The 269,518-nt window shown below is 43.3% G+C and overlaps 1 protein-coding gene across 2 annotated transcripts; it reads left to right on the top strand.

The window, feature by feature from the left end:
• The first annotated feature begins 46,708 nt into the window (after positions 1-46,708).
• Positions 46,709-237,480, top strand: COLEC12 (collectin subfamily member 12). Of its 2 annotated transcripts, XM_019490516.2 has the most exons (10): positions 46,709-46,942; positions 66,800-66,850; positions 194,672-194,794; positions 213,197-213,295; positions 223,093-224,139; positions 227,654-228,142; positions 228,761-228,897; positions 230,013-230,122; positions 231,890-232,035; positions 232,597-237,480. In XM_019490516.2, the coding sequence occupies exons 1-10, from the start codon at positions 46,936-46,938 to the stop codon at positions 232,614-232,616; spliced, it is 2,229 nt and encodes a 742-aa protein (XP_019346061.1). In that variant the 5' UTR covers positions 46,709-46,935; the 3' UTR covers positions 232,617-237,480. The 2 variants fall into 2 exon arrangements, with proteins under 2 accessions (XP_019346061.1, XP_059580172.1); XM_059724189.1 differs by lacking the exons at positions 46,709-46,942; positions 66,800-66,850; positions 194,672-194,794; positions 213,197-213,295 and adding an exon at positions 217,745-219,055.
• Positions 237,481-269,518: the final 32,038 nt, after the last annotated feature.

Here is a 269,518-nt window from a genome sequence, read left to right as displayed (position 1 = left end):
GGCAGTGGCACTCCCTGAGTAGGGGCAGTGGTGTGAGCTCCATGGGGGCTACTGTTCTAATGCCCCCTCTGAATTGGTACCCAGGACTTACTCCTCTCACCTCTTCACCCCCTCCCCACCCCCAAGTTATACTACTGCATCCATTATCCAGATCTAGAGAATCCAGAAATGTGTTTCAAAAAATAGGGCAAAACACTTTTGGTGCTCAGAACTTCTCTATCTAAATTAATTTCAGGTCCCCATTCTAGCTAATTAAGGTTTACTATATTGAGAAGGGCCAGAGGAGAGCCACATGCATGATTAGAGGACAAGAGAGTAGGCCTTATGAGGATAGGCTAAGAGCCATGGGACTCTCCAGCCTGGAAAAGTGTAGGCTCAGGGGTTAGTTGGTGGCAGCCTACGCACACCCCTACGTACATAAGGGATGTGCATCAGGAACTGGGAGAATGTCTGTTCCCCAGAGCATGCCAAGACAAGACAAGATCCAATGGTCACAAACTCCTGGAAGACCATTTTAGGCTGGACATAAGGAAAAACTTCTTTATGTCACAACCCAAAGTTGTGATTTGTTGTTTGTGCGTGCTTCGGCAACGCTAAATTATGTTCCCGCTAAATTACAGCTTCCTTGCACGATCGAGTTCTCTGCCGCAGGAGAGAACTCCAGTGCAACGGGGAATTTCCTGCCAATTTGCAGCTTCTTTGCATGGTGCATTTCTTTTGCATCTCAGAGATGCATGGTGCAAAGGAGTTCCCGCCATTTGTATTTAGATTCGCGCCACATTATTGGCCAGTTCTGAATAAAGGCATACGTGGCGGCTAGCTATTGGCTTGCTAGCCGTACAAAAGGCTTGGGTAGTTTCCGCCCAAGTCGGAGAGAGAGGAAAACTGGAGAGAGACAGAACTCGCCAGGAGGAGGAGACTTCGCGCTGTGTGAAGATCTCTAAGCGATGTGGACCCTTGCGGACCCAACGCACCTCTCTTAAGCAGGCAACAGAGGTCTAAACAGCCTCTGGCCTCTCCCCGTTGCCGAGCGCAATCCTAGACGTATCCCTATCCTATATACCCAATTTTCGAACCCGCGGAGTCTTAACATCTCTGGGGGCCTGGGAACTGAACAGAACCCACGGAGCTTCGACAACTCCATGAGGAAAGAATTGCCGAACCCGCGGAGCCTAAACAAAGAACCGAATTTGTCGGAGTCCTCCAACAAGGATTTAAGCAGAGCTACACCTGGAAAACTGTCCAGCCTACACCGTGACCATCTTGGGTGTAAGTAAATAATCTTTTCAATCAACCACTACGCCTCTGTGACTAATTCTAGCCCGCGTGTGCCTTGCCGCCGCATGGTTTTCTCCGGCCCCACGTGCCCGGGCTGCTGGCCACAGTCCGCGTGCGCAAAGACGGGCCCGGCTCGCCCCCGGCCCGCACACTTTACTGTCTGAGTCCCCAGGGCCTGGAATAGACTCTCCCCAGAGGGGGTGCAAGCACCTACTCTAGACACTTTCAAGAAACACTTGAATGCCTACCTTGCTGGGATCATTGGACCCCAGTTGACTTCCTGCCCTTTGGGCAGGGGGCTGGACCTGATGATCTAGCGAGGTCCCTTCCAGCCCTAATGTCTGTGAAATCTATGATATATTCACTTCAGAAAGTGTAATCAGAACTCTTTGGAACAGAAGCACTCTAAATGTTAATCATTATGCTATTTAGATAGGATTTAGATCATTATCATATTTAGATAGATGTTTACATAGCATTTCTGCCATTTCCTGACTGGTTCTTATTCAAACAAATAAGGGGAGGATGTGTAGGCCCAGAAAACTATTGAGGAATGAGGAATATTTAAGTTTATTTCAGTAGCTATTATACAACAGATCAGTCTACTTGCCTTTCACTGATGTGATATTTTTTTATGTATAATCTGAAATAGTGACATTTATATACAATTCTTTTGTGTGTCTTTTTGGGCACAAAAACCTATTTGTCTTCTGCTTCCGTAGTGAGAATTTAACTTTCCATGACTTTATAAAGCATAAGGGACTATAAAGATTAAGCCTTCTCTCTATTTGCCAGCCAAAAGTCCCACAAGTGAAATGAAGTATTAAAAAATATTTGTATCCTTTAAAAACATAAGGATGTATGACCATTTTTTCCACTTGCGTGTCTAAAGCTAGACAAGTCTAAAAACAAAGATAAATGGCCTAATTTTCAGACATCTAAATACTCCCAATTCCCACTGCTTTCTCTAGAACCCAGAACTCTTACTTTTACACAGTCATTGGATCAAGCAGGGGTTGGGTACAATTTACCTATGACTGCTGGCAAGTTTAGCACGCCATGTAGGATACAGAACTCAGCTGAAAATTCAGCTTCTTGCTTCAGCTTCTAGAGCAGGAGCGGGCAAAATGCGGCCTGCAGGCCAGATGAGGCCCACCTGGCAATTCTATCTGATCCACAGGGCCCCTAAAAATTTTCTAAATTAATATTTATCTGCCCTTGGCTGCCTGTCATGCGGCCCTTGATGGCTTGCCACAACTCAGTAAGCGACCCTCCCCCTGAAATAATTGCCCACCCCTGTTCTAGAGAATGCTGCATTGTGGCACCCAGATATACTTTACAAGGTATAAAAAGCAAAATGTGAACCAGTCAACATAGATTTATGAATATTTAAAATATTGGGGTTTATCAGGTGTTAGGGATGTGATTATATGAAAGACATAGGTAGATTATCTGGGAAGCCTAATGTTCTCACTTGTAGAGAAGAAATAACTTTGCTTTTCCTGATTGATTAGTTGCTCCTTCCTGGTTGGTGTGTTTTTAGGTTATGCTTTAGTTTGGATTTTTGAAGGGGAAAGGGTGCTTATATTGGCCTTAAGAACTTTTAATGTACAAGCTTTAAAACCAGTTTACATGTATATTTGATGGTAAATATGTTAGTGTGTGAAAAGGCTAGTGGAATGATATGTGTTTGTTAACAGAGTATAAACTGCAGGTTATCTTGGTAGAGAAATCTAAGAAAGAATGCTGATTTTTTTAACATAAATTATTGTAGAATTGTCAAAATGCAGGAAGCTGCACCACTTATTTCAAAATGCTATGGGAGCGGGGAATGGAGAACTCCCACATTGACTTTAACTTTGTTCATTTTTACCTTGCTCCTAGACTTTTCTTCACACCAGAGAAGCAGACCAAGTGGACCTCATTCAGAAATATATATATATGAGTGGCAATCCCAGGTATGCCTACCACCATGTAGATATAGCTATACAACATCTATTTGGGCAACAGCACACATGAAGTAGCATGGCATGTTTGAGGACACCAATGCCAGGTATAGTGAGTTTGAAGACATGGCTTTAATTTTACACTGAACAAAATGCTAGGAAATCATTTGTAGAAAACAATCTTGTATTGGCATAGAGATAGGTCCATGTCAGTCAGCTATGATTATATGATCAGAGAAACAGAGTTAATCAGATGTCAATAACCTCTACATATGAATTACATGAAGCTTCCTTATTCATATTACTCATTATAAACCTTCCTGAGAAACTAGGAACCCAGGAAGGATATGCAAACAGGCAGATAGGCAGCCTGGTATACATAGCTGCCCTATGTCCTTCCTGAGAAATTTTTAGTAAATTGTTTATAGCCTGATTTTCAGATGTGCTGAGCTACCTCTGGGGACAATTAAATCCAGGGAGACATCTTGCCTGTGCAAGCAGGACAGGAGATCTTTTGTTTGATAATATAGAACAGTGCTTAGTGAAGAGTCAAATGACCCTAGAGGTATATCTCAGCAGAGGTAGCTAAGTATTATTGGCTATCATCTGCAGATGAGGACACTAAAACACAGATGGGTATAGCATGATTTTTCAGGTCATGACACCCACAGCAAAACTTCCACTAATTGAAAGATGAGCCCAAGGATGATAGAGAACATCTGTAAAAAATGGTACAGAAACTCAGTGTCTGATGCTCCTAAGAGACATAACTCCAGCAGATCTAACTCCCCCTAGCCACTGTTCTGCATTATACAATAAAAGACCTCCTGTCCTGACCAGCATAAGCAAGATGCCTCCCTGGATTTAATTGTCTCATTAGCTAACTCTGCCTAAAGGAGGATGACATAGTGAAGGAGGGAGTCTTGGCACATCTGTCCAAAGCACATCAAGTCAAAGCAAACAAAAAGGCTAGATAGTAAAATTAGTTTGATAGACATAAAGATTTCAAAATCACCAAAGTCTTGACATGGATCTGAGAGGTCTAAAATGACATTTGGAATCTAAATCTACTCTCAAAATCTTCAAGGTCAGGCAAAATTGAAACCAAGTTTAACATATAGCATTCCAATTTGTACTTTCCTATCAATTTGTTTCCTGTACCCCTTCACCCTGCTGCCTTTATACCATTCTTATTTAGGTAGCAATATCTAATATTCTACCAAAACATGCACAAAAAATCCAGTATTTTTGGTTAACTTCTAATAAGGAAGTGTGATATTGAATCTCTGTTGCTGCTTCACAGTCATTGACTTTAAGTATTTGTCAATCTTTTGGGCAATAACCAGATAAATATTATTTATTTTGAATATTATACATAAATTGGTTGCTTAGAAACTTTGAACCAACCCAAGGGCAATCTGGTTTAAAAATAATAAAAATCAGTAGAGATATTTCTACTTTTCCTTTAAATAGAAATAAAGGTTAAATAGGTTAAGTTTTATTAATCACCCTAAACTAATTCTGTTAATAGTGAGGGAAGAATCATTAATGCATTGTCTTTAGCTGAATTTTTTTGAGCAAGTACTGAATTTTTACATACTGAAAAGTTTAAATCATATAATTGTTTCTAAAATGCAAAAATAACATTTGGGAGAATTCTGATTCTCACAATGGTCTGACTTTTGGAGGGATTAGCCCTTTAGTTTGCCTAGCAGAGCAAAACAGAATCTGAGATTGCATGAAATACATAGTAGCACTTTCATTTAGTTTGAAGTGCACCTTTGAGAGTTCTTTATGTAGTAGTAGTGGGCCAACGCTAGAGGTAGACATTTTCCTGAAGCTCTGCTATTCTCCTTTCTACAAGAAAATGGTCTTTTTACATCTGATTGGTAATGATGAATCTGAAGTGAAGGCATCATTTTGGGGCTCATCTGTATGCAAAATAAAGAATATATCAATAAAATTATGATCCCAGCCGAAATATATTAAGTAGTTAGATGCAGTTTGCTGAAGTCCAGATAACTATGAAAAGATGGTCTCTAGGGGCATGTATAGACATTTGTGGAGGTTAGAGTGAGTTAAAAATAGTTCAATCTAAGGAAAATTGGAATGGGAGGGGGACTAGCAGGGGAGTTTGAAGGGATTGGGGGGGGGCAAGAGGGTCCACAGGGAGGCTTGGGAGGATCAGGGGAGTTGGTGGAGTCCACACATGATTGGGGGAGGGGAGGGGGAGCTGGCAGGTCCACAGGTTGTTCTAGGAGATTCAGGGAGCAAGTGGAATCTGCAGAAGGACTTGGGGGAGCTGGTGGGGTCTGTTGAGGTTGGGAGCTCTGAAAGGGTTTGGTGGGTTGGGGGATCTCTGATCCTGCCAAACCTCACTAGATTAACCCCAGCACCCCCCCCCCCCCCAATGACACCAAACTTCTTATCTCGCAAACCACTCCTGGGGCCAATTTGCTGGGGATCACTGATCCCAGGAGCCTGATGGAAGTAAGTCAGTGTAGGGGAGGGGCAGGCAGGTTGTGGGGACTGGTGGTTCTACAGGGGGCAGCAGGGGGGCTCTCTCCCCCCTTAGGACCAGGAGCTATTTTTAGCCCCTGTCCCACTGCCAGGCAAATAACCACCCACCAGTGAAATAACCCCTCTGATTCTGCCAACCCTTCCCCTCAACCTGACATACTTCCTGGGCACCTGGAACCAGTGAACACTGATAAAATCAGCACCAGGAGCAGCTTACAGAATTGGGGGGTTGGTGGGATTGGCAGGGGGGCTGGTTGGTCCATAGGGGTTTGTCTGGGGGTGGCAGGAGTGGCTAGTAGGCTAAAAATAGCACAGTGCCAGGGGGCAGGCAGGAATAGCACAGCCCCAGGTTTGGGGCTAATGGCTGGGTTTTTCCAGCCCTGGGGCTGTGCTGGGAACTTTACAGAAGTTCAATTAGATCAGTCTTGCCAGACCCAATCTAAATTAGACCTCCTTCAAGGTAGTGTTAAATTAGATCAGATTGGCCATTTTTAGACCAATCTAACCTCCCTGAACTTCTGTACAGTTCACACTTAGACCAACCTAACTAGGGATCTAAGTTTAAGGTCTGCACCTGTGCAAACTAAATTAGATTGGGTGGCCATTTTTAATGTGATTTAATCTCCCCAAGGATCTGTACCTAGCCTAGATGTCAGTCAGTCTTTATGGCTGTAGGACATAAATTCACAGCTAAAGTATTATATATTGTATATAAAACAAGTGTAAATACATATCAGATACATCTAAAATAGAACTAATTTGCTACAAACTAAGATTTTATCACTCACCATTTCCCTTATAAATAACATGACTTCTTTTATCTAATAAAGCAATAAATAGTAAGACTTTATTTAAAAAAAATTACCTTCCATACCTCAATTATCCACTAATAGTACTTCATAGATTTCATAGATTTCATAGACATTAGGGCTGGAAGGGACCTCGGAAGATCATCGAGTCCAGCCCCCCGCCCAAAGGGCAGGACGTCAGCTGGGGTCATAGGATCCCAGCAAGATAAGCATCCAGTTTCATCTTGAAGGTGTTCAATGAAGGCGCTTGAACAACCTCCGGCGGCAGGCTGTTCCAGACCTTGGGGGCTCGGACAGTAAAGAAATTCTTCCTTATGTCCAGCCTGAAACGATCTTGTAGTAGTTTGTGACCATTCGTCCTCGTCATCCCTTGGGGCGCTCTGGTGAACAAACGTTCCCCCAGATACTGGTGATCACCCCTGATAAACTTGTAGGTGGCCATCAGATCACGCCTGAGCCTGCGCTTTTCCAGGCTAAAGAGCCCCAGGGCTCTCAGCCTGTCATCGTAGGGTCTGCTTCCCTGACCCCTGATCATGCGCGTGGCTCTTCTCTGGACTCTCTCAAGCTTCTCCACATCCTTTTTGAATTGTGGAGCCCAAAACTGGACGCAGTACTCCAGCTGCGGCCTCACTAAGGCCGAGTACAGGGGGAGAATGACGTCCCGGGATTTGCTTGAGAAGCATCTATGGATGCAAGCCAGCGTTTTGGTCGCTTTACTAGCCGCAGCATCTCATTGCAGGCTCATGTTCATCTTGTGGTCAATGATGACCCCCAAGTCTCTTTCTTCCATAGTGCTAACCAACATAGCACTGCCGAGCCTTGTTCTTGTTGCAATGTAGTATGTTTGAAAACAGTTTCCAACCTGGAGAAAGCAAGTGAGCTACATATACTAAGAGCCCACTCCTTCATTTCAAGTGCTTTTCCCACTGAGGGCCAGACCAAACAGGCATTTAGACACCAAACTTCCATTTAGGATTTGAAATCAATTGGAACTGAGGTGCCTATACAGGAGTTACATGCCTAAATATCTTTGTAGACCTAGCCCTGCATTCCTAACCTGTGGAGATATGGAGCACTCAGCTATACCTTTCTTCCGTATAATCGTTTGCATCATCTTAGCTAATTTTGCCAGTCACAAAACAGCTATCCTTTTTTTTTTTTTTTGCTTTTTTGAAACAAATTCTCATATCACTGCCAATCATGACAACATAAAGTCCATGACTCTGGAAGATATTTTGGTTTTTCTCTGTATCATATACACAATTCATATGAGCACTAAGAATAATAGCACATGACAATGTCCAACCAGCTTAAACAGCAGTTTTATAATACCAAAGCAAGTGAGCATTTAATGGGTTAGCTGGGAAGGTCTTATCACAGCTGTAAACAGTGCATGCTGTCTCTATCATATGCAGCTTATCAGTATTAATGAAGCATTTACTCTTGTTGAAACCACATGTGTCTGTGTGTTCCCTGAACCACGGTATTACAATATCCCATGCAAGATGCAGTTCCATAAAGACACCAATGGGAACAGACTTGGAAGCACATGACTTCTAGATTCACATACATTTAGAAAAAAAATTTTACATTAGCCATATTTATAGCAGAAACTAGGGCCCTGGGACAGATGCAGCATCAGAAGGTATTACTCATTTTAATGTCAGGGTCAAACCAGGGATCAGTTCCAGACCCTCCTCATAGTACAACAGAGGTAATTGTAAAGTAAGAGAAATCAAGTTTGAAGATTTAGCTAATCCAAAGCCCTCAGTAGAAGAATGTTCTCTTTATATGGCCCTTTATTAAAAAAATAAGTAGACTATTCTCCTTCCATCCCCTTTAGATAGGAGTCCTAGCATCTGACTTCCCTAGTAGATGTAGTTTCTTTCTGCTAAAAGAAATGGACACAAGAATACTATGATAATGAACATCATTTCCAAAGATGTAAAGGTGTTTTATCTATTGTCCAAAGGTTCTGAAGGACCCATTTTGTGTCTGTCTTCTCCACTGGCTGAATCTCCTTTGACATCATCAGAGGTATGTCCTACAGCTATGAATGCTGTATACCAGGGGTGGTCAATGTTGCACGAGTGCCACAAATGGCACAGGCAGCCTCTGTATGTGGCACATGACATATCAGGGAGGGGACAGGCAGCACAGTGGCAGGTAGACCAGGAAGAGGAAAGCAAAACAGTGGATTGATTGGGCAGAAAGCACATAGCAGAAAGCATAAAGTAGGGTAGCAGATCAGATAGGGAAAGAGAATTAGAGTGACACTGAAGGAGGGTATGGTACAGCAGAGACCAGTCCAGAGTAAGACTAACTATTCATAGAACTACTTATTTCAACACTGTTCAATATTAGGATGAAATTCATACCACCATTCTTTCAACCTGAAGCAGATGAACAACAGAAATTATGTTTATGGCAACATTAATGTACTTTGCATAATTTGGTTCCATAAAATGTTATTATGTAAACTTAATGTAGTTTTTGTTTGTAATATTTACTTACTTTTGAACAGCATCTGTTGTTAAGTATGGGGCTTATGGTTCCTAAAAAACAGGAAGTTGTATTATACACCACTGAAGAAAATAAAAAATTAAATTTTGCCAATAAAATTTTCCAACAAAAATTTTCCAACAAAATCCAACACTTACCCATATCATATGAACAGCTTCATGTCCTCTTGAATGCAGACTCTTTGATTTTTCCAGAAATACCCAGTGTACATCCTCAGCACATAATCTGGCCAATTCTCATTCATCAGCTGACTCCTCTAGGGTCCTGGTCTTCTACTTATTCAGTGTTTCTCAAGTAGTCAAGAAATTAACCTTAAATGAAAGGTTTAAATTTACCAACAGCCTTTGTTTGAGGGTCTAGAAAAGCTGTATTTGCAAATGAAGCTTTTGTAAACTACACTTAGAGCATAAATCCTCTTAATTTTACTCTAAAGCTCTCCTTATAAATCACCGCCAGTTTTGCCAGTAGAAAATTATCTGGCTGATTCACTCTCTAATGCAACCTCAAGCTAAAGGAAGTAGGGCTAATCATATCTGTTTGGCATGGGAGATCTCCATGGAAAAATCCTAAAGTAGGGAGAAAATGTTCTGATTAACCAGTAGGAAGCACCTTTTTCTGTAAATCTCAATTGAGTCAAACCACCAGCATATTATTAGCCTTCAGAGACAGCATCTTGAGAATGAAGCACTCCCAATCATTCATGAACATACTGTTTCCATAGATGTAGGGGTGTTTGTTTAGACAGTCAGGAAGGTCAGGGACAGGTTAGATCAAGTTAAAAATGGCCACTCTCCCCAAATGTCTGTACCTAGCCATAATGTCCTACCTACATTTCATTATGTGGATAAACAAATCTCTCCTACAAACTTCTCCTGTTGTTTTAATTAGATGCAATATTTTCTTTTACTTCCTGTCTCTAAATAGTTGTATTTTTTTATACTAGTAACATTATTGTGGCTCTGATGTAGTGGTGAATAAAAAGAGTTGAAATTTTCTGTTATACAGCTTGTATGTATTTTATAACAGACTGTTGGTCATCTGAGATGCACCATTTTGAGGTCCTTTATTCAGTTTGTATTCAGTCTTAGTGCACACAAAATTCCCATAAGGTTAAAACAAGTGAGAACAAAAGGCATTTAATAATGATAAAATATTCTGAAACAGAAAGCTTCTTCCTCTTTGATTATGTAGCAAAATTTAAATAAAGGAAAAAATGAGTCATCCATTTTACTGTCCGGTTTCTTCTTTAATAGAGAAGTTGGTTTTGTCTACTATGTTCCAGATTCAAGTAAATGACTTATTTCCAAATCCCTCCTTACCTTGGTTTCCTCTGCTTTGGGTGGAGTGGCCGCAATAGTGCAACTATAGCAACAGTAGTTTAATATATCCAGCAATAATTGAGCAAGAATTTCAGTTCCTCACAGGCTAGTAAGGGGCATTTTATTTTCTTTGATACCTTTCAAATGAAGATAATTCTCTCCCTTGCCATATTTTCCACTGCCTGCTTTGACCACCTATTTGACTTTGTTCCTCAGTACACTGTCTTATGCAGGCCTCCATAGCATTAATTTAATCATCCAACTAAAAAATGACTGTAAACATTTTGAACCCCTCCTATAAAGAGGACAACCTGCTTCACCTTCTTAACTTACATCCTTTATACTACAACAACATCAACTGAATACTACCTGTTTACATCCTATCCATAGGAGAGCCCTGTCCAAAATGAATAATACAGATGCCAATATTTAGGAGGATTTTCGTTATGGTCAAAACAGTACTTTCTACTAGGGGTGTGCAAAGCGGGCCCTATTTGATTTGGATTCGGATTCAGCCAAAATCAGGGACAGTGATTCGATTTGTTGACAGACACAGCTTTAAATGTTTTTTTCTACATACCTCAAGGTACCAGGCATGACTTGTGAATGCTGTGATGCTGGAGCAGATGGAGCGTCTCACAGGAGCATAGGGAGACCCTCCACATGCTCAGTGGCAAACCCAGAAGTGGACCAGAAGTACTTCCGGTCCACTTCTGGGTCCACTGGGGAACGCACTAGGGGGGCCCCTTCAGCCCCCCAGCTCTGTGATTGGCTACAGGGGGATCCTGGGTGCCCCTCAGACCCAGAAGGCACCAGTTGAGGCACACTCCTCAGCAGAACCAGAATTGGACCAGAAGTGCTTCTGATCCACTTCTGGGTTTACTGCTGCGCACGCTGGGGAGTCCCCCACACTCCTGTGGGATTCTCCATGCACCCCACCATTGCAGCATTCATGAGCCACCTGCTACCTAGAGGTATGTAGAAAAAACATTTAAAGCTGTATTTATTTCCAAATCGCCAAATCTTTCCAAATCTCTCCGAATCAATTCGGAAGGTTCTGAGTCAATTCAGAGAGATTAAAGGGTCCTCTGATTCAATTCAGATTCAGAGATTCAGTCACCAAATTGGGCCGAATCTCCGCTGAATCGAATCAGGGACCGAAACGTCACACAGCCCTACTTTCTACCTATTGGCCAGAAGAGCTACTTATGAGAGTGTGGCAGGGCACTGTTGGTGCCTGCCATTCTACGGACTGAGCCAAGCAGCCAGCAGGTGCTTGATTGCGGCGGCCATTTTAGATCTCTGGCCGCCTATATAAACAGAGCGGTTCACTGCTGGCAGAAACATTGCCTGGCTGTATGCAACATCCTGGCGGTAAGGGCAGGAGCTTAAAGGGACGGTTTGGAGGCTCCTGGTCCTGGGCATGACCTAAAACTGCACCCTGCTGGGAGTGGGTGGCCTGGTGGGGCTCCCAGTGGTACAGGAGCCTCTAGGAAATACCAGGCCAGTTACCACCCCGGTGAAAGGTGGGTTGGGGTGCCTCAATAACCCCAGTTCCCACAACTGGGTGGGTCACGCCATAATAGGCTCAAGAAGGCAAATCCAAGTTAGAGAGGTGGCTAGAGGCTCAGAGACCTGACTTGAAATCCCTCGACTGGTCAATGCTGGGGCCAGGACCAGAAGGGTCAAAAGGGCCAGGGGCCCACCACGAGGGACGCCCAAAACTGAGGGCCTGGGGTTTCTGACTGACCTTGGAGGTGAGGCCAGGGCATGTATGGCCAAAGGTCCCAGGGGAACTACACCCAAGAGGAAGAACAGTTCAGGGAGCTAGACAGCCCAGAATGAGGATGGAGTAAGCCGCCTGAGTGGAGGGATCTTGCAGGGGTCTGGACTGGAGGATTCAGGGCCCCAGAGTGGGGCCAGTGATGTTAACAACTGTGCATGCTGTCTGCAAGTCTTGGGCTGCAGTGTAGGGGAGGAACAGAGCCACAGATAGTGCCCCCTGGCATCGGGGCAAGAAATGGGCAGCCTCACACCTAATTAACAACTTAATTAGATATCACCAAGGCATGGCAGGTAAGAAGGTGGGCGGTTGGCCCAGTAACAGGTGGGAGAACCAATGGCAGATTGGCCCTGGAAGGCCCCCCCTGTTACAGTGAGGTATCTGTGGAAACAAGCTAAAGCCGCTGGATTCAGGAAAAATGGACTTCATAGTATAAGAGATGGTACTTTACAGAAGAATGGCTCACTGGTCATCAGGTACATCACAACTTTCCATTTGGAAGAATAGTTCATAGACCCCAATTATCCCTAAAAATTATAAAGGATATATTATGTACCAAAAGGTTAAATTGTACCTTCAGCAGCACATGGAGTTTCCACTAAAGGAAGCAAAGTCCCACCTAGAAATCTCAAGGCAGACCATGGCTTGCAGAATTCACATTTTAGGAGATGTTGTTGACCACAGGATATGGTCTCATACAGGAGAAAAGTAATACAGTTCTACTTCTGAAATGTAGCTCTTTGGTTTGTATCAAACACTAAATCAAGTTACTTGTGGGTATCTGTTTTCCTCTTTTCACTCTCTCTTTGAGATGCATATAAGATATTACCTCCCATTTACCCACATCAAAGCAGTTGTATCTATTAACTTTTTGTCTTATTTATATGTTCAAGAATAGGCAACATTCCGTTTCCTGTTATACTAGAGGTTCAGTCCCTCCATAAAAGCACTTATTATAATGTAGAAAGAAACATTACATTTCCTGCCCATCCAAAGTGCATCAAAGTGACTTTTTAAAAATGTTAAAATGGTGTTATTTTTCCCAGTCTGCATTTGATTGTAGTGAAGATAATTCCTTGAGTACCACAGATGGAAAAAACAACAACGTTTAACATTTCAACTTCTTACTCAGCAGAGTTCTCTAAGGAAGACAGAGTGGCCAAAACATTAAACTTTGTTAGTTTTTCCATTTCTTTATTTAAATAAAGATAAATGATCTACATATGTTCTCTTTTATTCTGAAGATCTTAGTCTAAAAACCTCTGATGCACATTAACTTGATATTTCTATTTATTAGCATGGAAAAATATAGCTGTTTGTTTCCATTTTGCACTCTGCAATCAGGGTGAATAGGGTGTATGTCATTGCATTATTTTGTCTGCAGAGATTTACCACTAATATTGGTCTGGCAAAATAGCTGTGGAATAGTATTGTTTGCATCTTCCCCCTTTTCAGAATGGCAAATTCAGGATTTAATTGGAAATAATGATCTTATATGGAAAGGTGGGGAACTGATAGGAAATACCATTTTTCATCATCTAGCTGCTATATTTCGTAAGTAAATTAACTCATAAAAGAAGCCTTCTCAACTTAGCTACCAATTCAGGACAATTGCTTATGAGTGAGAGCTATATTACTGCACTCTCTAAGCAAGTAATTTCAAACTGAAAGCTCACAAATGTTGTAAAACTCATACAACCTTATTCTATTATTTATGCCTAAATACTACTCAGCATGAGAGACAGTTGCAGATTTGGGCTCTGAGTGACAAGTTTAGTTTCCTCGTAGGGTGAGGATTTGAAATTCCTTCACTTAATGAGTAATTGTGTTATACAATCCCTACTAAGCTGCTAAATAGCAAAAGAAAGACATTTTAGCATAGAAGAAAATAAAGAATCCCTCCTAATTAAGTCTACCATGCCACCCTTTGTATTTGTAAAGAAACTCCATGATATTACTTTTACCAAATTCTTACCCTACTCATCTTATTTGAACTATTTAATGCTTTTGGCTCATATTGCCTAGTGCTGTCTCCTCCATATCCTATCAACTACCTTCTGTTTTCCTTAACTCTGCCAAGAACCCATATTTCCTGCTAGCAGCTATCTAGACCCCTTTTATTTCTGCGCATATCATAACGGTTCCTTTGAATCTTTTCTTTCAATAATTCACAAACTCAGCATTTTTTCTTTAACTAAAAACTTTGAATTTCTGCATCATCTGGTTTCACTCTGGTGTCACTTGTTCATCTCTGATAGCCTGTCAACCAAAACATAAACAGAACTCCATGCAGTACATCCTGGGCTTCTGTACCTCTCAAAATTCACTTACATTTACACAAGTGTATCTGAGGGCAGGATAGGGGTCACCATTCTTAAACTGAAAAATATAATAAGCTGGGTGGGGAAAGAAAGATCTGGGTTCCTGAGCTCAAGCCATGCCACAAATAAAGCTGCTGACATGCAGTTATAAATTGCATAATAAGTAGAGCAACAACATATCCTCTGTGTTTCCCTGACACACCTGCTTCCTGTCCCAAAACTCTCTCCCTGGTTAAAAACTACTGTACCAAGAGGCACAACTACACCGGCAGAAATTCTCTATTGATTATATGCAAATAGTTTCAGGATTTTTGATGCAAAGTATATCGCATTTGTCCCAGTAGATTACAGGTCATTTTAAAGCAGGGCCTTAGCCCTACTGCTTAAATTGTGGTTTGTTCTGTCTACAGTTTAGGTTTATACTGGTGATGCTCCAATAGTCCATGGCCCTCAATTGCTGAAACTAGAGCAAATCCCCACAAAAGACAAGGCCTTCATTTAAGTTTTCAAGGGTAGAGGCAAAATAGATGGATTATCTTGAAGGTGTAAATTAAATAAATGAGTGTGAATAAAAAGGAAGAACAAAACAAGGCTGTTAAGTCTGGTTCTTTGTAATGAGAATACAGCAGAGCAGTAAGCCAAACAAAAATGAGTTGAATTTTAAAATATGCTTGACGAAGTCTTTGTTCTGATCCTATCCTTAGGATTCTGGTATGGAGTTATTCTGGCACCGAAATGTCATCACTTGTCAGATATGCTAATTAGCTGCTCAAACATGAGCCTAGTTTCCTACTTCAGTATTTATTTTTCCTCCTGTGAGATTATTCTTGGCATCTATTTTCATATCATTATTTGAACACTGAGTAAAAATATTGTGTCTTGGTTTTAGTAATACTTATAGAATGTATCAAGGTAGAGATATTGGCTTATGTAAGAAATCCTACTGTCTTCTGTTATCTGTTTCCTATAACATGTTTTAAGCCCTTATGGTATATTCCTTTCTTACTATCCCTTTACCTACACTCTTCTATCATCTGTAGCTGACACTTATTTTTGTGTTCATTTGTCCAGATTAGTTCACTGAGAGCCCAGGCTTGAAAGGTGCTGAAGAACTGCACATCCATTGAAGTGAGTGGGCACTCAGCACCTTACAAAATTGAACCATAAGAGATGAAAGGATTCTGAACTGTTTTTTGAGAACTTTGAAGTAAACGAGAGCAAAGGAAAGGCTTCTTACTCTTGTTCTGCCCACAACAAACTTTTCCTCACAATATTTAATCAAAATAAATGTAATTCCACTACAATTGACTCTGGAACATGTTTTAAGCTGAACTGATGAACGACTTTCTACGTGTTGATTCTCAAGCAAGTTCCGAAAGAATAAATTAAACAGTTCATATTAGCATTTGTGAATAGACTTCAAGGATTTCAGGAAATATTGTTAGCTTAGTTGAGGACTAATGAAATCCCAAAAGGATGTTTATTTATCAAATTTGTATGCTGGGAATGCAGATGTTCATACCTATACCAGAACCTGGGCTAACACTTACTGGTATCTTAACTTACTCTGTGACTGTTGAACTATTAAGCATGTCATGTATCACAAATCATTTAAAAAGTAATTCTTTAATGGAAGTCCTGCTGAAATTTAAACCTCATATAATATTTTATTTACCTATCAGCTCTTCTGCACCCTTATGGAAAGCAATGATCCTTCCATCTTTCCCAGAATCACTGTTTTTACATTTGTTGTACAGTATAAATATATTGCCCCAGATGCTTAGTAGTGTACAAGAGCTCAGTAGCCTTGATCTCAGTGCACCCATATAAATTTACACTACCTAAGGATAGTCCCTAGGTTTGTCCAGAGTATAATTAAACATTCTTAACACCACAAGGTTTTGCGGTTTACCTTTAAGGCTTTCCCTTTCTTAAAAATAAGTTATATATTACATTGCATTCATAAATAGAAATATGTCTATTACCCTCAATTAAAGAGAACAACTGAGATATTGTTTTAAAAAGCATACTAATATTTATTTGCATTTGCATAGATATTAGGACATTCTCCTCTTCCTTTAAAGTTTGGAAAAAAGTTTATGATTATGCAACAAGGATTTACAATGAATGCTTAGTAAAGAATAGCAATTTCAGAGCACAAGCAAAACAACAGTATTAAAGAGCACTACTGGTGTCATTTAAATGAGTCAGTATATTAAACAAACTGTGCTTTTTTATATTTGGCAAGTTCAGTCTTTTACAGCTGGTTCTACAACAGTTTGTCTGATTTTTTTTATTCTTAAATAATAACAAAGAAAAGAAACCATTTGGCCATCTTATACTCATTCAAATGGAGAAAGAATTATTCTTCTGTCCTCTTAAAATACAAACCTTTTAAAATGAAGGTACACATATGATAGGCCAACACAAATCTTTAAAGAGTAAATTAGCTGGATTTGTAGCATCTGATAATCTTGTGGAATTTAGGAAAACTACATTCTTTGGATTCCAAATCCCTAGCTGTTCCAGCTGCTATTCCAAATAATATTGATTTTGCTGACTGCTGTCTCTGAGGGCTAGCACAGTTGTTTAATTTCATGTAAATAATCTTGAAACATATCCATGTTTGACATACTGTCACACTAATATTTGCTGCATTGAAAAAGGGATTTACTTTGAGGATATTGAAAAATTCCATTGGTGTTTAGGAGAAGTAGCAACTCTGACCCTTTATATATTAAAATAGTTAACCTTGCTATATAATACATATGATCCCAAACATTTATAAAATTCTAAAAGTAGAAAAAGAGTGGTTCATATGAAGACACAAGGTGGCATTTATACAAGCAAGAGTTGGTGTAGAGCCCATTAACTTTACTAGAGATGTATTTGGTTATCTTGATTCACCCACATGGATCAGTTTATCTCATCATTTTATCAAGAAAGAACCTTATGCCCTAAAAGAACAAGAAGCTGTAAGCCTGTACCTAACTTTGAACATATAAATAGAATCTTTTATAGAATCACAGAAAAATATGGTTGGGAGGGACCTCTGGAAATCATTTAATCCAACTCCCAGCTCAAACCAGGATCTTTCTTGACTGAATCATCCCACGTTGCAATTGTGCTGTTGTAGCTACAAAAGTCCAGGTAATATGCAAGCAGCAGGAAGTCTCCTACCTGAGTTGGGCATTTTGTGTCTGAAAGCTTGTTTAACCTCACTCCCAACTATATGGCTGGTCCAATAAAAGATGTTACTAAGCAAATCTTTTTTTCCCTTTAACCATCCAGACAAATGTTTGTCTAACCTATAGATAAAACCTTCTAGTAAAGGAGATTCTATAATCTCTCTAGATAACCTGTTCTTTGCCTTCAACACCCTCATAGTTAGAAAGTTCATCCTACTCTGACCTAAACCTCCCTTCTTGCAATTTAAGACCATTTCTTCCTGAACAATTGATCATTATCCTCCTTATAACACTTTTGGGGTATTTTGAAGACTGGTATCAAATTCTTCCTATGTCTTCTCTCCTCTAGACATATCAATCCCAATTCTTCCAACTTTTCCTCAGATGTTAAACTTTCAAGACCTCTAATGACTTTTGTTTTTCTCTTTTGGACCCTTTCATATTCATCCACATCTTTCTTGAAGTGTGGTCCTCAAAACTGGACAGAGTATTCCAGTGGGGCTTCACCAGTACTGACTAGTATGGAAAATCACTTCCTGTGGCTTGTGTAAAAGTAGTCCATTTGAAATCAATAGGGAAATTCATATGCTTGAAATTGGATGTATGCTTGTGGACTTCGTTCAACCTGAACCAAAATGAGTAAGCTCAATAATAATTTAGGGCACAATTATTTATTGCTTTATTTGTATGATGGTAGTACCTGGGAGCACACACAGAGCAAGTCATTTGTGCATAGAACATCTACTGAATTAAAGAACCCCAAATGTATTTTGTCACTGCTTTGACTCATTAGATCACCACTGTTTCCCAAATGTTGGTTCACACCTTGCACCCTTTGGACCAAATGTAAACTGGTTGGACTCTATTAAAGACAACAGAGCTTATGCTACAGACTTCAGGTGAAGAATCAGGGGGCAGATTTTTATACAGTGAAACCTTTTTTTAAACACTATTCTTATATAAGATAAAGTGTTGGCATGCAAAATATGTTATCTATGACATTTCTATTTATTTTATATATAAAAGTAGCAAAATTGTTTTAACCCATACAATGTAATAGAAATAGTTAACAAATGAAACTTTAATGAAAACATTAAGACAGTAAGATCCAAAATGATACACAGTAAATTACAGCATTGAAGACAACTCCCCAGATAGTGTATTCAATTCTCACAACATATTTTAAATAATACAATAAATAGTAACATATTATTTATCATTAAGAAATAATGAATTTCTTACAGAGATCAGTCAGAGTGATGTAGATGCATAAAGCTTAGCCGAAACTCTTGACTTGGAAAGTCTTTCGAGATCAGGCTTTTTCTTTGGATTCCTCTATTTCTGTTTCCCTCTGAAATCAAACAAATAAGCAATAGAAAAGGCTTTGGGATTAATTCATGGTGGGCATATCTACATGAGATGCTACTGCACAATGGTTACTGCACATTTATTTAGTACTTGTTTTAGCAAGTACTGAATAAATGCACAGTGACCAGAGTTACTGCACAGTAGCACTGGTGAACATCTTTTAAGTAACACTACTACACAGTAGCCTAATAATACTGCGCAGTAGTGTATTACCACTGTCTGTGCTGTGACTTGCTACTGCACAGTCATCATCTCATGTAGGTGTTCCCAGTGCAGATAAAGAATCAGGTCAGTTCTCAGTGCATATGCTTACACTTTGTTTCTAGTAAAACTGTATGTTACGATACCTGTTATTAGAGTCTTAGTCTACTTGAATTAGATTGTTTGATCATTATAAGCTGAGTCAAGTAATTTTATGGACTTGCACATTTGAGTAGCCCTGCAGAGACTGCTAATAAATCTTGCTAACAAATTTGCCCTTTGCAACCTCATGCTGTGGAGTTACCACAGTAATTAAAAGAGTTGCTATATCAGGTAACAGACCCTTTTTTGTCAGTGGAATGTGTAACCGTTGTAGATTATCCTCTCCAGTTAACTATCAATTTTTTCAAAGGAAAGAAGAGAGATTCCTAGTGCTGAGATCACAGGACTGGGAGGCAGGAGGTCTGGGTTTCATTCTTGTTTTTGATGCTGTCCTGCTATGTGACACTGAACCCCTCTGTGCCTCATTTTAGTCATTTATAAAATGCTATATTTTACATATCTTACAGGGTTTTTGTAAGGTTTATGATTGTTTTTCCTAAAGCTCATCAAAACTGTTTGGCTTTGTGCTGTAACAATACCCAAGAAGTTTTGGCTCTGAACATCTTACCATGTAAGTGACATCTGCACACCAGCAGGTGAAAAGTGAGATAAGAGATGCATAAAGATACTTGATAAAAAATTGCTATAGTTATGGCAAGCATTCCTAAAGGTTATTTTCAAACTCTCTTTCTTGTGTGACTATGGTTTAGTCACTTAATTCTCTTCTGCCTTAGTTTCCAGGTAGTAAATAAGGATCAAGAGTACCTTTTTTCAAGGCCTGATTCAGTACATATTGAAGTAAGTGAAAAAACTCCACTGACTTACAGTGTCTTTAGTCTCCCAAGAGTCATGAGAATTATGATACTTTAAAGAAAGATTTTGTTGGTTAAACTTTAGTTTTATTACTTGCTCTGGCTTACAGTGCTCAGTTCTAGAAAGAACAAGGAGGTATCTTCAGTAATACCACTGGAATTTAAATATATCTAATAGCTTGAAAGAGTTTATTACTGCACACAAGATCTGGATGGAACTGTACCGCCCACCATCTCTAATCATAATGAAATCAATTATAGTCTCATCCTGACTTTTAGATGCTGCCCCAAATAACAAATAGGGGCACTAAAGGAGCTGCAGCAGTCCATACCCAGAGTGCAGGAACAGCCTAAGGTATATATACATAGTTATATGCTGTCCAATCACACAGACCCACAGTCTAGGGAGCGAGCCTCAACAGGCCTAGGACCATGGAGGTCCCAGTGCTATAGGGATTTTGTGCTGTAGCACAGGGGTGGGCAAAATACAGCCCACAGGCTGGATCCAGCCCACAAAGGGGTTTTGTCTGGCCTGTGGTGGGTACCTCAGTCCTGCCAGGCCCAGGCAGCGCCCACTTGTGGTGCATCTTGCTGCCCCCATGACACACAGTGGGGCTGGGATAGCTACATGGCTGGACTGCCTTTCTACACAGCCCAGGCAGCAGTGGCTTCTTCCAGCTGCTGCCACCACTGGCCCCAGCCCCGTGGTACCAACAGGGACCAGTGCACATAGGTCCTGAACTGGCCTGCCGCACACCTGCTCTGGACTTGCCCACCTAGGCACGTGCACCCCATAAGAGCACTGGTGCACCCCATGACTGGCCATGCTCCCCACTTAGGCAATGGGCAGGGGGGGCAGGCGGGAGTGCCGGTCGAGGAGTGGGAGTGTTGGCTACAAATGTCCAACTCAGGATCCTTAAAATTCTGGTTTATTAGGCAGATTGAAGCACTGTAATTAAGTTGAATCATAAACCTTGGGGCTGGTCCCTGCACACACACACACACACACACACACACACACACACACACACACACACACACAGTAGCAAGCTACAAGAGTCAGGTATACCTATCCCACAGTCGCTGGAGTCTGTCGTCGAGGCTTCTTTCAGTGTGGTGTTATCTTCCAGAAGGGGGTTGCCAGCTGGTCCTTCTGGCTGGACAGGTCGGGTGCTGGTCAAGTTGGAGATCAAGAAGGCGCCACTGAGAGTCACTTTTCACTGCTTTTTATCTGTCCTTGGCAGACTTTGGTGACTCCCCAGTTTTCAGGTTTGCCCAATCCAGGGGTCGTTGACCCTCGTGGGACTTCCCCCTCGGTGGCTACTGGATGGCATCTGTCAGCCCCAGGGGTCATCCGCGTGTACGTGCATGTTTGGGAGTCCGTTGATGAATTTTGAATAGGGCTCTGGGAGCAGTCAATTTGGAGATATTCAGCCCAAAAGTTGGTCCCCGGCATTGATTAACTCAGGCCAGGGCTTCTAGCCCTTGATCAGTGACGTGTAGAGATTTCCCGGTTGTTACATTGTCTTCTATTGAGTTCTTCCATTGGTTGATCTGCGGTTTCCTTAGGTGTTAATTACTGTCTGCTGCTACAGTGTTAAACATTCAATCACTGATTCACTCGCTTTTTCAGGGGCCAGCCTGATACAGGGAAGCGGCAAGGACAGGGGTCAACAATGTTGACTCCTGTCCTTGTTAACATTGTTACTAAACACATTTATAGTTGAAAGTTGAAAGGTGAGGAGTATAAAATATAAGCTACAAATGCCATGGCACATAAATAGATAAAAATACCAAAATACAAGGGGAGATACAAAATGCACACATACAAATTTTAAAACACAATTCCTTATCTTAAAGTGAAAGAAAGAGGAAGGAAGAAAAGGTAGAAGAGGAAAAACATATTTAAAGAGGGGAGAGCAAATGCAGGCAAGAGGAAAAGGGGGTTTTCTGCTACAGGAGCACTGGATGTAACGCTGCGGCCACTTCCTCCTGTGAGCACTGGCCAAGGAGTGGGAGCACTGGATGTAGCACTGTGGCCACTTCCAGAAGCATCACAGCCACTTCTAGAAGCACTGTGGCTGCTTCCCAGTCAGCAAGATTGGCTGCAGGAGGACCATCCTCCCCAGATGCTGCCTGGTCACTGGGGGGGCATGTACAACCCTTGACTAAAGTGACAGCAGTTGCCCATGAGTAGAAGCCAGAAGGAGCTGCTGCTGCCTGGGCTGCCTAGAAAGGCAGGACATGCCACAGGTGGGCAGTGTGCAGCAGGCACAGGGCGGGTTGGGGGTGGGACTGTGCCTGCAGGTTCTGGCTGGTCTGCTCCTCCTGGGGTAAGTCTGGAGTGGGTGTGGGACAAGGCTGAGGCTATGCACTGTTGGCAGTGGTGGGGAGGTACCACAGGGTGCACAGGATCTGGGCTGTTGTGGAGTAAATGCTGACTGGCTCAGGGGAGTGCATACAAGGGCTACCATGCACACTCCACCATACCCACAAACCCTCCCCACAACCACACCCAGAAACCCCACAACCACATCCTCCCCCACACATAATCACATACTCCACAAACACCACACCCACCCACACCCTCCCCCACAAACCCAACACCCCACCCCGCATGGATCTCCTCCACACACACACATCGAAGCACCTCTGGGGGGATCCCCACTCACTGGTATGCTTACACACCCTACCACACACAGCTACCCACACACCCCTATCCATGCCCCAGCCACCTTCCCCCTCTACACACCCCACAGCTCCCCACAAACCCCATACCTACCCACACACCCACCAACGCATCCACAAAACACCACCCCTATACCCACCCACCCACATCCACATATACACCCACACCCTCCCTCAGCTCCCCACACACATCCAAACACACACACAATGTTTGTTTTAAACAGTATATTTTCTTCAATGATCCAGTAATGTTTCCGTGGAATCACAAATTGCTTTTTTAAAATTCTGGGGTGACAGTTCTCTAATAGAATGTGTTTGGGGGTTTTTTTGCGCCATAAAGGAGTTTTTATTAATCACAGTGGAGTGGAAAAAGAAAGCCTTATAGCAATTCCAAATTAAGTCATCTGGCTTTGTGTTCTTATAACAATGTTAACAAATGACCTGCATCTGAAAGAGAACTATGATATATGGCACATTCCTTCAATTTATCTGAAAATGCATAGAATGTGTACATGTACTTTTATATGATGTATACGTACTTCTAGATAAATACATAGAGTGTGTACACGTGTACTTTTACATATACTTTTGTCTTTTTTTGGAGGTATTACACTGCTTTCTTCCCTGTGCTTTATTCTCTTATATAGCTAAGGCCAAGGGGCAGAGGGGCAGGCCCTACAAAGAGAAGCTAAAGGGCCTGAACCTATTCAGTTTCCGCAAGAGAAGGCTGAGAGGGGATCTGGTAGCCATTTAAACTCACCAGGGGGGACCAGCAAGAATTCGGGGAGGCTCTGTTCTGGGGTTACTAGGAATAATAGCCACAAATTGTTAGAGAGAAGGTTCAGGCTGGACATCAAGAGACATTACTTCATAGTTAGGGCTGCCAGGCTCTGGAATGGGCTCCCAAGTGAGGTGGTCCTCTCTCCTACCTTGGGGGGTCTTCAAGAGGAGGCTAGACAGACATTTGGCTGGGGTGATATGACCGTGGCACCCGTTCCTGTCTGGGGCAGAGGGTCAGACCTGATAATCTGTTTAGGTCCCTTCTGACCCTAAGCACTATGATACTATGAAAACTTAATACACCAGGCTTTAACCCCAAGTGCGCCTTACTGCTCTACTTGGTTTGACTCATAAGACAGAAACAGTGTAGTCATCAAAACAGTGCCATGAGTTAGCTAATTAGCCTGGGTGCTTGGCTAATTGGCCCTGTCCTCTGGTTTAAGAGCTTGTTACATCTTATACTGTAAGCTGCACAAATGTTAATCAGCTTAGTGTTGCTCAGCCTAGTGGAGCAGCCACACCTTAAGGAAAAAAACCATCTCTGACTGTTCTTCAGCTGCACAGCTGCGACTAGCCAAGAGGCTTAGTGAACAGAGACAGGACTTGGACCTAGGGGCAGGACTGGCTTGCTACTCCCACCAGGCAGAGTGAGCCATGCAGCCTCAGAGTGCCTGGCAGCCACAAAGTCTCACTCCACCCAAGCAGCAGTCCAAGTGATAGCAGGAGGCACTGTGGCTTCCAGGCACTCCAGGGCTACAGCAAGCAGAGGGGCAGAGGTGCTGCACCTGGCCCCACTGTGCCCCAGCATCCCTGCTCATCCTGACTCAGGAGAGGCCACTGCATCCTGGGATACTGAAAGACTTCAACTTGGGTGGAACAGCTGTGTGCAGTGGCCACACCTTAATGGGAACAGGAGCAAGGTTATGTAGGTTAGAAATAATCCTGCCCTGGAGTGGTGTAACTTTAAGCCGAAAAACAAGTGCTTTAAGCCACTTAAAGATGTTAACATGTAGCCAATCAAGGGGTTAAGAGCTCCAGAAGCTGCCTAAAATTACCATGTAACAAGTCCCTCAGTCTGTTCTGGTTTAAGGGGTAGCTGGCCCAGAGTAGTACAACATACTTAAGGGTGTTGCTGCTGGAGACATCAATTTTACCACACAGATGCAGTATGGTTGGACTTCTCATTTCAATGGGCTTTGAATCAGACTGCAAGTCTACATTATTCTTAACACCCTTCATGTCTTCACGTGCACACACACATGCTCTGCTGATGCAACTTTGATGTTATTAACAACTTTGCTTCTTCTTTTTGTTTGACCATCTGTGATTTTGACACGTTTATTGCAAAGTGTCCAGATTTTCTTCTTCTTTTTGCCCTCTTGTGGTTTCCTGAAATTCTGTCCTCTCTTCTCTGGAAAGTGTTCAAGTAGGCATTTTAGAAGAAAAAACAAAGCACAGAAATCATGTACAATTAAATGGCTAAATAGGTTAACATGCTTATATGAGTTTTGAAATCCCCTGCATCTCTCCTAAGTTTCTTTTTTCTGTCAGTATAATGACAATAGTGTTTTTACATATTATCTCACCATGTGGGAATCAGTGACTTAATATGAATAACACTGGAAAGCCATTAGAATATTTTGGAAAGCTTACAAATCTTAATAACAAAAATAGGTTTAGAATCATATAAAGCATGGTCTTACATGGGCTTGTAGTTAGGGTTTCAGTTTTATTTTTGTAAAAGAAAGCTTTGTGTTTTATGTTTCTGAAATGATCAAGTTTAAGGTAGTCCACTGAAATTAATGGCAAAACTTGAATAGGCTTCTGTGGGTCCAACATTTCACCCATGGTCTCTAGTATACAGAGTCGTTCAAGCTGTCAAATGTAAGCCTTTACTGATAAGGATCCTATCTTGCTATCCTTTCCCAGCTGATCAAAAGTAATTACAGAGTCTGTGTTTTACAAAACCCATCTTCAAAATAGTTGGGGGCCTTTGGAATTCTAAAGACTGTATAGGAATGATTTTAAAAAAAAAGACTAAAGAATCTCTAATAACATAAAGGTCAATAAATAAGTAGGAGCCTTTCCATTGGCTTTTATGGGAGTTACCATATTTCTAACATAGAGCACACCCTGGAATATAACAAGTACCTTGTTTTTGAAAGGCAGAATGAAGATGACATTTTTTCCCTTTCAAAAGTAATTGAGTAGCAGCGTCTAGGGAGTGGAGGCTGCTTTGGAGGCCACTCATTGTTCTGTTCTCTCTGGGATCATTACAGATTTAACTTTGTTTCATCTGGTAAGTGGCAGATTATGGCTCTTACCATATTTCTCACATATAATGTGCACTCCAATTTCCAACAGATGATTTTAAGGAAAAGGTGAACACTGGATGCAAGAAAATATGGTATATCCCCCGAATGAGCAGCTGGAATGTATAGTGTTTAATTCAGAACAGTATTTACTAGAAATGGTAAAGCTTTTCCAAAGCAACTTCAATAAAAATGATGTTTCTATCAAAATTGGTACATTTAAAAACATTGATTTCAGTGAAAATATTTGCAAAATATATAACAAAACAAATGTTTTCTCTAGGAGAATGCTATTTTTAAAAAATTTGGAATTTTATGTTGAAAGTCCAGATTGTCATAATTCATTTGGAAATCTGAAGTTTCTTTTAAATTATATTTTGTATTTTATTTTATATTATTTTTATTTTATGGCATATCAGTATAATAGAATTATATAATATTACACACTACTACTAACATAGATCATATGATATATTACTTTTAATAGTCTGTCATATTATTGTGTTGTGTTTATTTTAAAAAATCATTCAGGGCAGTTGCTAATTAGTATTGATTGAAACATCTTTTCTTGATCGTAGTTCCACACGTTTGCTGCCCCAAAACAGTTAAACGCTTATCCATTTAGAAAAGAAAAAATGTTTGAGTCAGTACTAAGCAAAAGTTGTTTTTTTCTAAATAAATAATAAAACAAGCTATAAATAATAAGAGTATTATGGTATGTAATATTATACCATGTTAATACTGACATAATATGAAGTTGTTGCAAAATAAAAATAATAATATAAACATGAAAAGCCCATAAAATAATATTCAAAATAAAATTTTAAAATTCTAAACACATTTTTAAATGGAGGAGCAACTTTTCAAAATTCATTTTTTCTAAAACCAAAACTCTTTTAGACTTTGTTTCATGGGATAATTTGGGAATCTAAACAAAAATAAATATTGAAATGTCAAAATTTCCTGCCAAACAAAAATTTGAGCTTCAACCAAATTTAGTATTTACACATACATTTAATGTGTGCAGGAAATGCATATTTCTGAGTAGTACTATGTAGCTGTAGAAGCGCATGTTATATGGCCAGAGATTTAATCAAAACACTTTAAACTCAGAATGTTATTCATGAACCATGAAAGAATTCTAGTGATTGTTCCAATATCAATTTCTACACCATTATTATAGGCAATATAAGATTATATGTTTCTTAATAGCCAGGAGTGCTGCCCATCAATATAACCAGGAAATACAAGTCAAAGTTAAACTGTGTAATTATACACAAACCATTTCAGGTCACTCTTGCCAAGGAAAATATTAACAAAATATAGGTTACATGACCAGCTAACTCCCAAGTGAAAGCTTGGCAGTTATGATCGCAGGCTGTGATCTTCAACTTTGCCCAAAGAATGAACAGCGCAGCTCAGGAAAGGTGGTGAAATTGGTTGCTTTAAGCCGGGAAGGCCAGTCTGTGGCAAAGTCTGTGGCCACAAATGGTAGGGCAGCTTATCTGTGTGTGGCATGCAGCAGACTGGGGACAGGGGGATGAGACAGTTAAGACCACAGCAGATGCGGCAGGGAGCAGAAAAAAGAGTAGCAGATTGGGCAGGGGAAGGGAATCGGGGTGGCAGTGGGGAAGAGCGTGGGGTTAATTTGTTGCACACCTGCCAGTAATGGTTGGCTCTACTGCTTAAAGCTATCTTTCTGCTCCCCATTTCTGTACTGTCTGAAAATGAATCCCTAACATCTAAAATGCCACAGGGAAATTCTGGTCCCAGCTGCGACCCCAGTAGCAGGAAAAAAAAGTAGCATCAGTGTGGTTCAGCTAACAGTTTGTCACCCTGACTTGCACTAAGTAATAATCCTACCATGGTGAATAAAACCAGCTGTCAGGCTACTTCACGCTGCCAGCACAAAGCAGCTCTAGTACCAGGAAGGACAGTATGTGGGTCACACACCTGAGGGCAATTTAAACTGTCACAAAAAATTACTCCGTAACTCAGTATAACTGACCTTTTGTAGAAGGTTAATTTTCACTAAGCTGTTCACACTTATCTTTGTTAATTACTAATAAAGGTCTTAGAGGTGTGCCAAGACACAAAAATACCATTATGACTTTCTAGGATGTGTTTCTCTGGAACAATGGAACTAAAAGAGCCGATAGGTAGAAACCTGTTAGTAGAGAAAATAAAACATTCCCAGGCAATGATCAAGACAATATAACTCGTTCCTACCAGAAATAAAAATGAACACGACCCAATCTTTTGCTGAGCTAAAGGCAAAATTTATGTCTTTGTTTAAGATTAAACATCATTAAGCTCTTCACTGACCAAAAACCCTATGTGCAAAAAGAAACCCTAAAACATTCAATACAAGCCCTTTCTCTTAAATAAAGGAAAAAGAAAGGGCAATTTTTATGTCTATGTTTTAAACAGTTGCCACTAAGACATTAGGTCCTGAGCCCCAGATAAGTACTGTAATATATAGACAGAAAAGCAGGCATTTTGGTCCTGTACACATTTAGAGCCAATTTTTTTAAAGGCTTTTAGCTGTCTAACATTGCTTACACATGTTAAAAATCTTGGTGCTTTAATGAGCATTGTTAATGTTTTGAAGAGTTATAAGAATTATAGCAGTGATATAATTTCATCCACATTTTTGAAGGATCCTTTGTATCCACATCAGAGCCCTGCAGAGTCCTCAACCAGAAACTAGTTTCTCAACTTGACATAATTCTAACCTCAAATTCCTCTCTGTAAGTGTGTGTGGATGGGGCTATTTTTCCCAGAGGTTGTTACTGAACAACTTTTCCCATGGAACTGAGCAGGCTACATCAACAGTTGACAAACTGTTTTCATTCCACATTTGAAATCTGTACAATGATTTATAACTGGGCTGATAGAGCTTGAATATGGCTTATGTGTCTGTGCCTCCCTTCAATTTCAAGCATCCACATTATCAAAATGTAAAAAAGAAAAAATGCTCAATTCTTTAGATTAGATTCACTGAATCTGGTAAAGAAAGATATAGTTTATATCTCTGTGTACCAGTTTGACTGTGTATGATCTGGGTGCCTTTAGTCACACAGGGTATATCTGCACCGCACTGCATGGACCTAGACACGTCAGCCTGAACCAGCCTTGTTCCTAGTTGCCCATCCTGTGCATGTACTATACCATGTATACCTTCATTTGCCCTGTCTTTCATGGTGCACATCGAACAACACAGGCATAACTGACCAAGACTATGTTCAAGTCAGTCCTCCCTTCCTCTTCCCCCTGTACCCTCTGGCTCTGGAGCCTTCAGCAATGGGCAACCCTCAGTAGCAGCAGCTGAAGTTCACTGCTCCTGAGGGGAAGTGTCACTTTTTTTTTCTTTTGATGCAGATGCCCATGTCAAGTGGGGAAGAAAAGCCTCCTGTTTTTAGCAGCAAAAAAATGCTGTGACATCTCCCCCAGGCAGCAGGGAAATCTACCATCACGCTACAGAACTACATTTCCCAGACTGCCTGTCCCTCACCTAGGCCTGCAACCAGTGCTTGCTGCTAGGGTTGGAACTAGATGTAAGAGGAGGTGCTTCCCCTTCCTCCCCCAACCTCCCACCCTGGCTCCATTCTGGCACCGGATAGTCCCCTTAAGCAGCCCCCAGGGCTCATGCCCTGCTCACACACCTGCCCTTAGGCTACTGTGCAAGTATATCCCAGGTTTTCAAGCACGGAGTAGAACCTCTCTAGAAACTGGCTTGTAGTACATTGTGAGACTACTTGTTTTTCCTTCACAGACTTGAAGACGGACATGATCTTTAGCCTGCCATCAGACCTATCTAAACTGCTACCAGTTGTGCAAGTTCCTCACTGCAGTACATTTTACCAATTGTTTAATCCAAGAGCAGCTCCTGATTGTGGACTAAACACTTATGCAGCTGGGCAGGCACTCAAGAGCTGCTTGGTTATCTGTCTTTCATGCCTGACTGCATCTTGGAATGGTGATGAGCTTGATGATGTGTTCTTAGGTAGACACAGTGAATCCTAGCTGTGCAATCTCCACATGTACATTAGTGCCTCTGGAGCAGGAGAAGTAGCACAGCATTGCAGGATCATGTCATCTCACAGGCCAGTAGGGTCTCCAAGCCTTCAACAGGAAGCAACAGACCTGAATGGACCTACGTGAAGAGCTTGCCCTTATTCTGCATTGCTAGAATAGTTAACTGAATGAACCCACAAGATTCACAAGTGTTTTGTCTCCCTCTGGAAGCATATTGATACAAGTCTGAGATGTATCGATTTGGTGTCAAAATGCTAGGTTGATGGTCCTGAAGGTTTGCAAGATGATTCTTAGCAGTCTTAGCCATTGGTAGCAAATTTAAGAAATTTGCCTAAAATAATGGCTATTGGCAAAGGAAAATGGAGAGTTTTTAAGAGAATGGAGTTCCCAAACTTGTGCTGGAGTCACTGAGATAAGTTTGCCTGAAAGCCTGAGCAAATGTCAACCACAAGAACTACTATTGTTCAGGACTCAATGGACCAAAGAAGCAAGTTCTTGAAAATACTTGTGGAAAGTATAGGAAAGGTGGGTGGTGCTAGATCTGGCCTTTATATGTTTGGACTGGTTTGGCAATACCATTTCCTCTTGATAGTGCTGTTGTTATTATTGATGGTGCCCACTGTTATTTTTGCTGTTTAACATGCTTAATCTTTCCTGCTATGGCACTTAAAACCATAACTGACCAGATATAGCTTGGAAAAAATCAACTACCTGCTTAGCAGTTGCATGGTAATGGTGACATAATGGATTTGACAGACTGAAGGCAAAGTGGTACTGCCTCCAAAATATTTAAATGCCATTGTTGCAATTGGTGTCTGTTCTGCTGCCCCCTGAACAATATCTATGAGGCCTAAGTGAACTTTTTTACTCAGAATGGACGTTGATGGCTTGCAGACCACTGGAAAGTGCACCTATCAATACTGGCACAGGTTCAAAGGAGACATCAGATATTAGCGATGCCACGGCTAGGAACAGACATTAAACATAGCCCAGTTTAAATGATCAGAAACTTATTTAAACCTGTAACAGAACAGATGTTCAGTGTACATAAACCAGTTTGAAAATGGCTGAAACCAGTTTGAGATAAACCTGGTTGAATGTAGTATATCAGACTTTACTGATTTGGGTCGAACCAGTTTATGCAATGCCTATCCCAGACCCCTTGCTGGTTTAAGATAAATCAGACTCCCCCAGCATCCCAGCATGCTCTCTGGGCTGGGCGGCGCCCATCTGCTCCCTGGCTGGAACTCCCTCAGAGACTACAGGCACAGCAGGGTCTGCCTGGCTTCTCCCTGCCCTACCCACCCCCTCACTAATTAAGCAGAAATCCTACCCCCCTCCCTCCCATCTCCCACAGCATGGACCACAGACCCTAGATATGTGGTATGCTAGCTAATGCCTAGAGGTGTCTGTCCATGTCTCCAATTTCACTGGGACAGGCAGACAGAATAGTGACCGCTTATGGCATTTTTGAGCTAATCAACAGGTCAGCTGGTAAGCTGTTCAAGAAGAGTTTTAACTAATGGAGAGAGGCTAATGTTTTGCTGATGAGGTTATAAACACTGTTATCAGCTCCCTGCTGGCTTGCTTGCCTGTCAGTTTGCTGCAGACAGTTTGAAGAAGCAGGGCAGAAGATTGAAAAGTGGGGTGGTTAAAACAGCACAGCTCCAGGGCAAAGGTGAGAGGCTGGAGTTGTGAATGTGTGCAGGGATGTGCTGTGAATGTTGTGTACACATTTGTTATATTATGTTAATTTATTTGATATCAGGTTAACCCAGGCCGACTTAAAATTAGTTCACCTCTGAGGTGAAATAACTAGATTTCATAGATTTCATAGACATTAGGGCTAGAAAGGACTGTGGCAGAAGGCCACCTCTGTTTCTCTCCAAAAACTCTGCTCTGTGACAATTTGGTTAAGATGGGCCCTGCAGAGGGTACATGCTTTACCCTATTGCTTTAGGTAACCTAAGCTGGATACATTCCTGAGGGAGGGGGGAAACCTGCTCCCGCTGCCTACATGACTGGCATCACATACTTAGGTGAGGGGCTTGGACTCCCTGGGGAGCTAAGAATTGCAAGTCTGCACAGCAAGTAGTGATGCATTTCAAATTGGTTGGCTGACAGCCAACAGGTGCTGGCCTCCATTGGACCAGGTAAATGAGGTCATGAGGGCTATATAAGTTAAGGACTGGCCAGAAGGTGAGGAGCAGCAGCCATGAGGAAGACTCAGAGAGAGAGAAGAGCTGGACCATCTGAAAGTTTCTCTCTCTCTCAAAACTCAAGATCAAGGAACTGCCTGCCTCCAGAGGGAATCTCCACCTGCCTCTGGATGATACTTGTGAGTAAGCTACCTGAGATCTAACTAGATATATAGCTTGCAGTAACTCAGATGCGTGATCAAAGGCTACCCAGCCATGCCAGTTTGCTCTATGGGATTTCTCTGATATTGCTCTACCCTGTACCCTATTCCAACCCTATCCCTTGTAACCAATAAAGTTCTTCTTGGTACCTAGCATGCGAGACTTATTAGGTGTGGGTCTAGATTATGCCTTTGGGTCCCCTTGGTTCGGCTGACTATGGGAGACCACTAATTTGTGCTTGTGACTGAGAGAAGCACCCCCAAGTGCTTGAAGTGAATAAAGTACCCTCGAGGGCTACTAGGCCTGTGTTACCCAGGGGAGGCAGAGCCAGAATCAAGCCCGGCCCTGGGTGGTAGCAGTTTTTACCAGTGGCTGTGTTCCAGGAAGGGGGCCAGCCAGATGTGAGGCACCCCAAGGGAGGCACTCGGAGCCTGGAAGGTGGTTGGACACAGTGAGGTGGGTGGCTCAATGCAGGGGCACCCCCTACTGGTCCACCACAAGGACCTCATAAGAACATCGGGTCCAGTCCCCTGCCCAAGGGGCAGAAAATCAGCTATGGTCAAAGGATCCCAGCAAGATAAACGGTCAAATGTTTCTTGAAAGTGTCCAGTGTAGGTGCTTGCACCACCTCTGGGGGTAGTTTGTTCCAGGCCTTGGGGACTCAGACAGTAAGGATTTTTTTCCTTATGTCCAGCCTAAAATGGTCTTGCAGGAGTTTGTGACCGTTGGACCTTGTCATCCCCTGGGGTGCTCTGGTGAGCAGGTGTTCCCCCAGATCCTGATGCAGATGTTCCCCCAGATCCTTATATACCCTTATATAATTATAGGCTGCCACCAAGTCACCCTGAGCCTGCACTTTTCCAGACTGAAGAGTCCCATAGCTGAGCACTTGGGGGCCCCCCCCAAACTGTTGATGCTCTAGCCACCCCACCATCACAGTGTTCATGAGCTATGTGTGGCATCTCGAGGTAGAAAAAACATTTAAAGCTGTGTCTATGGACGAATTGCTGATTCTCCAAATCAGCATCGAATCTTCAGATTCTGATTCAGCTGAACTGAATCAGGACAGTGATCCAAATCAATAAATCAAATCGCTGTCCCTGATTTGGGCCAAATCCAAATCTGAATCGAATACGGTCTCTTTCTCACACCCCTATTTCATATGTCTAGTGGTTTACCTATTGTAATGAATTATTATAGAAATCTCTGTGGCTATGGCTTTTGCATATAAGATTCCATGTAATTTTTGTTTCCAAGTCATTTGTGCTTTCTGATACCGTAATAAAAAGTTTCTGCATAAATTTGGACTTTTAGTTCTTTGCAAGAGCCTTGATAATGGAAATTACCAGAAGGCTCCAACATCACGTGTATCAGCATCCCCATGTTGCAAAATGGCAGCGGCTGTTGCTGTCAGGCATGCATTTGCAATTGCAAACTGGAAGTTGGTGTGTTTGCTTTACTCTGAGTGCCCAACTGTGCACCTACACCACTGTTCACAGTCAGTTTGAATAGTATTCCTTAAACAAAGCATAAGGCTGCACTTTGAAAAACAAAAAGAGAAATGAAATGCTCATTAAGTAATTACTGTATAACTCGTACGTAGAATAAGAAAGAGTTCCAATGGAAAAATATAATCTATGACCATGTAAATAAAGACCTATTGTAATGCATGCATACAAGTCAGCTAAATTAAGGTGACATAGGCAACCTCAATCCTAGCATTTTCTAACTTATGAGTGCTGGTTTTGCAACATAAACAGTGTTTTTGAAAATATTTTTTTATGCAGTGTGTATGTGTAAATATATAGACTGGTATATATATTTATAGTGAGTGTATGCATGTGTAACTAGAAACAAGACACAAGCTCCTCTAGAGCTTTTAATTAATATTTTCAATGAATTCAATAGTACTGTGAATACATAGCACAATATGAAAGAGCACAGCAATGCTACATCAGAGGCAATTGCTGATAACGTGCTCAGAAGTAATATACAAGAGACAATTTATCTCCACCTATCTTTTAGTCTGTCTGTTCCTTTTGAAGTATGTTTAGTCTAAAAAGCAATACCAACCTAAATCTAGTAAATAAGACCAAAAATACTTATTAAAGTGACTATAAGTCATTATCATTACACACCAACTAGCAAAACTTCAAAGTTCAATAGTTTCCATAAACAGTATTTACATAAATTACAGATGTGTTCTATATACTAAGCAAAATACTTTCTTATCTGAATCACAAGGTTTCATTATTTTCAAAGTTCTTTTTGTACTTTCTGGGCCAAATTCAGAGATGGTATGTTGTAACTCTATATTCCCTTTGACCTACTTACACCCACTTACTGATGTGTAAAGGACTCTCAGTGGGTGTAAGAGGCTAAGGAGCCAAAACAGGTTATAAGAAGTTTGGTTAAAATCCTGACTAGGCAGGATACACTGCCTGTTCAGTTGCCTTTCTTGCTAGAGGATTAATAAAATGAAGTAAACTACAGATTGTGGAGAAGAGAAGAAAATGTAAATTACATCAGCTTCAACTCCCTCTAGTGTTAGGTAAGTTCATGAGACACCTTCTAAATGTCCTAGCCTGCAAAAGAAGTAACACAATCGGACTGGAGTGTACAGAACATTGCAAACTCTCTGCCTATTGCATATGGAACACTATCTGGCATCTTTAACTACCAGTGTAAGCAATACTTCTTTTTGCTTACAGTGCACATTCCTGCAAAGAGATGAACATAACTTAGATGGTGCCAGCCTTTCCAACTCCTATTGTAAATGGTAATTGATGATGCTTATTACCTCAAAATGCTTTGAATGTTGTGGGATCTCTCCAATGCTATTTATTTCTTTTCTTTTCCCTGACACAAATCACACTATAGCTGGGGTTGTTTCCAAATATTATTCACTGCTGCTATCATATAAAGTGTTTATATTTTGTCCCAACTCCAACAGAATAACATACACCACGGGGAAAGTATGAATTATTTTATTACATGCTTTTTGTTTAAAAAAGTGGATTATAACCAAAGCAATTTCATTATTAACATACGAAAAGCTGTCTGTGCAATGGCTTTATGAATGTTTGAAAATATGGTGGTAACTAATTGGGCCTGATTTTAATTCATTTTTAATTTAAACAGTATAGTAACTGATTTTTTTTTTTGCCTTAAAATCTGAGTACAGAGGAACTAAAATGTTTTGTTCATCAAGATAGTCAATAAAGTAGAAATAACATTTCTAATAATTTTGGTGAAATAACATGCAAAGATGTTAGTCTAGAATTTGCCAGGGAAAAAATCCCCCAAATTCTTTATTCCAAAAATGAAAAATATTATGAAGTGTTCCATCAGATATTAAACATATAAATCAGTGGTTCTCAGATGTCATCTGCAACTAATCATAAAAGGTATCATTCTGGTGTTTTGTTTTTGTTTAATTCTGGCTAATGTGATCTCCCAATCTGCTTTAGATCTAATGCTTTTGGAATCTGAAATGTTGCTGTTTCTAAAAGTATAGTACCAGACAGAAGAATTCACAGTAATCCAAGCCAGAGAAGCTGCTGCTAGAATGTGACTTGGAGCAGGACTAATACTAATATTCAGAAGGAATGACATAGAAAATGGAGTTTGGGACAGTCAGATACAACTATATAGTTCAAGGCTTCCAGGTCCTTCTTCAATTATCCAAAGAAAAAAAAAGAAGTAAATTAAAACAAACTAAAAGAAAAGTCAAACTAATTAAATACTTCCAAATTTTGATGATAAATGGAAGAGACTGCATCATCCAGACTAAGGAAAAGCTCATCCGGAGGCTTTACAAAATGATTAGTAAATAACTTCACCATTTATTCTGGATCATTTACAAACTCATTACCCAGATCCAAGGATAATATATTCCTCCAGGCACAGATCCAAAAAGGTCATTAACTACAATATGAAATCGCTGATGGGAAACAAAGTTGAATACGTTACAATATTCCATTTTTACCTTTCAAGCAAACATTTTGCATTGAACCCAAATAGTTCATTTTTTTCAGACAAGTGATCCCCTACATATGGTTCTAGAGCAGCGTGCAACTCTCCTGAGTGAAGTTTACTCTGTATGTTTGGGCTTCATCGGTGCTCTTTGCACTGCACTTGGCACTGTCAAGTGAAGAGCTGCTCAAAAGGGCACTCCCAACATCACTCCACATGCAAAACAGTGGGCGCATCTACATGAAATGTTTGCTGAGGAATAGACTAATCAACTCCATAGTAAACATCTTGGTGTCTCCATGTGCAAGGCTGTTAGGCTGGAGTAAACTAATAAACTCTGCAGCAGAGTAGTACTTGTAAATGCAAGTACTATCTTGCTGTGGAGTTTTTTACTCTGGGACTGCTCTGACCCAGGTCAAGGTGCGACAGTCCCAAGCACACATTCAAATGGTGTGTTCAGGAACAATAAACTATGGCACAATAAGCCCCAGAGTTTATTCCTTCAAACTAATTACATGTGTAGATGCGCTCAGTATGGAGAACACATGGCCCAAAACCTCTAGGACTTCTTCAGATCCTTCCAAATGCTAATTGGGGGAGACACAATAGAAAGCAAATTCTAATAAAAATAAACATGCCTTATTATGGGATGTCTCCTGTACGTTGTCCATGTCTCAGCTTCATACAGTAAGGTGAGTATGACAAGTTCTTGACAAACCATGAGCTTGGTTTTGGATCTGATGTTGTGATCTTTGAAAACCCATTTCTTCAGGCGTCCAAAGGCTGCACTTGCACATTTGAGGCAATGTTGGATTTCTACATCAATGTCAGGCTTCTGCGAAAGATAGCTTCTGAGGTACGGGAAATACTCAACATTCTCCAGAGTCGCACCATGGATCTGGATTACCACAGCTGGGAACTGTTCATTAGCAGTTTGTTGGTGGAGGACCTTAGTTTTCTGAATGTTAAGTATCTGTCTCATTTTCTTGTATGCCTTGGTAAAGATGATTGCCTGAAGGTCTGCTTCTGAGTGAGCACACACTACAGCATCATTAGCATACTGGAGCTCAATGATTGAGGTCAAGGTTGTCTTGGTTTTGGATCTGAGTTGGCTGAGGTTGAGGTTAAACAGCTTACCATCCATTCAGTAGTTTAGCTCCACTCTGGCTGGAAGCTTGTTGGTGGTCAGCTGTAGCATTGTGGCAAGGAATATTGAGAAGAATGTTGGAGCGATGATGCAGCCTTGCTTAACTCCTGTTTTAACCTCAAAGGGATATGTGATAAATACATCACTGAGAACCAGTGTTTGCATACCATCATGGAGCAGGCAGAGAATCATGACAAATTTTGGTGTGTATTCATACTTCAGAATGATCCTCCACAACACTTCTCAATTGACAGAGTCGAAAATTGTCATGAGAACAAAGAAGGTGATGCAGAGAGGCTTATGTTGTTCCTAACATTTCTCCTGCAGCTAGTGAGCTGTGAAGATCGTGTCAGTTGTGCCTCTTGATGCCCTAAACCCACAGTGAGATTCCAGGAGGAGCTCTTCAGCAAGTGGAAGGAGTTGTTTTAGGAGGGTTCTCATAATGATCATTCTTGTGGTAGACAATAAGGCCATCCCTCTGTAGTTTCCACAGTCAGAATTGTCTCCTTTCTTGAAGATTGAAGGTGTCCCTGAGGTCATATGGGATTTCCTCATCATTCCAGATCCTTAAGATGAGGGCATGAAGCTATGATGTGAGCTCCTCTACTCCCTGTTTGAAGATTTCAGCAGGGATTCCATCCACTCCAGATACCTTGTTCTTCATCTGTTTGATGGCTTTCCTCACATCATCAAGGGTTGGAGGGATTCCGAGATCATCTCTGACTGGGTGTTGTGGGATGCAGTTGAGAACACTCTCATCAACAGCAAAGTGTTGGTTGAGAAGGTCTTCAACATGCTTCTTCCAATGGACGTTGATGGCTCCCCTTTCCTTGATCATGTCTCCACCATCCTTATATCTCAAGGAGGTTGGTCCCTGAGTGCTTGGACTGTAGATGGCTGTGGTGGCACCGTACAAACTACACGTATTCTGCATGCCGGTGAGATGTTGAATCTCTTTAGCCATGTCTTCTCGCCATTTGTTTTTCATATCATGGGTTCACCTTGCACCTCTGCCCTGGCTAGTTGAAGATTCAATTTATTTTGCTTGGAGTTGGTGTTATTTTGCCAAGCACAAAATGCCTCACACTTGCAATTAATCAACTCTTGGATCCCCAGGTCATTCTCATCAAACTAGTCTTGATGTTTCCTAGTAGAGAATCCAAGTATCTATTTATAGGCTCTGATGACATTGGTCTTGAGGGCACCTCACACACTGGTGACATTCGCCCATTGTTGTTGATTGGAATTCACCATTTTTTTGTTGAGGCACTGGTGGAAGAGGTCTTGCTTGCTTGGATCCTTGAGTCCTTCAACACTGATCTTTCTTTTGCATTGCTTCTGCTGCAGCCATCATTTGGGAGCCAGTTTGAGTGACATACTTGAGTGGATGAGTCAGTGATCAGTCCAGCTATCATCAGCTCCTAGCATAGATTGAGTGATGCAGACATCTTTGCGATCCCGGGCAGGGATGATTCATAGATTCATAGATGTTAGGGTTGGAAGGGACCTCAATAGATCATCGAGTCCAACCCCCTGCATAGGCAGGAAAGAGTGCTGGGTCTAGATGACCCCAGCTAGATGCATATCCAACCTCCTCTTGAAGACCCCCAGGGTAGGGGAGAGCACCACCTCCCTTGGGAGCCTGTTCCAGACCTTGGCCACTCGAACTGTGAAGAAGTTCTTCCTAATGTCCAGTCTAAATCTGCTCTCTGCTAGCTTGTGGCCATTATTTCTTGTAACCCCCGGGGGTGCCTTGGTGAATAAAACCTCACCTATTCCCTTCTGTGCCCCTGTGATGAACTTATAGGCAGCCACAAGGTCGCCTCTCAACCGTCTCTTGCGGAGGCTGAAGAGGTCCAGGTGCCCCAGTCTTTCCTCATAGGGCTTGGTCTGCAAGCCCTTAACCATACGAGTGGCCCTTCTCTGGACCCTCTCCAGGTTATCCGCATCCCTCTTGAAGTGCGGTGCCCAGAATCGCACGCAGTACTCCAACTGCGGTCTGACCAGCGCCCGATAGAGGGGAAATATCACCTCTTTGGATCTGTTCGTCATGCATCTGCTGATGCACAATAAAGTGCCATTGGCTTTTCTGATGGCTTCGTCACACTGCCGACTCATGTTCATCTTGGAGTCCACTAGGACTCCAAGGTCCCTTTCCACTTCCGTGCCACCCAGCAGGTCATTCCCTAGGCTGTAGGTGTGCCGGACATTTTTCCTCCCTAGGTGCAGCACTTTGCATTTCTCCTTGTTGAACTGCATTCTGTTGTTTTCTGCCCACTTGTCCAACCTGTCCAGGTCTGCTTGCAGCTGTTCCCTGCCCTCCGGCGTGTCCAATTCTCCCCATAGCTTTGTGTCATCTGCAAACTTGGACAGAGTACACTTCACTCCCTCGTCCAAGTCGCTGATGAAGACATTAAAGAGTATCGGTCCAAGGACCGAGCCCTGCGGGACCCCACTGCCCACACCCTTCCAGGTTGAAACTGACCCATCCACCATGACTCTCTGGGTGCGACCCTCTAGCCAATTCGCCACCCACCGGACTGTGTAGTCATCCATGTCACAGCCTCTTAACTTGTTCACCAGTATGGGGTGGGATACCGTATCGAAGGCCTTCCTGAAGTCTAAGTATATGACATCCACCCCTCCTCCTGTGTCCAGGCATTTCGTAACCTGGTCATAAAAAGAGACTAGATTAGTCAGGCACAATCTGCTTGCTACGAACCCGTGCTGGTTTCCCCTCAGCATAATTTGTCCTGCTGGGCTCTCACAAATGTGAGCCTTGATAATTTTTTCAAAGACTTTGCCAAAGATGGAGGTGAGACTGACTGGCCTATAGTTGCCCGGGTCCTCCTTCCTCCCCTTCTTGAAAATGGGGACCACATTGGCCCTTTTCCAGTCCTCCGGGACTTGGCCCGTGCGCCACGAGCGTTCAGATATTCCCACCAGTGGCTGTGCAATGATGACATAGTCAATCAGGTGCCAATGCTTAGATTATGGGTATTGTCATGATGTGTTTTGTCTATTTTTCTGGTGGAACAGAGTGTTGGTGATGATGCATTTGATCAAGAGGAGGATGCCATTGGAGTTGACCTTTCCTACTTCTTCCTTGCTGATGGTTCTGTTCCAGACATTATCATCTCTTCCAAATCTGGTGTTGAAATCACTGCAAAGAATAAGTCTGCCTCCCTCCAGAACATCAGAAAGGACTTGATCGAGGTTGGCACAGAATTTCTCCTTGGTTTCATCGGCAGCCTCAAGAGTGAGGCATACGCTCTGATAACAGTGGCATATTGGCTCCCTGTCAGTTTAAGACTGAAAGTCATGAAGTGCTCTGTGAAGTGCTCATTCAGGTGTAGTCACCTCCTATTCGTTGAGCTGCCTATCTCCTGGTCTCCAGGTCTTGCTCAGGACAGCTACACTGATGTTGTGTCACCTGAGTTCTCAGGCCACGATTGCAGTGCAGTGCTCCAGGCATTCACTATTAGGGTTGTCCATGAGGGTTCTGATGTTCCAGGTCCCAAAAATGATGACGTGTATTTGCTAGTATTTTCAACCTCAGTAAAGGTGATCCTACTGGATGTGGCTATGCAGTCAGGAAGAAATGCAAAATACTGTATTAGATGGGCTATATTTAGGGCACCTTTCCTAGCCCCCTTCCCATGTGGGATGAGCAGAGCAGATCCTGAAGAAGGCTGCTTAGTCACGGTCACAGCTATCAAACTGCACTCCTGTCTCATCCAAGTGCTAGATGACCTTCTTGTAACTGTCACCTTCATGCCAGTTCATGATTAGGAGCTTCCAGACCTCACAATCCTGCTCCTCTCACCATTAGCTGGTAGCAAAAGGGCTTGTGGAATGGGCTGGAAAAGCTGTTTTCATGGAAGATGCCTGTTTGTGACTTCTTTTATCATGGAGAAGCTGCTGAACATCAGCTTCCACACAGCTCTTGACAGAACAGGATCTTGATCCAATGGCAAGGAGACCAAGATGACTGGGGAATCTCATTCTGATGTGGCCTTCATCTGTCTTCACAGCCATTGAAATTCTAACATCTTCTTCTGCCTGCTCTGCTGTTGAGGATTTTTAGGCCCATCGCTGGGGGCCTGTATTTTCTATAGCCACCATTGTAACAGCCATCTTCTTGGCTGTCCTTGGCCCAGTTATGGCCTGATTCCGTTGAGCTTTAGCTGTTGCCTATTAAACAGCTTAGCCCTTGAAGCCCAGTCATGAGCCCAAAGGCTCCAAAATCAAGAAATACACCACAAGGAATGACCGATACTGACTCACCACACTGGCGTCAATTCAAAACTTCTCTCCAATTTGGGATCCTCTAAGTGCTGCATTATAATGCCCTGGGCTTGTTGTACAGAATCCGAGTGGCCGTCTTGTAGGACTTTAACGCCCCCTGGCCCTTATTCCAAGGGTCCGGTCATAGACTTCAGGGGCCTCCTGTAGCCTGTGCCCTAGTACAGATCTTGGGACTTGTGGAAGTGCAGAGTCCCCAAATTCCCCTTACCCTTAAGTCTGATGCTGCTGTCTAAGGTCTGTTCAGGCTCAGCATTCAGACCTTCTGTTTGGTCCTCTTTCACCCAGGGTCCCTCTGACCTGAAATTGGATTAGGGTGCAGGGTGTTTGGATGACCAGTGATTGGGACCGAGTAGCTTGGCAGGCTGGATGAAGGGTGATCCCATGGAGAGGCACTTTGCCACAGGCAGCACAACCCAAGGTCTCAGGAGATGGCCCAAGTAGGAAAAGGCAACAGTTGCCTGAAGATGGTAGGAAACTATTAGTACCAGCAGGTAAAGAAATGCTGGTTTGATTTTTGTTGGTGTGAAAAGCAATTGTACCTGGGTGAAAGGATGGGCCAGTGTTTAGGGCGCTAGCCTGAAATTTAGGAAAATTAAGTTCACTTTCTAGCCATGTTACAGACTTCCTGTGGGACTATGAGGAAGTCCTAGCATCTTTGTCCCCCAGTTTTCATTTGTAAAATGGAGATAACAGTACTTCCAGTACAGGTAATGGGCACTATATAAGTACCTAAGAAGTAATAGTGCCTTTTAGCTTTGGGCAGCTTGAATAAAGCTTTTTGAAGGCATTCAGAGTGTGCAGCTCTTTATGAGAATCCATTCAGAGTTTGACTGCAGAAGCCTTTAAAGCACTTGCTCCCAAATTCGAGGTACACAGGATACATTAGCAAATGCTGAAAAGGGCTATACTGTCCAGTGTTCACAGCAGTGCTTCACTATGGTGTTGCTTATGTTGATAATAAAAGTTGCAAATAGATGTTGCCCTTGTTGCAACACAAAGTAGAGGATAAAATGTGAACATTTATACAACCTTGCTGCATGTTGTGCCACAAATATCCATAAGTGTTTGCAAAACAATACCTATTAACGGTTTGTCCTTCTTTATTGCCAGCTTCTCATTACTGGCAACTGAAAATGGGAGAAATGGGGAGAATATTGGAGAACAGCTTTGTATGGAATTATCACTTGTCTTTCTGTCTGCATTCCTAGAGTGTGATACTCAAGGGCTCCTACTTTAAAATATATATGTAACTGTATGTATATGTGTGCGCGCCGGGTCTGACCCCGGGTCGCTTTCGTCGCTCTGCACGCGAGCTGTGGCCAGCAGCCCGGGCAGGCTGGGTCGGAGAGGGCGGGCGTCGAGCTAGAATTAGGCACAGACACGTAACGGTTGATTTTAAGATTATTTTACTTACACCCAGATGGTCGTGGTGTAGGCTGAGAACTTGCTTGAGTTGCGGTTACAACAGAAAACACGAACACACGTGGAGGTTGCAAGGCTCCACGCAGACAGAACACGAACAATCACGTGGAGCTTGCTAGGCTCCACGCAGACAAACTCCGGATGTCCAGGACAAGCGCGCGTTAAACTCGTCGTTACGTCTTATAGTAGGCTCCGTTTGAAGACGGGAAGAGGTGGGCAGTGGATCAGGCCGCCAAACCCCTCTGAGCGACACACAGGGTTTCTATTACCCTGCTGCGCACACCCAGAGTCCCCAGGAGACGGACGCAGAGTCCTCTTCGGCTTGGGCGGAAACTGCTCAAGCCTCTTATACGGCTAGCAGGCCAATCGCTAGCCGCCACGTGTGAATAATTTAGCACTAGCCAATTGCGGGGCACGAATTTGCATACGACGAGCAGGAAATCTTTGCACCGTGCATTTCTGTGTTGCAAAGGAAATGCACCCTGCAAAGATCTCTGCAAAGTGGCGGGAACACTCCTTTGCACGCGGGTTCTCTGTGCAGCAGAACTCCTCCGTGCAATGAAGTTGCAAACCCACGGGGATAATTCTTAGTGCCGAAGCGCACACAAAAAAAATCAGACCTTTGGGTCATGACAATATGTACACACACAAACTATTTAATGTCAATAATCCTTACAGTCAAGGAACCCAGACAAAATCCTTCTCAGTCCTTTACACAAAATACACTAAATATATTTATTTTGGTTCCTGTGTTTTCAGTGATCAACCACCTGTACAAGAAGCTCACATTCGATAGTTTCATAAATACTTGAGTTAATGAGCACTCTGGTAATAATGTTCAACAAACTTTACTGTCAGATACTGGAGCCTGAGTAGGGGCTGCAGGAGTGTTCAATGGAAAAAAAGGGGGCTGCTTAGGTCAGGAACTCTGATAAATAAAATGGTTTATTACAGAAAACTGGGTAAAGTTCTAATATTTTTTTAAAGCTTTACTTATCATTGCTAATATAGCTGTGCCTTTTAAAAGCTGTATAAAATGAGTAAATGTCAGCAGAGGATAATGAGGCTTTTAAATATATATATTTATATATATATGAATTGTAGTGTATATATATATATGTGTATATATATATATATATATATATATATATATATATATACACATATATATATATATATACACTACAATTCATACAACTCAGATGGTCAGAGGAGGATGTACAAACATCTTTAAAAGCATGAAGTCCTACAATAGACATTTTAATAAACACTTTAGAAAAACAAAACTATGTATTAACAGACTCAAGCCCTAACTCATGTCATCAACATCTAAAAACCTTGTGTGTATTCAAAACCCACAATATTTCTTCTTTAAAAGAATAGTTTTTGTCTGGTTCCCCCCAACCACCAATCATATCATTGCACTCATTGCTCCAGTCAGCAGCCAGTGGTTTATGTGCTCTCATGTTCCTAAGGTTGCTCTTTTGACAATTGCAAATGTTGACAACAAGCGCTGTTTTTGAGGATTTTTCAGCCTTCGTGCAAATTCCAGCTCCTAGGATCTTCAGTAATCTGACTATTTTTAAGCAGCATTAATTCTTTTAATATCATCCCAAGCAGCTTAACTTCAAATCAGATGTAGTTCTTGTGCTGAAAAGAACTAGACCTCTTAAAAAGTCCAGAGCCCATTAAAATCAGTGGAAAGATGCCTGTTTGGAATCCACTCTGATGGGCTTTGGGGTCAGGCTTTAAAGAGCTTTTAATACTGGCAATTTACTACGCAACAACACAGATTCCACAAACTCAGAAATTAAAAGTTGACTCAGGATCTCATTTAAGCTAAACATCTGAGCATTAAATATTACCAGGGCTGTTGCCTTTCAGACGAAAACTCTCATGACAGCCAAAATTCAGCAAAGCAGGTAAGCACATGCTCAGAGCTTTTAGGGCTTTGGTTGGACTAAAGTGTTTTGCTCCCTGCTCAAATGTTTGAAAATAAACTAGCGGAATATACCTAAGATGGTGAGTGGACTTAGTCTAATAACCAACCCCTGACCTAAAATAAGCAGGTGATTCCTGGACTAATTACATGCATGTGATACCCAAATATTTTTGGTAATTCTGTGGAGAAAAAAGGAAAAGGGACCTGTCATTTCTAAGATGGAAAAATGATGATTGTCTCAATTGGAGTCAACAATAGGAGAATGCCTGCATTAAAAATATTAAGACTTTTTTGTGAATGACAAGGGTTTTTGTGGATGGGATCTTTTATTGGACTAACTGTATAGTTGGGAGCTGGTCTGATAAAAAATATCACCCACAAAAATCCCTGCATCTAACACTTTTCCTGGACCATCACCCCACCCCAACACTAGCACAAGTCTTTATTTTTAAACTTTGCATTAGGGAAATGACTGTTTTCAAAGTCTGGCCCTTAGACATGCCAAATCCCACTTGACTTAATACTGGTTTGTCTCCAGTATTTGGTCCCCCCGTGTTCAATGGTTTCCTAATTACTCTTAAAACTAACTAGTCTGTGCACCACAGTTTTCTGAGTAATAGATGACCTCCCCTCTGAGCTGCGGGCTTTCTGAGAAGACCCTGTACAGCACAACAGTTGCTTTGGCTGGCCCTACTTGTATGTACCCCTGATTTTATAGATGTCATAGACTTTAGGGGCTGGGAGGGACCTCGCGAGATTGTCGAGTCCAGCTGCCCTGCCAGAGGCAGGGATCAAATGGTCCCAGTAAGATAAACATCCAGATGCCTTTTGAATGAGTTCAGAGTAGGTGCTTGCACCACTTCTGGGGGAGTTTGTTCCAGACCCTGGGCACTCGGACTGTGAAGAAGTTTTTCCTTACGTTCAATCTAAGTCGATTTTCCAGGAGTTTATGGCCATTGGACCTTGCTATCCCTTGGGGAGCCCTGGTGAACAGCCGTTCTCCCAGGTCCTGGTGCACCCCACTTATATCCTTGTAGGTTGCCACCAAGTCCCCCGTGAGCCTTCGCTTCTCTAGGCTGAAGAGTCCCAAGTCCCTCAGCCTCTCTTGGTGAGGCTTGCCCTCTTGGCTTTTGATCGTAGGGGTGGCTCTCCTCTGGACTCCCTGGAGCTTATCCACATCCCTCCTGAAGTGGGGGGCCCAAAACTAGACGCAGTGCTCCAGCTGCGTCCTCCCCCACTGATGCCGATGGCCAGCAGGGAACAACACCAAGCGGCAAAAAAACACTGTGGGAAAGCAAAGATCTGCCACCGAGTCCCCAGCCAGCTCCCGTGTCCCTTCCTTCCCTGGAGCAAGCAACTGCCCCAAGTCCACGCCTGAGAGTCCGGCGCGCACCGCTCGGGCTCAGGACCCGGGGGGGTCGAGGCCCGCGGGTGCGTGGCGCGATGAGGGGCCAGGCAAGCGGCCCAGGTCCACCCCGACGCCGCCTGGCAGCCTCGGCCCTGCGCGAGGGAGGGAGGGAGCGGGGGAGGTTTCGAGGCGGGCGGCGGGAGGGAGGGGCAGGGGCCGGTCGGGGAGTTCAGGCGGGTCGGGGGAGCACCGGCGGCTCCGGGTGCTGGAGGCTGCGGAGCGGAGCGCGGCGGACGCAGGGTTGGGCCCTCGCGCGGCCGGGGCTGCAGGCAGGAGGCTCCCGCGCCCCCAGCGCCCACCATGGGAGGCCAGTGAAGGAGCGGAGTAGAGCGGAGCGGAGCCGCTGCGAGCCCCGCAGGCGCCGCCTGCCCCCCCGGCTGCCAACATGAAAGGTAAGGGCGGGCCGGGCCGGGCCGGGCCGGGCCGGGGCTGCTCTCCCTCCCGGGCCAGCACGTCCTGCGGAGCCGGGAGGGAACGAGCCGCGCAGGGGAGTGGAGCCCCCTCATTTCTGCACGCGTGTCCCGACGCTTTCTTTCCCTTCTCTTTTGCCCCGTTCCCTCCCTCCTTCCCCTGTCGTTTTAACCCCCCAGCGTTTTGTGATGGTCTTGCTGCTGCCCCTGCACATCTGGCAGCGATTAGGTGCCAGCGGAGGCTCACACGGGCTTGTGAAACGTGTTTGGCACCGAAAGCCGCGGGCTGGAAAAAATTTTTTTCGCCTCTGCGAAAGCCGAAACTTTCTCTTTGCCCCTCTCTGCTCCCCCGGGAAAGCGGCGCCCGGGGAGCGGGGCCACAGCCCTGGGAAGACCCCGGCACGTGACGGCAAGTTTCGGAAGCACTTGGGAGTTTGCAGGCTTGGACTTCAGCTTCTCTAGAGGGGCCACCATAAAGGAAAGGGGGGGGGGGGCGGGGAGGGGAAGGGGATAGCCCTGGTTTGGGGAGCTAGTTTGCAAGGTGCAGCAAGGAAAGTTGAAGTTGGATATTAGGAAACGTCTCTCACGAGGAGGGCAGTAAAGCACTGGAACAGGTTGCCCAGCAAGGTTTTGGACTCTCCATCCTTGGAGGTTTTTAAGACCGGACGTGGGATGATCTAGTTGGGGCTGGTGCTGCGTTGAGCAGGGGTTTGGACTTAGATGCCCTCCTGAGGTCCCTGCCAACCCTCGTTTTCTGTGCTTCTAGATGCCAACAGGCCAGTAAACATCATGCTCCTTACACTTAGTTTCCAGAGCGCAGGATAGTCAGTGATGTGATTATTTATTCCCTTGCCAGAGGAGCTGCCTGCAGGGAGGGGAGAGTGAGATATATTTATTGATGAACTTTGTCAGGCCGTGAACACGACTTTAAAGAACTTCTGGCATTGTGCTGCCCTCCCTGTCTGGGGCCTGTAACACTGATGATATATCCATCATTTTTATTTCTAGGGCCAGAAGTTTTGTTGCTTGGTACCTGGTCATAACTAGCCTCCATGGAACAACAGGGACAGAGTAGAATGATGAGAAGCTATTACATTTGAAACCAGTGGTGCCTACTTAAGCTCTTGAATTCTTGTGTTTCTCCTTGGGTTGGCATTGGTGGCATGTGTTTATTTTCTGCCTGTGCCTGGTTGGGGAGAGCGGGGAATTAAAGCAATATTAGCATAGGATTTTTGAGCAGGCGGTTGGACTAGATGACCTCCTGAGGTCCTGTCCAACCCTCATTTTCTATGATTCTAGGATTTCCTATCTTGATGAATGTTACACTGAACACAATGATGATCCCACTGAAACCCACAGGAGTTTGGCCATTGATTTAAATGGATACCAGTTTTGGTCTGATATGGTCTGTGGGTCTTTACCCTGAATCCGCTGCTTTTTCTCTACTAAGTGGAGAAACGGCACTGTAGAAGAAGATGCAACTTCTCCTATAAGACATTGCTGTTGATTCCAGCAATGCTTCACACCTTTTTACACTCCCTAACCACTCTGGTTCTCTAAGAAGTGATTCCCTTCCCCCCCCCACCCCCCCCATCATAGAAACCATAATAGATCTTGTAAAATAAAATCTTTACATTACAGTGTTAATACAAAACATCCTTCAGCCAAGGCATCAAATCAACTGGTACTGCAAGAGATAGGGAAGTCATAAATACTGCCAAAGTAAATTTTGTCCCTCTATTTTTCACATTGCTCTTTAATGTACATATTTGGATTTCCACATTCTCTGTTTAAACCTGGTGCTCGTAATAATTCTAAAACTTCAGAACTTGATGGGAACATGCATACACCTCATGAATAACATGTTGACCCTTTCAATGCAGCTGCCTCTCTACCTTTATCTACATTCTCTGGAGAATGGAACAGTATCAAAATAATTACAGCATCAGATATTTGTAAGGAATACATTATATTTTCCATTGCTGGAGTTCTTAATGTTTTAAATCAGTCAAATAAATTGGACCGTATGTTTAATTTACTGATAGTTTCAGTTCCAGCAAGCTAAACTGTGCTCATAAACCTTGATACTTTTTAAACAGTTCAAATTATTTATAAAGGGATTTGACTGTTTTAGGGTTCAGCTGTATCTTTACCTAATAATACTTCTCAGTTTTAAAAGTTTTAGGTATTTTATGAGTTATGAAGTGGTATTTGTTACCTAGGAGACAGATGAAAACAACTTTCTCACTCAGACAACAACGACAACAACACGTTCAGAACCATTGGGCCGGGGGGTTGTTAAAACTGACAATGGAAATGCATATTTCAGAACTTCTGTTTACACCTCTGTAATAGTCTCTGCAATATCATGATTGTTCTTGTGTCAAGTATTTGTGCTATTTGAATGCTTGCTTTTATTTTGATGAGTACCATGTTAAAGCACTCAGAAGCAAGGCAAACACCAAAGTTAAGGTTGTATATGCAATTACTGTTGCTTGGGAAGCCAAACTTTTTTTGTAGTATGCTGTTAAGATGTAGTTTAGCAGGCACTGTTCATACAGCTTGCTTTTGTGAGCCCTGGGATATTATGTGTCTATGAAAGATTGTGGGAGGGGAAATGCCTGATCTATCATCTGAGAAATAGCATGTAACCAGAATGCCCTCTCCTATGCAAACTGACCTCTCATCTTAAGCTCTGCACACTCACGTAAAACTAGATTCATACCAATATAATTCCACTTAGGTCACTAGGTAGGCCAGAGTCATCCCTGGTGTTCTTGCCTCTTCAGAGCCCTGGTTCATCATAGTCCATTGACTTGTCTCAGGAAACTTTGGCACACAAATTTTTTAATGGGCCAAGCCAATATTTGCCTTATGCAGCACATGACTGGATAGTTAATAAGTTATGCCTCCCACTCTATAATAATTACAATAATTGCTGTTATGCTTCTACTCAGGGCCATGGGACATCCAGGAGAGAAAAAAACATCTTTTTTTTTTATTTAAAAGGAAAGAAAACAATGTGCACTCATACTTGCCAGACATGGAGTAAAAAGGCAGCCACTATTCCTTTACAGCATTGGACAATCTTTCTTTAAAATACAGCCTCCACTCTTGCCACATAAAGACTATTTTCCTGCCAAATTTCAGTTATTCTCTCCCAGCTATTTTTGGTCCTTGAACTGTTTTTAAAGACTAAAGAAGGCAACAAGAGTTTTGTTTTGTTGGAGAAAAGTGCATCTCTTCTTATATTCAGAAAAAGCTCAACTGTCTTTCTACCAACCAGTCTTTCCTGGAGAGAGATCAAGTTTCCAGAATTTATTTCAGTACAACATGTAAATGATTTGGGAATTTTTATTAGCAACTGAAAGTAAATTTGGAATAATTCAGTAACTTTAATTTAGCCTTCCCCTTAAGACAGTATTAGTGTGTCTACACTGACATAAACAGACAAGACATGTTTACACTGCTTCTGTTGTGGTCTTAAGAGTGATGCCATAGCCCTACCTACCTGCTCTTGTTCTACCAAACCTGTGCCAAATCTAGAAACAAGATATTGGATCTAGCCTGAATGTGCTGCTTGCTGCTGCTGTCCAGCATGCCAGATATGGGAGCCTGAGAGTAGCAGCAGGGGTGCTCCTTGATGGCTTCACTGCCACATTTCTGGGTGGGGGCATCTGGAATGGAATTGGGTAGGTGCGGTGTGTTTCTCAGTCACCATAGAAGCAACTTAGGTGTACCCTGGCTGACCTATACTATGCATATTCCAGGACTTTACCAATAGAAAGGCATGAGCGGTACACCAAACTAAATACAACACAGAACAAAAACTAAGCTGTGCCAGTATATGGTCATTGTGAATGAATTGGCAGAGTATAAAGGTTATTTTTAAGTTTCTTACACATAGGGGGAAAGGGGAATCTTACATTCATGAGTTGGAAGGATATTTTTTTTTGGCAGTGTAGAGAAAGGCAGAGTGCCATGAGATGGAAAAAGAGGGAAAAATATAGCTGTTTGGACATAATGCAGTTAGGAAAATCACTGTATATATATGGTACAAAATTAGCATGGGAACTAAAAGTTACATTTTAAAAAATTGTATATGGTATATCTCTATATTCTATTTTCCATAGGCTTGCAGAACTGTGGCTAGTGTCCCTGTTTCTGTGTATGTTGAGAGAGTTAGGAATTAATATTTAGGCCCCTCAGGCTTTTATTTTCTTTTTATTCTGTTTTGCAGAATCCAGTGCCATTTCTATAGATTGTCAGTGATACAAAAGAGTCAAATTTAGCAGGACTCAACTCCCCAGCTCTGCTGGTGGCTGTTGCAATGGAGTGGAGGCGGTAGTTGTTGTGGCAGAGTGGAGCACGCCTTCCCCCCTGCTGCCTGCCTGCTGTGGGCTCAGGTGTGGGGGGCCAGCTCCCTTTGGCTGTGCACACTCCCAGAGGGGTAGGGGAGACCTGTGCCCCCCAGATCTGTGTGCGGGGTGGGGGTGGGCACAGGCTGTGGGCTCCCACCCTGCTGCCCTCCCCCAAGGCCTTTGCAGCCTGGCAGGTGTGACCGGGCACTGCAGGGTAGAGCAAGGCCATGCAGGAAAGCTGCTTGCTGCTGTGAGCTTCGCATTGCCCTGGCGATGCATCCCCTGCCTGCGCAGTAGCAGCAAGAGGCATAACCCCTCACTGTTGCCTCTGATGCTGCCGCGCACGCAGGGGACACATTGCCAGGGCAATGCGGAGCTATTAGCGGCAAACAGCTTTCCTGTGCAGCCCCACTCTGCCCTGCAGCGCTGGGTTGCACCCGCTGGACTGCAGAGGCCCCAGGGGAGGACAGCAGGGTGGGGAGACTGACCTCACAGCAGGGAGCCCACACCTACCCTGCCTCTGCCCCATGCACAGGTCTGCGGGGCACGGTTCTCCCCTGCCCCCCAGGAGAGCACTCAGTGGTGGGGAACCAACCCCCAGAGCCCCCTGGATGAGCCACCCACAGTCCTGTCCTGCTCCCCACTGGGGCCCTGGGGCTGTTCATTGCAGCCTCAAGCTCCAAGACCCACGCACCGCCTGACTGGGCAGCATCCCCAGTGACTCCCTCCCTCCATTCCCATCCCCCTCCACTTACCTGCAGGAGCTGCTCTCCAGACTGCCTGGCGGCCATGTGCATGTGTGAGTGTGCACATGCACATGGCAGCCACTGATCGCTCTCCTCCTGCCCCCTCCCAGCCCTTTGCAGGCTGGAACTCTGCCAGTCTGAAGAATGCTCATTGCAAAACAGCAAAATCCATGGCAAAGGGGAAAAATCCATGGTTTTCTCCATTTTTCCATGGGAACTGGAAAACCCAGATTCCTGGTTATGATTCCTAAATTATTTTTTTCTTCCTGATTGTAGCAAAGGTGTGCTCATAGGTCTAAACAGCACTGTTTGCTTGAAATGTAAGATAAAGAGGGAAACATAATTGTGTGTAGAGACAGAGCTGTTACTGAAGGTGTTTTCTTGCATAGTAAAACAAAGAGTAAAAATAGAATAATTATAATTGAAGAGCACTGAAATATGGGCTAAACAAAGATTTCTTAACCCCCCCCCCAAATATTAGTACTCCATCATCTTGGAAGTTGCTTAAGATTTCTACTTTCATAAAACAGATGTGACCCTGTGGTCAAGCAAAAGTAAAAAAAAATAAAATTAAAGTTTCTGTTAGGCATTAGATTAATAGATTCATAGACATTTGGGCTGGAAGTGACCTTGGAAGATCATCGAATCCAGCCCCCTGCCCCAAAGGCAGGAAGTCCGCAGGAATCATAGGATCCCAGCAAGATAAACATCCAAATGTCTCTTGAAGGCGTTCAAAGTAGGTGCTTGAACCACCTCCGGTGGCAGTCTATTCCAAACCTTGGGGGCTCTGACAGTAAAGAAGTTCTTCCTTATGTCCAGCCTGAAATGGTCATGGAGGAGTTTGTGACCGTTCGACCTTGTCATTCCTTGGGCACTCTGATGAACAGATGTTCCCCCAGATCCTGGTGAGCACCCCTGATAAAACTTATAGGTAGCCACCAGATCACCCCTCAGCCTGTGCTTTTCCAGGCTGCAGAGTCCCATGGCTCTCAGCCTGTCATCATAAGGTCTGTTTTCCTGATCTTTGATCATGTGCGTGGCTCTCCTCTGCACTCTCTCAAACTTCTCCACATCTTTTTTGAACTGTGGAGCCCAAAACTGGATGCAGTACTCCAGCTGCCGCCTCACCAAGGCTGAGTACAATGGGAGAAAGATGTTCTGGGATTTGCTTGAGAAGCATCTGTGGATGCAAGCCAGTGTTTTGCTTGCTTTACTAGCTGGAGCATCACATTGAAGGCTCATGTTCATCTTGTGGTCAGTCATGATCCCCAAGTCCCTTTCGTCCGTAGTGCTAGCCAGCGTAGCACTGCCGAGCCTATAAGCTTGCTGTAGGTTTCTCCTCCCAAGGTGGAGAACCTTGCATTTTTCAATGTTAAACACCATCTGGTTCTTGTCTGCCCATTTCCTGAGCCTGTCAAGGTCTGCCTGGGTCACCCTCCTGTCCTCAGGTGCGGATGCTTTACCCCAGAGTTTGTTGTCGTTGGCGAACTTGGCCAGTCCACTTCTGACACCAATGTCCACATCATTAATGAAGATGTTAAATAGTATAGGACCTAGGACAGAACCTTGAGGGACCCCGCTGGTCACAGCATACCATGATGATTGACTTCTGTCAACCACCACCGTCTGGGTACTACCGTGGAGCCAATTCCCCAGCCAACGGATCGTGGTGAGGCCGAGGCCGTAGTTCACCAGTTTTGCCAAGAGGAGATTGTGGGATACCAGATCGAAGGCTTTTTTAAAGTCAAGATATATGACATCAATCTTTTCTCCCTTGTCCAGGTGATAGGTCACCTGGTCATAAAAGGAAATAAGATTGGTCAAGCGAGACCTACCCGCAACAAACCCGTGCTGGCTATTCCTCAGGATGTTGCCGTCAGCAAGTCTGTTAAGAATGGCCTGTTTGATAAACTTTTCCAAGACCTTCCCCGGGATAGAGGTCAGGCTGATGGACCTGTAGTTTGCCAGATCCACTTTCCTCCCTTTCTTGAAGATAGGCACTACATTGGCCTTCTTCCAATCTTTGGGCACTTCACCAGAGCACCAGGAGTTCTCAAAGATCCGTGCCAGGGGCTGAGCTATGATGCTCGCCAGCTTCTTGAGTACCCTGGGGTGTAAACGGGCAGGGCCTGCTGACTTGAAGGTATCCAGTCTCTCAAGGTGTTCCTTCACAAGGTCAGCATTGATGAGGGGTAAGGAATCTCCCTCACCCGGGCCTCCCTGTCCTGTAAAGGGCAGGGGTGTCCCATGAGACTGGTGAAAGACCAACGCAAAGTACCTATTTAGCAAGTTGGCTTTTTCCTGGGTGTCAGTTGTCAGTTGTCCCATCTGGTTTAGCAGGGGTCCAATGTTGCCCTTGCTTTTTCTCCGGCTCCCCACATATCTAAAACAGGACTTTTTATTGTCCTTGATATTTGTAGCTAGTTGGAGTTCCATTGCAGCCTTGGCTTTCCTGGTTTGCTCCCTGCAGGTCTGGACCAGTGCAGAGTATTCTTCCTTGGAGGTGGATCCAGTCCTCCATCCTTTGTAGGTCTTTCTTTTTAGATGCAGGAGGTCCTCTAATTCCCTGGAGAGCCAAGAGGGCTGCTGTGCCCTTTTGCTGCCTTTCATCTGAGATGGGATAGACTTTGCTTGCGCATCCAGGATTGCTCCCTTGAGGAGCAAGCACTTGTCCTGAACTCCCCTCCCTTTTGGGTTGTGGCCCTTTAGGGCCTCACTGACAAGCTTCCTTAGGTTGTTGAAGTCAGCTTTCCTGAAGTTCAGGACTTCTGTATTGCTGACTGACTTGCCAAGTTTACGGCAGATGGTGAAGGTGATCAGCTCATGGTCACTGTCACCCAGCTTCCCTTCAATTGTTAGCTCGCTGATTAGGTCATCCCCTGTTGCCAGTACCAGGTTGAGCAGTACTTTACCTCTCATTGGCCTGTAGACTTCCTGTGTCAGATAGAGCTCATCCACGCAGGAGAGAAAGCTTTGCGACTGCTCAGATTTGGCCGAGCTCTGTTTCCACAAGATGTCTGGGTAGTTGAAGTGTCCCATGACAACCATGCACCAGGAGTGTGTGGCCTCAGCCAACTCCCTGGCGAACTCCTGATCAAGCTCTTGATTCTGGGTAGGGGGTCTGTAGCAGACTCCCACCATTGTGTCCCCTGTGCTGTGTTCCCCATGGATTTTAACCCAGAGTGTCTCCAATTGTCCACCATGGGCGCCAGTGTTGGCTTGCAGGGACGCGTAGCTTTCCTTGACGTAGGCCCCCTCCCCTTTTGTCCACTCAATCTCTCCGTCTATACCTGTGGCCCAGTCATGGGTGGAGTCCCACCATGTCTCCATTATCCCTATGACATCATAATTATTTGTGTTTAGCAGGAGGACAAGTTCCTCCTGTTTGTTTCCCAAGCTCCTGGCATTTGTGTACAGGCATGCAAGTGTCCCTTTGGGGGCCCCTGCCTTGCCTACAGCTCGTTCCAGGGCTGCGACAGGGGTGGGCTCCCTTAAGTGCCTTGGCTTGCTAGCTTTGTAACGGTTGCTCAGCAGGCCAGCAGTGGCAGTAGTCCCCCCATCCCCTGGTGGGCTAGAGCCCGGTGGAGCAGGTCAGCCAGTCTGGCTGAGAAGAATCTAGAACTGAATGGGATCATCTTCATGTGTTAAATGTTGTTACAGAAGTGCAGGCTCAGCATAACATAAATCCTCTTTGGGATTAACCTGTCCCCTTCTAAAACTGCAGTCTAGTTTGGTACCTAACTTGGAAGTGAAGACTGAGATGTGACTGGGAAATTAAGTGAATGAATTATAGAAGGCACTGTAACAATATATTCAGAAAAGAAGTATAGCCTGTGCTCTAACTTTGGTAAATAAGACCTATAAAATGCAAGTGGGAAAGTGATCATTTTAAGTTCATGAGGAGGAGCAAAGTCTTCATATCATTATTCTGAATTATGATTAGATTTAAAATTCAGGTATGAGATTCTAATAGTTAGATTCTGTCTGACCTTATGTAATGCAGCCGTTCCTGGTCTCACTGCTGGTGGACATATGTCAGCACTAGGCTCCAAGAGACTGCTTTTGTTTGTTTTTTGTTTTGTCCAAGAGAACAGTCTTCATTATGTGCCTGGCAAGTAAAATTCTGTCTTTCTTAAACCTCCAGGACATGATTATGGACAGATATCGAATTTAAAATACTTGTGGGTTTTTTTTTTTCTCTCCTTTTGTTCTTGAAGTGGATCATCTATTTTATTGGATAGATCAATGGGGGATGAGACTTGAGGTCTAGATGACACAGATAATTGGGAATGTGGTATTGAACTTCATCTGTTTATTCCTAATAATTAGTAGTGTTATAGTAGTGCTAAGAGCTCACTAAAATCCAAGGCCCATTTTAGAAGACCCTAGACAAATGCAGAATAAAAATTGTAAATCCATTTACAATCCAAGGAGTCCATTCCAAATAAAGGGCTGGAGAGAATTAATTACATAATGGTACAAACATGCCATATTAATGACTTTTTTGTTTTTAATTTTGGGGAGAAATTGTGAAATGCTATGGTGAGACAGGAAGGGCAGCTTGGGAAAACAGGTAAAGTAAAGAATTTGTGAAGGGTGGAGTAAGGCAATTGGTGTTAACACAGGAGAGAAACTGTCTAGAGTAAAAGCTGTGGAAAACCAACTGAATACTGATGAAGTCATCAGCATCCAAAGCCTGCAGCTGCTTCTCTCTGCTCCTGCTGGCTCAGTTTAATCTCTAGTCAGCATTTTGAAAGTGGAACAACTTAATAGTGACTAAAATATGTTAAAATCTGATGAGTTTTCAGCAATGTTTAATAAAGATTTTGGTGTTTTTAGTGCTTTTCTTTATGTACAGTTAGTAATATTACAGAAAAACCCACAAATACATGAGTTGGCACCTTTAGCAGTATCCTAAGACAAAGTAGAGAAATTCATTTAAAAATTTTTCCACCGGAGACATACAAGGTTTGTTGTGAGAAACAGTGGTATAGAATTTTGAGGAGAATTTTACATTGGCACTGCATGGACTATCTCTCTTTGGTGAATTAAACAAAAATGCTAGTTCTCAGTTATCAGTGTAGCACTGTTCAAAACTGTTCTTGATAATAATAAAGAATATTTTACAGAACTACATAGGAATAGAACTGTACTATTTCCATGATATCAGTGGGAAAGGCAGGGCCCAAGCCATGAAAACTCCTTGAAAATAAATTTTAGAGAAAAAACACAGTGGGTGTCATTTGTTGCTAGAAGTTAGTAGTTATTCAAATATGAGCTGAAACCTGGCAGCATAATTTTCAAGCCTGATTCCTCATTATTCCTGATCTATATCTTCACTTGGTTTAGAAATTTGGTGCTGAAATATTTGTGTATGTATGTTTTGTTTGGGGGGGGTGGGGGGGTTGGTATTTTAGTCTTTTCATCCATTCCCTGCTTTAAAAGCCTGCAAATAAGATTCAAGTTTTACCCTTGCTTACATGTGCCCAGTGTTGTAGACCAGGGCTGGGCAACCCTTTAGAACATTAGGCCAAGCACTTGTGACCCAGGTGCTGTGGGCTGCTGATTCCCTGCATCTCAAATCCTCTCCCTGCTCTGTACCCCACTCTGCTTACTGAATGCCACTGAAAGCCACAGAGATTGGTGGATTCAGAGCTGAAGGCACAGAGCAGGATATTTGAATGTGGCCCCTTTAAATTACCACTTTAATTTGGCTCCTTTAAATTGGTCATTTCCCCCCCCCCCTTCCCCCCCCCGGCCACATCAGACCTGCCAAGGCTGGATCCAAGATGGCCTGTGGGCCATAGGGTACTGAGCCCTGTTCTAGACATTGTTGGATTCTGTGCATACATAATCAAGGTGAAATTTTGCTCTAAAGTTTGTCGTATCCTCAATGTTATTCATTGGGGAACTAGTGTTTTTCATTAGTTTAATATTTAAATGAGCGAGGTATCTGCTTTTGAAAAGCAGGGGCTCCACATGTATATTAGTAGCTTTCTGCAACACGTTTTCTGTGCCAAGAATGACATCTACAAAACACAGGAGTACGATTATAACAATTCCTCCAAAATAGTATTGGATCCAAAGAACTTTTGGATCTGACACACTTCCAGTGAATAGGGAGGTGTGGGCTGGTTATGGGCCACATGACTAGGACAAATTTGACATCCTTCCTGGCTCCAGCTGAGGGTTTTTTTAACTTGGCTTTGAACTGATTTGCAAGTGGCCCATGATTCATTTTTTTAAGAACACAAAGTAGAAACTGCACAGCTTTGCTCAACAATTTTTGTTTGCTTTGCTTCTAGCAAATTAATCAAAGCAGAGTGTAATTTGTTTAAAATAAAATTAACTGCCTCTATCAGTTGTGCTAATCCCCTGTTGAACTGCCTTTATTATTACTTCCATTCCTGTTAATCATTGCATTGTAACTTGGTTAACTATGGAACCATATTTATTCAAGTTATGATAGTTGTAACAGCTCAATTGCAAGCAGTGTTTGCTGGCAACCTGGTAAGATATGGTTGCCCCAAAAAGCCTCTCAATTTTTTTTTAACCTGAACCTTTTCTTCATATTTACTTCCTAAGGCTAGGGACAGAAGTTGCATGTAAACTGGTTTAAGTCATCAGAAACTGGTTTAAACCTGTAACAGAATAGAAGATCAGTACACATTAACCCATTTCAAAATGGCTGAAAATGGTTGAAGATAAACCTGGTTGAATGTAGTATCAGACTTAACTGCTTTGGGTCAAACTGGTTTATGAAACTTATGTCTCAAACCTTTTTCTGGTTTAAGTTAAATCAGAGTCCCCCAGCATCCCAGCATGCTTTCCAGCCCTGGGCTGGACTGTGCTGTCTGCTCCAGCAGAGAAGGGTTGGGGAGGGGGTAGGGAAGGCAGGGACCCTTGGCTGGTATCTGGGTATAGGCAGGGGGGTTTAAACTCCCCTCCCCCTGGCTAAACCGACCTTCTCCCAAGTACAGAGCTGCCCTGCCCTGCTAAACTTACTGAAAATTACTGCTGGCTGTGACTGTGGACTACAAATTCTAGAGGCATCTGGAAGCAGGAAGAAGAAGTAATAAACAACCCTGCAAAGTCCTGTTGCTGTGAGTCTGGACGACAAATCCCAAAGACCTTGGGAGGCAGCAGGAAGAGGAAGTGAATACACAGCCCATGCTGGCTATGTGCCAGAGAGCCATGCTCTAGTGCCTCCTGGCTTCTGGCCTAAGCCACTGCAGGCATGTGGCTGAATTTTCTGAATCAAAAGTGAAGGTGTGTCTAGTTGCTTCTCAAGTTAATCTCTGCATCTTAGACTAACCTGCAAAGACTGAATCGATTCAGCCTTGGGCTTTTTGACTTTCATTACTTAGCCTAAGTGCACCTGATCTCTTCCTATCAAATTCAGCTGTGAAGCACCCATTACCTTCTGTGTTTTAGAATTGAGCCCTGTCTGAAGATCTGGTATAAAAGATAAAGATGTATCACTGATGATGCCTGTCTTTCAAATTATTCTTTCATTCTTCCTATTTGACATTCTGTATGTGTGTAAAGGTCGACTAGTTACCCCACACTTCGGTAACATTAGCCATCTTACTGATTGGTCTCCCTGTTTTTGTAGATTGGTCTCCCTTTTCTTTCTTCTGGCAGATGTCCAGTTGAAGCTAATAGATGCTTTGCCTGGGCAAAAACTCGGTTTAAATTAGATGTTCATCTTGTTCCTTTTTCTCTAGGTTTGCTGTCATTCTCTTCACTAATAACTGAGAGCTCTGTAAGTCACAGCACTTACAACAGGTAGCCAGGTGCACTCATTTTAATGCACTGAGCAAGTTAGCATTGCACAGGGTGACCAAACCCTGGAAGTCTTGTTTCTGGGCTCAGTGTAAAATCTTGAAAGGCAGTTTCTTTTATTGGTGATTTCATTGTCATGATCAGGAATCTGGATGGAGTTTCCATAGGACACTTTTCTTCAAAGACTGACCTGCCTTTTACAGTGCATTTTTATGTTTTTAAAGGATCAGGTCAAACTCAGACAGAAAAACCGCTGCCAGGCTATCAGTTGTGTGAATGAGGTAACATTCTTTTGCTGTTCTAGTGATTCCACTAGAACAGCAAAAGAACTCCAGCCTCACAAGGAATAGTCTCAGTTATGGCTGCTGTCTCCTACCCTAGTCAAAGGTCAACTCCTGTTCAAGCCAGATAGTGGGATGTTGTGGCTGTTTTAATGTCACATTACTTTCTTTCTTAACATAAAGGGAATTATGCTCTTTATATTTGCCACTTAAGGAAAATTTGTATTAAGTTAATATATATATAATTAGATACTGTCAAAGTACTCTTAATATAGCTGGTATCTAACTTACACATAAGTAAGAAGTTTCAAAATTAAGGCTTTTGTGTTCTCAAATGCTGCTCTGTAAAAGCAGCATGGCTCCACTGAAATGGTAGGACTGCACAGCTATAAGTAAACTGAATATCAGTAATGCTAAACACAGATGCTCAAAAACCATGACTCAGGACCCTAAAATTTCTGATATTTGCTTTCAAATAATGGCATTAAAATAATACATTGCTTTTTTATGCTTTTTGAACTTTTATGGTACCCTGGCATAGCATTTTCATTCTTTTCACTGCAATCAAGAGGGCTAGAAATTGTTTTAATGGGAGGGGTGGGGAAGAAACTTCCTATTTATTCATATGACTCCAGGAACTGTAAATTTAAGAAAAGCACCAATTTTCATATGATTCAAGATGCCCCAAAGATGTATCACAGCTTGCTTCTCAAATTTTAGTTCAACATCCTCTCCAATATAATTACAGTATGTTGCTAAATATATCATTATAGTTATTTTGTTATTTTTTTAAATGAAAGATTGCTATTCAGTGTGCAAATAGGGTCATAGATTTGAGTAAAACTCTTAGTAGTAGTTCTGAGTAAGGGATTGCTCAATGTGGGAAAATAAATAATCCTGCTCCTAAAAAAGACATTATCTGCTGCTAGAGCACAAGCACATGGTAAAACTTTCTTTTAAAAATAATTAATCTATATTCTTTAATTTAAAAAAAGCAAAGACTTGTTGACAATTTTTTTTCTTACACACTACATTTTTCCTTCAAATATAAGCATGCATTGTAGTTGAGACAGGTAGTGATTAATTATGAAGACTTTTTAATTCTAGGGAAAGAAAACCGTAATCTTCAGTAAACTACATTGTGCACTGTTGTAAAATTTTTTTAAAAAGTGGCCCAGGAAACTCAAAATAAATCTTTGGCAATACTACTGGGCATAAGCAATTAAATTACTTTTTCAGTCCATGTAGTATTTTAGGGAAAGAAGTAAAGCTTTCAGCAAACAAATGTAGCTAATTAACTATTTGTAATTTGTAAACTTCCTAGATACTTCAGCATTTTTATTGCACTCCACTAATATTCAGTGACTTGTGACTGTGAAAATGGCACCTTGCTAACCATATCTATTCCTTGTGTATATTTAGGCTCAAATCTGTTTACATTAATGACAAATAATGTTTTTCATATTAGTACTGCAAAGCCAAGACTGAAAAAAAGTGGGAGGGGAGGGAGGGCAGAGAGAGATTTTATTTCATGTGCATCTTTGCCAAATTTCATTTGAAAATTGGCAAAGATGCATACCTGTTTGCAGAATCTTTATCACATAGGGTGATATATGAGAGTCCTAGTTGACTCGCAGGTTACAAATGAGTTTATAACCTTCTTTCTTGCTGTTCCTATATTTTGTGAAGTAAACATCTGATGTTTAAATTATTTAGAGAATAAACATGGAACTCCATAGCTCCATATTTTAGTAACAGAGTGAACTATATACATCAAGTACAATTATTTTTATCCAAAACAAAATGCATATATCAACCTGCTGGTTTTTTTCTTTTATACAAGACCTTGAGTAGAACTGCAATAATAAAATAAGAAAACTGCAACAACTAAATAGACCAGCCGTAATTTGCTAAAAGGATCTAAACTAGGGATGTGAATGGTTAAATGATTAATTGTTTAACCAATAAATTCAGTGATAACTGGTTGGCTTTCCAGTTATCCTTTAGCTTGGGGCTGGCACAGTGTGGCAGGCAAGGGAAGTCACACAGTACCCCAGCAGGGATCAGTGGCAGCAGTGCACTCAGGTGGGAGACAGGGAGGAGGAGAGGGGAAGGGAGAGAGGAAGGGGGACTAGTACCCCTAGCCTAAGAGGAAAACAGGAACAGCTTAATGATTCATCAGTTAAGCGATTAGCTGCTGCTTCACAGATGCTCCCTCTCTCCTAGCACAGGACTTCACCTGGGCTGTGTTGTCTGGCTAGGTTTGCCCCCTTCCCACCCCACTTCCCCCAGTCAAATAGCCCTGGGAGCCAGGAGCAGCTCCCAGCAGCAGCTGTGTCTGAGCTTCTGTGTTATCCATTAATTATTTAATTGGTATAATTAGAGGAGGTTAAATGAATATTTTTTAAACAATATTTAGTCTAAATAGCATACAGACATAATTTTTTCCTATAGAAGAGGGTAGCAGAAGTACATTCTCTACTAGTGTCTCATCCTTCCAGTGCCTACTCTTATCCTTTCCAGCAGAACTCTCCTCCATAGTTTTGTCTACCAGGTTCCTTGAAAAATTATTTTAATGAGTCTTCAGTGGTTTTACTGGTAGCAGGAATGAGAGTTCTTTTTAAACCAGGGGTGAGCAATTATTTCAGGTGGAGGGTCACTTAATGAGTTTTGGTGAGCTATCGAGGGCCACATGGGTATCCCCACCCCTTGACAGTTGCCTTGCCACCATCTTGGGACCAGAAGTCCCGCCCCTAACACCTGCCCTTTGCCACCGGAAGTCTCTCCTCTTGCACCCCCCCCCCACAAATACTCCTTTTGCCATCATAAAACCAAAAAATAATCAAATCATACATTAAAAATCAAACACCTACTATAACATATATTAATTTTATTACAAAAAATATTTTGTCATGATTTGTGTTTGCTTAGTATATAACTAAAAATTAGCTCTTCGTTTTGCATATTGTGTGGTATGTGTATGTATGGTGGATGTGAGTGTGTATGGTATGTGTGGCTGTGTGTGTGGTGGGCGTGTGGGATGTGTGTGTGTATGGTGGGTGTGGGTGTGGTATGTGAGGTGGGTGTGGTCTGTGAGGTATGTCTGGTGGGTGTGTGGGGGGTGTGTGTGTGGTAGGATGTGGGTGTGTGGGGGGGTTGTGTATATATGGGGAGTTGTGGGGGCGGGGTGTGAGGGGAGTGTGGGGACCCCTCCACACACCCCCAGTGGTGCAGCAGCAGGGGGTGCTGCAGGCCGGATGAATGTGCTTGGCAGGCTGGATATGGCCCACGGGTCATATTTTGCCCACCCCTGCTCTATACTCAGCATCCCTTTTTTGGTTGGTCTGCTTTATTTCTTTCCATGGTATCCTGGATTTTTTCATTTCTTGGTATGGTTTTGTGCCTTCTGATTAAAGTGCCATCTATGTGCTTTCCTTCAGTCCACATTTTGTAATAGGAGCAAAGACAGCAATTTCTTACATAAAGTAGATATTTTTGCATTTAGCTTCAACATGGAACAATGATATAAATTTCTGTCCAAAGGATGTACAGGCATTTCTCATACCTGGGTCCTTCTGGATTTATTTCCCTCAGTTGTTTCATTGGAACTTACAGGAACAAAATTTAAAAACAAAATAGAGTTTATTAACCACTCCAGATGCAGTAATTAGAAACAGAAAATGCTTTTCTTCTGGGCTGCATTTTAGCCCCATCCAATCTGTCTATCAAGACTGTTTATCTTCATGTTCATGACCTTAGTTTTACCTTCCAAGGCAGGCACAGTCTGTTGCTTCTGAGCTTTGTTTCTTCCAAGAGTTTGCTGATCAAACAACTTTCGAGATAGCTTTCTTAGCAGCAGCATTTTGAACGGATTGCAGTGGTTGAGCTTATGAATTTGAAGTCCAAGAAAAGGATATTACAATATACATGGTGCAAGATGATTGGAGGCCTGGTCAAGAATTAGGAAGAGGGAGCAGGGAAGAATGGTTGGACATGGCAGATGTGCAGAAAGCAGAAGCAAGACGTAGGCGTAGCTTGGCTGTATGAGTTAGAGAGGGTCTAGTCAAAGAAGAGACCAAGGTTAGACTCCTGAGCAACAAAGAGGGTGATTACTATGATTAAAAAGGGGGGGAAGAAGTGAAAAATTGGGAATCTTGAGCTGAAGTCTATTTCATGCAGTTCTTCCCATTTGATAAAAAGGACAGTACATTTCTGAAGCTCTGAGTACTGAACAAGGAAGCTGTTTTGCTTTGTTTTTGCTTGCACACTGATTTGCTAGTGTTCACCGTGAGGTGATCTTCATCTTTGCTGGGTAGGATTCTCAGTGTTGAAATTTGCAGAATTCGGGAGCTTTGAGAAAAACCCTGATAGTGGCAACGTTGTTTTAGGAAGTAGACCTGAGTTCTGGCGACCTTAGGCCGCTGCCAGATGTGCAAGTAAAGGTATGATGGGATCTGATGCGTGATCCACACAATTGTGCTTCCTGCCATGCCATATGTTGTACTTTTGCCATTAGAAGTGATCGGAAACTACTCTTTACCTGTAACAGAATAGAAATCTGGCACATAAAACTGGTCTATGCTTGTAGCAGAACAGAAATTCAGTACACACAGGCTGGTTTAAAAATGACAGAACCTGGTTTAAGATTACCCCTTCCCCTCCTCCACCAAAGGACAAATGGGTGTTCTGCTTGCTACTGATATAAACAGTGCTTACAGAGAAACAGGTAACTTAGATTGATTCCATCTAGGTACAGATCGAGTCTGTACCTAGCCATGGAGAACAGTATATATAGTTGGGTGCAGCACTTGTAGAAAATGTTGTGTAAAGAGTTTGGATAGGGCGTTTTCTGCTGTCTGATGAATTTTGTGAATATCCTCACCATGTCAGGCAACATGTCCAGCAAGTCTTCTGGGAGCCTTTGATATTTGGAAGTTTATAGATCTGTTTTCTGATTATACCAGATCAAATAACTTTTGAGTTGAGATCTTTCCTGCTGCTGGATGGCATTTTCTTCATTTTTTCCCCTTCTATAACTTTGTACTGAGCAGATGGGGGTGAGCCAGATAGACAGTGAAGGCAGCTTGCATGTCATGGGTCTAGGGACTGGCATCATCTCCCAAAAGGAATGAACTGAGACAAGCCACTGGTGAAGATGTGGGATTGTTTTGGATCCTGAAGCATGGCAGAAATACTTGACACTATCCGGCAGGCTGCTAATACTGATTGTGATGTGAGAAGGAGTGAGGTTCTATTTCAGTGTAGCAGAAAGTGGGGCTGCAAATGGATGACTGGTATTCAGCCATATCATCCTTGTCTTCTGGGATTCTGTGGAACTGATATGGAGCTGGTGACAGGAAGTATAGGAGAAGGGCAACCTTCTTTATTTTAGCAACTGGGGTTAGAGGAGAATAAAGTGCTGCTTAGCCATGGCTCCAGACCCAGAAAATTCAGCTGCAGAGCTGGTCCTGAGTAGCTAAGAAAAGGGCCACACTCTTCTTCCTGGCTGTAGGAGGAAGGGGACAAATGATTAAGAAAGTTTACATACATATACACCTATATATGTATACATGAGAGAGTTGTGGTATGGTTCTCAGATATAGTCACAGCCATTCTTTTCTCCTTTTGTTGCCCAAAGGAATGGGAGACCTGATTTCCAGCCTCCTATTCTCCACTAAAGCAAGATGAAAACTTAGGGCACCTATACCCGTGCTCCAGGGTGGGGGCAGGAGATGGTGTTTTAATTAGAGTAGCTCTTGGGAGCCGCTCTAATTAAAATGCATGCAACGTCTCATGTATTCACCATCTCTGCTTTGCAAAATGTCATTGGGGGCTCTTTAACCAAAGTCCATTTGATGAGGTTTAGTTAAAGTGTCCCCACCGTCATTTTGAAATGCGGGGACGCTGAATACATGAGATGCTGCTAGCACACTGGAGTGTCCTCGATTAGAGTCTGCTCCAACACGCTCTAATCAGAACGTGCAAGAGCACATGTAAAAGAGCCCAAAAGAACAAAACACTCTTATTTTGGTACCTCTCTGAGTTTGGCCAGCTTGTCATTTCTGTTTACCACATCTTAATGGGACTGACCTCTCCAAGTGCATATAGTGGCATGAAAATGAGAGACTGATGGTTTTGGCATCTGAGTCTTTATCTTCCCTTTTTTTACAGAAAAAAGCGCAGCACAAGCAATAGCCCAAGCTTGCCCAAAAGACCTTGTCACCCCTAACTTGGAAGGAACCGTGCTCTCCTCTACTGTTTAGAAAGCAGTTAAATCTTGGCCCCTACTTATTCTTTTGACTTGCTGAGGCTGCCAACACAGATACTCTAAGTGCTAATTGTGGTGTGTTTTGTGAATAGGGACTTGTCTAGTCAAGTTTATACTTAGGCTGCCAGAATAACCATGATATGAGACAGTTTGTGGACTGAATTTCTCCTGGTGACACAGGAAATAAACTCCATGTATCAGCAAGTAGCCAAAGATTAGGGTAGATGAGGAATAGTGGCAAGAAGAAAATTTCAGTGATCTTTTTCTATGCTAATGATCAGCAATATGCGTTAAAATCAACTGAACTCTCAAAGACAAGGTTCAGTAGTTTGCTTGTAGTATGCTTGCTATGCATCCTAATCTAATCATGGTATAAATCTGTTTTTCTCTCTCTGTAGACGACTTTGCAGAAGAGGAGGAGGTGCAGTCCTTCGGTTACAAGAGGTTTGGTAAGTAACAAAGCATCTGTTACATTGCTATTCCTTAGATAAGGTCTAACATTTGTTTTAAAGCCTTTCACTGGAAACACTAAAACAAGATATGGGAACATGGTAACCACTGGACCAAGATAGATATGCAGAGTACAAAAGGGACTTGGTATGACCTTATCAATAAGCAGCATCCTTTAGAAGTGGTCTTCTGCTAATTGAAGTTTTTAAAAGTTTTTTTTAAACTTCCTTTCACATTCCAAGTTATTGGTTTTTATCTTATTTTCATAAATACTTCATACAAAGTCTGTTCTTCAGCACTCGTGAATTGCTGCTGGTACTTAAGAAAATGGTATAGTAGCGTACCTCATTAATTTATTCTTGGCAATCACTCATTCCTTAGGCATATAGAAGACTATTTTAGTTGTCAGGAATAGCACAATGGGAATCATAGTGGTCCCAGGAAAACAAAGTGACACTTCAGCTAGAGTTTCCCTATATGTCCTTCTCAAAAGATGGAAGTTATCAAGGCAGAAATAGGTATGGTGCCTGGTTATTCAGCATTTAAAACAAACCCTAATAATAATAATAGTAACCTCATCACCATTTCATTATTTGCTTCTGATTTTAACACAGTGCAACATGATAACTTATTAATAGCTATGTATGAATATTCTTTACTAATCATACAATATCAGTTGTCACCTTTTAAAAAAAAACCCAAACCTCTATTCATTGAAATGATTATGGAGTGCATTGGAATCAGTGCCATACAAGTCTAAAAAGGGCCAGAAGCTTCTGAGGCTATTTGCTGTTCTCATGGGATAACCTTCTCTTTGGCAGCCAACCTTGAAGGCATTCTTTGTCCTCCCAAGGTCAAGGGCCACTCCATCTAATTATCACTAATGTCATGGTATTGATAGTGTGGAAGTCCTGAGCCCAAGTGTAGCTAAATTCTGGGCAAGATGTTTTTTTCCTAGATGACCAATAGATAATCTGACCCCATTGGGTCAGGCTTTGTAGGGGCCTGCGGTCCAGAGATTCCTTTTTGTTTGGTAGCTGTTTACAGGTAGGTGAAGGTTGTAGTACCTATCAGGCAAAAAACTCACCTTATATTTCTGTCCTTCAAATTATGCATAGCAGTAGGAAAAGAAGTGTCCTCCATCTATATCTACAATCTGGAACAGGAAGCCCTTTAGTTGCCCCTGTTTTCAAATGGGAATGGGAATTTAAATGATGTATATTAATAAGGCCCACTCTCCCCAAAATGAGGAAGAGGATAAGGAGTTGTGGTGTTTGGGAGGTGAGGATTGCATTTGCTGACCTCTTCTGCTGAACTACACTACAGTTCCCTATGGCTGAGCTTTATGTTGGATAGGTCAACTCACTGTGTAGCCAGCATCTGTGGCTTGGAAAGCCTATAAGGCTGTACATACTTTCTGCTGGATTAAGCCCTGGAATTCCAGCAGATTGTAACTGGTTGTCACCTCCAGCTAGGAAGAGTACAAAATTCAACATGAATTATAAAAGTAGTTTCCCTCCAAGTTGCATATTTGCTATGCAGATTCCTTCAGGGTGTTCTTGAAAAGGACTGGAAAGTTTTAGAGTAGAAGTCCTCATATTCTTGTAGCAGTGAAGTAGTGTAGTATAATAGGTATTAATGTGTCAGCTGGCTTTCATTTTTCTTTTCTTTGCTCTGAATGGTGCAGCACTAACAACATGACTCATTTCTCCTGTACATTTCATCATTCCCAGAATCATTTTTTATTGCTGCTTTCAAAAGAGGTAGAAGGGGGTAAAGCAGAATGGTACTGGCAGTAGGAAATGATTTCCCCTACTCTTGCTCTGATCTGAGAGAGTAGGTTAGTTCCATTTGTAGGAAATAACTTTAATCTTTCCTCCTTCATGAAAACAAAATTCCAGCGTTCAGGGAGTTTTTCCTGACGTCTGCAGAATCTGGAAATAAAACCCTAAACTGTTCTTTGGTTTGGAAGAGCCATACGTAAGGGGAAGGCAGGAAATTTCATGTGCATATCCAATACTCACACTGTGGTGGGAATTTTATAATCCTCTTGCATCCCATTCAAATCCCTTCTTGAAATATCTACATTATTTGTTGTTCTCTTTCAGGGAGGGAGGCAGAAGGAGCAATTTTTCAAAAAGAACTGCTAAATCTGAAACTAGCCACAACCTCCTTCATGCTCACTATGGTAGCAGGGAAAACTTGCTTTGCCCCTGCTTCAACCTGCTATTCAAAAACTAGTCCTTAATGTCTCCTATTAAGAAATGCATAAATTACCTGTCTATTTGTACATGCCATCTTTGTGTTGCAGGAAATGTTTTTTAATAGTCCTATTACCTGATTTGTGTGTGTGAACAATACAAATTGGAGTAATTATGTGATATATACACACACATACACACACAGTGGAGTGTTAACCTCTTGAACTGGAGGTAGATACCACTACTTGGAATGGAATCCTGCAATCTAGTTTAAAGTCAGACTCCCTGGATGTTGAAGTCAAAACATATCATGGGGTCTGCTAGTTTAAGGATGTAAGTGAGAACCAAGACATGTGAGCTTTTAATCCTGACTTCAGTGCTTTAGTCTATCTTGGAACAAGTTTCCTTGCCTCAGTTTCCTTATCTGTAAAGTTGGTGGTAATGGGCACCTCTCTACCCCGCTCCCCCCCCCACCCCCCCGAGATGTTATAGGGACTAGATATTTGCAAAGGTCTTTGAATCAGAAAAGCGTAATACAAGTGATGGTTTTGTGGATATATTAATTAAGGATAACTGGAGAATGCCTTTCAGTTCATCTACTAGGCTGCTGTTGATTGACAGGCTCTTCCTGGAACATGCTTTTTACAGAGCAAGACACTGTAACATTGCTTCTGCATGAGCCCTTAAGATAGGAGCTACTGTGTTGATGAGATCAGCTGGAAGCAGTGCTTTGCTGTAATATCAGTTTCTCATATATAGCCCCTGGCAGAAGTGGCATTGGCCAAAGTACCACTGACCCCTCCTTTGGTGGAGGGGGGTTTGTTTGGAGCATAAAGTAATCCATAGAGAGTGAGAGCTAAAGCCCTTCTGATTTCATGAAAAACATGGCTTACAGTGAGTAATTGCTGGCAGCTGGAAACAGTTGTTGGTCAGTCTGGCAAGCAAAGCTTTGACCAAACCACTTCCCTAGAGTTCAGCTAAAGAGATTATTATTAGCTACGTTGTTTTTGTTGCCATTAGATCTGTTCACAGGAGGATCTGATCTGTAATATTTCAAGTCACTGAGAAGAAAAGAATGCTGGTAAACAGTCTTAACTCCCGATGTACTCTGTTTCATTGATGTTTACTGGAAGAAAAAGACATCCTTGGAGAAACCTTTTGTCTTTTGGAGGAAACTTTTGAAAAAATAGACTAAACACAGACCCACCCTGCCAACACACACCACTTCTCCTCTTTGAATCTTCCTCTCTCTCTCTTACAAGCTAATTTCAAATAAATTATGATGCCATCTTTCTTTTCAACTGGGAAATATTAGATGATTGTATTAAGCTAAACTTATTAAATATAACTTACAAATATATTTAATAACATCCACTGCAAACTGGCCCATTGCATGATGCTACCCGGAAGTATGCATGACCATTTATTTTTTCTTTGGCCTAAGCCAAGAATAATATTGCTGAATGAAATCAGGGAAGTTGAGGAAAATGTCCTTTCCAGCTGAGCAATGGTTGAGGCTGTTTATTTCTTTTTAATGGAAGCTGCAGATGTGCACAAAAACTGCCAAGAATGAGTTGCCTGCTGACTCCACTGTCCATTACTCCGGATTGCTATGATGAGCCTGTACTTGACAAAGTGTGTTTCTTATCACCATTACTTAATTATCAGTCCTGGTAGCTATAGTTTGGAGTTATACTTTGTAGCTATACTGTGAAGTTATCTACCCCAGATAACAAGCTAGAGCTCTTGCCATTGTTTTCCTCTGCAAAACTACCATAACCCTTTGCTCAATCAGAATGTTGTTATTTCCATCTTTTCCTTTAGAATGACCACATTTGGAGACCATCTTTTCAAGAGCATGCATCTCCTAATTTCTTGTTGATTTTTTTTTAGTAGCCCCTACCCAAACACTGTTAAGTTTTTGAAGGGGATATTCAGCCCTGCATCAGTGTTTAAGCCAGCCTCTAATGGAGACCAGGCTGAGAACCATATGGGGACAGATTAATGCATACTTATTTACTGTGGTGGTCTAACATCATCCTCTGCAGCAGGAGCTGGCAACTTTTTGCTATGGTGGGCTGAAGCTTGGAAATTGCTCCCCTGCCACAGGCTGAAAAATGCTGCATCACAGCAAGCTGAAGCTACCTGCTCTTACCTTGTTGCAGATCATTGGCTCCTCACTGCAGATACCATGGAGAATGGTGCAATAATAAAGGGGGCAGACAGCTTGGCACACTTCTGTGCCACCCAATCCCTGTGCTGCTCCAAGCCAGGTTGGATCTTTCTGGGCCAGACCTGACCAATTTGCAGTTTGAATGTGTACCCAGGACTGCAACATGTTGAGCTGGGTCAGATCAGCCATGGCTGGCAGGGGGTCCCAGGTGTCAGCCTGCCAACCCAGAGATGCTCCGACCTGGTTCAATGTGCTGCCGGCAGGCAGCCCCCACTCTGAAACACCCTCGTGGCCCAGCCAGCCCTATCAGCATTTACACACGTGTTCCTGTGGGGCAAAAAACTCCATCATAGGATAGTATTTATGTTTACAAGTACTAACCTATGGTGGAGTTAATTAGTTTACTCCATCCTAATAGCACTGCATATATAGATGCTGAGACATTTACTGCAGAGCTGATTAGGCAACTCCACAGTAAATGTCTTGTGTAGATGCACCTACAGTGGATAGAATACCAAAGCAGTTGCAGACAGCATGCTCACCTCAAGTTTGTGGGGCTGAAATATAACTTTCCCACTGGTGTAACTTATTCTTCCTATATCTGGCTTAAATTTCCTAATTTTTCTAACCTAAAATTCTTAACATGGCACAGAGGTTGGGAACAAAAGCCAGGGTGGATCTTGCTTGATGTTAATAGAACATGCCCCTTTCTGGCATAAGTGATACAGTGTCTGTGCTGGAGTGTTTGTCTCCCTCTCCTAGTTGAACTCTGTTATGCTACTGCCAGGTGTATATTTGCATGTGTTCATATACCTGTATTCATAGCAGGATGTGTTTGAGGTGGTATGAAACACTTTGGTGGTTAGCAGCAGACCTGTTATTCTACAGTAGACACAGCCATATACTGAGGTGTCCTACAGGATAATCCCATTTCATTTTACTTGATACCTTTTTTCTTTCTTTCTTTCTTTTTTTTTGGGCCCCCTTTTGCCCTGTGGACGATGCTATTCCACAGCTGCATGAAGTTACTGGTTCACACAGGGAATGTTCTCATGCAGTCTCTTTTCCTTTTCCTTCAAAAGGGCACTTACATAACACCTCACTTATTTTCTAAACAGGATGTGGTTTGAAAACACTTTACATCCCACAGATTTCATAGACACTAGGGCTGGAAGGGACCTTGGAAGATCTTCGAGTCCAGCCCCCTGCCCCAGGGGCAGGAAGTCAGCAGGGGTCATAGGATCCCAGCAAGATAAACATCCAAATGTCTCTTGAAGGCGTTCAAAGTAGGTACTTGAACCATCTCTGGCAGCAGTCTATTCCAGACCATGGGGGCTCGGACACTAAAGAAGTTCTTCCTTATGTCCAGCCTGAAACGGTCATGGAGGAGTTTGTGACCGTTTGACCTTGTCATCCCTTGGGGCGCTCTGGTGAACAGATGTTCCCCCAGATCCTGGTGAGCACTCCTGATAAATTATAGGTGGCCACCAGATCACCGCTCAGCCTTCGCTTTTCCAGGCTGAAGAGTCCCATAGCTTGCAGACTCTCTTCATAAGGTCTGTTTTTCTTACCTCTGATCATGTGCGTGGCTCTCCTCTGCACTGTCTCAAGCTTCTCCACACCATTTTTGAATTGTGGAGCCCAAAACTGGATGCCGTACTCCAGCCCCTTGGAATAACCAGGAACAAAGGCCACAAACTGACAGAGAGCAGATTTAGGTTGGACATCAGGAAGAACTTCTTCCCAGTAAGGGTTGATATATCTGGAATGGGCTTCCAAGGGAGGTGGTGCCCTCCTCTACCTTGGGGGTCTTTAAGAGGAGACTGGACAAGCACCTGGCTGGGGTCATATGACCCCAGTGCTCTTTCTTGCCCAGGGATCGGACTCAATGATCTATTGAGGTCCCTTCCGACCCTAACAGCTATGAAACTATGAAACATTTATTTGTTAATAAAGAACAGACAAAAAAAATATCCCTACCCTTTATCCTTTGATTAATCCAGCCCATTGTTCAAATCTATAATAACACACACAAAATGTCTGCATCTATCTAGCAGTGTGCTACATGCACATAAACCTTAAGTCTTCAAACAAAATATAAGCTTTAGGAGACTAAGTCAACTTTTCTTTTAAGTTTAAAAATATGCAGTGGAGGATTTCACTCCTCACAAACCACAGAATTCAATGGGGCAGTTATAAAGAATAGGTATCTGCAAATTTAATAAAAATTAGTAAGCTAGCATTAATAACAAGCACAGAAAGGTCACCTCTAGTTCAGCATTCAGAATTTATCAAATTATAAAAAATAGTCTGTTTTCTAATATTAATTAAGGCCATGTTCAGTGCAAGCCTTCATGTTGTGATGTGTTTTAGGATGGGAACTTCCATCTGAAATGTGGCCCTCGTATCTGAGAAGGGCAGTCAGGCAGAAGCCAGCTTTGTCTCTTCACTTCTCCTGTAGGCTAAGGTTGCTGACACTGTCCATAAACTTCCTGAAAGAGTCCCATATAATCTGTTCTGACCTTGATTTTCAGAGCATTTGGTCACATAATCCATCAGAGTAGATAATGTCTATTAACTTTTAATAGACATAATACATCAGAGTAGATAATGTCTAAGTCTTTTTCCCAACTGGTCTTTTTCCTGGATCTAGATCTGCAGTAGAAAATATGACATTTCCTGATTTAAAGAAGACAAAAGTGGGGAGGTAGGAGATAGAGCCCTAGACTTGCATATCTGAGCCCAATCCTATCTCAAGGATTTCTACAATTGCTATCGTGTGGGTCTTTTCAACATGCCTGGTTATAGCAGATCTTTCAAGACTTATTTCCAGTAGTTTAGTAGTACTTCTGTGAGAGGCAAGGAATTTTTTTGGTTGGCATCTTTTACTGAACCAAGTGCATAGTTGGGACAAAGTTAGACAGACTTCCAAATGCAAAGCATTCTTCTTCAGGTCTGAGGAAGTTACCACTATGCAGTTAGTGCTTGCTTTTCTCCTCAGACCTAGAGAAGGATGTTTTGCATTCAAAAGCTTGTCTAATTTCCTTGGACCATAGTTTGGATAAAAGATACCAACCAAAAAAATCTTTGCCTCCGACATAACTCCTTGACCACCTCAGCTACAACATCACTCTAACACTATCCAGTATTTCTGCATGAGTTATTCTTATCCTTATATGGGGATAATCTCCCTTTCAAAGAAATCTTTTTTTGAGCTTTGTAGATAGGGGAGTATACCCCACCTACTTGCTCCCACTCAGCATGTGCTGGCTTAGAGTGGCCTCAAGCTTGTCCCAGCATCACTCTTCAAACTCTGTTTCTTAATACAAACTCAGAGCCTTTCTAAGGTGGCCTCATGGCCTCATATCCAGGATCTGGGGCATGTTGCAGAGGAATTAGTAGGTGGGGTGTTCATCTTGGTGGTGAGCCTGATTCAGGCACAGTAGTGGTATGGAAGTTTACATCATTTTTTACAGTGTATGCTCAGTGCACTTAGCAAGAAATTGATTCCTAAATATGAAACAAAGGTTGATATACATGTGCAGGATGATCATTATAGAGTACATAGAAAAATTTGGGGAAGTTAGGGGGGAATTAGATATCTTTAAAAATGGCGACCCGATCTAACTTAGTTTGTCCAGGTGTGGACCTTACACTTATATCCTTCATTAGTGTGAACTGTACAGAAGTTCAGAACAGTTAGTTTGGTCTAAAAATGGCCAAGCTGATCTAAGGTAACTCTACCTCCAAGGTAGTCTAACTTACATCAGGTCTGGCAATTAAACTTTTGTACATTTCCTAGGGCTGGGAAAGCCCAGCCACTAGCCCCAGTCCCAGGGCTGCGCTTTCCCTAACTCCCCTTCTTCCCTGGCTCTGGGCTAGTTTTAGTCCCTCCGAGCCTCTCCTCCAGATGGACAACACCCCCTGCAGACCAGCCAGCCCCCGCCCCCTGCCCAAGCTTGCCTCAAGCTATTCCTGGTGCTGATTTTACCAGTGTTTGCTGGTGCCAAGAGCCTAGGAAGTAAATTGGGGTAGGGAGAGGGACAGGCAGGATGGGAGGGTTAGTTCACTGGGGGGTTGGGGACTAAAAACAGCCCCCGGTCCCAGGTGCTGGGGTAGAGAGTCCTCCTGCAGATCCCTCTAATACCCCTGATCCCACCAAACCCACCCAGACCCCACCAACCCCCACCCCAGCAGACCCCACTTGCCCCTCTGATTTTCCTAATCACCATTGTGAACCCTGCTTGGCCCCCTGATATTCCTCAACCCACCCTGTAGACCCTGCTTGCATCCCTGATCACACTAATACCCAAGCTGGAGCTTGCTTGCCTCCCCAACCCTCCACAAGCCCTCTCCCTCATTAGCTCCCCCATCCCAATTTACCTTAGATTAGGTGGCCATTTTTAACTCAATTCAGCCTCTCCCTAACCTCCCCAAATATCTGTACACACCCATAAAGAAACTGGAGAAAGAAAGGTGTAGAAGAAACTTCCTTCAGGTTGATATGTTTAAACACATGCCTGCTACATTGTTTACCTTTAAATAGCTTTCTATATTTTATATAGAAGTAATATTTTATATTATTCATATGTGCAAATCATAGAATTTGAAATCAGAAAAAATGTCGATGCCTAAAGATAAAAAATAATTGGCATGACTTAATGAATTTGTGTGTTAGTCTCCTTAGTAAGACCCAAAATGTTAATCCATTCTTGTGTCCTATGCTAACATACTTTTTTTCAACAGCTATAGAGCTGTTTCCTCCTATGTGTTAATGACCTTCTCTAGGTCTCTGGCCTACTGGTCCTTATTAAGGGTGTTTCTCCTTCTATTACAAACCCATACAAAGTCCTCTTAGTAACTAACATGGGTAACTCAAGTCATTCCAGCTGTGTATTATTATACAGGCAGTCTAATTTTTCTTAGTCACAGGGTTTGGCATCTAAAATTATATGAATGCAATGAAAATTGTTGAGGCATTTCATTTGCATGTTTAGAATCATACCTGTTTGACCAACCTTATCCATTTTTGAGATTTGTTGAGACAAGATGCACAACACTGAGTTTACCTTCCCTTTACTGGAATTAGAAAACAGCTGCAGGAGCTTGAGGGGGTGTGTGCATCTGTGTTTTGGTGGTGATAGTGGTGTTATACCTGGGGAACTAAATTTTCTAACTGTATGGTATATAATGTTTGAGGATTTTGCTTTTTCTGTAAATCGGTACAATAGCTGGATAGCTAACAACTGGTAATTAACGAGATTCGCAGTCTGAACCACCCAGTTGCACATAATGCTGTTCAAGTTGTTTAATCAGTTACCTGAAAATGACTGCTGTAAACAGAGGGAAAGAATTGTCTCATCAGAATTCAGCCCCTTTGTGATGGAACAAAGGAAAAACTGTGGAAGAAATGAAGATTAAAGATGAGCAGCCTGTCCTGAAAAGGAAGATGAACATGGCATGACTGGAAGTATTTGTTAGAAAATAATCCCCCAGTCATATATGTTAATATTTCACTATGTGCGTTTTCACCAATAACTTCTGGAATTGGCACTCTTAGGTATTATTCAAACAAATGTTATGCACATATAGCTATTACTAATTCCTTCTCTTCACTAAACTACAATAATTTCAATGATGTCTTCATACAATTAAACATTTCTGAACTGTAATGTAAACTTGCTCTACCTAGGAAATAATTTAGCCTTGTTAAGCAGAAGGCAGGTCAGGGAAGCACTTTTATAAACTAGCTCATTTAGAGAGGTATGAGCGTTTGTAAGCTACAACATAATTCAGTGGTGCTCAACCTTTTCCCGCAGCAGGCTGGATGAGCAGTACCTGGTCCGACTGCAGGCTGGATGATGGTTCTGATCCAGTACCCGGGCACTCATGCGGAGGCCACCATCTAGTCATGCAGAAGGGGGCAGGAATGAGACCAGCCTGAAACTGGCCCTGCAGGGGGCAGGACTTCACCCAGCCCTGCAGTGGTTGGGGGGGGGGGGATGTGACCCAGCCCCATGGAGGGGCAAGGATCATGTCCTGGCCCTCTGCGGGGAGAGGGTATGGCCTGTCCTTGCAAGTGGAAACAGGGCCCAGCCCTTTGTACAGCCCTGTGGTGGGGAAAGGGGCATGGTGTGTCAGGAAGGAGTGTGGCTGTATTAATGGCTACCACTCCCCAGTGCCACATTTCCTGACCTGTGGGGAGTCCAGCAGGCCAGATGCGATGGCCCACATTTGGCCCACAGAGGTTGAGCACCCCTGACTTAGTTCATCAGAATGGACTTTCAAAGATCAGGAGTACTAAATAGGAAAGAATAAAATAATTTAAATACAAAAAATAGGGAGAGGGGGAGAAAAGGATAGGGGAGGGGGCACTGGTGTGTGAGGCAAAAGTAGGTTGAAGAGATCAAAAAGGAAAAACAAAGCAGTTAACCTACTAAGGGACATAGGGGTTATAAAAGCTAGCTCAGGGAATGGGTTAAGAATCCAGAGTTTCTGTTGAGACCATCTTTAACACAGTCCAGTCTCTGGATAATTTTTGTCCTGCAGTTTTGCATTCAGGGTTTTTTTAAAGTTTTGTTGTCTAAGAATGGCTACTCCACAATCAGTAAGGGAATGTCCAGAGTGGTTAATGTATTCTGCCACAGGCTTTTATGTCTTTCTAGACCTGATGTCAGATTGCACATCCCTACATGAAAGAATGAATGAAGAACAAAATAGGCAGCAGTGGGACATTGTGAGTAGGTGATGGCATATATGACATTACACTACTTAGCTTATTTCATTCAATAGCATAACAAGTAAGAAAGTTGTTGCACTGCATTTCCTTCAGATGACTTGGCTATGGAACAGACACAGGTGCCTAGTGAAATGGAGCTAGCTACATAAACCTAAACATGGGTGCAACTTTCTCTTGGTTAAATATGTTGTACTAGTGACAGTCAGAAATAAAATGCACACCCATCAGGTACACATCCTGGGTGCTACTGAAATTAATGGCACAGATTCCCTTCTGCTGTCTGGAAAGCCTCTTGAAATACAGGAAGATCGAACTCACAGGAAGCTCAAACTTCAGCAAGTTACAGTCTGGAAACACCACAGTATTTGAATCTCGGTTCTGCAAAGTCATGGGCCATTTTTTGTTTTTTACTGAATGTTGATGAAGAAGAACTTTGCAGGAGGTCAAAGCAGGAGGTTAAAACTTGGTCTTGGCTAAAGGAAACAATCTGGTGAGCGACTTGGATATAGATGGTAGCCTGGGCAACAGCAACCAGAAAACCATCACATTCACTATCCGTTGCAAGGCAGGCAAATCAGCTCACAAGGTTGAAATTTTGGACTTCAAAAAAGTGAATTTCAACAGGCTCAGGGCAATAGTAGCAGAAGCACTGCGGGACCAGGGACCAAAGGTGAAAGGAGTGCATGAGTGGTCATTCCTGAAGCCCAAAAGAACAATCCTCGAAGCCGAAAAGAAGTCCATTCCCATGCAGAGGGAAGGTAGCAGAAGGGCTAGTAGGTTCTTAGCTTAATAGGGATATCACGGTCCTCTTGAAAAAGAAGAAAGAAGCATGCAAACAATGGAAGTTTGGGACAGTCCCCAAGGAGGACTATACAACAATGGCCTCCACTTGTAGGTAGCAGATTAGAAAGGCTAAGGTGACAACTGAATTTAAACTAGCAAATGAAATCAAGGACAATAAGAAATCCTTCTTTAGATATGTAGGGAACAGGAGGAAAACAAATGGAAGCGTGGGGCCCTTGCTTAACAACTCAGGACACCTGGTTACCAATGTGCAGGAGAAAACTGAACTCCTGAATGACTACTTTGCTTCAGTATATCACTGAACTAAGGGGAAAATCATACTAGATAAGGTTCAGAATGGGCATGGTGGGAATGACCGCCTCCCTGCTGTTGCTGTTGAACTGGTGTGTGCTCAGTTAGAAAAGTTAGACATTTATAAGTCAGCAGGACCGGATAAACTTCATCTCAGAGTGCTGAAGGAGCTGGCTGCAGTCATCACAGGACCTCTGGCGAAATTCTTCCAAAACTCGTGGTGTCTGGGGCAGGTCCCTAAAGATTGGAAGAGGGCCAATGTTGTGCCCATCTTCAAGAAGGGGAGGATAGAGGACCCAGGAAACTATAGGCCAATTAACATAACTTCTGTCCCAGGAAAAATCCTGGAAAAATTAATCAAGGATTCTATGTGTGATACACTTTTAGAAGATAGGATTCTGAAAAATAGCAAGCATGGCTTCATCGCAGGCAGGTCTTGTCTTATCAATCTCATCTCCTTCTACAACCAGGTAACTTGCCACCTGGATAAGAGAGAGGAGGTCAACATTGTATACCTAGACTTCCAAGAGGCCTTTGATTGGGTATCCCATGATGTTCTCACAGGAAAATTGGAGGATTGCAGGTTTAATTGCTTGACTGTCAGGTAGGTAGGAAGCTGCCTGCAGGGTAGGACCCAGAGAGTTCTTATGAACAGATCTGTATCATCCTGGAAAGAAGTGGTGTCCCTCAGGGGTCCATGCTTGGTCCAGTGCTTTTCAACATCTTTATCAATGATTTGGAAGTGGGGGTGAAGAGCTCACTGGCCAAGTTCGTGGATGATACCAAGTTATGGGGGAGCGTGGTCAGGTCACACTTGAAGACAGGCTGCAGATATGGGTGGGCCTAGACAGGCTGGCAAGTTGGGCAGATCAGAACCAGATGAATTTCAATATCGAGAAGTGTAAAGTGCTCCATCTGGGGACAAACAACCCCCAACATACTTACAGGCTCAGTGGCGCCAAACTGACTAGCACCATGACTGAAAGGGACCTAGGGGTAATAACAGACCATAGTATGAACATGAGCCATCAGTGCGATGCTGTAGCCAGCAGGGCAAACAATACTCTGGCATGCATCAACCAATGCATCTCAGGCAAAAGCAAGGAAGTGATTCTTTTGCTTTACTCAGCATTGGTGAGACCGCAGCTGGAGTACTGTGTCCAGTTCTTGGTGCTGCACTTCAACAAGGACATGGAAAAGCTTGAGAGAGTCCAGAGAAGAGCCACCCGTATATCAGAGACTTGCAAGGCAAGCCATATGAGGAAAGGCTGAGGGATTTGGGCCTCTTCAGCCTAAAAAAGAGAAGGCTGAGAGGCATGAACGCTCCATGCCCCCGGAGGCTGGGGGGGGGCATGGCAAGCTCCTGCAGGCGGTGGCAGAGCTGTTGGCAATGGGAGCGTGGCGGCAGCAAGCAGGGAACTCCCACAGGCAGCTGCAGCGCTGTCAGCTGCAGGGGGGAGAGCGGCGAGCACTGACTGGCAGTCGGCAACCACCCACAGACACCACTGGCAGTCTCAGTGGTGGCCAGCGGAGATCGCAGACCCCCTGCAGATGCTGCCACCGGTGTCAGTGGTGAGGAGGGGGGTGGCAAGCAGTGACCACCCTCAGGCACCGCCGGCAGTGTCGGTGGTGCCTTTCCACAGGGGGTGTACCACCACGCTCAAGGGATGCAAGTGCACCCGCATGCACCGTCTACGCATCACCAATGCTGAAAAGGGACTTGGTAGCAGCTTACCTCTACATCGGGGGATACATCAAGGGCTCAGCGAACAACTGTTCACCAAGGTACCCTTGGGGAAAACCTGAGTAATGGCCACAAACTCCTGGAAGACCATTTCAATCTTAACACTAGGAAAAACTTCTTCACAGTTAGGGTGTCCAGACTGTAGAATAAGCTCCCTCCAAAGGTGGTGCAATCACCTACCCTAGAAATCTTCAAGAGGAGATTGGACGGTCACCTCGCTGGGGTCCCCTGACCCCAGTTGTCTTTCCTGCCTAGTGCAGGGGGGCTAAACCCACAATCTATGAATCTATTAAAGCATCTCATAGGATCAGGCCATCATTTTTTTTCCCAACAAAGCAGTCCTTGTATAAAGCTATGGTACTTATGTTACTTCCACAGGTCAGCAAGCTGTGAGCAACAAATAACGTTAACGGCTAAGAATTGCACATTTTAATCAACAGCTCAAAGACAAATCTTCAGTATAACCCAGCCTGATAGAAGAACTGATGTACATGTGCACTTGATAAGACATTTAAGTTAAAAAGCCTTGGATTCTTTTGACACTTGCTAGAAAATCTCCCATGCCTGTCTGTATGCATGCATTTAAAGGAGCAGCCCTGTTCCCTACTTTCTGTTTTAGATGTGCTCCATTGAGGGGAAAGATCCGATTAAATTGTTAGTATGACATTTTGTCAGCTAAAGTCTCCATAGAATCAAAATATCACAATGTTTTGACAAATAATGTTATTTAATATTATATCAAGTTTCCCTGCCTCTATTTGGCTGTTGTCTTTTTTTCCCATGCTTGAATGGGTGCACACCAGTAAGTCACACAGAATCAGGCCTGAGCACTCTTTGGTCTGGCATATTCAGAACCTTACCTTGTGGTTAGTTTCCTAGGACAGACAGCTAGAGCGATGTGATTATACTGTATTGCGGCTGCAAGCAGCAAGAATTTTAAAGTTGGTGTTTATAGAAACCAAATTTTGTGTCTAAAGATACATTCAGATATCACATAAGATGAGAGAGTCATTTAAATGACTTCCATACTTAGAGAGGTACTTTCCATATTCGTCTTGATACTTTATTGCCTTGATACTAAGTCAAATAAAGTTATATTATATGGGGGCTATTGTCAACCTTCATCTCTAGATCTCTGTATTAGATTATAAAAATCCTCAATGTAAGGAATTCCATGTGTTCCCTGGCTGGAAAAATCTGCTGGTGACTGGCCTAGAAAAGATGCTTTAGGAAGAATGTGGCTTTGGGGATAGACTAAATGAAGGACTTAAAAATATTTTATGCTGGGCCTGACTGACAGACAATGGTGAGAAAGCCTATATGGTTTTGCTGCTAGTATAATGGAATTGAAATCCAACCAAAGGCCAGTGTGCAGAAATATGACAGCCCAAGATGGGCAAAGATGAACATTTTACTTTATCTTTATTACCTGTGTTAATATTTGTGGTGTTTGACTTAACCAAAAACAAAGCAAGGCAAATGGATAGTTCTTCTTGCTGATGGCTGAGTGGGCCTAAATCTTGGGAGGAGTAGAAACATAAGCGCATCTTGAAAGATATATGAAATGGAAGAAGGCCCTCTCTAGTGTATAGAAAGAATATGGAGCTGTGTTGTGCAATCAGTCCTTTGGCTGTTTCTATGTGCTACAGACACTTGATGTTCAGCTCAGTCAGGAATACATCCAGACTGCTTCTACTCTGTCCCAAAGCCAAAAAGTGGGATTGATGCCTTAGAAAAATAAAAATATGTAAATATGTTATTTTGTTTTTATTTTTTCTGTCTTCATGAAACAAGTGGGAATCTTTGAAGGAGGTTCAGCATGCAAGGGAAGAACATGTTTCAGTTTAATGCAAGTAAGCTGGTGTTGTGGGCTTTTGGAGCTGGTTAAGATATAAATGGAAGAGGATGCTCCGGGGTCTTGTTCTACTGACCATTATTTGTGCTGAGTGGGGAGTTTTCTAAAGAACTGAAGTTGACTGAATGTGTCTTTTAGAGCAATAATTCTTAATTAGGGTGCCACAACACCCTGAAGTACCTTGAAATCCTTTCAAAGATGCCATGGGGTACCACACAATGTTAGCACTGCTTGATTTACAAACATGATTCACAAGATAAACTCAGATTTCAAGTAGAAATAGTTGAGATCTTTCTGAGTTCTTTGCAACAGAAAAACTGTTATTTTTCTGTAGGCAAAAAAAGAGAGAAAACTAAGAGCTAGTATTTTCTGAGGGGTGCCTTGAGTCTATTCAGGGTGCCTCAAATCTATCCAAGGGGTCTTTGAGTGTGAAAAGGTAGAGAACCACTGGTTTAGAGGATGGCAAGACAGGGGGACAAATTTGGATGGGATCGTCTTTGTGTATCTTACCAATAGAATTTTTTTTTTAAAGAAGCTTTGCACTTTGGAAAGTGTATATTAGTGTATATTAGCTTCTAGAGCTTGTTTCTGACAGCAAAGGTGCCTGCGATATACAGAAACATGGAAGATCAGAGAGAAAGTCTATCCATCCTAGATGAAAAGCAGCCTCCTTGCAAACTCTGTTCAGATGGCTAAACCAGTCAAGTGGTGAAAAATACATGCCTTTTAAAATTTTGTTTGGAGTTAAAATTTCATTTTGGTGTATTTCCAGGTTACCTGCGTATATGATTTGACTGGTAACAGAAAGATCCTTCACTGGTATTTTGTTTCCTCATGTAATAGAGAAAATCTGGTTATAATTGCAGGTGTACCTCCAATCCAATACTAACAAACAGTACTCGCCAAGGATTGTGTATTAATACCATAAGTAGTTCATACAGTCAAGAGATCACTTTCCCCACTTCTATTGCATTTTTACCAACAGAACTTTGATGTCCAACTTCTCAAATGTCATTTGCCTGCCTGTTTTCCTGCCTGACTGAATATTTGAATGACCTGTGGTTCAGTTTTCAAACTAAGAAAAAAAACTGTGGTTTGGTTGGAGATACTGTATATAATGGTCTATGTAACTCGGCTTTTCTTGAATCAGAGAAGTAGAACTCAAATTCAAAGTGAGAGACTTCCTCGAAAAACATGTCTTTCTTTACATGCTAACTGAATTCCAAGAGCCAAGTTCTATCATGTGCACACTATTACATGCCTCCAAGAATTTTGCGCGCACAAAAATTTGTAGGTGTAAATGTATATAAATGTACAAATTCCATTTGTATAAACAAGTCGCATGAAATTTGGGTTGACACCTACACTGTCTCTTAGCAGCAGAAATGGAGGGGGCAGGACATAAACACACAGGTTGGGTTACGTTCTTTTTTAATATTTGCTCTCCAGGGCTAGAGATAGACATTACATGTCAACCAGTTTAGGTGATCAGAAACTGGTTTAAACCTGTAACAGAACAGATGTTCAGTGCACATAAACCAGTTTCGAAATGGCCAGAACTGGGTTGAGAATAAACCTGGTTAAATGTAGTATCAGAATTAACTGATTTGGCTCAAACCAGCTAATGCAATGTCTGTCCCAGCCCCCTTGCTGGCTTAAGATAAACCAGACACCCCCAGCATCCTGGCATGTTCTCTGGGCCGGGGGGCGGGGACTCTCTCCTCCAACCACAGGGCTGGCCCCTCTCCTCTGCTCTCTAGCTGGAGCAGGGACTGGCCCTAGCAGAGACAGCAGCCGGCATGGCCCCATTAAGGCAAAGTGGGCAGGGAGGAATTCTTCCCTCCTTCCCCCACCACAGTCAGGGTCAGCCTATCTGCCAGGGAGCAGAGGGCTGCAGCGATGGCCCCTGGACCTGGCAGACCCGCACTGTAGGGAAGGGAGGGAGAGAAGGAAGAATTAACCCTTCTCCCTGCCCCCTTCACCTTAACAGGGCCATGCTGGGTTGGTTGTCCCACAGGGTGGGGAGTGGGACTTTATTCCATGCTGGGGGCACTGTTCCCACTCCTTCTCCTCCTGGGGTGAGGAGGGGGACTCTGTGAGGCGCTGGATGGGGACTCTTCCTCCTTCTCCCCTTCACTGTGCCACTCCAGGGCTGGGAGGGGGAGCTCCACGCAATGCCGCTCAGCCCCAGAGCGGGGGTAGGGGACGGGGAGCAGGGGGAGGCTCTGCTCCATGCTCCTCCCCCCAAGGGGCAGTGGGAACACAGAGCTCAGCTGGGCAGGGTGTGGGTATGTGGGGTGTGAGGGAGGGTGGGGGGTGTAGAGACCTCTACGCACTCTCCCTATGGCGTGCAGCCCCCACTGCCTGACAGCGGCAGCAGGTGGGGAGGTCAGGGTGCTGATATCCGGCACAGGTGCGGTTCCAGCCAGTGTTGTGTAGGGGGAGGGAGTGGAGCCTGCCTTATCCCTGTGGCTCTGCTCCCTGAGCCTGAAGCTCCCGCCTTTGCAGTGAGGGCAGCCCTACACTGGAGCTGGCTGCTTCCTCCAGTCCCTGCTGTGCAGGTCCCGAACACTGCTGGGCGTGGAGGGAGCCTTGCCCCCTGCTTCCCCATGGAGTCCAATGCAGGGCTTCCCCATGTGAGTGCAGAGCTGCAGGTGCGACATGGAGCTGCATGGGTAGAAGCAGCTGGGCAGGCTGCACAGAGCTGTGCTTCTCACCCCCAGTACAGCACTGGCTGCCTCTATTGCAGCTTCGTACCACCTACCCTTCCTCACACCCCATGTACCCATACCCTGCCCAGCTGAGCTCCACGCTCCCTCTGGGGGGAGGAGGAGAAGGAGGAAGAGTTCCCCCCAGGATGGAACAGAGTCTCCCCCTGCCCTGGGGGGGAGAGGAGGGGGAGGAAGAGTCCCCCGCTGGGGCTGGGCAGCATCCCATAGAGCCCCCCTCCCCCCCCCATCCTGTAGTGATGGGAGAGAAACAGGGTGAAGAGTCCCAGGCAGCCTCACAGAGCCCCACTCCCCACCCCGCCATGGGGAGGGAGGGGAGGAGTAGGGAGAAGAGCCTCTCCTGCACCAAACAGGGCCCCTTCCCAGCCCCATGATGATGGGGGAGAGAGGAGAGGGGGAAGAGCTCCTCTCTGTGGCTGGGCAGTCCTGTGTGTCTGGATTGCTCCAGGCTGTCAGGGAGCCACTGGGGCAGGTCTGCCAGGGCCTGGCCAAACCCACTCCTCAGTTCAGCTTCCCTGTGAAAGGGATGGCTGCTCTAGCGCCCCCGGGCTTCTGGCTTGAGCCAATGCAGGCATGTGCTGAAGGTTAGACTAACCTGCAAAGACTGAATCAATTCAGGCTCAGGCTTTTTTAATGTCTCTCCCTAGCCCAGATCTCCAATCATCACATTCCCATACCCTGTGAAAAACCTGGGGTAGCTTCTCTCTTCTGTCTGTGCCAAATTCTTAGCAAGAATTTTGGAAGGCTTTTTTCCAAAACCAGTACACTGCATGTGACTTTTCCTAAAGCGCCCTAAAAATTACTGTTCTATAATTTATTTCCCAAGAAAAATGGAACTTTTGCTTGATTAATGACACCTATTAATTTAAAGCATCAAAAATGTTTATCCCTATCTTAACCTGGCACTTTGTCCTTAGTAAGTACCTTGCAAAAAGTAAGAGAGACTAGGCCTTTAGAGAATACTATGAGAGTCAGTTTTAAAGAAAACAAACAAACCAACATCTGGTTCTTCTGCTTAGTGCAAAGGATTTGAAAGAGCTTTCCAAAAGCATTAAAACATTTAAGGGATGGCCAGTTTGTAGATAGTTTTAAAAAAATGAAAAATAACTCTTTATAAAAAGATATAGATTTTCAAGTCATTGATAGGGTCTGAGAGAAGGGCTGAACTATCTGAGACATCAAGAGTGAAAAGTATAGTCAGAAACCTTGTAAAGAAAAGAAGGACTAACCTAGGTCATCAATCACACAACAAAAGTCAAGATTTTTTTAAAGAAAATCTGTGGTGCATCTAAATAATTTTGAAAAAGAGCCAGATTTCTCTAGATAGAAACATATTTTAGTCCATTTGGGTAGGTCTTGTTCCATAGTAAAAGCAAAACTGGTTCAAATAGAACTCATATTTTAGTCCATAGGATAGCCTGGTCACAGGGGATCCAAGTATTTGTTTCTTGTGTACTATATGGTATGGAGGGTCAGCAGCTCTATGCAAATGCTAGTTTGGGGTTCCTCTTAAGGAATCAGGCTGCCTCCTTTTCTTCTTTTGAAGTATTGGCTCCGGCAAATGAGAAGTGGCACCTCCCCTCTTAACAGGAAACCTCTATCCTAAATTCCTCTCACCTCTGCTGAAAAGTCGTGGTCTAGTTCTGTATCATTGCTGCAGTGTGAACATATATATATTGTGAGGAATATATTATCCCAGCCCCACCTCACTCAGCCTATCCTGAAGACAGAGGGCACAGGTATCTGGGAAAGGTGTAAGGAGAGATCACACCTTGACAAGCCACCTTGATGGCTGTTTGCTTAAACATGCCTTAACTACAAGCCAAGAATAAATAAAGGCCAGGTACAGTTATTCAAAAAGTCTGAGGTGGAAGTGATTTAGGTTTCATGTTTTACTCTAAATGCCCAAAATTAGGTTGGAAGCAGACAGAACAGACATTCGCCCTTTGGTACAGGGGGTATGCAGGCTGCCTGCACTGGCTGAGGCCAGCAGGTTGGGAGGACTCCTGCATGCCTCCCAGAAGGCCAAACCAGCCAAGCAGCTGAGTAGCCAGCCACCCCTACTTGGCCGGTACAGGCCCTCTCCCCAGCCTGTCACCCCCACCAGCAGCTACTGTCACCAGCAGCAGGGGGGAGTGGAGGCCCCTGCCTTGGCTCTGGCCCCAGTCTCCCCAGACCTAAGCAAGCATAGCTTGGAGGTGGGCTGTGCAGTGGGGGCCTCTACTTCCTTCCCTCTGCTGCCCGCCCCAGCTGGTCAGCATGGCCCCCAGTGCCGCCTTCTGACTGCAGCTGTCACTTAAACCAGGCAGTGGAGAAGGGAGGAGCAGAGGCCCCCACTCTGGCCCCAGCCTTCCCACACCAAAGCCAGCCCACCTGGAGGAGACCTCTGCTTCCCACCCCCTGCTGCCTGGCTCGGCTGGCCAACTCTTCCTAGCCCCGGCCCCCCACTGGTGGCCAACTGTCAGTGGTGGGGGGAGGAGTGGAGGTCTCCATCACGTGGGCCTTCCCTAGCTGTTTGAGCTTGAGTCTGGGGGAGTTGGGCCTGAGGCCAGGGCAGAAGCCTCTACTCCTATCCCCCACCACTGCTGAAAGCCCGCCATTGGCAGGGGGGTGGGGAGGGCTGGGAAGCAGGTGGGGCAGTGGAGGCCTCTGCCACATGGACCCCCCAGTTAGAATCATAAAAAGTTAGGGTTGGAAGGGACCTCAGGAGGCCATCTTGTCCAACCCCCTGTTCAAAGCAGGACCATCCCCAACTAGATCATTCCAGCCAAGGTTTTGTCTAGATGGGTCTTAAAATCTCCAAGAATGGAGATTCCACAACCTCTTTGAGTAACCTGTTTTAGTGTTTTACTACCCTCCTAGTGAGAAAACTCTTCATAATGTCTAACCCAGATTTCCCTTGCTGCAACCTGAGACCATTGCTCCTTCTGTTATCTGCCACCACTGAGAAAATCTAGCTCCATCCTCTTTTGAACCCCACTTCAGGTAGTTGAAGGCTGCTATTAACACCTCTCTCAGTCTCCTCTTCTCTAGACTAAATAAGCCCAGTTCCTTCAGTCTTTCCTCATAAGTCATATCCTCCAGCCCCCTCACCATTTTTGTTGTCCTCCACTGGACTCCCTCCAATACCTCCACATCCTTTTTGTAGTAGGGGGCCCAAAACTGAACACATTACTCCAAATGTAGCCTCACCAGTGCTGAATAGAGAGGAATAATTACTTCCCTTGAGCTACTGGCAACATGCTTACCAATGCAGCCCAGTATGCTGTTAGCTTTCTTGGCAGCAAGGACACACTGCTGGCTTATATTCAGCTTATTGTCCACTGTAACTCCCAGGTCTTTTTCTACAGAGCTGCTACCCAGCCAGTCAGCCCCCAGCTTGTACTGCTGCATGGGATGGTTCTGTCCCAGGTGCATTTGCACTTGTCCTTGTTGAACCTCCTGAGATTCCTTTTGGCCCAATCCTCCAATTTGCTTAGGTCTCTCTGAATCGTAGCCCTACCCTCCAGCATATCTACTACTCCCCACAGCTTTGTGTCACCTGCAGACTTGCTGAGTGTGCACTCTATGCCCTATTCCAGGTCGTTGATGAAGACATTGAACAAAACTGGCCCCAGGACTCCACTTGATACCAGCTGCCAACTAGACATCGAGCCATTCATTATTACTCTCTGAGCCTGATGCTCCAGCCAGTTTTCTATGTACCTTACAGTCCATTCATCCAGCCCATACTTCCTTAGCTTGCCTATGAGAATGTTGCGGGAGACCGTATCAGAAGCCTTGCTAAAATCAAGGTACACCACATCCACCCGTCTCCTGGCATCCACAAAGCCAGTCACTTCATCATACAAGGCAATATACAAGCCTAACTTAAATTGCTTAAGTCTGACATTACCTTCATCCAGGTCTATCTTAGAAGGGGTTCTGTCATCTTTAAACTAGTCCATGTATGCTGAACTTCTGCACTGTTACTGTTTTAGGCTGATTTTTGCTCACTTATACCAGTTTATGTGTAATGTCTGTACCTAGCCTAAGAGATGATGAAACAGACAAAAACAGTGCCTCTTCCACTTAGTTCACTCTTTCGTTTGCTCGCTGTATACTAGGGGTGCACTGATAAAGAGTTTTTTTGGCCAATACAGATAGTCAATTTAACCAGACATTTTGGCCAATACCAATCTGATAGCCGATTTGCAGGAATGCAGCCCTGCAGCCTGGAGTACAGCATCCTGCCAGTAAGTCTGTGGGGGGAAAGGGGTACGGGGGAGGGAAGACATATGGGTTTGGCAGATGGAGGCCCCCATAGTAAGGGAGGGAGTGGTGTAGGGGCCGACACTGTCCAGCCAGGGCAGTAAATAGGACCCTAGGGCTGGAAGCAAGATGGAGCTGTGGACAGCTCATTCAGGTGGTTGGGTTCCCACTCCTGCATGCACCTCTGGGGGAGGCATGGAGGGCGGTGCCCTCCTGGATTTGTGCATGGGTTGGAGGCAGGCTGCCTGTTGCAGGCTCAGGACCAGGGCTGCACCAGCCTCTTCCCAGCAGAGGGGCTGACCTGGGGTTGGGTTCAAGCAGGCAGGAGCGGGGTGGGCTCAGCTCTGCCCCTGCCCCTGCCCCACTCCTTCTCTCACCGTGGGGGTCTCAATCTGCCCACCATGCCCCTTCCCTCCCCCATGCTCCTTTCTCTCACAGACTTACTGGCAGCATGCTACTCTCCAAGCTGACAGGTTGCATTCCTGGTTGCATGCATGCTGTGGCTGCATGCACGCACATAATATTTATCAGTGACATTATTGGGTACGCTTGGCCAATAGCCAATAATGTTAATTTTCCTTTTATGGGTGCCCATCCTATATACAACCGATATATCAGTGCACATCTGCTGTGTACCCATCTTGTACACCAACTCCTGAAATGTATGTGTTGTAAGCTGGAAGCCACCTTTATAGTGATTGCTATATCTTCTGATTTTGTAACAGAAAATATTGTATGTGTATACAGGCAACCCCTGCTTAATGTTCTTAATTGGTTCTGGGAAAACGGAGCGTTAAGTGTAACCATGTTAAGCAAAACCCATTACCCCATAGGCATTAATGTAAATAGAAATAATTGGTTACTGCTGCTTCTTGCCATAGCTTCTCACCATTGCCGCCGCCTCTCCCCACCCCTTTTCCTGCCTGCTGGCCGCTCCAGCCCCACATGCCAGCCCACGGCCCACACTCCTGCCAGCTCTGGCACCACGGGGCCCCGCATTCACTGCTTCTCCCTGCCACCACTTCTCCCAACCCCCACTAGCTGATCTGGCACCATGCACCAGCCCAGGCCCCGTGCTCCTGTTGCCCTGCCCTGGACCCCTGCTGGTACTGGCAGGGGCCCCGCAATCATGCCTGCCTCCTCCACTTGCTGCTTCTTACCACTGCCATTTCTCCCTACCCCCCCCGCCAACTGCTCCAGAACCATGTGCCAGCCGGGGCCCCTGCTGCCCCTGGCCCTGCAGCACTAGTGCAGCCCCTGAGCTCATACCCTCCTGCCCACTCACTGCCACTCACTGCTTTTTGCCACTGCAGCTTCTTCATTGAACGCTATAATGAAACTGGCTCAGTGCTAAGTGAAATCAGGTGTGAATTTTAAATGAGCACTATAGCAAAATAGCACTAAGTGAAACAGCGTTAAGTGGGGGTTGCCTGTATTTTTATTCTGTAATGTCTATGCAAGAGACTAGTGTTAGTGATTGTCTTACTTAGTACAGAGAAACAGAGCTGTATTTTTGGCAACAGACATTTTACAACACATTTGGTTTGAATGACAAGTTTCTAATTACATCTTCAGTGTCAGAAAGGCACCTTGCCAGGTCTGTTTCTTAACACAGAAAATGAAATTTCAGGTAGAAATTGGAAAATTTAAATTGGGTCACTCAAGAGGAAACACAGCAACCATAGAAGAGACCCCTTGATAAAGCAGGGACATTATGTTTATACAGCTATGATGTTCCTGCTATGACAGCTTGTAAGGCGACTTTCGCCATGAAGGCAAATAGGCAAAAGCTAGTGAGAAGTTCCCCTCCACCAAAGTACAGGTTTAATGATATCTTATGTCAAAACTTATTTATGCTGTTTCATATCTCTCTCCTCCCTCCCTCCCTCCCTCCCTCCTCCCCCCACCCCCCACCATGCTTGCTGATTAAAATACGGCACTATAATTTAATCCTTTTTTTTCTTTCTCTCCCTTTTCAGAGCTTTATGAAACAGCATTTTAGAAACAATATAAATTAGCCATGGTATCTTCCCAGAAAAAATACCAAAAAGAGTTGTGGTGAGTTGAGAGTAGTATTCACAGTCACTGGAAGAAACTATTACAGTGGGTGTGGTGTTTTGTTTTGTTTTAATATACTATACTATTTTCACAGTGCAAAATGATAGTTTTGACTCAAACAGAAGTTAAGTCAATTAAATAAAAACAAACTCCTCTTGTTCTAAGTATTGTGCAATGTGAGATATTTGCAAAGTGGTGTTTTATGGGAATGTAAATTCTGTTAATAACAGAAAGAATAAAATAGTTCTTTGTCCTTTCCACTTCACACATATCCATAAAAGTATTATATTGGTAGCATTTAGGAAACCATCATCTAGGGGCAAATCCTACAATCTTCAGTCAAGCAAATTCCCAGAGCCAGATCCATTTCTCAGACATTTGTAGTTTCCTTTATGTTCAAAATGGCTTCATGATGTCCCTTTTTCTATATACAGTACGTAATATCCCTCTATATACATGATATCCTTCTATATATGTTGTGTGTGAGAGTATAGATATATCTAGATATATACATATATCTATATCTATATCTATATATGTAAATATAGATAATTATTATTTAAATTTACCTTAATGCCAGATGTAGACAGTCTCTTCCCCACAATGTTTACAGTCTGGAGATTATGGTCTCCTATCCTTGTCATTCATGTTGAATATAATTTTACAATGATTTAAGGCCAAGTTCTATTTGCATTCTGCTACAATCAAAATCCACGTCTAAAGGCAAATCAGTATTTCATGGAATCTGTGACATGTTTATACAACAGTTAAAAATGATTTTAAACTAAATACTCCCAGTACTGCAGAGTTAATCCCATTTATGAAAGGCTACCTGTATCCTGTCTGCTAGATATGTTACATTAACTCAGTCACTAACAGTAAACAGTCAAGGATCCAGTTATTCTTGGCACAGAATTTCTTAAACCTGAATGAAGGCAGTTTGATTTTCCTGCCCTCTGTTTGATGTGCCGTGCTGAGAGCAGCTAAAAAGAAGAACAATATTGCAACACAACAGAGACACTCTGTGGTTGTAGGAGTTGGGATCTTGGTTGAACAGTCTTTGTTCCTCCCATTCATAGTGAGAAGCAGTTATAAGAAAGTGGAAAGGTGTATTTTGCCCAGTTTGCTGAGATTATCATGAAAGAGGTCATCCACTATCATTTGGATGTGGTTCAGCACAGTGCATATTTTTATGCTCATTCACAGAAAGTAATATGAAATGCTTCAGAGTGTTCCAACTGATGACTATTAAAGCTGTTTCTTTCCTGGTAGAAATTGTTTCAGTTTATATACTGTACTTGACTCTATCAGATTGGAACATGTGATACAAACATGTTTCAAGACAAGGGTTAAAAAAAATCATCTGCAGTTTGGAAATCAACGTAGTCCCTGGGGAGGGTGTTAAATCCAGAGAGTGCTGATCTGTTTCCTGTCTTTGTTATGATTTCTTCACTGTAACTGAATATCCCTCTGAGTTCCAGCGAATGTGAGTTATCCTAGTACAGCTGTGTCAGCAGGCCAAGAAGTGCTGGCTTGACGTCCCCCTTTCACTTTTACTCTGCTAGCTTCCAGGATCCCAGTGTAGATTTTATTAATGTGCAGGTTAAACCACTCCAGGCTTGTCTTGAAATCAGGGGACACTTGCTGCATGGTTCCCTCATCTACTTAAAAAAAAAAAGAAAAAAAGAAAACTAGATAAAATCATTAGTCAAATTGGTTCCTGTCCAAAGAAGATATGCAAAGCTATAAATATGGTTCATTATCAGCTGTCTGAGTCCTGACCTGGTACTTGGTAAGACTGCAAAAATTAATATTGTATTTAAAGCTCCAGGTGGGGAATTTTTTTTTCATATTTAACTGCAGAATTTTAAAATTGTTCAGTGTTCTTCAAGAAGATTCTCCATACACTTTATCACATTTTTAGCAGGACACATTCTAAGTGGGCTTCTTCGTAAGTATTCTTTAAGACCGTTGTGGGAAAATGTAGATATTTGGTGAGAGCAAGAGTAGAAGTCATGGGTTGATGAACAGATCTCTGTCCATAGATGTCAACCTCCCACATTTATAGATAGTTCAAATGCCACAGGTACATAAGTTATTCCATCTTGTAGGGCAGCTGTGTTAGGCTTGACATATGCTGTTCAATAGCTGAAATAAATCAGAGCAAAGTCTCATTCTTCCCCGTGCAATGGTTTGCCAGCAAGGAGATGAAATGGGTGAAAACTCCTTAGCTGTTGCCAACTGGGGCCTAGTTTGAAGCCTGCCAGAGTACTGTTTGGTAGAAAAATCTGATTTTTTTTTGACTGTCCCATACAACCTGTGTTCTCTATATTCAGGTGTATTTAGTAAAATATAGTGCTTGCCTAATACCATTGATTCTGTAGATTCTTTCTGTACGCCACAACTGGACCCAGAGGCATAATGCGAGGTCCAGGTACTCTGGGGACAGTACCGTTCAAGCAGTCTCATTGCCTGTGCTGCTGGCAGCTGGCTCAGCAAGGAGCTGCTGTTCTTTTTGCACTCTGCCTCCCCACTTGCTTCCCTTAGGGGGTCATTGCCAGGAGTTGGTGCCCCAGATGCCCTTCCCCACCCCTCCATTCGTTACGCTACTTACAGGACCTAAACTGTTAATGTCTTGCAGCTTCATTCTGGGATAAGGACTTCACTGGTTTCCCACATACAGCCAAGTGAACATTTAACTCAGCACTGTCTTCTCAGAGCATAGCAACATGGCAGTCACTGCTGTGGCTAAGTAGCATAGGTATTGCTAGCAGTGGAGCTGCAATAGCATCCGGCTCAGTATGGGCTGATTGAGCATTTTGTCTACTTATTGTGCAAGACTTGCAGTTTGTACTAACTTTTATGCTGCAAATGCACAGCTGATAGTACATGGGCAGATTAGTTTAACAGTAGTGTAGGTTTGTCTAGGTTTGGGGGTCCGGCTGGAAGATCTGTTCAGGTTCCTCCTGACCCTAGCTACTATGAAACTATGAAACCTACAGTCACAGTAATAACTGCAGTGTAGTCATACTTATCTTTTTTTCTGGTTAACTCTTTTGGTCTGCTAAGAGAAATCTTACCTTCCTCTTGGCCTTTTTTTGTTTGTTTTCTTTCTTTCTTGTTAGATTGAGATCTGGCAGTGCCATATGATTTGCTTTTGATCTTTTCTAGCCTGGTCTGTGTGTTTACAAAATGTTTAGCTGCCAGGACTGACCACTACTAAGAGTCAGCATATCCAGTCAGAAAACTTATTCAGCTTAAAAATGTGCTGTTTTAAAGGCTTGCAGATGGCATTGCTTATTCTTGAACCAGGTCACAAAGATGTTGCCAACAGATTTCCAGTAAACTAGACATTTAAATCGAAGTGGCTTCTTCTTTGAAATACTTGAACTGTGGTATATGGAAGGTTTTAGTGAAAGATGTGTGTGTGGGTTAACTCTGTAATGCATATGCTTTCTACTACAGATGAGATGTCCAAAGCAGCCCACTTTCTTTTCAATTCAAGGCTTGTGAGAGGGTTTATAATTTCCCATACATTTTTTCTAGTCTTTGAAATATTGTTTATTGCATTCTAGACATAACAAAAACCCAATTCTTGATGATTTATACATTTTTGGGGAGGATGGGGGGGTTGCTTTGACTTCTTCCTGAGATTTAAATTCATGTTGTTTGTCTAGGAAATCATTTTATAATATTAAGTCTAAAAAGGTTTTAGAAATGTTGACTGCATCTCTAGAATTTGGCTCCTCCTTAGTAATGTCAATCTTGAGTTAGATTCAGATATCCTGTTAGTCAGTACAGCTCCACTGATTTGATTTCTTCCTAGGTGTGATTTGTTCCTAGGTGTGAAATGGTAAGCACTTTGGGCCAATAAATGAATGGGACTAATTTTATTGTTTTGTTGTTACGTATAAATTCCAGTTTATCAAGAATATTTTATTGTGCCCATGATGAGGCCCCAATAGGAAGTTCGGCAGGGCTGGGGCTGTTGCCGAGCCAGGCAGTGCATGAGGCCTGGGGCACAAGGCCAGAATGTGTGGCTGCAGGGCCCAGGTGGGGAGTGGGATGAGGCCGCGGCTGGTTTGTCTGGAGGGCAGAGAGGGGTGGGGCCAGCTCCTCGCTGCTGCACACACTCCCGGCGAAGCAGGTGGGCACACTGCCCCCAGATCTGTGCATGGGGCGGGGGTGGGAGCAGGCTGCCTGCTGCGGGGTTGGGGCTCCCTGTCCTGCTGCCTGCCCCCTGGGGCACTGGCGATGTGTAGGAGGTGCATATGGGAGCATGTGTGCCCCCTGAGTGTGGCAGTGTGCCCCTTATGAAAAGGCGCTGCCAACACTGCTGGTTGGTGGGTGGTCTGCGGGTGGTCAGCGATTGCCGCTGGCCACCGCTGACGCTGCTGATGGCATCTGTGGGTGGTCGCTGCCCCCTGGCCAGTGCTCGCCACCCCACTCCCTGCTGCCAGCAGTGTCAGAGCTCCCTGCTTGTCACTGCCGCTGTGCTCCCGCTCGCACTCCCACCGCACTTCTGCCACTCACGCTCCCACCACTTCCTCCACGCTCCCACAGCCACCACCATGCCGGGGGCACATGTCATTCATGTCCTGAGGCCTCTGCAGTGTAGTGTGTGGGACCTGGCATGGCAGGACAGAGCAGGGCGAGGCAGGGGAGCTGCTTGGTGCTGTGAGCCCTGTGCTGTCCTGGCGAAGTGCCCCCTGACCACCTGGCAGCAGCAAAGGGCACAACTCTGCACAGCTGACCCTGCTGCTGCCAGGAGGGCGGGGGAAACTTTGCTAAGGCTGTGCAGGACTCGCAGTGGCAAGGAGCTTCCCTGCCTAGCCCCACTCTGCCCTGCCAAGCTGGGTTTCACCTGCTAGGCCATGGAGGCCCCAGGGGGAGGGCAGCAGGATGGCGAGCCCGAAGTAGGCAACATACACCCGCCCCCCTTCCACCGCTCCAGCCATGCTGCCTTTGGGAGAAGGGAGCCAGGCTCTGTTCTCTGCTCCCTGCTTGGACTGCAGCTGCTGGCACCTCCCGCAGGTGGCAGCCAGGGCTCGGGTGTAGACCTGGGTTCCTGGTCCCGTAGCCCTGGCAGCTGGGGCCCTCTCCAAAAGGTCCAGAGTGGGGGCAGAAGGCTCTGGGTGGGTAGTGAGGGGCACCTGCAGGGCTCGGTGGGGGAGGAATGAGGGGTACCAGCAGGGCCACGGGGCTGTGGTTGTGGAGTGAGGAACTTAGACCTGCATCCTGGTGAGTGAAGGGGGCAGTGGGAGCTCTGATTTTCCATGATAAAAAACCTAAAATCAAACACCAAAATTTATAGTTATTTAGAATTCATTTTATTATAGTGATTGAGGCACTGGTAGGCTTCCAAATTGTTTTAAAATTATAAATATATCAATAAAACATTGTGTTCAGCTGATACCTATGTACATAGTGGTGTTTTATTTTAATCACAGGTTTTGGTGTTTTTATCAGAGAATTTGTGATTTTTCTAGCAGAGGAAAACCAGGATGCATGGCAATAAGTAAAAGGCAGATGATGTAAACCTATAAAACTGGGGTGACTATATCCTGCCTGGTGTTTCAACTAGAAGTGCACCGATACATTGGACGAGCAGGCGTGCAGTGGCAGGAGCTGCCCCACCCCACCTTTCCTGCTCCCCCCGGATAAGCCATTGCTCCATGCTGCGCCTGCCCCACCCTGGCTGGGCAGTGCTTGCCTTAGCCTCTGCCCCAGCCCCACCCCCACCCCACCCTCACCACAGGGCCCTTGATCTGCCCACCTACACCCCTTCCCTCCTCACTCCCTTTCCACCACACCAGACTTACCAGCTGGAGGCAGCTGGGCTGGTATCAGAAATGGAATCAGTATCAGCCAATATACCTCCTTAAAAATCGGCTATTGGTATCAGCTGCAAAAATCTCTATCAGTGCACCCCTCGTTTCAACTTAATTGTATGATCAAAGATAAAACTCTACCACTGTAAGCAAGGTGGATGAAATTGTTGTAGGTCCTTTTTCATCTCTAGTCCTTTGCTAAAGACAAATAAACTATTATGTTTTCTTTCACCACCTAGTAGTGATGTGCTGTAATACCTGCCAACTGTGTGAGCTGCCCTCGGATACTTTACGTCATTTTGTCATTCCCAATACCAGTGTAATTTAGAAGAGTATACAAAACCAATGTAAATTATACTGGGGCTTGTGATCGTCTGTCCATATCCTAATAAAGATTCTACTATGTCTTTGGTTATTTTTTTGCAATTCCATTGTCTGCAGATTATATGAAATGATACCTGTGCATCTAATTGAAAGATAGCATAGATAAAGGTATAATTCAAAGTCCTGTGAAGCCCCTGATATTTCTCCATTGACATCAGTGGACCTGAATAAGTCTCTTTAATTAGTAAAAAGAGCAGTTTCTACAGTGATTTAGACTTGGAGCAATCCCATTGAAATCAGTCAATGAAGGATTTATGCCAAAAGCCAGAAATGTATTTAGGCACATAACTCCCATTCAATCAATTGAAACCACTGGCATTAGGTGCCTAAAAACAGTAGTTAGATGTATAGACACCTTTTATGATCTGGGCTTGGCTTTTAATTTTTGCATGAAATAATTGACATGCATCATAATTATTAACCTTTATCATTATCTATCATCTATTCTTTATTGTTGGTGGTGTTATTCTTGACTATTAGTAAGATAATATTCTTTTTTTAGTAAGACTATATTCACCTTCTCCATAGCAATAGCTAGAAAATTGACCTTTACCCTTTTCTGAGATGACAGTTTCACATCTGAAATCTCTAAGAGCTGAACTGAGATGTGATAGTTTTCTTTATAGCACAATTAAATTCTGTGAAAGACATAGGTGACATAGATTCATAGATGCTAGGGTTGGAAAGGACCTCAACAGATCATCACATCCAACCCCCTGTGTGGGCAGGAAAGAGTGCTGGGGTCAGATGACCCCAGCCACATGCCTATCCAACCTTCTCTTAAAGATTCCCAAGGTAGGGAAGACCACTACCTCCCTTGGAAGCCCATTGCAAATTTTGGCCACCCTTACCATGAAGAAGTTTTTTCCTGATGTCTAGCTTAAATTTGCTCTCTGTCAGTTTGTGACCATTGTTCCTTGTTATCCCAAGAGGCCTGGTGAACAGAGCATCTCTGATTCCTTGCTGCGCCCCCCTAATGAATTGGTAAGCAGCGACAAGATCACCTCTCAGCCTTCTCTTGTGGAAGCTGAAAAGGTCAAGGTCCTTCAGTCTGTCCTCATAGGGCTTGTCCTGTAAGCCCCTAACCGTACAAGTGGCCCTCCTCTGGACCCTCTTGAGGTTATCCACATCCTTCTTAAAGTATGGCTCCCAAAACTGGATGCAGTACTCCAACTGCAGTCTGACCAATGCTGCATAGAGGGGAAGTATCACCTCCTTGGTTTTATTTGTCATGTATTTGCTGATGCATGATAAAGTGCAGTTAGCTTTACTGATGATTTCATCACACTGACGACTCATGTTCATCTTGGAGTCCACTATGACTCCGAGATTCCTTCTTCTGCTGCTGAGAGAGTCCCTTCATCTGTGCTGCTGAGAGAGTCATTTCCCAGTCAGTAGGTGTGCTGGACATTTTTAGGCCTAGGTGCAGCACTCAGCACTTGTCCTTGTTGTACTGCATCCTATTGTGTACTGCCCACTTTTCCAACCTGTCCAGGTCTGCCTGCAATCATTCCCTATCCTCCAGAGTGTGCACTTCACCCCACAATTTAGTATCATCCACAAATTTGGACAGAGTACACTTTACACTTACCAAGTCACTGATGAAGACATTGAAGAGTACAGGTCCAAGGACCAAACCCTGTGGGACCCCACTACCCACATCCTTCCAGGTCAATACCAACTCATCTACTACCACTCTCTAGGTGTGACCCCCAAGCCAATTTTCCACCCACTGGAGCATGTAAACATCTAAGTCACAGCCTCTTAATTTATTTATGAGAATGGGATGAGATACCATATCGAAGGCCTTCCTAAAATCCAAGAAAACAACATCTACCTCTACTCCTGCATCTAAGCATTTTGTGACCTGTTCATAAAATGAAACCAGATTAGTCAGACATGACCTACCTGCTACGAATCCATGCTGGTTGCCTGGCTGCATTATTTTTCCTGCTGGACTCACACAAATATGATCCTTAATAATCTTTTCAAAGACTTTTCCAAGGATGGAGGTGAGACTGACTGGCCTATAATTACTCGGATCCTCCTTCCCCACCTTCTTGAAAATAGGGACCACATTGGCTCTTTTCCAGTCCTCTGGGACCTGACCCGAGCGCCACGAGCGCTCAAACAGCCGTGCCAGTGGTTCTGCTATGACACTGGCCAATTCCTTCAATACTCTTGGATGCAGCTCAACCGGCCTGCTGATTTAAACACATCCAGTCCGTCCAAGTGACTCTGCACCAAGTCAGCGTTGACGGTTGGTGGGCTGGTGTCCCTCTGATGCCCATCTGAGAACCCATTAGGAGACTTGACCCTTGTTCAAGAACACTGAGGCAAAAAACTCATCGAAGAGCTCAGCCTTTTCCCCCTGGCTGTCAGTAATTCCTCCTGCTTGTTCAGTAGCCCTGCACCTTCCTTTTACTCCCTACATACCTAAAACAAGACTTTTGTTGTCTTTATTTTGTGTTGCCAGCCTCTGCTCCATAGTTGCTTTGGCCTTTCTAACTGTCTCCCTGCAAGTGTGGGCCAAGTAGGTATACTCCTCTTTAGTAGCTTCCCCCTGCTTCCACTGCCTATATGCCTCTTTTTTTTGCCCTTAGGCTTCCCTGGATTTCTCTGTTTAGCCAAGGAAGTTTTTTGGCCCCTTTCCCCCATTTCCCTCATACTGGGATCATCTCCCTCTGTGCCCAAAGGATCACATCCTTTAGGAACTACCACCCTTCCTGGACTCTTATCTTCCCAATACTCCTATCCTGCAGTGCGTCATTGACTAAACTCCTGAGCACACTGAAGTTAGCCTTCCTAAAGTTGAGAACTTCCACCCTACTAGTCATCTTACCCACCCTACGCCATATGGTGAATTCAGTTGATTGGTGGTCACTGTCCCCAAGGTGACCACGAATCTGCAGCTCCCCTACCAGGTCATCCCCCATAGCCAACACCAAGTTCAGTAAGGCTTTCCCCCTAGTCGGACCATATACCTCCTGCATTAGGTAAAGGTCCTGCACACAGGTTAAAGAATCTACGTGGATGGTTGGATTTGGCTGACTGCTCCTCCCAGCAGATATCAGGGTAGTTTAGGTCCCCCATGACAAGCACATCCCTAGACCATACGGCCTCTGAGAGCTGCCTCAAGAGTTCCAAATCTAGCTCTTCCTCTTGATGCAGTAATCTGTAGCAGACCTCCACCACCAAGTCTCTTTCCCCTCAACCTCCATGTATCCTAACCCACAATGCCTCAACTTTCTTCTCCTCTGATTCCATTTTGATTAGGGTAGATGTATAATGCTCTTTAACATAGAGAGCAACCCCAGCCCCTTTCCTCCCTACTCTGTCCCATCGTACAACCTATATTGATGGCATATTTGCATGTGGCAAAAACAACTACTTAATGAGTGATGAAGTGGCTAGCAAACTATTGGACATATTTTCAGTAGCTTTTTTCATTGGAATTTTTCTCTCTAATAATTTCAATTTGTAGCTGGGATGGCCACCTGCTGCCAGCAGCCTTGTGCCCTGCTGCTGTGACTTCTGCTGAGGCCTGGGCTATGTGGGGAAGCCCCAGGTAGCTGCTTGCAGATAGGATGGGGCAGGTGGGGGAGCTGCTTCCAGCCAGGCCCAGCCTCTCTAAATGGGGGATGGGGTCCAGCCACTGGCCTCTGCACTGTTCTGTGCCACCCCGCCATCAGGGCTCCTGGGAGATGCAGGGTTGAGGAGGAAGGGGTGTGTGTGGGGGGTGGAGGGGCGGTTTGGGGCAGGCCTGTGCAGGTTGGACTTTGTGTGCATGGGTTGGGGGTATGTGTATGTGCACAGGGTCGGGCTTTGTGTGTGTGTGTGCGTGTGTATGTGTGTGTGTGCCTGTGTGCACATGCGCACGTGTGCATGTTGGGTCAGGGTTGTGTGTGTGTGAGGGGTCGGGGGGGCGTATGTGCGCACAGGGTCGGAGTGTGTGGGGGGGTATGTGTGTGTATATTTGCACATAAACAGGGTTGGGGTTTGTGTGTGTGTTTGTGTGCGCACCCACACAAGGTGGGGCAGGGGATGTGCAAGCATGCGTACTGGTGCTCCTGTCCCAGATTCCCTTACCCTGTCCCAGATTCCCTTAACAATAATACGGTCACTCTGCCTAAAAGCCCTTGTCTTCATGTCTCTCAGAAGTGAGTGAGATTTTAATGAAGACCTTTTTATTTAACAAAGCTATTCAACCATGTGTGTATCATAATTTGGTAATAAGTGACCTTAATGCTGCAGTCTTTGTACTTCTTCAGCCTTTCCCAACTATTTGCATTTACACTGTCATACCATTGCATGTACAATGAAATTGTAAGTGCCTTGTGACAGGAATTTGTCTTTTTATTTGTAAAAGACTTTTGGGCACAACACAAAATAAATGATAACAATGAATAAGTCTAAGTTTGGTGATGACACTAAGATGTGGGGCGAGGTAGACACACTTGAAGGGAGAGAGAGGCTGCAAATAGATTTAGACAGACTACAAAAGTGGGCAGACAAGAATAGGATGGGGTTCAACGTAGACAAATGCAGGGTGCTACACCTTGGGAGAAGGAATCCACAGCATACATACAGGCTGGGGAGTTCCCTTCTTGAAAGCACAGAGGCAGAAAGGGATCTCGGAGTCATTACTGACTCCAAGATGAACATGAGCCACCAATGCCAGACCGCAGCCAGCAAGGCCAGCCATACCTTGTCATGCATCCAAAGGTGCATCTCAAGCCAGTCCAGAGAGGTGATACTCCCCCTCTATGCGACTTTGGTCAGGCCGCAGCGTCCAGTACTGGGCGCCACACTTCAAAAGGGATGTGGCCAGCCTGGAGAGGGTTCAGAGGAGGGCCATCTGCTTGGTGAGAGGGCAGCAGGACAGGCCCTACGAGGAGAGACTGAAGGACCTGAACCTGTTCAGCCTCAGCAAGAGGAGGTTGAGGGGGGACCTGGTGGCTGCCTACAAGCTCATCAAGGGGGATCAACAGCAAATAGGCAAAGCTCTTTTCTCCCCAGCACCACCTGGGGTGACAAGGAACAATGGTCATAAGCTAATGGAGAATAGGTTTAGGTTGGAGATCATAAGGCAATATTTTACAGTTAGGGTGGCCAAAATCTGGAACCAACTTCCCAGGGAAGTGGTCTTCGCCCCTACCTTGGGCATATTCAAGAGGAGGTTGGACGATCACCTGTCTGGGGTCTTGTGAACCCAGTATTCATTCCTGCCTGTGGCAGGGGGTCTGGCTAGATGATCTGTTCAGGTCCCTCCTGACCCTAGCTACTATGAAACGATGAATAATTAAACAAAATAGAAACAGTAAGAGCACTGCTGTTATCACTAAACCTAGTACCTAATATTGCATGGTCAGTACTTGTGAATCATGATCTTGGTCCCATGGTTGTTTTGTATATCACATTACCAGTGAAATTACAGGGAGTTTAGTGTGGAAGGCAACTGCAGGAAAGGGCACCTACTTTGTTCTCTTTGCTGATCACTGCAGAATCAAGGCTGCCCACATTAATCAGAATTGACAGCAGTTAAATTAATTAAATTCAATTAATCAGAATTGACAGCAATTAAGGAAGAATTTCTAACTCGGTGATTTCGCTGCCATTTTTTTTTTAATAAGGAGAAATCAGAGAGTAAAACGTTCTCATTTGATAAGTTTTAGGGATTGGGCATTTCTAATGTCCAGAGATTCAGCAATTCAGAGGAATGTAAAATTATATGCATCTTATATGTAAGGGAGAATGTGGAGCCATATGTCTCCATAGAAATGCACTATATCTTGAAAGTAATGTTTGTTTCCTTCATGTTGTTATGATGATACTTTGTTTATGTTCTCTGTGTGGAATGTAAATTTTTATGTTTTCTTGTATTTTGAGTACAAGTTTGCATGCCTTCATAGTGTCATAAGTGCAGGGAGTCAAAACAATAGGAAATGTCTAATTTCCTATTTTAGTACTGGATATAAAGGATGTTTGTAGCCCAAGTAGCCAAGCATTACTCTTTAGTATCTTTTTAAACAAAATAGTACACTTGGAATTGAAAAGTAATGGAGGTATTAATGGGGTCATCTGTAAGTGGTTTGTCCCCCTTCCCACTTTCTAATTTTCCACATCTTTCTTTGAGTTATTGGTTTAGATACAGACTGTATACATAACTATATGTGACCGATAGATAAACCACATATGTGGTGGTGACAACTGTGTGATAAATTGCTACCTCACCTGCATTCTGCACACTAATCTGTCTCCTCAAGGACCACTTCTAACATTCCAAACCTGTGAGCAGCTTCAAGCAGCTGCCTGTAAAAAGAAAATTAAAACATTAAAATAAAATAAGAGGGGGAGAATATATCAGAGGAATATTTCTTTCTTTACCCCTACAGACAGTCAAAAAACCCAAGGCTGAATCAATTCAATCTTTGCAAGTTAGGCTAAAATGTGTAGATTGAACTGATAAGCAAGAGAACGGACATTCATTTTGATTTTGGAAATGCAGCCACATGCCTGCAGTGGCCCAGATCAGAAGCTGGGGAGGCGCTAGAAGATACTCCCTGCTTGGCTAGGGCCAAACCTAGCCCACCCACCCTGCAAGGGAGCCACAGGGGATGGGGAGCTGGGAACCTAGCCCCTGCGTGCTCTTCAGAACAGCTCTGTGCAGTGCAGAGCTGGGAAATCCAGTCCCCACTTGCTTTCTGGAGTTCCCAGCTCTGCAGTGCACAGAGCTGCTTCAGGGAATGGGCAGGAGCTGGGAACCCTAGCACGGCTACCCTAGCTCCCAGCAAGACCTGTGCCCTCCCACTCAGCAGGGGGCTGGCCAGGTACTGACCCACAAGTGGAGCAGCTGCCGGTGAGCCCCCTGGCTGAGCAGGGGGCTTGAGGCTTTGTGGCAGCTGCCCAGTTTACAGGACAGTTCCTGGCCAGCCCCCTGCCAAGCAGGAGTGTGGGGCCCACCTGGCAGAAGGCTTGCCAACAGCTTCCCCGAACAGGGCACAGCTCCCGGGAAACCCCCTGCCAGGCAGGGAAGTCTCACCCTGCAGGGGGGCTCTCTGACAGCTGTATGTCCTAATGTGCATGAGGCCAGGAAAGCTCCGCCAGCTGCAGTGACAGCTGTCTCCCAGCCTCATACACATCAGGTCTTGTCCCAGTGTGCATGGGGCCAGGGGATACCTGCCGCTGCAAACATGTCTTTATCTCCTGGCCCCATGCTTATCAGGACCAGCCCCCATACTCCTTGCTAACACCCTGGGGAGCCTGGAGGCATGTGTAGACGTGCCCCCTTTGTAGTTTGAGATGTAATATCTATTCCAAAAAATTGTCAGTATTGACAATTAAATCTCTGGATATTTCTGTTTATCCATATAAACGTGCGGGTTGTTGTTTTTTTTAAATTTCTTGCTACATTTCTGTACCTACTTGAGTTATTACAGTTCCTCACAAAATATACGTTTTGGGTGCATTATGTACCCTACTCTTATCTATGCTCTGGGCTCTCTGGCCAGACTAAATGTCCTATGATGCACTACACTGCTTTAATCAGACATGTTTCTCTTTTGTTCAGAATACAGAAATGTTTTGTTTCAGGACAACCTAATACAAAGCTATTTAATTACATTATTTTTCATGACAGAAAATCAGAAAAATCCCTAAAAAGTATTTTTGTCTAAAGAAATTGTGCACAAATTACAGTTTCCATTTAAATAACACTTTGACAACCTTTGATAGTGCTGAAATGCATGTATGTTCCTGCTCCCAGCCTGCTTTTCTACGAATTCGAATTTCAGAAAAATTCTTACTGGTAGAAATGAACACCTGCCTGTGGCCTAAGTTCATTCTGAAATGAACATTTGCACAAATGCATACATTCAGTTGCAGTGCTTTCCACAAACAATATGTAAACAAACAATTAACTTTACAAACTTGTCATGAAAAACTAATATATGAAAAGTTGAATACTATTCAAACTAATTCATAGGGGTTTTCTTCTTTGCTTTATTTCTTTTATTTTTTTAATCTATTCCCCATTCACATCTACTTGTTGTCAGTGGGACTGGGAGAATCTTTATTTGCTGCCAGCACTATTCTAGTTAGGTTTTGTAATCGAGGATTACATGTAAGGCCACTTCGAGAGACTTCAGATCATTTCAGTATTTTGTACAGTAGAAAGAAAATGTCAGAACATAACATCTAGCTAGCTACCTTCTTTGTAGGCTGATGATACTATAAAAGAAAAGATCTAATAACTTTATCTAGCTGCTGCTACATATTCCCAAAACATATATAGGAAGCTGATAGAAATCCATTCTACCAGTGTGCCTGTGCTCATGGTTGTGGTACAGAGAGGTATAATGGCTCCAGAACATGATAGTGTGTTTGCAGAAAGGATCTAAAATCCACTGTGGATAAAACCTGGTAAAATCACATTTTCCCACAATGAAAGAACAGATGTGTTATTATTGTACCTTCTGGTATTAAACTTACTCTGTTCACCATGTGAAAATGAATGTATTGGACAGTTATGATTAGTATTATATGTATTAGATGTTCACATCAAAATGCCAAGTTGCATGTGGTAAAACCATTTTCAGTATAAATAAATGAGCTGTGGATTTTATTGTAAAGGAAGAAAATAAGTGAGATTTGACTTCGTCATACATACAGTTCCTACTAATAAAATTTCAGGATTTGCAAAATTAAGTCTGTAGTTTGGGGCTGGATTTAGGTCTGTTAGAAAAGGGTACAGTTCTCACTGAACTGACTCAAGGAATGCAATGGAGTATAAATCCCATCCGTGGGTCTTGAGCATTTTAAACAAGCGGGAAGGAAGGAGTCCTTGACTTTTAAAAAAAAAAATTATTTACTAATGCAATGCAACTAGTTGCCATCTACTGTGTGCATCATAGAGGAAGTTTAACAACTATAACTTATTACATTTTGTTATTAGTCACTAGGAATCACTTTGAGGCTTTTGTCTACTATTGCTCTGCTTTTTATTTATTTTTTTTTTAATTCTCAGACCCAGCTCAGCAATTCCTTTCCCCCAAAAGGGTAACTCCAGTTCAACATGGCTTCCAACTCCTTTGGTGAACTCTGTAAGGAATTATGTAGTTCTGATGTTTCCCATCCCAAAAGTGCACATGAGATGAGGAAATCTGCCAGAATCAGAGTGAAACTTTGATTTGATAAGTTAAGCTTTCATTAAGATTTCAGAATCAGGACAGTGTGACAGTCCCAGATGGGAGAGAATTCATGCAGCTATTTCTTAATCTCAACATAGTTAGCCGTCCATCAAAGAGTGGTGTGTTTCTGCTGACCATGAGCCAGAGTAGAGAAGTCTCTAGGAAACAAAAGATCTATAGTGATTCTTTGTCATTTTATTTTTTGGGTCTGGTATTTATTCTGTATATAAAGCTGTCTTGTAAAGTAAGAAGCTCTCTTGCTAGGCACTTAGACCCTAAGTCTTTCATACAAAAGGCCTACCACTGGATCTATCTCATCTAACCTATCTTGCTTAGCGTTTGTTGCTTGCCACTTAGCAGCTCTCTAGCATCGCTAACTAAATGCAGCCACAATAATGGGAGAAAATTCAGTGTCCTCTACAATTGACTCATCCTGAAGCCAATGTAACATCAATATTCCACGGTATCTTCCAGCTGTTAACATATCCATCTTGGCATAATAATCACCTCAATGTGCACCCCTCATTCTTTATTTTCTGGTATATGGCTTTACTTACAAGACTGACAGGTCTCCTAACCTCCAGTTAAAGGAGACCTGCATTTAACTACAGGTGGTGCAACAGAGTCCTGTTAGTGTTAAACAACAAAACATGTTATGCATATTGCAGGTTACTGAGGCACACGGGGCCAGGAGGTTAGGAGTAGGGATGGCAAAGTAAGGAAGACAAGAAGTGATGCACAACAGAAACTGCTCATTGCAGAGGAATGATCTAGCTAACATACTCAGTATGTTGGTTATGGATCATTAATTTTTGCTTAAATTCCCTGCAGGTATGAGATAGAGGAAAACTAAGCAGGAGAGGCTAGCAGGTTACTGAAAGCACCTTCTTGGCAAGAAGGCAGCAAGAGACTTCTACTGTCACTATTTAGCATGCACGAGACATTCAGTTCAAAGGTTTTCTTCAGTGCAATGTCAAAAGGAAGGATGTGAAATTTCCAGCGAATTCTCTGGAATTATATAACAAAATAGTATAAGCAGACAGCATCTACTTTCTGCAAGTGTTCTCCTGGCTTACATTCTTCATTGTAAAGGCAGCTTTCCCAGTGAATTTACACTGCAAACAGAATTTTTTTCAATCTGGTGTAGAAATATCTGAGCTAGCTTTAAATTAGTAGCTTGGGAACCCCTAGCAGTTTAGCCCCTTCAGTTTGGCAAATTTATGCTACTGAGATCCTATTCTCCAAGTTATCGAGCACTTGTTTTCTGACCAACATTCAATGTGCAGTTTATGACAGTTAGTGGACTAAATTCCATGGTAACATAAAGATGCCTTAATGAAAAGCCAGTTTTAGCTCCTGGCCAGAACCTAGCCTTGCCAATGAACTTTTTTTTAGCCTGTGGTTCTGGAGAGGTCTCCCTTCTTCAGTATTTGTGTCAGTCCCTTCAGTATTTGTATTCTGTCCCTTCAGAACTCAAACTAGAATGAATGTGTAGATGGTAAGGATAGGGACAAAATAACCTTAGAAGTAGAGGTTTTGATTCATCACTTAGCTCTTCTAGTTTATGCCAGTGAAATGCCATTGACTACAACAGTATCATTACAGCATAAAACAATAGCAACAATAGTAATACTGTAGTGAATCAGGCTCTATAACTTTGGTTCTAGGTTGGATCCATTTCTCAATCATGTGCACTATCCCTTCTTCCCTTGAGGGTCTTTCCGTAGCTTGAAACTAACAGTTTTTAATAAGATAACAGATTCTTAAGAGAGGTTTCCAACTTTGCTTATTTGCCAACCTCCCCCCATATGAGACACATATTGCTGAAACTAGGGTTTATGACCCACAAATGTCACATACAGTGGTAATGAGAATAAAACTGCTTGCAACACTTGCAAAACTAGGAAAGCACCCAGATAATTTTATCAGAGCACCTTGTTTCCTAAAAATGTTTCATATTTGCATCTTTTTCTATCTATACTGGCTGTTGAAAAATACAAAGAATTTTTTTTTAAATTACTTTTAAAAAAAGATAACAACCCTCCCCCCCCCCGCCTTTACATATAGTTAATGAATGAGAATTCTAAATTCTAGGCACGTCTATATGAGATGCTTTACTGTGCAATATACAAGTTTACTGCGCAGTAAGCATCACCTATCTATTACCGGGCAGTAAATTGGTTTACCGCACAGTAAACCAATTTGCAATTTGCAAATGCAGGTAGCACATTAACCCTGGAGTGGTTACTGTGTAGTAATGGGAAATTGCTCCCTGCCACTTGGAGCTGCCTGCTGCCGGGGCAGGCTCCAAACTCGGAGTGTGGTCAGGGCAATGTCCCCCTGACCCGGCAGCAGGCAGTTCCCAGAGTGATTGAGCAATCTCCCAGCCCCTGCTCTAATCGTGGAGCTGGGGCCAGGAGCACCCTGCACAGGGGGAGTTCCCTGGCCAGCCTGGAACTGGCTGGGACCTGGCCCAGACCAGGACAGGTCCCACCCATCCCTAGGCTGCATGGGGAAGTCTGCCCATGCAGCCTGGAGCTGGCTGGGAACTGTCCTGTTTCAGGGCAGGTTCCAACCAACTCCAGGCTGCACAATCAGACTTTCCTGCACAGCCCTGGAGCTGGCCGGGAATAGTGCCAGTCTGGGCCAGGTCTCTGCCCTGCAGCTCGTTCCCAGCTTCATGCCCTCATCAGGCAATCGAGGCACAGGGCTTGGAAAGATCTGTGGGAGCAGGGCAACGCAGGTCCCAGCCTCTGCCCCAATATGCTGGTGGAGCAGCTAGCAGCAAGCCTTCCCTAGCTGAGCAGGGATTCCCCACCCAGCCGGAGGCTCACTGCTAGCTACTCCATCAGAGGATTGGGGCAGGGGGCTCCCCCACAGCTGTTTCCCAGCCTTGTGCTCCAATCGGGTGTTCATGGCATGGGGCATGGAGCTTGGAAGAGTCCCCACCCTCACCGCTCTTTCCCAGGCCCATGTCCTGATTTCCCGATCGGGGCATGGGGCTGAGAAACAGCTTCAGGGGAAGGGCGCAGCATGGAGCTGGCCCAGACCTGCCCCAGACAGGACAGGTCTTGTCCAGCTGCAGAGAAGCCCCACTGGACACAGAGCTTGTCCCCATGTGAATGGGGCAGGAGAGCTCTGCAGTAGCAGCTTTCCCACCCCATGCACATTAGAACCCCTCCCGATGTGTATGGGACCAGGAGACAGCTGTCTTCTGGCCCCCTGCTCCCTGCCAGCTCCTGGGCTAGCACACAGGGGGAGTCTGGAGCTCCCTCTGGCTGCTGCAGGGGGGGCAGAGCAGGATGGGAGCAAATCTGCTACCAAGAGGGAGCACATGTGCACATGCTCCCCAGTAAGCTTACCGTGCAGTAATTTTACTGTGCAGTAAGCCTACTGCATATTAATTGCACATGTAGGCATGCTCTCTAAATTGTATCTTAAGTACATCCACTTCAAGCTGTTGTGATAATCTGAGGCTAAACAGATTTTTACTGACAATTTACCAGTTTATTCATTTATTTATTTATTTATTTATTATTAAGGAAAACCTTCTTGTCTGCACAAATACTCAGTGGTTTTGTTCATTGTGGTTGGTTTCTCTCATAATTTCATATCCACTAGCAAAGTGAGAGATCTCTAAGACAAATCTTTAACTCAATTTTAATGACCCAGAGAAACAAAAATTACCCAAAGCAAATTACTTATCCTGAAAAGAGAGAAGTGCCAAAGGCTCCATGAATCTCACTATGCTTTGCACCATTTCTGTAGAATAGGGATGTCAAAGATACGGGCTTGCAGAGCCCTATCATCCAGTCCCTGGTGCTGCCAGGGGGTCTTGGATTGGATTCATGCACCATTGTGGTTTATGCCAGATTGGCTCTGCACACTGCACAGAGCGTGGGGCTGGTCCTGGGTGCATGCTGCCACTGGCACTTGAAGCCTGACCCAGGTACATGCTGCTGGTAGCACCATGCCAAACCAGCCCAAAGACCAGTCATCTGGCCTGTGGAGCCTGATGCATTTGACATCCCTGCTATAGAAGACAGTTAGCTGCTATGCTCATAAAGAGCCCTTATTTACCTGTCAAATTCCTTGGAATCCTTGAATGGAAGGACTTTAGCTTTTTCACAACTTAGGGTGGGCAGGAGTAGAGTGGGCAGCAGTGGGACTGGGTGGGGGGTGCTATGGGATGAGCTAAAACCACCCCAACATTCACCGTTGGCACCCTGTAGCGCCCCCGCAACAGTGCCACCACCACCTGCCCCGCCCCACCCATCCTGAGTGCAACCACAGCCCAGTCCCCCCACCAGGAAATGTTCAGCCCCCTGCCTTGAGCCCACAGTGGGCAGTCCGCCCTCTCCCCACATACAGATCTGGGGGGCATGCCTCCCCCCCATGCCTCCTCAGGGGTTTGAACAGCGATGGGAGCCACCCTCCCACCCACCCCCTGGATGAGCCACCCACAGCTTGATCCTGTACCCTCAGTGCCTACCCCACTCCCTCCCTCACCATGGGGGCCTTGATCTGCCCCCCTCATGCCTCTTCCCTTCCACACCACAGATTTACCAGCTGGATGCTGCTCTCCATGCTGCTGAGCTGCATTCCTGACTGCGTGCATGCTGCAGCTGCATGCATGCACACAGCATTTACTGGTGACATTATTGACCACATTGGTCAAAAAAAGCTGGTTGACTATAATGTCAATTTTCCTTTTATCAGTGCCAGTACAATATGGACTGAAGAAGATCTTAGAAAAGTTTATTAAAGAGGCCATCCTTAATGGACTGGCCGACGCCAACATCTTAAGGGATAGCCAGCACGGGTTTGTTGCAGGTAGGTCTTGCTTGACCAATCTCATTTCCTTCTACAACCAGGTGACCTGTCACCTAGACAAGGGAGAAGAGATTGATGTCATATATCTTGACTTCAAAAAAGCCTTTGACCTGGTTTCCCATGATCACCTCTTAGAGAAACTGGCCAATTGTCACCTTGGGTCCTCCACGATCCACTGGCTAGATAATTGGCTCCAGGGTCGGACCAAGAGGGTAGTAATTGATGGAAGTCACTCATCGTGGTGTCCTGTGACCAGTGGGGTCCCCCAAGGCTCTGTCCTTGGACCCATACTGTTCAACATCTTCATTAATGATGTGGACACTGGAGTCAGAAGTGGACTGGCCAAGTTCGCTGATGACACCAAACTTTGGGGAAAAGCATCCACACCAGAAGACAGGCAGGTGATCCAGGCTGACCTGGACGGGCTCAGCAATTGGGCGGACGAGAATCTGATGGTGTTCAATGCCGATAAATGCAAGGTTCTCCACCTTGGGAAGAAAAACCCACAGCATCCTTATAGGCTCGGCAGTGCTATGTTGGCTAGCACTATGCAAGAAAGCGACTTGGGGGTCATCATTGACCACAAGATGAACATGAGCCTGCAGTGCGATGCTGCGGCTAGTAAAGCGACCAAAACGCTGGCTTGCATCCATAGATGCTTCTCAAGCAAATCCTGGGACGTCATTCTCCCCTTGTACTCGGCCTTAGTGAGGCCACAGCTGGAGTACTGTGTCCAGTTTTGGGCTCCACAATTCAAAAAGGATGTGGAGAAGCTTGAGAGAGTCCAGAGAAGAGCCACATGCATGATCAGAGGTCAGGGAAGCAGACCCTACCATGACAGGCTGAGAGCCATGGGGCTCTTTAGCCTGGAAAAGCGCAGGCTCAGGGGTGATCTGATGGCCACCTATAAGTTTATCGGGGTGACCACTAGTATCTGGGGGAACATTTGTTCACCAGAGCACCCCAAGTGATGACGACTAGGTCGAATGGTCATAAACTACTTCAAGACCGTTTCAGGCTGGACATGAGGAAGAATTTCTTTACTGTCCGAGCCCCCAAGGTCTGGAACAGCCTGCCACTGGAGGTTGTTCAAGCGCCTACATTGAACACCTTCAAGAGCAAACTGGATGCTTATCTTGCTGGGATCCTATGACCCCAGCTGACTTCCTGCCCTTTGGGCAGGGGGCTGGACTCGATGATCTTCCGAGGTCCCTTCCAGCCCTAATGTCTATGAAATCTATGAAATCTATGAAATCAGTGCACCTCTAGTTACCAACCACAAAGAAAGGCAGTAGATATGCCATGTGGAAGAACAAGTTTGTAACAAATACACAACAAATAGACCACGTTGGATCTCATCAGGAAATGCTGTTATCTAGCACCGGAGCAACAGCCTGTCTCATCTACAGCACTCCTCCCCTTTCACCATTCCCATTTAATCTAATATCACATTCTGCTCATAGCTCAACTCAGCTTACAGGAGAATCCCATGATCATAAAGGTCATTGATTTTATACAAGATCTGATGATGGTGTTGTGGAAAGGAATGGTGAGTAGAGGGATTATCTTCTAGGAGATAGCTGGCTACTCTTGTTTCTGAGAGTCAAATTTTCAAACTTTGTCCCTTGCAAAATCTATGAATCTATGAAAATGTGTGGGTGCTTTTCATCTGAAAAAAACAAAATATTTCTTTCTTCGTGCAAACAAATAAAGGCAAGATTTTTTTTTAATTTAATGAGCAGAAAATCCTATCAAAACAACCAAACGTTCTTTATTTCCTGCAGGTATAAAGCTACCTACTAGTTTCTCAGAGAAGTGTTTTGCAAAAAGCAAATTAGCCATTCACAGGTGCAAATTTAGCTTCGTGATAATAGTTGATAAAAGCATTTAGACCTTATTGTTGCCACTTGTACTTGGTTCCAATTTGACAGGTTTCACTCATGCCACTCTTAGAAAAGAGTTGAATTCAGGGCTTGGAATCTGTACATCTTTTCATTTTAGGGAGGAAGAGGTCAGTTTATTATTTTAAATGAAAATCTGACCCTATTATTTTGCATCTAAGGTGGACCCATGATCGGAAGAAACCTGTTTTCTGGATTCATTCTGTAAAAAGCTAAAATCTTAACAAAGAGTCTGATTTCCTAAAATATGTACTATTCAAAAGGGCAGAAGTCTTATGAGAGAGACTTGAATTTTGTATTCATCATGAGATTTCTGCCCTTTTGACCCTTTTTGAAGTGCAGAGAATTGATATGTTCCACTCCCACTTGATCCCAAAAGTTGGCATATCTGTAGGATGCATAGCCCCAAAATGAGAAAAAAGATCACCTGTGTCAGTCATGGAAGTGCAAGCATCCAATTGATGATTTGATGGCTGAGTGGAATGGAGAGAAGTGAAATTTTTAAGTGATTTATTGTGGACGAAATCAGGTATCTTCAGCCTGGAAATGGATATTAAGTAGGGATTCCCTGATTGCCAAAGTGAAGGACACACGTAGCCTGTTAGAAATTGTGTGCAGAGAAAGGGGTTTCCTTTAGCAATACGGGAAGCGCAGCCTGTACCTTCAGGGGCCCACAACTTCCCCCATAGTAACTAAGCATGATAGACAAGCTTAATGGCAGACCTGTGCCTTATTTGGTAAAACTTTTTAAAACTTTATTTTGATTGGAGCTTACGCTGCAGGTAAAAGAAGAGTTACGCAGTACTAGTCATTTTCTGCTAAAGCTTTGCACATGCGAAAATATCATGTAACCAGAGAATATAAATACGTGTGTAAGAGTACAACTGGGGCCCCTCTGCCTTTCTGAGGTGGGGGGACCTTCGGCCGAATAAACTGGAAAGACCACACCCTCGTCTCCTGCTTATTTGAGTCTCAGCTGGGAAACGAGCCCTGTTGGGGTCAGGAGTATTCGCAGGTGTTCCCTTTCCAGGTTGGGAGCTTAAGCGAATAATTTCTCCTACAGGCCATATGGTTAGGAGTAACTTGGAAGCAATATGCGGTCTCACTTGTGCCTCTCTCCTCCTCTCTAAATGAGCTTCATTTACTGAGTCAATTAACCAAAAAACACCTTGGTACCAGATTGTCATTTACAAAGTCCTGCTTAGCTGGCTGAGACAGGACAGCTCTAGAAAGCCAGCAACCTTAGATGACAATACAATCCCTAAAATTGTTTTAAGCACAGCCTACTCCAGGAGACATATCTCTTGAAATAGAGAGGAGTCTTCATGGTGGTGTAACCCAGGAAGCCTGTAAGGCAAACAGCTGTGGAAGCTGCATTTCTTTTGGGCAGTATATGCAGTTAGTTGATTAGTTAAATTGAACTGGCATTGTTTGTAAGGCTGATAGAAGGTCTAAAAGTCCTTGCTTTACTATACAAATTGAAGAATTCAGAGCAACATTTCTTGGTTACACAGTGCAAGAATAAAAACGCCAGCTGAAATTTTAGAATTAGTAGGGGACTATTTTTGGCTTTCTCAGAGACAGCATCTGTAAATAATCAGGCAGAAGCCTTTCCATAAAACAACACAGAAAAACCTCAAAGAGCATTTGGAGTCTGCAACATTTAAACAAGATTTTTAACCCATGGGGAAGCCAAAATCAACACAATGTTTCCTGCACATAAAAGCCTGGAATTTCATTGCAGTGTGGGGGCAATTAATGACTATCACATTTCCCTCTTTTTAAAAACTAAGTACGTCTCAGTGTTGATATGAATATTGGTGGAAAAGAACCAGGATTTTTGGTATGCACGAACTGACTTACGCATTGAACTTCTATACATTCCAGACTGGAATGCTAATTAGAGAAGTGACTGTGCTGCTGAGTTCAGACCAAAAAGTGGACACACATCTATAACTAACCTTCTGCAAGGAATAAAAGGGCTTGAATCTAGCATTAAAATTTAGATATATCTTGTAATTTTGGGTCTAAACTCTTAAGCTCAGGTTAAGAACATGGTCCAAATTCCAGGAGGTCAGGTCTGCTGCTTTTGTCTCGATCCATCTGTAATGCAAGTGGAAATAATGAATAATGCACCCCGTAAATTGTATTGTTTTCAGACAATTAATGCATAGGTACTTGTATCTATGAGATGGTAACCAGTTATTTCAATGCCATCCAACTAAATTAGTCAGTCAGTGTTATTATTTATCTTCTGCCTTCACAAACAGACAAATGGTACCATTCTTGCATAAAAATTTCATCCAGGAAGCCCTAACTACATAAAAGAAGCATTAAATGCAAATAGTCATCAAGGTAATGGAGGGTATTTTTTATTTCACTTTCTTTTTCAGCTCTCCTAACTGCAGAAGAGTTTTTAGAGCATAAAGCTAGTTACTGCTGTTTGCTCAAAATAATAACCAGTTTACTGGGTCTACTTGCTTTCCATGAATAGCTGTTATGTGTTTTAACTCATCTTTAAAAAAACAACACATTGTCCATAACTCTGTGTGTGTGTGTATTAGTTTTGAATTCAGTAACCAGATTCTGAATATTCTTTTGGATAAAAATCAATAATGAATGTAAGGTGTCTTAACTCCCATCTTACAGCTTTTATCTGAGTAGCTTTATTGATTTTAAAGAGCTACAGAAGGCTCCTGTGCTTCAGAATGTAGGTAATTGTCTAACATTTTTAGCAGTTAGGGTCCCATTAATAAGCATGTATTTCATACTTGTTAAGTCATTGTGTAGAGCAGATGAAAACTTGTGAATGAGTTTGCAATGGTAAGGAGCATTTACTTCTTGCTTACTTTTCTGGTTAGTTTTTACCTCATGTTTCTTAAATTATATTTTAGAATCAGAAACTGCCTAACTTTCCACAAAAGACAGATAGATTGTGCCTCCTTCTAGGTCACGTGCCATTACTGTAAGTTATGTAGCAAAAACCTCAAGCTAATGGCATGGCCAAGCTTCCTGATACTATTTCTAATTTCCTCTAATAACGGAAAGATATATTTTGATATTCTCAGAGATGCTATTATAATATGGGGGTGGGGAATTAACATTTATTTTACATACATGCTTCACTCAAATAGAATGATGAGTGCTAAAAATGCCCAGCTGACCATGTAATTCTGGTTCAAATTGTCACAAGAGTATTGAGTTTACTTCATTTATCCCAACACATTTCTTAGGCTAAGTATAGATGTTCAAAAAGCACCTGGCAGAAGTGCTGTATTGCACTTTATTTAAAGTTCTATAAGTTAGAGTGAGAATGAACTATATAGATGTTCATCATTCAGTGAGCGGGACTTGGTGCCTGCCTGCACTGGCCAAGACCAGCAGGTGGAGGGTACTCCCATATGCCTCCCAGGAGGCTGCTGGAGTGGTCCCTCTCCCCAGCCTCACCACCCCGCCAGCTGGCAACTGTCAGCAGCAGCTGGGGAGAAGGGGGAAGAACAGAGCCCCCCTCCATTAGGGCCCCCACCAAAGCTTGCTGGCTGGGGCCTGGGGGGTGGGGCAGATGGGTCAGGTCCACCTGGCAGGGGTGCTCCCTTCCTCCCTGCCTGGCCCAGCCTTTTGACAGCTGCAGCCAGGAGCCAGCCTGGCTTTTCACCGTGCTGGAAACTAGTACCAAGGGAGAAGGGAGTTCCCCTGCCATGTAGACTTGGCCTGGGCCTCCCCTTCCAGGACCCCAAACAACAAGCTGGGGGGTGGGGGGTGGGGGCTCCTTCCTCCCTCCCAGCCCCAGTTCCCAGAACAGTGAAAAGCTGGGCTGAGCAGCCTTGCACTACAATTCCTGGCTGCTGTTGTCTAGAGGCTGGGGGGAGGGGGAAGGGAGTCTTTTTGCTGCACAGACCCAGTCTGCCTCCCCCCTGAGACCCCAGCCTGCAAGCTGTGGAAGGGTTCCCTTCCCCACTTCTCCCCACCCAAGCCTCCTAACATTGGCAGCCAGAAGCTGCAGCAAGGGCTGCTGGGCCTGGCTTTTCATCACACTGGGAACTGGCACTGGGGGAGGGGGAGAAGGGGAAGAACAGAGCCTCTCTGCTGAACAGATTCAGCCTGGCCCCCACCTAAAACCTTAGCCTGCAAGCTGGGGGGGGGGGGGGGGTGGGGAGGATCTGTGCGATAAAAAAGCTCCATTTCCCCACCCCCTGCCTGGCCATGCAGAGAGAAGACAGAGCCCAGGGGTGGGGCTGGGCTGGTACTCGCCCGGACCAGATGAGTACCAAAGGGGGCTAGCAAGCCACCCAGTGAGGGGCCCGTGAGATGGCAGCAAAATGTGACCTACATTAAAGCGTGATGGATGTGGTTATAGATGTTCAAAAAGCACTTTAACCTAAAGCAATTTAGCCTAATACCACATCCATCAAGGGTTAACATAGAGCAAGGTCTGCCATTTTTAAAGCACTTTAAGTACTGTCAACATCTGGGCTGCCTATACATGTTCTGGTTCACATTCTAATCAGAATTCTCCAGCATATCCTCACTGTCGCATGTATAAGCTGTGGCATGTTTAAAAATGACCACAAGGGCTCTTTATCTAAACCTCATCAAATGAGTTTTACATAAAGCGTGCTGTAGTCATTTTTAAATCTGTGGAGGCTTAATACATGTGACGGTGAGGTGTTTTAATTAGAGTGGCTCTAATTAAAATGCCCCCCACCCCTGAGCATGTGTATAGGCAATTTTGTTGTTACATTTTTAAAGCACTTTCTGTACACTTAACACATGTTAAGTGGTTTGTCTGTACCTAGCCTTATACTCTCAATACAAAGTCAGAAGTTGTGGTATATTATCACATATCCCTCAGAATATTTTTTATAGGGCAGTGGACCCGGTGGCTAGGCAGTAGAGTAGACTATGGTCTGGCTGCACTTTATTTTGGTGGCAGCTCCTGTTTTCCAAGCCCCAGGGAAAATAGTTCAGGCTCTCCTCAGTGGACCATATCCAGTTCTGGACAAGCCAGGGGTTCTTTAGGACAAAGGTCTGTCATTTTTTAACAGATACTTAGACATCCAAATCCTATGGGATGTCAATAGAAATTGTATGCCTTCCTTTTCTTTGTGATGCTGAAAATCCTTCATTGTTCATGTAGTGCCAACCATAACATGCATGAAGTCTCGGCTTGCTTCACCAGTTAGCTCCTTCGCGATAACAATGCTTAATAACAGCAAAATATGAGTGTATATCTTCTGTGGCTAAAAAGGTTTACAGGGTTGCAACAAAAATGTTATTTCAAAGAACTCTTCCAAAATTGGTAACTTCACAAATTGACACAATTTGATAGTGGCACTGCATGAAATCCAAATTATTTTGTCATACTTTCCTTCTCAAGGCATTTGTCATTTCCACTCTATCTGTACTGCTGTCAGAAACATTAAAAAAACTAGCTTTGTAGTTTGGTTGTGTATGATTAACAAGTTCACAGTAGTTGAAATGTATACTGTCTCCTGTATATTGGACATGTTGGTTTGTTTGTTTACTATTGAATGTAGCAGGCAGTTGTGACTTTCAACATTTTTTTCCTTGACTGTAATGTGAACTGATTTAAGAAAGTGTTATTGTGTATGGGAACAATCCTGAACATTCCAGATGAGATCCCTATCGAAGCAGGTCAGTTTTTAACTCTACACATCTTTAAAGTGTCTCTTTAGAGTGTGATAGCAAAGTGCCACTTATCTGCAATGTGGGTGGTAAAGGTTTTTGTAAAATCTTGGTTAATACACATATCTTATATATACATCACTTAAGTTGGGTAAGCTGGTTTTCTAAATTAAAGGCTTAGGTTTTCCAAATTACAGACACAAAAATCAGCTATAATTCCTTGAGTTACTTGACCATCTTTCTTCTTTTGGTGGTAATATTTGATGTGTGCGTTCTGACTTTTCATATTCTGTGCATCACACATGAAAATCTGGTGCAGCTGGGAAATTTTACATCATTACATAGAGTCAAAGAATGATTGATTTTGAACAAAGCTAATGTAGCTTTGGGGAGATATAAAATCAGGCACTTTGAGAATTATGAAATATTTTCCACTATGCTCTTAAAACAGTTATTAGTACACTATGAGAAGGGGGGGAGGAGTGTCATTGTACAGTATGTTTAATTTCTTGTTCATGTTTTACCATACAATCTCTCATTCCACTTGGGCAGCAAACAGATGCATTGTATTACACTGCATTGAATTCAGCAGAGGCAATAGTCAGAAGTGGTGCATCAAATATTTATAATGTGGGATTGTTTTAGGCCAGGAGCCAAGTACAATATGGCATTCTTCATACAGTCGTATTTGTTTTTGTAAGAACCGGAAGCCTCACTACTGCTTTGCATGTATGTTTCTTCCCTAACCTTCAGCATCCCTTTTTATCTGTCATCTTCTGAATATGCTTTATTATGATTGTATATTACTTTGTGTAGCAATTAGTAAATCTGCTCTGTTACTTAAAAATGGCTGAATTTTCAAGGACTTTTCTGTGGTACCATCACCAGTTTGTTTAAGTGTCATATTTTTTACATGGAAATGAAATATTGAATTAGGAACACCACATGTGCGTATTAAAGCATATATAGTACGTATGCATACAAAACGGATACCTTGAAAATTTGGCTCCTAGATTGAGCAGTAGTTTGTTCAAGAGATTTAGAAGCAGCACCACCTTGTGACTCATGGAAATGGAGTCATAGGATCATAAGAATGTAAGGCTGAAAGGGACCTCACGAGGTCATCTAGTTCTAGTTCAGCCTCCTGATCAAGGCAGGATCGTCCTTGAATAAGTCATTCTAGCCAAGTGTCTATTTAACCTCTTGAAAATTTTCAAGGATAGAGATTCCACGATTTCTGTAGGTATCCTGTTCCACTGCTTGACCAACCGCATAGTCAGAAAGTTCTTCCTAATCCCAAGACTAAATTTCCTCTGCTGCATCTTGAGACTGTTGCCTACAGTCACAGATAAAAAGCCCATCTCCATCTATAATCACCCTTCAAGTTTTTGAAGGCTATTATCAAATCCCCCCTCAGTCTTCTCTTCTCCAGACTAAATAACCCTACTTCTTTTAGCCTTGCCTCATAAATCTTGTCTCTAATCATTTTTGTTGTTTCATGCTGGACTCTTTCCAATCTGTCCATATCCTTTGTGAAGTGCAGGGCCCAAAACAGGACACAGCACTCCAGATGAGGCCTCACCAGTACTGAATAGAGCAGAGAAATCACTTTCTTTCATTTGCAAGTGGCACTCCTGTAAGTGTGGCTCCATATGCTGCTGGCTTTTTTGCAACAAGAGCACACAGTTAGCTCATATTCAGCTCGTGGTCCACTATAATTCCTAGGTCCTTCTCTGCAGTACTGAAGCACAGGCAGCTATTACCCAGTCATTGCCATCTACCATTTAGTCCTTATAGCAGTGGTGCCCAATCTTTCTGGTCTGCAGGCCAGTTAAAGGGTGTAGGGTTGGTCTACAGGCCGGATCCAATACACAGGATTGGTCTGGGGGCCCAATTTAGTGTGAGGTCCGTATTCAGGCAAGATCTAGCGCATGGCCCCAGCCCCACATGCCAGATTGGACCTACTGCCCTGCTTGTTGACCCAATGCAGTGCACAGTGCATCTGGCCCACGGGGCTTAGAAATTGAGCATCTAGGGAGCAGTAGCAACATTATTTGCCACCACTCCCCTGCTGCCAAATTTTCAGACCTGTGGGCTACATGACATACCTCTGCAGGCCATATGTGGCCCACAAGCTGAAGACTGTGCATCATTACCTTATACGGTAAGGAGGGCTTAAGTTCAGGCTTTAAAAAAATCTTTTCTTCTGTCCTATGCAGCAGAAATTGAATTAGCCTAAACTTGTTTATCATCTAATTAAGATTACTATGCTACTTGTTGCTAGATGCTGATTTTCTTTCCAGAAAGATGCCAAATTCATATTTTAACAGTCAATTCTTAAAATTCTCAAATAGGTGCAGTTATTTTTCATTTTATCTATTTTCTCTCTGGAAAATCAACACAAGAAATAAGCTTTTTTTTCTCTTGTTGATCAGCAGGTGTTGTGGCTTTTATTTATAGTTAAATTCCAAATTAAACATGCTTTCTTTACCCTCTTTTGACTTATGAGAACAGCAGTTTTTCTGAACCATTCTCACATGCCCATTATGTTTAGATACCTGAAAATTAATATATAGCTGGTCAAAAATTAATATATAGTTGGTCAAATTATTAATTTTCCACCAACAACTTTTTGTTGTTTAGTGGTCTGAGAAATGAGAAATGTTTATTAGCAAACTGTTTACTTCCTTTGATTGTTGAATACCTTGCCAGTGGTACATTTTTCCAGCATTCAACCAGCTCTTGCTTCACCATATTTTCAGTTAGCAGAAGAAATATTCTTTGATTGTCCCATTAATTTATATCCTTGTTTATGGATATGGAAATTTTGGGGTATCAAGTTTATAATTGCTTACAGATCTATTTATTGGATTATGTTTAGAACTGTGTGTTCAGGTTCTCAGATGCAGGTTAAGCTAACTGTGGTCACCGTTTTCATTTTTGTCATGGTCTTTCATAAACCATGCTTAAAATATGCTATCATTTCCTGTGGTGGCAAATACACTCCCTTTCTATGTGGCAAAGCTACTAGAACATGATTCTTTATTAACAAAGTGGTGTACCTTGTCTCCTAATGAAGGATAGATTTGATCATGGGACCAGTGTGGCCATCTAGTCTGATCTTTGTAATGCTGGTATAACAGGGCCTTCCTGGGGCCAGTTTGATGTTGAGTCGCCCTCCTGTCTCTGGGCTAATGCCTTTCTCTCCTGCCACGCCTTCATGATACATGATTAGGATGTTAATTAGGCAGGAGGCTGTCCATTTTGAACCCTGCTATTCAGGGGAATCTCCGCAGCTCCATTCCACCCCTACACTGTGGCCCAAGCCTTGCAGATGGTATCCCAGGCAGCTAAACTCAGCCGTTCCCTTCACCCATTACCTGTGGTCCCCTCTCTGGGACCTTTGGCTCCCCCTTAGGCCCTGGCCCCATCTCAAGCCAGTCGGGATCCCAAGCCTCTTTTCTCTGTGGGCATCTTTTGTGGTGGGCCCCTGCCCTTTTGACCCCTCTCTGGGTCCTGGCCCCAGCATGGACCAGTCAAATACCTCAGGACAAGCCTGAGCTGCTTTCCTGCTTTCACCCTCACAACTCTGCTGGAACAATTGAGCTACAGGGTCCAAGCTCTCACAGGTCTGGGCATTCCCCAGCTAGGGCTGTGCAGGGGCTGGAGGTTATTAGGCACCCCTGACTCACCTTTCACCAGGGAGGTAACTGGCCTGGTATTTCATGGGGCTGCTGTGCCACTGGCAGTCCCACAAGGCCTCCCTACCTTGGCAGGGTGCAGTTTTAGGTCATGCCCAGGACCTGGAGCTTCCTCCATCCCCATAGCCCCAGCCCATAGACCTCCAAGATGTTCCTGAACCTCAGCTCCGTCAGCTGATGTCTCTCTCATGGCAGCTAGCAGCAAACTGCAGCTTCATCCTGTTTCTAGCCTGCTTTCACAATGGCCACCGTGATCAAGTACCTGGCTGCTGCCTGCTCCAGCACTTAAAGTGGCAAGCACCAACTATGTCCTGCCACAGCTGGCCATAGAATTCTTCTGTCTAGTGATTCTTACAGTGTGTGATTATGTAGACTTGTGTTTGCAATTCCTAGGTTGCAGTGTAGAGTAGAGGGCCCTTATTTCTGAGCTTTGCTGGTTGACATGTGGCACCAGGAAAGAATTTTTTTCCTTCCAGTTTCTACTGTTGTCTGGGGCTTTTCAATAGCATTGGGTATTGGCCACAGCCAAGGCTGGAGCTTTTTGACTGCGGTATGCTAATGACTTTGCTCAAACTTAAGAGGTGCTGAGGTTCCTGACTAGAGGGTTTTGCTCCTCTACTCAAGGTCAGACCGATCACTACATTTGGATGTGGGAAGGAGTTTTACCTCACAGTCAGATCTGGACAGACTATGAGGGGTTTTTCCCCCCGTCTTTTGTAGCAGTGACCTCATTCTCTACTTTACTTGTGGCAAGTTAAACGCTATTTTTGATGCATCAAGCATTATGCTTTATAGTCAAGCATGGGGGTTGTTCCCAAAGATGAGTTTTCAGAACAATCACAGAAATACTTGCCTGGGATGGGTTACAAAGGTATGATCCTGCCTTGAACAGGGAGTTGGACTGTATGACCCTTGAGGTCCCTTTCAGCCCTATTTTTCTATGATTCTATATGCCTTTCTTCTGGAGGGGTGGGTGGGGGGCCAGTGGTGTGGTCACATCCTGCCTCCTCTTTGGTTCCTGTTCTACCCCAAATTTAAAACCAACAGCCTAGCAGCAGCACCACTATTTCTGTTCAGGTAGCGGTGAGGTAGTCAGTTGACATAGCTCAGGGGTTTTTCAGCCTTTTTTTAATAAGTGTACCCTCAGCGGCTGGACATGGAGCGGGGGAGGGGGAGAGCTGGGGGGTGGCAAGTGGCCGGATGCAGAGCGGCGGCAGTGTGGGCTGGTGGGTGGCAGCTGCTGCCGCCATGTGTAAGCATCACCTACCCCACTCGTGTCCAGCCAACTGGATGGTATTTGTGCAGTCCACAGAGGGGCACTGCTGCCTTTGCCCCCCCAACCCTGCTTCCGGGGGGTGGCAGTGCAGGGTGGTGGCACTCCGTCCTTGCCTGCCCACACATACCCCATAGTGCATTCCCAAATTCCCCCAGAGGTACACATACCCCTGGTTGACAACCCCTGTCAGAGCTCATTATAATCTACATAGTTTCTACTAATTGCATTTTACTCCACAGCTGTTAACAATCCTCTCTTTATAATGGTCTTGATCAGGAGTCAGCAGGCTTTTGCAAGCATGAGCCAGAGCTTGCAACCTAGCCACGCAGGTCAGAAATCTCCACCGCCCTGGAGGGGCCAGCTGGCTACACTCGACCTTGCTATAGATACTCAACCCCACTGGAGAGAGGGAAGTGTAAACACCAGGCCACTGATGCCCTGTACTGGATTGGACCTTTTCATGGGCTGGATCCTGCCCATGGGCCAAACATGACCAGCTCCTGGTCTTGATGTTCTACTAATCAAGCTATCATTTTCTTTTGCAGTTTTACTGCCTGTTAGCTTCTTCTGATTCACAGCCCCACACACTATATTTAGCTCTAGCTGAAAACATTAGTTCAGGTGAACATTAATCCAGGTGTAGAAATAACTGTCAGTGAACTGTAGGATGCACTGTCAAGATACTTAAGAAGGCTAGATTTTGGTTTTTTATTCTGAATAAAGCTAGGTTCAGACATTCAAAAAAACTTGCGGTGGAATTGATCTAAGTTACGGGGTTTTTTTGTAAGAATTGAAGTTTAGATCAGCACTGAACAGAACACACATTTGCACTTTGGTGGGAGGCAAATCTTAGACAAGTTCTGCCATTTTTAAGCCAGTCTATGTGTGCAAAACTTCTGTTCTGTTATGGGTTTTGACCAGTTTCAGATCATTTATACCAGTAAAGCTAGGGACAGAAGTTACACATAAACCACTTTTAGTGATCAGAAACTGATTTAAACCTGTAACAGAACATAAGTTCAGTGCACATAAACCAGTTTCAAAATGGCTGAAACTGTTTTAAGACAAACCTGGTTGAATGTAGTATCAGACTTAACTCGTTTGGGTCAAACCAGTTTATGGAATTTCTGTCCCAGACCCCTTCCTGGTTTGAATTAAATCAGAGTCTCCCAGCATCCCAACATGCTTTTCAGCTCTGAGCTGGGCTGTGCTCTGTGCTCCAGAGAGCAGGGCTGGCCCTGCCACTCTGCTCCCTAGCTGGAGCAGGGGCAGAGCATAGCCAGACACCGGCCAGGCATGGCCCCATGAGGCAAAGTGGGTAGGGAGGGGGCTCAAACATACTCAGGCCTGCTAGGGCCTGGCTACACCCCCTCCCCCAGCTCAGCTTCTCCCCATCTGGCCCCTAGGGAAGGGAAGGGAGGGCTTGCTCTAGCGCCCCCCAGCTTCTGGCTTGAGCCACTGAAGGCATGTGCCTGCATTTCCAGAATCAAAAGTGAATGTTTATTCACTTACAAATTGGTTTGATCTATGCAGGTTAGAGTAACCTGCAATGATTGAATCAATTCAAACTTGGGTTTTTTAAATGTCTGTACTTAGCCTAAAAGTGTATTGTCTGTACCTGACCTAAAAGATGTACATTTAATCCTAATGACTACAGGATGAATGAAACAACACCTTTTGTTTATTCTTGCCTAGTTTACTTTGTTTTTATACTTAATATATAATTCTGCAAATTAATGCACATTACAATACAATTATATTTGATTTGGCTTCAATGTTAAACTGAACAATATAGCCCTAGCATATTACTTTTACTGTTACCTACTGACTTTTTTAGCTGGAGAAATATATGTTGTATTGTATGTGGTGATGCACTGCACCATCTGCAACCCCCTTTTCAAAATCCCATATCTGCCCATGCCTTTCTCTTTAGTGCCCATTATAACAGTAAAACCCAAATTTTACTTTAGGCACATCTATACATAACATTATGTCGCCATAGCAACGTACTACGGTGAAGTAGCATTTGTGGGCATCTGCACGTGACCAGCAGGTACTTCAATATAGCGATGGCTCCGCTGGAGTAGCGTGCTGCTGTGGCAAAGTAGCTGCTAAAAATAACCATGCACTGTGTATAAGGTACAGTGTAGGCTGTTACTGTACCATGATTTAGTACTTCCAAAAGGAAGTATTAAATCACAACACAGTAACAACTTGACCATAGCGACACGTGTAGAGGTACCCTTTGACATTTGTTTCCTGGACTCCATGGTATAGAAATTAGTTTGTTTTTTTTCTCTCTGAAGATATAGTGTATGGAAAGCCACAAATTTTGTATTGTTAATAGTTTTTTAATCACTTTCTGATGTCCAGAATTAAATCCCATTGTATATGCTCATTTTAGAGCAACAGATATCCTATCTGTGAAAAGAATTGATTTTTATCCTTAATGGGAGAATGGCATACATTCACACCAGGCATATCATTCTGCAGGAAATCCTGTTCTCTGTCCAGGGGTTCTTTGATTAGAAAGTAGCATTTGTGTTATATTTTGCCTGTTTTAGTGCTGATCTCAGAATCAGAACTAGCAGCCTCTCTGTTACAAAGCTTTATCACATTCTCAAAACAAGGTTATGATTGGTCTATTTTGTTGAATCTTTTAAAATTAAGACAATCCAAAATCTGTCATGGCCCCTTTCAGTGCTAAAAAATTATATTTCTGTCACAAAAGTAACAAGTCTTATCACTGTATTCTGGAAATCTTTATCTTCTATTATCTCAAGCAATAACTCCCTCTTCAGCCTCTTGTTGCTCATTTCAAATGGCTCCCAAATCATGGAAACTGCTAACTGCTGTTACATTAGAAAGCCAATTGAAATCAGGATATCTTAGCACAAGAGTCTGAGTCCATCTATTTTTCTGTTCCTCAAACACAGCTTGACATTTCTGATTCCATAAAAAAGCAACAGTGTTTGAGGTTTTCTGTTCCTTCTGGTAGGATCATGAGCCAACAAAACCAAGTGGTGGTTTCTACAAAATTTGGCAGAAATATTATATAGCAGCTCATAATTATACTTACTGATTTGTATAACCCCTTCAGCGCTTGAGGCAAGGAGACTGTCTGCACTTTTGTCATATAAGGATCATTTTTAAGCATTCATCTGAAATAATACAAGCCCATGTACTTCACATCCTTCCTAAATAATTGCCATTTTCTTGGCTTTACCTTCAACCCACATTGATGTGACCCAAACCCAGATCCCATCTTGATAAGGAGAACATTTCAGTCAGTTGAATGGAGCAAACTGACAATCACCTAAAAGCTGAGGCCATTTACAACTTTAGACCATTCAAACTTTGGGCTATTTCCATTTAAAATTACATGACTGATATATTCTCCAAACCTTTCTTATTTTGCAAGTCCTATTGAGACTTAAAAAAAGGAAGTTAAACCTGGGCCTGGTTTTCATTTTACAATAATCTTATCCCCAGTGTAATTGAGAATCTGGCCTTATAAGTACTCTATCCACTCCCTACCCTTCTTTTAGATCTGTTGGTTTCCCTTATGATGTGTCATTAAAAACTTTTGTGAGGGAAAACACTTGAAATTGTAGGGAATAAATTACATATTGACAGAAGATTGGATTAGATAACCTAAGAATTACGTTTGATCCTTAAATTCTGTGATGTAATGGAATCTTGTATTTTACTAATGCAATACAGCAGGAAATTCTGGCAGTCTTTTTTCTTTTCTGTTTCTCATAGTTCTGTGATTGATTTTTCAATGGGAGTTATGTGTTCATACACTTGAAAATCCCACTATGTTTCTATTTGCATCAGAAGAGGCTTAAATACCTTCAAACGTTTGGCCCTAAACATACCTTATATGTTCAAAGTTACACAAGAAGTCTGTGGCAGAGCAGAGAATAGAACCCAAGCACCCTTCCCAAGTATATGCATTTTTTTCTTTGGGAGAATCTTAGTTGCCAAATTAAAATCGTGCCATTAACACTGTCTATAAAATGAGCAAATTAAAACAACCAAACTAATAGATCTCTTGTACTATAAGGTGGAATAATTGAAAATTGAAAAAAAAAAACTTGCTTATAAAATGAGAGTAGAAATGCTAATGCAGCTGAATTTATAACCTTAGTGTTAAAAAAGCACCAAGTTGATTTTAACAAGGTCAACTGCTTTATGCTAACTGCTAAATCTGTATCTAAATTCTTGTCCCATGGCCTCAGACACTTAAGGTACAAACAAAGCTCTGCCATCCCCATCTATCCTGGCCTGTTCCTTTCATGTTGTTTTCCTTCTCTAAGCATTGTTTGGCAAAAGGATACTTTTGGTCAGTCCCTTATGCTTGTTCCTCCAGCTGCTCGATGGCATTTCTACAAACCTGGGCCTGGTTTTCATTTTACAATAATCTTAACCCAGTGTAATTGAGAATCTGGCTTTATAAGTACTCTATCCACTCCCTACCCTTTTAGATCTGTTGGTTTCCCTTACGATGTGTCATTACAAACTTTTGTGAGGGAAAACACTTGAAATTGTAGGGAATAAATTACATATTGACAGAAGATTGGATTAGATCGAATTAGATTGGGGCAGATAAACTGGCTTCAGTTTTAGCAGGTAGCAAAAATGTCCATGCCCTTTTCCGTCCCATAGTGAAATGTGATGGAGACTGCCAAATGTTCTCTTTACATCTGAAATTTGTGATGTGCCTTTTTTGTCAGTCTGCTCTTTGGCTTTTTGGTTAGGTGAAAATTCAGTTAATTCATTATCTTCCAGTTCAAATCCAGCCTGCTCTTCCCTGACCTTCACTACCTTTATTCATTGCTTTTATTCTGCTTAAAATGATACTGCAGGAGACATTAATTATTTCTTTAAAAGTCACACTTTGCCAATTCTTGTTTTAATTTAGGTCCCCTTTCTTGATATTTTGACTATTTCGAAAGGTCTGGAAATTTTTCTGTCTTATGCTTTGTTAAAGAGTTTGATTTTTATTACCATCAGTCTTAGCATTTCTCTCTTCACTTGCTGCAGCTTTCCCAGGTTTGTATTACATCTTGTTGGTGTTATGAACGAATTATGATGTTTCGTTCTATAGTTTTCATTTCTGTGGATTTGCCTATGTTGCAGAGCTAGTGTTGCCATAACTTTGCCTTACTAGACATGTGGTACATGCTAACAGAAAGCTGTTTTTTTGTCAACGTTATTATACCACCTATGCAAATGACATTAAGCTGGCAAAAGTCCTTTTTGGTCAGCATAGCTATGCCCAGATTGGGGTATTTTCCAGCACAGCCACACTGGCAAAGGAATGTGATCTTTTCACTCCCCTAAGTGCCACAGGGTGCCAAAACTTCTCAGCAATGACCAGACTTATGTCAAAGCCAAGAGCTCCTTATTGAGTGGACTCTTTAGCACCCTTAAACAGTTCTTCACACATTGGTCTTTGTTCTTTTCTGCTGTTAAACTCTTTTCTTGTCTGCCTTGAATAGATCCACTCACTTCTGTAAACTGGTTAGTCATGGCTTTGAGCTGGTAGTGTTATGGTAAATCCCATGCTTTAAAAATATCCCATTTTTATAAGGGGTAGGAGTGAAAGTACTTGAATGGAATACATGTTTTCTGTAAACATCTGCCATTTTAGTTACAGGACTAATATCATGGGCCACAATCTACTTGTTAGAGTCACCAGCCTGACTACTTTTGATTTCAGTGGGAGCTGCATGTACATCAAAAGGTAGAATGTGTCTGTAAATGGAAGAAAGAAAAGATATGAGTCACCACTATGATATTTAAGTCTAATATATTAGTTTAGCATTAACCTTGTAGTTATAAGGACAATTTGAGCTATATTTGAAGAAATTCACTGAAGAGTGCAGCCAAGTGAGGGTAAAGGGTCAGTCCCCTTGTGTTTTTGGGAACCTAGGGCTATCTAGAAGCCAATTTAGCCACCTTTTGTGTTTTCTACTGATGTTTTCAGGGTTTGCCCTAGCTTCTACCTGAGCTGCTTAGTTCCCCAACACAACATCCAGAATCCCAAAATATGTCATACAGAGTATGGTATTGTGCTTCTGCCACACTTCCAGCCTCTCTTCACATTTGTGTACCCATTCCATGAACCTGTCCACATACGTATATCTCCCACTACCAGGTTGAATTGTGTAACTACTAAGCTAATCTTCAGACATTGCACTCTTGACCTTCTGGCCCTAGAGCTGTCCAACAGATTCAGGTAAGCAGGGTATACCCAGACCCCTACCCCAAAGGACATGCCACTGCCATGGTATAGACAAGCCCCATGCGTCTGAGTGTCCCACCTGTAAAATGGGATTGAAATGATTTCCTTACTACAGGCCTGTTATGTGGGGAAATCTGTTAAAAACTATGAAGTGCCATGAGGTGTTCAAGCTACAAACATACCTGTGACTGCTATTTCTTCAAATATTTTATTTGTAGTGGTTTATATTGGAAAGGGATAGAAATCAACATTAGTAGCTCTTAGAGGGGATAACAGAGCCCTAAAAGAGAGAATCACAGTGGAAAATAAATGGATCAGTAATGAGGGAGGGGTGGGGTTGGCGGAAAAAATAATCCTGTTTCATGGCATATTTCAAAATATGTTTCCATGCCAATGCACAGTTGAAACCAAAAATGTTGAAACTCTCTCTGAAGGGGAGAAGAAGTGGGGGGTTCTGTCAAAGCTTTGCGGTGTTCCACTGGCGCTTCACCAAAACCGTTACCATCTCCATGTAGCATTGCCATTTCAACACATTGGCAAACTCTGACAATGTTTCACTGCAGTTTTTCCAACCAGTTTTGTAGAAATCTTAGGCAAAAGACTGAAACTAAGAGCTTTCCCTTTTAATGATTGTGCTCCAGTGTGTGCAAGAATTGTATTGAAATAGCAGTAAGCAAAGGACTGTTCATTCAATCTTCACAAATAGGGTAAGGTTTTGTTCATAAAATACACAGGCATCCTATCAAGTGCTGCATCAACATGATTGCTACGAATGCTTTGCTGTTTGCCCACTACCACATTCAGAGCTACTTCAACTGCAAGGCACATGCTTTCTCCTGGGTATCATGTTTTACAAAAATCTTAGTATGAAGAAAACAAAAGGAATTATATTTATAGGCTTTGACTCTGCTTTCCAGGCCAAGAGTATGTACCACAGGAAACATGAAGTAAAAATGAAGTAAGCGAAAAATGCTTTAATAAGATGTGCTTATGACTCAAACTCTAGTTACAGAATTAGAACAAGGGATAAACTTACAAAGGTCCTACTGCCTATCCAGATCCCTGTTCTCATGAGCTCACAAGCTAGAGCCTGGACTGAGTAGGAGTGACTGCAAGTCCCCCTCTCCCTCAGATTTTTACCCCAGAACCTCCAAAGATTAGAAAAGATGCAGTGGTATAAAGGCCTTTCCAGCCTTACTTGAAAAAATTCATTAAAAATTCATCACAGTCTTAACATATACAATTTTCTATGGGACACTAGAACTGCCAACATGACAGGCATGCATCTCCCCTGCAGCTGGGACATCCTAACACAGTGCTCTGTGATGCAATTTTTCTCTGAATGGTTTTATAACCAATCACATCTCATCTCAGAGACTTGCACAACAAGCCATATGAGGTAAGGCTGAGGGACCTGGGACTCTTCAGCCTGAAGAAGAGAAGGCTGTGAGGGGACTTGGTAGCAGCTTACCGCTACATCAGGGGCATGCACCAAAGGCTCAATGAACAACTGCTCACCAGGGCACCCTTGGGGAAAACGAGGAGCAATGGTCACAAACTCCTGGAAGACCTTTTCATGCTCAACATTAGGAAAAACTTCTTCACAGTCAGGGTGTCCAGACTATGGAATAAGCTTCCTCCTGAGGAGGTGTAATCACCGACCCCGGAAATTTTCAAGAGGAAACTGGATGGTCACCTTGCTGGGGTCACTTAACCCCAGTCACTTAACCCCAGCCCCCCTTGGTGCAGGGGGGCTGGACCTGATGATCTTCTGAGGTCCTTTCCATCCTACACTCTGAATGAATCTATGAATCACACAGAGACCTTTACCCTTCTCATTTTACGTACAAGGGAGAGTTAATTCAGTTTTCACCCATATTTTTCTTTCCCCATTTCATCAATTGGAACCTAAATAAATTTCACTATTTTTGGTCTCATTGGAAATACAAATGTGACTGACATTACTTTACTTTTTAATATGCAGGACTCCACAAGAGTTGAATGAAATATTTATAATGGCTCTATTTTATCATAGCTTGGCTTCAACTGTAATTTGAAGCTTTTCTTACTATGTGAAGTGTGGTATGCCCAAGAGAATTTGGAGCTTTTAGATAAGCTGTTCAGCTGCCAGGGAGCACCAGGCACCTGTCAGAGACATTTTCCAAAGGCAAGAGGTATCCATCACTGAGTTATATTCGGTACTTTTTACTTCTTGGAGCTCACTCTTTCAGCCTGTAAGCATGCCATTGAACTCTTGATTTTTGGAGGGATTCCTCTTGGATAAAAGAATCTTTGGAGCTGTGTATAAGATTCTCCTACTCAGACCCTACTCAGAAACTTTAAAATATGTCTTTAGTAATCTAGGAATCAATGTTAACTTGCTTCATAAGATTAAATGCCCATTTTCCACTTTTAATAGTCATCGTACTTTTTAACATTGCCAATAAATGTATAGTCTAATTAATAATAAAATCAAGGTATTACATTGATCTTAAGGAAAATAATGCATCTGAATTTAAAATGACTGTAAAATTAAAGAAGGGTGATTTAAATGATGTATGAAAATTCCTAGGTTATGCTGAACAACTTTTATTTTTTATAATTTGGAAAGGTACTGAGATATGGTAGGGAAAGTACAACTAAATTCAGACAGAACTCCTGCTAAATAAGTTGTTTTAAACAAAAATCAGATTAGTTTTCTGGTTTTGTTTGTGAATTGACCATCCCTGTCTCTCATGACAGCTGTATCCCCATGAAAATGTCTCATTTGAGCTCCCTTCTGAATCCTGCATTAGAAACAACCATGAATAATTCAACCCTGACCTTAAATTTATTCCTTTCCAAGTTTCAGAATTGACATTCTTTGTATATTTATAATGTGCCAGCTCTTTTGTTACATGAAAATGATTGAAAGGATTGATTTCTAAATGAAGGCTTGTTATTTAATGTTTAATTTATTTAATTCAGAAGGACCAGTACCATGTGTGATTGTAAGATACTCTTTTATTTGGAAAAGGGGGCGTTACTTTATTGAACTCTTATAAGGCCATTTCATTTTTCTCTTTCTTGTGTGCAGGTGATTATATGTAACTGAGTATTAAAAAAATAAACTCATACACACAGGTTATAATATATAGAGTGCTTGTATACTATGTACATGTGTCATGCATATGTAACATGCATCTGTTAAATGTAATTACTTTCCCCTGCAGCTGGCTTGATAAAAATGTGTCTTCTAATGGAATGTGGCTATTAAACACCACCTGGCAAACACTGTAACAGCTAAATAAAGGTGACTGTTAAGTAAACACATCTTTTATCTGGATTATGCATGATTCCCAGTACTCTTGGCTTTAATTCAACAATTGACTTTTTGCATCAGGTGACAACACTGAAAAGAATGTTACCCCATATGAATATCTATATATTCAGAATTCAGGCAGTGTTAAGAAGTGAAAAGATCATTTACTATCATTGAGACTGAAGATATTTAAACACAACATAGTTCACTGTTGTTGTTATGGTTATAAATAGTTTATTTGGTTCTGATCCTTTCCTTTCCTCTTGCATCTCCTTGTAACAAGGTATTTAGCAGAATTTGCAGATTTCTTTGGAATCTGACAGACTGCACTGTGAGCACTTCTGCTTTGGCTTCAAACTTGTGATCTTTGGGCTGCTAACCATGTGCCTTCGTGCCTTTGTCGCCCCAGCCCTCCTTGGTTCTGATGAGAATAATTCAGTTTGATCCATCACGCTAAAAGAGAGGTTGGCTCTATCCCAGTGAAAATGCTTTAAACAGATGAAAAAGAATATTTCCTTTTGTGTTGAGAAATAGGACAAGATCTTTTCCCCTAATGAGGTCAGTATGGTTTCAGAGTATTCTAGGGCCACATTCTTTTAAGGAAATCGGTGTTAATACTCCTGCTGCTGGGAGCAATTTCTGTTCTTTTCCAATAAATGTTTCATGTTGCTATCACTTGTGCATTTCTGACCATACTTAATGCTGATCAATTTCACAACTCTTCCCAGAGGTCTTTTGTCATAGAAAGCATTTTCTCATTGGTTTATTAATGTTGAGAGCAGAAATTTAATGTGACAATCTACACCTCTCTTGTTTTCAGACAGGCTAGCACCTGAATTTTAAGATGCTGTCTTTATTAATTCTAAGGATGAGGTCCCCAGTTGGTGCATATTGGCATAGCCACATTGATCTATGACCTCTGAAGAGCTGGCTCTATAGTTTTATAGTATTGGACAAAAGATCTTGTATTTTAAAGAGCAAGAACCTTTAAAACATTTTACATTAAAAACAAAACACAAAAAAACCTAACAATTTTTATAGATTTCATAGACTTTAGGGCTGGAAGGGACCGCAGAAGATTATCGAGTCCAGCCCCCTACCTCAGGGGCAGGAAGTCAGCTAGGGTCAAAAGATCCCAGCAAGATAGGGGTCCAAATGTTTCTTAAAAGAGTCCAGAGTAGGTGGTTGCTTCACCTCTGGAGGGAGTCTATTCCAGGCCTTGGGGGCTCGGACAGTAAAGAAGTTTTTCCTTATGTCCAGCCTAAAATGGTCTTGGAGGACTTTGTGACGATTTGACCTTGTCATCCCTTGGGGCACTGTGGTGAACAAGCATTCCCCCAGATCCTGATGCACACCCCTTATATACTTATAGGAAGCCACTAAATCACCACTGAGCCTGCACTTTTCCAGGCTGAAGAATCCCATGTCTCTCAGCCTCTCATCATAAGGGCTGTTCTCCTGCCCTGTGATCATGCATGTGGCTTTCCTCTGGACTCTCTCAAGCTTTTCTACATCCTTTTTAAATTGTGGAGCCCAGAATTGAATGCAGTACTCCAGCTGCAGCCTTACCAAGGCTGCGTACAGCAGGAGGATGACGTTCTGAGATTTGCTTTGAGAAGCATCTATGGATGCAAGCCAGAGTTTTGCTCACTTTACCAGCTGCAACATCTGATTGGTGGCTCATGTTCATCTTGTGGTCAATCGTATAAGCGTGATGTGGGGTTCCCCCCCTCCCCGAGGTGAAGTACCTTGCATTTTTCAGTATCGAATGTCATCAGGTTTTTATCCACCCGTTTTCTGAGACTGTCAAGGTCAGCCTGGATCACCAGCCTATCCTCAGGTGTGGATGCTTTACCCCAGCATTTGGTGTCATCAGTGAACTTGGCCAGTCCACTTCTGACACTAATGTCCACATCATTAATAAAGATGTTAAAGAGTATAGGTCCAAGGATGGAGCCTTGGGGGACCCCACTGGTCATGGCACACCACGATGATTTACTTCCATTGATTACCACCCTCTGGGTCTGACCTCAGAACCAATTCCCCAGCCATTGGACTGTGATGTAGTTGAGGCCACAGTTGGCGAATTTTTCCATGAGGAGATCATGGGACACTAGATCAAAGGCTTTTTTAAAGTCCAGACATATGACATCAGTCTCTTCTCCCTTGTCCAGGTGATAGGTCACCTGGTCATAGAAGGAGATGAGATTGGTCAGGCAAGACCTACCCACAACAAACTCGTGCTGGCTGTCCCTCAGGGTGTTGCTATCAGCCAGTTTGTTAAGAATGGTCTCTTTGATTATTTTTTCCAAGATCTTCCCAGGGATAGAGGTCAGGCTGATAGGCCTGTAGTTCTTCAGGTCTACTTTCCTCCCTTTCTTCAAGATAGGCACCACATTGGCCTTCTTCCAATCTTCGGGCACTTCACTTTCACCTTAGAAAAGCTTCGAGGTAAAATTTGTAGCCTACTTGAACTCAGACCAACTCTTCATACCCATTACCCTCCAGATAATGGTTTATGGGTCTAGCAAAACCATTACACATTTTCACTTTGTTGACCAGCTTTCACCTGGGGTGGAAGTCTGGGGAGGTAGCAGAAAACATTAACACCCCCTCCACTGAGAAGTTGGATTGAGGGGTTGGCGCTGCCATAAATTTGACAGTATTGGCATAATTAAGGCAAACAAGGGATGCACTAACTCATTAGAGGTCTGTAAACATAGTCTTATGTTGCTGGTATGGGAATGATTATTTTAATAATAACTGCTAAATACATGTTATGTCCCTGAGCATGCCTGATGCAAATTTCTGTTTTCCTGAGCAAAACCCAGTATGAGTTAAGTGCTCATGTAGATGCTATGAATTCTCTGTCTACTCTCCAAGCAGTCTGCTTTGTTGAATATTTATGAAGTGTTACAGTTCCCTACCACTACCAGATATGAAACTATAAAATAGAAGGACAATGTGTACACTAACTTTAGTTGAGTGGTCTTAGTCTACCTGAAGCCAGAGATGTAACCGTTCAGTTCAGCACCCTGCAGAGTGGTGGCACATGTTGGAGCCGTTGGAGGTACACTGCTCTGGGAGGAGATGTCACTTCCTTCTTTTTGCTGCCAACAGGTGTGTCAAGTGGCCATTTAAAAACTTATTTTTTAGTGGCAGAAAAAGAAGACGAAAAGTGCTAAGTGAATCTCCTCCTCAGTTAGAGGAAGCTTTGTTTTTCTTGCTCCCCAAATACTGAATGACAGAAGAGGCTGAACTGAAAAATAAAAGTGGGGTAAAAGTTTGAGGTAGGTTATGAGAAGACCCAAAAAAGAGAATAAAACATGCAGATACAGAAAAATAAACCACTTAAAGAGAGGACTTGAATGAGAAACTAGGCTGTAGGCCAAAGCAGAGCAGCTGCAGCAAAGAGGCCCAGATCCCACCGAAACAGAGAGGTGGGGGTAGGGCAATCCCTACTGCAGCACTGAGGGGAGCAAAAAACAGGCCACCTTTAAAGACACAGATGTGGGATGAGGGGGGAAGAATTAAAATAAAGTTTGTAACAAGGCGAGTTATTTAAGTGTGATGGAGCGAGTATTTCCAAACATCCTTCCAAGAGGCTTTAACTGCACAGATAAATCAGCATGGCCAAAATGGATAAGCCACTCCAAGCAATTTCATTTTGCATTAGGATTGGTGAATGAGTGATGAGCACCAAGTACATTTCCTCATTTATGCCAAGCGAGATGAAATGGATGGCATAGCATACTGATGACATCAGGCCTAGCTCCAGATGTGAACAAAAGAGGAAGGAAGGTATTTGACATGCATTACACTGGGAGACCAGAATAACCATCACCAAATATCAGAGGGGTACCTGGGATTACAAATTCCAATGTATTGAATGTAAAGAGAGGCCAATAAGAAATGCAAAGCAGAAACCTGGGCATCTCTGACAGGAAATGTTGGGGTCAGGCAAGAAAGAAAAGATACCATCTTATTTGAGGCAAATTGTTTTAAAGCACCTAAACACTCTGGAAAAATACTCCTTGTCCACCGTGAATGCCCTTATGATCACTAAAAAGACATCATTCAGCACTGTATAAATCTTTACAGCAGTTAAAGGAAATAACATAGGCAAGAAGTAAAGAGAAAATAGCATTCCTTCATTAAATGTCCATAATGCACTTAATTGCAGAATTGTCCATTTCAAATTGAGAAAAATTATTTTTTTAAAAGAAGTGAGAGAATGAAGAGAAGAGATTACTACTATTGCCATCTGTTTGTGACTGCAAGAAGAAATTCAAGGGGAATTGTCAGACATATTTATCTACCAAGAGCATTTCCCATTAGTAGCTGATAGGATTGGAGTTCTGAAATCCTGAAGATGCAAACTCTCCCCTGCACATGGATGTTCCCTATTGACATCCTATAACAATGGAGCAGAACTTTGCATCTGCAGTGGATCATACCAGCTCCAGACAGCTGAATTAATGGATTGGTCAAACCCTAGCAAAAAAGGGTAAGTTTAGATATCTATATCTAGATGGATCTGAGAGTGTGTGTAGACTGTTCAAAGCAAGGTGGTAAATTCTCTTGCAAGCAACTTCACCTTCTTTATGAAGGATGAAAATAGACATTATCCTGAGCTGACCAAAAAAATTCAGAGAATAAAGAGCTGCCTCTATTAATCTCGGAAACAATGAGAGAAAAATTCTGCTCCCTCTGCTAACCACTTTTTACTGAAGAGCAGCTTTGTGAAGATTTCAATCATGCTTCAGTAGCAAATTCAAAGCAAATTTAGGAATGTGGCTCATAAATCATACACTGTGTACCAAATGAATAAAGTACCAAAAGAACAAGCTAAACAAATGGTTTGTTTCCACATGGCATGCTTCTCCTGAGCTGTGTTTCTTTTTTATTGAACATTCAATGCAAACAGTTTTTTTTTAGTGTTACATATTTTGGAAGTCACCTGGCATAAGCCCCATTTTTGATTCTGGAAAAGGACCAAAATATTTTAATTAGTATAAGCACTTGAATTTTTACTTCATCTTTTTCTTTTTTTTTCCCTCCAAATTCCTCATAATTTTTTCATTATGGTAGAACTTACCACTGATCTGGGGACACTTGCATTAATCCCTGGGTGGTTTAGCCATATTCTTTGAATATCTTATGTGACAAAGAAACCCCAGAAGCTCACGACTGTCAAAAACATCTTGGTTTGTATGTCCGCCGGTTTCTCAGCAGTACATAAATTACCAACAAACTAGAAATGGCTTTAAACTATACAAAGACATTCTGAAGTTTTGCAATATTATAATGCACTCTAAAGCCTTCTGTGAACTATAAACAGTAAGACTAAAGAAAAACAGTTACGTTTTGCCATATAATTCTTTCGCAATGTTTTCCCAAAATCTTAACTAATATTGCAAACAAACAAAGTTACAGGAGTGACTCCAATTAATCAGTATAAACAGAAAATAAAAGTCAGCTAAATTCAGACAACTATTTGAATGTTTGCCTATTTTGAATTGTAGCATAGTAGAATATAATGGGAAATAGGAAAATCTGTAGTCCTGTCCCCCCCACTCTCAGCAGCCATTGACATGTGAAAACCATCCAGCTTCTTCTCTTGTCCAAAAGTCACAAAAGATTGATAGTCTGCAAAAATCAACAGGCTACCCTCCCTAGGCATCACCTGAACCATGTACTTGACTTAAGAGACGTGACTTGGACTTCACCCTAGAGACCAAGAGCCATGGCCTCTGTTAAGCCAGCAGGAAAAGTGATTTTTGCAGCTGACTGTCTTCTACTGAGAATGCCATGCTGCTATCCACCACTAGCTGGAAATTTGGTGCCAATTTGGGTTCCTAAATGCAACAGTTAGGCAACATCAAAATCCTCTAAATCCTTGCTCAGCTGCTGCTTGGAAGCATCTAAATTTCTTTGACACTTAAGCTTTACCAGTTAGGTCCCTGGATGCCGAAGTTTCTGTTAGTTGGGATACATAGAATCATAGAATCAACCAAGTTCTTACACCACTGAGATGCTTGGATCCCTGGTTCACATTTATGCCTCTACAAGATTCTCAAGGCAGGCAATCCTGTACCTGCCTTGGGCCCAATCCAGTAAGTGTTTTCAGAGCAAACCTAACTTATAAAAGGTAACAAACTGATGGTGGTGCTTAGCTTCTTTATAGTAATCCAGTCACGTGGCATATAGGAGACAGTTCAAATCCTCTCCCTGCATGATTTATAGTAGGAATTTAAACCCAGGTCTTTCCTATGACAACTAAAAGTTAGGTGTCACAAAGCTGAGTGTCTCAGGATTTAGCCTCAGATTTCGTAAATCTAGGGACTGCTATCTTAAGAATTTCAATCACCATAGTGACAGAAACAAGCAGAGGTGATCTGTAGAGATTACATACAGGTACAGACATCGTACTTTTACCAGTATAAGTGATTGGAAACAGGTCTGTACCCATAACAGAAGTTTAGCACACATAGACTAGTTTAAAAATGGCGGAACCTGGTCTGAGATTTGCCCCCCAATGTCAAAGGGCAAATGTGTGTTCTGTTCGCTCCTGATCTAAACTACGCCGCTTAGATTGAGTCTGTCTCAGGCTTTTTGAATGTCTGTAACTAACCCAAATTTACACTAACAGATCTTAGTGTACTGCTGTGACATGCTGCCTGCAGTGAATACTGCCTAACTACTATGCGTATCAGCTAGAACTTCTGAGTTATCTCCCACGGTTAGCCCCAGCTTGAGTGCCTCATAATAATCCCATTTTAAAGCAAAAAACCAAAAAAAGGAGAGCCCTTACTTTACCCTGGCAAGGCCCAATGCTGACAAAGACATAAAGAACATTAATTCTTCAGAGATGTAGATACAAAATGTTAATCTGGGATACTAGGATTGGTTGGGAGTTCCAGGTCATCTCCAAACAATAAACTTATTACATAAGGAATTCTACACTAGCAGTTGGAACCGTCCTTCCCATTCTATCAATAGCCTTCCTCCTCCTGCCAACAGCATGCCAGCTTGTAAGATTGAACCTTGGCTGGCTTGCTCATGCACATCTCAGTTTGGGCCCAGGCAACATCAAAGCAAAGACCACACTATTCAGGTGTGAAAACAAGGCACAGATGCACAAGTCATCTATCTGCTGAGGGAACTGCTTCTGAAATTTCATGATGAACCAGAGAGTGGGCAAAACTGAATCTTGAAGCATTCACAGTAGAGATCCTTAGAGAAGAAGAATCAGCATGTTAAATTCTGGATGGAAATAAAGAAATAGCCTGTGTAGACAAAATTAATTGACTCCTGTAATTAAATTCTAATGATATTGTTCAGAAAAATTAATGCATTATTTTATTATGTTTTTGAATATGCATTTAAGTGACAGACAAGATATGCTATAGAAACTAATGGTGTGTAGAGAATTAGAATTGGTTAGTAATCTGGAAGACTTTATTTTCATCACAGCCTGCACTGAGGATGAAGTAGCTTTGAATTCAACATCTGAATTTCCATGGTTTTTATGAGCTAAAGCCAGAAGCTTTACATTAGTCAAACATACTGTTTTATATTATTGGTAATGCGAGTGTTGGAATTTAGACGTATTTAGGTTAAGCTTAACTTTGGATTTTGACCCGTCTATATCCTGAGTGCTTTCTTTCTACATTTTTATATTTCTCCATGTTGTGTTATTTGAGAACTTAGCACTTTTAAGTGTATATATAAACATCCCCCCATGGTGTGAAATGAGGCAGTGTGCAGAACGTGCAGTTAAAGCTGTCAACTATAGATATTTCCATATGGAGTCATAGAAATCTCACTGACACTCAGATGTTTTCAATCTGCTGCATTCATTGAATTTTTTCCCCATAAATCTCCTTTACTTTGTTTGTATTCATATTATCTGAATCTAAAATAATAGCACTTTACAAATGCTTCAGAGTTATTATAACAGATATTCCCATTTATAATTGGTAGATTGTTTTAAAAACACAGATCTGCTACATTAAGAAGCCTCATTCATGGGTTGGCATTCCTACAGTGAGGATCATAATCTAATACTATAGTTTCCTTCCTTATTTACCTATTTGATATTGATTGTCTCTGAAAACTATGAAAGTTTGGCATTTATAACACTGTGTTGATTTTGCAAAAGCTTCGTTAGCAAAACTTGATGAAGTGTTGGCTTTATATTCTTGGTGATAAAGGGTGTATGCAAAAGGAAATCAAGTGACATTGCTTTGCTTTGGAGTAGTATTTACTCATTTAAAAGCTAAAAAAAAATCAAAACAATTGTTAGTTCGTCACTAAAAAAGCTAGCAATTAATCACTTTCTAGCAGCTGGAAATGTTTGATGGATATACAATTATGTCTTGACTGCAAATAATGAAAGAAGTAGAGTGTGACTGCCCTTTGGCATGTGCTCAAGCTGGGAAATGACTACAAGGAGCCTTTCTTCCTTTGTCCAGCCAGCAACCAGAACGCCAATCATTGTCATCCAAGACAGAAGAGGTTTTTTTGGTTGTTGGTTGGTTGCTTGTTTTTTTGCTTTGACTTGTTTTCAAGCTAATACTGAATTTCTGTGGGATTGGATTTTTTAATATATTAACTTTTTAATCACGGGAGGGGAAACAGAGGCACAAAGGTTGCCAGTCAACTCTTTGGGGTACATTTTGCAAACTAGTCCTGACCCTGTATTTTGGAAATCAGTAGGATCTTTGCCATTGATTTCAGTGAGTACAAGATCAAACCCTCTGCAACACATTTTGTTGGATCACTTTGAATGTATGCTAGCAGTATGCTTTGGAATAACTTGTAGATGGGTGCGTCTACACGAGATGCTAGAAGTGCACTAGACTAATTCTGCTGAGCATTTGTGTGTCACAGCAAAGGCTGTACTAATCTGCTAATGCACAGTAGAATTAATCTACTAGCATCATGTAGAAGACAGCATTAGCATCATGTAAAAGACATATCCTGGCACTACTGCACAGCAGTGCCAATTATGGTGCATTAAGTTAGTACATGTTATAACAGGTACTACATGTGCCAAAAATACAGTGCCTTAATGCACATATAGACATGCCCAGTCTGGACTAAACACCAACCCCACAATTATTCCAGATAAATAAAAAGTTACAGTTTTTATTTAGCACTATGCTTGTCTACATGGTGTCATGAAACAAAGTTATACTCTTGTATAAAAGTATCCACCGTGGAGTTTTATTTTAGGTGTGTTAACTTCATACCTTTAAATCATTAGTCTTCACTTCCTGGAGTGTCCTCCTCAAGCCCTCAGCATGCAGCTTGAAAATGGGGAAAATGCCATCAATGTTGAAAGGTTGCTAGGCAAATAATTAAACTTAGCAGCAGTGAGAACCCCTGAGACCAAATCCTTGGCAGTTTTCTACACCGTGTACTGTGCATCAGGTCACAAAGGGCCTGTAAATATCATGGTAATGGCTGACTCCTCAGCAGGAATAAACATGTGTTTTGAGTTTTCTAAGCGATTTGGAGGCATGCTGTGAGATAACGACTGATAACAAGCAGATGTGAAGCTTGCTTTTCAAGACAGGAAGACAAGAGGAAAGTCATACAGGCTTTGGCTCCTCATCTCCCCAGTGGGCCTGATTTTGATCTCACTAAATCTGTTATTTATGCTGGTGTATCTTTGCTAAAGTCAATGAAATTACTTCTGGTTTATGCCAGTGTTAGCGCTTGTAGAATCAGGCTGAATGGTATAATATAGAATGAAGCTTTATGGGATCCAGTCCCATATGGATAATTTTTCTGCAGTCATAAGAAAAATGTATATATTACATTAGGGTGGTCTCTACTTGTCTCTTTTCAGAAAGCTTCTCAGAACTTCTGTAAGCCTAAATTAATTCTGAAAAAGGGATTTACTTGTCTAAATTGTCTGGGGATTTTCTTGTCTAGACATGTAAAGAGGGACTTAGATAGAAGTTAGGTACTTGTTCCCAACTAAACTATCCACAAAAACCCTGCTTAAGCTATTGATGCTTCAACAGCTGTAGGTACCTATGCTTTCACTAGGTACATACATTCTGCTACTGCTTATTTCTGGTCATCTTGGCTGAGCTGACTATTTCAGCACCTATTTTTGCTTAAGTCAATTTGGAAAACTTGGTGTGCCTTGAACTTTAGCCCTTGAAGGACCTGATCATGTTGTCTTGTGCATACTATGTGCTTGATACCTATTGACAGCACTGAATCAACATAATATACAACAGCCATAGCCACTTCCTTCAGAAATGTGGCACAGGGAGTACTGGCGATAGTACTTACCTTTTTTCATATTGCCTAGTGGTTAGAACAGTCACCCTGGAAGTAGTGGATGTAGATTCTGGGCCCTAAATCAACCTGAGGATTTTTAAACCCAGACCTCCCACTTCTCAGGAGAGTGCCCTAACTTAACTACAGTAGTACAGGAAACCTTCGTTATTCATGGGTTCAGCATTCGCGGTTTCAAATATTCACAAATGCCAAACCCACATTTTAAATAAACTATACATTTCCAGGAGCTTCTTGGGAGCTCTGCGCTTGCTGCTGCCAGGCTCCTGCCGCCATTGCCACGCTCCTCTCCTCTTCCTCACACACTCATCACTGATCTACAGAGTTAAATTTGCACTTATACACTGAATGTGCTTTTATTAGTTGGGGTCTGCTTTTGAGTCCTTTTGTCTATCACCATCTTCTCTGAAACACCATTGATTCGTCCAGATATGCAGACAAGTGTAGTTTGTGACACCACAAACCACACGCTTTGCACATTAAATTGTGTGCAGCACTGCTAATTTGCAGTGCAGAGGCAACATTTGCTACTAGGATTTCTCAGTAGCCAAAAAAAAAATTTTTAAGATAAAATACCAGCACAAACCACGCCAAAATAGCATGCACCAGGACAAGCATGGAAATGAGTGAGCTGGCAACCCTCTGCGCACTGTGGAGCGCCTGCACTGAGGCACACTGTGCTCCACCTCAGGGGCTCCCCCATCTCCAAATGCCTCAGCGTGGGGGCTCCACTGCAGAGCCCCCATGCTAAGGCACATGGAGACAGGGGAGCAGCAGCCTAGGGCTGCCTGCTCCCGCATCTCAAGGCAGACTGCACCCCAGCCAGCCACTTTGCAGCTGCCTCAGCACAGGAGCTGCCTGCTGGTGATCCCCACGCTGAGGCACCCTGTGCCCCAGACAGCCCCTTCCCACCGCAGCACATGGATCCCAGTTGGGAGCTGGGAGGAACTATGCATGGCCTGCAAGAAACGGCATGTACAGGGGCAAGTGCTGTGGCACAAAGTAGAGGCACAAATTTGTTCCACTACCATTCATGCCACTGCAAGCACACACCCCTACTTGTCTGGACATGGCCCCTGTGTCATAAGGCCTTGTTTTAAATACTCTTGTCATGTTGCCTTGGTCCTCCTCTCTTTCTCCTGCCTCTGACTTCTGTGGCTGAATCTTTTTTCTCTATAGTCTTCAGGCCTCCTAGCTACATGTCCAAATCATCTCAATCTGCTCTCTCTCAGCTTTACCTCTATTGCTGTCTCCTTTGCCTGGTTGCATATTTCTTTTCTTTTATGATCTTTTCTGCTGACTCCACAAAACCACTTCAGCATCTTCATCTTTGTCACCTGTACTCTGGACAGTTGTTTTCTCTTCATTGCTCAGCACTCTGATATATACAATTGCATTGGATTTATCACAGTATTACAGATTTTTCCTTTCAGACAACTTGGTGTTTTCTTATCACACAGCACCACATTCACTTCCTACCATTTCTTCCATGCCATATTCTGCTCCTAATTTCCTCACCTAACTCTCCATTCTCTTGCACAATGGACCCCAGATACTGAACTTACACATAAATGAAATTTTCTCGTCCTCCAATGCCACAGGTGTGTTCACTTTGCCATATACGCTGTTTCTTCTCTAGTGAAGCTCAGTATCCAAACCATCATTTATCTAAATCATTCTCTGCCTGTTCTATGTTTTCTGCAATGAAGACCATATCTGCAGTCATCATGCACCAAAGGGCATCCTTTTGAACATCCTTTTTAAGCGTATCCAGGACTAGTAGGAACAGGAAAAAAGTTAATATTAATTTTTGATTGCCCCCAAATCTTGATCAGTTAGCTTTTATGTGCTTTTACCTCTTGTTGAGTCTTTATTTATGTCTTGCACAAGTCTCACATAGACTAATGGTACCAGTTGTTTCCTTATACACTACCACATCACTTTTCTTGGTACATAACTATATGCTTTTTCCCTGTCATGACCTGCCAGATGGAGATCTTTTCTGTTTTCTCTGTACTTTTCCATTAGTAGTCTTGCTGCAAAGATCATATCAATTGTTGATTTGCCCAGTATGAATGCAAACTGATTGTTTCCTATTTTGACTTTTTGATTTTCATTTGATGACCGTTACCCTTAGTTTCATGGTGTGGTGCATGAGTTTTAAGCTTTTATAATTGCCACAGTCTTGTACATCTCCTTTGTTCGTTAAATAGGTACCATACAGCTCTTCCTCCATGCATCAGGTCATAGAATCATAGAGAAATAAGGCTGGAAGGAACCTCAGAGGGCATCTAGTCCAACTCCCTGCTTGAGGCAGGATCATCCCTATCCCAACCATCCTATACAATCATAATATAAACTCTACATAAAACTACCCTCAACCCTGACATAAAATAGACCTAACACCCTAATCTGCCACAGGTAAAGCAAGGGAATCATGGCAGCCAGTCTTCTGCTTCTGCAAAATGCTGTCAATATGGCCAGGTATAGACATTACACTTTTACCAGGATAAGTGATTGGAAACCATTCTGTACCATAGTTTCATAGTTGGTAGGGTCGGAAGAGACTTGAGCAGATCATCAAGTCCGACCCCCTGCCATGGCAGGAAAGAGTACTGGGGTCAAACGACCCCAGAAAGGTTTTCATCCAGCCACCTTTTAAAGACCCCAGGATAGGAGCCAGCACCACTTCTCTTGGAAGTTGGTTCCAGATCCTCGCCACCCACTCTGTGAAATAGTGCGTCCTGATATCTAGCCTGAATCTACTCTTGGTCAACTTATGGCCGTTATTCCTCGTTTCTCCTGATAGTGCTCAGGGGAACAGGGACTCTTCCATAGCCTGCTGGTCCCCCTTGGCCAGTTAGTAAATGGCCACCAGATCCCCTCTCAGCCTTCTCTTGTGGAGGCTGAACAGGTTCAGGTCCCGCAGCCTCTCATCGTAGGGCCTACCCTGCTGACCCCTGATCATGCGAGTGGCCGTCATCTGGACCCTCTCGATGTTGTCCACATCCCTCCTGAACCCAGAACTGGATGCAGTACTCCAACTGCAGCCTGACCAGTGTGGCATAGAGGGGAAGGATCACCTCCTTGGACCTGCTCGTGATGCATCTGTGGATGCATGACAAGGTGCAGTTAGCCTTCCTGATCGCGTCCCCACACTGTCGGCCCATATTCATTTTGGCATCAATAATGACTCCAAGATCCTTTTCTGCCTCTGCACTGACTAGAAGGGAGTTCCCCAGCCTATAGGTATGCTGCTGGTTCTTCCTCCCCAGGTGTAGTAGCTTGCACTTGTCAGTGTTGAAACCCATCCTGTTCTCATCCTCCCACCCCTATAACTTGTCCAGGTCTGATTGCAGCCTATTCCTCCCTTCTAGTGTGCTGACCTCTCCCCACATCTTGGTGTCATCTGCGAATTTGAACAGGGTGCTTTTTACACCCCCATCCAAGTCTCTGATGAAGATGTTGAACAGTACAGGCCCAAGGACCGAGCCCTGTGGAGCCCCACTGCCCACATCCCTCCAGGTCAAATAAGACCCGACCACCACCATTCTCTGGGTGTGGCCTTCCAGCCAATTAGTGACCCATCTGACTGTGTAGGTATCGACGCCACAGTGTCCTAGTTTTTTAGTGAGAATGGGGTGAGAGACAGTGTCGAAGGCCTTCCTAAAGTCCAGAAAGACTTATGTCCATTGCGACATCTGCATCTAAGGATTTTGTGACCTGGTCATGGAAGGCCACCAGGTTGGTCTGACAGGACCTGCCTCTAATGATCCCATGTTGGTTTCCCTAAGCATAATCTCCCCTGCTGGCCCCTCGTGGATATGTGCCAGGATAATTCTCTCAAAAAGCTTACCCAGGACCGAGGTAAGACTAACTGGCCTGTAGTCTCCTGTGTCCTCCTTCCTCCCTTTTTTGAAAATGGGAACCACATTGGCCCTTTTCAAGTCCTCTGGCACAATGCAAGAGCACCATGAGTGCTCATAAAGCTGTGCCAGGGGTCCCGCAATGACCTCTGCTAATTCCCTCAGCACTCTACGGTGGAGATCGTCAGGACCTGCTGATTTAAATACATCCAGTCCCTCCAGAAGTTCCCTGACTAGGTCCTCCCTGACCCTAGGCCTGGGTGCACTTCCCCTGGAGCCTACGGGGGTCCCGTTGGGGGGATGACCCAGTCCCTGCTCAGAAAAATGGAGGCAAAGAAATTGTTAAATAGGTTAGCTTTGCTGTCTGGTGCGAGGTCCAGATTTCCTAGCATGTCCTGCAGAGGCCCCACATTACCCGGCACCTTCTTTTTACCCCCAATGTATTTAAAAAAGGACTTCTTGTTGTCCTTGATCTGGGTAGCTAATCCCAGTTCCATCTCCGCCTTGGCCTTCCTGACTGCCCCACTACAGCCCCGAGCAACAGAGGTATAGTCCTCCCTGGTGATGGCCCCTCCCTTCCATTGGGTGTACACCTCGTTTTTAGCTAGGAGACGTTCCCAGATGCTTTTGGTGAGCCATGGGGGATTTTGCGCCCTCTTGCCCCCTTTAATCCATTTTGGGATTACCTCCCTTTGGGCTTGGAGGATTGTCTCCTTAAGGAACAACCACTCTTCTTGGACACCCAATTCCCCGCCCTTCCGGGACCTCAACTATTTTCCTGACCTCATTGAAATCTGCCCTCCTGAAGTCCAGGGCTGCTGCCTTGCTGCAGGCCTTTGCCACCTTGCACTGGATGGTGAATTCCAGCAGGCGATGATCACTGTCGCCCAGGTGGTCGAGCACCTGCAGACCCCTCACCAGGTCATCGCCTGTGGCCAGGACCAAATCCAACAAGGCGTCTCCCCTGGTGGGGCTGTGCACCTCCTGGGGTAGGTGGAGGTCCTGTATCTTGGCTAGGAACCTACGTGAGCAGTCAGACCTGGCTGACTGCTCTTCCCAGCAGATGTCTGGAAAGTTTAGGTCACCCGTGATGATCACATCCTTTGACCTAACTGCCTGCATGAGCTGACTTAAGAATTCCCGGTCTAGCTCTTCCCCTTGGTTGGGTGGTCTGTAGTAGACCCCCACCGTTAAGTCCCTTTCCCCTCGACTTCCTTGTATTCTTACCCAGTGCACTTCAGTGTGCCCCTTCTCTGACCCAGTGCTACTTGTTGAAGACTGCTATTATGTTTCCTCTTAAGCACTTTTTCTGCAAGCTGACCATGCCTAGCTCCTTCAGCCTCTCCTCATGTGACTTGACTTCCAAGCTCTTGATCATCTTTGCTGCCCACCTCTCAACCCTTTCTAACTTCTCCATGTCTTTTTAAAAATGTGGAGCCCAGAAATGCACACAGTACTCCAGATAAGGCCTAACCAGTGCCAAGTAGAAAGGCACTATCACCTCACAAGTGTTGCACCTAATGCTTCTATTGATGCAGCCCAAAACCGTATTTACCTTTTGTGTGGCTGCATCACACTGCAGACCCATACTGAGCCTATGGTCTACAAGCCTATGGTCCCAAGTCCTTTTCCGTAAAGCTGCCATCCAGCGAGATATCACCCATTGTGAGGCTGCATCACAAGTCCTTTTTCATAGAACTGCCACCCAGCTAAGTGTCACCCATGTGCTGTTCGTGTTTTTGATTATTTTCTCACATAACATAATCTTATTAAAGAACTTGGGGAGGAGACTTACAGCTTCTCATCCCATATTTTCTATGCCTCTACTGATAGGTCATCCAGCACTACAGCCTCCTGACTTATTTTATCAAGCATATCTGCTATTTCTTTCCCTATTATTGTTAACAGTATGCATGTGGGATGGCAATAAAAAGTATACCCTTTTTAAATTATAAAAAGCAGAAAAACAGATCAGCGTACTTTCCAACCACAAGAGTTTACAGTAGATTCTAAAAGTAACCAACCTTTCCTGAAAGGAAAGCTTTTGTGGTTCTAAAGTGGAAAGAGAATTTGTAACAGAAAATTAATTAAATGTGCTCACTTGAGACCTAGCTTCAAAGCATAAATTTTGTGATTTATAGATGCCATGTATGTATATGCCTTTTTCTGAAATATAAAGGAATACAAGGACGAAGTCATTGTGACAAACTGTTCACGTCTACACAAGTGGTGGACTGCACAGTTCTTACTGAAGTCATTTAGTACTTGCTTATGCATCATTGAAATATGCTCCTTTCAGCCCTAAACCCCTCTTTGCTGTCTGCTGCTTGACCACTGAGAGCCAACTGAGATGCTCCCTGACTATGGTACCTCCACTCTACCTGCATCACCTAGGTCTTGCCAACTCTTAGCAGAGGGGATTTTGCCAGCTAAAAGAATCACTCCCTTGCTCGATCATATACTCAGAAGTTTTAGATCCCCTCTTCCATACAAGAGTCCTGCCTATATTGTCAAATGCTCTGAAATCACAATTTTCACTGACAGTAAGTTATAAAAGATAGCAAAAAGTTTTATGATAAGAGCAAGAGCAATCAGAAGCCATATGTTGAGGGACAACTGATAACAGACAGTCAGGAGAAAGCTGAACTCCTTAATGAATACTTTGTGTCAGTGTTCCTGCATACAAATGGTGGTCGTACACATGGTTGGATACTGGATAGATGTGGAGGGGGTGGGTGCAATTGCCAACCAATAGTCAGTGTCAACCTGGTGAGGGAGCACTCAGAGTGGCTGAATGTCTTCAAGTCAGCAAGACTGGATGGACTACACCCGAGAATGCTGATAGATTTGGCTGGAGTCATTGTGGGACCATTGGCAAAGGTATTTGAAGACTCATGATGCTTGGGAAAGGTCCCAGAAGACTGGAAAAGGGCCAATGCAGTGCCAATCTTTAAGAAGGGGAGGAGGGAGGATCGGGGAAACTATAGGCTGGTCAGTTTGACCTTGATACTGGGTAAAATTTTGGAAAAAATTATCAAGAAGTCCACTTGTGAGAGATTGGCAGAAGACATGATGTTGAAGCATAGCCAACATGGTTTTGTTTGCTGGCAAGTTGTGTCTGACCAACCTCATTTTCTTCTATGATCAAGTAATGGACCATTTATATGTGGGGGACATGGTTGATGTCATATACTTGGATTTTAAAAAGGCCTTCGATATGGTCTCCCATGACACTCTTATAAAAAACGGGGATTTTGGGCTGGTAGAGTCCATGGCCAGGTGGGTTGGGAACTGGCTAAGGGGACAAACCCAGAGAGTGTTAGTGGATGGGTCTATAGCATCTCGGTGGGTGGTGGCCAGTGGTGTCCTACAGGGTTTGGTTCTTGGACCCATGCTGTTCAATGTCTTTATTAATGATTTAGAAGAGGATATGGAAAGTGCACTGGCCAAGTTTGCAGACCATGCTAAGTTATGGGGAAAAGCAGTTACGCTAGGGGATAGGATACAGATCCAAGCAGACCTGGACAAGCTGGAAAGGTGGGTGGAGTGGAACCAGATGCAATTCAATAAGGATAAATGCAGAGTGCTTCATATGGGGAGAAGTAACCAGTGACATGAATATAGGTTAGGAAGAGATGTCTTGGCCAGCATGATGGCTGAAAGGGACCTTGGGGTTGTAGTTGATCACAGGATGAACATGAGCCACCAGTGCGACACTGTAGTAAACAGAGCTAAGAGCATACTGGGATGCATTAGCTGATGCATTGTAAGCAGGGCTAAGGAAGCGATACTTCCTCTCTACTTGGTGCTGGTGAGACCCTAGCTGGAGTACTGTGTCCAGTTCTGGGCGCCATGCTTCAAAAAAGACATGGAGAATCTTGAAAGGGTCCAGAGAAGGGCCACAAGAATAATTCAGGGCCAGGAGGACAAACATTATGAGGGGAAGACTAAAGGATCTGTGACTGTTCATTCTGGGAAAGAGAAGACTGAAGGGGGGATTTGGTGGCTATCTATAAGTATGTAAGGGGTGAATATCAGGAGCTGGGAGAAAAAACTGGTCACTAGGGTGACACAGGGGAGGACAAGGAAAAATGGCCATAAACTGTTAGTGGGTGGTTTCAGATGGATGTAAGGAAGTACTTCTTTATGGTAAGGGTGAGCAGAACCTGAAATAGACTTCCCAAGGAGGTGGTACAGTCCCCAACCTTGGAAGTCTTCAAGATGAGGCTGGACAGACACCTTGCTGGGATCATTTGATGTCAGCAGTATTCCTGCCCAGACCAGGGGGCTGGACTTGATGATCTTTCAAGGTCTCTTCCAGCCCTTAATTTCTATGATTCTATGATATAAGAATAAACAAACAATAAGAAATATCAAAACAATAATCTGATCATACCCTCCTGCATCTTAAACCTAAAAATACAATTTCTACACAGCTCAACAAGTTAAAAAGCAGCTGCTGCTTCTGACCTTCCTGTCGGGGCTTCCTGCAACTTCTCCTGTCAGCCAGAATACTCAGTCTGCTGGCTAAAGGCCTGAAGTTATTACCAATGTCCAGGAAAACTAAAAAAAGACACTTGCTCCCATAGTGAGGTAGTATGGTTTCTTATCTGGCCATTTACACGCATTATCCATTGGATTCTCGGGGACTCTAGAATGCTGGGGTCAAATGACCCCAGCTAGATGATTATGTAGCCTCCTTTTGAAGACCCCCAGGGTAGGAGCGAGCACCACTTCCCTTGGAAGTTGGTTCCAGATCCTAGCCACCCTGACTGTGAAGTAGTGCCTCCTGATATCTAGCCTGAATCTACTCTCAGTCAACTTATGGCCATTATTCCTCCTTACTCCTTGTAGTGCTTGGGGGAACAGGGACTCTCCCATTGCCTGCTGGTCCCCCTTGGCCAGTTTGTAGACGGCCACCAGATCCCCTCTCAGCCTTCTCTTGTGGAGGCTAAACAGGTTCAGGTCCCGCAGCCTCCACTCGTAGGGCCTGCCTTGCTGCCCCCTGATCATACGAGTGGTCCTCCTCTGGACCCTCTCGATGCTGTCCACATCCCTCCTGACGTGCGGTGCCCAGAACTGGATGCAATACTCCAACTGTGGCCTGACCCGTGTCGCATTGAGGGGGAGGATCACTTCCTTGGACCTGCTCGAGATGCATCTGTGGATGCATGACAAGGTATAGTTGGCCTTCCTGACCACATCCCCACATTGGTGGCCCGTGTTCATTTTGGAATCAATAATGACACCAAGATCCTTTTCTGCCTCTGTGCTGACAAGAAGGGAGTTCCCCAGCCTGTAGGTGTGCTGCTGGTTCTTCCTCCCCAGGTGCAGTACCTTGCACTTGTCAGTATTAAATCCCATCCTGTTCTCATCTACTCACCCCTGTAACCTGTCTAGATCTAGTTGCATCCTGTCCCTCTCCGCCAATGTACCCACTTCTCCCTACATTTCAGTGTCATCCGCGAATTTGAACAAGGTGCTTTTCACCCCTTTGTCCAAGTCGCTGATGAGGATGTTGAACAATGCGAGCCCGAGGACCGAGCCCTGGGGGACCCCAATGCCCACATCCCTCCAGGTCGAAAAAAAAACATTCACCACCACTCTCTGGGTGCGGCCCTCCAGCCAATTTCGACCCATCTGACTGTGTAGGCATCGACACCACAGTCACCTAATTTCTTAATGAGAATGGGATGAGAGACAGTGTCGAAAGCCTTTCTAAAGTCCAGAAAGATTACGTCCACCGCGCCACCTGCGTCTAAGGATTTTGTGACCTGGTCATAAAAGTATGCATATAACTTCCTGCCCCCAAAGGTGTATTTGTTTACTAAAAGTCTTTTCTGGTCCCATTTTGACCAGGAGACCTATTTACATCCTTTCAGATTATTTACCAGTCCAGTATCCTAAAGATACTCTTTCATTTAATTTCCCTACTGTGCAAAATGTTCTTCCCTAAATAGCCAGAATAGTCACATGTCATTCTTGTGGGTCTCTCCTTTCAAAATGTAAATTTGCCACTCTCTGGAAGGGCCTGGCTTATGTGCTTCCTACCATGTCCACAAGGGTCTATTTGACTGGCCATGAAACACAGCCATGCTGGATGCTAATTCTCAGAGACATTCTCTGAGAACTATTCTCTGAACAACTTCTCTCAGCCATTTCAGCTTTGAGACTATCCTAAGTGCAGAACTCATTGTTTAGGGAGTGTATATATAAATACATTTATAACAAATACCACAATTCAGATTGGCATAAAAATGATAAGGCTAAACACAGTGTGGCACTACCTATGTGTAGAGACCACATGCACACCATATGAGTCAAATAAATTCAAGAAAACAAATGAGATTCCACAATCACCTCAGAATATTGTGGGTTCATGACAGTCATGGACTTGGATCTCCCGAGTGTATTTTAACATCTCTTGCAGCAGCTGAACATTGGTCACCATTGTCCCCCTTCTTTACCTGTGGCAGGTTAGGGTGCTATGCTCTGCAGTTGTGAGACAGGGTTGCCTATGCAGTTTTAGTAATAAATTAGACAAGGATTCACTAGGGATGGTTTGGATAGAAGTGATCCTGCCTCAGGTAGCAGGTTGGACTAGATGACCTCTAGAGGTCACCTGTTTTTTTTGGGATTCTATGATTTTATGATTCATGACCCTTTTGTAATTTTGGGGGATCTGCTGGTACACTGATTCAGATTTGAACGTTGGCTGATTGGTTGAATGAAATTGAATGAAAATAGTGCAAACAAGTTTTGTGTGCCAAAACCGAAGAGGACAGTGTTGGGAGCTTAAGAAGGCAAAGTTTAAATTAAGAATTTGGAAGAAGAAAATATAACAAGTGCCACTTTTATATAACTGGCCACTTGTTGGTTTTTTATTGATCAATTTTTAAAAAAGTAAATTTTCTCTGAGAACATGTTTTAAATAGTATATTTTGATATTTAAAAAAATGTATTGGATTTCTGCTCCTATTCTTAGAAAGGTCTTCATGGAATATCCAAAAGGACAACCATAAATGCACATGCATGCATGCATGCACTTGCTGTCTCCTCAGTTTCAACCTTACATCAACTGTTCATGATAAACATTCACTTAATGAATCCAGGAATAGGGATGGAGGTGATATCCCTGAGCACAGCATCGGAGTGATTAACAAAACAACAAGAAAAATACCTGCATTCTAAGGCTAGGGACAAAAATTACACATAAACTGGTATAAGTGATTGGAAACTGGTTCAAATCTGTAACACAACAGAAGTTCAGTACATATAAACTGCTTTCTAAAAGGCTAAAACTGGTTTAAGATAAACCTGGATGGATGTAGTATCAGACTTAACTGATTTAGGTTAAATTGCTTTATTGAACTTCTGTCCTAGATCCCCTCCAGATTCAAGTTAACTCACAGTCCCCCATCATCCCAGGATGCTTTGCACCTCTCCTGCAAACCTCCCCTCACAGGGTGGGCGACTAGCCTTGCCCAAGCTATCTCCTCCAGCAAAGCAGGGACATGTGCTCTAGAGCCTGCCAGCTTCTGGCCTGGGCCATTGCAGGCATATGGCTGCATTTCTGGAGTCAAAAGTAAATGTTAGTTCATTTGTTTATTGGTTCAATCTATGCAACTTAAACTAAACTGCAAAAGCTGAATCAATTCAGCCTCAGGCTTTTTTGACTATCTGTACCTAGCCCAAGTGCTGTCACATGCACAAAGCAAACATGCTGAAAAGTACTGTGAATGTTTTTCTAGATCTTTTTCAGACAAAATAATTTGAGCAATTGATCATTGATTATCCAAGAAATGTATTATTCATACCTCCTATGAAAGTAGGAGATAAAAAATACCAAATGAAAATTTGATTTTAAAACTGATGGTGTCTGGATCTTCTAAGTCAGAGGCGGGCAATTATTTTGGGCAGAGGGCCACTTACTGAGTTTTGGCAAGCCATCGAGGGCCGCATGATAGGCAGCCGGGGCAGATAAATATTAATTTTCTGAATTTTTAGGAGCCCTGCAAGCTGGATAGAATGGCCTGGTGGGCCGCATCCAGCCCCCGGGCTGCATTTTGCCCACCTTTGTTCTAAGTACTCTTTGAAAAAGTAAAACATAAAGCAACTGCAAATCAGTAACACATTCCCTGTTGTCTGCCTTCAGTTGATACAGACTAATGCTGGCCTTTCTCATCCCATAATATATAAAGTATTTAGGGTGGCTAAATATTTAAGGGCAAACCCACACAAGGCTGTGAGGGACAAGGGAGGTTGGTTAATGTATGATAAAAAGATTAAGTTTCCTGCTTATTGTTCTTAGTCCAGCCCTTAATCTTAGTTTCTATTTACTTTTATGGCCCATAGTCACAATTGAGAGCAGCACATATGTTGTTAATGCTCACAGCATTCCTGTAAATTAAGGCTGTATGATTTTATTTTCCATGGGGAAATAGACATATATAGATGGTGTCTTGTCAAATGCCACAGAAAATACATAGCAGGGCTGGGAACAAAAATGATGTCTTCTAATACCCAATCTAGTTCTTTAACCCCAAAGCTATAATTTTCATCATGTTAATAAAACATGATATAGTTTCATGCAATTAATAGCTTCAAAGAACCTCAAAGACATTGACAAATGTTTCATACATTCAGATATTTTTTAGGCGAGAAGCAACCATTATGATGATCTAGCATGACCTCCTGCATAACATAGAATATAGAACTTGATAGACTTCCTGCATGAAAACCATAAATTCTGCTTAAGCAAGAACAGATCCTTTACAAAAACATCCAGCTTTCATTTAGAGACTTCAAAAGATGGAGAACCCTCTAAATCTTTAAATAAATTGTTGTAGTGCCTAATCAGCTTAAGCATTTGCACTTTATTTCTAGTCTATCTTCAGCTTCTTTCTATTGGATTTTGTTGACTTTGTTACCTAAAAGAACCTTCTTCTATCAGAAATCCATTCTTCATGTCAATATAGATCAGCAACCTATCAGCTCGTAACTTTCTTTGTGGCAAACTGAAAAAATTGAGCTTTTATAGTCTTTCATTTTAAGGCACATTTTCCAGATGTCACTTTTTTTTCAGTCCTTTCCAGTATTTCAACTTTTTTTTGAAGTATGAACACCAGACCTGGACAGATTATTTCAGTAGTATTTTCCTTAATACTACATGCAATGATTACCTCCCTAATTCTACTTAATAGTCTTCTGCTTTTATATTGAAGGATTATGTTTGTTTTCTTAGCTGTAGCTGTGTGTTCTGAGCTTGTTCTGTTGGCTCAGTGACATGACCTTTTGGTCCTTCTCGTGGTTTTATTAGGGTGACCTATGTCCTGGTTCCTAACCTTGTGACCATGCATTTACTTTTCCGTAGTAATATATGTGCTATTCAAGTGAAGTCAGTTTACCACAGAATCCAAACTGCTCTGTTGAACTGAAATATCTTTGCCATCATTTTACTCCACTATTTTTGTCAGCAGCAACATTTGTCAGCAGTGATTTTATGTTCTAGACATACATGAGGAAACCTGCTGAAAATCCATTGGAGGTTCAGTCCTAACCCTTCTTCCCCAACCATTTCGTTGCAGATTAAGTGGGCACGTAAAAGGTACACCCTCTGAAAACTGATTATATATATATAGGTCTTACTATTTCTGGGTCATGTTGTTTGGTTTTCTTTCTGCTTCCAAAGGCCATATCAATTTTGTGGCTATCAGAATAGTTTGTTTGACAACTGCAATGCTCAGATACCAAATTAATAAAAAGCATGTGTAATCTTAGTTCAGTACAACATCAGCAGCTGACCACTTAGTAGGCAAGGGCACTCAGTCTCTCACTAAGTGATTGCTGATGTGGGGCTGTTAAAGAAATGACTAGATTGCTTAAAGGAGATGAGATAGACATTATACTATGTGACTGTTCAAGCAGAAAGTCTTCACAAAAGGAAGTGAAATTCAAAGAAGTTGGGAAGAGAAGAAGCTTCTTGGGATCTAAGAAGTAAGAGTCCTTTTCAACCTGGGAGGACTCAGGGCTTATTCAGCTCTCACTGAAATGAAAAAACACATGGAACTGAACATGAGAGACGATTTATGTAGTTGTGAGAGGGTTGAACATGGGAGAGAGCAGCCTAGTTCAGTGTAAAAGAATGGAAAAATGAGTGGAGACATTTAGCAAGAATGATGTAATCAGGACTGTAGGAGAGAAATACAATCTTAACCATCAGCGTGGCAATCCCTCATGGGCAAGTATGATCACCCCCACAGGTCAAATAAAGGGTAGTAGATTAGTCCACTGATGCCAAGAAGTCTGATCCTAGAGGTGCAGACTTTCTGGCAGACACTACAGATGTTGGTTAAAGGGAGGGGAGGGTCATGGATTTCTCAGTCCTTGTTTCTGTTATTTTTCTGCCTCCAGGGAGAGATGGTTTTCCTCAAAGATGTATATTGTCTCACAAGGTGTTGCCATGTAGCCTTGTCCCAGGTTAGTTTTTCCCAGTTTGTGATGTCAATGCCACACTTCTTTATGTTCACCTTGAGTATGTCCTTGAAGTGTTTCTTCTGGTCTCCACATGTCCTTTGTCCTTGGCTGAGTTGGGAGTTAGCAGTTGTTTTGATAAACATACATGAGCCACACACACATGATGCCTTGTCCACCACAGCTGATGTTGAATAATCAGTGCTTTCGTACTGGTGGTATTAGCATTGGTGAGGACACTGGCATTTGTGACAACCCTCTTACTTTATGCCAAGGATCTTCCAGAGGTAATGCTGGTGAAGGTATTCCAGGCTTTTCAGATGGTCCCTGTAGGTCATCCAAGCTTCACAGCCATAGAGAAAAGTTGGAGTTACCACAGCCGTATATAACAAGAGCTTTCTTTGAGTCCTGATGTCATGATCATTAAAATATGATGATGCAGTCTTTCAAAGGCAGAGCTGGTACCTTGGATCCTATACTGGATCTCCTCGTTGATGCTGACCTTCTTTGAGAGGTGGCTGCTGAGGTATGCAAAGTGTTCAGCATTCTCCAGCTCCTTTCAGTCAATGAGGATCTTTGCCGGGGGAAGTTGATTGGCCTGAAGCAGGCTGGTGAAGCACCTTTGTTTTCCGATATTAAGGGTCAGTCCCGGGGACTGGTATGCTTGAGATAAGCAGGTAAGTGTCATTTGTAGGAGAAGAATACAATCTTAGCAGTGATATATTGACATCTTGAAAGGGTAAAGAGAAATACAGAGAAAATCAATGACAAGGAGGTTTTCATAATTGAGCTAAGATGACTAACCTGTGGATCTGGATTTAATGGAAGGGAAGTAGACAGAAAGCTCACTTCACAAATGTATAGGAATCAGTTATACCTAGTGAAAGCTACGTATAAGGAATATGAATCTGAAAATGTATTCATAAATCTGAAGAAAATATACTGTTTATAGTCTTCTTTTTTGAAACAACCTGAGGATTGCAACTTTACTATATCTACTAGAAATATTTCTAATATCTTTAATCCCACTCTGCTTAGAGTTTTAATTCTCTGGTGAATAGCTGGAATACCTAAACAGATGGGAAACTTACTCCAGAAACAGTGTTGAATATCTAGCTCTCTATACATTTTCAGCTCCATTCAGAGATTTAGATGTGTGAGTGATATTGTCAATAAAACAAAATATCAAAGAAGACCCTGAGAGCTCCCCATAGATCTAAGAGTTCTCATAATCTGCAAAGAAAGGGAAAAGATACGCAATTCTGAAGTTAGATGAAAACTTAAAATGGTTAAGTTGTGAGCTAATGTTTTATTTTGATCCACACAATTTTTACCTCATCTGATTAGAATTCAAAGGCTGTTAACAGTGAGCTTGTTGCTCCAAGCCTTATGTCTATTTCTCCATATCCTATAACTACCATTTAGGCAGGCTAAGATTGAAATTTCTGAGGAAGAGAGGCCCAGTATTGGAGCAGCAGGGGGCTGTAGGTCAGGATTGAGGTTTATTGGCAGAACAGTAGGAAAACGTTTACACAATCTTTGATCACTTTATGCACTGACCTTTCATATTCACAAGTATCCACAAACAAGCAAGTCTTACAAAATAACAACAGAGGTATTTGGCTAATAGATATCTTGTTGAGTATAGCTCATTCTAAAGGCTGTTTATTTTCTAAAACTCATGGACTCTAAAGGGGACAATCTATATATTTCCCCAAGTATGTGAAATAGAATTTTGCAACCTTCATGGAGAGACAACATCACAGATATACTCAGTGATCAATCTGAGTCTCAAGCTTGCATTTAGTTAACTTTTAGAGAGAAGTAACTGCAGCTTTGCCTATTCTAAAAATTCCCCAGACAAGTCATATGAGACACTTAGAGACAGTTATCGCTATCTTCTCTTCATTAGAACTTGAGTTGCTAATTCTGGCGTGATCCTCCCATATTTCTTTTTTGATTACAAAAAATATCCCTATTGACTTCAGTGGGAGTGTTGTCTAGATGAAGAACGAGTAAGCACTACAAGATTTGGCCCTGAGAAACTATGTAAATAGTTTCATTATTTATTTCTGAATTAGATGATCATTATTTTTTCTGAAACTGATACCACTAAACAAGAGCCTTTGGATGTCCTGGGAAATTTCTTAAAACATGGTACCAGAGCTACAGAACAATACTTCTAAATTTATTTTGAGAAGAAATATCTTAAATATAAAGAGACATACTCTGTTCACATTTACACTAACTTAAACAATGAGTAACTCTACTAAAATCAGTAGAGTTATTTTGGATTTAAGCTAGTATAAATCACATCAGAATCTGGACTATAAAAACAAATTCCATGTGAAGGAAGCAAATTCCATCGAAAACCTTTGATTGTGACCATTGCTTGGTATATTTCATTGCACTATAAAAGCCATATCCTTAACACAAAGCCTGCTTAGAATATGTATTGTTCCCATGACCATTTGCAGAGTAAGCACTATGGTAAGCAGTGCCTGTTTAAAGCAGTGATGCTTAACCCACCTGGTCCTGCAGATCAGATGAGTCGTGCAGTTTGTCCATAGGCCTGATTCAGCACACAAAATCAGTCTTTGGGTTTGATTTGGCACACAGTGCCAGCCCTGAACACTGGCCCAACTCAGCCTGCAAGATCTGGCTGTGGACTGACTCCACACTTTGGATCCAACTGTGAACTGACCCTGTGTGCTTGGTCTGGCCATGGACCCAAGCAGTTGGGATCTAGCCATGGACCAACCCATACTATGACCTTGTCATCCCACCTGAGGGGTTGGATTTGGCAACGAGGGAGCTGTGGCAACATTAATTGTGATGGCAATTGCCCAGATCCACAGCAAGTAATGCTGCTCCCCCAGCACCACATTTTCAGAGCTAATTGGGGGCCTTGCAGTTCAGAAGACATGGCTCCATGGGCTGGATATGGCCCATGGGCCTTATGTTGAACACCACTGGTTTAAAAGACTAGGTTTTGGAACAGAACATTTCTATACTGTTGTGCTTGTTAGTGCAAGTGGTGAGAAGAGTTGGTTGACAAAAATTGGTTGAAAACTTTATTTTACATTTTTGTCAAAAGAGATTTTTGTCAAAAATGTTTGTTGAAAAACTGTTTGTAGAATGAGCATTTCTTGATCACTTTTGTTTCTATACCTGTGAAGGCAAATGTGGGTGAATGGAATCCCCATATAAAACTTGCTTTTTGCAAGGCCTTCCAATGTGAATACATATGAACCTTCAATGGACCTGAATTAGGAGTCATTAGGATCTGTGTGGTTATAATATACATGCTACACTTAGGATGATTCTGTACTACAGGTTAATGACCCAGCACTATTATTGACCATTGTAGAATTTCAAGAAAATAGAATCTCAGTCAGTAATGACTAGAAAACAAATAGAATTAATTCAAGTAAGCACAAGGGACACATCCCCACAAGTGGGAACGTGCATTCCCTGGGGACAAATAACAGTAGCATATTTAGTTGTCCCTGGGGAATGCTCCTACACACATGCTCTGGCACATACCAAGTTGCCCCAGCTGGGGTAGAGGAGGCTGGGGTCAGCATCTGAGTTGACCTCAGCAGCCTTACCTGGGGCCAGGCTCCAGTTTTGGGATGGGTCTGTGGCACCGCAAACTGTACATGTGCATTCATGTGGATGCGCCCACAGGGTTTTTTTTAGTCTATAAGGGAATAAATATTTTATATTTGAAGAATGCAGTATCTTGTATGGAATTGTTTGTCCTACAAAAAAAATCTCTAGTTCCCAATAAAAACAAGTTAGCTTTTTCAGGCCTTATGCAATATGTGTAGTAATACAATTCAACAATGCTAAACTTTCAGTGTATCTTTTTTCTAAAAGTGCTGTGGAGCAAGCAGAATATTGGCAATTATCAGCTGGCCAAATGTTGCTCTCAGTTATATTGGTGCATGTTGCATAATTTGTGGGGTTCCACTGAAGTAATTATGAAGAGGGTTTAGCCTTGCTGCCATAGGAAAGTAGCACAAATGAATCTGAATACAGTTCTACTGTTCAAGCTGGAGTTAACAAATAGGAACTGATGTAGAATTCAAATGCTGAAAACTAATGAGAATTTCAGGCAATTGTTTTTCATTTGTTCAATGTTGCCAGACCCTGCACAGATAAACTAAAAGGTACAACCTCATCTCTCCCCTGCGCCACACACACTTTTGGCATTTTAGTTATTTAGCTGTAATTGCAGAAAATAATCTGTAATTTAAGCATCCACAAATTTATCCCATCACATAACAATGCACCCACCAGAAGTAACAAAGCATAATAGTGTCCAAAATGTTGCTTGGCTTTTCACATTCATATTCGCACAGTAATCAATGGCTCTGTAATACCAATCAATGGCTCAATGTCACCAATAAATGGCTCAGCGTCTTAGTAATCAGTGGCTCTATATCTAGTTGGCAGCTGGAATCAAGTGGAGTCCCCCAGAAGTCAGTCCTGAGGCCCATTTTGTTCAATATCTTCATCAATGATTTGGAAGATGGGATGAGCGCATCCTCAGCAAGTCTGCAGCTGACACCAAGCTGTGGGGAGTAGTAGATACATTGGAGGGTAGGGCTAGGATTCAGAGTGACCTAGACAAATTGGAGGATTGGGCCAAAAGGAATCTCATGAGGTTCAACAAAGACAAGTGCAAAGTCCTGCACTTAGGACGGAACAGTCCCATTCACCAATACAGGCTAGGGACCAACTAACTAAGCAGCAGCTCTGCAGAAAAGGACCTGGGGGTTACAGTGGACAAAAAGCTGAATATTAGTCAACAATGTGCCCTTGTTACCAAGAAGGCAAACAGCATACTGGGCTGCATTAGTAAGTGGGTTGCCAGCAGGATTGAGGGAAATGATTCTGCCCCTCTATTTGGCACTGGTGAGGTCACATCTGGAGTACTGTATCACATTTTGCACACACCCTCAACCCTCCCACTACAGAAAGGATGTAGACAAATGGAGAGAGTGCAGCTGAGGTAACACAAATGATTAGGAGGCTGGGGCACACAACTTGTGAGAAGAGGCTGAGGGAACTGGACTTATTGAGTCTGCCGAAGAAAAAAATGAGAGGGAATTTAATAGCAGCCTTCAACTAGCTGATAGGTGCACCGTTCCAAGGAGGATGGAGCTAGGCTGTTCTCAGTGGTGGGAGATGACAGAACAAGGATCAGTGGTCTCAAGTTGCAGCAAGGGAGATTTAGATTTGATATTAGGAAAGGCTTTCTCACTAGCAGGGCAGTAACACACTGGAACAGGTTACAGGGAAGTTGTAGAATCTTCATGCTTGTAAGTTTTAAGACCCAAGTAGACAAAGTCTTGGCTGGGATGGTCCTGCTTTGAGCGAGGGCCTCCTGAGGTCCCTTCCAACCCTCATTTTATATGATTCTTTGTTTCCAGAGAATTATCTTGTTCATTCCTCTTTCTTCTCACTGCATTATTTTAGATGAAAAAGATGGAAAAAATCAGATAATGTCTGCAGCAAACCCCAGATGTTATTTTTCCAAAAAAATGAGTTTCAAGCATATGTTTTCTTCACTTTCTCAGTCAATTAGGCCATTTTAAATGGAGAAGCAGGAGCAATGTTGCTCCTCTCCAAAAGATATATTTCACTTGCTTTTCCTAGAATGGAAGAATTACAGCTGAAAGCCAAGCACCGTTTTCCTTACTGAGGCTACAGTGGTAAATAATTAAAGCTGTCACTCACTGGGATTTGGGTTTATTGGTAATAAAGGCAGATTCACTGACAACATTATCAATTACTCTGTCATAAAAAACTGGCAAGCTATCTTGTAAGGGAACAGAAATAGGAACCATCCCAGCAGGTGAGTTCTCATTAGACCATATTTTCATGCTTTATTCTTCATAGCAAATGACCGGTCCTTCTGGAAATTATAAAGTATTTGATTATTAATGTGTTCTATTTATGTTTAAGGTTAACCAGCTTATTTGTGAAATAGTCCTAAAATGAACATTTATTTTTATTCCTGTGACTGTGGAACGCAGAAAAAACACTGGCTGTAATCAGAACCAAGCTATAAAGGCTAGTTTGATCAAAATAGTTTATTACCATCAGTAAATTAATTCTAAACAAGAAGTTCTCAAATAATTTCTGTGTCCATGACCCATGTTCTAGACTATACTAGTGATCTCAGATCCAAGTCCAAAAGTGTCACTTCCGCTACCCAGACTGTTAACAGTTGTTGGCATTCCAGGGCATTTTGCTAACTAATTTGTGCCATTGAAGCGTGCTTTAGCAAAACCACCATTTTCCAATAATCGTTTTCAAGGCCAAATCATAGAATCATACAAAATTAGGGTTGGAAGGGACCTCAGGAGGTCATCTAGTCCTATCCCCTGCTCAAACGAGGACCATCCCAACTAGATCATTCCAGCCAGGGCTTTGTTGAGCTGGGCCTGAAAAACCTTTAAGGGTGGAGATTCCACTACCTCTCTAGGTCACCTGTTCTAGGGCTTCATCACACTTCTAGTGATAAAGTTCTTCCTAATATCTAACTTAACGTCCCTTCCTGCAACTTGAAACCCTTGCTCCTTGTTCTGTCATCTTTCACCACTGAGAACAGTCTTTAGCTCCATCCTCTTTGGAACCCCCCTTCAGGTAGTTAAAAGCTGGTATCAAATCCCCTCTCAGTCTTCTCTTGTGCAGACTAAATAAACCCAATTTCCTCAGCTTCTCCTCATCACTCATATGCCCCATTCCCCTAAACATATTTGTTGCTCTCCATAGTTTCATAGTAGGTAGGGTCAGAAGGGACCTGAGCAGATCATCAAAGTCTGACCCCCTGCCATGGGCAGGAAATAATGCTGGGGTCAAATGACCCTGGCTAGGTGATTATCTAGCCTCCTTTTGAAGACCCCCAGGGTAGAAGCAAGCACCACTTCCCTTGGAAGTTGGTTCCAGATCCTAGCCGCCCTGACTGTGAAGTAGTGCCTCCTGATATCTAGCCTGAATCTACTCTCGATCAACTTATGGCTGTTATTCCTTGTTAGTCACGGTAGTGCTTGGGGGAACAGGGACTCTCCCATAGCCTGCTGGTCCCCCTTGGCCAGTTTGTAGAAGGCCTCCAGATGCCCTCTTAGCCTTCTCTTGTGGAGGCTGAACAGGTTCAGGTGCCGTAGCCTCTCTTTGTAGGGCCTACCCTGATCATGTGGGTGGCCCTCCTCTTGACCCTCTTGATGCTGTCCACATCCCTCCTGAAGTGCGGCGCCCAGAACTAGACGCAGTGCGGCCTGACCAGTGTCACATAGAGGGGTAAGATCACCTCCTTGGACCTGCTCATGATGCATCTGTGGATGCATGACAAGGTGCAGTTAGCCTTCTTGACCGCGTCCCCACATTGGTGGCCCGTAGTTTCATAGTAGCTAGGGTCAGGAGGGACCTGAACAGATCATCTAGCCTGACCCCCTGCCACAGACAGGAATGAATGCTGGGTTCACAAGACCCCAGACAGGTGATCATCCAACCTCCTCTTGAATTTGCCCAAGGTAGGGGCGAGGACCACTTCCCTGGGAAGTTGGTTCCAGATTTTGGCCACCCTAACTGTAAAATATTGCCTTCTGATCTCCAACCTAAACCTGTTCTCCATCAGCTTATTACCATTGTTCCTTGTCACCCCAGGTGGTGCTGGGGAGAAAAAAGTCTCTACCTATTTGCTGTTGATCTCCCCTGATGAGTTTGTAGGCAGCCACCAGGTCCCCCCTCAGCCTCCTCTTGCTGAGGCTGAACAGGTTCAGGTCCCTCAGTCTCTCCTCATAAGGCCTGTCCTGCTGCCCTCTCACCAAGCCGGTAGCCCTCCTCTGAACCCTCTCCAAGCTGGCCACATCCCCTCTGAAGTGCGGCGCCCAGTACTGGACGCAGTACTCCAACTGCGGCCTGACCAAAGTTGCACAGAGGGGGAGTATCACCTCTCTGGACTGGCTTGAGATGCACCTTTGGATGCATGACAAGGTATGGCTGGCCTTGCTGGCTGTGGTCTGGCATTGGCGGCTCATGTTCATCTTGGAGTCAATAATGACTCCGAGATCCCTTTCCACCTCTGTGCTTTCAAGATGGGAACTCCCCAGCCTGTATGTATGCTGTGGATTCCTTCTCCCAAGGTGCAGCACCCTATATTTATCTATGTTGAACCCCATCCTATTCTTGTCTGCCCACTTTTGTAGTCTGTCTAAATCTATTTGCAGCCTCTCTCTCCCTTCAAGTGTGTCCACCTTGCTCCACATCGTAGTGTCATTAGCAAACTTGGACAGCGTGCTTTCTACCCCTTCGTCCAAGTTGCTAATGAAGATGTTAAACAGTGCAGGCCCGCGGACCGAGCCCCGGGGTACCCCACTGCTCACATCTCGCCAGGTTGAGTACAACCCGTCCACCACTACTCTCTGGATGCGCCCCATCAGACAATTTTTTACACATCCAACTGTGTAGGCATCAATGCCACAGTTGCTTAATTTATTGATGAGGATGGGGTGAGAGACAGTGTCAAAGGCCTTCTCAAAGTCTAGAAAGACTACATCCACAGTGACACCATCATCCAAGGATTTAGTTACTCGGTCATAAAAGTCAATCAGGTTGGTCAGGCAGGACCTGCCTTTGATGAACCCATTCTGATTGCCCCTGAGCATGATCTCCCCTGCAGGCCCTCCACAGATGTGCTCCTTCATGATTCTCTCCAAGATCTTCCCGAGCACTGAGGTGAGGCCTACAGACCTATAGCTACTTGGGTACTCCTTCCTCCCTTTCTTGAAAATTGGGACCAGATTAGCCAGTTTCCAATCCTCCGGCACCTGGCCAGATGACCACGAATGCTCATACAGCCGGGCCAAGGGCTCCGCGATGTCCCCTGCCAGGTCCCTCAACACCCTTGGGTGGAGGGCATCTGGACCTGCAGATTTAAAAATGTCTAGCCCTTCCAGAAGATCCCTAACTACATCTGCACTGACTGAAGGCCTGACAGAACTATCCCTGAGATTGTTCCTACCTCTGGTAGGTGGGATGTCCCGGTCCCTGTTGAAGAAAACAGAGGCAAAGAAACTGTTAAAAATATCAGCTTTCTTGTCTGGCATAGCCACAAGATTACCGTTTGCATTTTGCAGGGGCCCTACATTGCCTGGTGCCCTCTTCTTGCTCCCAATGTACTTGAAAAAGGACTTTTTGTTGTCCTTAATCCTGGACGCTAGCCTGAGTTCCATCTCTACCTTGGCCTTCCTAATAGCCCTCCTACACTCACGGGCCGAGGCGGAATACTCCTCCTTGGTGATAGCTCCTCCCTTCCACTGGTTGTATGCCCCCCTTTTAGTCCTCAGGCATTGCTGAATGCCCTTGCTGAGCCAAGGGGGTTTCTGAGCACTCTTACCCACCTTGCTTTTCTAAGGGACTGTTATCCTTTGGGTCTGGAGGATCACCCCCTTAAGGTATGACCATCCCTCAGGGACTCCCATCTCCTCTACCTTCTGGACCCTCAGTGCCTCCCCCACTAGTCTCCTAAGCTAATTGAAGTTGGCCCTTCTGAAGTCAAGGGCTTTAGCCTTGGTGTGAGCCCTTGACACCCTGCATTGGATAATGAAATCCAGCAGGTGATGATCACTATTGCCCAGGGGGTCAAGGACCTGCAGTCCCCTCACCAGGTCATCCCCCATGGCCAGGACTAGGTCCAGCAAGGCGTTACCCCTAGTGGGGCTGTGCACTTCCTGGATAAGGTGAAGGTCCTGTAATACAGCCAGGAACCTACGTGAGCGGTCAGACCTGGCTGTCTGCTCCTCCCAGCAAATGTCTGGGTAGTTTAGGTCACCCATGACAATAACATCCCTTGACCCAACTGCCTCCATAAGCTGACTGGAGAAGTCCTGGTCCAGCTCTTCCCCCTGGTTGGGTGGTCTGTAGTAGACACCCACCGTAAGTTCCCTTTCACCACGCCCCCCTTGTAGTTTGACCCATAGTGTCTCTGCCCAACCCTCCTCTAACCCAAAGCTAAACCTTGATGATGTGAGGTGCTCTTTGACATAGAGCGCAACCCCCCCACCTTTCCTCTCTGTCCCATCTCTTCTATATAGGGTGTATCCCTGAATGCCTACCGCCCAGTCTTAGGTAGGGTCCCACCAGGTTTCTGTGAGCCCTACTAAGTCTGGGTTCTTACTCACAATCAAGCCATGTTCATTTTGGAATCAGTAAATGACACTAAGATCCTTTTCTGCCTTTGTGCTGACTAGAAGGGAGTTCCCCAGCCTGTAGGTGTGCTGCTGGTTCTTTCTCCCCAGGTGCAGTACCTTGCCCTTGTCAATATTAAATCCCATTCTGTTCTCATTTACCCACCCCTGTAACCTGTCTAGATCTAGTTGCAGCCTGTCCCTGGACTCCGCTGGACTCTCTTCAACTTCTCCACATGCTTTCTATAAGTGGGGGGTCCAAAACTGGACACAGTACTCCAAATGTGGCCTCCTCAGTGCAGAATACAGTGGAATAATTCCTTCCCTCAATCTGCTGGCAATTCTCCTACTAATGCAGCCCAGTAGGCTGTTAGCCTTCTTGGCAACAAGGGCATACTGCTGACTCATATCCATCTTACTGTCCACTGTAACCCTCAGGTCCTTTTCTGCAGAACTGCTGCTTAGCCAGTCAGTCTCCAGACTGTAGCAGAGCATAGGATTCTTCTGTCCTAAGTGCAGGACTTTGCACTTGTCTTTATTGAACCTCATGAGATTTCTTTTGGCCCTAGCTTCCAAGTTGTCTAGGTCACTGTGAATCCTAGCCCTACCTTCAAAAGTATCTACTACACTACCCCCAGCTTGGTGTCATCTGCAAACTTGCTGAGGGCACAATCCATCCCATCTTCCAGATCTTTAATGAAGATATTGAAGAAAACGGGCCCCATTGCCAATCCCTGGGGCACTCCTCTTCATACCAACTGCCAACTAGACATTGAGCCATTGATTACTACCCGCTAAGCCACAGACAATGTGTGTGGGGGGATGTGCCCCCCCTAAGAGTGCTGGTGCCCCCTCCATCAGCGAGCACTCTGGCTGGTAGAGGGGCACAGAGAGCGCTAGTGTCCCCCCTGAAATTGGCTCCACCAGCAGCACGTCGACGGTGGAAGTGCCAACACTGTGCTGCATGTGGAAGCCTTCCCCCTCAGCCCCGAATCGCTGGCTAGCTGCTGGGGGATCCCCCAGTCCGGTCATGGCCCGCTGGTGTCCCCCCAGCCTCAGGAGGCACCAATCACCCATGCACAGCCTGACAATCCAGCCAGCTTTCTATCCACCTGACAGTCCATTCATCCAACCCATACTTCCTGAGTTTACTTGCAAGAATGCTGAGGGAGATGGTATTAAAAGACTTATTAAAGTCAAGGTATATCACATCCACTGCTTTCCCTGCATCCACAGAGCCAGTCATCTCATCATAGAAGGCAATCAGGTTGATCAGGTATGACTTGCCCTTGGTGAATCCATGCTGACTCTTGATACACAGAAGTTTTCAAAGATAATGGCCATCAGTTCTGCAGTCACATCTGCCATCTCCCTCAGCACCCTTGGATCTATTTCATCTGGCCCCATGGACTTGTACACATTCAGCTTTTCTAAATAGTTGAGGGCTGCTCACCTTCTCCCCAAACTGTGCTGCTAGGTGCAGTAATCTGGGAGCTGACCCTGCCTGTGAAGACTGAGGCAAAAAAGGCATTGAGTACATCAGCCTTTTCCTCATCATCTGTCACTAGGTTGCCTCCCCCATTCAGTTAGGGACCCACACTTTCCCTGACCTTCTTGTTGCTAACATACTTGTAGAAACCCTTCTTGTTGCCCTTCATGTCCCTTGCTAGTTGCAACTCCAATTGTGCTTTGGCCTTCCTGACTTCATCCCTGCATGACCGAGCAATATTCCTATACTCCTCCCAAGTTGTTTGTCCAAACTTTCACTTCTTGTAAGCTTCCTTTTTGTGTTTAAGCTCACCAAAGAGTTCTCTGCTGAGCCAAGCTTGGTCACTTGCCACACTTGCTATTCTTCTTGCACATAGGGGTGGATTGTTCCTGCACCCTCAATAAGGTTTCTTTAAAATACAACCAGCAGTCCTGGACTCCTTTCCCCCTCCAACTGGCCTCCCAGGGGATCCTTCTTATTAGTTCCCTAAGGGAGTCAAAGTCTGCTTTTCTGAAGTCCAGGGTCTGTACTTTGCTGCTCTCCTTTCTTCCTGTTGTCAGGATCCTGAACTCAATCATTTCGTGGTCACTGCTGCCCAACTTGCCATCCACACCCCTGGGCTTAGTTGGCTAAGATTGTATCTCCTGTAACCTAGTTGCATTCCCCTCCTCACCCCCATTCCTCTAATGTTAGTCCCTCACTCGGGCAATATGTATTTCCCTACCGGCTTTGTCATCATTTTTGGATTCACAATCCCAACTTGCCATCCCATCTTTTTTGGATTTGCTGCTGCCCAACTTGCCATCTACTTCTACATCCCCCATCAAGTCTTCCCTGTTTGTGAGCAGTAGATCAAGAAGAGCCTGGCCCCTAGTTGGTCTCTCTAACACTTGAACCAGGAAGTTGCCTCCAATGCTCTCCAAAAACCTTGCGTGTGCACTTCTGTAAATGGACACCTCATTTGCAGAAGCTTCATGCTTCCCCTATTTATCCCTATTTTTGGGTACTTTTTGAGAAATACATTGCATTCCAGTGAAATGTTCCTTCTAAAGCTTTGTGGGCAATTCTGAAAAACGCCTACACGATGGGTGCTTGCCAGAAAGGGGAACTCAGATTCTATGTACAAACATACCATAGTTCAGAGCCGTTCAGTTCTAGCATCTGATTCTGCCCTTTTTTGAGAAAAAAAGTCGCTCCCTCCCCTCCCTCTTGACCCAAGTTCAGATTTGTAAATTTGCCCTTCTTCCAGTATGTAGAAAGAGTGGTTACAATAGGAGAACTTAGGCCATGATGACCATGTTACCCATTATACATTGCACATGGTCTTTGAGAAAAATAAAATAGATAAGATCGTTCCACTGTGGAATATTTACATGCAAGACCAAAGCTGACTCGCCAAAGCTGTCACTGGCCTTGGCAGAATTACAGGGTCATAGTTTCACATGGATGAACTGTTCCTAAACAGTTTCACCAATTATGCTAGACAAAAACAGTCTTTTCATTAACATCCAGCTTTTGTATCTTCTAGTTCATCCTATTTGTTCCTTGAACAAATTTATTATTGACCTTATAAGTAAAATCATCCTTACAGTTTCTGAAGTACTAAGAGAATACAGATTGTCGTCCCATATTCATCATCTTTACTAGCAGTCCCTGTCTAGTCTTCAGTGGCATCATATAACTGTTAGTGTTAGTGATTTTCTTCTTACAGGAAGCTTGAGGCAGTGAGCTGCTGAATCATCATAGTTGGAGTTCTCCTGCATATCGGAAAAGTGCCACATTTACCTTGGCACTGGATCAGTGGAGAGAGTCTGTGGCCTACTCCCTTTCCCAGATTTCAAGGTCAAAAGAGACTTTTGATTCTCAAGTCTGACCTTTTTCATATCATAGGCCATTACATTTCACCCTATTACAACCCCTGTGTATTGCTGTAGCCTCTTTGACCAGAAGGCATCTAGTCTTGATTTGAAGAGATGAACAGAGAATTTACAATTCTCTTGGAACACTGAAATGATTATTAAAATATACAAATGCTTCTCTGATGTCTAGTTCCTTCTGTGCAACAAGATTTTGCTTTGTGTTTGTGACTACATCTCCTGCAAAATACTTAGTGAAAGGAAGTTAAAAAATACCATTCAGTAGAAACTTTATTACAAGAAAGATAGGAAGGAATGGTGCCCTCACTTCAAGCTACGTTGTGTTAAATTTTCTAAAGACGCAGGTTACATTTCATTGTTCACGGTTGTACCACATCTGTGGCATAAGAACTCCCAAAATATTTGTCAAGGCTTTAATTTATCTGAAGGTTGTATCTGTTTCAGTGCACTTCTTCATAATTGTGCAGCTATGTCCCTAATTACACTGCATAGGATTATAGAGCTCTTACCTTTGACCTTGCCAGTTAAAAATAACATCATCAAAGCAGCAGATAGATGAGCTGAATCTGTTCTCTTTAGAAATAATCTTACTATATTTTTTATTATGCTAACATAAAATACCATCTAATTTAGGCTATTTAATAGGAACTACGTAGCATTCCAACCAGTGAACAAATTATCTTTTCTTGCACACCAAGCCAATAGTTCAGAATGAGAAGAGCATACAAAGTAGTCTGTAGTCTTTAAAGTGAAAATGTCCCCCCTGCCTTCAAAACTTTTGATCTTATGTAGGTTTGAACGAGATTTTGACAAGAGTATAGAGAAATGTTTTGTAAAATATGTATCTTAAGGAACACATGCAAACAGTGCGACATAAAGCTGAAAGCTGTATCATTCATGATGTAGTTCATGGTGCATACTGCTAACTATATATGTTTTATCAACATTTCCATCATTGCTTCTCGATAGTTTATACTGGGCTCAAACTTGACATACAAAAATCAGCTAAGAAATAAACTTTTCAAGTTAAATAGAACTACACAGAAATAAAAATTTTAGGTGATTTTTACTCTCCTAATAAATCAATATTATTCAGGTGAAATTTTACAAAGTATTAGAGCATTAGACAAAGTATTAGACTCACTGTAGACTCTCTGCCTCTAATTTTAAAGCCACTAAGGCACATAAGTCATTTTTATAAACATTACATGCATGAATTTCTTAAGTAAAATTTGAAGAGCAGTGGCTTGATTCTAATCTCGTTTCCACTGTTCTAAAATTTGGGGTAATACTATCAAAGCCACTAAGTTTATACATGTATAATTGTGATCATAATAGTTACAGTGACTTCTTGAGAACATTTGTCACTTGAATTGAGCTACTGGAATTGCACTTATTGTGCAAGCTTATCTTGTTCCATGCTTTTGGCTTAATGAGCAGGAAAAGACAATTTCCTATTAATTGGTTTGAATCATGCATTTGCATTCATGCAAATAAAGTTAAACTGTTGAAATAAGTGAAATTACACCTAATGGAAATCAAACTTGGAACAAGAGATTTTAGTAAAATGACCATTGAGAACATTCGCCACTTTCCTTGAGCCTGTATGCTAGAATGCCTCCACATTAGGGCCAAAAGGCCCTGTCATGGTTACTGTTTATTTCAGTGTCGGTTTTCAGAGGAGCAGCAGTTGAGTACAGAGTGAATAATAGATAGTGACTTATTATAGAGTAAAAAAAAATAAGTTTTATTGACCTCAGGATTAAATATTGATCCCAGGCTTGTGTCAGTCAGCATCTATTTCCTTTCCATTAGTCAGCTCAGTGCTGATAATGAGGCTAAACAAAGTCTTGATACTCATTCAGCATCTATGTTTGTGTTTGCCAAATATTCAGTCATTATTCCATGGCTTGTATTTATTGTGTCTTGGATTACAAAGTGGTCTTCAACCCACGTACTAGCCAGGCCCAGGACTGCTTAGCTTGCAAGAGTCAGACAGAATTAGGTGCATTCAGCCTCATTTTGAGGCAGACTAATTCAAAAAGAAAAGGTTTGCATGTATGTACTGATTGGTTAATTTGGTCTCACCTGCTATGCTCTCTCTAAGTAAGCAAACATCATTTTTTGCATATATCATGACCAACCACATTACCCAACCACAAAACATGATTTTTTTTGTACGCAGCATTAACTTTTTTTTACGTTTCTAATAATATAATTGTATTCAGTGAACAAAAACACTTCCTCATTCTTATTATTTGAGTCCTTTAAATTATTTCAAGGAAATTACAATTACATAGTTTTCTGAGATTTTACAAACTGCCAAGTATAGTATTATATGTTCTTTTAACATTCTCAGCAGCTGGAGTATACTGCAGAAAGATTTCTTTTTCCTGGGGTAACATGTTTGTTGCTTTAGGTGGCTGTTCAGTTACTTTGCCTTCATGTTTCAGGGCATGTGTATGCATACACATTATTAATATTATTAACAGATTTATTGACTGATTTATTTTACCATTTGGAATAGGATTTTGATCCATCTCACAGTTTTATTCTATAGATATTCACTAAGTAGAGGGATTCCGATACGTATACAGATCTGCATACACTGCTGCAATGAACATAGAATCATAGAAAAGCAGGGGCTCAAATGGATCTCAGGCAATTATCTAGTCCAACCCCCAGCTCAGGTGTCTAAACCATCCCAGTCAAGTGTCCGGCTAACCTACTTTTAAAAACTTCAAAGAACGGAGGTTATACAACCATTCCAGGTAACCTTATTCCTTGTTCATCCACTCTTATAGTGAGAAAGTTCTTCCTTATATCCAACCTAAACTTTCCCTGCTACAGTGTGAGACCATTGCTCTCAGTCCTGTCCTCTGTGGCCACAGAGAAGTCATACTCTCTCCTCTTGATGACTTCTCTTCAGGTATATAACATAGTAAAGGTATTCCTTCTGAAAGATTTATTCTACAATGTATGGGTTATTTACCTGCTCTTTAAATAGAAACTACACTGCTCTGCTGCCACCAAGTTTCTGGATGTGTGAGGAGCCCCATGGACCAGATGACAGGGTGCTAAGGCCCAGATCAGGCCCACAGTCCAGGGGTCGAGTGCCCCTGCCCTAATCATATTAAGGGAGCTTATGCTGAGTTTGCATTGTGGCCAGGAAATTAGATGCTAAAGTAGCATGCATTAGCCAGAGAACTGAAAGAGCTCACGAGGTAAGGGTATTGAAATCCAGCTCCTGTTCTCCCTCACCTACACTCTGCCCCCACCCCTTTTTTGGTAATGATATAATATAACATCATTACCCATAACATCCAACCAATACATAAGGAACTATGAGTTGGATTAATGGACTATAAGGTGGATGCAGAACTGGCTGGATCATTGGGCTCAACAGATAGTGATCAATGACTCAGGGTTTAGTTGACAGCTGGTATCAAGAGGAATGCCCATGGGGATGGTCCTGGGAGCCGTTTTGTTCAATATCTTCATTAATGATCTGGAAGATGGAATGGATTGTACCCTGAACAAGTTCATAGATGACACCAAGCTGGGGGAAGTAGTAGGTACACTGGAGAGTAGGGCTAGGATTCAGTGACCTAGACAAATTGGAGGACTGGGCCAAAAGAAATCTCATGAGATTCAACAAAGACAAGTACAAAGTCGTGCACTTAGGATAAAAGACTCTCCCATGCACTGCTACAGGCTGGGGACTGACTGGTTAAGTGGCAGCTCTGCAGAAAAGGACCTGGGGGTGACAGTGTTCAATAAGCTGAATATGAGTCAGCAGTGTGCCCTTGTTGCCAAGAAGGCTAATAGGATATTGGGCTCCATTGGTAGGAGCATTGCCAGCAAATCAAGCTAAGTAATTATTCTCCTCTATTCTGCATGTAAGACCACATCTGGAGTACTCTGTCCAGTTTTGGGCTCCCTACTACAGAAAGGATGTGGACAAGTTGGAGGGATCCAAGTAGAGTACAGCAAAAATGGTTAGGGGCTGGGGCACATGACTTATAAGGAGGGGCTGAGGGAACTGGGCTTGTTTAGTTTAGAGAAGAGAAGACAAGACTCAGGGGGGATTTGATATCAGCCTTTAAATACCTGAAAGGGGTTCCAAGGATGGAGCAAAACTGTTCTCAGTGGTGGCAGATAACAGAACAAGGAGCAATGGTCTCAAGTTGCAGCAAGGGTTGGATATTAGGAAGGTTAGATATTAGGAAGAACTTCCTCACTAGAAGGGTGGTAAAGCCCTGGAACAGGTGAGCTAGAGAGGTGGTGGAATCTCTATCCTAGGAGGTTTTTAAGGCCTGGCTTGACAAGGCCCTGCTTGGAATGATCTAGTTGGGGATGGTGCTGCTTTGAGCGGAGGATAGGACTTGATGACCTCCTGAGGTCCCCTCCAACCCTAATTTCTATGATTCTATGAGGATATTCTCAATTTGGATCAGGTGTGTAAGGAGGCACAATTCCCCTGGTATAGCGTTCATACATGCAGAACTTCTTGCAGGTGATGATGCAGATTTTTGAGACAAAGATTTTTTGAGACTCATACTAGGGTGAATGTAATCCTATATCTGTAGGGATCTTCCTTTTTTCTATACTGTGACAAGGTCTCAGCCATCCCCTATCAGGAGCAGAGGCATACTTGTGATGTCTTGGTGGTATATAGCTGTATGCAATCCATGTGTTTTGTGCACACACATTTTCATAAGATTCCTGATTATACTCAGAAATTGGTTTGTGTTCACAGCCCTCATTATTTTTGTGCATAATTCTCGCTTGATTGCATTCCAAATAAGAGCTCTGTTTAGCTGCTAAATACTCAAGGCTAGCAGGGCTACCCGCATGTCTTTCTTCACGCATGCATAAGTCTTTTTAATTCTGAATAATGCCCCCAATTAGACTTTTCATTTGGAAAAGGGGCACTTCATACTTTATGGATTTCATCCTAATTGAAGTCAGTGGAAATACTGTCATTGACTTCAGTGGCAGGAGGATGGAGGTCTATACATTAATCTGAGTCTTTTAACTCATGGTTGATTTACTATATTCTATTAGGCATTTTGGTTACAGTATTAAGGTGAAGAATGTAGCAAAGACCATAAACCAGTAAACCCAGACATTTTCTTTCTAATAGATCACTCACCATTTCGAAAAACTTTCTCAGACTTTCATTTGTTTTCAGCCAAAATTTGATACAGTTGTTCAAAGTCCAGATGCATCCTTTTTTCTGACAGCTTTGACATATATGGTTCTGCAGTTTTAAGAGATGGAAAAAGAGAAAATGTAATGTTTCTGTTATTATGTATTTTATTACCTTATTTTGGATATCTTTAACACTACAGTGTGAAGCAACGGAAGCTTGACATTTTTCAAGGACATTTTTCTAGGTCATAAATGTGCCTTTTACTGGTCCCATTAAATTTGTATTTGATTCACTTAACTTATGGGCGTGTCCACATGAGTGTGCACATGTCTCTTGCCCCGCCTCAAACCCCTTTGAGGTGGGGCAACAGGCACGTGTGAGAACAAGAAAATGTTTCCCACACTGCACATTTGCAGCACGGGGAGAAAATCAGACCCCTGAATATCCAGGGGTCTAAAAAAATTGATGTTTAAAAAAGCAGAGCAGGCAACCAGAGGCTGGGTCCTCCACAGAGACACTTTGGTTGCCAGAGTATCTCTATGGTTGCCCCTCGCCCTGGTGCTGAAACAAGCGGCCGTCCAGGGCTCCGGTGCCATTGAGTGAGGGGTCAGGGGGACTGGAGGAGGGGGAAGGGGATCATGGGGGGGACTGCCAATGGCCCCACCCACTCATCCAGCCCCCTGACCCCTGCCAGCACCCCAAGACCCCCGACCCCTGCCCTGGCCAGCCCCTCCCCCCGCCAGCCCCCCCAAGCTCCCCAACCCCTGCCGGGGCTGGCCCTTCCCCCCGCCAGCCCCCCTGAGGCCCCTGCTGGGGCTGGCCCCATCCCCCCAAGCCCCACCATCCCTGCCCCCCCCACCCCATACTTAAAAAAACAACAAAAAACCCCAGCACTTACCGCAGTTGGAGCTGCGGTCTGGCTGACTGGGGCCCTGCCCACACAGTGCAAGGCAAGCTGACAACCCCAGTGGCCCCAGCCTGGGCCCTCCTGCCCCTCCACTGCTCTATGCTTCCCTGGGGGGCTTTGCCAGGAGGCCCTGGAGCCCTCCCCACCCACCCCTGCTTCTAAGGTAAGCAGAGGCTTTTTTTTTCTGGGTTTTTTTCTGGGTTTTTCTTAAGTGATGGTGCCTGGGGTTGTGGAGGTAGCCATGGGGGCCTGGGGGTACAAGTTGGGGGGGTGAGGCTGGGTGGGGCAGCCATTGGGGGGTCTGGGGGTGCAGGGGTGGGGCTGGGTGGGGCAGGTATTAGGGGGGCTGCAGGAACTGGTGGAGGATAGGACCAGGTAGGGCAACAATTGGGGAGCTAGGGTGGGCATGTGGGCCTTGCAGTGATAGCCCCTCTGGGGGCCATTTGGCCCCCATTGAGGGGCCATACGCCTTGTGTGGGGGCTGAACCCCCTGTTGGGGGGCTGAACCCCTTGTGTGGGGGTTGAACCCCCTGTTGGGGGGCCGTACCCCTTGTGAGAGGGCTGAACCCCCTGTTCGGGGGCCGTACCCCTTGTGGGGGGCCAAACCCCTGGGGGCATACCCCTTATGTGGGGACCATCGCCCTGTGGGAGTGCAGCAAAACATGTATTCATGAATTCATGAAACATGTATTACAGTTCACTTTATTATTATTATAAGAGACTTGCTTTAACACGGTAAGATATATCAATAAAACATTGTCCAACTGATCACTGTCTCTTTCTTGCTCTGTTTTTATAGTGGTCTTCTGTTTTACTTGTGGAGGAACATGGATTTGGGGTATTTTACAAAGTGACTTAGGCATTTGGGGACTTTTACAGAGTGGCTTTTTGGGGGGGATTTTTTTTATCAGGGATTTTTCAGTTTTCCAAGAGGGAACACCAGAATTCCTGCTAGGGAGGCCAGTGGCAGGACCCTGCCTGCTCAGAGTTGGCACCTTGGACCCATCTGGCTGTGGCTGACCTCTTGGACAAATGGGGCCAGGAGGACAAGCTTTGACAGATCAAAGCCAGCCACCACACCTGGAATATCTTCCGGGCGATAGCTGCCCAGATGGCCAGACAGGGGGCACAAATGGCAGTAGTGCCGCACAAAGGCCAACTGCAACTGCAGTCCACTGGAAGCTGGCCCAGAGGGGCAGATGCCTCTACTGGCTCTGCAGTCCCCATCTGAGTCTGGCAGGTGTGCAGCAGGTCACAGCCAAGCAGGTGCCCCCACTGCCAGACTGCTGCAGTGGGCAGAGGGTGCAGGGAACTCTCAGGGCTGCTGCAGCAGTCCAGCTGACACAAGGGGTAGTGTCCCCAGGTACCAGTTGACTGGGCCCCAGAAGCTTCTGAGAGCTAGTAGCCCTGAGCTACTTGCCAGGGCGGCTTTTTATACTGCTGGGGCCAGAACAGGGCAGCTTTTTATACTGCTAGGGACAGCACAGGTACTGGCCCCGGGCTCTAGCTCCCCCTGGCTGCAGATCCAGGAGGAGCCAAGCGGGGTTATTTTGCCCCTAGTGGCACAATTTGCTCCACAACAAAGTGCATGTCCGAGCACGTGCGCTGAAACAAAAAGCCCCGGATCAATTTTGCACCGCTTCTATTTGAGCTGCTGCAAGCTCACATGCTTGCATGTGTGGACGCGCCCTATGAATTTAAAAATATATACCGCGTAGATGTGCATGGGGTTTTATTACAACAAAACTAACAAGCTGCCTATATTCTGTTAGAACTGCACCTGTGGGCACATATACATTTTACAGAAATTACCTTTGAACAGATGGTCTTCCGGTAATCCCATTGGATTTGCACTTGCATGCACAAGAAATGCTAGTTGTAAAAGCTGGAATGTGGTCTGTAATGGTATGTGTAAAAGCAAGAGCTTTTGCCTCTTTGTGTATAATAATGAGCAGGAAAGAAGAGGTCTCCTGCAGTCTACATAATAGTGGCAAAAGCTTGCTGTATGCATTTCCTCTGTCCCATATTGGGAAGCCAGATGGAGTATGATCTGCCTGACCAAGTTTCTTTTGGGCCAAGCCAAGATAGCAACCCTGAAGAGCTACAAGGGCAGGCCCTAACAATGTCCTCCAGCTCTTTCATTACTTATCCATACGCATCTCTCTTCTGAGTTTGGACACTTCACCTGCCAACATTACATAAACCAGTTTATGTCACACTGGCCATTGAGAGGGCCCTTTGTATGGTTGCAGATGGCTGGCTAGTCCTACAAGTGTGACCCCATGAATGGCATGGAGAGAAGGTAGGTTTTAACTTCTAGTTAGATTATGATGTAATTTTGATTGACAAATACTTTCATGATCAGACTCTTGTAGGGTTATGTACTTTTATCTTTCTGTTTTTAATGTTTTTACAATAAAGGTCTAAATAGTATTTTAAAACCTATCTTTTTATTCGCCATTAAAATAAAACCAAGTAAAGGACTGATGAAAAAAATCTTAGAATTCCAAAGCAAAGATTCCCTAGAAGAGTCCTGAAACTTCATCTGTCCCTCTGGGGAGTCTTACAGTCTCCGCTCATGAATCTTTCCCTAAGCAAATATATCTGGTAACCAGTATCATAACCAAAATGACTTACAGATTTCTCAAAGACCTGATGGTACTTCTTGGTCTCTTTAAAGATAGTTCAGGAGCAATAAAGAATGCATTTCTTATTTCTTCTGCCTAAAAGCTTTGACATAAATCATCACCAAAATCACTACCATTTGCATAATATGGTTTAAAATTTTAGATTAAGAAAAATTATAAACACAAATCTTTTTGTTTTTGTTTTCCCTCAATCTAGTTTACATTAAATTAGAGAACAAAAATTGGGTACATTGTGTCATCGTCTTATGATGTAATATTAATGAGGCACTATTTTCATATTATATAATATATAAACATTACCAGGAACTCTAGAGATTCAGGTCCAGCTTCTGTTTCAGAATTTGAAGTCTAGGAAGTATAAATTATGAAAACACATACCAGGCTGTTTGGACAAAGGCATTGCCACTGAAGGATTGTTCCTGTCTGCATATTTGCAGTGCTTTATTTAATTTTAATTGAATCTCAGTTACTTGGTCCACAGCTTCTCTCAAGAGACTATGCATAAACCTGTAGATCTTGTTGTTAGGGATATTTCCTTCTTTTTAGTCTAAATTTGTTTTTGGTTACTTGATTTGAGAAAGACTTTTAGTTGGAAAGTTAGCCACCTGTTTTGCTGTCAGTAAGCACTTTCTTAATTCACACACAGTTTTATCTTCTTTTATCAGTTTTTGGTTTTCTCTCCTCTGAGTGCTTTGATTTTTTTTTTATTTCCAGAGAAGTGTACTCATTAAATCATTTGTTGATGTTTTTTATTAACTAAGGGCAGTGACATCTCACCCACTGCAGACTGTTACTTAAAAGCCTGTTCAGTTATTGTAGTTTTGTTCTAGGTTTAGCTTTGGACACATCTTTTAATCTAATCTCAGGCCCTTCTGGAGTTTAAGATCCTTACCACATTTCTATGGATTGGCATTGTATTGTAACAAACTTACAATTTTCCTCAACATTTACCATGACAGTCCTACAGGTCTATTCGTAATATTTGTGTAACATGCAGTTCAGATGCTTGGCAGTCTTAGCATTGCCTGTATGGTGGTTGGGCTTTGGATACCCTTTTAATTAAGATACTTGGTGTTTAAACACAGTAGGACATGGTTTGGTAATACTATATAATTAAATGGTTATGGCTGCTGAAATGTGTAATTAGGATTTTTGACGATTCATTCTGTATCTCTGCCCTGTGGTAAACAAGAACAAAGCTAAAGTGAAAATGCTGGCTGGGTTACATAAATAAGTGAGAGATGATGATCCAACTGAATAATGTTCAAGCTTTCCTTTAAATGAAAGGGTTTCTGTATATTCTGTATAACAGAAGATTGCTTAGGCTCAAAGCTTTCCAGAGAAAATAACTCTAGCCCTTTGAGATGCTTTATTATGTCAGATGTAGAATAATGGATTCACAGAAATGGACCGCAGTTATTAACAGTCTAGGCCTTGCAAGGAGAACTTTCTCTACCCATGATGTGTGCAGGACTTAGGTTTCAAATCTGTGGTTGGGAAGTGAGGCCAGAAGTGAGGCTCCCAGATCCCATCAAATTCCCTACATTCTAATATTGTGAAACTCAAAATGAAATCACATGACTTGGCAATAGTTATCTTTCAGAAATAGCTTAGCTTACCTAGACCTTAACACATATAAAAGTGATTTTAATTTTTTTCACCATCTAATTTCCTGCAAAGTCATCAGCACTATAACAGGGAAGTCAGATTTTCGAGATTCTGAATTAATCTGTATCTGTGAGATAGTTTGAGGTTAGCTTGTTTATTTTTTAAAGAGAAAGAAGTTGTCCTGCTGTATTTACTTGACATCTAAAATATCTCATTATCTTGCTGCCATCTTTCATGATTTTCCACCTAGCATTGGAAAACTGGCATTCATTAGGTGATGTTATATCCACTGCTGCACTTTACATTTGAGCCATTTAATTGCTTTCTTGTAAACAACTAGAAACCCTTAGAAAATAAAACTATTTTGCATTAGCCTGCAATTAACCAAATAAACAGCAATGAGACTAATAATTTGCAGATAGAAGTACTGAATATGTGTGCATTACTCCCCATTCAAATATCCACAGACCAACCAATATACTTTGACAATACTAGCCCAGGTGGGGTTGCTGGTGCTGCTACCTGATATTAAGGGAGACAGATCTGACAGTGATTTGGGAAAAGACTGGCAGTATGTAGGCAAAGATAATGGAACAAGGAGCCAGTGAGGGTGGAAACCTGTGCTGAAATCCATGCTTGAGTGGGCAGAAGAGATCTCCAGATGCAAGAGTACACTCCCCACTAAAGCCTGGAATGGAAATCACCATTCTCCTACTGAGATAAAGAAATCTAAAAAGCCCACTGGCAAAATGTGCATCTTGTTGCCTTAGTCCTATCTATGCATAAATTAGGAGTCCTATGGCAAAAAATAATTTGTGGTCATATCATTTTAAAATGTTTCATAATGCATATGCATAACAGGAGGCAAATTAAGGTTGGACAGGCAACCTTAATTCTGGCATTTCCTAACTTGAATGTTCTACCCTGTAACCTTAATAGTGTCTTTTGACTTGACTTTTTGTGAGAGTTATATAAAAACTGAAGGGCCAGATTCTATAAAAAATTATCTCACTGTGTTGTGCTTTATTCCATGAGTACTGAAATCAGCACAATGAATCATGTAGTAAAGAACTGCTTAGCTTAAATAATGTTAGCAAAATCTGGCCCTAAATTAGGGTATTTAATACCCTAGCTCACAGATGGTCACAGGTGGCATGGACAGCCTCTGTGTGTGGCACATGGGAGATTCGGGAGGGGACAGGAACCACAATGGCAGATAGGGCAGAGAGCAGAGCAGCAGATCAGGCAAGAAGCCCAGGGCAGAAAGCTGACCAGCATATCAGACAGGGAAAGGTGATTTGAGTAGCTCTTGGGAGACTGTAGAGCTCATTTGTGGCACACCTGCCAGAAAGGTTGGCCCCATTTTTCTACCCTGTGGGTCTCATGGTATTATTGCTGGGCAACTTCAATCCCAACTGTAGATTTTATAATGCAGGATCAACTCTTAAATATAAAAGAACATATATATCTGAAAAAAAATCAGCCTGATTTTTGTAACATATAAACTTTAGAAAAATAAATCAGCCATTTATTTTAATGTTTTACAGACTTCTTGCTTTCTGTGGTATGGTAGTTTTTGGAATTTATCATAATCATAGGTTTTGCTATTTATAACCAAACCATTCACATGGGATTACAGGAATTCTTACCATGAATTAGTAGGTAAATAATCTGTAAAGACCACATGAAAAAGAAGTTGCAAATTGCAATTCAAACTTTGTGGTTTGCTGGATTAAAAATCTCCAATCTTTATGGATGTTTATCTCTGGATGAACTCTGAACATGCTAATGTAAAATGCTGATTTTATTTCCATAATAACTTCAGCAGCTTCAGTTATTATTTACTGGGATCCCAGTTTTCATGTCTGAACACCTAATCTTGTCCTTTTGATGTTGAAGTCAATGCTCAGGCAGCCAGGTGCTCGCTTTAGGTGCCTTGTGTGTCAATTCAAGCACCCAAATACATGTCTGAGGCTGAGGACAGACATTCAAAAACCCTGAGCTTGAATTGTGCTGAGCTGAGGGGTGTGTGGCCAGGCTCCAGCAGGACACTCTGATTAGGGAGGCATCCCCCTCTCCCCTTTGTTGATAACAGAGCATTTATCAGCTCTGTTATCCACATTTAGCACCTGTAACAGGGGGACTTTCTCGGGGCCGATTTCACCATGACCCACCCACCTGTTTCTGGGCCAACCACCCGCCTTCTCGTCTGCCATGCCTTGTTGGTAATTAATTAATAGAGGTTACTAAGCAGGAGGCTGCCCATTTCCTGCCCTGATGCTAGGGGGCGCTATCTGAGGCTCCATTCCTCCCCTACACTGCAGCCCAAGCCTCGCAGATGGCATCCAGATGTTATTATAATCACCAGCCCCCACACTGGGCCCCAGAATCCTTCTAATTCAACCCCGCCTGGATTCCTCTCCTCAGGTGGTCTATTCCACCTTCATACCAGGCAGCATAGCTCCCTGAACTGCTTCCCCTTTGGGTGTGGTCCCCCCGGGACCTTTGGCTCCTCTAGCCCTGGCCTACCTCCAGGCCAGTCAGAACCCTGGACACACAGCTCTTGGGCATTCCTTGCAGTGGGCCCCTGACCCTTTGACTCTTCTAGTCCTGGCCCCAGCGTTGACCAGTCAGGAGAAGTTCAGACAGGCCTGAGTCTATGGCCTTTTCTTGCTCTCTGGGGGGTCCACCCTCCAGACCCTCCAACAAGGGGTAACCCACCCAGTTGTGGGGGCTAGGGGTCAAGGCGCCCCGACTCACCTTTCACCGGGGTGGTAACTGGCCTGGCATTTCCTGGGGGCTCCCGCACCACTGGGAGCCCCACCAGGCCACCCACTCCCGGCAGGGTGCAGTTTTAGGTCATGCCCAGGACTAGGAGCCTCCTGACCATCCCCTACAGCTACTCTCTTACCTCCAGATGATACCAGCAGTTCTGTGGCCAGGCAATGTTGTTGCCTTGCCTCTAGCAGCAGAACTGCCCTGTTTATATGGGCAGCCCCAGATCCAAAATGGCTGCCCACATCAGGCTCCTGGCAGCTGCCAGCTCCAGACCCTTAAAGTGGCAGGCACAACCAGTGCCCTGCCACAGCACCCCATCAGAAAATAAAGCCTCTCTCATTAGTTCAAGCTCTTCTTAAACAGCTTTTTCCAAGGAAGAAATGGAGGGACATTACCAGCTGACCTGTTGATTAGCTCCAAAAAGCCCTAAGCAGACACTGCCTTGTCTGCCTTTGTCCTGTCTGCCTTACACAGACACCTTTTAGCATTAGCTAGCGTACCACATGCTGGCTACAGTCCATGCCCTAGGAGAGAGGAGGCGGGGGGATCCCTGGTTGAGCAGTGAACAGTGCGGGGGGTGGGAGGACAGTGGGGACAGGGGAAGCCAAGAAGACGCTGCTGTGCCTGCAAGTCTCTGCCAGAGCTCCAGCAAGGGAGCAGAGGGGAGGGGCCAGCTCAGCTCTCTGGAACAGAGAGGCCAGCCCAGCCCAGAGAGCATGCCAGGATGCTGGGGACTCTGGTTTAACTAAGACCAGGAAATAACTACATTTAAGCCTCCGAGTCTGAAATTGCCTCTTTTTGCCACACACATATATATAGTGTTTAATATTATTAATATAACAGTATTATTATAATTGATTAACAACAATCTATCAGTTTTTAACATTAAAGCATTGTGATTTTGTTTGTCAAGTGCAAAACTGATTCATAGTTCCATAGTTTCATAGTTAGTAGGGTTGGAAGGGACCTGAGCAGATCATCAAGTCCAACCCACTGCCACAGGCAGGAAAGAATGCAGGTGTCAAATGACCCCAGCAAGGTGTCTATCTAGGCTCCTCTTAAAGACCCCCAGGGTAGGAGCGAGGACCACTTCCCTTGGAAGTTAGTTCCAGATCCTAGCCGCTCTGACTGTGAAGTAGTGCCTCCTGATATCCAGCCTGAATCTGCTCTCTGTCAGCTTATGGCCGTTGTTCCTTGTTACTCCTGGTAGTGCTCAGGCGAATAGGGACTCTCCCATTGCCTGCTGGTCTCTCTTGGCCAGTTTATAGATGGCCATCAGATCCCCTCTCAGCCTCCTCTTGTGGAGGCTGAACAGGTTCAGATCCCGTAACCTATCCTCATAGGACCTGCCCTGCTGCCCCCTGATCGTGCGAGTGGCCCTCCTCTGGACCCTCTCAATGTTGTCCACATCCCTCCTGAAGTGCAACGCCCAGAACTGGATGCAGTACTCCAACTGCAGCCTGACCAATGTCGCATAAACAGGGAGGATCACCTCCTTGGACCTGCTTGTGATGCATCTGTAGATGAATGACAAGGTGCGGTTAGTCTTTCTGACTGCATCTCCGCATTGGCGGCCCATGTTCATCTTTGAGTCAATAATGACTCCAAGATCCTTTTCTGCCTCTGTGCTGACTAGAAGGGAGTTCCCCAGCCTGTAGGTGTGCTGCTGGTTCCTCCTCCCCAGGTGCAGTACCTTGCACTTGTCAGTATTAAATCCCATCCTTTTCTTGTCCACTCACCCCTGTAACCTGTCCAGATCTGATTGCAGCTTGTCCCTCCCCTCTAGCGTGCCCACTTCTCCCCACATCTTAGTGTCGTCTGCGAATTTGAACAAGGTGCTATTCACCCCCTCATCCAAGTCGCTGATGAAGATGTTGAACAGCACAGGCCCAAGGCCCAAGCCCTGAGAACCCCACTGCTCACTTCCTTCCAGGTCAAAAAAGACCCATCCACCACCACTCCCGGAGTACGGCCCTCCAGCCAATTTGTGACCCATCTGACCATGTAGAGATCGACACCACAGTCACCTAATTTTTTAATGAGAATGGGGTGAGAGACAGTGTTGAAGGCTTTTCTAAAGTCCAGAAAGACTACCTCCACTGCAACGCTTGCGTCTAAGGATTTAGTGACCTGATCATAGAAGACCATCCGGTTGGTCTGACAAGACCTGCTTCTGATGAACCCATGTTGGTTGCCCCTAAGCATACACTCCCTTGCTGGTCCCCCGCAGATGTGCTCCTGGATAATTTTCTCAAAGAGCTTCCCCAGGACCGAGGTAAGACTAACAGGCCTATAGTTTCCTGGTCCTCCCTTCTTCCTCTTCTGAAACTGGGGGCCGCATTGGCCCTTTTTCAGTCCTCTGGTATCTCGCTAGAGCACCACGAGTGCTCATAAAGCTGTGCCACGGGACCCGCAATGACCTCAGCTAATTCTCTCAGCACTCTGGGGTGGAGATCATCAGGACCTGCTGATTTGGATGCGTCCAGTCCCACCAGGAGGATCATTGTCACCCAGGTGATCGAGCACCTGCTGTCCCCTCACCAGGTCGTCACCTGTGGCCAGGACCAGGTCTAACAAGGCATTTCCCCTGGTGTGACTGTGCACCTCCTGGGTTAGGTGGAGGCCCTGTAACATGGCTAGGAACCTACGTGAGCAGTCAGACCTGGCTGACTGCTCTTCCCAGCAGATGTCCGGATAGTTTAGGTCCCCCATGATGACCACATCCTTTGACCTAACTGCCTCTGCGAGCTGACCTGAGAATTCCCGGTCAAGTTCTTCCCCCTGGTTGGGTGGTCTGTAGTAGACCCCACCATTAAGTCCCTTTCCCCCCGACCCCCTTGTAATCTGACCCAGAGCACTTCAGTCTGCCTCTCCTCTGACCCAGTGCTGCTTGTTGAGGATGTGAATTGCTCTTTGACGTAGAGCACCACACTTCCACCTTTCCTCCTTATTCTATCCCTCCTGTAAAGCCTATAGCCCTTGATGTTCACCACCCAGTCATGCGTTGGATCCCAACACGTTTTGGTGATCCCCACTATGCCTGGGTTTGTGTTAGCTATCAGAAGGGCAAGTTCCTCCTGCTTGTTCCCCATTCTCAAACTTCAGTTCTCTAGTTTAGGTAGATAGCTTTAGTTATTTGCCTAAAGTTACACAGTGGCAGCTGATGAGATTTTCACAAGTACTTAGATATCTCTCTCTCATTATATCTGGAAATTAAACATCAAGGCATTTTGAAAAATACCACCAGCTCCCTGTTTGCAATTTTATATAACCAAATATTTCAAAATTTAGTCTTGGTCTACTTATTCTATGGAAATCACTTGTCCTATTCAGCCTAAAAAATTAGACTACTAATTCAGGTGTCCAAGTATGGATTTTGGTGCACAATTCTAGACAACTGAATTTGATAATGTTAGCAACAGCTACTATATAATTTTGGCCCTGTAAACTAGGTTTGAAGCCTTCCTTTGAACTTCAAGAGATGCTGTCTCTCTAAAGTGAATCAAACTGGAAAGGCAAAAGACAAGGCAGAGTAGCACTTTAGAGTATGTGTACATGTTACACTTAGATTGACCTAACTAGGTCAGCCTAAGTGCTGAACTGCATATATGTTCATGGAGTTTAGATTGGGCAAAAATGGCCAACCAATCTGAGTTAGTTTACCCACACCGCAGACCTTACACTTAGATTGACCTAACTAGGGTTCACTTAGAAGGTGAACTACAGCTAACCCACACCTGATCTAACCCAAATGTGTGTACACATTCAAAGCACAGCCCTGGGGCTGAGACAGCCCACCTGCCTTCCTCAGTCCTAGGGATGTGCTTTTTCAACCCTTCCCCCTCCCCCCTCCAACTGGGTTATCTTTAGCCTTTCAATCCCTCACCTCTGGCTGATGCCTCCCCTGCAGACTCACCAACCTCCGTTGGGCCTGCATACCTCCCTCCCCTCCCCCACAGGCTTGCTAGCCTCCCCCCCGCCCACCCCCTAATCCTGCCAAACCTACCCCTGGACCTGCCAACCACCCACCACAGACCCACTAACCCCCTGATCCCACCCTGACTTACTTAGATCTGGCCGCTGGCACCAGCAAATATCTGCACATTCAGGGCTCAATATATAATCATGCAGCGTGATTGTAGATTGAGTCCTGGGAACATCTGCACATGGCCTTAGAGACTAACTGGTTCACAGAGCCTCTTCCCTGCCTTCTGCGTGACTTCAGACTAATATGGAAATCTCTGTTCATACTGGAAAGGGACTCTTCTAACTAGTATACATATCTGGCTTACTGCATTTCATTTCTTTTAAGATTTCAATTATCGTAACACACCTTTGTTGTTGTTGTTGTTGTTGTTCTGGTGATGCAGGGAACCTTGTGGCTTTGCAACAACTAACTTTTATGAGACTACCTAAGATCCTGAAGCAAGGACCAAGAAAAAAGCTCAAAAGAAAATATTTCAAGGGAATTATTCAAGCTGTTAGGCTCAGGCTTTCTAAGGCACAGTTCTTGAAACTGCATACATTTGAGGAGTCTAGCATCTGATAAGGTATCTACTCAATGGCAAAGGGCAAAAGCATATAGCCTCTTCAGTGAAAAACCTGCTTATCTGCAGCACGAAAGAAACCTGCAGATGGATACCCCCTGCATGAGAACAAAGTCCCTAGTCATTGGAATGTAAGACTAGAAAAAACAAATACTACAAAGAACAGTAACAGGGGGAGATTTCTTGCATATTTTTTTGTGACCATCTTGGTTCACAGAGAAGGGGGTCCCCAAAACATGCGAGCCAGCAGGGTCCCTTTGTACTGAGTAGCTATCTGTTTGCCCAGATGTCTTCCCAACCGTGAGACAGAAAAAACAGAGCTCTTATAAAAATAAGTTGGGGAAAAGAAAAGTGTGTCAAGTGAAACAAGGCACATTGTGTCCCATCTGATATTTATTAAATGTTGATCAAGTCAGCAATGAGAAATGCACATCATCCGGAAGTGACCTTGACTCTCTGGGATTTGAAGTTAGTGACAAATGTCTGGGAGCAGCAGATCAACATTAAAACCATGTGTACAGAATGCATAGTGGAGTATGCTGTGCTATGAAGAACAATAACAAATAAAGGAACCTGGGCTAAGCCCAGTTTTGTGGTGCTTACATCTGTTCTGTTACTGGAACTGATGCAGAGTATTTTCCTGTGGAGTTAATTAAAGTTCTCCAAATAGGTTGTGATATACCTAATAGGATAACACCGATCAAGAGAATCTTACAGTCTTTATACTCGGACCTCAGTCAGGCAAAAATGCTAGTGAAAGTTTTGTCTAATTAAAGACCAAATACAGAGTTTTTTTAGTATGTGAATTTGTTCTTTCAAGGAAAAGGTTTCTGGTGGTACCTAGTTTATGCTGAGCCGCAGTGTTTTACAAATTCTGGATCCACATTGCCTCATCTTCTGATAGATTTATGTGGTCGTGTTTCCATTCCCTATCTAATTGGGATTTTAGTAAAGTGAACTTGAACTGTTCAGCCTTCCAGAGAAATATTATATTAATATCTATTCACTCACCCAGGACGTGTCCAGGCTTCCAACATTTTTGGTCATCTTCTGCATTTAATTAGTTGGTACGAAAGCCAGCCAGAATCAGGAACTAATACAGGTGTTCCTAACCTATCATAAAATCCACAGCACAGAAGGGGTTAAAGTGATACAGCTGTAATACATTGTCAATCCAAATTCTCAGCTGTGCCCACTTCTAAGGGAATAAACATTGTTACAGCTCCCTGAATTCTTTATCCCAGCCCTGGCCCTAGTACAGATAAATCAATTTAGGGTATTTGAGACTACAAGTATGATGCAATTTTAAGCTGGCATGCACAGAGAGCCAGCATGCAGTATAACCAAGGGCTCAAATGTATATTACTCAATAAAATCATATTAGTTTTTTTGGCTGCTTTCATATATATTGTATATTATTAGTACTGACAGCACTGAATTGCTGAAAAAAATAAAAAAGGGTCTGTCTCAAGTTGGGATGTTATTTTATGAAACCCATTGAAAGTAAAAATTTCCACAAAGCCAACATGTTTTTTATTGATGTGGAGAAGGGTACAAAAGACAGGAAATAAGCGGTTTGCAAAATATTGATGTATATATACAGTGCTAAATGATGAATTGTATTACATTCAGGGAGGATTGCAGCTCTTTATATGGCCCAGAAAATCAAATTAAGTTCAGTGACAAAAAGAAAATAACAATGTGGACATGAGCAACTTTAATATAGGGTTTTAATACGGATGAAGCATCTCAGTATAAGGTGCTATCAGACATATATTTCTGCCTCTTCTTATGTTTTGTATATCTGAATCTATTAGCCTTTCTAATTACAGACTTGTTACTCCTTCCACTGATTCCACTGATTCCAATAGGAACACAATCCTGCTTTCTGTTACCTGTACTGTGGAACGATGAAGCTGACTGTGGTGTTCTGAGTACCTTGAACTTGAATGAATTTCAGTGGATGGTGAGGTGTTTGGAAAATTATAAAATGGGGTCCTAAATTATAAACCCTTCCAAGGAGGAGCCTGTTATTTCAAGCTCATCTCAAAGAGCATTTTTACATGTGCTCCAGGAGTGGAGGAGAGGGGAGGGCGCTTTAATGAAAGCACCTGGAACATCTCATGTGTTAGCATCCCTGCAAATGGTGGTGGGGGTGCTTTAACTAAAGCTTATTTGATGAGCTTTAGATAAAGCGCCACTGCCACCATGTTGAAGTGAGGGAACGCTGACACATGAGACACAGAGGCTGGCTGGAGTGCAGTTATTACCATGCTCCAGCAGATCGAGTCTGCTCTGACGCACTATAATTACAGTGCATCAGAGCAGCCTCCTGGCTCATGTATAGGCACCTAAAAGCACCACTGAGCCCATTTTGAGCCCTCTGCCACATGGTTAGAAGCAGCAGAAAAGTTCAAAATATCTATGGTCACTCTTAAAAAACTACTAAATCAGCTCAAACTGCCCCCTAGGTAGCTTTGGAAAACTAAGCACACACTTTTTGTGTGCCTAGATCATTCAGAGTTCCCCTTCTTGCCACTCTAAGATTGTGGACAAGCAGGAAAGAGAAGCCATGTACATTAGCACTCAAGCTCTGCTCTGCTTGATAATGAGCTCTTTTTGCCTCTCCAAATCTGTCTGAGAGCCCACCATAGTTTCACACCCATATTGATGTGGCAAAAAAGGAAGGGATGGGTGAATAGCCCACTTAAAAAGGACTTACAGCTTATACCAGTGATTCTCAACCAGGATACTGCAACACCTTCTGGTGCCTTGAGATCCTTTCAGAATGCCACAGAATGTGATGCAATGCTATCCCTGTCAGGTTTGAAAACATGATTCACAAGATAAACCCAATGGCTGCTTGCAAATGTAAAAAAATAAAATAAAAAGTAATAAAAAAGCAGTGCATTACTGCAACCCGGCTCCTCAGTGTCTATAGATCGGGCACTTCAGCGGGGCTTTTTGGCGCTTTTAGCAAACGGTGATTCAATCAGCTATTAAATAAAAGCACCAAAAAAATGAAAATCCCTCTTTAAAGCACTTTAGGTTTAAGAAAATCACTAGAAACTGTTAATTGGCTTGGTTTAATTTGCTGTTTCTGTCAGTAAACGTAGCTGAAGCTGCCTGTGCATTTCTCTGAAGGACTGTACGGTGTAGAACAGGTGTAGGCAACCCCCGGCACGGGTGCCAGAGCATGGCACGCAAAGGCATTTTGCTTGGCACACATGCCTCGGTGCAGATGGCAAGGGAGGAGCCAGGGCTTCACTAACACAACAACAACTGAGCCCCTTGCAGCTCCCCTACCGTCTGCCCCAGAATGCCAACATCTAACAAGTCGAGGTTGCAGGTGTTTTTGGCACTCTGCCCAAAAACATTGCTGACCCCTTATGTAAAAGGTCACAAGTTGGAGGAAAGTAAAGTCAGCTGGGTGAATCCTCACAGGCAATATAATTTATTCATAAAGAGTTACCAAGCAAGTTTCATTAGATAGGTAATTTGGTGCGTACAATTTATTAAAGCTTAAAGCTCTCTCGTGCACAATTATTTTAAGATACTGTGTTGCCATAGCGATGAGCTACGCTGATGTAGCTCATCACTATGGCAATGTAGCTTCAGCATCACAGTTTGTGCCCACTGATGCTACATCACCATAGCGACAAGCTACAGCAATGTAACATCTCATGTAGACACCTACAGAGAGCTATATTCATTACCCTTGAATTACTCTCATCAGAGTGAGGGATGAATCTTGCTCATTCATTCCAAAATGGTCTTTATATTTTTGTGCTTTTATGTTTGTGATCCTCTTGCATTTTGTAGTAGTCTACGCAAAGTTTGCAGAGCTTAAAAGCTACTCCCTGTGTTTGTTTACAAATGAATGACTACTGGGGCCCAAAATGGGTTGGTATTGGTATGTTTTCTAAAAAACACAGCTAGTAAAGTTTTGTCTTCTCTGATAAACTAGAGGCTTCTTTTTTGATGTTTTGGGGTTTTTTGGGCTTGTCTTTAGAGAGATTTACCAGCATGGCTATACTGGTATAATTAAATAAGTTATAACTTCCTGGGTAGACACTCTTATTCCAAAATAAGAATGTTCTGTTCTTGTTCTGCTTCTAAACACACGGACTATTATGGTAGAGCAGCTAATGCTGAACAGAGCTTTGCTCCCCTGGTAAATTGTTCATGTGCCCATTTCCCAACTGAAGAGAGAGAATTTTATTCTGATATAACTGTATCAGAAGAGTTATGTTCAGAAAGTCTCCATGTAAACAAGCCATAAATCTCATGAACCTTATTCTACTCAGTGCCAACACAATGGCTAATATTTCCCTTGTAAGTGTGTGTAAAGTAAAATTCTCCTTTTAGACATTTATAATAGTCAAGTTTTGTATTCTGCCTCTGCTTGAGTGAGTATCATCAACTCCCAACAGCGTAGGCAAGCTGACTCAGAGGGAATATTTCCATAAATATTTTGCTGCTTATGTGTACCTTATTCTCATGAGCATATTCTGTTAATAAAACTGAGTTTTGGAAGCTACATTGTGTTTTCCAGTTAAGTTGCATCTAGTTATCTTTGAAAACTTAAATTGAGCATATCACTGAAGCGAGAATGTAAAAAATTACCGTGTATTAATTAGCTTGTCCAGGACAGACATATGTTAACAGTTATAATCTGTTTATGTAAATGTCATTCTTTGGTCATTTACAGAGATGTAGACAAAGAAGCCAGAAGATAAAAGCTGAAAATTGTTCTTTGCCTCTGTTCTAAAATTCCATCTTCTTTTACAGGCATTCAGGAGGGGACTCAATGTACCAAATGTAAAAATAATTGGGCGCTGAAGTTTTCCATCATATTACTATATATTTTGTGTGCCCTGCTAACAATAACAGTGGCTATTCTGGGATACAAAGGTATGTACCATATCTAACTCAGCATTTCACTTTCAAACAGGGACCCAACAAAATCTGTGCATGCTAGAAAGAGATTAAGGGACTGTATTCTATTATCCCCTGTGGGTTCATTACAGTGTAAAATCTCTCTGCCAGCATGGCTTTATTGCATGCTTGGCATCATTTGTACTAGAAAAATCTAAAGTCTCTCTTTTAAACAATTTTAAAATTTTGAATTAGGTTATAAAATTGATTAAGAGAGATTTTTTTAAAGGAATAGAATTATATTATGGGGTGTCAATATGTAAGGGTATTAATTGGGAGACCTAATGAGCCATACAAATCCTCTAGCCTCACAAAGAAAGTCGTTACCTGTAGACTCACATGTCTGCTTGGAACAGTATCGATTTCATTGGGCTATGTGTGGGTACTGGGGTCTGCCCATACAGAACATCTGATGTGCTGGGAGGGCCAGGACCCTCATGAATCATTGGGAAAATAGGGCAGGAAGGGACTTCCAGAGGTTATCTAGTCCAACCCCCTGCTTGAGGCAGGATCATCCCTATGCAAGCCATCCAATATAAATCCATTGCCTAACCTATTTGCAAGATGATGTGACCAACTCTGACACAACCACAAGACATAGCTCCCTGATCTGCCACAGGTAAAGCAGAGTGACCATGATTGCCAGTGCCCTGCTGCTACAAAGGCTGTTAAACTATGCTTGAGAAATATGCAAGAAAGAGGGTCATAGCTCCCACTGCAGAAGAGACCTCTCACAGTCTGTACTACTCTGACCATGGGATAAAATTCCTTCCTGACCCCAAATATAGTAATCAGTCTGATCCTGAGCAGAGAAGTAAGACCCTTTAGCTAAGAACTTCTGGGTTTAAGTCCCAGGAGACACACTGGCACACCCCAGTCAAAATCCCCAGCCTTTGCTGCAGCTAACACCCAATGCTTCTGAGGAAGGCTTAAAAAAACTATAGTGAGACGCATAGTAGGAGCCCAGATGTATTATTGTTTGAATGATTTGGAAGAGGGGCTGAAGGGTGAGGTGCCAACATTGAATTACATACAGTTATTTTGACTGGCCAGGCCTTATGTTAATTTTAAAATCTGTGAGGAAATTCCAAAGAATTTAACAATGAGAACTTAGACAACATGATGACAGAGGAAATTCCATGTAAATGCGAACAAGAAAATGTGTATTGGAAGGAATGGCTTGAACTTCTCATGTCCATTGATGATTTTAATTTAGCAGTAGTCATTCTAGCATTGTAGTCAACAGATCAGTTCAGATACTGGCTCATACTGCAGTACCAATCACAATAATCAAACAAGATACTAGTCTGCTTAAGAAATGAATACTGAATTTTTTATATTGGGACTGCGGGAATGTTTACAATAGTGATTCTCAACTAGGCTTCTGTGAAATCCTCTTAAGGGTGTTAAGAGGTGCTGTGGGTGTGTGCTAACAGTGCAGTATTAATACTATTAGGTATGCTAACACCTCTCACAATTCACATGATAAACCCAAGCTTTCAAATAAGTCACAGTGTTAAAAACATTCTGACCTGCTGTGGTCTTTCTGGGAGTGTCTACACGTGCTATTAATATGCAGCAATAAACTCCAGTGCATATTGTGCCAGAGTTTATTGCTCCCTGGCATACTGTTTGAATGTGCACCCAAGACCACAGTATGTTGAGCTGAGTTGGAGCAGCCCTGGCTAGCAGCGGGCTCAGGGAGTCAGCCTGCTGGGGCTACTCCAACCTGCTCAATGTGCTGCAGAGGGTCTGGCTGGGGCATACAGGTACTCCAGTATGGGGCTAGCTGGCAAAGCAGCCCTTTCCCTGAAGCACCCTCATGCCAGCCTGGTGTGTTGCTCTATATGGAAAAAAATTGCACAGCAAGATAGTACTTGTATTTACAAGTAGTAACCTATGGCAGAATTAACTATTTTCCTGAAGCCTAATAGGGCTGCACATGGAGATGTGGAGACTTTACTGCAGAGCTAATTAGGCAACTCCACAATAAACATCTTGTGTAGACGTGCCCTCTAAGTTCTTTACAACAGCAGATTTCCTCTATTATTTTTATATAGTCCAGAAAAAAATGAAAGCTTAGAGCTTGTATTTTCCAAGGGGTGCCATGAGTCTAAAAAGGTTGAAAATCATTGGTCTACACGGCAGTCACAATAGCAGCTGCAACCTAGAGTAGATACATTTGAACTAACTTTAGACTAGGTAACTCAGGTACTGGTAGTAATGGCACTATAGCAGCACAGAGCTCCGTGAGAGCTGTAAAACCTGTTCAGAAGCCACTTGGGTGGCTTTGCCCACACCAAGTTCCCTGTTGCCATTGTTTATAATAGCCATATTCTGGAACATCTGTGGTGCTTTTTTTGGATTTTTTTCCTAAAAAGGAAATAAAGGAAATAGAAAAATGATAGCAAAGGGCAACAAACATGATAAAAAGACTTGGGGAAAATTTTGCATGGGAAGAAAATGAAATGGGGAAAAAAAAACTATTATAATTTGGAAGGGAGATCTTTTAAGCAGAAATGCAACAAAAATATGAATCATAAACGAAGGGTATTTGAGTGCTCTTGTTTACCTTTTTAATTAAAATACAAGAACAAGGGGGTGGTTAGTAAATAAAAATCCAACATATAACTGGTAACATTTAGTTGTGAACAATTTGCCCAGTACATTGTCACAATATATTGAGGCACATAATTTACTAGGATTCAATGAAGATTAGGTAAATATAGGTATAATACTATCCAGTTATTCAAACTGGGTGAAAACAGAGCTGGATCCTTGAAGGCATACATCAGCATAGATCGATTTACAGCAGGTGAGCCTCTGACCCTTACATCAGTAATCTCATGTTTTAGGATGTGAGCCAACCAACTTGGCAACGAAGTTATTGCACAGCTTTCTGTTCTGGCATTCTTTCTCTCCTAAAGAACTAATTCCACTGTCTCTGACAGCATAGGCTATGTGAGCCATTGATCTGATTTACGTTCCTTCATAAATGGGAATATGGAACCAAGGACCAGGTCTGGCAGTGGTATCCTCAGGCATGCCATGATTTTTCATATAGGTTGCTTCTCAAACCAGAAGCAGTGTAGCCATATCCATGCAGCATTATGGACAGGCTAATTAGCCTGCTAAATATTCTGCCCAGGGCATACACAGATGGGGCTACAGTACTTCTGATTTAGCAGGCAGCCTGCTTGGCTTTAAGGCACAGTTTCCATGCACACTACGTTTTCCATGTAAATATGGCCAGCAAAACCCTTTCCAAAGCATTTATCTCACTCTTCGTAACACTACTTTCAGACTTTTTTTCCATGTTCCTCCACCTTTGTCCTTCTTACTCTCCACAAGGCTTATTTGTGGATCTCTCTTTGCTTTCTGCCTACATAAAATTATAGTCTTACTGCTTCTAATGACTACAGGCATTTATGTGCTATCCTCTCACATCACTATTACTGACTAGCTTGTCATTGGCACAACTGGGAGGGATGCCTGCTGCCATGAAGGGGGAAATTGAGGCTGTAACAAGGTGCATATCTCATTTAATCACCACATGGCACCTCTGGGGCCCATTCTACTCTAATTCCAGAGAAGGGAGCCTGGCATTGGACCAGAGTCCCATGACTGAGAAGCAGTCTCTTCAGCTTCCTGCTTCTTACCTCTCCTGTCTAAACTTCTGTTAGTCCTTCTGTACCCCTTTTCATCTTATTGTGAAGGTTGATCATCTATACAGTTCTTACACAGATCTATCTGTTCCATTGCATTTCAGAGGACCTTGACCTTAATCTTGACAAATGTTTATAAATAATTTCGCTGGAGGAAATGGGATTCCACAAGGGGTGAATTTGGCCCTTTTTGCCACAGACTTCTATATAATATCTTAGTGAGCTAGTTCTTACACTGAAAACATCTAGTTTACTATGCTGCTTTATGATATATAAGAAAACATCACGTTATATAACCAAATGCAATATGATGATACTTTTGTTTATTTGCTTATACTATTGTCTATTTGTTTCTTGTTTATTTATGTAACAAAAGTGCACGGCTCAGGGGCAGGAGCCCAGCAGTGTGTTAGAGGGTAATAGCCTGTCTGCCTAGGAGCACTGGACCAGCTGACAATGGTGATTTGCTAGCCCTAGAGGAAGTTAAAAACCCCTGAGAGAGGGAGTAGCAAGAGAGGGAGGGGAGGCTGCGGGGCTGAGGAGAAGCAAAGAGCTGGGGTTGGCCTCTCCAGGCCTGAGGAAGGACCACAGGTTTTGGTTTATCCATTTGTTGTTTGTATACTTTTTTGTTTTATTTTTATGTTGTTTTCCATAGGGCCAAGTTTGTCCCAGGAAAAATTAACTGTCTGGTGAAAGGAGTGACAACCCACCACATAGTGTTAGGCTTAAAATAAGGAGGAAAAAGAAAACTGAAATAAACTTTTATAATGTTCTTAAACGCTCCTCTCCACCTCAGAGTTCAGCTTCTTCTTCAGGAATTCTTCCAGTCTCTTAGCTAAAATTCTACTAAAAATAACCTGTAGTGCTTCTGAACACTCTTTGTTCAAGTTTGGCTTCTCATTTTTACAGTGAAACTACAGTGAAGGAAATAATTTTGTTAACATCAAGAATTCTTCTAGCATGTTAGCTAAGGTTTTATTAAAATTGTCTCCAAAATACAGGTGATTCATATTTATATATCCCCAAATAACTTTTAAAACTTTTGATTTCCCACATGGTATTTAGATAGCCTATGTGATTAAAAAAACCTAGAAACTATTAATTCAGTTTGATTGGCAAGAAAAATAACTTTATGGGAAGCAAAACTGTTGTGAATTTTTTATAATAAATGGTAAAAAGCTGAAACTGAAACATATCAAGGTCTGCAAGAAATTACAAGATAAGTTTAGCGGTAGTTTCCTGTCAGAAGAAAACTTACAATCTTTATGTTGTTCATTAATACAATAGTATCTGATTTTTTTTTCTATCACTTTCTTAAGGATTCATCACAAAAATATAGGATTTAGTTCTGCTACCAGCCAAAGCAAGATCATTTAAAGTCAGTGATCAGACTCTGGCTCATTTTTATTCACCCCCACCCCCTCCTCCCAAGGGAACTAGGGTTGAAAGAAAGATGTTAAACTAGCTTCTCTGTTCCCAGCAAAAGGAGAATTTTCTATGGAGTGATCACACAGCAAACTTTATTAAACTTCAGCATAGATAAATATGGCTAACAAATAAATGAGGCAATGCGTCACATAAATGTATCTAAATATATTCTATAGTCCATCATACATTTAATAAGAATGAGATGTATTGCAGATTAGTATAATCTAAAACCCCAGATCCTAAAAAAGGTCCTGAGAGGTGGCCAACCTGCCAACAGGATCTTACCCAAATTAAGACTAAGTTCTAAGACGTGTGAGATCTTCAGAACATCTTTAGATGGGAGCTTCCTCAAAAGATGCATATCTTGGCTCACTGACCTCTTTTCTATCCCCCTCCATAGTAAAATCTTACAATACATGATAGAAACTTTGACAAATATGGCAGTAAGAAAGGCCATTATGTTATTATCTTAGTCAAGACGGTACACACTGACCTTACCCCTTTATCAAGATTAGATGTCTTAACATTGGCTAGTCTTCCAAGAATAGTCTCAGACTGAAGGACTTAGTTCTGTTTTTTGTCTTGTACTACTTCTCCTGTCCTAACTAACAATAACTTCACAGTATAAGAGATCTACTAGAAAACTATAGTTAACTTTAGTCTAACTTATCCTAAAGGTCTAAAGTAGGGGTGGGCAATTATTTAGGCTGGAGGGCCACTTACGGAGTTTTAGTGAGCTGTTGCGTGCTGGGGGGTGGAGATGCAGTTGAGCCTATCTGGCCCTGGGGCCCATCCACCCTGCACCCACCACCAGGGGCAATGGATGGAGTGGGCAGGTGTGTAGTGTCTCCATAGAAACTGACCCAGGACCACCGTAGGCAGTGAATGCTCAGACAGGCAGATGGGATGGGGTCATGGGTGGGCAGGGAGTGATGTCCAGGAGCAGAATGGGCAGGAAGGGCTGGGATTGTGGGGCAGTGACAGCACTGGGCTAGGGCCCAGCGCAGAGCCCCAATCTGCCCCCCGCATGTCCCTTCCCACAGAACCAGCACCCATAGATGGGATATGTGGGGAGTGGATTGCAGCTCTGCCCTGGCTCTGGCCTTGGCCCTGCACTGCCCCACATTGCACCTGGTTTGTGCCACGGCTGCTCGCAGCCCGGCAACACAGGGCAGCCTTATGGATCATGACTGGATTAGGCCTCTCCATGCTGCTGGGCCATGCCACTCCATGACTATGCTGGAGTGGGGCTGTTCATGTGTTCCTGCACTGAGGCGGGGGCAGCTGGGCTGGGTAACAGGTGTGTGCTCCACCCCCCCACCCCAGGTCAGCCTGGTCATGATACATCAGGGCTACTCCGCACTGCCAGGCCACAAACAACCACAATGTGAACCAGGTGCGGTATGGGGCAGCATGTGGATCTGGGGCCAGGGCCAGGGGCTGAGGCAAAGCCATTATCCACTCCCCACACATCCCTGCAACGATCACTACTTCCGGAGGCAGGGATGTGCAAGGAGCAGATCAGGCCCTGGTCCTGCACTGTTACCACCTCATGATCCCAATCCTGGCCCTGCCTGCCCATCCCATTCCCAGACACCACTCTCTGCTTACCCACCCATGGCCTCATCCAATCCACCCAACCAAGCATGCCCTGCCTGTGGAGTCCCGCACCAGTCTCCTTGGAGACCCCACCTGCCTACCCACTCCATACCCCCAGTGGTGGGTGCAAGGCAGACAGGCTAAGGTGCCCAGGCAGCAGGGCCTGGCCCAGTGGCATTGGCAGTAGGGCACACACCTGCTTCTGGGTGGCAGCAGGGGCTTCTAGGAAGTCAAGAGTGGCTGCCCCCAACCTACCACCTAGCCCTGTGAACTGTAGCTCCTGACATGCCCAAGAGCTACATGTCGGAACACGGTGGTCTGTATCAGGCGGCACCTCCATGCCTGGGGGTAGCAGGACCAGCCACACGCACCACATCCCAGGCCGCCTCCTGCACCAGGGCCAGGTGGGGCCGAGGGACCCGCAGTGGGCCAAATCCAATCACACTGTGGGCCAGATTTTGCCAACACCTGGTCTACAGACTTCCCTCCTGCCCCTGACCCCCACCCCCCAGTTAGAGTTCTCTGCTAATTACAAACCCTACTACAAAGTTTCTGTAGTAGTATAGGTCACATAGGTTGAGTATAAATCCTGCAGAAATTCTTACCTATGTCTATTAAAACACCTCATAGCAAAAGCCAATTTATTAACCTTTTGCCTAAGCATCTTACTTCAGTCAATAAACAGAATACAATAATTCCTTGGACAAGTATCCATCCTTTAAGCCCAAATTCTGACCAAAAGGTAATTGCTAATATTTCGTCCTGATCACTCATTAGCTAATTCAAAATGTTTTGAGTTTCTTTTTTATCATTTTGGATCTTTATTAGGTGTGATTCTTTCCTTCCTAATACATTTCTTAATTCCAAATCTAATCTGAAAGTAGGTGCTCCAAAAGACAGTGTAGTTTATTTTACCAATTTTTGGTATTCTGGGGATAATTAATTTTTCATATCTTCTATATGACATCACTGGATGCATAATGATGTAACCAGTTATAGCCATAAAATCAGACTCAAAGCAAAAATTTGGCATAGGAACTTTTACAGATTTTTTTATGATTGGTAACTACACAATACTGATTGTCATCCATGTAGGCTATCCTTTCTTCTTGCTGTTTCTATTTGTTCAGCCTCACAATGCAGATTGTAGCAACATTCAGTTGTCCACAGACAGAAACACGTCTCAAATAAATTACAGCAACAAATATACTGACACCCCTTTCAGGAGTAACGTTTAGTCTTTGGCATTTTTCACAGTTGAGACTCTGAATGGTCACTCGTAAGGGGAGGCACATTAATGTAAGCCCAATTGATGCCATCTTCCAAGTGACCAGTTGACTTTAAGGTTACCAAGTTTACAAATGCATCAGTGTCTGAATCAAATATGGGTAGCGATACTGTGAAAGGAAGTATCACTTCCCCCCCACCCCATCACTAGACACTGTGCAATTCTTTTTTAAATAACTTCTGTTATGATTAGGGTGAGGTGAAACAGTTCCTCAATTTCAAATTGTTCCTAAAGAGAGATGTGTACATTTTTCCATACATTGACTTTTGTCTTCCATGATGTCATAGGTACAATTTGGACAGTACCAATTAATAATCTGTTGATCCTTAAGAAGGTTTGGGATCTTTCCCATTTAGATCTCTTGAAGATCCTGTGAAATAATATTAAAAAAATACTGGTATTCCCCAGAGGATGAACAAATTATTTCTTTTCCCATATGCTTTCCCAGAACTTGGTCATTATGAAAATCAACTAATTGATTAATTCCAGGAAGCCAAGTCTGGCCACCCCTACCCTACCACCCATTTTTGTTAGTTCCTGCACTCTTTGTTGGTAAGAGATAATTATATCTAGCAACAAGACCAAATAGAAAGACGCCACTTTAGTGTTTTGCAACAAGGGAATTCATTCATATTCATATTCCAGAGTGACAAATTTAGCAGGGAATGAATTGTACTTGGTTGAGTAATACTCTAAGCACAGGGGTAGCAACCAAGCTATTTAGGGACCCTCCTTAAAGTAAAGACATTCAGATTGAGTTTGAGGAAAAAAATCTTTACCTTCTTGATGAAGGGCAGCTCAGACAATTTCATGGACAAGTCAACAATGAATTTCACCAGATTAACATATTTGATAGATGTGCTATCCATGAATGTGAAGCCATTATGTTACCAAAAAGGAAAGAATTCAGTTAGAGAATTCCAAATCCAGTTAAAATCTTTAAAATTTACAATTTGGGCATCTGAATACTAATTTTGGCCAGCTGTGACACAGTATTCCAGGGCATTGGCAACAGCTTCCAATTCAGTGTTCTGAGCTGAGTGTGGAAGGCAGGATCAAAATATTTCAGCAGATAATTAAAAAATGCCAAATTGGGTATACCTTTCCCTTCCTCATAAAAACTGGGGCTATTCACAAAAATGCTTAGGTGCTGATTTGTATCAGTAGTCTTGAAGACAAGGTAAAAAAGTATTTTCAGGTTATTTTGAATTTCCAGTTGGATGCTTGTGAGGAATTCTGTTACACAGTAAGGCAATGACAGTTGGTAGCAATGATGAATTTTTGTTAGAGATCACCATAATTGATCTGCCTAAGAATCCACTGGGCAAACCTAGCACTAGAAACATGGCCATCCTTGAGGCTGCCTAACAACAAGTACTTAATTGGAGTGTGGTATGTATGGATCACAATTGGATTTGGGCCAATTAGATGAACCCAGTGCTAAATTGCCCAAGAGCAAGCAAGCATGGACCATATTTACTTGAATACAAGATGTGGTTTTTCCTTCCAGTTGACATGGGGGGAAAAAGCCCCTCATTTTATAATCCCATAAAAAGAAATTTTACTAAATACATTGTCTATAATTAAACTGCTGCCAAAAGCAGCATATGCTTAGCAATGGAAACTAACTATGAAGTTGATGCATACACAGAGCTTGACTATAAAACACATGGCCCACATTAGCCAAACATCCTGATGGGAACTTACCACAAGAATAGGTTAGTGTAGCTCATCTGAATAAGATATATGGTAGTGCCCGTTAAGTGCAGCCTCCCTCACTGCTGACTCTTTTTCAAGTCACGGTGAGCCATGTCACTGCATGCAGGTCACCCAGAAGTCGTTTGTTGGCCCCCCTTTCAGCCTAATATCATGCATAGTTTGTGCTACATAAGTAGGTGACAAAGTGCTGCTCAAAAGTATGTCTATGCAGCAGTTTTGAAACGGGTAACATGCATTGATTCTGAATGAACTAAGTACATGGATGCTATATGTTTAATTTCATTATTAAAGGAGATGTCAATCTCTTCTCCTGCCATTGCCAGGTTATTTGATTAGCAAGGTCAAGGACCAATCCAAATTTCCCTCAAAAAAACATATCCCAATAGGTTAGACAGGTAAGGTAATTTGTGTAGGGCAAAAACATGCTCACATTCCAAATGGCCTAAAACACATTGTAGGGACTTAGACAAGCATCTCTTTCTCTGTTTCTTGGTAAATGTCTCAATTTTGATTGGAATTTCATATGCCCATGGACATCTTTCAGGATAAGGGTGATTGAGCATTGAAACTGTGGCCCCAGCATCCAATAAAAAGCAATTTGGGTACCCCCCCACCCACATCAACATTTGGATTCTACATTCTTTATTACCAGAGATACACGGTAATGGAAGCCAGAAAACAACTTGATGGGGGCTGTTGGCATCATAGGGAAATTACAAGGTTTTTTTTTCAAATTACATACCAGGTAAACCAGATCATACCTGCATGCAAACAGTTCTGTGTCTGCCTCCTCTGCTCCCAGCCTCTGCTGGTGCAGAGATCAGTAAAGCAGAAGCAGAGCTGAAAGGAGAAATTGAATTGCAAGAAACTGTAGAAGAAGTTGCAACCTTCTTAAATTGAAGCAGATGGTTGACCTTCTCCATCAGGTCCTTGAGAGATTTAAGCATCTAGTTAATTAAGGGGATGAAGAAGTTAGAGCCAGTGTTGGAGCGAAACAAAACTAAAAGGGTTGTCAGGACACTAGAGCTTCCACAGACTGTAATCTTCCCACTCCATAAAGGATCCACGTGCCAATTATGTTCTCATCCCCCAAGGGAAGAAATTGTTGGTTAGTCAGTCATCCTTTGAGGAAATCTGCACTGAGTTGGGGTTGTGAAGGTTCCCAATCTGAGGGAGTGTCACTAAAAGTGATCCCTGCTTCCTGTTTGGGGAGTTGAATTAATCACAGCCACAGTTTTAGTTTATCCTTATTTTTGCCTTCAGGAAATTCTGATACTCCTGTGTAAAGAAAATATTCATTTTGTCCACAATGTCATCCCCTTCACTATGGGAATTTACATGGAGACTGGCCTACCCAATAAAAGACTGAGCATTAGCAACTAAAACCACAATAAAAGCTGGATAATTAACAGGCTCCTTCTATCCTGCAACCTGCCAGGCTGCAACAAGACAGCTGAGATATTCATTGGCTGGCTTACCAGCAGGCTGAGTGGTCCTTGATAGCAATACAAAATACAAGTTAGTTTGTTGATAACACTGGAAACAATTTCCAGATTGCATCTCCTTGGGAATAGGGCTCCATGAACCCAGTAGAAGAATATTCAGCAACAAGTAATTTGAAAACAAGTAATTTGTCCTGATCTGTGAAATTAAAGCAATCAATATTTTCATTAAGAGTCTCCAGATATTGAGTCAAAAGTCTAGGGGGTTGAATAGTTTGACTACACTAGTCAATAGTCTTCACATCAGCCACACAGACAAACAGTGCTTTCTGTGTCAGAGGGTTCATCAGTTTCCTCTGTCCCTTCATGAGTAAATAAAGAGCCATTGTGATGGTGAATGCCCATTTCAGAGGGAACTGATGGGTTATGAGAAACTTTAATGCAAGTTTTCAACCATACAGAGGTGGAAACATCATTGAAAGGTGATTCAGCAAGGCTAACTCAGTGAATGACTAGGGTTGCTGAATGGGTGATGTGTTATTAGAAAAATGTACCTGAGGTATAGTTGGACCCTCCTGGACTTTCTCCATCTCTTCATTTCCTCATACATAAGGAAGTAAGGAATCTGAAACTGGTTAGAGGTCAGAAGGAATGGTATCAATTACTGTCTGTTCCACCCATGCAGGGGGCATATCTACATGTGCAATTAATTCTACTAAATAAACTCCCAAGCAGTTTGCACTGGAGTTTATTGCTCCTGGGTGCCACATTCACACATGCAGCCAGGACTGCAGCATGTTGAGCCGGGTCAAAACAGCCCCAGCTGACAGGGGATCCAGAGGGTGGGGGTCAGCTTGACAGCCTGGGGTGCTCTGACCCAGCTCAACATGCTGTGGTAGGTCTGGCTGGGGCACGAGGGTGCTCCAGTGTGGGGCTAGCAGGCAGCCCCTGCACTGAAGCACTCTCATGCCCCAGCCAGCCCCATCAGCATCTGCATAAGCACAGAGTACAACACTAAACCTATCAAGGCTGAACATTTACAATCCAGAGTTATACCAACTTACTGTTATTATTCTTAGATTATAGGAAGTGGTGCTTACTGATTAAAATTGTGCAGAATTTGTCTCAAAGCCAAATTGTGGCTTAAAAGTTTGTTTTCTCTCACTCACTTTTACAGCAAGAGAAAGAATAAGGGGCAAAGTAAAACCAGCAGTTTAAAAATAGGTATTAATATCTGAAATTTCCTAACTTACTGGTGCACCTATTCTTAGTGCTCACAAATTTATAAAGAGATCCTTTTTCTTAATTAAGATTGCTGAATTACTGCCAGGAAGCATAACTAGCTGGCCTCTGCCTGGCTCACCAAATCTGATACTCTCTATGGTTCCCCCAGGGGAGGCAGATTCAAAAGAAAGATGTTAAACCTTTGTTCCCAGCGAAACAATAATTTTCTACAGAGGAATCATACAGAGAACTTTATTAAAATACTGCAAAATGAATATGGCTAGCAAATAAATGAGAATGCAATACAGATAATGTATCACATACACACTGTGCGTGCCGGGTCAGACCCCAGGTCGCTTTCGTCACTCTGCACGCGGGCTGTGGCCAGCAGCCCGGGCAGGCCGGGTCGGAGAGGGCGGGCGCCGAGCTAGAATTAGGCACAGACACGTAACGGTTGATTTTAAGATTATTTTACTTACACCCAGATGGTCGTGGTGTAGGCTGAGAACTTGCTTGAGTTGCGGTTACAACAGAAAACACGAACACACATGGAGGTTGCAAGGCTCCACGCAGACAGAACACGAACAATCATGTGGAGCTTGCTAGGCTCCACGCAGACAAACTCCGGATGTCCAGGACAAGCGCGCATTAAACTCGTTGTTAAGTCTTATAGTAGGCTCCGTTCGAAGACGGGAAGAGGTGGGCGGTGGATCAGGCCGCCAAACCCCTCTGAGCGACACACAGGGTTTCTATTACCCTGCCGCGCACACCCAGAGTCCCCACGAGATGGATGTGGAGTCCTCTTCGGCTTGGGCGAAAACTGCTCAAGCCTCTTATACGGCTAGCAGGCCAATTGCTAGCCGCCACGTGTGAATAATTTAGCACTAGCCAATTGCGGGGCACGAATTTGCATATGACGAGCGGGAAATCTTTGCACCATGCATTTCTGTGTTACAAAGGAAATGCACCCTGCAAAGATCGCTGCAAAGTGGCGGGAACACTCCTTTGCACGCGGGTTCTCTGCGCAGCAGAACTCCTCCATGCAATGAAGTTGCAAACCCACGGGGATAATTCTTAGTGCCGAAGCACACACAAAAAAAATCAGACCTTTGGGTCATGACACACACATGCATATATATATCTCTATCTAGAAATATTCTATAATCAGTCACAAACTTAACAAGAATGAGCAGTCTTACAGCTTATTATCATCTAAAACCCCAAATCCCAAAAAGGTCCCAACGGATGGCCATTAATGCAGTATACTTAAAGTCAGGGAAGTACTTAAGGCTAAATCCAGTGAAGGATTTAGGCTGACTGGTTCCTAGGTTGGAATCTAATATGAGGTGCCGAGGCTCCATATATATTGCATGGGGAGAGTCAGACACTTCAAAATGGAGATCCAGAAAGCTCACATGCTGAACAAGTAGCAGCTAGAGTTAGCCAGAAGGAAACACAGCACTCCAGAGTTTGAAATCCCACCACTCACTGTACTGTCAGTGTCTGACTGAGAACCCAGAACACTTTTCTGAGGATACTTGCCAACAACCATTCTTTTACTGAATTCAGAAGAGCTTCTGAATGAGATGAGGCCAGAGGAAGAGGTGGTGATGACGTATAAGGAAGTGGTGATGTCATATAATAGCCAAGTGATTAGAGCACTCATCCAGGGAGTGGGAAATGTGGATAAAGTTTCCCCAATCTGAGGAAGTTCAAATCCACATCAGCCATCACCAAAAAGGTTGCCTAACTACCAGACTGTAGGCTGGTCAGGGATGCACAGAAAGATGTATTTAACCCTCCTGTTGAAACCAGGCCACTGTGTAGCAAAGAATGTAAGAATAGGGACTGGGAAATGGAGCAGCTGAGAGTGAGACCCTTAGGTCTGATCTTGTATTTTATATAAATCTATGATTGGAAAAAAATATCAAAACAGATTTCAAAGCTGGGATCAAAACCCATGACTTCCCTCTTCCCAGGTAAGTGCTCTAACTGCTAGGACACAGAGTCATATTTTCTTTGTGCTTCCTCTCTTGACACCATGAATTTTACATTCTTTGCCACCCAAACCAGAATAGCTGATAGCTTGGTAATTAGACCATTCTCCTGGGATTTAATGTGTATTTAAGTCCTGTCTGGCTGAGGAAAGCATAAAACTCAGATCTCCCACTTTCTAGGTGAGTGCTGTAACCAGTAAGGTATTGTAATATGAAAGGTGAATACCACTTCCTTCACCAAGAGTGATCATAACTTCAGTTTGCAAGAAGTCCAAGCTGGTTGGTGTGTGGTGAGCATGTTGTGAGAGTAACTATCATAACAGACCTTTTGGGGACTTAGGCAAAGGAATACCTAGTTCCTGAATCCTAGTTTGGCTGAAGCAGGAGGTAGTTGTCTATTTGGGGCTGCTCTGGGTTTGCCAAGAAGCAGAATTCAAGGCACCGAAAGAACTTTAACATCAAACCTGGAAGTGCCAAGCATGTTTCAGCAACAAATGAACAGGGTGTTTTTGGATAACCATTTTGGATTTAAGTCTGCTCAAGTCCTACTTTAAGTCTTTTCTAGACATAGCATTTAAAGATATGCAGAAGTCCAATTCAAGTCAATGGTACTTAAAAGCATACCTGAGTGTTTTGTGGTACTAAAGTTTCAGTCTAGAAGAGGAAAGGAGCTAGAGGGAGACCTCAAATATCCTCCCTAATTTGATTTAGAAGGAATATTTTGTATGGCATTTTTCTACCTTTAAATAAAAAAAGAATCCTTCATAGGAAACCAGTGCTATTTTTGAGAAAATCCCTGGTAAGGTAGAAGACAGTGAAAAACATTTTTCCCTTAAAAATCAGACAGCCACTGTTACATCTGCATTTGGTTTAGTTTCTCTTTGTGATAGAGATTATTTTTTCAAGGAGACTCTAAAAAAGTTTTAAGATTTTATTTGGTATCTCTGCTAGGTTCTTAAGTAGTTCTGAGTTAAATAAATTAAGAAAAAAGGACCGAGAAACAGCTGCCTTCTGTTACATTAAGTGTTAGTTCTGGATCTCTATCAGCATGCATCTTGAAGGTAGTAGGCCAGCTGCCATCACCCCAGCCCTGAAATTCAGATCTCTGCTCCCTGGCTCTATTTTTATATACACACACTGGGGCCTCTGTGTAGCCAGCTCATTAGCACTATGGAAAGGAGAAAAAAAGGAAGCTTTGCACCAAAGAATGTTCATGCTCCTCAAAAAACCATGAGGCCAAATTCATCTATACTGTAACTCCAAATACCCCTGTGTAGTTACACCAATGCTGATTGTAGCCCTCTGTCTGCCTGTTCTGTTTATGTTTTTGAAGCATGAAAAGCTTGCTATATACATGTACCTCCTTTCAGAAAAAACAAGGGGGAAGGAATTGAAGATTGGGAATAAAGGATTGGGATAAAGTATCCTTGGACCGATACTCTTCAATATCTTCATCAGCGACTTGGACGAGGGAGTGAAGTGTACTCTGTCCAAGTTTGCAGATGACACAAAACTGTGGGGAGAAGTGGACATGCCAGAGGGCAGAGAACAACTACAAGCAGACCTGGACAGGTTGGACATATGGGCAGAAAACAACAGAATGCAGTTCAACAAGGAGAAATGCAAAGTGCTGCACCTAGGGAGGAAAAATGTCCAGCATACCTACTACCTAGGGAATGACCTGCTTGGTGGAACGGAAGCGGAAAGGGATCTTGGAGCCCTAGTGGACTTCGAAGCCATCAGAAAAGCTAATGGCACTTTATCGTGCATCACCAGATGCATGACGAACAGATCCAAGGAGGTGACACTTCCCCTCTATTGGGCACTGGTCAGACCGCAGTTGGAATACTGTGTTCAATTTTGGGCGCCGCACTTCAAGAGGGATGTGGATAACCTGGAGAGGGTCCAGAGAAGGGCCACTCATATGGTTAAGGGCTTGCAGGCCAAGTCCTGTGAGGAGAGACTGGGGCACCTGGACCTCTTCAGCCTCTGCAAGAGAAGGTTGAGAGGTGACCTTGTGGCTGCCTATAAGTTCATCACGGGGGCACAGAAGGAAATTGGTGAGGTTTTATTCACCAAAGCGCCCCTGGGGGTTACAAGAAACAATGGCCACAAGCTAGCAGAGAGCAGATTTAGACTAGACATTAGGAAGAACTTCTTCACAGTTCGAGTGGCCAAGGTCTGGAACGGGCTCCCAAGGGAGGTGGTGCTCTCCCCTACCCTGGGGGTCTTCAAAAGGAGGTTAGATAAGCATCTAGCTGGGGTCATCTGAATCCAGCACTGTTTCCTGCCTATGCAGTGGGTCGGACTCGATGATCTATTGAGGTCCCTTCCGACCCTAGCATCTATGAATCTATGATTGAGAAGCACTTATCTACCACAAATTGCCGGTGCAAATTATATATGATTTTTCTGTGGGTGCAAATTGTAGAAGGAGAGCTCCTGAAATTACTCCTAACACAAGAACCAGGCACAGTCTCAGGTCCTATACTAAGTGGAGCATGTGGGCTGCTCTTCCCTCGCTTGTGTCCCTCCTGCAACAGGTGGGAAGATGGAGTGGATGCAAGAATATGGCTGACTGCGCCAGTTATTTCCACATTGGTTCATAGAATCAACAGTTACATCCAATGACATGATGCAGTAACTTTTTTTTCCTTGTGACATGTGGCTGGGGACATACCACATTGAGACCCAGAGCTTCCTGGAGCCCCTCCAGGAACAGTTCAGATGGACCTTCCCCCACAAACAACTTGTAGCTAGGTAATCTGGTTATAAGACATGAGTTTTGGCCTGCTATAATAGATGCATATTTTTATCACTGTGAATCTCAGAGTTCTTATTTCTGGCTCTCATCATCTTCCTCCATACCCATATCATTACCATAAAATCAGTTAAATGTATCACTGCCAGGAGAATAATTCAGATCTTTAAAACAAAGAGCACAATAGAAAGAGCATAAGTGTATGGCTGTTAAATGATCATTGTATAAACCCTTACAAGTTAAAATTATTTTTTTTTAAATGAGTACCTTTATATTGTTATCAAGATGATTAACAGTTCCTTAGCTTTTCAGAAAATATCATTTAAGAATCATACCTTAGAAATAATGCCCTTGATGCCAAAATTAGTAGCTTGGAAAGCAGTTTATAATTACCAAGAAACAGAAATAACACAGAGCAAATAAAAATAAATGCTGTCCTTTTATTTGTGACCTGTTATTCTACCTTCTTATTATGAACAAACTTCTAGCACACAGCATACTTTCATTAGATTGTGGCATGGGCAACTGGTGCCACCTTAGTCGGGGGGGTTGGGGAGAGCATTTGCCCCATCAGCGACCAGGGGGGGTCCCCCCATGGCCAATCTCACCAACCAGGATGGGGAGAGGGGATGTCCCCATGGCCTATCACGCCGACCGGGAAGTGGCCACGGGGCTTCATCTGGCGCTCCCATTCCCAGACCAGCACTCGCAGGTGGGGGCACCGGCGCTCCCACATATCCCACCCCACCTTGCCTAAGTGAGGAGTGCGGCCTGTCAGGAGTGCACCAGCACTCTCAGGGGGTGCACATATACCCCCTACACGTCACCACTGGACCGTGAGGTACCACTAGCATTTAAGTACTGGAAAAAAGTAGATTTGTGAGGAAAATTTTCAAAGAGGAATTTCCACAAATCTACTTATTATCACAAGAAAATATTGATCCAAATATATTGAAGGACTGCCTAGCAGAGTATTACATTACACAAGCAGAAAACAACACATTCTGAAATTCTGTAGAGTAATCTGATTGTGGAGTTTAAAGGCAAGTAAGGTAAATATCTTAAGGATTTTTTATCTATGACCTAAATTATTTTGTATTTTTCCACCATTTATTACTCTTGTTTATTTGCTCTTGTTCTATATGATCTGTTGTTAAAAATCATGAATTACTTATATTTAATTATTTGAATTTTACACGATGTCTCCAGAATAGAAATGGAAGTGCTTATTAACCCATTGCTCTTGTGTTTCCAGTTGTAGAAAAAATGGACAATGTTACAGGTGGCATGGAAACATCCCATAGAAGATACAATGAAAAACTCACAGAAGTGGAAAGTGGTCTGAAGAAATTAGGTAACCTGCATGCTGTTTAGGGGTATCATCTTGTTGAGCCCCAGCTCAAGTCTGGGATCGTGCCCGGTATGCAAAGGCCAATAAAGATACCGGGGGTGAAAGTACAAAGAAGGTTTATTGCTAGCAATAAAAGGTGCGAGCGGAATAATTTCACGTAACAAGCACACCAGATTACTATTTCTAAGCATCTTTTATACAGGAGTTTTTGAGCCTTCATAAGCATCCTTGTTTGCTGATTGGTTATAAAGGAGTGACGCAAGGAGTTCTTTACTGAGCATGTCTCTACACCTCTGTTTTAGCCACGTATCTCATTTACATACATGTATGTTTCATTAGCATACTTTTTCCCCACCTAGGGGCGTGATTTTTAGTATTTTAATGAGCCCTTTAACCCAGTTCTTTGCTTCTTGCTTTTGTTTTCAAGCCCCCTTTATCTAGGACTGTCTCCTACTTATCATCGCAGATGGGCATTCGTCACATAACATTCTCTTCTGCTTCGTCTCTGAGTAGTGGTTTCTAGGTCACTCCTTACATTCCCCCCTCTGGAGCATTTTTAATTATTATTATGATTGCTCCATTCAATTTGGCTTAACACAAATCTAGTATCATCAGCTTTCTTTGTTTGTAAAATCATTTGATTTACCTTAGGCCTGAAGATAGATATAAAAACAGGTAAACATTGGATACGGCAACAAACCATAATCCCTATAACACAAAACCCTTTACAACAAAAACTTGATCAAATATTGACAAATTATTTAAAGTTCCTTTCTTCTGAATAGGAATTTTAAGTCTCTTATTGGCTCCACCTTCCACTGTTCTCTGCCTCCAGTCCCGGAGTCTGCAGGGGTTCCTTCTTGTTCTGGTCCAGCCACCGGCTTTAGGCGACTGGAATGTATCCAAGTCTTGATTCCTTCAAGCTTTGCTGCCGTCGGGGTCGTCAAAGGCACCCTATATGGGCCCTTCCATCTGGCTCGAAGTGGTTCCTCGTTCCAGTCTTTCACAAGGGCGTAACTCCCAGGTAATAGTCGATTTTCCGGGGCAGGAGACTGATCCTGTGTCTGCAGCACGTCCCGTACCTGCTGATGGATGGAAGACAAAACAGAAACCAAGGACCATACATATTCTCTAATCATTCCCTCTCCTAAAACATGTAACTGTTGTTCAGTACCCATGGGCAGACTCAGAGGGTAAGGCTTACCATACATTATCTCAAACGGGTTTAATCCCAATTTAGAATGTGGTGCGACCCTTACTCGTAACAGGGCCAAGGGTAGGGCCTCTGGCCATTTGAGTTGAGCTTCTTGGCAAATCTTTGCAAGGTGTCTTTTTAAGGTCTGATTCATACGTTCCACCTTTCCACTGGACTGGGGTCGCCAAGGGGTGTATAAATGCCAGCTGATTCCCAGGAACTCAGAAACCTTCTGAGTAATTTGTGCAATGAAATGTGAGCCATTGTCTGACCCTATTCCTTTTGGAAGTCCGAAGCGAGGTATGATTTCTCGTAGGAGCACCTTGACCACCTCTCGGGCTTGGGCAGTCCGACATGGGAAGCACTCAACCCAATTAGAGAAAGTGTCCACAAAGACAAGGAGATATCTCATCCCTTGTTGCCGGGGCAACTCGGTAAAATCCACCTGCCATTCTTCTCCTGGCCCATTGCCTATTCTCTGATGTCCTGGCGTTTCTTTTCTCCCTCCTTTTGCGTTATTTCTATGGCAGACCTCACATGTTTCTGATACCTTCTTGGCAGCCTCTTTTAATCCCACTCCAGGGCCCTGGGTCCGTAGTGGGTGCCATGATGAGCGCTCTTTACTACCGCATGAACCCAGGCAGCTGGGATGATAATGCGGCCATCCTTTGCTACTAACCACCCGTGCTCCCCCTTCTTTGCTTGAAACTCTTTTATCAATTGTTTGTCTCTTTCCCCATACTGTGGTGTCACAGGCTGGTATAGGTCTGGGAGGAGAGGTAACAGATTACTTACTTCGGGCAGCAAGTCTGTCTGAGGTCTTTTAGCTGCTCTCTTTGCTGTAGCGTCAGCAAATCGATTACCTTTTGTGGAGGGGTCGTTCCCTTTCTGATGTGCCTTACAGTGCATTACCGCTACCTCCTTCGGTTCCCAGACTGCCTTGAGGAGAGCTTTTATTTGCTTGCTATGCTTAATGCTTGCTCCTTTAGCATCAAGTAAACCCCGCTCTTTCCACAGCGCTCCGTGAGCATGTAAAACAAGGAAAACATATTTAGAATCAGTATAAATATTGACAGTTTTGTTGGCCGCCAATTGCAAAGCCCAAGTCATAGCAATGAGTTCAGCCTTTTGAGCTGAAACAGATGGGTTTAAAAGTCCTGCTTCTATCACATTCTGTGTAGTCACGATAGCGTATCCGGATTTTCGAATTCCATTCTCCATACTCAAGCTGCCATCCGTGTAGAATTCCAGTTCAGCATTGTCAAGGGGTCGGTCTTTGAGGGGTAAACAGCTTCCAATGTTTGCAGGCAATCATGTACAAGATCTGGTGTGTCAGCCATAGGTGGCAACAATGTTGCTGGATTTACAGTACGAGAAATGGCCAATTTTATTTCAGGCTTACCGAGGAGGATGGCTTGATATCGAGCCATTCGTCCCAGGGTTAACCAGTTCCCTCCTTTCTGCTCCAGGACTGTAAGCACTGCGTGAGGCACATATACAGTCATTTCATGGCCTAGGGTTAACTTTTCAGCTTCTTGTATTAGCAGACAGGTGGCAGCAACAGCCCGGAGACAAGCAGGCCATCTGGATGACACAGGGTCTAATTGCTTGGAAAAATATGCCACCGGTCTCTGCCAGCTACCTAATTTCTGTGTTAATACCCCCACGGCCACCCCACTTTGGTCATGCACAAAAAGGGAAAAAGGCTTACTCATGTCCGGTAGTCCTAAGGCGGGTGCTTCAATAAGAGCCTGCTTTAACTGGCAGAATGCTTGCTCACACTCTTCAGTCCATTCGAGTACCTTTTCATCACCTTGTGTAGCTCCATACAGAGGTTTTGCAATAACCCCAAAATTTGGAATCCAAATCCTGCAAAAACCTACTGTACCTAAGAAGCCCCGTAGTTGCTTCTTTGTTTTTTTGGGGTGCTAGCCGGCATATAGCTTCTTTCCCTCCCGGGCCTCCGGTCCCCTTCAACCTGAATCCCTTCCAAAAGCAAACAGTCCACTGCTCTCCTCTCTTTTCTTTTTACCTTCACCTACTTTCCGATTGGGGCATTCCTGCTTCCAGTGTCCCTTTTGTTTGCAATAGGCACACTGATCTTTCTCTAATGGACCCCGCCTCTCAGGCTGTCTCTGGGATCCCTCATTTCTGGGTTTTCCCGTGATTGCAGCTGCCACTAGGGCTGCTTGCATTTTCATCTTTCTCTTCTCTTTCTTGTCCTGTTGCTTTTCCTGAACACTTTCTCGGTTAGTAAATACTTGGTAAGCAATGTCTACTAGTTGGGAAATAGGCATACCTGTTGCTCCGTCTGTCTTCTGCAATTTCTTTCTAATGTCCGGTGCAGTCTGACCTATAAAGATCATATTTACCATGCGAGCGTTCGATGCATCCTCCAGGTCCTCGCGGGTGTATTGTCTGAAAGTAGTGTAGATTCTTTCCAAGAAGGCACTCGGGGTCTCATTCATCTCCTGTCGAACCTCATACACCTTACTGAGATTCTGAGGTTTTTTCACAGCATCTCTCAATCCTCGGAGGATATAGTCTCGATAGGCGTGGATGGAGGTCATATCTTGGTCTGGGTTCCAATCTGGCTCCTGGGTGGGGACATGATTGTCCCTATTTCCTTGCAGGCACCCTGCAGTAATTTCCTTTTCCACGTACTCACGGGCTTTGTTTACTACCATCCTCCTTTCCTCTGGTGTCAGCAGGACATCTAAAAGAGACTGAACATCTGCCCAGGTTGGGTTATGGGTTTTGAAAATCGTTTCAAACAGGTTTCGTACCTTTTCAAGATCCTCTCTCAAGCTGGGGGTATTGTTCCGCCAGTTATACAAATCTGAGGTAGTGAAAGGAACGTGCACAAAGGTTCGACGGTAGGTTGGCTCACCGTCATCTTCGAGGGGCCCGGGTACCACTTGTTCTCTAAGGGGAAATACCCCACTTCCCTTCCCATGGCCAGGATCAGATTCCCTGCGATGTTTTCCCTTAACCCCGGAGTCTGCTTCTAACTGTACTCTCCACCCACCTCCTGGGGTTATATCAGGAGAAGTCGGGGATTCTGGAAATTGCCAAGCACCTGATGGCCATGGTTGGTGCTGTTCCAGATCCCTGGGTCGGGGAGTGTTCTCAACGTCTGCTTGGGGGGGTGGGGGGAGGGGAAAGAAGCAGGAAGAGCGGATGCCAACGAGGAATCAGACGAATGAGGAGGAGGAGGGGGGAGAGGAGGAGGATAAGGTGGAAGTGGCAAAGGGAGTGGAGCCTCTGGCTCCGGACATTCCAGGACAGGATTTGCAGTTGGTCGAGCCACTGCCATCTCACAGATCCCAACCCCCTCCCCCAATCCACATTCCTCCAAAACCTTTCTATCTCTACAGAGAGACATAAACGCTTGCGCATACATCAATTCCTCCCATTTACCATTCTGCCGGCAGAACAAAATCAATTGTAAGATGGTAATGTAATTAACACTTCCCTCTGGAGGCCAATGTTCTTGATCATCTAGCTTATAGCGTGGCCACGCAGTTTCACAGAAGAATTTAGCTTTCTTCTTAGTCATAGGATCCCCACCGAACTCTGCCCAATATCCCAATACACAAGAGAGGGGGGTACATTTCCTAACCTTACTGTTAATAGTACCCATCTCAGGGCTGCCTTCCTGGTTCTGACCGTCCGACTTACCTGGGATCCAGGGATCTGTTCTTAGTCCTCGTCCTCACAGGGGAAAAATCACTGGTCTTGGACTCAGGCCAGACAGAATACTTACAGAGATAATCCCAGGCAGGCGTACTGACGGTAGGCCTTATGCCCTTTCTACCCTCTCACCCAGGTGCCTGTTACTGGTACTTTCACTCTATGGCGTTGCACCGTTAGGCTACTGCCGCCTCGGTGATCCAGCTCCCCCTGAAGCAAAAGTCTCACTGGGAAAAGAAATCCCGGGGCGCGCCTGACATTTGTCCTGGAAGAGCGGCTCTCTGGTCTTCAGTTAGTCCGGGCAAAACCTTATCTAAGGCAGTCCCATCTGGGGTGCCAAAAACTGTTGAGCCCCAGCTCAAGTCTGGGATCGTGCCCGGTATGCAAAGGCCAATAAAGATACCGGGGGTGAAAGTACAAAGAAGGTTTATTGCTAGCAATAAAAGGTGCGAGCGGAATAATTTCACATAACAAGCACACCAGATTACTATTTCTAAGCATCTTTTATACAGGAGTTTTTGAGCCTTCATAAGCATCCTTGTTTGCTGATTGGTTATAAAGGAGTGACGCAAGGAGTTCTTTACTGAGCATGTCTCTATACCTGTGTTTTAGCCATGTATCTCATTTACATACATGTAAGTTTCATTAGCATACTTTTTCCCCACCTAGGGGTGTGATTTTTAGTATTTTAATGAGCCCTTTAACCCAGTACTTTGCTTCTTGCTTTTGTTTTCAAGCCCCCTTTATCTAGGACTGTCTCCTACTTATCATCGCAGATGGGCATTCGTCACATAACATTCTCTTCTGCTTCGTCTCTGAGTAGTGGTTTCTAGGTCACTCCTTACAATCATGGGAGATGGAGAAATGTTTATCAGGTATCCTTGATGAGTCTGATGAATATCTGACCAAAGAAAGATAAAATACTATCTTCCGACAGTTACAATGATCTGCATTTGCAGTGATGAATTCAAAGAAAGGAAATGTTGGAGCTGAAGACATGTACAGCTTTCTGCATTATTCTGTTATTTAGATTAATCACAGTTTGGAACTGCTGTGATTAGATTTGTTCTGAAGCATTCTTGTGTATTATGCTATGGTTAGTATGAAAAGCTCAGTAGCATCAATTCTGATTTTAAATCTGCTCCAAACTGGGGAAAGTTTAAACATACATCTGGATATATATGTGTGTGTGTGTGTGTGTGTGTGTGTGTATATGTATGTGGATCAACAGATTATTAATTGGTACTGTCCAAATGGATAAGAGTAAAGGAGCTCTTTAAGGGGTGCTGGGAAGTCAGGTTATGGTGGAGTTGGCATGAAAGAAATATAGATTGTAGGGCTGGAAGAGACTATGAGTTGTCTTTGGAGTTCAGGTTGTGTGCAAGAAGAGTTGAGGGAGAAGAAGAACTTGAACAGAGGGTCCATGAGTAAGACAAAGAGAAGAGAAAAGACCTGCATTCTGACAAACTGTCTATTTGCATAATTTTGTATAAACATTTTTGAATGAAGTATCATCCACCACTGCAAACAGTCATCAGGCCTCATTTACACAATAAAACTACACTCAGAACTGACTGTGTTTAGTATGATTTATGAAAATCTTCTAAACACACAAATATATCACCATTAAATTAGTAAACATGATTAAATTTTAAGGTTGAGCAAGCATGAGGCTAGAGATATATGGGCTATGAGTAGAGGAAGGAAATGGCTGAGGCTGAAGTAATACACTGATAAATGGGATTTACATGAAGTGTTAGCCATTTATTTCTCTGCTTTTTATGGTTTGGCAGTCTAAAAAACTTCATTATATATGTAAAAATATATTACATGCAAACCAGAATTACATGATAGTTCAGTGCGAGCAATAAAAGTGTGGCTCCTCAAAGTGTAAAGGTTTTAACTTGCTGAAACTGAGAACATGAGGAAAAAATTGGGTGCCTATACACATGCTCCAATGCATTCTAATTAGAATACGTTGGAGCATGTGTATGAGCACCCAGTTGTTTCCTTATGTTCTCAATGAATCTTGATTAATCACGTCTGCTCCACATTCTAATTAGAATGCTCTAGCATCACTGCAGCATCATATGTAAACCCCCACATTGGGTTAAAAATGGCCGCTGGGGTGCAGCACCTTACCTAGATGCCTGGCGACCCTGGGCGAACTTTTAGTATTGGGCCCTTCTTCTCCAGAGATAATGATAATAATAATTTAAAAATACCATTTTTGGGCCCCCTTTCTGTCCGAGCCCTGCGCAGCCACCCAGTTCACCCATTCCTGTGTCCAGCCCTGCTGGGGTGCTTTAACTAAAGCTCGTTGAATGAGCTTTAGTTAAAATGTCCCATGGCCATTTTTAAATGCAGTGAAACTTAATGCATGTGACACCGTGGTGTTTTAGTTAAAGTGGTCTTCAGGAACTGCTCTAATTAAAGTGCCCCCCCCAACACCCCTGAGCATATGTGTAGGCACCCAATCATAGCAAAAGAGATATACAGTAAAAGCTTTGTTATCTGGCGTGAGTGGAGTAAGGAGGGTGCCAGTTATCTAAAAATTCTGGTTATCTGAGAGTTAAATCGGCCCCAGTCCTCAACGGCAGCATGCCCTACCCCATGCAGACCCCTTCCCCTCCCCCTGCTCCTTCCCCCACAGACTTTCCTGCCTGGGGGGGGCGCGCAGCCTTCCCCCCCCCAAAATTTTCTCCCTCCGCCTATGTGGATATCAACTAGAAGGACTCCCAGCAGCTGCTCTAGCGGCAGTGTCACTAACTAACGTAAACAGCAGAAATACTTGATGCACATGCCAGATAGACTCGGCAAAGATTCCAGTCGCTAAAGTGAAGATTTGTATTGGGGGATATTGGAAATTCCAGTTAATAGAGTATTCCGGTTAGTAAAATGCCGGTTAACACAGGTTTGACTGTAATTAGGTTCAATATAGGCACCCAGTTGTTTCCTCATGTTCTCAATTTCAACAAGGAAGGAAGGAGAGCAACAAAGTAAGGACTCTGGACTTGAATAAAGCAGACTAAGGGGGAGAAGAGTCCAGGAGAGCTAGTTCTATTTTAAAGAAACCTTACTGAGAGTGCAGGAACAAACCATCCCAATTTGCAGGAAGACTAGCAAGTATGGCAGAAGACCACCTTGGCTTAGGATCGAATTCTTCAGTAAGTTAAATTACAAAAAGGAAGCTTATAAGAAGTGGAATCTTGGACAGACAACTAGAGAGGAGTATAAGAACATTGCTCAAGTGTGCAGGGATGAAGTCAAGAAGGCCAAAGTGCAACTGGAGTTGCAGCTACCAAGGGACATGAAGCGTAACAAGAAGGGTTTCTACAAGTATATCAGTAACAAAAGAAGGATCCGGAAAGTGTAGGTCCCTTACTGATTGGGAGAGGCAACTTAGTGACAGAGGACACAGAAAAGGCTGAAGTACTCAATGCCTTTTTCACCTCAGTCTTCACAGGCAAGATCAGCTCCCAAACTACTGCACCTGGCAGCACAGTTTGGGGAGAGGGTGAGCAGCCAACTATGGCAAAAGAACAGGTTAGGGACTATTTAGAAAAGCTGGACATATCCAAGTCCATGGGGCTGGACAGAATGCACCAAAGGGTGGTGGGGGAGTTGGCTGATGTGATTGCAGAGCCACTGGCCATCATCTTTGAAAACTCATGGCAATTGGGAGAGGTCCCAGACAATTGGAAAAGGGCAAATATAGTTCCCAATATTTAACGGAAAAGGGAGGATCCAGGGAACTACAGACTGGTCAGCCTCACCTCAGTCCCTGGAAAAAATATGGAGCAGATGCTCACGGAATCCATTTCTAACTACTTGGAGGAGGAGCAGGTGATTAGGAGCAGTCAGCGTGGATTCACCAGACGCAAGTCATGCCTGACCAGAATGATTGCCTTCTATGTTGAGATCACTGGCTATGTGGATGCAGGGAGACCAATGGATGTGGTATACCTTGACTTTAGCAAGGCTTTTGATACAGTCTCGCACAACATTCTCACAGGCAAGCTAAGAAAGTACTGGTTGGATGAATGGACTGTAAGGTGGACAGAAAACTGGTTGGATCATTGGGCTCAGAGGGTAATAGCCAATGACTTGATGTCTTGTTGGCAGCCTGTATCAAGAGGAGTGCCCCAGCAATCAGTCCTGGGGCCGGTTTTATTCAATATCTTCATCAATGATCTGGAAGATGGCATAGAGGGCACCCTCAGCAAGTTTGCAAATGACATCAAGCTGGGCGGAGTAGTAGATACGCTGAAGAGTAAGGCTAGAATTCAGAGAGACCTAGACAAATTGGAGTATTGGACCAACAGAAAATTGTAAATGTATCAATAAAACATTGTGTTCAACTGATACGTATATATAGTGGCATTTCATTTTAATCACAGAAAAACACAGATTTTGGGGTTTTTTAATCAGAGAATTCACACATTTTTATCAGAGAATTTGCAATTCTTAAACAGAGAAAACCAGGATCCCTGCGTATAACCCTCTCCTTTGTCTAACTCCACTAAACCATATAAGTTATTTTCAGTACAGTAAGTACCATATGAATCCACATATTCTATAATACTCTCTTTTAAAAGATATTTTTAAAAGAAAGTACAACTCTGACTTTTAGTGACACGTATGTAAACTTCCTTCCACAATAGTGCCAACAGAATATTCATTCTATCCCATCAACAAGATAAAGGATCGTATTCCACTGACTTTTAAGTGCATCCAAGGCAGAATTCATCCCTGAAGCATTAGAAACAGGATAATACATTGTTCCACCAACTGAATGCTGTGATTGCCTGACTACTTTGATATATTTTTACAATGCAAGAGAGTGCTTTTTTATATTTCACTTTTAATAATATAACTTGTTAATGGTTCTAAAAATGTCTCTCTCTAACAGATGACCAAACTGGACAAAAAGCTGTGAGCACTAACACAGAACTTTCTGGCTTCAGAGCTGACATCCTAGCCCTTCGCCAGCAGCTTCAGGAAGTTTCAGAGAAAGCTACCAAAAACAAGGACACGCTGGAGAAGCTGCAGGAGTCTGGAAATGCATTAGATGACAGGCAGAGCCAAATGAAAGGTGTCCTGGATAGCAACTCTTTCATGATCATCGGTGTCAATAAAACTCTCCAGGCATACACTGGCTACATCAACAATCTCCAGCAGGATACAAGTAATATTCAAACAAATTTACAAAACCAAATGCATTCGCATAATGTGGTCATCATGAATCTGAACAACTTAAATCTGACACAAATCCAGCAGAGGAATCTTATCAGTGTTTTGCAAAAGTCTATGGAAGATACAAGTCTGGCTATCGTAAGAATCAAGAATGATTTTCAAAATCTGCAGCAAGTTGTCCTTCAAGCACGGAAGGATACTGATTGGCTTAAGGAGAAAGTACAAAATTTACAAACATTAGCAGCAAACAACTCAGCATTGGCCAAAGCCAACAATGACACACTTGAAGACATGAACAGTCAGCTCAGCTCATTCAGTGGGCAAATGGAGAACATTACCACGATTGCACAAGCCAATGAACAAAACCTTAAGGATCTGCAAGATCAGCACAGAGATTATGAGAACAGAACTGCTTCCAAATTTAACCAATTTGAAGAACGATTTCAGGTCTTTGAAACAGATATAGTTAATATCATTAGTAATATCAGCTATACTGCTCATCATCTACGGACACTGACAAGTAATCTCAATGAGGTCAGGACAACTTGTACAGACACCTTAAGTAAACATTCTGATGAACTGCTTTTTATGAACAACACATTAGCCAATATTCGCTTAGATTCTACATCTCTCAGGATGCAACAGGATATGATGAGATTAAGATTAGATACTGAAGTTGCAAATTTATCAGTAATTATGGAAGAAATGAAGCTGGTGGATTCCAAGCATGGCCAGCTTATCAAGAACTTCACTATATTGCAAGGTAAGCTGAATCTTAGATAATGCTTTTGGTCTGTTGTTCAAGGACAACCCTAGTAATGATATATAATTTTACTAGCTTTAAATGAACATATACTACTTCAGCCTTATACAGTATATAGAAACATATATTCTGGACTACATCCTATTACTCTGAACAAATCCTGAATAGACTTGGTATGCATGTGTTATGAGAGAGCTTGGGTAAGAACAAAATCTGGATAAACATTAGCCACAGTGCTACAGAAAAGTGATTCCAACTCCTATGAGTTTGGTAGAAAGCAGGACAAAGTGCCACCTTATTATAGAAAACCTTATTAATTCAGAAAACATCAAAGAATTAGTTTATAAAGAGTCACACTGTCCTGCCTTCTTCTGGGTGTGTCTACACGAGATGCTTTACTGCACAGTAGAGCTGATTACTGCACAGTAAGCACCCACATCTATACATGCAGACACTTACTGCTCAGTAAATGGCTTTAATTGTAAGTAAATTTGCTACCTGCAAATGCAAGGAGCAAATTTACTCATGATTAGTAACTGTGCAGTAGTGCATGTGTAAATCCCTGACCGGGAGCAAATGTGCTCCCTGGCAGTAGGGAGTGGGAGATTGCTCCTTGCCCCCAAGAGCTGCCTGATGCAAGGGTGCGCTCTACCATCAGAGCCCAAACAGGGACAATGTTCCTCTGCCTGAGCAGCAGGGAACTCCCAGCCCCACTCTGCAATTGCAGGTTCGGGGCTGGAAGATCCTTATCTCCCAGCCCAAGTCCCGTGATCGGGGGGCCGTGCTGGAAGATCCTTATCTCCCAGCCCGAGCCATGCAGTGGCAGGACCTAGGTGGGAGGTCCTTATCTCCCAACACCATCTCTGCAATCTGGGGACTGGCACTTGGGGAGCCTTATTTCACAACCCAAGGCCTGTAGTTACAGGGCCCAGGCTGGGAGTACCTTATCTCCCAGTACCAGCTCCATGGATAAAGATCTCCCAGCCCCGTGACCATGGGACTCAGGCTGGGAAATAAGATCTGATGCTGTGATCATGAAAAGGGGGATGGAAGCTCCCTGCTGCCAAGACAGAGGGACATTGTCCTCACCCTAGCAGCAGACAGTTCCAGGGGGTAGGGAGCAATGTCCTAGCCCCCACCTGGAGACAGCTGTCTCCTGGCCCCTGGGTTAGCACCCAGGAGGATCCTAGAGCTCTCACTGGCTGCTTCAGGGGCTGGTTGCAAAGCCACAGGGAGTGGGAGCAGTCTGCTGCTAGGAGCAACAAATCTTCTCCCATGTCTCTGCACATGTAGACACATGCTCAGGAGAGTTTATTCTTGAGTAGTTTACTCATGAGTAAACTGCTCCCGGATCATTTGCACATGTAGATGTGCCCACTGTATTGCAGACTAACATGGCTAAATGACTTTCTTTGCTATGAGTCTAGGGTAGCTGTCAGAGCTTCCTGGTCCCCTGTTTTGCTGGGAGAGAATTCAGGGTTTTTTGCAAATATGGCAAATCTTCCATGTCTGTTTCTGCCATGTGTCATACCCGTCCTGGCCAGCCTCTGCTCTTGGCTGGATTTCGTGAAGCTAGAATTTGGCTATGACATAAACACTCAGCCACTCATCTAATATGTCTAGCAGCATGATGGTAAAGGTTAATCTTAAGAAAGGAAACAGTACTGAAGAGGACACAAAAGTTGCTATCTACGCTTTTTAAATAGTGTTGTAGGTCTTTAGCTTCTATCCCTAGAGAGAGGACAAGAAAGCCTTAGTATAATGTTTAATCAAAAAAGATTAGATAAATTAATTCTCCTTTATTTTATGAAAGTCTTCCCCATTATTCTGTTACACAGACCTCATTTTGTTCTGTTATCTAATCCTAAACCTAAGAAGCAGCGTTCCCTGTAAGATGCATGCCTGCGCAGCTGCACACACCATGTAGCTTAAAGGGAACACTGCTGAGACATATCAATCTGGCTTGCAATTTTTCCACCTTCCTAAGTTTTCCATCTCTTCTTTACCTGCCTGGAATTGGGATTTTATAAAAAAAATCGTCCTTCATTACGTTTTGTTCTAACTGCTGGGTCTGCTTTTAATTTAGCTTCCAAAATTAGCTATAGAAGGTGTGGAGCCTCAAGAAACCAATCTCTGCTAAGGAGGGCATGGCTGAAAAACATACATTGGATCATTCCCAGAGTGGTCCACCCAGTGTGAAAAACAGGTTCCTATTTTGTTTTAAGCAGCTGTGATTGGGTCAGAAAGTGTCCTGTTTCATTTAATCAAAGAATACTTTATTTTCCAGTGGAGTAAATAACATAAATAAGGTTGTTAAGAAAGGTGCTGTTTCTTCTAAGCCAAGTATTCTTCTAAATCCAGCTAATATTGCCAACCTATTTTGAACCAATGATTGTCAGGCCTTGAACTCTGGTTACAGAAACAAAACCTGTCCACAAAATAAATCAAGATTGAAGCAGGATCCAAAATATGTTAGTCATACTGGTAATAACATTCCAGAGTACCTTTATTTTTACTTTTTTTACCCTTTCTCATTACAGACTGAGCTAGGCATGTTAGGAGTTTATCATTTAACCTCCATCAGTGAAGCAGATTGGGAGGAAAATAAGAATTTCCTAAAACATTCACTCATTTATGAACAGAATACAAATCTAATTTAATGTTTAAATGTGGAAATCTCTCACCATTTTCCCATTGCTTATTGTGATTGTTGCAACTTTTTTCTTTGATAATTATCCAATAAATAGGTAGTCTCAGACACTGGACTGGCAAGCACATACAATGGTTTTGTCTGCACTGGGGTGAGGAATGGATAGATGTGTAGCTATGCTGGGGTAGTTTCCAGAATAGGTAATGCTGCTGCACCCAACTGCTAGGTGGCTGGAGAGCAGCCTGTTTGCCTTTAGCAAGAAGCTATCCTGGGCTGGACAAAGACAGATGACACCTGAACTAATGTAACTTAGGCTAGTACAGTTTTATCCATGATCATGATCATTTTAGTGGTAATTATCCACAAATTGGACAAAGTTACTCTGGTTAGAGGCTTGCATTTTCTATATATTGTTATAATGCTGATTTCACTGCTGTGATTGTTATCTATCGCCTGAGCCTCAGTCTTTCCTTTCCATCAACCCTGCATTTCACTTGCTGCTCATTACCCATCCATCATCCCATGGCTCTTAAATAGCCCATAGTTTTCTCTCTTTCTTCCTACTTCCTCAAACTGGCCTTTGGTCTTCAGTCTGCTTTTCATTTGACAGGCATATGGGTGCATAGCAAATGATAGTCACTGCTGTTAGAGACCTGAACCTTTCCTGATAATTTGGTGAATTACATACCCGCTGAACTTAATTATAAGGTCCATGTCCTGCGTGGAATCATATACTTTGAGAAGACTCAATGAATAATAGGGATAACTAAGGCATTTGAAGAGATGTTTTTAAGGCTAGATAAATTAAACAAACTCTCCTCTTGGTTTTTGTTCCCTCCACTGTCCATGTTTCAATTGTTCCAGGACCTCCAGGTCCAAGGGGGCCTAAAGGTGAAAGGGGGCCTCCGGGGTCTTTTGGCCCAACTGGTGCAAAAGGACAGAAAGGAGAAAAGGGAGAGCCAGGACCACCAGGACCGGCAGGTGAAAAGGGCCCCCCTGGTCCAATTGGGCCACCCGGAGAAAAAGGTGGAAAAGGTTCCAGAGGATCACCTGGCTCCAAAGGTCAGAGAGGCTCTCCAGGCAAGACTGGCCTGCCAGGAACAACTGGAGATCCAGGACCACCAGGACCACCTGGTAAAGATGGTCCTTCAGGTCCACAAGGCCCACCTGGATTTCAAGGATTGCAAGGAACGGTTGGAGAGCCTGGGGTACCTGGACCTCGAGGACTGCCTGGTCTGCCTGGAATACCAGGACTACCTGGTCCAAAGGGGCCACCTGGGCCTCCTGGCCCTCCTGGTACAGGAATGCCAATGGCCCTGCAGAGTGAACCAACGTCAACACCTGAGGCTAATGGTAAGCTACCCACCTACACTGTGAATAGCTACTTATCTTGGCATTTGTATTTCACCCATTAACCTCTGTTATCTTAGAACTTCCCAGTGCTCAGAGGGGGGCTGGCGTGATGTAGGTGCTAAGCTGCACAGTTGACAGCCCAGATGTCGCAAGTTCGAGGCTATAGCAGAAGTGCTTATGGTGCAGCCCTGTCAGATTCTAACAAATCTGTGAGTTCTGCTAAATACTTTGTCACAAGGACATGAGAAAGAATGACGTTCTTGGGGACACAGAACATGGAGCTCAGAATCATATAGCAAAGCCAAGTCTGCCTTTTTGTTTCTGCTGTTCTGGAATTTGATTAAAAAAAGATGTATCTTTCAACCAAAAGGGTGGCAGCAATGCAGTGAGTAATAAGCCATTCCCCTGAGCCTGCTGTGGTTAAACTCTGTTCTGCATTCTGGCACAGATTTCTGATAAGTACATTTTCATTGCTCACCACACAGATAGCTCCTATATTGCCCCACTGTGGCACAGTGCATAATCCCTACTTTAAGGAGGTTTCAGGCTGGGTCTAAAAATTACCACAGCTCATAGATTTATAGGAAGTCAGTTTAACAGAGGGGTTTTGTATTATAGGTTGTTCTGCTCACTGGAAGAACTTTACAGAGAAATGCTATTACTTTTCATCTGAGAGAGAAATTTTTGAAGAGGCAAAGTCTTTCTGTGAAGAAAGGTCATCGCATCTGGTTATCATAAATAACAAAGATGAGCAGGTAAATAACTTTGTTTGTTCTGAGCAGTAGCCAGTTTGAGGGTACTATGAACATGGATCCCACATAGTGGATAAAGAAACCAAGAGTATCCTGCATTTCTGTGGTAAAATAAACACACTGAATTACCCCATCCAGAATTCTGTACACCTACGTCTGCTCAGCCCTTACTGTGCAGAACAGCAGTGCAGGTAGCACTGAACCTGATCCTGAAGCTAATGAGCACTTGCAACACCCTTGAGAGATGGTGGAACTTGGAAATGCTCAGTCCCTTCAAGATAAAGTCCATTGTTAGCGGCAGATGGTCTGTAACAGATCTTGCCATTGATGCAAATACTTTATTTTTAAAATTCCATCTTTTACTATAAGCATCTTAAGTCTTTACTGGGATCTGAAGATCTTCTGTAGGAAATGCAGCAATAATGAACAACAACTCTATCTTTTGTCACTATGTGGTATAATTGCATGATAGCCAACACATCCCTATCATCTAGTAGTGGTATAACAAAGTACACCTTGTGGCTTTGTTTTAGTTGATTTAAAAACTCTAGCATTGACTGCTGTCTGGCCAACAGCCCAGTATTCAAGGCAAACATGCTCAGTGTTCTTGCCCAAATAGTGTCGCTGATTCTAGTGGGTCTGTTAATGTAAGCAAGGATTACAGGATCAGGCCTGAAAACACAACTTGAGTTGCCTAAAAACTTCTATAACCATTTGTACTCTACTAGTGATTACCTCTCAAAAGTGGAACTAGTACTGATGGCTCTGGAGAAATGATCGAGTTACAGACTACAGTCTCTTTGCATGGGAAGGAAGTTCCAACCAGCAGAGTTGTACCTGGAAAGAGTGTACTTCAGTTGCAAGGAGGGTAAAATAACTCCCAGAGCCCCCTTGGACTGCTTCGCTGTCTAGTTGAGGAGATAGTAGTTCACAAAAGAAGGAGAATGAGGAAGGGTCTCATCCAAAATTAAAAAGAAGGGGAACATTGGAGTGGAACATTGGGAAGAGGAAGATCATTGCACTTGATTTGTCTTCAGAAAGCTAATTATCCACTAAGCATGTGTTTGCATGCTCTGTAAAGCAGTAAAAAGCAGTCACTCTACTTCTTTCTTTCACAGCAATGGATTAAAAAACAGATTGCAGGGAAAGGCAGCTTCTGGATTGGGCTTACAGATTCAGAACATGAAAATCAGTGGAAATGGTTGGATGGAACCTTACCAGTGTACATGTATGTATTGAAAAAACCGCAATGGTTACTTTCTGCAGAGCACTACTGTTCTTACTGCCACTATGCAGAGCAGTATCAAGAGATGATTTGTAGCACCCAGGGTTAAAGGGTGCCACTGAAGGAATTCTGTGTTTAGTACTGTTGTTGAATATTGCTTTCTCCCCTCTGCTTTCTCTGTACACAAGGCTTTATTTGCCTAGAAGAAAACTGAACATTGAAATAATACTATAACTTCACAGCACAATGCTGTTTGCCAAGGTTCTTGCCTCTGAATGATATTACAAAGTTGGGGTGGAAAACACAGACACTTTTTCAGTCTTGGTTTAAATTGTCCTCATTTGCATTGTAAATGGCCATAAACCGAGAGTTTGCTCTTGTAAAAAATGACAAGCCAAGAGCCAAATGACAGGCACTGAACATATGGAAAACATATAAAGCAAGGATGTCCAAGCTTTGACCAGCTGCGAGCTGAACTGGCAACTAGCCAAGAATTGGTAGGCTTCACCTAATTTGTACTAAATGGAGCAGATTGCAGGCACTCTACATTTCAATACAGAGGAGTCGACCATAGAGATTAGAGAGTCCAATGTGCGGTGCTCCAGAACGAAACTGTGTTTCAAATCTGTTAAAGAGCTAGGCTCTAATTGGAGGCTACTTTGACCCTCCTTTCTGCCCACCCTCCAATTTCAAATGACTGTGGGGCCTGTGTCATGGCCACCATTCCTTTAGATTTGCATTATGCTGTACTCCTAAGTGTCCTCTAGTGCCCTCAGAACTGTCAGTCCTGATTTTGAACATGATTTGTTAGTTCTGGAAAGCTGTGTGTTTTCCCCACTGCTTGCTTATACCCTCTGTGTCAAGGAGATATATTCTTTAGCTGCCTGTGGCACCATTTCATGCAGCAATCACAAGCGTCTGTTCAGCAACCTGTTTCTCCAATGAGTAGAGGGTAGTGAGCTGTGTTAACCTCAAGTCAGGCGGAAGGCAGGGCAGGATTGCAGCATAGACTAGCTTGTTCAGGGGGCATAAGCTTTTGTATGTGATAACCTAGTTTGTCAGAAGCTATGAATGGACTTGCAGACAGTTGGGGTACTAAACAGAAAAGAATAAAGTAATTTAAATAAAATGATAGGGAAAAGGGGAGGAAAGGGAGAGGGGACACTGCTGAAAGAAGTGATGGTGGGAAAAGAGAACAGAAGTGATAAACAAAGCAGTTAACCCACTTAAAGGGCATAAGGATTATAAAATACGTTGGTCACCTGTCCACTGAGTATAATATTCACTTGCTCGCATCTGGTCAGAAAGAAGGTATCTGAACATACCTGAGCCAATTTCTTTTGTGGATTGATTGTAGTCCGTTACATCCATCTACACCATAGTCTGCAGAACGATATGGATTGCAATACTACAGGAAAAATCCTGTATGCCCTAGTACCATCTGCTGGCAACAAAGAAATAGACACAGCAGAGGATGTGCAGTGTGCATGTGATATGGACTCTCATCATGTATGAAAGTACAGTCACAAACCAAAATATAGTTCATTGGTCTAATTTTAGGACTTTGAGCTTTGGCAGGCTTAGGCCAAGTAGATTCCCTTCCCAGCAGCACATCTGTTTTCCATTTTCAGTAAGAGTCGTGTATTGTTTGCTAAAGATTGCATTTCCCATTCAGAACAGATTTCATGATGCTTTTGCTAATCTCTTGCATGTGGAGAACAATGATATGTTGCTGAGTTATGAAATAATGGCCACTTTTTTTTTTTTAAGAAACTGGAAAACTGGGCAACCTGATAACTGGAGCCCTGGGAATGGACCAGGGGAAGATTGTGCAGGGTTAATCTCTGCTGGGCTCTGGAATGACTTTCACTGTGAAGATATTAACAACTTTATTTGTGAAAAAGATATGGACAAAGGTAAGCTTGAGGCTTGAATTGAATAGTTTTGTCCTGTCCACAGAAGGCCAACTCCTGTGCCATGTTTATACAGCTGGAGCAAAGACAATCCATGCCCGTTGTGTGTGGGTGGAGGGTATAGAGCTGTTTTGTAAGGAAGGAAAAGCCTCTCATAAATTAGATCTCCATCCCCTCTGGCAGGTATATACAGATTTAACTCTTCTTCCAGCTTTTCTTTGGCACCTGGGGCCACGGGTGTCACATAGGCAGCTCATGGGCTGAATCCAGCCTGCGGGGCTGGTAGAGCAGCTGGGAATTTGAGGACAGGATGAGTGAGGGCAGGGCCAGAGGAAATCATATATATAAACTCTCCTCCTAGATAAATATGAATTATATTAAACATTTAGGTTTAAAATGTACTAACTGTTGGATATGTACAAGCTCCTAATATGGCCATCTCTGAAAAAAAGTATTTTCCTTGTTAGGATTTTCCAAGATATCTCAAATTCAATCAGTTTCCTTGTTGGCAGTTCATTTTACTTTTATGAGCCTTTCACCTATGTTTTTTCTCTCTCACTCTAGCCCAAACATCTGGAGTATAATAGGCTGTGAATTCGTAGATGCTTACAAATGATCAAAATCTCCTTGAAGAAAAGAAATCCTATGGGACTGCATCATCTCCCAACAAAATTGAAAGAGGAAGCACTGAAAACTGGCTTAATAGGGGGAAAAAAAGAATTCAGCCACAACTCTTCCTCACAATCTTGCAGTTATTCAAGGGCTTCAGACCCATGGCATGAAGGGTTTTTGGAAATGCAATTGGACTGAATCAGTTAGATATTTTTTCCTCAGCTAGTAACCATATACTTATGCAAGTTTTGACTTCAGAGAAAAGACAGTTTGTCAGTCTGAGTAAGACTTATAAAGCTACTGTATAAACAGTACAGTTCATTTGCTAAAATCCCAAATGTAGGAAAATTACACAGATACACATATATATATAGATTTTATATAAATATATATATATATATAGTCCAATTCTTATCAATAATATGGAATATACTTTTAAGAGCTTTTAAGACTTTGTATTTTTGTACAAAATATTTTCTTTTTACAATTGTTCTATTTTTTATTGTCTTTTTTACAAATATAGTACACAGGGGCCAAAGAAAACTGTAGGTACTACTACTAAATCATTAGGGTTTGTTGTCAGTCTTACCTCTGCTCAGCCATAGAGAAATATTTTTCCAGTTAGAAAGCTACATATTTTATCAGGTGAATCATTCTGGTTAAGTAACTTTGAAGCAGATTTTAAATAGTGTTTTCAGTATTTTATACCTACAGATTAGACTTTAATAAAAGTTGAGCAAGGACAATCTTCATGATAGCTATGATCATAGCCAGTGATTCATCAGCAGTATGGTACTGGCCATGTTAAGTAAAGCCTTTTTACTATTTTCTCCCTCTTTCCCTCCCTTCGTTCTTGGAAAATGTTGCAGAAGTAAATCACTGGCTCTTATAAAATAATATTTCAAAGGTTTTTAGTATTTCTCTAGAGTAAGAAAAAAAAGTTTATGAGCTTTTGTGTAACAGGTGCTGCTTACTTCGAAAGTCAAACTAAGAAGACATTAAAAGGGAGTATATTTCATAAAACCGAATCAAAAAGTTGAGCATGATGAAATGTGATTCTTTTACAAATGGATTTCAAAATAAAACATTCTGTACTCTGAAAGGTTAAATCAACATACATTTTTCCAAAACATTTTCCTGTAAGTTGATGTCAGTATTTCATTGGCCCAGTTTTTCCTTACTGAACAAACTAGAGAAATAGTGGGCTAGAAAAGAATGTAGCATGCCTAATGAGAAGATATCACCACCCAACAAACATCCCAAAGGAGCTGCTGCCTAGACTGCAAGACGGCCTTAAATATAAATAAACAAAGAGTTTGCAGGAGATTAGTTAAAAACCATGTACTTAGGTTCTGTGTTGCATGTTCTGTTTGGCCACATGCTACACCATCATGTAAGTCCTTTTGGAGCCATCTGAAAGAGATTTTGTTGGGTTTTTTCAACTGCCTCGCAACCTCTAGTTTACCTTGGCTGCATGTGGAAAAGCCTGTTGGAATACTCCAACGTGGCTGGAAAAAGACAAGATTTTGTATTGCAGTTTCAGGCATTCCAATTTGGCTGTTTGAAGCCAAGCCCCATGACTTTGCCCTCCACTGCCATGGCAATAGCTGAGTGGCTTGGCACCTCACCTGGGGAAGGCACCAGGAAAGAGAGTCCTGAACTCACAGCCAGCTGCTCTGTCAGATTCCACAGTGGGTATTGTCTGTGGGACTTGAGGAAGGTAAACTGGAAAAAATAAAAAGCCACTGCCGGCCAGGAGGGAGATTTGACCAAGCCAGAACAGTATCCTGAACCCAGGACCTCACTCTTGGGAGTCCAACAAGCCTGTCACTCCACAGCTACATAGGGCTTGAAACCAGGAGCCTGCTCTGAGGGACTCCTTGACTGGTGATGCCTGAAAGCTTGGGGAAATTAAAAAAAAAATATGCTGGGCAGCAGAGGAAATGCAGCTGAGCCAGATCAGGGTCTTGAACTCAGGATGCTGTGCTTGAAAGTTAAGCAAGCCTATCACTGTGCCACAAGAATAAGCCTTTCTAGCCCCCTCTTGCCATTGCCAGGGCTGTCCCACTTGTGGACTTGTTTTCCTCTCTTCCCATGATGCACATTCTCTGAGCAAGGCTCCAGATTGGCAGCAAGAGAAGGGGGAGGCATCCTTTCCTTGGTTGCCTTTCTGGGATGAGAATTTCCAGAGCCCAAATTCCATGCTCCTTAAGTATCTGTCCTGTTCTTAATGTAATTTCCAAGAAACTACCTACAAAGAAAAATTTGGAAATTCATCATAGGGTTTATATTGAACACGGAAAAGAAACATTAAGGCAAATCTGTATCAGAAGGAGTGCTCTCTTAAACAAGTTATATTTCTGGAGGGATCTTCTTTGTACCTTTTAGTCATTGATTGACTAAAAATCAGATGATACCTGACTCTTATGGTACCTATATACATATTTACACACATTTATAGAGGTTTTCCCTATGTTTAATACATATTTATACAATATACCTGGCAATAACATGAGCATGATATCTTTTGACAGACAGGGACAGCATTAATTTTTTTTACTCCTATTGGGCGTTCCATCTTACAGTTATACTCACATTAAAATGACACCTCACAGGGCCACTGTGATTTACAGATGTATTAATATTTTGATTTTGAGTACTGGAACATTGAAGCACCAGAGGCCTCATCCTGATCTTCTGCCTAATGGACTTAAAGGAATTATTCATGCTTCAGATTGGTAGAATTGAGACACAACTTGCGCTTATGATCACACACAGCGTGCATAGCAAAACGATGCATAAAGCCTCAGTTTCTTGTCTCTTGGTCCTGTGCCTAACCACAAAGTCATCTTTCCTCTCCTACAGTCGTAGACATATTGCATTCAGTGAAACGATTGCTTTTTCCCCTTAAGAACCATATTTACAATGTTCTTAAAGTAAAATACTCTTCAGAAAGTGATCCTCCCAAGGTCCTCCTTTTCAGAGAAATTTCCCATTCAGAAGCTATTGGCAGCTATGTCATTATTTATGTCTAAATTGCCAACACAGAAATGACTGTAGTGCTCTGTAGAGAAACCCAGGCCTACCTTAGATGTCTGTAGCAGTTGATGTACTTTATGATGCACAGGGCTGAGAAGCAGGGTAACTTAGTCTGTGCCAAGCTCTGTATTGTTATGGCTAGACTGCTACCCAGTAGGTGGTTTAAAGCTCACTCAGGAGTGTCTATACTACTTTGTTGCCAGTTTTACAAATTCGCCATCAACTTATCCAGTGAACTGAGATGTTTAAGACTGTCCACAGTTTATGAATTAAATAAGTATTATATGAAGAGTTTCATTGCTGTCTGATGGCAGTAATGCATAGTAGTGTTCCTATTACCTACTCCTGACTCAGGGACACAGTGATTATCATCTAATTGGCTCATGCACACGGCTGTCCCCCTCACTTTTGATGACACCTAAGGCATCTAGTTGTAGAAAGAAGTTCTCATTTATTGTTTTTTTCTAGTAGTAAATATTTATTTTGGCTCCATGATGCAGGAAAAAAATTGTTTTTTTCAAAATAAATTCTGATCTAATGCTCAAAAATGTGTTTCAGACTTTTAAAAGAAAATTCTAATATGACTAAAAGCTACATCATATGTAATGCTCTCATTAGATAATATTTTGTGTATGTTTAGGGCTTCCTTTTATCTAAGCCAGTGGTTTTAAACCTTATTAGACACACAGAACCCGTCCGAAAATGCCAGCTCTTAGGGTGCCTATACACGTGCGCCAGCGTGTTCTAATGAGAATGTGTCAGAGCAGACTTGATTAATCGAGTCTGCTCTGTGTTCTAATTAGAACATTCTAGCATTGCCACAGTGTCACATGGGCCCCATGGACGCATCCACACATGCAGGCAGGTGCACTTGCAGCAGCTCAAATGGAAGCGGTGCAAATTTGAGCCAGGGCTTTTTGCCTCAGTGCATGTGCCCAGAAATGCACTTTGGTGTGGGGCAAATTGTGCCACTTGGGACAAAATAACCCTGCCTGGCTCCCCCCAGATCTGTAGCCAGAGCCCAGGGCCAGCACCTTTGCTGTCCCCATCAGTACAAAAAGCTGCCCTGGCAAGTAGCTCAGAGCTACTTGTTCTCAGGAGCTTCTGGGGACCAGCCAATTGGTATCTGAGGACACTACCTCTTGTGCCAGCTGGACTGCTGAAGCAGCCCTGAGAGTTCCCGGCACCTTTTACCCGCTGCAGCAGTCTGGCAGTGGGGGCTGCTGCCTGGATGTGACCTGCTGCCCACCTGCCAGACCCGGATGGGGACTGCAGAGCCAGTAGAGGCATCTGCCCCTCTGGGCCAGCTGCCAGTGAGCTGTGACTGCAGAGTTGGCCTTTGTGTGGCACTCCTGCCATGTGCGCCCCCTGCCCGGCCATCTGGGCTGCTATCGCCCAGAAGATGTTCCCAGTGTGGTGGCCTTCATTGAACTGTCAAAGCATGTCCTCCTGGCCCCAATTGGCCAGGAGGTCAGCCACCTCCAGCTGGATCTAAGGTGCTGGCTCTGAGCAGGCTCCTCTGCATGAGTCCTGCCCCTTGCTTTCCTAGCAGGAATTGTGGTGTTCCCTATTTGAAAACTGAAAAATCCCTAATAAAAAATTCCCAAGTCACTCTGTAAAATACCCCAAAATCCATGTTCCTCCACAATTAAAACAAAAGACTGCTATATATAGAGTGAGACAGAGAGACAGTGATCAGTTGGGCAATGTTTTATTGATATATCTACAGTGTTAAAGCAATTTGGAAGCGTACCAGTGTCTCTGTCATCATAATAAAATGAATTCTAACTACCTGTATGCTTTGCTGTTTGCCTTTGGTTTTCTTACCATAGAGCAGTTAGAGCTCCCTGTGACCCCTTCACTAACTAGAATGTAGGGACATCTGCCCCTGCAGCCCCAGCTCCTGCCAGCAGGTCTCATCCTGTCTGGCAGCTGGGCATGCAGGATGTGTGCTGGAGGAATGTGGAGTTTGCAGGAGGGGAGTGGAAAGGTGGGGGATGTGGGTGGCTTTGGCGGGATGTGGGGACCCGTGGGATGTCTGGGTAAGTGTGGATGGATTGTGGAGGGACTGTGAGGGAGGCCTACTCAGGAGGGGTGGGTTCCCTGCTCCGCACAGGGTGCAGCCCTGCTCATGCTCATGGACTGCCCTCCACAGGGGCCACAGCCCCCAACAGGGATAACAGCCCTCCACAGGGGCTACATGCCCTCCATGGGTTACACTTCCCCCCCACATGGCTTACAGCCCACCACAGGAGCCAGAGCCCCCCACAGGTGCTACAGCCCCCCAACAGAGGTTACGGCCCTCCAATGGGGCTACCACCCCCCTGCAGGGCCCACATGCCCCACTTCCACTTGCTCCCCCAGCCCCCCCAGATTGCTGCCCCACCTGGCCCCATCCCCCGCCAGCTCCTGCAGCCCCCCGATGGCTACCCCACCAAGCCTCATAAAAAAAACCAAGCCTTGTACTCACCAGCAATAGCAGGGGCTGTGGAGGCTGTGGTCAGCAAGGCATCATGCAGCTCCAGCTGTGGCCACTGAGGCTGTCACCTGGGCCCTGTGCTGCCAGGGTCCTCTAACAGAGGCCCCAGTGATCCCGATGGCAGCTGCTACTGCCAATGAGAGCGGGCTTTTTTTTTTTTTTTTAATTCCCAGGATGCTGGGGCCAGGTGGTGCAGCGATCAGGGGGACTCAAGAGGGCAGGCAGAGGATGGGGATGAGTGGGGCAGGGATTGGGGAGACTTGAGGGGCAGGTAGGGGATGAGGCCAGGTGGGGCAGTGATCGAGGGGCTCAGGGGGCAGATGGGGGATGGGCCAGGCGGGGCAGTGATGGGGGGGTGGGGGGCGTGGCTGGTGGGTGTCCCCCCATTGTCCCCTCCCCCCTCCTCCAGCCTCCCCCACCTCCTACTTAATGGCAAGAACCCAGGTCCAGCTCCCTGCAGCTGGCACGCTACCTGCCCTGCATGAGTAGGCAGCATGCTTCAGCAGGGAGGTAAAGGCCAACCATAGAAATGCTTTGGCTGGCTACTAGAGCATCTCTATGGAGGACCCAGCCTCCAGTTGCCTCAGGGCATGGTTTGGGACCATACCCTGCCCTGTTTTTTTCCTCTGCAGTTTTTTCTGACCCCTGCATATCTAGGGGTCTAATTTTGCCCTGCGCTCTCTCATGTGCCTCTTGCAGTATCTCAAAGGGCTTTGGGATGCTGCAAGAGGCACGTGTGCGCTCACCTGGATGCGCCCCACAGTTTTAAAAATGGCCACTGGGGCGTTTTAACTAAAGCTCATCAAATTAGCTTTAGTTAAAGCATCCTGCAGCCATTTTTAAATGCTATGGGGCTTAATACACATGATGCTGTAGAGTTTTAATTAGAACAGCTTTCCAGGAACTGCTATAATGAAAACGCCCCAGCCCCAGGCACATATAGGCTCCCCTAGCTTCCACTTGTGTTTTCACTACAGAAAAATAATAAAGCAGTTCTTCCGTTGCAGAGAACTCTGACCACAATAGGTTAGAATGTTTTTGACACACTGGATTCCTGTATGAAATCTTTGGGTTTATTTTGTGAATCATATGTAAGTGTTTCTTGAAGTTATATATCACTTTCTCAGCAAAAGCTGAATCTCCTGGTGGTTCTGAGTCTTCTTGGGGTTTTAATTGGGGAAGAAGGGTTTGCTTGTTTTTTGGGGGGGGGGGTGTTTTTGTCTTTTTTTGTTGGGGTTTTTTTTTTTAGTACATCCTGTTTCTCCTACAAACGTTCAGCAGCATGTAATTTTTCTAGTTGTCTTTCTGTACTAAAAGTGCAATATCCTGAGCTAGAGTACGAAAAAGAAGTTATGGCAATAGGATACAGCAGGCCCCATTCAGCTAAAAAATGCTATGTATTGTACAACTGGATGAGAAGTATCACCTTAATAAGAATCTTAAAAACCAGAAAGAAGATACAGGTAGAGGCAAAATTGGAATTATTGAAATAAAATTGGAGCTGCTTTTTATTTTAAAAAGCTAGTCATTTCAGTTTTGAATGATAGTTCAGCTCCTGACCCCAGTTTATGCAATCTTACAAAAGATATTTCTGGATAATGGTTATGAGGGAGATGTTTTTGAATCAATGGCCCCAATCTTGTCCTATGCATACTTAATTGAAAGGGACAAAATTAAGAGATGGTTTGAGACTTTTCACTGTCGTCAGTTGGAGGTTTCATTTTTTTTAAAACCCCAATAGCTTTCAGAAGTAGTTCAGATCTAGATCCGAGCCCCCCCAACATTTGGGAAAGGAATAGGTGGACAAAAGTATTGGTTTTGTCTCTTCATTAGTTTAAATCTTCCCATTTCCTCTTGCTGTGTGGTTTTACCATTTGGGATAAAATATATTAGGCACAATGTTTCATTCGCATGTTATTAGAAGCTATTTATTTAACAGATATCATTACTAAGATTTCCAGTGTATGTTCAGTTCCAGGCATTTCACATTTACAAAGGCTAAGACAAAAAAACAAAACAAAACATAAGCAGAACAGTTGTTGTTCTATCCAGACCTACATTTGAATTAAAGCTATTATAAGGAAGCAAGCATCATGGCTAGGGACAGACATTACACCTAAACCAGTTTAAGTGATCAGAAACTGGTTTAAACCTGTAACAGAACAGATGTTCAATGCACATAAGCCAGCTTGAAAATGGCTGAAACCGGTTTGAGATAATCCTGGTTGAATGTAGTATATCAGACTTAACTGCTTTGGGTCAAACCGATTTATGCAATGTCTGTCCCAGACCCCTTGCTGGCTTAAGATAAACCAGACTCCCCCAGCATCCCAGCATGCTCTCTGGGCTGGGTGGGGCTTTCTGCTCCACAGCAGAGCTGGCCCCTCCCCTCTGCTCCCTGGCTGCAGCTCTGGCAGAGACTTGCAGTCACAGAGCATCTGCCTGGCTTCTCCCTGCTAAACAGGGATTATTCCCCCCTCCCCTCTGCCTTACGCAGGCACCTCTGCATTAGGTAGCAGGGAAATGACACAGGCAGACTTTTTGGAGCTAATCAACAGGTACTTAATGTCCTTCCTTGGAAATGCTGTTTAAGAAGAGCTCCATTAGTTAACAGAGAGGCTTTGTTTCCTTAATGGGTTGATAAACACTGAGTTAAGGATGATAAACATTCCCTGCTGGGCTGCTTAGGAGGGGAGGGGGATAATAAGAGCCTCCTGCCAGGTCCTGGCCACGCGCCCCCTCCTGCACCCCGCACCCCTACTCAGCTCAACCCTATGGAAGCAAGGGGAGGGCTGCTCTAGCAACCCCCAGGTTCTAGCCTGAGCCACTGCAAGAATGTGCCTGCATTTCTGGAATAAAAAGGGAATGACTATCCACCTCCAAATCAGTTCAAGCTCTGCAAGGAATCAATTCAGGATCAGGCTTTTTGTATGTCTGTCCCTAGCCCATAATTGCAAATCCATTTACATTTTCAAGTCTGATTCCAGTGTAAGCTTTATATTATATTTATGACAAATTATAAAAGCTGGCCCTGGTGTACTTCTCACTAGCAAGGGAAAACCATCTGCACAGCATCATCTGTGGTTGCTTCAACTCTAGGTACAATATTGGAAATTACATAGTAGATGAATTTGTTTTTCATTTCCCTTCACAAGCAACTAAACCATTTGTACTGCATCCCCTACAACAAACCTAAAGTTGGAACCTTGGTTAAGGATGCTGACACATGTTTTGATTTTCCTCTTCTCCCTCCATTTTAAGGGCCACTGTACTACTCTGTAATCCACCTAACCAGGAAAAATACCAAAACAACGCATGGCTTGTGAAACAAGACAAAGAGCCAGAAATATTCCTATCCCTTTATATAAATAAATGAGGATTGAAAATGAGTGCTCATGATGTAATAGGCTGGATGAACCAGTCTGGAAATTACTTACTTCAGCTTGTCTATGGTGTTCTGGGCTCTATGTTCCTCCTGGTTTGGTTGCGGATGGCCAATAGGCATACTGAGTGACAGCACCTCAGACACTCAAGTCCCATTTAAGCTTTGTTTTAATGGTTTAATTCAACTTGAGCAATACGTATGCCTTGCACTGGTCCTCTGCAGAGAGGTTAATTTTCTCCCCAAGAGCCTTTAGGAGCCTAAGGAGATGCTGAATGACCCCACATCTCATTGACCTCATTAAGAGCTGTGCTGAGCACCTTCCAGGAGCACAGACTGCAGATTAAAGCCTCAGATCCCTAACTGATGTTGAAGTATATTAAGTTAAGAGGAGAATGAAGAAAACAGGAAAACTCTAATGCCATGGATTTAGAAAATGTTGAATTCTTTGACAATTAACTAACAACTTTAGTGATCAATGGAACTTATAAAGTAACTGACACAATGGTGGTGGTTATTTATTTGTTGAGAGTTCATAGGATCACACAAAAGAAGGGACATGACAAGGGCATCTAGTCTGGCCTCTCACTCAAGGCAGTATCAGCTCTGACTAAACATCCCTGCTAAGTGTCTATCCAACTTGTTCTTGAAAATTTCCAAGGACAGAGACTCCACAACTTCACTAAGTAGTCTGTTCCATTGCTTGACCACCTTCTAGTCAAAAACTTCCTCCTGATCGCCAACCTAAATTGCTCCTAGTCCTATCCCATATGGCCAGAGTGAAAAAGCCCATCCCCAGCCCCTCCATTTTCACCTTTCAGGTATTTGAAGACTGTTCTCAACCCCCCACCTTTGTCTTCTCTTCTTAAGACAAAATAACCATAGTTCTTTCAGCCTTTCCTTGTAAGTCATGCTTTCCAAGACTCATATTATTTTTGTTGCTTTCCATTGGACTCTTTCTAATCTGCCTACATCTTTTGTGAAGTGTGGGGCACAAAACTGGACACAGTACTCAAGGTGAGGCCTCATCGTGCTGAACAGAACAGAAGAATCACTTCACTTGATTTGCAAGTTGCACTCCTATTAATATAACTCAGTACAGGTTTCCCTCACTTTATGCTGTACATGCGTCCCTGGAAAAAGGCACATAACTCAAATTCACATAAAGGGAACCCACTTTACAATGTAACAAATAGGGATACGTTCCAAGACCTCAATTGTACTTCCCCCAGACCCATTTCTACCACTTTTACCAATTTTGGTACTCACCAACAGCAGACAGTACACACAAGCACAGGGCACTATCACAATGGGGATGGCAACTACAGAAATGTGTTGCAGATGAGAGAGGAGAACAGATCCACACAGGAGACTATATTTGGTGTGCATCATTCCCACAATGCACTGCATAAAGCTTTTCCTGGGTTGACAGTGCACTCAGTGCTGTACAGAATATTGGGAGAGATGCTGAGTGAGATAATCGTCTTGCAACGGTATACATCTGTAGTGATTCCCCTGCAGTCAGAGGAGAGATGATGGTGTAAAATTTGTCTGAAGTCAGAATCGGGTCCATTGCTTCAGAGAAGACAAGCCAATTAAATCAAATACGCGCGCGCGCACACACACACACACAACCATATCACCCATGCAGTGGAGTCAGAGAAGATTTTGTTGTTTTGGTTTTGTTTATATAAGGATGAGGCTGTAGTATAATGGCATAAATAGTTTACGCTTTAAAAAACAATGTGGTTTTTGTTTCTCCTAAACACAAAACTTGCTTAAAGGACCAGAAGATCTTCTCTTAATTTCACAATTAATTTAGCAGGCCAAAATGCTACAGGAATCATTTGAAGCCCAAGTGGAGAGTGAGTGCTAAGTAAAGGATTATTTTATTGAACAAGCAGGCTCTGAACATGTAATAACTATTTGAACACTCAGATTAGCTTGATAAGCAATTTCACTGGCCTGGAACCAGTAACCTATTTGTATGTTTCTCTGGTGCTAATAGCACTGGGCCCAAAGTAAGGGGAATTCAGATGAAGAGGGACAAGCAGACTGTATCCCAGAACCCTCTAGTAACAGTATGAGGAGAGAAAGAGGACAAGCTGCAATGTCCCTTGAAAAGTTTTCTCCCCCATTGTATCTGGTCAACTTTTCCTCTGCCATCTCTACCCTTTGTTGGCCCTTTAAATCAAGTTGCTTCTCATGAGATGCATTTTGAGAGCCATCTCAACCCTCCAAGGACCACAAAGGCCACATAAGAATGAGGAATGGAGGCTTTTTACTCTTTTCCAATCCTCACTGTACAGCCACATAAGGATTAGTCATGGCCCAGACCTGATTAATGAGCTATTGTATAGCAAAGAGACACTGTAATCACTTTAAAATTATATATAATCTGCTGGCCTGCCCACAGGAAGGAAGTCATGGGTTCTGTTCCATTCCCATGGAGAGGTGTTCCCATCACAAACACCAATAACAATCATGCCTGAGCCGGTTTATCACTTTCAGTAGAGGTCCAAGCTGGAAAGGCCAATGAACTAAACAGCCCTACCATCACAAGAGCTGGTTTCTCTAGTTCAGTGTTGAGACAATTTAGCTGAGCAGTGAAAAGAAGCATGCTCTGCCACCGCCTGTGATGGACCTGTTCTGGGATTTAACAGAGGACTCTGGGGGGCGGTGAGCCCAGCACCTTTCACCAGCACTCAACTGACATTTAAAAAAGTTTGCAGGAAGAAGATTATGATTTTCATGCATGTCACACACATGCATATATACATATACACATTAGAGAGAGGTAGTTTGCTGTGTTAGAAGTCAGGCAGGAGGCAGGGCAGGGTGGCATCTTACAGTAACTGGTTCAGAGATGCACAAGCTTTTGTAGATTCAAACCAGGAGAAAAATAATGTCACCAATTTGATAGTATTCATTCTTCTGTAAATCAGGAAACAAGGAGCTGGGAGGGCATCTAATTAGTCATCAGGAGCAGAGCAGGCAGAACACAAAGATGCAGGGCTAAATCTTGCCTTGCTTCAAGGGCAGACTGCACTTGGCATAAAAGAGTTCAGTGGAATTTGACAGAGAAATCCTCTTCACTGGACTGTGATGCTACTCTCAGTACTTTGCTATTCCCAAGCTTCTGTGCACATCTACGCATGCGCCCCACTGTGCAGGTGGTACAGCGCAGTCATTTAGCAACTGCCGTGGGGCACACACGTATTCTGAACATACAAAATTCAGATTCACACATGCTAAAACCTATGAAATTCAGAGTCAAGCTTGCTAAAGCAAGTATTAAATGTGCAGATCCTGCTGGTACTGCGCAGTCCCAATGGCACACAGGTCATTTCTGACCCTACTGTGCAGTAGCAGTGGTGCCATGGTTAGTGCCTGCTGATGCTACATGCCATAGTGATGAACTATGTTGCAGTAGCTTGTTGCTATGGCGACGTAGCATCTGGTGTAGATGCACCTGCACCCTCTGTTGTGCAGGGTAGAGAAACAGAGTGGCGCTTATGGCTCTCTGCAGCATGCAGGGACAGTAACTTCATTATAGGCTTCCCAGATTCACACAGAACAATATTTATGATAGGGCTGCAGAAGAGGTGACAGGATTTACTTCAGACACTCCTGCTGGCCAAATCAGGTGACATGGATTGAGGTTTGCTGTTTATTTTTCAGCGCTTATGGAATGTCCTCACCTTTGGGGGTTCATACAAGTAGAGAATTAGCTTATTCAACCACTAGTTAATTGGCCTTGTACCAGATACATTAGCAAACGAGCTGCCCAAAAATAGTGAACAGTAATCTGGTGTGTCATGGATAGGTCTGTATAACCAACAGAAGGTCCCTGACATATACAGTAAAAGCTTCATTATTTGGCATGAGGGGGGTAAGAGGGGTGCTGGTTATCTAAAAATTCTGGTTATCTGGGCTTGCATGCACCACTGCCACATGCAAACTCTACCCCTCTGCATCCAACTGGATGGGCAGCGCCTGTGCAGCCCACAGAGGAGACCCGCTGCCCTCGCCCTCCCCAGCCCTACTCAAGAAATACTTGAGTAATTCCGGTTAATAGAGTATTCCAGTTAGTAAAATGCCAGTTAATACAGCTTTTATTATACTTCTATACTGCCTTCCAGTCAACTTTCTCAAAATACTTGACCCTGCCCCTTCAAACTTCTGTGAGACAGGTGGATACCATCTTTATCTCTAATTCTCAACTGAAGAAACTGGAATGGGGATATATTTAAACCCTAATCAGTAATGTAATAATAAAGTTAAATGCATGCTTGAGTGATCTGATGGACCAGGAGCTCAAAAGCTTGCTAAAGGTCACCCAGAAAATTTATGGTTGAATGAGGGATATAAGCCATAGTTCCTGTCAGCCAAGCTGAGGCTTTAATTATTAGATAAAGCCTTTTTTCAGCTTCAGATAAAATTTGGATGGAATAAGGCAGGAAGACAGTTGGCCCAACTTGGTGACAGACTGTTGTACATGAAAAGCTTCTGTCAGAGGGTTATAAAATTGAGTCCGAAATCATTTGTATCAATGAAAAAGGAAGCCTGAAGAATCAGTCTGACGTGTCTGATGTAAGGGGGTGGAAGTGCTCTCAGCTGTTCCTGCACAGCCTGATCGTAAAATTTATAAAACAACAGTCAAAACTGGCTTCCCATCTTGTACTGCCTGGGTCTCAGGAAACTTAGAAGTGTATGGGCATCAAAAGACAAGTCTTCAGCCCAAGCTTTATTGAACTGCACAAATATCACAAGATATAAACTTATCCCAGTTTGCATTTGGCTACCCATGACAGCCCAGTGCAAACCTCGCCTATCTTTGTTGAAGAGACTAACACGGAAGGAGGTGATAGGCAAGGAAGGAGGTACCAAACCCCTTCTAGATTTATTGTCTTCTGCATTTTTCCTTCCAGTTAATCACATATATATGGAGGTTTCCCAAAATTACCAATCAAGTTGTCTGTCAGAAGTAATATATGTATGTGTGTGTCTGTACATACACATACATAAATACACATTATCCATATGGCATCTTGGCGCATGTATAAAATGCCCATAAGTTTAAGGTCTCTACTAAATCTGGAGTCCCTCCACTAGTACAGGGAAGTACCATGAGCAACTATTTGAACTGATTTTTAGTCCACCAGACCAAGATTTTAATAAAAGTTCCTTGAAGGTACACTGTAGACACAGCTAGGAGCCCTTTCAAAAGGTGACGCGTTAAAAGGCAGCAGCTGGTATGCTCTCGTTGTTGTGTGAATGACCTGATTCTAGTGCAGCAAACCCACTCCAGCTTCAGCACTCCTTCAGCTAGGGTTAAAATTGCAGCAGGGTTGTTGTATATGAATCAGTCTCAGCTCATTCATGCACAACAGTTAGAACATACCAGCTGCCAACCTTTATAGACTTCCCTTTTTGAAAGGGCTCCAAGTGTCCATGTGTCCACACCCTAAGGGTAGAGTTAGCCTAGATATGGATCTAGGAAATGTCACAACCCAGTGCCTCGACACGATGGAATTTTCCCGCCACATGAGAGCCTCTTGCAAAGTAAAGGTTTTCTGTTGCAGCAGAAAACCCCCGGTGCAAGAGAGTTCCTGCCATTCGAATGCAAATTTGTGTCCCGCTATTGGCCAGCTCTAAATTATTCCTACGTGGCGGCTAGTAATTGGCTTGCTAGCCGTTTAAAATTTCGCGCGACTTCCGCCCAAGTCGGAGAACTTTGAGCACGCTGCAGAGTGCTTCTAAAAGAGATCTGACTTGCAGCTGAGCTGATCGATATACTGATCACCTATCGATTCTTCTCCCCATCACTGAGCGCAATCCCAGACGTACCCTATTCCCAGCGGCTTGATTTGTAGACGGATGAGCTAGCCTGAGCCTTATCAGCTGGAACAACGGACATAGTTGTTCAGACGACCGGACCGTTTTCATAGCAACCACAAGCGGCGTAAGTAAAGTTTTACAACCATTAAGCTTTGTCGGCCTCTCTATTCACCAGCCCGCCCAGCAAACAAGTAATTATCAGATCACCTCGAGTCGGCTCTGGCCGTCCGAGACATGGCAACGAGGATGGGATCTAAGGGCACGATGATAGAGAAGAACCTAATCAGGTGCTGCCCCTGGTGCACCGGGACCCGCCATGTAGAGAATGCCAACCATCTATGGGCGCATATCGCTTACCACCAGGCGGTAGAAGGGGATGAAAGAAATATTGATGGTTACTTCTCCATAAAGAGAGAAGAAGCCGTAGTGAAGGAATGGAGAACTAAGCTATCCCTTGGGGAGTTCGGATGTATAATGGGGAGCGACCGGGTCTATTATCGACCCCCGGAAGAAACCTCAACCATAACCTTAGCCGGGGTGAAAGTGCGGAAGGCAGAGAAGCTGACCCCCGCTCAAGAGTTCGCTCAATGCATTCAATACTTAAGGGAAGGAGGGGAACCCACCCCCACGGACTGGTTCAACTGTCCGGATTTGGTGCCTGAGTCGTGGGGCCATGAGCTCCTCGTTCAGCTCTGGCAGGATTTGGAAACTAAGGGACGTCATGTGCCAAGATGGGGTCTAACTAAATGGAAGAAGGAAAAAATGATGAATGTGCTGTTCCGTACAGTAGCGGGTCTACTAAGGGAATACGCAAATTTAAAGGCACAGATGCATACGGCAGGTAAGGAGTCGCTGGAGCGGACAGCAAAGAGCTCCGGAGCAGCGCTTATCAGAAGCACCGGCCGCATGATGCCGCTAGCAGAAAATGGCGCCGAAAGAACTGCAAGCCATCCGGGGAACCTGGAAAAGAGGGGCGGAGTTTCAGAAGACCCGGCGGGGATCCGCCTAGCAACTCCACACCCTGAGGTGACATCGTTCCCAACAGCCCCGCCTCCTTGCCACGGGGAGGGGGCAATGGGAGGAGGGATGTAGCCAACGCTCCCAGATGAAGAATTTAACTCTTTCTCTACCGCAGCTCACCCGATAGCTGTGATGTGTCACAACCAAATTAAGTACTAAATATGTGTATTGATGGCATCATGTACAGGTGGACAGTCTGTCCACAAGGATATCGTAACGCTCCATCACTAGCCACTGGTGCCATGAATAACACCCTAAAGAATTTTCAAGCTTCACACTCTCTTCCCCCAGAGAAGGAATTGAAAATTTGGAGTTATGTCGATGATATTGCCATCATGGGTCGCGATAGTTCCGTAGTTACTAGTATAGTCAATCGACTAGTCACTCACCTTCAGAGTGAGGGATGGACGATTAACGAGGAAAAGTCATGTTTACATCCTGTAGATGACATTACGTTCCTTGGTACTCGATACATCGGTTCCATCCGCCACGGAATTTCACATGAGGGTCCTAACATCGATCCATTAAAAACATTCTTCCCTACAACTAAGAGGCACTTCCAACAGCTTTTGGGTCATTTGAATTGGTATCGGCATTATGTTGGACCTAGGGATTTGGCACTCCTCACCAAATTGCAGCGACAGATCCGTAATAAATCTAGAAAGTCCACGCCCTGGACGAAAGGAGATCGGCGGAACCTGCTTCGCTTGCTAACCACGGTTAAAGATACATCACTCTATGCCATCGATCTGGGTGAATCACTAACCGTAACCCTTGGGTTCACCACAAACCACGTGTGGGCTGTCGCACGTGACCCTCACGATGAGCTAGTATATACAGCCCATAAGACGCTTCAAGTGGCACAACATCGATATGGAGCTGTAGGAAAAATCCTCCTAGCTGAACAACTGGTGGAGCCTTTAGCAAGGGGGCATGGGACGTTACGCGCTCCCGGTGCCACATTGTTACCCTTGCTGGATGCAGAAAGAGTCGACCCACATTTTCAGGGGGAGTCTAAGACCTGGAATACGCTGGTGCTTACCCACCATTACAACTGGCATTGCTGGAGGTTGGAAGACACGGCACCTAATCCAAGCCCAGAAGATGAGGAGAAGGTCCCTACATTGTATGGAACTTCTGCCCCGGCGTGGATGGCCTCAGATGGAACCTCCCGACATGGCAGAGGCTATGGGTATTATTGCAAAGCTTGTAACGATAGGGAAATATTTCAAGCCGACCCAGATGATAATTCAGCCCAAAAATGTGAATTATTAGGATTCCTCAAGGTACTAGAACATTGTCTGACACATCATAACGATACACTCCCCGTTCCAATCATCGCAATTGATTCACAATACATTTATAAAATCCTTACGGGTACAGCTTTTCCCTCTGAAAATTTGAATGATTGGCAAGACATCTGGGAAACGTTAACTAAATTTGTGCGCCTCCTGTTGATTAGGCACACTAAGTCCCATCGTCCGGATACTGATCCAATACATGAAGTAATTGATAAGCTCTTAGAAGATCCACTCCGGACCGACATAGTCTTACCTATCACATCTACCTCCGGTCCCAAAGTAAATCCATTCCTCACGTGGCTTCATGAAAATTGGGGTCACCCGGGACCACGAGCTTGCCATCAACGATGGTGCCGAACCCTTAAGGAGCCGGCCTCATACGGAGCTCGGCGCGATTGGGAAAAGGTAGCTCAGGCCTGTGAGATATGTGCTAAAGAAAAGTGCCATAGAACCAAACATCAGCTCGGAGCCTTCGATTCTTCACAGTTTCAGGCAGGAAAAGTTTGGCAGGTAGATCTGCTAGGACCCCTCCCAGGGTCTAAGCCGCCAAATAAAGGATTAGTTGTTGTTGACTTGGGAACAAGACAGTTACAGGTTATCCCCCTATGGAAAAGCAATGCCACTGCTGTCATCTCTGCTTTAACTGCTGTATTTGCTACCTGGCAACCCCCTCATGAGATTCAGTCTGATGGGGGACCCCCGTTTAACTCTAACGCTCTAGACAAATTTGCTCGTCTTCACAATGTAGCCTGGCATCTTCATTTGCCGTACCACCCGCAGTCCAACGGCGTTGTGGAAAGACACATAGGCCTGTACAAAGAACAACTTCGCCTCAGAGGAGGAGGGACGTTTAAAAACTGGACTAAATTCAATCATGATGTTCTCATTTCACTAAACATTGCTAAACCATTATGGGACGAAGCTAATGTCCAGAAACCTCCACCTTGGGAACACAAGTTCCAGCCAGATGAGTTGGTGTGGATCTCAATACCGCACCCCCATCAGTCTCATCCACAAGTTCACAAAGGAACTGTTCAACGGTCGGGACAATATCCTAATACCTATTCTGTCCAATTGGAAGAGAAGCCCGATCGTCCTCCTATTATCGTTCATCACAACTGGATGACATGCCATTCTGACGTTCACCCAGTGAATTCAACTATAAGTCTCTTTTGTTTTGTGTTGTTGTTTTCTTTCTTCACAGGTCTAACCCCAGAAAAGTAGTAATCCACAACCGCCCGATAGTGAGATTTGTCGAGCACCAGACTGCAGTTCGTTCGAATCAATAGAGTGATGGTTGTGAAGGAGACGCTGAGACGGCGAACGTCTATCCGCTCAGGACTTGCTATAATACTATTTTCTCATTTTATTAAATATTTTATTAACATTGTCTGTTAATAGGAGAGGACGGACCGACTACTAGATGAAGGAAGTCCCAAGCAGATGTTCTCCAACCAGACGATGATCAATAATTGTTGTTATATGTTCAAGTTGTTGTAGTTTGTAATTTGTTGAAAAGACCAGTCTATAAAGTTGTTTGTTTATATATATATACACATTGGTTGTTAAAGCTTTGCCAGGTCAGTGAGTCCCGAAACAAAGATGCCATATGATGTGCTCATGTGTCTAAAATTCCAGTTGTGCCGTCGGCAAGGGGGCATGTCACAACCCAGTGATTTTGGTGCCTCGGCACGGTGGAATTTTCCCGCCACATGAGAGCCTCTTGCAAAGTAAAGGTTTTCTGTTGCAGCAGAAAGCCCCGGTGCAAGAGAGTTCCCGCCATTCGAATGCAAATTTGTGTCCCGCTATTGGCCAGCTCTAAATTATTCCTACGTGGCAGCTAGTAATTGGCTTGCTAGCCATTTAAAATTTCGCATGACTTCCGCCCAAGTTGGAGAACTTTGAGCACGCTGCAGAGTGCTTCTAAAAGAGATCTGACTTGCAGCTGAGCTGATCGATAGACTGATCACCTATCGATTCTTCTCCCCGTCACTGAGCGCAATCCCAGACGTACCCTATTCCCGCTGGCTTGATTTGTAGACAGATGAGCTAGCCTGAGCCTTATCAGCTGGAACAACGGACATAGTTGTTCAGATGACCGGACCGTTTTCGTCGCAACCACAAGCGGCGTAAGTAAAGTTTTACAACCATTAAGCTTTGTCAGCCTCTCTATTCAACAGCCCGCCCAACGAACGAGTAATTATCAGATCATCTCGAGTAGGCTCTGGCCATCCGAGACAGGAAACAGATGAACAGTCCGGGGAAACTTTGATAGGTTTTGTAACACAGTGGAATCCCTCCAGTATACCCTTGAAGGAGAAATCTTGTGTGAAGGTAAAAGCATCTGACATGGCAACAGATTATAAGCAGCTAGTTTAGTTTACAGTCTAGCTAGACTATGTAGGGTATTTCTACAATGCCTCCAGAGCACACTGCATGCACCAGACCCCAACACTATGTAAAAGAACAGCTGAACGTGTGCCTATAAGCAAGCTTCAGACAGAGACTTTCTTGGTCTGTACTCAGCACTGATATAAAATAGCTCCATTCCATCCATCTTCAGGTGTAGTGTGTGGAGTTGGTGCCATGCTTTACTGTAGCAGTCCTAGGTGTGGTCTAGGGGTATTGAAGACCTGATCAGACAGCTAAAGTGTGGGAATACTATCCTAGGAATAGTATGTGATTAACAGTAACTCATAGTAAGATTTTATTTTCTGTAACCATAAAGCACAATCACCCTGTAAAAATCACACTTCTTTCCCTTCTATTTCGTATATTCTGCAGCAGTTGTTAGAAGTAGTGCCTCAGCTTAGAGTAAGCAAAAGAAGCTGGAGATAGAAAATATCTTATCACTATTTCTTAATTGGTTACTCTGCATTTGACAGGGCTTTGTGCATGGTTATGATCACTGTTTCCCCAGGGAATCAGCTTCCCTTTTGTTTGTGGATCTTCCACACAAACTACAGGAGAACACATAACAGATCCATATACCTTACTAAGGAGAATCAGGGGTGGGCAGAGCACCAGAAATGACTTTTAACTCTCTTTTCATCCTTAACTAAATAGATTTCAAACTGATGGCCTCCTTGTACCCTTAGTGACCATTTCAGCCAGTAGTGATTATTCTGCTGTTGCTGCTGCTTGCCCAACCCCCAGTTTAGTAAAGCAGTTAAGCACATTAATAAATTTCCCATTGGAACTAGTCATGTGTTCAAAAATATGCATGTGATTAAGTGTTTGCTGGACTGGGGATTAAGTCATTTACTGTAGCATACCAACTTTCACAAACTATTTATGAGTGAAGCAAAACCTACATAGACTCTTTATGTTTTCACAATGACCCAGTGAGACCTTAATTTAATGTTTCCTTTATGCAATGGTACCTCTAACAGCATAACATAACCCTAGAGCCATGCTGCCCTCAGAGCACTGAGTATGATTTCACTGTCCTTGCATACAACCCAAAGCTAGAACTGACTGGCTCTGAGACGAGGGTGTTTCTTCTGGACCCTGTGGATACTGTAACAATAACTTCCTCAACAAAGAAAGCAGTAATCTGTAACTGCAGAAATGTTAATATATTTGCAAAATTTCAAGCGCAAGCCACTACAATAGAACATGTCAGTTTACAGTTACAGTGTAACAAAAGCAAATGTGGCAAGGAAATGAGAAATCTGAGTAACATGGACATCAATAGAGAGTGAGAGAATTTAGTCATGTGAGAGAGTCTGGGGAATCTGGATTTGGAACATGTAAATTATGAGAGAAGTCAGAGAAACAGACATTTCAAATATGATAGCGTTGGGGTTATTTCTTAAGGTGCACACTTCTCCCTTATGTCATATGAAATACCCTGCACTGAAACCATAATGCAGCACTAGGGAAAGGAACAGGCTCATCAGGTTTCCCGTTAGACCTGTAGGAAGCATCTGACAGCAGTAGGCGCCTGGGAAAAGCAATAGACTTGACTGATCTAGTACAGTTTTGGGACGAAAAAAGTGCAGCAATTAGTTCTGAAGGAAGGTTACATTGAAGCACAGTATAGGTGTAAACCAACTTGTCAGAGCCCTAGTCTAATCTTGAGGACAGTCAGGTTCAAGGCACAGGAGGAGTAGAGTGGGTCAGTACCTGGTCCTCTCCCTGATGCTTGCTGAAAAGCATGGAACTCAAATAAGTTCCTCTCTACCCTTACACAGATCCTTACCCATTCTCCCCTCTCTAGATCATTCTAGTGCTAAAGTTCACTACAGGAGGAAATTCAAGAGACTAGGTTCATCTTCATGCCGGAAGGGCACTGGAAAAGGAGGAAGCATCTTTTTCTACGCTGAGCTGGAGGAACTGAGAAGGGTTCCAGGTAGATGCACTGCAGTAAGGTTGACTGAGAGAGGGCCAATATAGTTTTGGGCCTTGTACTATGTCCTTGTTCCAGTAAAATCTCTGGTTCAGTGTTAGCAGAGAGCATTTACCATTTTCATATGACACCTAAGTTATAAGAGTATGCATAATTCTACTGACAGCAGGTACTGTAACATAACACACAAGTAGCAAGCATTATGCTAATGTCAAGGCTGGCATAAGAGCCTAGCTATTGTGAAGAACAGGCTTCACTTCCATACTCTATTCTGTACTACACTAGGTGACTTGTGCATTTAGAGACAGTTGTATTAAAAGAATGTTGAAAACAAGAATGCCTCTGGGAGATTGTTTCATGGTGAGGCATGCTGATGTTGCAGGGATCTTAAAGTGATTGGATACTCTGAGGTAATGAGTGACTAATTTCCCATTCAGTGAATCCACATATGCTAGGCATTCATGTTTTGAAAACCAGCCAAAGTAACATTCTTTCAGGCTTAAAGATGATATAAATAAAATGTAACAGAAAGCCCTGATAGCAAAGTTTATCAATGACACATGCTTTGGTTATAATTTACACATGGACACAGCAGGATTTTCCACTTTCTGTTCAATTGACTTTTAAAGAATCTGACCGACTGCCATAAAATCTCTAGATTTCCAACCACTGTCAGGCTGAGCACGTAAAACAAGACACCCCCTTGCACAAACAGCCTGGCATTATTAGTGTTTTTGGTGGCATTTGTATCGCAGCAGCTCCCAAGTGGGGAGCAGTGCCTCAATGTGCTAGTCCAGTCTTTTGAAAAAGAAAAGCAGCTATACTGTGAAAGCAAGGTATAAACCATAGCACCCACATGGTCAGAATGACCGTGGGCACACAGCTTCTCAGCAACTGCTACTTCTCTGCCCCTTTCTTCCCACAAAATGGGTTCTTGGGGCTGATGCCCCCTCTTAGATACACTACTGCTTTGGGGCATGATGATGCTTAAAAAGAAGAAATCAACTCCAGTAGCTCCAAGACTAATCTGAAAACATGGTTGCATCTAAGAATTCATGGCAACAACTGATTTAAATATAAAGGAAATAGCTCAAAACTCAAAGTATTGAAATAAGGATTTGTGGTCTAGAAAAAGCCTCTTCGCAGTATGTTATGTTGTTTAATAACCCAGTCAGGAATTGTAAAGCATTCCTGAATAAAATGAGTATGTTAAAAGGCAAAACTATGTACTGTGTGTACAGAAGGAATGTCCAAAGAAAGATGCAATTTGGAGGAAAATAATATACAAAATAGCCAAGATAATTAGAATTAGGTTTCACATAGAAACCACAGTGTCTTTATTAAGTTAAAGTTCAAAGGAGACTAATTTAGGGAACGAGATATGTGATAACTTATTGAACAGTATAGATTCCCTAATGTAAGTGCGACTGAAAGGATCTCTGGGACAAAAATGATACATAGTCTTATATCAGGATCAAATAGATATTGTAATACCTGGGTACAAGTTTTGGAATATGAATAAATTAATACCCAGGTGATGGTGGGAGGTTGACTGAATGCAAATGGATCTGTTAAAGGTAACAAATACAAGTTATGAATGAGTTTTGTTAATACTCATGTGGAAAATATGTGTATGTTAACAATGAAAAATAAAAAAGCTTTACAAAAGGAAGCGATTAAAAGATTAGGAGAGGTCAGAAAGGTTGCACTAAGAAAATGGGAGAAATTATAAATGGAAAAGTTAGGAACAAGATTTAAGCCCAGCAGGAGGAAATGGGAATAGGGAATATAATTCAAATATGCAGTAAGAGGCTCACCAGGAGTGATATTGTTGTTTATTGACAATTTTAAAAAAAGGCCATTCAAATCGCCACCATCTGAGGTTAAATGTTCCCCTGTGTAATGGCCTTGGTTCAGTGTAATTTTTGTGAAATCAAAGAATCCTAGAACTGTAGAGCTGAAAGGGACCTCAGAATATCACCTAGTCCAGCCTCCTGCACTGAGGCAGGATGAGTCTACACAAAAGTGTATATGGATCTAAATGGCTCTCCAGACAGTCTTCAACATACATTATGTTAAATATGGTATAAAATGGCCATACATCACTTCATAGGCTGTGACATCAGTGACACCCTTCCCCATCTGCATATCAGTTAAATGATACTCTTAATCATATACACATCAATTTCTAACACTCTTCTCCACATAACAGTTGCCCTGTAAGCCAGAAAAGATTTAAACTTGGACAAAGCCAAGAGGATGCTGATCAAATAGTAATATTTTAAAGAAGCAACCCACTTCTGTAGAAAATGTCTTCCATGAGATGTGTTAGGGTGGATAGATTTCATAGACATTAGGGATGGAAGGGACCTCAGAAGATCATTGAGTCCAGCCCCCAGCCCCAGGGGCAGGAAGTCAGCTGGGGTCATAGGATGCCAGCAAGATAAACATCCACATTTCTCTTGAAGGCATTCAAAGTGGGTCCTTGAACCACCTCCGATGGCAAGCTATTCCAGACCTTGGGGGATCAGACAGTAAAGAAATTCTTCCTTATGTTCAGCCTGAAACGGTCTTGCAGGAATTTATAACAGTTCAACCGTGTCATCCCTTGGGGTGCTCTGGTGAACAAACGTTCCCCCAGATCCTGGTGAACACCCCTGATAAACTTATAGGTGGCCACCAGATTGCCCCTGAGCCTGTGTTTTTCCAGGCTGAAGAGTCCCATAGCTCTCAGCCTGTCATCATAAGGTCTGTTTTCCTGACCTCTGATCATGCGCGTGGCTCTTCTCTGGACTCTCTCAAGCTTCTCCACACCCTTTTTGAATTCTTTGATCAGTTAGCTCTTTGATCAGTCCTGATATGTAGAAGCTCAGGTAGAATGAATGATAAATAAGCATTTTATCCACCTCCACTTAGTTAAAAACTACTTGTGACCCCAAGTAAACATCCATACCCTGCGCCAGGTGTTCATCCCCTCTCAGTTTGTTGAGTACTGCAGATCACTGAATCTGAGATTGAACATGGTTGAATCTAGGATCGAACATGGATGCAATGTAGAAGGTTCAGACTATGCAAAATATGCCTATCTGCTTCTTTGGTGGGACACACTGCTGTGAGAATATCACCTCTTTTGTCTAATCTCTCTGCTGGCTGACAATTCTTTTTCATCATTAGTTCAAAGCTTTGGCCCCAATCACGAAAACCATAGATTTCATAGACATTAGGGCTGGAAGGGACCTCAGAAGATCTTCGAGTCAAGCCCCCTGCCCCAGGGGCAGGAAGTCATCAAAGATCATAGGATCCCAGCAAGATAAACATCCAAATGCCTCTTGAAGGCATTCAAAGTAGGTGCTTGAACCACCTCCAGCGGCAGCCTATTCCAGAACTTGGGGGCTCAGACAGTAAAGAAGTTTTTCCTTATGTCCAGCTTGAAACGGTCATGGAGGAGTTTGTGACCATTTGACCTTGTCATCCCTTGGGGCGCTCTAGTGAACAGACATTCCCCCAGATCCTGGTGAGCAGAGCACCCCTGATAAACTTATAGGCAGCCACCAGATCACCCCCAAGCCTGCATTTTTCCAGGCTGAAGAGTCCCATGGCTCTCAGCCTCTCATCATAAGGTCTGTTTTCCTGACCTCTGATCATGCGCGTGGGTCTCCTCTGGACTCTCTCGAGCTTCTCCACATCCTTTTTGAATTGTGGAGCCCAAAACTGGACGCAGTACTCCAGCTGCGGCCTCACCAAGGCCGAGTACAATGGGAGAATGACATCCTGGGATTTGCTTGATAAGCATCTATGGATGCAAGCCAGTGTTTTGCTCACTTTACTAGCTGCAGCTTCACATTGAAGGCTCATGTTCATCTTGTGGTCAATCATGACCCCCAAGTCCCTTTCATGCATAGTGCTAGCCAGCGTAGCATTGCCAAGCCTAAAAGTATGCTGAGGGTTTTTCTTCCCAAGGTGGAGAACCTTGCGTTTTTCGGTGTTAAACACCATCAGGTTCTCATCCACCCATTTCCTGAGCCTGTCAAGGTCTTCCTGGATCACCCTCCTGTCCTCAGGAGTGGATGCTTTACCCCAAAGTTTGTTGTCGTTGGCGAACTTGGTCAGTCCACTTCTGACACCAATGTCCACATCATTAATGAAGATGTTGAATAGTATAGGCCCAAGGACCAAGTCTTGAGGGACCCCACTGGCAACAGCGCACCACAATGATTGACTTCCTTGAACAACCGCCCTTTGGGTCCAACCACAGAACCAATTCCCCAACCAGTGGATTGTGGAGAAGCCGAGGCTGCAGTTGGCCACTTCTGCTAAGAGGTGATCATGGGATACCAGATCGAAGGCTTTTTTTAAAGTCAAGATATATGACATCCAAGAGGCAAGGCCCATTTCCATTACTGATCATTTTTCCATCCATATTATGCCAAGACAGTTGCACTTCTCAGGGACAAGTCAGCTTATAAAGAACCAGATGAAATGTGAGAGCTGGAGATAAAGTGTTTTTGGTGAAGTGGTGATTCTAGACTCTTGATTGAGATTAGGCTAATGCCAAATTGGATTACTTTCAGCATGCATTGAAAAAACCCTTAAAAATGCTACTGAAAAGACTAACAAAACATTTTGACCATAGCTGGTATGATCATAGAATCAAAGAATGATAGAGAAGAATGGCTGGAAGGGACCTCCAGAGGTCATCTAGTCCAACCTCTGACTGAGGCAGGATCATTTCTATCCACACAATCCTATACAAATCCATAATCTAACCTCTTAATAAAACTACAGTCAACCCTGACACAATGCAAGACATAATACCTCAATCAGCCATAGGTAAAGCCGGGAGACCACAGCAGCCAATGTCCTGCTTTTGTAAAAGGTTGTTAATACGTGTGCAAGAGATCCCAAGTAGATATAGCTAGCTAAAGAGGAAGGCAAAAATGATGTTCCACCTTAATCTAATTTAACCTGCCAATCCTAACCTGTTCCCCAGCTAAAGCTTCCAAACTAAGGAAAGTGATAAAAGGAGCACAGAAAACAATTAGACATGCACTAGGGGGTCTCACCATGACATGCAATGTATCTGGAAAGCATTTTTCTGCTCTATTCATAGGAACATAGGACTGCAAGGGGATTCCTGAGACATTACAGACAACAAAAAGATAGAAATCAAGATGTTTCATAGATTTCATAGACATTAGGGCTGGAAGGGACCTCGGAAGATCAATGAGTCCAGCCCCCTCCCCAAAGGGCAGGAAGTCAGCTGGGGTCATAGGATCCCAGCAAGATAAGCATCCAGTTTCATCTTGAAGGTGTTCAATGAAGGTGCTTGAACCAACTCCGGTGGCAGGCTGTTCCAGACCTTGGGGGCTCGGACAGTAAAGAAATTCTTCCTTATGTCCAGCCTGAAATGGTCTTGTAGTAGTTTATGACCGTTCGACCTAGTCGTCATCCCTTGGGGTGCTCTGGTGAACAGACATTCCCCCAGATACTGGTGGTCACCCCTGATAAACTTATAGGTGGCCATCAGATCACCCCTGAGCCTGCGCTTTTCCAGGCTAAAGAGCCCCATGGCTCTCAGCCTGTCATCGTAGGGTCTGCTTCCCTGACCTCTGATCATGCACATGGCTCTTCTCTGGACTCTCTCAAGATTCTCCACATCCTTTTTGAATTATGGAGCCCAAAACTGGATGCAGTACTCCAGCTGCGGCCTCACCAAGGCCGAGTACAAGGGGAGAATGACGTCCTGGGATTTGCTTGAGAAGCATCTATGGATGCAAGCCAGTGTTTTGGTTGCTTTACTAGCCGCAGCATCGCATTGCAGGCTCATGCTCATCTTGCGGTCAATGATGACCCCCAAGTCTCTTTCTTCCATAGTGCTAGCCAGCGTAGCACTGCCGAGCCTATAAGGATGCTGTTATGAATGAGGATAAATGAACTGGCTTTTGTATCAACCTGGTTTCTCTCTCCTTACCCTGAATACATTATACAGTGCACTTCACAGTCAGTAACAAACTAAAATGACAGGCAGGACATGTACAATAGATATATATGGATTTTTTCTGACTTTTGTATGGTGTACAAACAAATCAATAATTTAAAAAAGAGATTGGCAGGATTCCATCTCAAAATTAAATACCAACAGGCTATTTAATAGCAAAGGGGTTTGTGCTTCAAGGACTCCAGTTGCCTCAAGCTTGAAAATTTCCCATTGGTGCAGCTCCCCATGGCTGGGTTGGAAAGACAAGGTAAGCTGATTAAACTAAGCTAATCAGGCAATGTATCCTTCTCACAGACTGTTCGCTCTAAGCAGATGGATGTGGTAATACCTTTTCTGGGGAAGAAAGTGATTTAAAAAAAAAACAGAGAAAGGCCTTTTGAGTAAAGGGAAGAGAGGCAGTGGGATGTGAGAAAGTAGCTCAAACAATGGAATCATCAACAAACAGAAATATCAGAGTTTTCTGGAAAACATCAGCAAATTGCAATGGATCAAAAGATACCAGCATTATCTGCATTCATGTTAGCACCAGCTATACAGAAATCCAGTTTGGTATTGAGAAAGAATTTTTCTATTGATAAACAGCATCTGGTTTAAGTGAAGTCCTTTGTAATTCAAGCTACCCAACCTATTGACATTGGGTAATGTAATATCTGGTCTATCAATGGTCATCTAAACACAGAGGTACTTTGGGATACTGCTTATTTAACTATTTGGGTCCATCTGGGCTTTTAGCTATTTTCCAAGACAGTGATTTTTAAGGGGTTTCATCATATGCCTAAAATGAATTAAGAAAGCAATTATCTCATTGGGCATTATGCATTTAAATACCTTCAAGAATCTGCGCCATTAGTGTTACTGGGGAGATGGGGATGTTCTTAATTGAATTACTTGAAATGTTTTTTATCCTAAGAAAGGAATGGCCTGATAACTCAAGGCAAAAGGAACAGCTTTACTTAGTAAAGTAATATTTGTGTTAATGGCCAACTATGAACAATGTTAGTCTTCTGATCTTGTTTCTAAAAGCTGTATGCATTTTGCAAGACAAGCATCTTAACTAATTTTAATGGAACCTGCTTTGCAAAAAAAAAAAGAAAAAAAAAGAGGAAAATGTTTAGCAGTATATGATTTTTTTCCCTTTGTTTATTGGTTATATACATTCCTTGGTAACTAGTCTCTATGACATACTTTTTGATTATATCACTGTGCTAAGTTAGGACAACAGAATATGAGCCTTCCTAACTGACTGGTGATCCTCTTTCCAAGGAGATTCTCGGTTTAATTAACTGACCTTAAGGTCATTTGGGATGAAATTTGATTTGTGCAATAAGCCAAAAAGGCAAACAAGCCACAGTGTCCAAAGGCCTCCCTTCTCTTCCCACCCCCATCCCTGGTCAGTTTGGACTGTGTGGAATGTGGAACCCACATTTGCATCTCCGTTACCTCCAGAATTTCATTATTGACATAGCAGGCAGGGAAAAGCAATTAAAAATAATCTTGCTGAACAAGGCCTTGTCTAGACTAAATTGTCACACTATGATCTTAGCATATATTAGCTCCCCCTAGGTTTGAGATCACTGGATTAGTGCAATGGGCAGCAAACTTTTGCCAGTCTTTATCCCACAATTAGCCCTGCACACTCCTTCAGTGCCACCCTGGTCCTCTTTCCCTGCCTGATCTGCTGCTCTGCTTTCTGCTTCCCACTCTATATTCCCTCCTCAATCTGCTCTTCTGCTTCGTTCCCTCTTCTCTGCCCTGTCCGCTGCTCTGATTTCTGCTTTCTGCCCTATCTACCACTTTGCTGCTTGCCCCCTCCCTGATCTGGTATGTGCCATGCACAGAGGCTGCCAATGACACTTGTTCCTTGTGTATCACAGAAAAGTCACCCCTGGACTCGTACATGTTAAAGACACTGTGGCTTTTCTATGCTGGACTTCTCAATTGTATTTGTTGGCACATGTTGATTAAGCAACACATGCATTATCAGAACACTTTAAATCAGAGCAGGGCAATAGCCAGTGCAACTGTACCAAGGCCCATGGCCTAAAGGGGGCACATCCTTCTTGACATCCTAAGTATATTCAATTTTGCTCACATCCAGTGCTTGAAACGCTTCTGGCACTTGTTGTCTTGTATATTCATAATGTCCTTTTTAAGCCTAGTTTTCAAGAATGATCATCTATCCACCAGTACAACCCAGTTCTGCCTGTGGGCTGGCAGCGAGAAGATTAATGCAGTAGCTGTTGGCTGCACAGCAGGGGGACTTGAGTGAGGAGTGTGATCCTGCCTCTGACAAATGGGAGCCAGAGCCAGTTGTCCCTAATTGATTCCGTGCCAGGGCCAGAAATTATTTTGGAATCCGCCTTCAATATACAAACTTCATTATACTAACTTGAGTGGAACCTCAAAGCCATAAGTATTCTATAGCTGCTTGGATATAATATTAGCCCAGCCGCCAAATTGTTTTCATAGTTTGACGCTATTGTTACGAAGTTTAATGTAATTCTACTGAAGACACTTGTGTCAGCAACTGATGAAGAACTGTACAGAGAAGCTGAAAAGTTAGTGAAACAATGCAACAGGGACTTTTCCGTTGCTTTGCCTGGACAATTACCTGCATTTAGAGCTTGTTTAAAATAAAAAAAATGTCTAAGTTACAGTGGAAGATTTGGTTAAATTCTTGATTGGTAATAATAGTACTTTGTCATCAAGCTTTTCTGAAATATGTACAGTGATTTTGTTTTTAATCATCTCAGTAACGATATCAAATGCTGAACATGCCTTCTTGAAACTCAAAATAATTAACAATTATGTGTGTGGCATATGGGACAAGAAAGGCTTTCTGTATTAGCAATATTATCTATTGAAAATGAGAGGGCTAAGAAACCTAACTTAGACTAGAGTATTGTTAACTTGGACCAGACTATTGATGAACTGGCAGAGAAAACAGCACAAAAAGATGAAATTCTAGTAGTAGTCACAAATGGAAATGAAATTAAATATTATTTTATTATTTATTCATTTGTACTTGCATATTATTACTCTGTGTGTATTTGTGTATTTTATGTCATTTTATTGGTGGCCCAAAAATTAAGCTTGCACTGGGGGGCCCGTCATTCCCTAGTTCCACTATTGCTTTAAATTGTATTCTAGTCCAGTCTTCAAAGCAAGTGTAAGTGGCAAAATCAATTCTAAAATAATGAGAACCTCAGGGCCAAATTCATCATTGCTTGAGTGAAAAGTGGGAATTAAGTGACATCAGATCCAAAAGGTAGGCATTTTGCATCTATGTCATACTACTCTTGTTTTGGAACAGCAATATCTCAAGCTGTGCTTCTTTAATACTCACATTAATTATCAGTTAGCTGGAAGCTACTCTTTGTCCTCATACATCCAACCTTCCAGACTGGGCTTAAAGAGCTGGGTTAAAAAAGAAAAGTTCTTGATTTACTTTGGCAACACAGTTAATGTCCTTAGGGTACTTATTTTTTTTAATAATTTATAGAAATTTAAACCATTTTTTACTATTCAGAGAGCTCTTTCCTGCTTTACATTCACAAAGTGGGTGGAGAGAAATATAAAGTGGAGCATGAAAAAGATTCGGAATGAATGAACTAGCATGAATTTATAGGACCCTTATTCTAGTTTAAGTGTAAATGTTCATTAACATATCAAAATGAAAAAAACAATAATAGAAAAAGTCAATAGCAAGGCAAGGCCTTGAAAAAGGCAAACTGCCTTGTGAGTCTGAATAAAAACATTCAGTATATCTAGTAAGACTGGTATGTACTGATGAGTCAGTCAAAATATTAAACTGAAAACATATGAAGTCTATTTTAATGTTCTGAATCTGGTTTTTTCCTAATTGATTTCAATGAGATAGTACAGTTAGGCTATATCCAGCAATTTTTAGATAACCTGAAAACAACAGTTTGATTTATAGGTACAGTGACAACTTTCAGCTGACAAAACACCCTTGGGTTTCCATTACCAGTACATCATCAGTGCCAAAAAATACTTTATAACCAAGACCAAGTCCTAAACTGGTTTGTGAGTTTTAGTTAGTATATTCTTATTTTCTATGTAAACACTGTCCTCTAGTGCTGTAATCATTAACTACAATTGCACAATTAGAGAACACAGCACAGAGAATTTAAAATCTCAATGCCTTTTTTATTGGAAAAAAAATGGTAAAATAAGTTTAAAAAAATCAAAGTATATTTTGATATGCAGATCCTTGAGAAACCTAAAGTTTTTTGATTTATTAAACTATTTATTTTTTCACAGCTAGCCAATTGTAATTTTAATAACTAGTTTTGTTAGCCTAAAATAACATGCAGGGTAGAATAGGAAAACCATGTCAAGACTAAGGCTAAGTTTAAGATCTCTGAACTAAAACACAAGCAAAATCCATGCAGCAATCTATTAACCTTCACAAGCAAGAATGGAAAGCACATCAACAGTAGAATTCACTCTGGGTGATTAAGATCATTACAACCTCAAGGAAGTTATGCCAGACCTAACCTGGCTGCTGAGTTCTTCAGATGTTTGAAATGCCCAAGCATTCTTGTGAATATTCAACAGAGTTACTAGGCCTGGGCAGAGGCAGATCCAGGTGGGGTGCACTGATGTGTAGCTAAATTAAGATTTTCCCAAGCACATTTGGCAGCATGAGTGCAGGAGGAAGCTTGGGAAATGAAAACATCTACAGTAAGCACCTACATTTTAATGCGTGGTAATCTATTTTAATGCACATAAAAGCATCACAAAAAACCTGTGGTCACAATGGAAGTACTAGATTTAATGTGCATTACCTAAACCGCATTAATGAATGTGTAGACATGCCCAGTGATACTCAGCGATCCCTGCAATAAAATAATTTGCTCTGGGCACCCTGTGGCAATGTAGAAAAGGAAGAATGTTTGATCCTGTTCTTGTCTTTCTGATGTGGAATCAGAAAAAATATATGCCTTAAACTTTGATTATTTTAGTTATAAGATGACATAACCGCTTTGTGTAGAATTGCTGGCTCGGTACAGTAGAACAGATAAGGGCAAGTGTTTGTTCTTTGTAACTCTTCTGCAAATGCTTCGCTCACCGCGGCCTTGAAGGTAAAAAAAAAAAAAAGTATGTACAAAGTAGATTTCCAGGTGCAAGAAGGAGGTTTGTGAACTAACCCTATCTCCCCCATAATTCCCATCCTGATAACAGCAAAGAAATAATGAAGTAATATTATAGCCGCTTTTCATGCTAATTTCACTATATGATCACGTGAGTTGTAAGCGACTGTTAAAAAGTATATAAGGCTCCTGATTTTGCTCTTGGGGGGGGACCCCTTCCAAGTGCTTGGGAAATCCATGTCACTTTGGAACTCCCCCTACAGCTGTAGTTTCTTTTGAATAAAAGCTTCTGCTGACCTGACCCAAAAGTACTCTGTGTGTGTTTCCATGACAATTCCTGGTGCCGTGACTCGGATCCAGAACACAGGCTGAGGAAGAAGGACCACAGGCTACCCCCCCCCCGAACCCTGAGGCGCCAAACTTGAGAGGTAAGAGACCTAATTCAAAATCTCTATTGGGGTTTCGGAGGAGGACTGCCTGTAGGCTCCCAACTTGGCCGTGGTAACTGGATCTGAACCTTGTTAAAACAGGTCAGTCTGAACCTTACTGCCGGCTAAAATTTTCTGTCTGGTAAAGGATCCCATTTTGTGTCTGGCAACGTACGTTTTAGGGAGAAACTGTTTGAGGCACCTTCATCCAACAGCACATCGGGCTTGTAGTTAATTAACTAAGGCGGTGTGGGGTAGGAGGTCTGGCTGACTGAATAAATGTGCATGTGTGTGTGTATTTAGAAATATGAGCCACTGACCAGGACTGAGACTATAGTTGGGCTCAGCCGCCCCAATTCTGCCTGACAGGGCAGTTTTGAAAGCAAGGGGGCCCAACTGGAACCTCGTGACCCAGTGGACAGGGCTTATTGAATGAATGTGTGTGTGTATTTAGAAATATGAGCCACTGACCAGGACTGAGACTACGGTTGGGTTCAGCCGCCCCAATTCTGCCTGACAGGGCAGTTTTGAAAGCAAGGGGACCCAACTGGAACCTCGTGACCCAGTGGACAGGGCGTCTGAGTGATTTTGTCTTTTCCAAACCCCTCGTCCCAGTAGCTTCTGCCGAAAGCAGGAGTGAAAGGATCTCTCTAGTGTTTCCCTCCCCATTTCCATTTTATGAGCCGGTGTCGGGTCAGAAGCCTTTTGTCTGGGCAGTGAAAAACTGCAGGGCAAGGCACTGAGCGGCCCGGACATCCTAAATAAGCCTCTCCTACGTCTCCCTGTGTGACTGAAAATGGGAACAAGTCAGTCTAAACAGGTTCCTGTCCCCCCTAAGGGGACTCCGGCGTACTTTATGTACACACACTATTCTCCCGAGACTTGCAAGTACCTGGATAAGTGGAACTGGTATACTAGGGATGATCCTGTGAAACATTTTCCACAGGAAGGAACATTTGATCAGGATAAAATAGTGCACTTGAGAGGGGCGTTAGAGTCCCGTGGATCCAAAACACCACAAAACCAGTGGGACGCGTTCTTTTATTGGTATGATGAAATGTCCAAAAGGCGGACAGAATCTCAAACTAGGAGCCTAAAAGACTCTCAAGAAAAATTAAAACAGCAGTTAAAAGCTGTTAGGGAGAAATTGGCTGCTCCCCCAAATTACACGCTGGCCACCGCTCCAATGTATCCAGCATTGCCCAGGGCGCCCCCACCACCGGAGCCAGCAGAGGATATCCTTGACCTTTGTTCGAACCCTGCTCTCCTGGGACTCCCACATCAGCAACAACCGGTTCAACATCAGGCTGCAGCCCAGGCTAGTGACCCATTAGCTGAAGCTCCTTCAGTAAATCCATCCACGGAGCTTAATAGTCCGGACTCATCCACCATATCTGCCACTCAATCATCACCAGTGTGGCAATTTACTCCTGGGTCACAACCCACCACAGGTGTATTTAGAAGAATGGGAATAGGCATGGAAAGATCTCCCATCAATCTGAGATCCCGAACTGCACAAGTTTACCCCCTAAGACAAATGCCAGGCATTGGCACCGATGGACAAAATATAGTAACTGTGCATGCACCCTGGACTCCAGGTGATCTCTACAATTTAACTCAAAAGTTCCCAAAAATCAGGGAAGACCCAGAAAAATTTCAGGAAGAATTGCAGACTGTTATAAATTGTTATAATCCAACATGGGCTGACATTAATCAGCTCATGCGATCCATTTTGCCCAAGGAGACTATGCTACGTCTGTATGCTGCCTGTACTTGGCCAGATCAAAACCCAGGGATTGGCCAAGACTTTATTGACAAGAGAAATGCTTTGGTTCAGGCAGTTCTCACAATTTGCCCAAAAAAGGCAGACTGGACCAAAATAAATACCTGTAAACAAAACAAAAATGAACACCCCAGTGACTATTTAGAACGCCTCAAACAGGCATTTGAACGATACTCAGGAATGGATAACCCAGTCGGAAATGCTAAACAAGCAATAGTGGCATCATTCGTCCAGGGACTTAACCCTAAAATTGCTGAGAAAATTCAAACAGTAATTATTGGCTGGGAAACTAAAGATTTGACTGAAGTCCTTGCTGCGGCTAACCATTTTCATAACAAATTGGAACGGTCTAAAGACAGTGCCGAGTTTAAGTTAATGGCCTTACAGATTTCTCAGTTGCAGGGTCCAGGTAGAGGAAGGGGACGAGGACAGGGAAGGGGAGGCCCGGGTAGATTCAGGGGAAGAGATAGATCCTTGAGCCCACAAAACCCAGGCTATGGGAACCAATGTCATTATCGCAAGCAAGAAGGACATTGGAAATCAGAATGCCCCAACCGCCCCGGCCAAGGACCCAGACCCCAGCCCCCACCTCCACTTCCTGTCAATTTTCCCAGTGTTGAATAGGACAGCCTGAGGGACAGTGACATCATTGCTCCTTTGCTTGCTACTGACCAATCTGGTCCGTTTGTTGAATGCCTTATTTCTGGTAAACCTGTCTCCTGTCTTGTCGACACCGGAGCGTCCTGCTCCACGCTAAAGGCTGCTGAGTTTCCTTTTCTACCTTATTCTCCTGAAACTGTAAATGCTGTCGGTATAGGCGGACAACCTATCCCACATCCCGTCTCTGAACCTGTCTCCATCTCTATTGGCCCTTTGTCTGAAAATCATGCCTTTCTTCTTAGCCCCTGTGCACCTGTCAACCTTCTTGGTAAGGATTTGCTGTGTAAACTGGGATGCGTGATTTATTGTAGCCCAGATGGTGTTTACCTTGAGGTACCGGAACATAGGGAAACCGAGCTTGTGGCTTTGCTAACCCAGGAGTACTCTGATTCTGACACTTCCTTCTTGCAAGAGGAACTGTTGGCACAAGTACCTCCACAGCTGTGGTCCACCCATGCGAATGAAGTGGGGCACATGCTGAGTGCTGAACCAGTGCGTATCATCCTGAACCCTGCCAAGCCACTTCCTCGTGTCCCACAGTACCCCATCTCAAAGGAAGCTGAGGAAGGGATCAAGCCTGTCGTTTCCTCACTCCTTGAGCAAGGGATTATTGTCCCAATACGCTCCCCTTGCAACACACCTATCCTACCTGTCAAAAAACCTGGTAAAGATACGTATCGCTTTGTGCAAGATCTTCGAGCTGTAAATGCCGCTGTGTTACCCGCTTTCCCCGTGGTCCCTAACCCTGCCACTATTCTTTCCTGTATCCCTTCAGATGCTACATATTTCACAGTAGTGGATCTTTGTTCTGCTTTTTTCTCTATCCCCGTTCATAAGGATAGCCAGTATCTGTTTGCATTTACTTATCAGGGATTTCAATATACCTGGACAAGACTCCCTCAGGGATATACAGAGTCCCCAACCCTGTTTTCCCAGATCCTAAAAAAAGATTTGGATCCTATCACGTTCAAAGGGGGGTCCACCCTTGTTCAGTACGTTGATGATCTATTGTTAGCCTCACCCACTTTAGAGGCCTGTGAGCAAGATACTTTGACACTCCTCACAGCTTTAGCTCAGAAAGGCCACAAGGCCTCAAAATCTAAATTGCAGCTCTGCAAGTCTAAGGTACATTATTTAGGGCATGATATCTCAGCAGGAGAACGACACCTTTCCCCTAGTAGAGTTGAAGCTATCCTCAACATTCCCAAACCTATGACTAGAAAACAGATGAGGGGATTCTTAGGTGCAACGGGTTATTGTAGACAGTGGATCCTGGGTTATGCTGCTTTCGCAAAACCCTTGCAAGCATTCACTCATGATACCACCCCGGAACCCCTCCCTTGGACTCCTGAAGCCGAACAAGCATTTGTGGTCCTTAAGCAAGCCCTCACTCTTGCTCCTGCTCTTGGACTTCCTAATTATAAGAAACCCTTTACCTTGTTTTGTCATGAACGGGAAGGAATCGCTTTAGGAGT

Source organism: Alligator mississippiensis, chromosome 3 (genome assembly GCF_030867095.1).
Source record: "Alligator mississippiensis isolate rAllMis1 chromosome 3, rAllMis1, whole genome shotgun sequence".
In the NCBI taxonomy this organism is placed as follows: domain Eukaryota; kingdom Metazoa; phylum Chordata; order Crocodylia; family Alligatoridae; genus Alligator; species Alligator mississippiensis.
The sequence above is the reverse complement of the archived record's forward strand: the minus strand, read 5'-3'. Positions and strand labels throughout refer to the sequence as shown.

Bases quoted from the DNA above. Each gene is read 5' to 3' on its own strand.
- COLEC12 (XM_019490516.2), top strand. The intron at 224,140-227,653 runs GTAAGCTGAATC...CAATTGTTCCAG, and splicing joins GAACTTCACTATATTGCAAG to GACCTCCAGGTCCAAGGGGG. The intron at 232,036-232,596 runs GTAAGCTTGAGG...CTCTCACTCTAG, and splicing joins TGAAAAAGATATGGACAAAG to CCCAAACATCTGGAGTATAA.